The sequence below is a fragment of the Lepisosteus platostomus genome, chromosome 1 (assembly GCF_059453375.1).
Source record: "Lepisosteus platostomus isolate fLepPlt1 chromosome 1, fLepPlt1.hap1, whole genome shotgun sequence".
NCBI classification, from domain to species: Eukaryota; Metazoa; Chordata; class Actinopteri; order Semionotiformes; family Lepisosteidae; genus Lepisosteus; species Lepisosteus platostomus.
In genome coordinates this window covers 14,626,015-14,869,807 of record NC_142611.1, presented here as the reverse complement: position 1 = coordinate 14,869,807, position 243,793 = coordinate 14,626,015, and the positions used below count along the sequence as shown (strand labels likewise).

At 34.6% G+C, this 243,793-nt stretch overlaps 2 protein-coding genes across 3 annotated transcripts; both read left to right on the top strand.

Annotated features, from left to right (window-relative positions):
- The first annotated feature begins 1,542 nt into the window (after positions 1–1,542).
- LOC148677757 (doublesex- and mab-3-related transcription factor A1-like) lies at positions 1,543–5,450 on the top strand. The gene is made up of 3 exons (XM_088625458.1): positions 1,543–1,717; positions 2,591–3,362; positions 4,193–5,450. The coding sequence occupies exons 2-3, from the start codon at positions 2,852–2,854 to the stop codon at positions 5,035–5,037; spliced, it is 1,356 nt and encodes a 451-aa protein (XP_088481584.1). The 5' UTR covers positions 1,543–1,717; positions 2,591–2,851; the 3' UTR covers positions 5,038–5,450.
- Positions 5,451–13,588: 8,138 nt separating this feature from the next.
- On the top strand, positions 13,589–232,954 carry LOC148677756 (glucosidase 2 subunit beta-like). 2 transcript variants are annotated; one of them, XM_088625431.1, is made up of 15 exons: positions 13,589–13,766; positions 15,045–15,161; positions 17,508–17,603; positions 20,919–20,976; positions 24,251–24,368; positions 28,686–28,815; positions 40,469–40,544; positions 52,811–52,889; positions 77,163–77,249; positions 96,437–96,494; positions 152,358–152,427; positions 158,937–159,026; positions 184,178–184,252; positions 222,084–222,183; positions 231,933–232,954. In XM_088625431.1, exons 1-15 carry the CDS (start codon positions 13,682–13,684, stop codon positions 232,068–232,070), a joined length of 1,377 nt encoding a protein of 458 aa, XP_088481557.1. In that variant the 5' UTR covers positions 13,589–13,681; the 3' UTR covers positions 232,071–232,954. The 2 variants fall into 2 exon arrangements, with proteins under 2 accessions (XP_088481557.1, XP_088481568.1); XM_088625442.1 differs by lacking the exon at positions 77,163–77,249.
- The last annotated feature ends 10,839 nt before the right edge of the window (positions 232,955–243,793 follow it).

Below are 243,793 nucleotides of genomic sequence, written 5' to 3'. Positions count from 1 at the left end.
TTTTCTGCTGCAAAAATCTGAGAAACAACTGACATCATCATTTTGATTGATTTAAAAGCAAGTTCGAGTTTCTGGTAGTGCTGCATGAAGATATTTTTCAATGTGTCATTTGAATTTGGAGGAAAGATGGGTATAGAAATGAAAAAAATAATAAGTTTTTACAGCATCATTATCTTTAATTACGCTATGTCTCATTTGTAGAAAGTGCACAAAGGTTAACAAGGAAATTAAGGTTAGTTTATTGTAGTTTGTACAGTCAATTAAAAGTCATTTTTTTAGGGGAAAAAAGTGTGTTTTATACATTTATAACTTGTGAGTTCGGCTTGATTCTTGTTTATTTTTGTTTTAATGTTTGCAAGCAGTAACAAAGAAGAAATCTGTTGTGTGTAATCCAATCTCCTTTGAATAAATAAAATATGGGATTGAAGCTGCCATTTTGTATAAAGTGATATAATTATGCTTGTTTGTTGACAGATGGACCATAAATAGTTATTGTACTGATAATTGGAACTCAGTACAACAAAGCCAGGTTATCATCATTCCCAGAGGTTTACTGATTCTGGCAAGAACTCATTATAAAAAGTAATGAAGAGATTTCTGTATGACATAATTCAGAGCAAACCTAGCATCCTTGTATAATTTGCAAACACTACTATTTACAATGAAAATGTTTTGCAATATTACTATTCAGATTTTAAAATATATATAATGTTTATATAACTAAAGAATAAAATAAGTCTTGTTAAACAAGATTAAAATTCCTGTTTGAATTTCCCTTCGATCACTCCAGAGAAATCTAACCTTTCTACTTATTATGACAGTGGCCAGTCAGGACATGCTACAGCTAATTATCATGGCTTTGACTATACTGTATTTTAACACTGAAAATGATCCTACTAACACAACATAATTTAGTTTTTTTTCCCTTTTCTTTAGTAGCTATATATATAATCTGATTATATTTATATATTAATTTATTAATTAATATTATTCTAATTCTAAATAATATTAGTAAGCTAATGGGTTAAATTGTATTGTCAGAAGAATTATTGCAGTTTTTGGTTTTGTGTTCATTTTTATTTTACTTGGAGAGATAATCAAAACGGAAATCCTTCATCTATTGTTACAACTGGTTTGACAGTAAATAGTAAACTGATTTACAAACTGATTTACAACTGGTGACATCCCCGGATTTCAGTGTCAGAGAGTCAACAGATCAAATTATTGTAGATTTGATGCATATAATTCACTGTAAATTCTTTCCAAATTCTTAAATGGATGGGCTTCTCAGAAATAGATGGGATGGAATGGAGAAGTATTGCGTATGTGAACATGTTAAAAAAGAAGGTCTGTGGAATGCAGGTTTGGTTTTTGTATTGCAAATGTTTAAGATTGTGAATATATTGATGATGCACGTCTGATAAAGTACAGTACGATCATGCAGCTCGACGGGCCCCCTGCTGGTGACAATGCAGATAATTACCTGAGTGCTAGAAAAACGACTCAACTCAAATTCAGCGTAAATTCCCTAGATCACACCTTACAGTTAATCAAAACTCTAAGGCATTATGTGTGGGCTTCAAAATGTTTGACATTAATATTTGGCTGCGGGCCGCCTGCTTCGTCATGTGAGATTTTGCCCTTGTTACAGATGTTACTTCAGAGAAAATTAAACAATTGAATCGCAGACAAGAACTTTGTAAAGAATACAAGTAACGTGAGTATTTATTTTAAATATAGCAAAGGGGGTTGCGAACATTTACGATTCATTAATCATTCTTATAATTTTCAAATACCTTTTAACAACTTTACTGTATTTTCCACACACAAAAAAAAAAAATACGGAGAGAATCATTATGCTTTCCAGAGTTAAAACACCTGTTTGTTAAATTTGCACGCATACGTTTGGCACCCATGTGTTCATAAATCAGTGCTCGTCTTCGTTATACAGCAGATCTGTTTCTGATTTAACTTGATTTTTCACAGCAACACTGTAGTAGTCTACTCAGTAGTAGATTTTAAGTTGGAGGTTTAAAGAAAGCACGTTATTTTAGGCGAAACGTTTTAGGAATAAAGATAAAGTGTGATAACACACATTTCCACAGTTGGTGTCATTAGAATGATTTTGTACTAGATACTAGTTGTGGTTCCCATCTAGTCCTCCTTTAAAGGACAGCAGACAAAATAAGAATGCAAAACACGATCTTTTTTTTTTTTGCTTTTTTTGCTTTTGCTTAAAATGCTACAAAATATTGTTGTCACCATAGTCTGCTTGTGACGTATTCTGCTATAACAAATACAGGTATTATGAAATGTATTATCTTGATTTTTTCTGTAATCATATCGAATGTTTGCGAAATAAAAAAAATAATTAAAACAGTGGATTATTTTACCATTTGGGTGACTCGAAACTGTAAATCAATACCTGCCAATAGACGGGATTTTGCGATTCACGTAGGCAATGGAAGAGTGTTGTATCAAATAAAAACACCTTTACTACCTTGTAGTGTGTGATTAGTAATATAAAGCCATTTGGATGTTAACTAGAAGTTAAAGACCGGGTAAAATATATATATTTTTTTATTTGCAGAGAGGACCTGAAGGGGAGTGTCCTAAAGTTTTTCAGTTAATCCCAACTCAATTGGGATCTTTAGAAATTCATTTAGGATACCGCCTTTAGGAGAAGGAACATTAAGACAGAAGGGCGAGGACGGAAAGGTGATTCTATTTCTCAGTGGGAACAGCAGATGTGCACACCCTTCTCAACGTCAGTCTTTCCTCCTGCATTTGGTGGACTGGTAGGCTACCACTTTGGACTTTAAGACAAGTAGTCCCCAGGCACCACACCGCGATGGAAGGAAGTAGCAGACCATTACCTCAGTCTGGTTTGCCAGGGCATCCCCCGTCCTCGCTTTCGGTCGGTGGACTGCAGGTGTCCGCTTCTCTTCTGCGACCCCCACCTCTGTTTATCCGTGCTGCTGCCGCGGCAGCCTGCAACCCCTCTCTGGACAGGGGCTATCCCCGGACCCCAAAGTGTGCCCGATGCAGAAACCACGGAGTCGTATCTGCCTTGAAGGGACACAAGCGCTTTTGTCGCTGGAGGGATTGCGTGTGTGCCAAGTGCACCCTCATTGCTGAAAGGCAGAGGGTCATGGCTGCACAGGTAGCTCTGCGGAGGCAGCAGGCACAAGAGGAGAGCGAGGCCCGAGAGCTGCAGTTTATGTACACTGGGGCTGGAACAAGCGAGCCGGGTCTCGGCGTGATAGCACCCGTGGGGGCCCCGGGTGGGACAGGACAACTAAGCACCCCATCTGCAAGAACTCCCGGTTATGAGGCGTTTGGTATTGAGGATCGTAAAGACGGTAATTTTATTATATGCGTACTACTTTATATTTATTTGTTTTGCAGATGTGATGTTACGCTGTTGCCTTTCTACGTACATTGTACGAAAGTGCTCATTTTAAGTGTAAATATGTCAAAGTGGTTTCTCATTTTATTTATAGATTTTACAAGTCAATGTATAAGGTTAATATGCATTTAAGGACACTGACCGTTTGTAAACTTTATTCAAATTAAAAATAACCTTAAATTCTGTATATAGGATTGATGTCAAACGTGAATTTCAAACTTTGGTAACGGAATATTCACCGTGCAGACAAACATTATTGACATAATTACATGTTAAAAGTCAATATTTATAAAACTATAAATACGTTCAAATAAAACCTAAACATTTTTATCAGTTTCTACTGGTTTCGAAAGTTAATTTACTTTCAGATGTTGTATTGCAATACTAATGTAAAGTGAATGACATGGTGGGTGAATCAGTAGATTGCAAAGTGTAGAATTAAACACGGTAACGGAATGAATGTCAGTGACATCAATTCCAGCCTAAATTGTAGGAAAGGGAAAATGTTTCTGTTTAGGCCTCTGCACTTTAACGTTTACCTAACCAGAAGGGGGACAGAAATGGCTAAATCAAGAGACTCCGTGAGACTGCAAGCCCCTTTTACATTTCACATTTTACTGGTTAATACTGTCCATCAGGACATGAAAATTGTACGAAACAAAACGCAACAGAGTAGTTTCTTGGAAACAAATTAATTTGAGTAAATTGATAGTACCCTGAAATGTAATTTATTTTGTCACATTGCTTTAATCAGCACTTTCTTCTTGTTTCTCGTTATTTCAGAAGACAAGATATCCGCATATAATGTATACAACGGATTTCTGGCACGTCCTTTGTTTGCACCCCATTCTGCGCAGTTGGTTTCCTCTACTTTGAGAAAGAACTCTGCTAGCCCAAACCTTCGAGAAAACACTCATTCCTCTTTGGAAAAATCAGAAAAAGACAAGGGCGTTCAATCACCTGGCTCCGATCAACTTTCTGAACACGCGGAAAGCCCAAGATCGCTGTCCTCGTCAGACCTGGAATCGGGCAGCGAGTCCGAGAGACATAAGGACTTCTCTTCGCCCGAGCCGAGTGCTCCCGCATCCTCATCTAGACACAGGGACCCCACCGATATCATGATGAAAATCTTCCCTCACCACAAGCGGGACACCCTGGAAGCTGTGGTGAAGACCTGCAAAGGCGACATAGTTAAGGCAATCGAGCTAGTTTTAAATTCAAAAGAGGATAAACCCCTCTCAGGGGATAGCGATATCCCAACTCCCGAGTCTTCAACTTTCCATAGACCCTCCGGTTTTGGAATTCCTGGAGGGGGATTCGGACAACTGAGCTCCAAGTCCGCGTTCTCTCCTTTGCAAACAACTCCATCCAGCGCAGGTGACAGTATATATGGTTTGAACCCCCGACTCGGAATCAGTCCGTTGAGGCTAGCATATTCTTCTTCTGGGGGAGCAATAACTAGTTTTATGTCTCCTTATGTGACACCCGGATTGATGCCTGCATTTCCACTTCGGCCACCTATGGACTATTCGTTTCCAGGAATGATAAGAGATTTTTCCTACCTCCAGAACAAGGAGCCTTTGTGTAATACTGGACTGTATTCTAGGCTAAGTCATGAAAAGCCATAAAGTGCCAACATTAAAACTGTCTCCTCAGAACGTAGCAGACCTAACCCTTTGATTCATGTTATTCTTTTTATTTAGCGTTTTGCATTGTCCATTTTAAATGGTTCACAACCTTGAAGTTTTACGACACCTAAAAACTCCTTTAAGAATACACTTTTCCGTAACAACGTCCTACGTTAAAGATATACTCTATAAGCAAAGCATTTCAGTTAAACCGTAATCTATTTCGCACGAATATAAGCATAGTAATTTTACTGAACAGTAACTTTGTTGAAGTCAGCGCAAACCATCGGAAAAAACATGGAGTCTCTGTTATTTAAATCTGCACTGGTTCAGGGTGTATTTTAAAATTATGTGTTTTCCTACGTTATATTGTTAAATCTATAATACCTTAATAAAGTTACATTTCAAAATCATTTCTTGTTAGTCTATTTCATACTGTTTCTGTTTGAAAACGTTTTTTTTTATTTGGAAGTTTTTATTAAAAATAAAGCAAATATGGTGAAAATAAATTGTAATTTATTTTTTTAAATAACTGTTCTAAGATCCTCAATAAGTGTGTTGGTTGCCTTATGTGTACGTACTACAAATTAAACAAATATTAGTAGTCTTTTTAAAAAAGTAATTCTGTAGATTTGAATTGGTGTGTACCTCGACTAAAGGGAAAGTATACTTGTTTTTCCACGACATTGAACAGGTGTTTAAACAGTTTTTATAAGTCTAAAAGGAAGGATGTACTGTACCACATGAAAGGAGGAACAAAAATTAAACAAACTTGAAATTTTTTTCAGTGTTTATATGAAATGTAACTACTACTTTTTCTAAGCATATGTAATTTAAATAAAGGTATTCAGTTATTTTAAAATAAGTTTGAAAAGCATCTTGTTTTCCGTTTGAAAAAACTGATAATTCACTGTATCTCTTACATCACTACTATATTTACCAGAATACAGTATATGTATCATTGAATATACTATAGGGAGATTAATGTATTATTGCTGTTTCACAATATACTGTATATTTCACAACAGAACAATATATATCCTAGTATTATTATATATTACAGCAAGATTGGGTGAAATTTGCATAAACATATTGTCGTGTTGAAAAGTATTATGTATGAATATATAACAAGTTAATATTTGTAATGTAAATACAGGCCTACTGAAGCTTAAAGGAATGTATATACTGTAATAAGGTTTCTGTTTCTTTGTACTGTCCCTTATGAATTCCAAGGTCTTAATCTTTTGCCTACATTTTTAATGAAACGATATCATTAAGAAAAATGAAAATATATACAGTACAGTAATCATTTTAATTAAATCAGTAAAGTAGGTATAGAACTACTGTTTATAGGTCTAACAGGCTTAAACCTGCTTCAATATCTGTGAATGAGGTACACGTACAGTACATATAACCCATTGAACGTTAGAAGAATGATTTCATAAGACTGATTACAACAAATGTAAATGTATTTTTTCGTACAGGTTATGTTTCAGTTTGATTTCTGTATTATCAGTTTAGTTTTTTTACTCTGTTCTATTATTGCCATCTTGTATCAGATTGTCCTACTGTATAAATTGTGTTCTTAAGAACACTGGGCGCAAAATAACTTTGTTTATAGTCAATGTTTAGGTCCTCAGTAACGGCGTACTGTATGTTGGGACGCGAATGGTGGAATGGCTTGAATTTAACATTCTCGTTCCAACATCCCCACCTCTTCAAACAGCTGAATGCTTAGTAAACGTGGGTCCTGTTGACCCAGGTGCTTCATAGCTGTCATCGCGCCCTCGAGCAAGTTTTGTTTGCACCTGTGCTGCATTTTAGACGAGCAGTCAGTGCGCTCACCTGTCTGAAGGAGGGCTGTGGACATCAAGAGATGGAACAAAAAAGGTCTTCCCACTCACAATGAAAACTAGTAGCTTAAAATAATTGATTTTATATAAAAAAGATCAGAAAGAAATAATAAATGCTAATATTTTGGTCTGCTCTGGTTCGTCTGATTTATACTCGTGTATAATAATCATAACCCGTAGGCTAGTAGTGTTATTGTCTTGCGCAATTATTATTATTGCATGTAATTATTTGACAATCACATAAGCATGTAATTCTTTCAAAGAACGTAAACAAATACAATTAAACCAACATCACCACTACTATAAACAACAGTATGTCAGGAATTTCTTAAAACAATTTAAGTTCTTCTTTCGAATTCTTGTGCTCTGTGCCAATATTTCCTTGAGGTGAATATTGTGGCAAACTTGCATACACTTGCCAATAAGGTGCCAATGGTTCACGGATTTTAAAATGTGTCCAATGTTTTCTAATTCGTTTTTCTTTCCAGTCAAAAGTTTAATGTTTGGTTTTAAAAGTGTTGAAACAGGTAAGCATCCGCGATGTTGCAACATGCTTGTTTTAAAGATCAAATGAACACAGACGCAAATGTTTTTAACTGTTTCTTTAAAAAATAAGGCTTCTGCCTTGAATAAAGTTTAATTATGAAATTGAGATATTAGGTATATAAACAAGTGCGAATACAGAAAACTAACAAGGACAATAAATATTCAATAAGCGTAATTTCGTGATACTGTATATTACCACGAAGAAAAGCCTACATATGACAACCTAAAACGTGGAACGAAAACGTTTTATTTTTAAAATATTACAGACATCTAATATAATTATAATATGCAAGGTGCTGGAACTATTCAAAGACAAAATTATTCCATATAATTTCAAGATCTTTTTATAAGTACTGTATAACACGCTAAATATTTAAACTACTTTTATTTTTTCTTTCTTTTTATTTCATTGTTTAGGTGTTTTTTAACAATAAGATAATGTGTACAATTCAAAAATCACTCAACAGAAAGTGCAAAAAATAAATATCGGTATAGTCGGGTGTACACAGTTGTTTTGCTGTAGTCAATCACATTACATGGGTTTTCAACAATGGACGACATACAGTTTATTTACAGTAAATTTGACGTACAGGTAAAGGTTAACTGAAGTACCGGCGGTGACTGAGTAAAGGGTTAAAAATATCCTTTCCATCTGGTTTTCCTTATAAAAGAACCCCTGATGACGGTATTGTCATCAGTTGACAATACAATTTTAATACATTACACTTTCAATATCCCTACATCCAAAACCCACAGGAGGGAAATTTGGTGTCTGGATAAAAAACCTTCCTTGAGAGGAGTAGATATTTCAAAAGTATAATGAAATGAAGATTTCCCAAACTTACAGATCCTTTTAGGAGTTTTCATTGTCTTATACAAATGCTGTGTGCCCTAAATTGACAGCTTGACAAAATAAAGGAATCAAATCAGTTTCTAATCTGATCTGTAACAAGACTGGTATTTTGATGAATGTTAACAGTATCATGGGTTAAAAATGCATTCGAAATCCAAATTACATTTCAGCAAGGAAAAAAAAATGGATCCATATGAGGTTGCACCTTGCATAAGATGCACCAAAACAGCTTCAAAAACAGAATTAACCTGGCAATTATAAAAAGATAAGTTTACTGGAATCATTACACAACATGAAAAAATGCAGGACTCATACTGTAAATGACCTAATTAGTGTCATTATGATTGATCTAACAATCACCACAAAATATTCAAGGAACTATTCAGAAAAACACAAAAAAGTAATCCTGGATAGATATTTGTTTTATTGTCCCCAAAAATCGTCTTTGACCTTACACACCAGAAAAGAATAATTACAGACACATTACAAGACAGTACTACAATAGATGCTGATGTATTAGGCTATATGTTTTTGCAAATCTTTTATTTGCTTTTTTAGATTAAAAAAATATAACCTGTACTTATGAAGCTATAAAATTAATTAAACTTGCAAGAACATGTATGTTTATATTTCACTTTTAAAATCTGTAATTCCTTTAATTATGAAGTCAAATAATTTTACTCAGGCCAATCTTACTATTAACAGTTTTTCTTTACTTTTTTCATGACTGTAACACATCTCCAACTTTTATAATACACTGAATGTAAACAATGTAGAAAAACAAATACTGTTGTTTAATGGAACATGACTATTTAATAAGTCGTCTGAGGCCTTTTCCAGTATGGCACAAGATAGTGATTGATGGTAGAGTAAACAGTTTCCTAAAAATTGATTTCTTTGTTACATTTTACTGTGGATTTCCTTTTCTTCTTCTGTCACTGAACACTCACATTTCAGCAAGATGGAAACTTGGCTGTTTTTCATGTTTACCATAGACTCTCGTGAATTTATATGAACACATCATCATATGCTAAAATAACAAAACCGCTGAAAAATAGAACGATTTTAACTGCTATCAACATGGCATTTTACAATGAGTATATTTCAAATAACAGTGATCTCTACAAAATGAAAAGCAAAACAAAAGTACATATGATGCCATTATGAGTAATATTAACAATTTCTAGCTACGGGACATTTTGTTACATATTGTACAGTATGTTTTACTGGATTGTTAGTATTAACAAAAAACCTATCACTAAACAATAACATAAACAAATCATTTGTATATTTAATCCACCCAACAGTACACCCATACTTAAATAATATTTGATCAGGAGAAAAGTATCCTCTGGTAAAAACAATATGCTCTACAGCTGTGGGCAAAAAACTCTACTAGAAGATGTGTACTGTACATCTACACAGTAGAGTAAATATGAAATTCTTTAAAACACACTAAATCACACACATTTTAATGCTTTACTGTATGTATTAGAAAACTGAATATAGATAATTATCAAGTTTAGAAAACTTTGGGTTTATATTGGCACATTCATATGCTACTTAACAAATTCCACAATTGATACGTCCACATCATGAGCTCTATTACTCTTTACACCTTAAATAATAGGGATTATTCCAAAGAAGTGTATGCTCACTGCAAGTTTATATATTCAAAACAAACAAATATTGTTACATATTAACAACAATATACCTGTACCTAATATCATTACTATATAAAAATTATTTTATCTAACAACAATCATTCCTGTGGCAGTATACACTGTACAGTTTCTTCAGCAAAGTGTGAAAGTAAGTTTGTAATTGTAAAAGTAAATTAAATTGCTACAATACCTAGGTAAAATAAGAGAAATATACTACTCATAGGTATACAATAATACCAAATATTAATAGTTTTGTTAGAATAACAGAATTTCATTTTACAATTTTGTAAAAGATTAGAATTGAATAGGAATCACCAGCTGTTTATAACTAAGTAGGTTAATACAGTAGCTAAAAGCTCTGCACTAAATGGAAAAATGAGGACCTGTGGACACATTCCACTGAGACACCCAACTGGCAGAACCACTCTGCTTCTGACCTGCTGCAGACTTGGCAGTGTTAGGTACAAAAGAATTAGTTCTGACTGTGGGAGCAACCTCATTTGACATCACTCTGTGCCTACAGGGCTTGATAGATTCCAGGAGCTGCTGTTTGCCAGGAAGCTGAGAGAGTCCCTGGCTGACTAACACCAACCCAACTGTGCCTTGGGGAACCCTGGTCACAGTGGAATAATGAAAAGCCCTAGGCTACAGCTGGTACAGTGTTTTTTTAGCCTAACGTTTAATATGTTTCTTCCAGTAAATAAAACATTGTATCTTATCTTTTTCTCGATTCGTAGTTCACGTTACGGTGCTATTTAATAATAATAAACTTTATTTTATATAGTACCTTTAATGGTGGCTTCTCAAAGTGCTTCACAGATTGACAACAACAATTAAAAATACACAAGATATGCACAATGAGAATACACAATGAGAGGAAACAGTAGATGGGGTACTGAATACAGGAGGAGCAAAGGGGTAAATAACAGAATCAGTTAAGTAAAAGCTGTTCTGAAGAAGGTTTTGAGAGCAATATTTACCGCATGTTTATTTGTACGACAATGTCTGAGGTAGTGAGACAAAAACTGTGGACTTTTATCCCTGGGGAAACAATATCTAGAGAACATGTTTGGCATGAAAATGTAACCAGCAATACTGTATATACAGTATATATAACAATTCACAAAAGATGTGTGCTTGAGGGTAAGATTGAAAGCTGCTATTTGAAAAACCTACAATAATCTGAAATTGCAATAATGTACTAGCCTGTACAATTTACTGTATAAGATCAGAAACACCTATTTAAATTTACTATACAAAAATCAGTATAAACTACAGCACATTAGACTGACAACTTAAAAAGTTTTGAATGTATTCATACAATCACATAAATGAAAGTAATCGTTTGTTTTTATTTTTGAGCTTGCCTATTTAAAATAAGTCATTAAACATTCTAATGAAAAAGCTGATAGAATCTAAGGGAAAAATAAATCATGCTTTTATTCCATTTATGAGATGTTATGAAGTTGCATTTACACCTAATAAATCATTTTCATAGAGCTTTCTGCTTTTTCCTGAATAACAAATACCTAGTAAAAGTGGTCTATACTTACTAATCATAGTCTTAAGAGTCATGGAGTAGAAAGACTGAGTGAACAACTGGCTAGAGATGTAATGATTTTAAACATTGATTAATTGCTTTGTGTGTATAAGTGTGTTTGACAAAGCTAATCTAATCTGGTGCATTAAATTATAGAAATGATCATATTTAAAGGTTCCCAGTTTTGGATTGCTTAGCCTTTATAGCTCAATTTACAATGTACTGAACTGGATCTCAAGCCAATCAAGCACCTGTAGGATGAGTTGTGTAGATGTATTGTATTTGTTGGTGTAAACAGTCACATAACGTTATTTTTAAGTTTCACAGTTGTTTTACATATTTAATGAAGGGAAATCCATGTGGCTCATGAGAAACACCTTTAGCCATCTGTGGCAAATAGTTAGCACAAGCTGTTGGACTCAACAGGTATCAATCAGTAATGTATGAGAGGAAATGTTGTGAACTTGCTGAATTACATCAAGAGGCAAATCTTTATTCAAAGGGTTTGAAAAGCCTGAAACACTTTTATTTTGCTACTGTACCGGACAAAACACTTTTCGTGTTCCATCCATTTTCCAATTGCTTCATCCCATTCATGGTCATGGGGGAGCTGGAGCCCATCCTGACAAGCAACCAGAGCTCCCAGTGAAAACCCATGCAAAAAAGGGGAAAACATACCAACTACATGCAGACAGCACCACCTGTTCAGACTTGAACACAGGACCCCAGTGCTGTAAGGCAGAAATGCTGACTACTGTGACACTGTTCAGCCCTTTTTACTCTCTGATGAGTCTATATTGTACAGTAACAGTTCCATGCAAGCAGAGTCTTTAGGTGCTGACAACTCTGCTCACAGCAAACTGGAATCTTTAAAATAACCACTTCTCTGCTTCAGGGTTTGCCTGTCAAATTCCTTACTCCCGGGCAGAAGGGTTTATAATAAACTGACAACTTCTTTATAAAGTCCAGCACAGGACGATTGCTCACAATTTAACTAATATTTAACTTTCACGTTTATTATTCATATTGACACCCAACATTCATTTCCTTAATACATTTAGCACTTGGTCCACAATGCATGAATGTTAGTGCATAATTAGAAGTTGTGCCAAACTATAGAGACTCCTGACTAAAAAAATTACAAGAAGGTTTGATTAAAATTATCTTATTCATCTTGTTAAATAGTGAAAAACAGTGTATGTAACAGCAACAACAACAACAACAACAACAACAACAACAACAACAACAACAACAACAACAACAACAACAACAACAACAACAACACTTATTATTATTGAAAACATAATTTTGTTTTCCATTTTAAAAGTAAGATGGCATGGTGGTACAGTGGTCAGCATTGTTACCATGCAGAACTGGGTGTGGAGTTTATATGTTCTTCCCAAATTTGCATGGGTGTCCCTTGGGTGCTTTCCTTTCCTTTTTGTGAGTTACCCTGCTAAAGCCTACTTTTGCGAATATAAGTGGTCATTGTTTAAACACCAAATATACAATTTTCCAATAATGACCCACTTTGTTGGGTGATTGAACAGTGGAAATACAAGATAACAATAAAACAGTACGAGTGAGTAAATGTGAATAAAAGAAAACTTAATCACCCTAATCACCGAATCAAGACTAGTTTTTACTTGCTGTTACAAGGATCCTAACATTTATTTCACTGTACTCGTACACCAAAAGCGTTTGGGGGCACTTTACAGGGTAAAAACAAAAACGCATAAAAGAGAAAATCATTAGAGTAATAAATACAGAAATAAACGTGAAAAAAGGAGAAGGGGAGGGTGTTCACTTCATTACATTGAACTCAACTGAACTGTCAGCAAGATCTTACCCGGATCTGTTCATAATGAATCAGAAGAAAGAAAATTATTCATGATTTTAAACTTGAACATTTTTTTGTAGTTGGAATTGCATGTGAAAAATAAAAACAGAAGTAAAATTGAAATACACACTCAAAACATTTTCAAGAGTATTTTGTAGAGAAACATATTAGCACAGTTGCGATATACCTTTAAAAATGGCGCAAGGGCCGGTACGTCAACCAATCACATGTTCCGGACCTTGTGGGATAGTTCCAGGAAGTGCAGCAACGTCGATTTGTCTAGGGTTCAGAATAGCTTTGACTATGTTCTGTGTGCAGCTGTAGTTTGTGAAAGCATACCTTAAAGAAATGCAATATCACATTATTATTGCAATGACAATTTGGTTCACAGCATATGTGGACTCAAGGAAAATAAGAGGGATTTCCCTGGCATGTAAGTGATTTCAGCAAAGGATCCCTTTTAATGCGCTGTTTTCCCCGAAAAAAAAAACACCAACACAGAATATTACTCCTAAATAAACAGTTACAGTTTAATTTGTTCTCAGTATTGCAATGCGGATGCAGTAATGCTAATACAGTAATGTGACCGCTTGCTCTGAAAAGCACTGTGCATATTTGAACACAGGCGTCAGAGTAGCAGGAATTCATGGATTTGGTTTATTTTGTTACGTTTATGATAATAAACGTTGTTCGCGAGTGTGCCAGGTATTAACAAAATCAAAATGTAGTAGTGTAGAGTGGATTTGAAATAAAAAAATACCAATAAAAAAACTTTAAAAACATTTTAGAATTTATTAAATAAATATTATTAGCAACTTCACGTTATGCCGTTCTCAATGTAGATGTTTTCTAACATATTTAAGCTGCCTTTGATAACACAATCCTAAGGTGGTGGTGCTCAAGCATCTACACATTTATAAGTATGACTGTAGACTAGCTGTAATGCTAAGTGGTTGTGTGTAACGATATTTGTTGTGCCATTCATTTCTAGAATTGAATTCAATAAAGTATAATCGTTCCTCAACACATTAGGACTGCTAAAACACCATATGAAACTCACAGCAGATTTGACACTGACTGTACAAGCCTTTTTTAGTTCTGTGGAAATGAAGTAATAGCTACTGTCTGTAATGCAAACCTTTCATACAGTATAGTACTTTAATTATCCAATATATACAGTATATGTTTGAAAAAAGTTCTCGGATTTATGTTTGTACCTTATTTAAATGGGATGTAGGTCAAAATCATGTAACTCAAGCATACTGTACAGCAATCATCTCCAATTTATTCAGCCAACTCTAAAATGAGTGCATTTCCTCATCTGCACAATAAGCAGTTTCATTGTTAGCTTTAGTCATTTGCAACAGTAGCCTCTGTGCTTTTTTAGTTTTGCATGCCTTTTTGAAGAGTTTAAATCTTATCTGTTGTAATCTAAACAATTCTGAATGTTAAGTAATTTGCATTTGTCCATATTTCAAAATATAATGTTTGCTTGAGCATCATTTTTACATGATAGACTGTGCAAGCATGAACATTTTCAAGTTGATAGAAATAAAAATATCCGGAGGAATCTGATAACTGATTTTTTAAAATATACATTATATTATCATTAGCATGAGAACATCCATACAACCTTTAAAAAAAATTCCATATTTTCTCAAAATTGGACTTTTCAACATCGACCAATACTCTCTTTATTATTCCTTTGTAGATCGGAGGTTTTACAAAGAGAAAACATCTTTTCTCTGCATTGATGGTTCAAAGCTCATTCCCTTTGACCAAGTGAATGATGACTATTGTGACTGCTCTGATGGCTCAGATGAACCAGGTGACTATCTGTGATTATGCTAAATCTCTAGATGTGTTATGATTTTATTCATGTTTAGATATGTTAAATCTGAAGATGCAACAACAGTTGTTGATTCATAAGCTATTTCAAGCTAGGGATGTTAAGCTATTTTAGTTAAACCAAAGTGAGAAAGTGTTTGCTTTCAAATAGAGTTCTGTCATAAACTAATCTTACAGTATGTTTATATGTAAACTAAGGCAGACAAGTCTGACTTTAGATAATAACTCAAATGACAGAAACACTGCATGTCTGGGAATGCAACACTCATATCATGTGAAGACCAAGTGTTTAAACCTAAAATAACTCTTAACAGTTAATTTCTTAATGCAGTATTGAACTTTAAATCCTAAAGTGCTTTCCATGGAGGAGGAAACCCATATAATTAATCCCTGACAACTCCCACGTGGGTGACATGCAGTAGCCATCATGTGACATCATTCCCTCTATCTATATGGTTAGGTGGATAAGTTCCAACCATAGAAATTGCTTCACTGGTTGAAACAGTGGGAAAATTTAGGTACAGTAGGCCAGATTGTGCCAGTCAAGGTGGAATTTAGCCAGTGTAACAAGGATAACACCCCTATTCTTTTTAACAGTGCCTTGGGATCGTTAATAACCAGGTAGTCAGGACATCAGTTTGTCTTATTCAAAGGACAACACTTGCAGCTTCACGGTGTCCCCATTAAGATTGTTTTTGATGAATGTGAGATTCATCACATACACAGAAACCTCAGTTAAACACTCAATATGTTTTCAATATTGTTTCCAAAAACATTGTCAGAGGTATAGAATGTGGAATACTGTCCGTGTGACTTTGCTTCCATGTATGGGATGTGCAAGCATGCAAAATTGGTTTAGCATTCTTGATTGGCACTACTGGTATTTTAATTTTATTTATTAATTTTAAGATACTTTATATAAATCCATAAGCTTAAGAAGCATGAAATGCATTTATTTTGCATTCTTGAACTTAAATTGATATTCCATCTGTTTTAAAATTTGGTCATTTCATTTTCAGAAGCATTATCATGGCTTAAATCTTAAATGTCTTAATATTGCAGCCATTTAATTAATGTAGAAACCTTTTGTTTTCTTTTAATGCACAGAGTCATGCAACACTGCACCCCTACCAATGATATTCCATGTTGTTGAGTTACAAATCATTTATACTTATTTTTTACAGTGAATATTTTTTATCTAAACTTGAAAACTCAGACAGAACACTTCACAAAGATGAAAAGAAATCAGAACAACTACAGATTTTCACTGCAGAGATACTAATCTTTTTATACAAATGTCCTCTATGTTTCATTTTCTTGTAAAAATAATGTCCTTTATTATTTTATTGCATTTACTTCAGATATCTTTGTGTAACTTTAAATATCAGGAACAGTTTAAACAGTAGCCTGTTTGTTGCTCTTCCCATGTGCCTCAAAGTCCTGTTTTAGAATAATACTGCCATCTTCAGTTGTATTACAGTATTGGAAATGTATTTTTAAGGATGTTTTATTCTAGTTACATCGCCAATATTGGGAGTCACTCTTTCTCTTTCTTCTTAGGAAGATTACATAATGTCTGAGCACCTACTGTATATTAATAAAATTTAGATACTGCTGCAAGTTTAATGTGGACACAAAGGTCAAAGACATTTGCTTGGCTTGCAGTCAGTTATGTTAAAGCTTGCCTCACTGAATCATAAGAATGAACAGGAGAAGATCCAGGAATTGGTTTAGAAACATTCATTGTCACTTGTTATTTACAAGACCAGAACTGAGAGGCAGGTTTTGTTAATAACGAATAATGTCAGGCATGTTCAAATGAATCATGCAGATAACATAGAGTCCAGCACAGCATCCTTAAATTAATTAATGTCTTTGCATGTAAAGGACATAGACCTTAAACTCTTACCTCTATCAGAATTACAGTTAAATGTTACGACATCCTTACACTCAACGCCTCCTAGTGCCATTTGGCGTAGCTAGAAAACAGTAATGTAACAAAAATAATGCAGAGTGTTTTAGATGTATACCTTATTTTTCAGTGCTTTTTGGAATGAAATTCTATCAGGATAGAGTCTAACTAATCTTCACATTGCATTGAATGATAAACATTTGTATCTTGTTGTCCACCCACATCTGTAAATGTTGAGGCTGTGCTTTGTTATTACTGTGTTTCCAACATGAATTTACCTATTCTCAACCCCTCATTGTCATCGATGATTCCTAGTTCCTGACCAGGCTCAGATTAGCACAGTGAGCTACAGGCAGATGATTTAAAGCACAACATTTAAAATTTTTCTGTTTAAAATGCTTTACTCTTTCACAGGTACTGCGGCATGTTCCAATGGGCGGTTTTATTGCACTAATCTTGGTTTCCGTCCCCATTACATCCCTTCATCAAGAGTTAATGATGGAATCTGTGGTAAGGAACTCCCTTTCCTTCTCGATATGTTAGTGGTCATGATTTTGTTTTATAAAACTCTGTTTAAATTTTTGCTCTTATTTGTTTTTGTCTTACAGTATGTTAATGTAGTTCTTTAACATACTGTATGCGTAGGCTGCAAAGGAACAAGTGCTGAAAAGAGAAGAAAAGAAACACAACGTTTCGACTGTGGAGCCTTCTTCGGGTGTGTGCCTTCTTTGTGTTGAGCCTTCTTCCCATACCCGAAGAAGGCTCCACAGCCGAAAAGTTGTTTCTTTTCTTCTCAGCATGGAATAAGCCTTTACTTGTTCCCCTATAGTATGTTATTCGAGCTTTCATATCACTCAAGAAGTTGCACCCGAAAATGTACTTTGCATTGACCTATAAACATAGTCATAATTCTGTTGGAGAAGACATATTGTGGTGCGGCACTGTGGCACAGCAGTTAGCATTGCCTTGCAGAACTGGGGCTACTGGTTCAATTCCAGACCTGGGGTGCTTCTGCTTGAAGTTTACGTGATCTCCCTTTGTTTGCACTGGTTTCCCCTGGGTGCTCTGGTTTCCTCCCACAGTTCCCAAAGTAAAAAAAACATACGGGTAGATTAATTGGCACCTGGGGCTACTGGCCTTAGGTGTGAGTGTCTTTGTGTCTGTGTGTCTTGCCCTGTGATAAACTGGCATCCCATCCAGTTGGTACCCTGCCTTGTGACCATTGTTTTCCGGGACAGGATTCAGCTCCCACACGACCCTGCATTAGAAGAAGTGGTTAAAAAAATGCATATTACTATATTAGTAATACATATTTTTGTTCTTAAAGCTTTATTGGAACAATATAATTCATTGACATAATTAATCACACAGTTATGTGAATAATTGTTCTCTAATTGTCTGTGTGTAATTGTTGCAGACAAACATTGACATTTTATTTAATTTTTAATGTAATGGAAAAGACAAAATAAGTTTGATTATAAATTGAAAACAAGCCAAGATCTAATGTTATAAAAATAAAAGAAAATCTACACAAAGGTCAAAGAATGTTTCTTATACCTTAAAGTGCATTTGTACATTTTCAGTGCTTCTAGTTTCCAGGATGAATGGGCTCTATGAAAAAATTAAAAATGCTTCCAAGGCCTTTATAAGATCATAATGAGTATTTTAGAAGTGCAGGCAAAAAACTTTACACTAATCCACACTCCGATTCAACATGGCGCTGGAGAGTGGAGTTGTGTTGCAAGTTGGCATAAGCATTTAATTACACTTGTGAATATGACAAATAAACTGAACTGAATCTGGGAGATTAGGTGAAACACTGGACCTGTAAAAGCAGCAAAATGAATTGTTACTGTAGGTCAGAAAAAATTATAGACAAAATTCAAAATACTTTCTGAATTGTTTGGCAACTGGGAAGTCAATGAATAAGGCCAATATGCAGTAATTCACTATAGTTTCTGTTTTGTTGTTTAATTTTCTATTTGAGTTTCCCTAGTGATGCAATTTTTCTACTTTATTACATTGCATCTTTATCCTTAAAATGAAAAATTGTTATGCTTGAATGTTTTTTTTCCAAATAAGGAGTCCAGGTTTGATTTACATCATATTCTAAGGATTAAGAAATCATCAAAGTCAAAAAGATTATCTGTCAAATTGTTATTGTCCGAATGAGATTAGACAGAGCTGCTAAATAAAATGTATGTATTATAACTTTTAAGTCTTCTTAAGTGTTTTACTAGAACCACAATCTACCCTAGTATTAAACACAGTATAAAACAAGTCTTTCCCAGATACATTCTTTACTTTTTCAGCATTTACAGGGGTATTAATCAATTTTTATTTAGCTGTACAATACAAAGTATTGGGAAAACTAATCAGCCAAGTTGTTGATGAAGTACTGTTGCAGGGGTAGTTATACTGCAGTTTGTAGGTTTAAATTTTGGTCAGGATATGGCCTTGGTACCCTTGTTCCAGGTACAGTACTTCACTCAGATTGCTGCAGTAAACATGCAGTTAATGTTAGCAAAAACAAAATAAAATAAAAAAAACTGAAATATGTTGTTTACTTAGGAATTCAGACCTGTGAACTTGGAGGAAGCATCAGCAGCAGAAATTACAGCTGAAAGCCTGTATGCAATTGATAAAATGAATTCGTTTTACAAATGAATTAGAATTTACAATAATTCTCTTTGCGAAACAATTTCTTCCCAGATGAATTCGGTACATTAGCTAGAGTGGCAAAAAAAAAAAGATTGTCTTGAGATAATTTATTTTAAATTGAAAAAATTGCTTTACTAAAACGCAAAAATGATATAATGGATGCCCCAAACACTTATTTATTCATATGTTCTTAAACATTAAAGATGTCATTGTTGTATGTTTTAACAAACTCAACAATTGGGTTTATAGTTTTTTTTAAAGAAACATCCTGAAATGGCTAGTAAACCTTAATTTCTAACAGAACCTGTTCTCTTTATTTCAGGATATTAATATGAAACTATCTCAAAACACATTTTTCTTTAAAGCCACATCTCATACCAAATCTTTTTTCTTAGGTTGGCATCCTTTCAGATCAGCATGCAATAATGATTGCAATCAGACTGACAGCTTTCATAACACTCTGTCACAGATTCATATAGACCTATCTAGTAGTCAGTAGGAATTGCTTTTGACAGCTCTTTGCAGGTTTGCATTCTTTTCTGGCTGCTGTCTTCGAAACAGAACCCCTTAGAGCTACTGCAGTTTGTCTCAATGTATCCATCATTCCCGATAACTTTCATGGATTTCAGCAAAGCTAACAATGAAGATTTTTTTCTATAACTAAAATCATTTTTTAAATTAATAACTTGAGAATTAAATTTTTCCTGTCTATAATTTTTCAGGAACATGAATCAGGTTTTACCTTTTCACCAGAATTTCGAAATGGCACCTTTTTATGAATTTAATTCTGCCTTTCATGTTAAAGTTGAAGTCAGCTTCCAGTGACAGTTGTTTTGCCCTTATTATAGCACATAAGTGTGACATAAATAACTTTGTCCTATATGTATTACTTTCAAGATTCAGTTCTAAGGATTGTGGTGGCTTTTTAAGAGCATGCATTTGGTCAGAATGTTGTTATATCCAGAGTCATAATTCATGCAAACTGCATGGGCTTTAGACATAACTATAACACTTAAAGGTGTAAATTTGAATATTTATGTTTTTTGTAGTAATATCCATTTGTTCTGTTTTTTGCCCTTGTTCTTTTTGCCTCTGTGTGATTTAATCATTGATAGAGGCTGTTAATACACTAGATTTTTGTTTTCTTGCTTTTCTTAATGACAGATTGCTGTGATGCCTCTGATGAATATAACAGCCAAACACATTGCCCCAGTACATGCAGGTCAGTGATAATAAGTGGCTGTGAACATACTTATCTTGGCACTATGTAACTACAGTATCAACAAAACAGCTTCCAGAGGAAAAGCAAATTATAGTCATGCATTCTGCTCTTTGAAGATTTGATTATTAGCTGGATGCATTTTCTAAAGATTTTTCTGTTTACAAATTGCTAACAAATAGTTTAAATAACTTGATATACGTTATCTAGGAGAGAAACTAAACAAAGGCTATTAATGAGCTCAAATTGGAGGTAATGTAAGACTTTTGACAGTTGTCTAGTTATTTTTTAGAGTGCAGAGTACTTGTATACTGTATATCAAGTAACGTGGTTACTTCTTCTCTTGGAGAACCATAGTCTAATCAGTTTTATTGATCACTCTCGAATCATCATTTTGTAACCACTTGGAGCAATTTGGTTTTTAGCACTTATATATTAGTTTTATTAATTTAAGTACTTAAGACCTTTCAGACAGGTGTTGGTTATCTTTTAGACCACAGCGGCCATTCCTAATGTTCAGTAGATGAACCAGTGAACTTACTAAATTGGTCCACTTATGGTATATATGAATATATTTTATCACATATATCTAAAAGTGCCTGTTATAGGGGGAAAAGTTTTGTCCTTTACTTTTATGACCCATGCAGTGTGCAATGATCAATGTTTTTAGAGATACAGTATGCATGTGAGGTCAAATTCATTAGGATTCCAGAACTGCAGAGTAAATGTTTTCTATTACTGTATATATTGTGTTACAGAATTATATCAGATTTGAAAACCATTCTGGCTTTAAGTCTGTTTTGGGATTTTCAGAACTTTGCTTGCTCACCAGTTGTAACTACACATTCTACCACAAGAGGGCACTTTTTCACTGTACATGAGAAATACTGTCCATGGCTGTTGTTTATCTCACACAGCCCCCATTTGTAAACACTGCTTCATAAAGATACACATCACCCAAAACCCCATTACTCACTTCATATGCAAGATATTTTTACATTAAAAATGCAATTATATGAAATTGCTCATAAATTGACCATTAATCCTTTACTGGAAAAAATAAGGGAATGGAGATACAATATAAGAAATAGTGAAATTTCTGGCACATATTTATCAAATTTATATCCTATTTATATCCACATTTATATCCTACAAATCTAAATTAATTTCACATTACTCATGGGACTGAGTTATCTGACAGCTAATATATATTCTTCACTTTAGAATCTCTTAAATACTTTAACTCACTAAAATATTTAACCAATTGATATATATATATATATACACCTTAACTTTTTATTGGTTTACTAGCTCAACTGTAATTGACTTTAACCTTTCTTAAATGTTTGGTGCAATTAGTATTTGTCAGTCAGAGAATATGTATTAATTTTAACTTAAAACAATACATAAAATACTAATTAAATTAATTTAAACACCAGCACTGCTTTTGAGTGCAGTGATTAGATTAAAGAAAATGGGATTGCCTGCAAATCTGAAACATTTTGGATTAGACATGTATAATGGTGAAAAATACAACAGTGTCAGTTCAGGAGAGATATTCCTGCTCCAAAGGCAGTACAAATGAAAACAAACATATTACTTCCTGGTATAAGAAGAATGTCATACTTTAAAAATAATCTTATAGTTTGAAGCAGAGAAGATTACATACTGTAGGCCTCATTGGGGGCATTTACAATCCTAAAATAAAACCGGCAAAATTGTTTTTGTCAAAGCCACTCAGTAGGATGTTCTCATCAGCTCAATACAAGGAGCAAGGAATACAAGTGTAATACTCAGAATATTTAAGGGGTCTGGAACAAACACCTTAGTCATGTTCGGATCTTTTAAGACATGATAGTGTGATATTCTTTAATCTTTAAAATACTGAGAAACAAGATTGAATAGTTGGCTTTCTCTTACAGTTCTGAGATAAAGTTTGTGAACCCTTTGGAATTATCTTGATTTCTGCATTAATGGCTCCTAAAATGTGATCTGATCTTCATCTAAGTCATAATAACAAATAAAGACAGTCTTATTTAACAGCAACAACACACACAGCATTTAACATTGTCATATATTTTTTGAACAAATGGTTTAAACAATCAAGGTTTTAACACAAAACAGCATATCCACTAATAACACAGGAATTTAGCTTAATTTCTTAATGCCAGTTGTAGTCCCAAATATTATATAAGGAACGTAGTATACAGTACCTTTGGCATTCAGTTGCATAATATGGGAGTAACTGGTAGTAGTGGAAATTGGTTATAGAAGTGTGATAAATAATATTAAAAAGGAGAAAATATCCTCTATGGAATGTAATTCTGATGTTAAGTATATCTAACTTTTTATAGTACAGTTTTCTTGAAAGGAAGATTCATCTGAAGATTCTAGCACTTAAATCTATATTCAGAGCTCAGTCGAACTTACAGTCGAATCACAACTCTGACTGATGATGCATGTAGAGCATTTCTCACTTTTGCAAGATATAGAGTAGGTTGAGACTGTGCTAAACTAAATTAAAAATAATTCCAGGAGTTTGAGAACAACCAAACCTTGAAATAATGACATACTATAAAAATGAAAAAAAAAATGCTTTTGAAACTGTGATGAATAGTTATCAGGTTAATGTTTTAATGTATAGATGTAAGAATAATAAAAAAAAATCCACATTTCCGATATCCTGCTCTTACAACAGTTAAAAATCAGAATAGTGTAGTCAGCCTTTTGTTTTAACACTTGTACAATGGAGAAATACATCTTGAAAAGGTGTGGAGACATTGTTGGTGTATTGCAAGGCTTAATTAAAAATCACTGATATCTAGACATTGAAGTACTAAAACTCAAATGACGTAAATATAGGCAATACTAATCATTTCTTATTCAGAGTTTGTTTTTCTATTCTATCAGCTACAAAATATGATTATTTGAAGGTAACAAAAGAGTCCATTATGTCAGAAAGTTACTTTATCTCCTGCTTGAATTAAAGTCAGCTTAATCTTTTATATGGCCCCGTTCTCTAATTTAATACTTTTCAGATGTTTTCCTGTACCTTTTACTTCAGAAACAATGTACCTGATTGCTGTCATATGCGTTGACAAGAACTGTTTTCTCCGATAGCTATAAAAATTGCTTACGTTCAGAATCCTCTTCCTTTTCTTAATTTATTTTTTCGATGGCTCGGAGCTGGCTCCTAAATGAAATGCAACCTCCTGTGAGGAGAAAGATTGCCTGCAATTTCATGTACAGAACAGTAATGACAGATTGTATCTTTTAGAAAACTGGGTCAGAGGCAAAGAGCTGAAGTAGAAAATCAGATAAGAAGTGTGAATGAAGGACTACACTTGAAGCAACAGCTAATCAAGGACGGAATTAACATGTGGCACGAGAAACAGGTAGATGATGGCAATCTTTTTTTCCTACTTTTCAACCCTTCTTTTCTATTCTTATTATAGGATGAGCAAGTCATCTTTCTGAATCTGTTTTAATTAAAACAGACTCTTCAAAGAGTAGCTCAAATCAGTTGGACTTTTCCTGCTGTTTTCCTGACTTGTTTCTCTTAAATGTGTTCTGTGTGTGATTGTTCATTGGTATTTCAGATATGGTTTTTGTTTGGCATGGTAGGTAACTCCTAGACATAAGACACATAGTCACTTTTTTTCAAAGTGCTAGGGAGTTTCTGGAAATCACATTAAGTTGGTATCATAATGAAAAAAAGTAAGGATCTCGTAAGGATACTAATTCTTAATAGTGATAGGCTACTTTATCGTATTCCCTCTTATACTGGTTAAATCTGTTTTCAGAGCATTTTATATGGGAATACTTATAAACCATGTAGAAAATGGCAAACAAATACAGCAATTTAGTTAACCCTTCTCTGAAAATCTGTCTCGAGGGAAGGTAATCCATATAAACACACAAAACATCTTTACCAATAATGTCATATTCACTCCTTTTTTTCTATTGTTTGTGTGAGGATTGAAATAGCAGATTTTTCTGTGCTGGAGATCTGTTATTTTCTATTCCAAGGTCTCGTGTTTGGTATAGTTTTTAGGGATGTTAAAATTTTCTAGAGTTGCTAAAGCAGCATCTGCTAGTGTTATTTTATCTGAGGACACAGTTTAGAGTACATGACTGTAGTAATTTACAGGGCAAGTTTTTATCCACTGTGTTACTGAAACAAAAAAATGGAGTTCTGATGACTTCCTGTAACATTGTTTTCTGGGAAATCCATCCATTCAGGGTCATGGAGGAGCTGGAGCCCATCTCAACAAGCAAGGGTGTAAAACAGGGTACACCCTTGATGGGATGCCACTGGGAGACACACAGACTCACACCTACCAGTTTTCCCAGAATTTTCCCAGAAAAAGAGAATGGGACTAAATCAGTCATTTCCTCAGGAATCCTACCAACACAGGGCAGACGTGAACAGTTACAAATCTTAATTTGTCTACACAACACATGGATAACGACATGGTGTCTAGAAGAAGGCTTCTGCTTTCTGGGCCACAGGAAGTATCCTATGAATAAAGGCCATCAATGAAAACATGATGAGTTACACAATGGGCACCAGCTTTCTTGGGCAAGAATCCATAAATAAATACAGAAAATTAAACTAGAATGAAAGGAGAGAGAAACCAAAGAAAATAAAAAACGTTACATGGAGAGCAAACACCATGGAAGAACCAAAGGGGAAAAAAAATAATGATCAGATAATTAAGTTTTTATACCTACAGTAAATGCTTGGCGAATCAGAAACAGATTAGATGAGATAGAAGCTACCGCATTAGCAGGTAATTATGACGTTACTGGAATCACAGAAATAATGATGGAGAAGAATGTAATATAAGTGGAAGCGGTCTGTTCTGGAAAGAAAGAAAAGAGTGAAGTGGGGGAAGTGTAGAATTATACAAAGGCTATCATAAGTATACTTTTTCATATTTACTGTTACGATGTAGACTCAAAATGTGTTTATTTGGGTAAAAAACTCTTTAACGTCAAATTGAAAACTAAATTCTACAGAACCTCCTAAATTAATTCTAAATATAAAACACAAATTAATTGATTGCTTAAGTTTTCACCCCCATTTCTAAGATACCTATATAGGCCCTGGTACAATGAATTGTCCTTAGAAGGCATATATTTTGTTGAATGGAGTCCACTTGTGTGAAATTAGAATGTTTCACACAAGTTCAGGATAAATACACCTACTGTACAGTATCTCTGTGGGGTCCCACAGAGCTGATTAGTACAGCTGCCAACACAAATTACATCATGAAGACAAAGGAACCTCAGTATAGTATGGTAAGACATATGACATTACATGTATTATTATACACAATACACAACAAGGTATGCATCCAAATGCTTCCTATATAGTATTTGTATGCTTTCATATGAAATGGAGGCACTGTCTGTCTTATTGAAATATATCTTAAAAAAAGAAAAATACAGAGAAACTGTTACCTCTCATAAAAACTAAAATTGATCAAAGTGTGAAAAAGGACATATTTTGCTAGACTTTCTCTGGGTAGTCCTCAGTGCACATTTAGGAATTCATAATTATTTTATGCCATCAGTCTGTTTCTTGAATTCTGCTTCTGCTTCAATATTTTCTATATTTTGTTTCTATATTTTATTTTATATTTTTATATTCAGTATTCTGATTATGTTTTATTCTGTGAAAAGCTATACATAATGGTATGTTGATCATACCATGACAGCTGTCAATCAATTCGTTAGTCCTGGTTTCAGTTTGACACTGGACTCTTTCTGTGTGAAGGTTATTCATCCATGTTGTCTTCATTTGGTTTGTCTGGGTACTCTGGTTACCTCCCACCTCCCCAAACCATGATAACTGGATCAACAGCTGCCTCTAAATTCCCCTCTGCATGTATGTATGAGTGTTCCTTGTACTTTACAGATAGAATAAAGAAAATACACAGATGTTAGAAGTTAAAGAAATTATTTGATATCATGCCTCTATATCTTTTCTCATCTCTCAATAAGAAAAGTTGAAGCTGTCAATATGCTGATTTAGGTATACATTTAATATTTAAAAATTTTAATTGTATAATAAAATATACATACAGTATGTAGTACTTCTCCTAATGACACAGAGGTTATGGATTTCTAATCACAGTTTGATTCTCTCTTGCAAAGTGTCAAGCTTTAGAGCAAAACACTTTTAGGAGGTTAGAGTTGAAATGAAGAAGAGAAATTACAAAATGAGACTAATCTGCAGTTAAAATGTTTCTATAGAAACTGTTTTTATGCCACTATGTGGCACTGTGTAAATGACAAAATCCTTTTTTCCTCACACATTAAAGTAAGCATGACTATCATATAATAGGTACAATTAATCATTTTTACCACTGAATACATAAACATAGAATATATCAGATAGTGTGTCCCAGAAAGGTAGTCATCCTTTGCAAAACTACATTTTTACAGATTCTCTCATTACATTATCAAAATGGGTTTCTGAGAGGTGAATTTATATATGCTGTTTTGTTGAGGTGTATGGCAGTAACACGGCTTGACACCATGTGTTTCAATTGGCTGTCATTACAGTATCCTATGTTTATTTGCCTCTTAGACCATAACTGCTATTCCCCCTGCCTGTTCTAAGAATGAGCTAAAAAGTGGTTTCCACTACTGAAAGCCAGCAATCTAAAGTATGTTTTCATCAAAGCATGGCAATTGTATTGTTACCTACAGTAGACTTTTATTGAAGAAACACAACTAAAGTACCATTTACTTTCAGAATGCTACTGCAGATTCTGCTGTTGGGTCACATAGCATATTATCTTTTAAAAAAAGGTTAACTTTTTCGTGAATGTTGACTTGATATGGCTGTGGAATTGTCAAAAATACTAATGCTAGGAATCAGCACTGCATTTCTCTTTGAATAAATTATCAGTTCTTAATGGTCTGGAGGAAATAGTAAATGCTACATGTAACTCTGTTATAAAGAAAATATGTGTTTAATGTGAGATGTATTATGGAACACTAAATCACGATACCTTACAACCATTTATAGACAGATGTGTATTTGGAATAACCTTTATAAATACAAAATATTCAAAAAATCAATTTTGACAGTCCATTGCAGTATCAGAGCTTTATCGTTTTCCTGTCAGTGAATTTCAGACGCCTATTGTGTGAGAGTTTACCTGGAAGGAGTATAAAACGAGCTAATCTATTATCTCTTATAAACGTCTTATAGAAAGCCTGGAGTTTTACAGGGAAGATGCTGTATATCTTTGTGTCTCCCATCATTCCTCGTCAGCCTCAGGATAGCTATGATTGGCTAAATAAAAAATGTTGTTGTTGCAGCTTTTTTTTGTGAACTTGAAACAGAAATCGTGTACATTAAGGCTTTTGAATTAAAAATCTGTACTAAAAGCTCTGTATTTAGCATACTTATTTACATGTAGAGATTGTGAGGTTACATTGATGAGAAAAAGCAGTTGGCACGTGTGTTCATTCTATAGATAATTGCAGTGCAGTTGTTCTTGTTGATTCTCAATAAACATATTGAACACAATTTTTATGTCATGTGTTTTATAATTTACTTAACGTTTTACATGTTACAGACAGGAGCCAATGTTTACACAGACAACAATAACAGCAGATAACCTCACCAACACTGGGCTAATTTGAATCCTCTTATAGGCAATTTACGGAATTGAATGCATGTCATTTCACAGAACCAACTCAACGATTTAAGAAGGGTGTCTGAGAACCTTCACAGAAAGCTTGAGGAAGAAAAGAAGGCCAAACTGGAAGCAGAGGCACATAAAGATGATGTGATGGGATACCAAAAACTAGATGGCTATGGTGAGTGATCTTTTAAATTCAGTGTTAAGGACTGATAGGAACTGTTGAGAAACCCTACTGTATTTCCCCCCAATATTACAGAGAGGGCAAAGAGATAACTATGTAAAGAAGCCAATAGCATTGTTTACTTTTTTCTTTTGTCTCACCAAATTTTTCGTAGGCAGTACTGTTGCTAAATATTTATCCTACAGAATCACAGCTATTTTCAGTGTTTATTATTTATTCATTATTACTTTATATTAAATTATAATTACCAATTATTAGCAGTGAATATGTCATAATTATTAGAGTACTATGAATTGGCACCTGCATTTTGTATACTATACTTTATTTTAAATTAGAAAAACTGTCACTAGTTTTAATTGTAAATCATTGCTTTTATTATTAACAACATTCGTTTTAATATTACTACTGCTACTGATAGATTGGGTGGTTGAATACATACATAATATAATGAAGAATACACAGACCCAAACACACCATTCAGATGCAGAATTGTTTTCCGTTAATAATCTTTCTAATAAATAGTTTTGGATTTCTCTGAGGGAATTCACTATGAATAATCATTTTATGCAATTTGTTGTAGATAGTGGCATACAGATTGTCACACTTTCTTGTACGCAGGAAGGAAAGGAAAAGGTCGATAATATATAATATTGATAAAGAAATCTGTAAGCCTGGAAATTGTGCAGCACAACGTACAGTATCTGTCAGAATTTGCTTTAAAAAATGTATAATCCTACAGTATGCTGTACCATTCATACCTTTGCCATAAGGGGAATGACAGAGTGTGTTCTTCAATGGTATTATTCATCCTAAAACCTGTAACACACTCATTTTCCAAGTCTCTCACAGAAAGAAATTTAAAAATCCTTTTGGAGATGTACTGCATCTCTAGAATTTCTCAAGACTTAATTTTCTGTAAAATAGATTTAAATGCTTCCATAGTTTCATTAATTACTGTAAATGGCATAGATACTTGATGCTATATTTTTCATGCTGAGTAACTTTTGCAGTGCTTTCTCTTGACAATTGGAGTGATAACTGTCTTTGAAAGATCTCTAATAAAAAAAAAAACTATAATGTTTATTCAAAGATACTGAGTAACATCTGGTTGATTGTGCCTTGCGCTTTGGGAATATAAGGCAAGCTTCCACATTTTTCCAGTCATAAACTGATAAAGAAAGCAATAACAATTAATGGCCTAAATTACCATACCACATGTATTGCACTAACTGATTTATTCTGCTCCTTAGCTATATAATCTTCTATATCATTCAATAGGAACAGTCAGTGGCATTCTGTGTCGATTTGTTCTCTTAAAGTGGAAGAATTGCTGTCTTACATTTTAAACCTTATTTAGTCATACCAGCCACTGCTTTAAACAAATTTAAATATTAGAAAGAAACCACTTTAAACAGATGAGAACTAAAGTTCATGAATGTTTTTTTGGTGACTTTCATTAACCTACTAGCTTACACGAATAAAGTGCTTTTAGATTTTATTAGCCTTTGCTAATAAAATACAAGCTTGCGTCTTCAGAAAAACCTTTTCACTGTACTATCGATATAATTCCTGGATAGGGGCCTAAATCCTTACCGGACAAAGTATTCAGAACCTGTGCTGAATAATATGTTTGGAAATTACAAAAGCTTTAGCAAAATGTAAAATTTATACCACAAGATTGTGAAATTTTTGGAACCGAATCCTATGACATTCTGCAGCAAGACTGTCTTCAGAGGAAATGAGGGTAATGGTGTGTGGAATTGGACTTGCATGGTCTATTGGTAGAACTAGTTTTTAATAGGACTGAAATCCAGAGATTGTTCTAGCCAGGGAAGGTGATGCAAGCCTTTCTGTTATTTCTCAAGCAATTTTACTCGTCGCTAATTGTTTCTAGGCCAGTGAATGTGTACGAATGAATGTGAAGAAAAGACCCCTTACTGTCCCAGGTTAGGAACAGTTTTGGCTTCAGTGTAGCGCTTTACATACTGCATTAATATACTGTAGGATAAGTGTTAATACCTCTTTTGGACCAATTATTTTTACATTCAAATCAATATTTTACATCCCCTAAAACTATTATGTATTGGTGATTCTTACAGTAAATACACTGAGCCTAATATTGTGACCCTTAACCCAGAAAGGGGAATAAAGATAAATACAGTAGGTCTTCCACCAAAAAATGCTAAGCCATTGGTGAGCTAAATAGTGCCTACAACAGAGTTTGGAATAATGCAATGTCAGTTGATATCCTTGCAAGTCAGCCACACAGATTACACCTCTGCAACAATCTTTCATGAGTGGCTCAAGCCCTCCCAAACTAGGTTATAACTAATTGGCGATTCAGGTAATTGCAGGGTCACAACATAGTCCAGATTCAAATTTAAGAGTATAAGAAATGTAAACCTGCATATCAACTTCAACAATATAGCTGGGTAGTTTGTTTTCTACCTCCACAAGCCTTTGTGTGAAGAAAAGACCCCTGTTCTCAGTTTTAAATGCACTTCCGTGAAGTTTTCACTGTCGCCCGCTGGTTTGTGTTTCACTGTTCATTTTGAAGAAATAGGTTGACTTTGTCATTGCCCTTGAGGATTTTCAATACATGTATCAAGTCTCCTTGCAATCTTCTCTGTTCCAGATTAAAAATGTTTAGTTCCATTAGCCTGCCAGTGTAGCAAATTCCCTTAAGTCCTAGAATGTTTTTTTTCTGACTGCAGAGTAGAGATATAGTGTCTATTACATGAAGACTACAATTGTACACAATATACTAAGTGAGGGCTTTCTAGCACATTATACTATTTCAGCATACAGTAGCATTCCTTGATGTAAAATCTAGACTTTTAACTATATTTGGTTAAATTTGGTGTTGGTAGTGAACTCTAAGTCTATATGTAATTATTGTTTTCGATACTTGCATGCAAAACCCTGCACTTGTCTACATGAAACAACATCTGCCAGGTGTCTACCCAGTCTTGAATTTTATCCAAATCTTTTTGTTGCTGTTGATTCACTTGCTGCTTGTACAACATTTGCTAATTTTCCTACTTGCTTTTATCTACAAATTTTACTATCAAAAGCATTTTGAAAATCGAAATCAATGTAATTTTATCCTCCATTTGTATCCTTTAGTCTTATTGTTTGTTCAAAGAATGCTAACAAGTTGGTTAGGCAAAATCTATCTTTTCAAAATCCCTATTGACTATTCTCTCTAGTATTTGATTTACATATACTGTACAGGTTGGCATTCCTCTAATTTAGTATTAATAACTGTTTTCATAACCTTACATTTTATAGAACTCAGCATTATTGATCTACGATGACTATTTTTTTCATCCTTCTTATGGATCGGCACTACATTAGCAATTTTGCAGTCAAAAGGTATGACCCCTGTTTTGAGTGATTGTAGGAAAGGGTATGCCAATAGCTTCTGGATAACATTTCTTGTTTCACAAAGTAAAAATGGTGTGTTACTGTTGGGCTTTAAGGATTTGTTAATCTTGAGTCCTTCTTGTAACTGAAACACTTACTGTATGCCTGATGCTATTTAATACAGAACTTTTTCCTTCTGATGCCTGATGTATGTTATTGACTTCTTCCTTAGTGAACCCCTGAGGGAAATACTCATATAGTACTGTACATCAGCCTTTTCTATTTGACTTTACAGATCTTTCCTGTTATTGTACCGGATACTGTATATTTTGATTAATCTTTTACAGTTCATTTGTTGTTATAGCGCTGAAAGTACTTTAATTATTTATTTTAGCCTCCACTGCAATATTACTTTCAATTTCTCTCTTGGCCTTTCTAATATCCTTTTACCTGTGCGTTCAATTCGTTATACTTCTTCTTTTCTTTAACTGGATCCTATTCCAGCAAGCAATGGGTGCAAAGCAGAATATACCTTGGACTGGACACCAGTCCATCACAGGGTACACACAGACACTTACACTTACACCATCATTTACTTGTCCTTTAGTTCTATGTTACAACAAAACATCTTTTGGTTCAGCAATATGACATTTTAAATATGAGAGTAAAGATGGGATTACCTCTCCATTTTGGCAAATATTGGACATAATCTTGTAGCCTATGAGCATTTCTGTGTGGGTGTTTTAAGACATGAGCCAGGAAATGAAGGAAAAACTTTTAGTAACTTAGTAATTTGGTAAAAGAATAAACAAAACAAATGGTTTAGCAGATCAAATCAATGAATAACATACTTTTCCAATAGACTCATCAAGAAATAATATCTAGCCATGAGCAGGTCTTCTCCATTTTTAAGCATCAGTGAGCTCCCAGAAGAGCCTGAGACTAAACCTGGTCCCACCCACATGGCTTCTGGGTTTTTCCCATGTTGAAGTCTGTGGGAGTTATATTGCATGTAAAATAATGTATATAAAGTCTTGCATTTGATAATACATTACATAATAAATATCTTCTTAAAAGCTCTGTAGTTGAAAATGAAAAGACATTAACTTAACTCCTTACATGTTGCAAAATTACAGTAGCTATAGTCTTTTAATGCAGAAAAAGGATAATGTTGAAACAAACAAAAAAAACCGAAACTATGTCCAAATTCTAAAGCTCCACGATAAGAAGTAAGGTGTTAGGCTGCCAGAACTCCATTAGCAACTGTAGCAGAACTTCATTGCAGAGTAAGTCTCTCTCCCTGCTGTGCAGGAACAAGTTTTATAGTTCAACACTGTAAAGCAGAACTATTTTCACTGATCAACCTATAGCTATGGCACACTGATAAGGGCCCTACTAAGGGTGAAACAGTTGTCCAAGGTTGGTTTATCCTACTTTACATACAGAGAGGAGAATTAGCAACATCTTTAGATGCCTCCTGAGTGGCTCAACTGTAAAAGGTGTCTAAGTACAGGTTGACCTCTATGATCAAAATGTCATGGATTCAAGCTTGGGATTCTCCCAACAGCGGCTCACAAACTGGCTGAGTACAGCTGAGGGAAGGGTAGCCTTAGTCATTTTCTAAATGTTAAAGCAGTGCACTGTAGCTGCCCTGACACTTGCATGCCTATGTTGATGTTGGTGTGAGACGAGGCTCTGCTTCAATCTGCTCTTTAGATTACAGGTCTGGGTATAGTCTGTTTATGCTTCCTCATTCATCCAAGTGTGAAACTGCATAATGCATAATAATGCATAATACTTTATAATACACAACACACAAGATTCAACACCCAACACACAGTTGGCCCCACTAAAGCATGTTAATTACAGCAAAAATAACTGGCGATTCTAAATTACAAAAAAGTTTGATAGCTATTATTCACATTCACACCAAGACTGGGTTTCCCAGAAATGAATTAGCTTACCAGTATGCCTTTTAACTGTGCATTGAAACTGGAACACCCTCTTAAAACCCAGTAGACTCCCGAAAACTCAGGGAGAACATACAGTACAAACCCCATGTTCAGTATATAGTATCGCTGGTCCAGAATTGAACCCAGTGCACTAATGCTGCAAGGGCCACTTATGCCCCTGTTTCCTCTTCATATTTTGCCTAATTTATTTGTTGATACATTTGATATACACTTGGGATACTGCTTTTTAGCTTTGGGTTTAATCAAACTTGGTTTAGTCAAACACCAAATCTGTTAGAATTGTTTTGATCCATTCTCTACTGATTTTTATATGTCTTATCCATTTTAATTTTAAGCTTTGTGTCATTGCTTCAGTCACGTGGGTGCTGTATGCAAGAAGTGTACTTCAACAAAATAAAAGATCATTGGAAGTGGATGAATATTTTTGCAAAGTACTGTACAGTATGTAGCTGAATAATGATACCATACCTGGCCAGCATAGAGCTGAAATAAAGGGGGCAGTGAAAACTAAGTTTTTTACACATAAAAGCATGTCCTTGTAGTGACTACCATTACATTAAACTGAAGCATATCAGAGTTACGAAAGTAATCAGAGTTTGTGGCTTTTATTAAATCTAGAGATGCAGTATTTTTTTAAAATCTACAGGTATTCTGCGATGTGAAGGGATAAAATATTTCATTATTTCAATTTAATCTTACATTAATAATTGCTGTAATCCCAAAGCATGTAAACTAAAATATGTACAACTACAGCAACCCAAGACAAAATGCATAAAGCAAGCTATATTTTTTAATTGTATTATTACGGTTAACTGTACAAAGCCTTGAGTGTTGCACAGTATTAGGATCTCCAATATTATGCATCAGTGAGGTAGAATACAGATTGCAAAGGGCCAGGATATAGAAAATGTTCATTAAAACAGAATATTTAATTATGTTCTAAGCACTCACAGCTCATGCAAGCATGTAAATATATTTACCTCTCTGAAGATAAAAGGAAGAAAAATATGCATCTGGAAGTAACAGGCTGAGTGCGCTCATGTTTACAATGTGGTTTTATACAAGACGATTTTTAGTTAAATGTTGTGTGAAGAGTTGGCAGATAGGACTGAATGTACAACGTTATACAGGGATGCAGTGCTACAATCGTGTGATAAAATGCCCATAGGGGAAAAGTACAAAAAGGAGAAGAAGAAGACAAAGATGATGGATAAAAACACTTTTCTTTCACTCCACTTTAGCGCTTTACAGGTAATGGGGACTATACACCACTCCCAATAACATGTAGCACCCGCCTGGATGATGCACCAGTACTATTTCAGGTCCCTGTGCTTATTGTCTTCACATAAACTAAAGTGAAAATTTAAATAAAGCTGTCCTTCAGGGGACAACTTTGTTGTAAAAGTTGTCCTTTATTTTATTTGGCTAAATAAAGCTGAAATAAAGTAGTCCTTGAGGGGAACATAATCATTTAAAACATAAACTTGTTATTTCTTGGCTTGCCTAGAAGAGTCATCTGAGATTGAAAAAGAAGTTAGTAGTTTAACTGAAGAGTGGAGTATAGTATAGAAAGTTTCAGAATTTCAAAAAACTCATTCATGAATTTAAAATAAATGTTTAAAGCAATAGTTATGGCATATACGGTACATTGAGATATATAGCTTTGCCTGCACAAAGATTAAAACTGAAATGAAATGTGCTTTTGAATTGTCTCTGAGAAAGCGAATAGGTTATTATTCAAATGGTAGCCATTTTTTCTCTCCATTTTTTATTAAGGTGTCCTCTAATGACTAAGATTAATTCTGAGAGTGAGCCTTCTGGGTGATATATCTTTATTTAATTGACACCATTTTATTTAGTGTTCCATTCTCCCCTCATCTAATTGTTCCCTCAATGTGAAGATTAACCTTTCAGTGCTGTTGCTTCATGTTTGCATTATGGGCATTTAAATTGAGTTAACCTTTAAGAGACAGAGAACTTAATTTGTCCAGCAAAATGAAATTCCTTGCTAGTGCATTACAATTAAATGTTTAGATTCAGACTGAAGAGTGTTCTTCACAATTGGGAATTAAGAACATAAAAATATAAGAAATATAAAAAATGATGAGATGCTATCAAGATCATTTAGTTTGTTTGTTAGATAGTAGCTCTTTGATCCAAGGAACTCATCCACAAGCCAGGGTGCACGGAATTGATCTTCAAAAACAAAGCTGGGTAGCTTGTTCCAGACTCCTAGAACCATTTGCATTATAAATGACTCCTGTTATTAGATTTAAATGTGGCTTTCCCATGGTTCCTCTTGTGTCGTTTGCTTAATGTTTTACTGTTTTTTGAAACACTTGGAAGACTTTCATCAGGTTAAAGTGTTCAGTCCATTTGTAGGACATTCCTTTAAGCTCTGCACTGTGGCAGGTCCCTTTTGTCTGTACTGATTCCAGGACAGCAGTGTCATTTTGCAGTTATATTATCACATAGCCTAACTCAGACCTTACTGGTACAATTTTAACATGGCATTTGTAATTTAAATTCTCAACTTTTAACTGTATACCCTAAACTGTTGTTTTCCTTTTTATCGCTTTTACCCGTGATAGAGGAGCTAAGAGGGCAACAATAATGCAATATAATTTTTGTCTTTTTACTTTTTCTTCAGGCTTGCTGTTTCCATTTTTATATAGTGCCTTGTAAAAGTATTCAGACCCTGCATAGTTTTCACTTTTTTTTGCTTTAAATATTGCAGTCCTGATACTTTGAAGTAGCAATTAATATTTGTTATATATGTAACCTACTCCACACATTCGAAGGTGATAGAGATGTACCCAAAATGATAAATACCACCCAAGGTGTTTTCACCCTTTACAGCTTACAGTTCTGAATGCTTGTGCAATTAGCACATTTCATCTGTTATTTCTCGTTAGCCTTTTCTGCCATTTACTGTACTTATCCCTAGATGTCTTCAGTTTGAGTCTTCAGGTTTTTAATTCCTTTTCATGTGTGCTTTTAAAATGTTGCTGCTTTTATTGAATTTGAAGGTTGAATAAATTTGAACTGAAAATGCAGATGATCACAGAGGGTGCGTACCATATACTGTATGTATGAATCTGTAATTATGGTTGTAATTATCTGTAAAAATGTGATTGGAAATGGCAGCAATGTGATTAGCATTACAGCCTCGCAGCACTGGGGCCCTGGGTTCAATTGCAGACTTGGGGTGCTATCTCTGTGCTTATTGGCTTTGAACACCAGCAGTGCAACATTTCATCAGTGTTATTGATGGTGCTAAAATTAAACAACTGACTGAAGATAGAAAACCTTGGTTCTATTTTGCACCCGAGTTGTCATGGAGTTGTTGGAAAGATTGCAATATATATTACTTTATAACATTGATATGTTAAGGTCCTACTGTAGATCTGGTGCTGAGAATGCAATGCCTTATTTATTGCATACTAGAACTCAGGAACTAAATATCCTTCAGTGTGTCCAGTATTCTGAGGCTTATGTTCTAGTTAAAATAACTGTGCATGAAAACATTACTCCTGTCCATTGTACATTGTACAACAAGGAGATACAGTACTAGGATGGGTTTGGAGTTGACTGATTGCAGAAAGCTTCCCAGATTGAAAGGAGGGAAAATATATCCAGAAGGATGAAAAATATATTAGATATTGATTTTTGTTATTGGCAGATGACTGCATGGAAAGGCAGCAGCTCGCTCTTACATGCACCCGCAGACGCATTATAAGTGATGTTGTTATAGACATCATTGCTTTAATATAATTATTTTATACAGTATGTATTATAATGTGTAAATTATAACAGCAATACAGTACCATAAAGATGTTTTACAAAGATGCACAAAGGATAGCTTATTTAGCGTTATTCCTGTGATAGAGGATTATCATAGTCAAGAAAGAAACACAAAAATATTGAAAACATGAACAAGGAAGATAAATATAATTTCAGAGTGATAATCCTCATTGTCGGTTTATGTGTACAGGCAGTTTGTCAAGATAAAGGGTTAATTTTAAAATCAACATTACCAGAATATTATCATAATTAACTCATGTACAGAAAAGTAATTAGTGCAGATGTCTAATTAGCATTATGTAAAATGTTCATTTTTCTTCAGGGCAATAATTTTGTCCTTTAGATTTCTAATTTGCATAGATAATAAAGGGTGTGTTAAATAATATGCTTATTATGTAGATACATTTAGAGTTCTTGAGCTGTTTACAAAAAATAAATGGTAATAACTACAATTTACAATTGATAGGTTGCATTTGTTAAAGGAAAATACATTTGTAGATGTTATATGCAGTTTTGTAGTTCATATTCGGTAACTTTTAATTCAGTAGAAAGGAAAGATGTTCGGGTCTATGCCAGAATTGTAGGTCACGCCTACACTTGCCATTAATTTAAGTATTTCCCTACCCTAACCTTAGCCTCTTTTATGAAATGATGAATGGATCCTCACTTAATTTTTTTTTAAATTGAAGATCTTTCTTAAATTACTCACTAGCAAATTAGCTATATGTCCTCCTCTCCTTTGTAATCTTTCTTGTGTTCTTACTCTCCAATGAGGGCTTTTACCAGCTGTTAATGTCTTTCTGGATGCAGAGAAGACTTTTGAGTGGCTTGGCTGGCTACTCATATTTATTTGGATTACAGTTTGGTTCTAGTTTTATCCATTATATCTTATAACTGGATCCATCTACCTGAATCAGAGTATGTACAGTATATATCTGTTCCCTTCTTGCTCCAGCAGGGGGTGCAATAGAGATGTTACCTTTTGTTTATCCTCATTTTTAGTGTCCCTGGAACCTCATTTTATTAAGATGGTGGCTTAAAAAGACACCATCCTAACAGTAAAAGAATAGCAGCCCCTAAGACGTAGAGTATTTGCAGGTGGTATATTGCTTTCTGTATTGGAACCAAATTTCCCTTAAAATGCCCCAGATACTGTGAAAGTTCATGACAACCTACATATTAGATCGCAGTTATTTATTTTTTAAGACAGAATTAAAAGTTCTAAAAAGAAACTTTAAAAAAATTAAATTAGAACATGGCTTGATAAAAAAGTAAAACAGCTATTCCTTAATTGTTACTGTGAATATCAAGTCATTTACAAATTTGTGTAAGTAGGATGTTCACCAACAACTTAAACGAATGAAAAAGTAATGTACAAATCTACATAAAATCTGTACTGCATATGAGCTAACAATTCATTATGTGTAAGTACACTTAAAACCAAGAACAAGAGGCATGTTTTTTGTCAAAGTACTGTGGGAATATGGAACAAGCTAAACAGCCACATTGAAGAAGCTGATACTCTGGTTTCATTCAGGAAATGGCTTGATGACATCCTTAGATCAATTAACTAATTCTGCCTTCTCTCATTTATAACTACTCTTATATTCTTTATAATTAAATAATTATAATGGGATCTGTCTTCACAGTTTCAGACATGTGCTGACACTATAACCAACAAGTGATTTTCCGATTCCTTTCCAATGAGCGGTTAATTTACTTAATTATGCAGCTCCAGAGTTTTGTATAACAAACATTGCAATAGGGTTTATGGTAGCTGAATATTTAATGTATGACTGTTTACCTGAATGTTTAGCATCTGGATGGAAAAATTATGAATATTGTTAGTAGTGATCCATGACTTTGTGCTTATCTGGAAATATAGTGACAGTGAAAACAGCAATTCGTTAAGTTGCACAACTAGGAATGTGACATCTGGAAAATGTGACATCTATTTGTTTTTGACAAATATAAAGAATACCAGTGTTTCCTAAATTCAACCTTGTCCAACATGTTGTGCTCAACACCTCCTTTCCCCAGCCTTTCTTTCTTTTATTTTCCTATTGTTACACAGTTACAGTATATCCAGTTCTTTATATCTGCCACCAAAACAATATGTAAATGTATTATACCTTGTGTGTCTAAGTTTGTGAGTAAAAGAACAAAAAGCTATTTATATTGTTGAGGATAAAGTATATAACACATACAAAAGTAATACTTGGTTTTACATTTCCATTTTGACTTGGCAGAAATGTTTTAAAGTACCTACAGTACATATCTGGCAATGTAAAAATAAAATAAAAAGAAATTTTGATTTTTCTTTTAGTAAAATTACAGGATTTTGTTTTGTAATTCTGCGTGTTTTGAGTTTTAGGACAGCTTGGTGTGGAATGAGCCATTTTTCTGTAGAGTGGAAAAGATTTGCCATGAATCTGTATATGAATTTTATGTTGCATCTATGTTTTAAACCGTTTTATTTATTTATTTATTTATTTATTTGAAAGGTTCTAAGAGACAGAAATCTGAAGATGATGCCCCACAGAACATTTTTCAACAATTAGACAGCAACAAGGATGGATGGTAAATATATTTGTTTGTTACTTAAAAATCATTCATTTTTGGAGGTATTACAGTAAATATCTACTTTCAAAGGAAACTCTATGCAGAGTCTTGAAGTTGAGTTCCACCCTTTATTTAAATGAAAACACTCTATTGTAAAACTTGTTTTTTAAAAGCTATGTTTAAGTAAAAAGTATATTAAGGCTCAGTATGAACCTTATTACATTACCAATTAATTACAAAAAGCAGGCAGCAAACATTGCAGTGGAATGAAATGCCTTGATGTTTTGACAATATCCCACAACAAGTAGCCTATCCCTTATTGCATTATCACATTAATGGCATGCCTGCTGCCCTTTGTGATGTTCAAGTGTGCAGTTGTGGTTTTACTGTGTGGGACACAGTGTATGGCAGTCACAACAGATGGTGTCTGGTATTGGTCAGTATCAGGCATGGATTGTTTTCATGCTTCTTTCTTCTTTTGTCATGGTTGTACTTAGTGGATTCCTGTTCTTTGCCCTTCCATCATGGTGCTCTTAGTTTGTTGTGTTTTCTAGTTCTATAGAAGAAAGATTTTCTAGACCTGAAACTTAAACATTTGAGTTCTAGGAGCTCCAACTTGACCATACTTTGTTTTTTCATGAGAGTATCATCTACATACGGTACCTTTTGCTTCTACAATGTTTTTTTGCTTTCACAACATGAATGGTTCCCAAAGTGCTGGATTAGAAACCTTTGTTCTTATGGGTTTTTGGAAATGTAGTCTTATCCATTACCTACTGTATATTCTTACTGTTGGGTTCCTTTGGAGGACTTCTATAGACAGAGTCTCTGAGCTCTGTCATTATGACTCTTCATCTGTGTTAAACTATTGCCTTTCTGAAGCTTACTGCCAGCACTGTGTTATGTGGTCATGCAGTGTCTGCTGAGCTGTTAATGTACTGTACCAATGAAAGTGTAGAACATCTCTTTCTTGTTCTGATTTTTTGCACTATTAATTAACTTGGCTCATATGAGGTTATTCATTCATTTTCGAACTGCTCCTTCCAGTTCATGGTCGCAGGGGAGCTTGAATCACAGCAAGTAACAGGTAGGCAAGGCAGGGTAAATACAGTGCATCCTGAACAGGACGCCAGCCCATCTTAGGGCAAACACACAGATGCACAGACATACACACACTTATACATAGGTCCAATTTTTTCAAAAGCCAATTAACCTACCAGTATGTTTTTGGACTGTAGGAGTGAACCAGAGTACTTGGTGAAAACCCAGGTAAACATGGGGGAGAACATACAAATTCTACACAGATAGAACCTAAGGTCTGGAATTGATCTTAAGGCCATGGTGTTGCAAGGCAAAAATGCAAACTACTGCACCGCTGTGCGACCCCATATGAGATAAAAACTCCTTATATTGTTGATTTGTAAAGAGCTGGTGTCTGACAGATCTGCCTAACCTGGTAACGAGGCATCTATGAACAAAAACATTCTAATATGAGATATTACCATACTTATCCTATCTTGGTTAAAAACCTTCTGGCTTTCCATTTCCTCTTTTGACTAAACCTAATCTAACTGACTGATCCTGTTTGGCCAGGTATGTATCACATACAAGTAATATAAATGCTACTAACACAGCAGCAGTCAATTTGTAACCTCATTCAGTCTTTTTACCTTAAGAGTACTGTTTCACTATGAGACAGTCTCATCTGTTACTGGCCTAGACAGCCTTTTTCAAGTGTTAAACCCTTTTGAGTGTTATTTATATGCTTGCATACAGCAGGACTAGATTCCTTTCATAACATTGTGCAAATGTAGAAGCTTATTTCGCCTTCTGTCTCTGCCTCTGGAGTGTCTCTATGCTGTCCTCTAGTAACCTAAACCCCTTTCATCACTACAGATGCAGCTGCTCCTGCTCCTTTACATTGTAATTAATAGGTTAATGAAGTTGAGTGTAATAACACTAATACTATTATAAAGAAGAGTAATCATGGCAATGACATTGAGAATTTTCTATATATTTGAGCATTGTCTTGTAAAACTAACAAACTTAAAAAAATGGTTTCACTGAGGGTCAGTGTAGTGCAGTGGAAATGATAACTTTTTAATATTCAGCTGACTTGAAAATCACCCTTTTGGTGTATGAGTGTGCAGGAATGTGAATGCATACTCTGCTTCTGCGTATATGAGAAGCTAAGAAGTGCCTGGCATACATAATGAATCAAATATTTAGTGTATGTATTTTTTGCATATAAGATTTTTTTCATGTAGAACCTACCAATTAAAGAAAATGTTATTGGAAATTATCCTCAAAATGATCACTTTGTTCCTCTTTTTTTGGTGGCTGTGCTTTATAGGAAATGCACATCTAATGGATTACAAGCTGTCTCATTATAACATATAAAGTATTAAATGAATAAAACAAAAATAAGAATTTAACATTCATGACAGCACTTGAGGGGGTTCCTTGCTTTGTAAGGAGGAATGACTTTTACTCTTTTCATGGTATTGATTTTGCCCCAGGCAAGAGATTAAACTCATGTGAGGCAACCTTTATTCTGAAATTGTTTTTGAGATTGCATTGTGTAACAGGTGGATAGATAAATGATTATATTCATTTACCTCAGTGGGTGCTTTTTATTCAAAGCTACTTACAGCAGGAGAAAAATACAAATCTTTAAGATGTATTATTATTAGTGGTTGTTTAAATTTGAAACAACCAAAACGGCTTCTTTGTTCTTTTTAAAGTTCTGCTTTTAAAGGACATAATGAAATTAAATTAATTAATTCAGTTAACATAAAGAGTAGGAGATTAATCATATCCATGTTTTGCTGTTTTACATTTCACCTTGTGTAGCTGGTCTTAGAAAGCCTGGAAATGAATTACTACAGTACATTTGCAATGGGTGGGGTTTACTTGTTTGAGCTAATCTAAGGTTTTGAACACAGTTAAATTCACTTTAGGAAACCACATACATCAGCTGTAGTTACTAAGTTGCTAATGTACTTTCAGCTCAGCTTCAAAACGTATTTCTTTAAATAGTACAACATGACGATTCAGAATCAGAGATTCAGAAATTTGCTGGGAATAGGCAAATTTTCACCAGGCTGGTACTGTATGCAAATTTGGTAGAGTCTTTATTCATATTGCTGCTGTAATTGTTCACAAAGGTGCTTCCACCAAAAAAGTAGTGCATGAGTCTGAATACAAATCCAGTCACCTTATTTCAGCTTTTTGACACCTGAAGAAGGCTTCACAGCCGAAACGTTGTTTCTTTTCTTCTCTTTTCAGAATGGAATAAACCTTTACTTGTTCAGCTTTTTCCTCTTTAAGTTTTGCTGATTTTTACTTTAATACTGTATATTTTACTTTTAAAAGTCCAATTTTAGCATTTACTGTAGGTTTTGAATTAAATCTTAAATTAAAAAAACTGTGTATACAGGGGGCCCTAGAGTACTTAATGTTTCTCCACTTTATGTCTCTCCCCTATTACAGTATGTCTTTGACATTTTGTGATGGTGGAGGTAAAAATATCCAGACTTTACATCCAAAAGACATAAACTCCACCACAAAAATGTAGCCTAGAGCGTAAAAAATGGCAAATTTCTATTTGAAACAATCAAAAATTGTTTGTATTATATTCATATAATTAAAGATATATATATAGTTTCTGTATTATTTGATAACTGTATGCTTGAGATGTTTGTGTATTTTTTATGGATTTTTTATTCCATGACTTTACATCCTTTGAACACACAAAAAGTTCAGAGAAACGTGGACAGTGCAGTCAACATTGCTCTATAAGTTAAATTATAAGTAATATGTACAGTATGAGATGTCCTTATTTATCATACGTACAGTATTTAATGTATCTTTATGTGTACAGTAGTAGTAGTATACTGTACATACGAGTTTAAATCAAAAGTATTTTTTTTGTGTTGCTTTCATTTTCGTGTGTACGGTATATCTTGTATATGCTTCTAAATCAGTTCAAAGAAGGTTTAATTATATTTAACTTCTCAGCTTAATGGGTCCTTGTGGTAATCATTCTGTGTACACATGGAACAGTGAATGTGCACGACATTAACAGTAAGGTGGACTTATATTGTCATCTTCTGGTCCCTTATTGTTGATAAACATTCATTCTTATGGAGAAATATGTCGCATTTAATGTCCTCTGCGGAATATTTACTGTACTTCCACCTGGTACCCATCAACAGCTATTTCAATTATTTCTTTTGGGAAATAATTGCCTGATTAATGTAAATTAGCTTAAATCCCCCCCCCCCCCCCGCCCTTAACAGTCCCTAACGAGGATGCTAAATAGGGACTCCTAGTACATCATTTTGTAATTTCATAAAACAGGGCACCAAAGGAAGAGCCTGTATATTTTTGCAAGGTAGGGTGTACAGTATGTGTTCACCTGCCACAATTCACAGTTTTTTTGAGGGTGCAATAAAATAATAAAATTCAATTGCACTTTGTGTAATTGTGAAATCTTTTTCTTCATTGTGAACCATTTCATTGGTTTGGACACTTCTGATTAGGGATTTATGACAATTTATCCGTGTAGCTTCTCTTTAAATCTTTCACATTCGGCAACCTGTGCTTTGGAAAAGCTTTTTTCAGCTCATACAAGAGATATTCTTTTGGATTGAAACCTTGAGATTATGATAATCAGTTAAAGACTTTCATTTTATATGAGGGTTATGGTGAGTGTATTGTTGTATGTTAGTGTTAATTGGCCTTTTATTCATAATTCATAACTATTCATATTAACACATTATTATTAACAATTATATACTGTATTCTCAGTATTATAGATAATTTATACTACAATGTCATTTGGGAAGAAGAACACTCATATATGCATCTAAAATCCAGAGAATCATCAGAAATGTTCTTAATTAAAAACAAAATAAGCAAAAAAGAGGCAACATTGCACTTAGTTAAACTTTTGTAAGGTACTGTATTTGTTCAAGTTTAGTAGAGAGAAACATAAAGACTACCTTGGTACGTTCCTTTTGAATAATAGTGTGCATTTGGGTTTTAAAATGCATTAATGATGCACTACTATAAATGCTGTACCAGCAGTTTGCCTCAATATGTCCATATGTTTTATAGCACATTAAGTTTGCAATTGTTCTCCTGGAATTTGTCAAGTTAGCCTGAAAACTATTGATTCATTTTAGGAGGTAAAGGCTCACTGGAGTTCCAATGGTGGATTTTTTGCAAGCTTTGGAGAAATTTAAATAACCGTTTAAAGCTGCATTGTGAAATTTAAAATGAGATTTTCAAAGATTAAACTGTCATAAAATGAATAGATTTAATAATGCTTAGGGAACAACATACTATATATATAGTTTGCGAGAAAACCTCAAAAGGGCATTTTACCATAAAAGTCAAAAGTGTATGTGAAATTGCATAAATACATTTAAACCAAAGGTTTTTGGCTTGGTCCTTCTGACCCAAGAGTCTGGTGTTTTGTTCCTTATTGTCTCAATTACTTAGTTGAATCCTTAATCAATCTAATCTTTTGCTGAATTAGTTTTTAGTTCAAAATGTTAGATTTTTTTCTTTCTTTTAGGTTTTTACATTTTAAACTATCATTCTTTTTCCTTTTTACACTTGGCCTCCTTAAAACTCCTTAAAGTTATTCAGTAATTTCATTAGCTCAGCTTGACTGCTTTAACCTACACATCAACAGAGACGAACAGAGCAATGCAAACGTACTGTACAGTACTGTACTTATCTGAGTTGAGAGTCAGAAATACAGATTATATTATGCAATATGTATATTTACCTTTTGTTAAATTTTTCTTCTGAAAGCAGCAAAACCATGTTTCACAGCTTGTCTCTTGATACACACCACTTCTCCAGCTCAGCAATAATGTGCCCACAGTGAAAATGCACAATGTAAAATATTGTTTTCTGCACTGCATAATATTGTCAATACTTTGATTGCTCCTTATTATTAGAATTCTGGAAAGGATTAATAAACCATCAATCCAGTTTTAAAGAACTCTTTGCCATTTTACTCTACTGTATGATAGAGCTAGAATGTATGCACTTAAATAAATTAATGCTTAAAATAACATCAAAGATGACTTTTAACCCTCTGTGACATTACACCTGAAGCATATAGTATATACAGAGCAAGATCCCAAATAAGATTTTAAATTTCTATAGATCTGAAATTTATAGAACTGTGTAAAATCACTAGGTCATATTCTGTAGCTGTTCAGGTATCTAAAAGAATTGATCTGGCATTGACTCTTAGATACTTTCTTTGAGCTTTTAATATTTATTTCAATCATATCCTTGCACTGAACCATACATAAATGATTATACTACAGTCAGAATGTTTTTAGAAACAATGTTTGACTACACAAATTTATATCATTGATGTGTAAGACTGGCAAACCTACTCATCATTAAATGCCTTTGATACTGACAAAACAAAATAATGAACAGTAAGGTGGATGATAGGGTATATCAATTGCCTTTGGATAGAAAAAAATGTACTGAATGACATGTTACTGTAATTGCTCTGAACGTTTCTGTTTTACAAGTTGCTTGTATAAGTTTATCTTATTTATTAAGGAGCATGAAAATATGGCCACCTTTTTGCGACAGTCATTAGAAGTGAATACCAGTAATGCTATGTTACAAAAAATAGCATTAAAATACAGACTACATTACAAAAAGATTTTATAGTCCACTTGGAGTCATAATGCAACTAAGAGATCAGACAAATAAAGTAGCATTACCTTTATACATACATATAAATGTGACTTTGACAGCTTTTAAAACATGCTCTTTAAACTATTTGTTTTAATTGCACACACCATTAGATTTCTAAATAATAAGTGCAGCATCTTATATCAAAACATTACTTGTTCTGAAGAAGGCAAGGAAGTCCTTACCTCAACTATATTCCCCAGGTCATGGGGAATGACAAGTCACCAGTCAAAAATGGTTGTGGATTCTAGAGGCAAATAAGGATTTCCATAAGATATTCAGAAAAATTGCCTATCTCAAGAGTGTTGTGTTGTACAGTTACTAACTGTGAATACGTACAGTATATGCATTTTGCCTAATTCATTAATATGTTTATGAGACAATGCAGCAGCAGCTGGTTTCCAATCATATTGCTGAGCATTTATCTTTATTTCAGAGTTTTTATTATTAGACAGGTCTCATTCATCTTAGATAGTCATTGATAAACCCAATGATAGTGGAAAATGTGAATAGCATTAAATATTAAAACTAGCCTTGGTGATAGTGACCTGAGCATGTCATTTGGCAGTACTCGCCTTGTACATAGATTTAAATTAGTGATAGGCAAAAGTGAAGGTCAGCTTTAGATTTCTTACTTTTTCCAAGGTTTGTTAAGGTTTGGGAATCCTATCCAAGGAAAACTGATATACTAAGTTAATCTCCAACATGATTGATTTGAATTATTATGCGGTATTTCATACTGGTCTTTTGTAATATGTAACTCACAATCAAAGATCATACACTTAATAAGTATTTAGTGTATGTAACCAACTGTGCTATTCCTTCCTTTTCATGTGTATAAGCTTGTCTAAAAACTGACCTGTAATTGAAATTAATTGTGAGCAGACTGTTTGGCAACTGTACACTAAGCAATATACCCTTGATAACTTTACTCTTTTATAATCATTATATCTTTAATACCCCTATGGAATGTAACAACATACATCTCTTAAGAGTGATAGATGGAATAGTTTGCTGTTAGTTGCCTGGTCACTGTGGATACAGTGAATATCAGCTGACATGTTTCTGATTCAGTTTATATATTTTTGATTGCTCCAGCCATTACTGAACCCTGGCACAAGACTTTAATATACTTTTCTTCAGGTCATCATATCACTGACAGGTAAAGAAATAAAAAATAAATAGTTGTGTGGAAAGCTTTCATTTCCGAAGGCACAACACTCACTTTCCTGGAAGTAAACTCATGCAATGTCTTGATTGGATGTCTGGTATCAGGAGCATTGTAATTTTAGTTTACTTTCATTTTGTCTGTCTCTTAGACTCTCACAAATCAAGCACATGTACAGCTGGTGCATTTCAAGCGCAGCTGGTGCATTTTAATAATTCATTCAGGGTTTCAAAAGAAATGCAGATCCAAATTTTGGCTTTTGTTTAAGTTGAGGATTGAGAATTATACTGTATACAGTATATTATACTGTATATATTTTTCATTGGTGTAATTCTTTCATCCACATATCAAGTCAATCAATTTTGTTTTATGTGGAGAAATGTGAAGATTGTCTGACTTTTTTATTTTATTTTTACTTCAAAACACAATTCTGAACACTAAATTTTATAAGGAGGTAATGGTGGAGAAATATTTTCATTGCAATGCATATGTCTGATACATTCTATTTCTCTTAGTACTGTATCTTGGTAATATAGAGATTAATTGAAATAAAGTAAAATATGTTTATAAATATAAGGAAATATGTAAGTGCTTTGAAATCTAAAAACACTGTTCCACATTCAAAAGCCCATTGAATACTGCTATTTCTAGCTGGAAAGGTCATTAACACTTCCTTTGGCATTTCAAACCATTTTATTGCTTCTGCTGACTTCTGGCAAGCCAATAGTCTATTTTGCTAAGACTGTAATCTTCACAAAAAAACATGCTTGCACTCAATTTAAATATTTATTACCTTTTGATACTGTTCAGAACAGATAAAGCTGAATAAAAACAGCCAGATTTTCTGGAAGCTTGCTTAGGTTGGATAGGATAACAGGATAAAAAACACAAGTGCATGCTCACAAAAGTATTCAAATATTCATCAAAGTCAAAGAAAAAGTGGTCTTAACAATGATGTTTGTAGTTATTCTGTTTGTTGAGAAGCAGAAGATACTGTAGGTTATCAGGTGTTTTTTAATGCATTTACAACTAGGATATTCCCTTGTCTAATGTCACCTTATTTTTGTATTTGAATCATTGTGTTATGCACTGTTTGTCTTCCATGAATCCTTTTGTGCTTTCTGAAGATAAAACATGGAGAGGTGAAGTTTTGCATCTTTTGAGGGTTCAACACTCCTTTTGTGTTTTTGTGCTTTTTCAACTGATCAACTATCACTATTGTCTTCTTCATAATCACAACTAGCTAAGTCAATTGCGAGCAAAATCACATTTACAGTGATGACCGGGAGATCTAGTTATACAGTAGAACATTCATTAGCAGCCAGAATAAAGTACCTTGAGCACGGATACAATTGCACATTTGGGGAAACCCAAATGCAAAAACCTCTCGTCTGGAGTCCACAACCCTCAACACCATTCCGCACTGCAGTTTGTATATTAGTATTGGTGTTATTTTCTGCATCAAAGCAATTGCACCAAAGATCAAAGTAGGACACTCAATGTATTTAATACCAAATTCCACTATTAACATTATGGAGCCTACTTGGAGTAAACCCTGAAGATAATTTCTTGATTACATCTGTAAACAAAGTACAACATTCTGTAGTTTTTTAATGAAATGAATAGCTAGTGAAATAAAAGAATCACATTTAATTCTTGTGTGAGTTGGTGACAGCAGACATGATGGGAACCCTAGTGGTTCATTTCCTGTTTTTACACAGATCCTTGGTTGATAATAGGAGTGATATAGTTTTGCTTTATAGAGCTGGGGTTTTCTATAATATATAATAAAATAAAATCTATAGTTCTGATTTTTATCACTTTTATGCAAAGTTTTTTTCATGCTTAGATATTATGATCAGGCAACGATACTACCACACAATAATAACACAACTATTACATTCAGAGACCTTGCATCACATTAGATACAGTATACAAACCTAATAAGTCTGTCAAAGTTAAAACCATTTGTTATGAGGTTGCTGGCTCATATGCGGGCTATATTGTAAGTCGACCACATTGTAGTTTCTAAAGAATGGTGCTAAACATGAAAAAGTCAACCAGAATTTTCTCAGTGTGATGTACAACAGAACTGCTGTTGCTTCCCGGGCACCTGAAAGCCTCTTACAATCCACCGTCCAATGCCTCAACTCTGTTGTTTGTGGTGTGGTAGTATGGCATGAAAATAAACATATACAGTAGGGGTTTCTAGTGGCTCAGTCAATAATGACACTCATTCTGTAGTGTAGTTAGAGCTATGATTCTGATATCAGTTTGTGTCTATTTGATTGTAAGATTCCTCAGGTTTCAGTCCACAACTGGACTAGACCGGACCATCAAAGAAGAATTGGGATTATATGAATGGGGATCTGATGGGTTTTGATACAAATTGCAATTTTGTTTTAAGGAAACACTATTGCAAACTATTAACACTGAGGGTGCTTGCAAGATTCAAATCCAAGTTCTTCTTTTGTTCTAGAGTTAAAAAAAAATAGGACAAGATACAGATATGTCCCGATATAAAAAAGAGGTAGAAGTCTTGATTGCAGATGGTAGGATGAATGCCTGTTGTCTTCATCACTCTATGCTACTTGGGTATGCTAGGCTGATTAACAGTTATTGGAGTATAATGAGGAATGTTATTCAAAGAATTTCAAAGAGAATGTTGGAAAAGAAAAGTACCACACCATTAGTCTTTTCCACTCATATTTAGTATTAGTATTTTTAATGGTCTTTTGATTTTGGTTAATGTTATCACAAGCCTTTTACCTGCAATGAATTGATACAATACAGATGTATTCATGCCTTGAATGTAATAAGAACAGAACATGCATAACATTTAATAAAATAAAAGAAAAGAGGATAGATTGGTTATTGTGCCCTACTGAAAGGAAAATAAGAAATCATCCACTTATCTTAATAAATTTGAACAGAATACAAATTCAACTATATATTGCCATAAATAAAGTCCAGAAGATACAAGGGTTACATTTATTTGGACCCCTATAGTTTGTTATAGTGTTTTGCAAAAACTTCCTATGGCATGGATTACTTGTACATGACACCTCCTGTGTTGTGCTTTGAGGTTCTGGCACTTCTGAGGGGGAATGTTTGATCATTCATTCAGGCAGAATTGCTCTAGGTCAATTGTACTCTTTGGTTCTGTTTATGAACTGCCTTCCACAAAATTTAATTAGATTGAGGGCGGAAGATTGAGATGGCCAGTTGAGAGCATTTATTAAGTTTGGAGTTAACCATTTCTGTGTCAGTTGAAATTTTATCTTTGAATTATGATGATGAATATGTATGAGGAATTCTAGATGGCACTGTAGATACACCTGTAAAAGCGTTCAGTTTGGGGAATAAAACTTTGATTCACTTTAAATAAATGTGTATGCATCATTTGTAATTTACCAAATGGCTAATGATTGAAAGGGGGTGAATCATTTCCTAAGACACCAAGGATTCACTTGGTGGTGTTTTATCTGGTTATCTTTGAGAAAGTTTAAATTAAACAATGCAGTGAGACACAATGGAAGTACCATGGAATGTATCTTTGCCGCCTTCCCGATTTTGAGACCATTTCCCGTTATTGCAACTGACCATATGCTTTGATTTTTAAGATGATTTTATATTGATTTATATCAAAAATGGTTTTTTTCCCCAAGTATCTCGTCCATGAATATGAATATGAATTTGTTTTCTTTGGCTCCCTATCTTTCATATAATTAAAAAGTACTCCATCTAATGCACACAGTATTGCATGTCATCTGTCCCAGCCATCTCTCTGATCTGTGGTCCTCTTGTGTTCCTACACAACAGCTGTCCTCCAGTCGAGATCTACTTGTAACTCCTCTAGATAAGAGAACTTGCCTGAGGGATGCCCCTTCAACTGTATCTTATTCAGACCTCTCTCTGGATCTCCTGCCTGTTACTCTTAGAGAGGCCCCTATCCTCTCCTTGTACAGGTTGAAAGTGAAAACACATCTGCAGCCTCTAGACTTCCTTGATCTGGTCGTGGTTTAATATTTGTGACATTTTCCATCAAACTGTGTCTTTTCTAATTGTAATTACAGCTCTACTTGTTATTATTTTGATATTCTAAGCCTGCATGAGAGTTGTTACCTTCTAGTAAATCTTATACATTTATTTCTGTAAAAAGGGGAATTTTGCCATTTCAGTATTTGAATTGCCTTGTATGTGTTTTTATGCAAAATAATATTAATTTGTTTTTGAGTCCCCAATGTTCTGTTTTTCATTTATTGCAAGCAGCTTTGTTCTGTTTTAACTTTGCAATGGTGTTCACTGTGATTGAACGGTTGCAAGAAAATAATAAAATGTTTGTTAAATTATTTTTGTTTGCTCTTTACTTTTGCAGGGTAGCAGCTGTAGAAGTCCAGGCCCAAGTTGAAGTGTTTCAAGACGACAGACACCAGCTGACTGAAACTGAAGCAGTAGTAAGTACATGAACATTTCAAAGCTTTCTTTTCCGAAAAGTGAATTGACATTGTAATAAATTAAGTGACCATTTGATGTGTGTTGTTGACAATGGAGCTCATAACAATAAAGGCAAAAACAATGAAAAGGCATTTGAAAATCCTTGCGCTAATGCCTATTTATTTTATAGTGGTGTTAGACCCAGGAGGGAGGACACAACCTGAACTCTGACTGCTTTCATGGGTCAGGGGTCACATTATCCCCATGTGAAATTGTTTGACTTATGTTGTTTTTTTGCTCAGGAAAGTCCATTTATCATGGCTTGTGGGCTATGAAAATCTTTTTAAAGACACTTCCCTAAAATCAATACATATCTCCTGCAGACATTCACCAAAGAAAACTCAAACTAATATTCAGTCCCCTCCATTACTCCATTCATAGTTAGAGCTAAAGAGACAAATAGCTTGTAAGTGAATACATAAGAAAGTATTGTCTGTTTACTTGCTGTCGACAATTGTAATGAGAATATTTTGATATTTTCAAACACATTCATTTAAAATGACTAGAGCAGCATAAAATTTTAAATTACCTCACCTAATAGTTACTGAGGTAACCTTTTGTAAAAATATAATAGCACTGCATGGGAACTGTAATTTGTTTTGTATTCACTTGTCTTGGATCACCAGATTGGTAAAGCTTTTCTGTCATTGCTTTTGTTACAGTGCATAGCATCTATCAATACTTTACATGTACATGTCAAGAATATTACATATTAATTTTGCTTTTGCCTTTATAATACTGCATGCATGTGCATTAAATTGTAAAAATATAAGTGGAGAAGCAATATAGTGGTTTAATAAATAAGATGATCTACAGCAGTCATTGAAGATGAGGGACTAGAAAGTGGAGACTGTGCATCACAGATGTTGTTTAGAACTGGTACACTATTGCATTAAGGGAGGAAAGCAAGTGAATTTCTAGCTGGGTGGATGATAGAAAGGAGGACATTTGACCCATCCAGCTTGTTTACTTGCTAGTTGTTAGTTGGTCCAAAGATCTCACCTATGCATAACTGGAAAGAAGCAGGATTGTCAGCTTCAATAACATGTCTGGATAGCTTGTTCTAGACACCCACAACCAATTGTGAAAAAGCCTCTCCTGTATCAGTTGCAAATGCACTTCCCAGTAGATCCTACTTGTGTCCTCTGGTTTGTGTTTCTCTGTTGGTTCTGAAGGAGTCTGTTGGTTTGACTTTGTCGGTGCCATCGAACATATGAATCAACATTCTGTTTGCCTTTGTTGTTGTTTTCCCATATTGTATAGAACTTCTATTACTTCAATACTTTATATATAATAATATTCTATTAGAAGATAACAACAATGTACCAGCACGGACATTTAGGTTTTTGTCATAGTTTCTTCAAATGCAGTGTTTCCCACGGTTACTATACCTGCATTTAACACTTTGCACTTGTCTTAAATACCACCTGCCACCTGTTTCGTGACTTACATCTTTTACATCTTTGTTTGCTAGTCCTCTTATTTTGATATTGTCTAGTTACCTAAAGGAATTGAGAGGAGCAGTTAGATTCCTGTTGTATACCAATAATTATACCACCATTCTTGTTTTAAGTCCTTATCTGTATTTTCTGTTTTCTATTAATAATTCACATTTCAATCACATAAGCATTTCCTTGAATGTTTACTGCTTGCAAATTAAGAGTTAATATATAATTTTATGTACAGTTTCTGACAATCTACATATAACATATCAAATTTGCTATTGCTGCTGTTACGTGTTCAAAAACGTCTAACATTTGAAACAATCTAAGTATCGAAATCTATGTTGACAGTGTCCTAGAATCCAAATGTCAGAAGTACCACTATTCTAATTCTAATAACTAACTGACAAACAACAAATGAAAAGGGCTTATGAGAGGTGATACATGAAAAGACTAAATATTGGAGGTAGGAAGGGTTGGAGTGATGAAGAGAGTGGTGTGAGTGGTAAATCTCTATATGAGCAGCTTTAGGAAGCCTGTGAAGAGTGTGAAGTAGAGGTTTAGCCTGAGAGAGGTAAGGTAGAGAGAACTCCTTAAGCAATATGTTATTCAATAAGCTGAGCTGAAGAGAGGTTGACAAAATCACAAAGGCCTGTCAGAATGAGGGGCTTTACTGAAACATGAGCAGAACAGGTAGAGAGAAAAGAACAGATTATTTTAAAGTTGCTTAGAAGCATACTGAGCCAGGGAATGTCAGGCAAAAACACAATATTAAGATGAATGCCAGGATTCCTACTGGAATATTCCTACTTGGGCGGAGCGGTGGTACTGTGGCTAAGGATTTGCGCCCGTGGCTGAAAGGTTGCCGGTTCAAATCCTGCGGCCAGCAGAGGAATCCTACTCCGTTGGGCCCCTGAGCTAGGCCCTTAACCCCAACTGCTCCAGGGGCGCTGTACAATGGCTGACCCTGCGCTCTGACCCCAAGCTTCTCTCCCTGTCTGTGTGTCACATGGAGAGCAAGCTGGGGTATGCTAAAAGACTAATTCCTAAAGCAAGAAATTGTATATGGCTAATGAAGTTATTTTATTATATACCGTATAAGGGCTGAGGTAGCATCAAAAGCGATTAGTGATATAAAGGGTGCTGTGGAAAAAGGAGGGAAGAGGAAATTAGATTCTGAAAGGTAGAATTTGGGAAAGAACAGTCAGGAAAAAAAGTGAAAATTTTGCAAACATTAAAAAGTTGCATGGCAACTTTACTTTTAGTACTTATGTTCATAGACCTTTATCTCCCCTTTGTCTGAAAGTTTTTTTGCTTTTTTTCTTTACTGTCATTTCTACACCTTTTTATTAGTTTTCCTCTCAAAGACGATTCACTCCCTACAGAGTTTTGTTTCCACTTCAGTGGTCTAGATAATACAAGAACAGAAATTACCTCAATAAAACCATTTTATGGTTAAAAAAAGAATTTCTTTCTGACAATAGATCCAAATGTTCTTCCACAGCTATTTGATATGAATCTGTACAGTACTTGTGCTTCCCTAAAAATCTTCCCAGTCTGCTTAAAATGACCAAAAATATCATGCATTTCTTCAGTAAAGGGCCTTTATAACTGCCTGTTTCTTATTTATTTTAATTTCTCACAAGATTTGATTAGAAATTAGTAAATTTTATATTATTGGAACTTTCTATTTTTATCAACAATAATGTACCTGATCTCTAATTTGAGTGTAAGATATACTGAGCGTAAATCATACATTTATGCATATACAGGTATGTTGAGTATAAATCACTATATCATCACTACAGACAAGGCATATGAATGCAAGAAAAAAGACAAAATTAGCAGCAAACACACAAAATATGATATACATTTTACATAAACACTAACCGCTGCATAAACAAATTATAAATACATAACCATGTCTTTTTTAAATGTATTTAGATTTATTGGTTCTCTATTTACAGTATGTAGTGTTCTAATCACTAGTGTTTGTGAAATATGTTTGTTTTTTTGTTGTCTCGTTTTGTTTCAGACATAAGTAGTGACACCTGATTGTGTAATTGATTAGACGTGGACATGTGAGAGGAACATTGTGTTTGTGAGCCTGCATCCTGCGTCCTACTCCAATAAGACATTACATATTTACTTTCATGTGTTTTTTTTTTAATGGAAAAAAAATGGAATCTATTATATGTCATCTCAATATATATCTTTCATTGTATATTTGTGAAAAAAGCATTAACAAGTCAGATTTTCAGTCAATTGAGGGTTGTTGGGTGCAATGGGCAAATAATTAGTTTGAAGAAGCCTATGTATTTTTTACCCTTGTGTTGATTTTTTTTATGTGATAGGTTGTGTGAATATAAAGTTGTTCTGATGTCCCCAATGTGCCTTCAATCAGTTGGCTCCAGTTGGCTCTTCAGTCAGGGTGGTCTCAAGTCCTTTCTCTTCACCTAGGCAGTTTTAAATGAAGTTATTGCCCCTGGTACTCTGTTGGGAGATCATTTTGGGTTTGTTGTGTAGAAATAAAAGGTGTGCTCTACATTAAGTCAGAGTGGTTATTGAGCACCATTTAGCTCTAACACTTAATTGTTTTTATAACTATCAATCATTCATGAATGTAAATATACTGTACCTAGAGTTATTGCAGCACATGAGTATTGGAACCAATAGCATTTGTTTTGTTTTTAATGTTTTTAATATTTATGCAAACCCATAATTTTCTGGTTATTAGATAATTGGTCATTTTAATCAATAGCAAGCTTAAATAGATTTCCTATTAATTCCCAATAGTTAACTAAAATCCTTCCCTCCTTAATCATTAAAAGAACTGCAATGTTATTTTTATATTTTGGAGTTAGAAAGAATCGGCATTGATGAGTGCATTTCAAACTACAATATAAGTAAAATGTACACAGTAACTTGTAAAACCTCCAATTAACATTACAAAATACACAAGATTTCCAGAAATGCGCAGTGCCTTGTTCTGCGATTCAGAACGAGGCAATAAACCTCCTGGTGACATGTTGCGGCCTTTTTACATTGTAAACAAGCAGGCTTGTGAATACATTTCTTTTAATCCAATAGAAATTTTGCTTTTGATTTCGAGATGGCTTTTCCGACAAATACAACTTAATTGTAAACTCTGCAAGCAGATCACATTGGAATGTTTCTGCAGTGAAATGTCCGCTGCAAAACCTTTACTTATTCGCTCGGATACCACATTACATTAGTCTTTACGGGGACTAGTGAGTGGGAAGGGCGGCATCACATTAGAGTTAATGGTAACTCGAATGTGAGTTTGTGACAACATGGCGACTTACAGTACTTTCGCAAAATTCATAATTTTGTGCTTAGTTAAAAATTGTAATTTTTTCTATAACATTAATGAATTTATTTTGTTACCGAGATTTAATGACCGGTCTGAGAAAATGGGACTGCAGTTCTTCTTTAAAAGCTATTTATAAATGAAAATGCCTTACAACTATAGAGATCAACATTATAAACAAGTAAGGGTATTATTTTAAATGTATTTGACAAATGCTTTCAGTCAAAGCACATTACATTTAAACCCAACAGCTGGAGCAGTACAGTATGTCTGAAGTACCTTGGTTAAGGCAGTAACTCGGACTTAGTTTCCAACTAAGGATTTAAGTTGATAACCTTAAAGGTTCCAGAACCTTAATCACATGTTTTAGTAGGTATCCACATGGCTATGCAAAAAGCTAAGTCATGTTGTTAAAATTCAATGGCATTTATTTAGATAAATGCTTTCTTCTATTGTCATACATTATTATGGGACAAACTAAAAAAATATCCCTTGTAACAAAGTGAACTGTGGAAATCAGCAGGAGAGAAAATAATTCCATTATCTTTTTATAAAAGAGAACGTGTATGATTGATGTCTGAAAATTTGAATTGTTTAAAATGAATACTGCATTATAATACCTGAAAGAATTAAATGTCACTGAATGGTAATGTATTTATTAAACTCTTTCTGTAAGAAATCAAATTGTTTTAGTAATAGTCAGAATTATGGAATCTGTGATAAGATCAGGTTTAAAATAAAGAAAATAGATCAAAGTCTCTTTTCAGCAATAAAAGACACTAAATTATATTAATGTACTGTATTTATATAGACAATATATCATCTACATAGAGTAGTGGATGCTAAAGACTAAAGGAAAATGGCATGACAACTGTATAGAAATAAAAGTCATAGTATGTGAAGCTTATTCTGTGATGTCTTGCAGCCTGACTCCATATTCCAATAGGTTCTGTTTTCAGGATTCTGAGGTGGGAGACATGATTTAAATTATTACAGGTTATTGGCTTAATTTGTGTGGCTGAGGAAAGCAACAACCTGTCTGTGAGGGCAAGGCTGAATTCCCCCAAAAGAGAGCTCCCTTAATTCTGATGAAAATTTATTTTTATTCAGAATAAAAATAGAATATTAAGGAACATGTGGTTAACATTTCAAATGAATAAAGGGGGTATGAAAAGTGCAGTGGAAGCCTTAATACATTTCCAAGCTAACCTGTGAGAGTGCTGAATTCTGAGCATGCTACTCTAAAGAGTACTGTTTTGAGTGAAGGTGAACTAGGAGTTACTGAAATAACTCCAGAAGGAGCTCAGGATCAGCACTGCATTCCTTCTGGATGCTCCATGTAGAGCGTCCTCAGAAAGCAGCGAAACGGTTTGTAAAATGTAGATGAGAAATTCGGAGGGGGAATTTGAAACTTTTTACAAAGCCAAGGGGCTCTCAGCCATTTCTTTTGTAGGCAGATATCGGGGACAAAAGTAAATTAGACATTGGCCTTTTGTTAATAAGTGCATCAGGTTATTGACGTGTATCAGCAGTTAGTTTAAAAAAAGAAAGGGCCTACTCCAGATTTTATTGACTCATTAAAGATAATAATGATAAAGTCCAAATTTTTGGACAATAAGCATCCATTTCATAAAAAAGGGAAGAAACAAAATGTATTCTTTCATGATTGAGCACATGTCAGTTCAGTCCCAATAACTCACATGTAGTACAGGACAGGGTGATTAGTAACTGCCAACCTTGAAAATGAAACGTTGCTTATTTCTGCTAAAGACATTATTCCCTAGGGAATGTTCTGTATTTCGTGGACTTATGAGTTACTGCAGACTTTGTCTTCCGTGTTGGCTGTCTGAGGAATTGTGTGTGAAGGAAACTAAAATGTCAGAGTTTACACTTGTTAAGTAAAGTAAAGAAGCTGGGGAAGCTGACAGTGTAATTTGAACAGACAATAATAGTATGGTCTGTTTCTCACCCCAGCATGAGACTTGACTTGAACTAATATAAAACAAGGTGCCTGCAGTCTCATCACCTATCAAAGGCAGACCTCAAATCACAACTTTCAATATAAGACCTGCCACAACATTGATGTTTATATGGAGACAAAGTTCACAAGGCTGAAACTATGCTGCTCAAACTACAAATGAAGAGGGTGATCTTTTACTGAAATCTCTGTATACAGTAAGCCATTCTTGTTTTATGGTAATTTGCCTGACAAGTAACCAAACTCTCTGTTGAATATCTCAACACCATCTGTTTAATTTTAGTGACATTTAGCTTAATCATAGGAGGCTTCTCAGAGGAGAGGTTTCAAGTCCCTTATTAAAAGAGGTTTATTATTATTTTTACTTTTTCAATCCCTAAACATTGTGTTATAAAACAGCTTAAAACTTTAGCATATTCCTTTGCTAATATGAACACTAAATGTGTTTGTTATTTTGGCCTCATGTTTATTAAGCAGGTGTTCAAGCTGTTTTTGTCAAGCATATCTAATTAAGATTGGGGTATCCTGATAACAAAGAGAAATGACAGAGCAAGCTGTTATTTTTGAAGATTTGTAAATAAAACTAGAAGGGAAAAAAATGACGAGGCAGAAGTATGAAGCAGAGGAAACACATTTAGTTAAATGATTTGTCTTTTCCATGAAGAGCTAAATATTCCCTATTCACCTCTAACTATTGCTCAGTGGCTTGGGGATCATTCATGAAAGAATGACACCTTCAAAGTAATGCCTGGCTTTTAGACCATCACAAATTCACAATATAGACCTATTGAGGCATTGCTTATTCATCTCGCCCCATGGAAAGCTTTTAGATATTCTCAAAGTTAAAGCATGTTCCAGAAAAGGACAAATTGACCATCAATCATTACATAAATTGAGCATAATTCATCTTTGATGTGTTTTCATGTTTGACTAGCCAGCCTCTAATTTGCACTCTGCCATAGGGTCCTATATCATTCTTCTTTCTTAAGACAGAAAGGACAGTGCTGTCTCAGACTGTCTTTAAGAGGTGATACAATTTTATAGTGGTTCTTCCTTCCGGAGGACAAAAAGTTGTGTTTATACTAAGTTTTTTTTACTGTGTCTGTTGTCTTTGGAAATCGTTTTCAATCATAATGAACATTTCCACCACGTCAGAATTTTTTAGAACTTGTTTAAAAGTGTAAATTTAATTTAGATGTATGTAATGTATTTCATGACTCTTCCTGGTAGTCCTTTGAATGGTAACAGGAAAACTGCAAAGTTAGGAAATCAGAGTCTGTGTTTATCACTTGTATGCCATCATTCCATACAATTTTAATTAACCTATATTATACAGTACATACATGCATTTAATTGCATTAATGACTTTCTTAAGAGGCATGACCTCCTGGTTATACAAGTATTTAATAAAACAATTACATGTGAAAAGCCTCCCCTTGACAGCATTGTTTTTTTTTCCTCATAGTATATAGCTGGCTTGTCTTCTGGTGACCTCAACACTAAGGAATATGTTTATAAAGTTGGTGGATATATCCAAATAAATGCTTTTTATTGATCCCATTTTATTTCACCATTAGATTTAAGTCTTTTTGCTCCATTAGTACATCATTCTTGCTGGCAAAATTACGCATAGTATGCTGTATGAGTCTCTTATAATGTTTTGCATATTGTATAAAATAGATCATTTTTAGAAATGAAGCTAATTTGCAATCTGAAAATCTGGAAATGCTTTGTCACCATGTTCACCAAATTCAGCCACGACTATTTTTAATTAATGAAATGTAATCCATGTATTTTAAATGACAGAGAAAGAAACAGCACAGATGTTTTGAAACAAAACTATTAATTTAATGAAGACAAGTTTGTGCTTTCTGTGACTATCAAAACTAAATATTAATTGAAGAAATTGTAAAATGTGAAATTAATTTGGACCTTTTTTATTAGTGTATAGTGGCTGAGGTGTTTTGCTGTTTTGAGATGAAGGACACTTTCACTATTGAACAGAAGGTGGCGCCAGTTACTAAGCACAGCTGCATTAAGGACAAGTCACATTCACAGATCATGTCCTCTCCATCTTGTCATAAAGATTAGTGTACCTTGGGATGGCACCTTGTAGTAACTTTCCCTTTAGTCACTGTGTTTTTATCCTGCAAAAGGTTCTGTTAAAGACAGGAGAAAAAAACTGTTTTTTTCCTTCTGTGGCTGACTTTAGGTTTTAAAGAGAGAGACATTAGAATTAAGTCAAGAAAGGTTCACAGTGTGTATTTGGCAGTGACTCCTTTGGTACCATACTCCCTGTTGATACAGTATGCTTATACCAATACTGTATAAGCAATATACCAATTGTCATTTACTGGCCTACCTTTACAGCAGTAAACTCTTATGGGCCGCTTGGTGCTAATGGGCTAAGAGAAGGCAGTGAGATGTAATGTAGTTCAAGTTACATACTCACATTTTTAAATCTCAATGCCTGTACAGCTGTGGTTTACCATTTGTATATCTTTCAAAGCTTTTCTATAACTTTAAAACATCTTAGTTATTGGTGTATACAAGCTAATTCTTTCTTCATAGTTCTCCCACAAATGTTTAGAAACATCTAAGATGACTAGGAAGTGAAATAAACCTAATGGAACCGATTCAACGAGACAATTCAACAGCAGTAGCTTAGCTACACGATGCTTGTACTTCCTTGGCTATGTACATTTTATGACCAGGAACCTCACCCTATACTGTACACAGTAACCATGTATATGTTTTGCATGTGATAGTATGCAAAATGAATGCTGTTTTTTTTTCTTTTTGCAATAGATAGTGTGGATTAATATTTCTTGTAAAGGAGTGGTTTGCCTGTGCAATGTCAAGTATGCATCATCAGTGCTTAAAAGCAAAATAGAAATTGTAAAGGGTAAAACAAAGGTGATATTCTGAGATCACTTAGGAAGACTCAATAAGGTTGTTTTCCTGGATCGGATCTGTTCTCATCACTGAACTCAAGTCAAGTGAACTCATCACTTTTTTGTTGTCAAGTTACGTTGTCTCCTGATACTTGCTTTGTCAAGTCTGTTTGAGTTGTATATGAAGGCTATTGATCCCTGTGGGAGCACTGTTAACTATTGGAAATGTGTAACATTGGAGAAGACTAGAGTGACATGGCTCCCCCTTCTGTCCAGATTCAGTTGTCCTAGAGAGAGGCTTGGCCTTAGAATTTTTTTTTGTCTTTTTGTCCTGAACATATCCTTTAAATTGGGTACAAATGTAGCATTTCAGAAAATAAAACAGAGCACAGGGAATCTCAAAACACCACTTTTATTCCAAATAACAGTCTTGTGGTTATTTGTAGTCTTCATCTTTCTTAGAACAACAAAACTGCAAACAAACCAAAACTGCAAGTTTTAATAACAGTAATAACTTGAAATACATACATAAAGCATATATAAAGCCTTGTGTTTCTTACTAGTGCCATTTATCAGATTTCCGTTAAAGAAACAGGGCTATAGATCACACTACTTTCATGGCCTCTAATTAAAATAAATGTCAAAATCAAGGAACACACAAACATTCAGACGATAATGTAGGAAGTAAATATTATGGAAGGAGAGTGAACAAAATGAAACCAATGCATCAATACAGCCAGTATCAATAAGATAAAGCAGTGAGAGAGTTGGCATATCATTTGTCCCTTGAGTTGGAATAAACTTTGGCATGGTCTTCAAAATCTCTATGAAGTAAAAATAGCAACAACTCCCCTCTAACTAAAACACATTAATTTGAATGGATGGCCATGCCCTTGAGATCTATGAAACCCCATTTTATTCTGGCTCCTACTAATTATTCTTGTTCAGAATGTTAGAATACCCATGTTGAAAGAATGACAAACTGAATTAAAGAAAATAGTGATAAAAACATCAATTTAAAATATACAAAATAAAAACAAAATAATTAGATCCCATTGCACATGTCACACAATAATGGGATAATACAATATTTTTTTACAGATTTGTGATTGTAATTGACTTTCAGTTAGGCAATCAAAGCTTACAATTAGATCAGAAAAGTACATACAGTAAGCTGTTGCAAAATCTGTTGTTCTTATCTATCATATTTTGCAGACAGATTTCCCATAGCAGTTAGTTGATTTATAGATCAAGAAAAATAAGACCAATAAGGTCTGAATTTCCTCTGAATAAAAATAATGAACTGAAAAAAAGAATGTACTGAACTGCATGTCAAGAAGGGGAAAAGAAGGTGAATGAGCTGCCTTTTTCACCTTAACCACAGTATGCTCCCTTTCAGGTTAGCAATGATAGACAATTGAAAGAGATCTGATTGCTGTGGTTTCCAGAGTCATATCTCCTCTGAATAAAAAAATAAATGTAAGTGTTACAATATATGTCTTATCAATAAGGCCACGTTCATATATATTTTTAACTGCTTTCCAAAACAACATTGAAGTAAAAAGTCCTAATCCTATCAATTGCTATTCAACTTTCCATTTGAGTTATTTTAAGACATATTTAAATGGAAGCCCTTCAAATTTGAATGCCATTTTTACCGCAGCGCCAGTCAATGGTTATTTGTAAACAACTGAAGCGTAATGTCTGCACTTTATAATGTAAAGATATAATCACTGTCAAAATGCCACAGCAACATCATGCAGAGCAACTGCAGGAATTGACAGAGACACTAATCAGAATTTAGAGTAGGTTCTGATTGCATATGCATGATGGATGTTTTTTTTCCCCCTAACATTTCCAAATATTTTTTTTTGTTTTTCTTTCTGTACTCCATTCAGTATTTAACTGGTAGTTTTGTCCAGCACAATATTTCTTTGTGCCTCCAAAAACTGTAGAAAGTAGGACATAAACAGAAAAGGTTCAGGTCACGTTTGAGTGAAATGAAAGGATATTTTATTCTTGGAGGTTGGGAGTTCAGGATTTGAAATGCTGTGTTGCTCTATGGGGTTCAATGTATGAGGAGAAGTCATTTCATATTTTTGTGTATGTGATCGGACCACGGATGGTTTGTGGGGCCTTAGGAAAGCTAATTCTAAAACATTGTCGCTTCTTCTTCTGTAACACAGGAACCAATTGAGCTTTTCAATATAAATCTGAGATATGCTTCTTTATATAAGCTTAAAAACAAATAACATGAATATAGAATTATTATAGAATTGACTATGCTCTTCCAGGACATGTTTTTACAAAGGAGTGCTCCTTAGTCATTGGTGAATCCTTCACCAAAGTTTGCAAACCTTTGTCCCTGCAGTGTGGCATTTCATTATAAACTATACCCACCAGTGATGAAAATGGTCTGCTGGTCGTCCCAGTCTATTAACTGTTGTGAGTGTAAGGCTGACAGATGCTGGCAGTCAATAAAATGTTCTTAAAGATTCTCATTGATTTTCCAAGTGCAATCAGGTTGCCTTACAATGTTCTAAGTCAGATGCAGAAGCACGAATATCTTGAGCTACTTTGTAATACGGGGGGAACAAGGCCCTTACATCTTACCTTGCTGAACTTACTGCTTTTTAAATTGATGCCACTCTCAGAGGTACATAATACCCCCCCCCCCACCAAATATGAAATAAAAAATAACTCAGTGTTGAGTAGAGATCTATAGTAGTGTATAGTTCTTGGCAAAAAATGTAAATCCATACATTTTAACTGTGTTCTACATTGGAATGCTAAATAATAATTATTCAACCCTTTCTACTCATAAATATTCTTATATTTAGGTGAGATTAACAGAATAGAATTAAGGACTAAATCCTCTTATCCATCTATTAAAAGAGAATATCAATCCACTGCAGTCAATATACAGTAGTGTTGAAAATTACATTAACATGTATTATTAATATTAGAATCAAATGGTCCTGTTTTGTTCTTTTTGAAAAAATGCAAAAACATACAAGCAATTAGTCATACAAATAAACTAATTACACATTTTTATCATCATTTTTAACCATTTAATTTTGAACATCCTTGATGTGTTGCTCTTTACAAATGCACCACATAATTAGATTACTACGTAATTACCAAATAATAAGGTTGATACTTAAGGTCCATACTTATTGAAAAGCAAAACCAATTAAAATATTTGCATAAATTATTGCAAGACATAAATTATTATTAATAAACGATTGCCTTTTAGTTAGTCTTATCATACTATTGTTCTGTTCTAGTTCACTGTAACTGACAAAACCTTCTTCTTCTTTTTCAATTGAAATACTTTTAGAAACAGTGCCTTTGGGACTGCACCTGTAAACAGTTCTGCAAGCTTAATTGGTGTTCCTCAAAGCTATTTGACAATATATCAAGCTTTTTTGTCATTGAGTGTTTTTGTTTTGGTGTATGTTTTCTTTTTTAGCATGCTGCAGTGTAGTCCTCAACCACCTGGGGAAAATATCCATTCATTTACAGCTCCTTGGATGGTAAATCTGTCTCATTTAATTAGCACAAGACATTTGAGAACACCCTCTTCTCCTTCCCTCCTGACACAGACAAGCACAAATCTTTTTTAGCTTTCAATAAGAATTGTGTTGTTTCAGTGTAATTATAAATACAAAAGTCTGTTAACTCTTACTTAGTTTGAGTCTGTGAAATGATGTGGGTCCTTCCCTTGTGTTTCAGTTGTACTGCTTCTGCTTACCTGGTACTTTCATGCTTATCTGACTTTCTTATGCTGAATCATGAGCTGTGGATTAGATGTGGCTTGTTTTGGAGATATGTAAAAAGATACAGGTACAGTAAGAAAGAGAAGAGAGCCTAGCTAACACTGAAAGAAAAGCCACCTTGTCATTCACTTACCTGTCTCTGATGCAAGGCAGAGAATGTGTGACTCCTCATTATGCAAAGGAATATACATACGGTATTTGAAGCATATCGTGATCACAGTGCTTTTCATATTTGTCAACAAAAGTGGTATAAATGAGACAAAAGTGAAGCTGAAAAGCACTTACTGTACCTCTGAAAACATTCTTTATCACTGTAAAGAATTTTCTCTCACTATCTTGACTACCCTCAGCCCTTGGAACGGTTTGCGTCTGAAGTACGACACAAAGAAGCCTTGCAGTTTTTCTTCTCATCTCTTGTCTGTTGTGCCTTCTTGGGCTAACTACGTTTTTTCTTGTTTTGCTGTTTTCTGTTTAGTTTTTTTTATTTTCTATACAAATGCTCACACCTTTCACCAGCTGGATGGAATAGAAGCAGACAAATGAAATGTCAGTGCTAGAACTGAACTGATACCATATGTAATGTTAAAGACCATGCGTATTCTTTACTGATTTCAAGAACAGGATCTGTTTAGAATTCGAAAAAAATAGAGGGAGTCAATATTGATTTTCAGGACATTGCTTTTTTTTACATTGGTATTTTTAACCATGTACAGTACATTAAAAAAACAGCAGTTTATTAATCGTTCTGTGAATAGTGCTTTTGGGATATTGCACAGGCAGGCAGGCATTATAATTTAGGAAGAATAACTTTATCAGGCTTTGATATGCATTGTGGTCTGTAAATGAATTGTAAAACAAAATTTGGTTTTCAGTTATTCTGCTTGTTTTTTTTAAACTTAAATTAATTTACTCCAACTGGCTGGAGAGACAGCCAATTGGCCCATGGCTCTCTGATGGAATGATCACAGATCAAATATGTTTCAATTATATTTATTTCTTTTTACACTTACAGTATATATTTACTCTTCCCTGTGTCCCCTTTTTCTTATTCTCAGAATTGTGTGGTGACTCTAATGGGATTATATTTGTTTGCTGTATACAAGCCATGCTCACATATGCACGAGTGGGGTACTAATATTGATCTATCTCTGTAAATACCTCTCAGCATTACAGTATATTTTTGTGTGCTGTTCTCCTGCAGTGATGCCTGTACAGAATGACTGCATATCACATTGGGAAAATTGGCTTGTGACGGTTTGCACAACAGGCATGCTAATGGGCCCATACCTTTATTTCACCAGGCCCAAAGATAGACTCTTCTATCTAAGTGGAGTAAGATCCATTTAAGCTCATAGAGACCATTTCATGAGGGACTTGTTTGCTTGTCTAAGCTACAGCAGAAAACAGCTGTACTCAGGTTTGTTTTTCCAAATGAATGCATTTGTGAATGTAGATATTATAGTTCATAATATATAAAGTATTAATGTACTTGTTGTGGTTAATCCCTGGGTCTGTCAAGAGCTTTCAAATCTCTTTTGCCAAGCCCCTATGCTTTCTGTGTAATGAGCTTCTTTCACTTTATTGGCTATCAATCGATGAAGTTGCTGCAAGTTTACAGGAGAAGAACAGGAGAAGAATGTATCAGGGTTAATTTATTCTAAGATTTGAATATAGCTAAAAAGTATCACAGTGTAGTTACAGCATCAGCGTAACCCGGTACACTCTGTACTACTTTGACCTAAATTTTTCCACATTACTATATGTTTGAAATATGTCCCGTGACCTCAGTATTTATGTACAATTTGTTTTTTTTATGAAGGCAATATAGGCTTCCAAAATTGTATACTTGTTAAGTATACAAAGTAGCTCTTTGTTTTTTGATAAGTAATAAGATTATGTGTTATTCATCCTGTGGGCAAGTATTCATTGTATGACTGTCCTATTTGATGTCTGAAATTAAACAAATATGTTTTGCAGTTGTTTATATCGAATACAATATATGTCTAATACAATGTAGGCTTTCCCTTTGGAAATCTTTGCACTTTGCACTGACTTAAATAATTCTTGGTTATTTCCTGCCATTGGAGGCCTTTTTTCTAACATTTTTTAAACAAGAAGGTCAGAACAAACCTTGTTTATTTTGTGCACCCAGGGCTAAAATAAGTGACCTTTAGCTTTGTGAAACTGAAAAATATTGATAATATATTTCTTTTTAGCTAAAATAACTTTCCCATGGCACTTATATAGATAAAACAGTTTGTTTCAACAAATTCCTGTATCATTTTGGATCTTTCTAAATATGTTTTGTGCTGCAGGTGCAGAGAGACTTTGATGTGATTTTGTGACTCACATGTCAGTCTAATATAAGTACCATGGTGTACAGTGGCTTAGTATCCTATGTGAAGGGGAAGTAAATCACATGTTTGGGATAAAGATCACCATGGAGACCAGATAGAATCATTCTGTCATGTTCTACGACTGTGCAGGCCCAATAAAAAATGGCACTGAACAGGTAGTGATGTGTACTGCAATTGAACTATATTCATTCAGTTTCTTGTCTTTTTATAAGATGAACTTCTTAAGATGAACCATACAATAAAAAGAGATTGCTATTATCATTGCATTGACATGCTGCAGATTGATTTATCATTTCCCTATTTAGAGAAGTGAGTAGATCTCAGTACACACAGGTCAATTATCAGACATTACACACTTGCTCCATAGCATTTCTTCTTTCAAGGGAAAGTGGGATATAAAATATTCTCCCCCACCCCTACAGTCAAGGTGTGCATCCAGTCCTTTGAACTCTTTTGTGTATACACTGTATATGTACAGTATTTTTTGTATTTAATTGCTTGAGCATAATGAGAGCTACAATAAATATCTGGACACCTGAAAAAGGCTCCACAGTCGAAACATTGTGTTTCTTTTCTTCTGTTTTCAGCATGGAATACTTGTTCCTTTGCATCTTTACGCATGCAGACCCAACTACCTACTTGAACTGATACAAAAAATATGTACAACCCAACTATTATGTGCTAGTTTTCATGGTTATAGTGGCGATCTTTATTATCAGAGTAGTGCAGCATTTCATAATGTTTCTGTTTTTCTGTTAAGGAAGATAGGAATGACATACAGTATTTCAGTCATGACCATTTGTTTTCTTGTTGCTAGGTTATTGCAAATTAGTTCCTAGGTACTGTTTATGTATTGTTTTTTTTCTTTTTTTGCTAATTGGATCAGAGTGTGTTGTTTCTCTACAGTCATTTGACTGAAACTAGTGCTCAAAGGAAAGTATCCCCATTGTATGCATACATAAAAAGGCATTCTCTTGATCCTGCAAAAAAAGTGCCCTCTGAGCCTTGAAACAAAATCTTTAAAAAAACATTGATATGAAGTGGAATACTAACTAGTGATTTCAGGCATATTCCTCTAATTCAGGCTATTTAATGAAAAAGCCTTGGGGATTTAAGAGGCAGTGGAAGTAAAATAAATATAAAATACACCATAGAAGGCCTTAAAACTCAGACATCTTTAAATTTCTCAAATGAATTCTTCACAGACTGTGTGACACTTTGAGATCTGTATTACAGTGGTATTTAATTTGCAACACAATCTAATGTACTAAGGCTAATTTTATTAAGATAACCATGATTAGATGCATACTGTGGAATTATTCCCTTCCTAGATAACCTGACTAGAGTAATGGTTTATGAAGTTTACACTGACTTCCCTGTATGATTTTGTGTTTTTTTTTCTTGTACATTGTATTTAGGGGAAGGAGCTTATAATTCTGTAGAAGAATTATGTAGAACCTAAGATTTATGTTAATTTTATTTTTTGTTTGAAACCTTAGTAAAAAGTACATTGCATACATGTATATTGGAATAAAAAGCAATAATACGGATACAAATATTTACAGAATTTTGTACTGTAAATGGCTTTGAATGACTGCCTCCTGTTATTTTATATTTGCTCCCATTTAGCATCCTGTTCTCTATTTGATACTTTCTTGTTTAAGAAAGGCATTACAAAGCTATTTTCATTAGCTATTTACACTTCAAACTCCAATTGGCGTGTTTTTAAGGCTTATTCAGTGTTATTGTTGTTGGCTTTATTAGAAGCACAATTTCTTCCATAAAATGAAGCAAGTGATATATTAACACAAATTCTACCTCAGAACTGGATGACATTTATTAATTGAATAAGTTATACCGCCTCAGGATGCTATTTCCCTCCTACTGTCTCTGGACACTAGTAATTACATTGGCATTTAGCTTCATGATAGAGGATTTCAATGGTCTTAACTAAATTACTTCTAAGTATAGGCAGCAAACCAGGAAAACAATGAATTTATACCTATGTACACTGTGTTTATTTCTTTTTTCTTTTTTGCCTTCATTACTTTGAGACATACATGTACTGTATGTACAAATGTATGGGTTATTTTAATCTAATACTTCTATACCATCCAAAGTAAAAGAATAGGAATCCATACCACACTTCACCCTCAAGTGCAGTATGGGAAAAATGTGTATATTTCTTGATTTTTATTCTTTTGTCCCTTTTTCCATTTCTAACATTTTCAAAAATATTAATTTTATATACTTTTTTTTTCTTCTTTTCAGGCACTGCATTTGAAAAGGCAGGTTGAGAATTTAAGGTTTCGGTGATCTGGCCGTCCACTAAGCAGCTGAGGAAAAATTATATTTAAAAAACAAGAAAAACATGTTTATTAGTTCATCTTGTTATGTACACAGATTGGTACTCTTTTATAGTCACTTGTTTATTATTATGTTTTTTTTCTTTCTAAATAGTTGTGTAATCAGATTAATTGCATCTACAGTAGAGGTTATAAGGCCATTTTCTATTATATGCTTAATCCATTCAGTAAGAGCAGGTACCTGTAGCTCACAAAGTGACAGGCACATGTTTTGATAATTATAAATCATTTAATATAGCCCATAATGCAGTTTTAGTAAATTGACCAAATAATCGAACAATCCAAAGATCCTGACAAGGAAATATTATACTTATGGGTTTACATAAGTCTTATTAATCTCTGTTAATAATAACAACACTTCTGTTGCCACTACTACTATTACTACTGACAGCTCAGTGTTTTATTCTGAGCTCAAAGCAAACTCTAAAAAAAAATTCAATGTCTAAATGCCAACTAAATTTCAGTTCCAGAATCACATAAGATGCCTTCTTCTCTAACAGAACCATTGCTGCAGGGTCATCCAGCTGTGCTGGGACACTCATGTCTTGCTTTCTTTATATTGTTGTGGTGTAAAGTGAATTTATGTTCTTTGTTCCTCAATCCCAGTGGAGTTCTCCTTTCCTCGTGATGACAGCCCGCAATCATTTAACCAGAAGTAATTACACTTCTTGCTGTTTTAATGACAGCAATTCAATCTTTCACAGTAATTTCAGGTGTGAAATTCATCATCCTTCCCTGGGCCTGAGATACTTATTAACAATACAATGAAGTCGAACAAACAGCCATTTAAAGACTTCTGCATCACCCTGCTATACATATTTGCACAGCTGCTAAGAAACAAACAAACATGGCTGCTACTAGACCTTCTCTGGCTGAACCTTATCTCCTTCTTATTAAACAGGAGTTTAATAATAAGAGCGAAACCTCACTGTATTTGAGATAACTAAATGCATAATGGGGTGAATATAATACCATCACAATGTTGCCACTCTCCTAGTCGAACAGTCAGGTAGTTGCAAATGTTGCCAATTGTTATTACTTTTGTCAATATCATTCATTTGTACATGATTTGGAACTATTTGTTATTCAGATGTGTACGGTACAATGATGTTTTGCAAATGCCAAAATTGATGCTAAATCAGGAGTTAATGACACCGGCATTATCATTTAAAAATACCCCTTGTGTGTCTTTAGATCAAGAAAGATGTCCCTTCTGTTCTTAGTCCTCTAAGATAGGATCTAGGATCCTCTGGTTTTCAGCAATCTGTTGTACAGTATATTGTTGGAAAGGATTAATGTCCTGTTCTGAAATGTATGCTCTTTTCTTGAGGTGATAATAGGTAATACAACCAGCGCCGCCCCCTAGGGCATGAAGGTGGATGCTGTAGGTGTTACAGACCCAAGAGCTAGGGTGTCACAGTTCAGGGGGAGTGGCTTAGAGGAACAGGCAGAACACAGGCTGACACATAGCCAGCCTGAGGTGATACCGTGGCCAGGGTGTGGAAGCAAAGAGCCATATGTGGTGTGAGACCCATCAGATTCGGTCTGGATTCCTGTGGCTGGGCACCAGTGGTTAACAGTGGTTAAATGCTGGCCTGCTACTCACAAGGTCCAAGGTTTGATTCCTGGAGAAAGTGTTTCATCAGGTAGTGGACACTTGAGTCTCATGGGATGCAGGCAGGTAGGCTGAGGGACTGTAACTTTGCAGTTATTGATGGTTTAGTTAGCACAGATAGAGAAATCAAAAGAACACTACTCCAGCGACTTTGTTGAATTATGTTTTCACATCAAAGGAGTGTGTAGTTTGCAAGGGACAGGCTGAGCTTTATTTGCTTACTTATTCAAACCCTCAAGCATTAAAATAGTGTATGTGTTGACTACTTCAAGCAGCAAACACACCAAAAGTTAAAAGTCATTTTTATTTCAAATGAAATAATTAAGGTTCTGCAACCATCTAATGAGAAGTTTAACAAATATAAATATCAAATAATACTGCTGGAAAAAAAATGAACAAGCACTGCATGTTTTGGAATGATTTATATATGTTTGCTTTTTTTGTGAAAGTGTATTCAATATTTAAGAGAATAAGTTGGCAACAAGAAAACATACTAATAACGTTTTTTGATTACAGTGTCATTAAATCCCCTAATCAATGGGGCTAGGTGAGAACAACACATTATTTCAGACAGAGATGTGCACATCTTATCCTCAAGGACCACAACCTTGAAAATTTCACAATGAATTGTCTGTTATCAACTAATTAAGACCTAAAGAACAAAAAGTAATTTTGACTTCATTTCCAAATAATTAGTTCTTAAGTAAATAGTATGGAAATAAAGCTTAGGGACCCTGCGCTTGTCAAAGATTGGAGTTTCCCACCCATAATTTAAAATTTCTAAGATGAATCACTCCTGTCAGCATCTTTAATAACTTTGGCAGCTTCTTTCTAGATTCATATGGCATTTAATTTTTCTTCTTCTTTGGAAAAAAAAAATATAAAACAATTGCAATTCTTTACATATTTATGCAGTTACGTAAATGAATATCCACACCCTACATCTTAAGTAGATATGTACTTATATACTGAGAGGCATTAAAATGCAACAAATGATATTGCTTCCAGTCCTCATTTGGTGCATTTTTAATGTCTTTGTACATAATTTTTATTTAGTAGAACAGAGTTGTCGTTAATTTTCATCCGTGGGCAGCCCTAGGCAGGCCGTCTTAGCATTTTTGGCAAATTACAGAGAGGTCAGTGTCCTTTGTCATCAGTAAGATGTTCTTCATGAGCAAGAAAAAGGCAAGCTTAATCAAATACAGGACACTTTTGTCTATTGCAAGTTTATCAAATAGCTGAGTTTTTTAAAAAATCATTACATTAAAGAACTCATCTTAATTAAAAGAGGTGCACAGAGCAGATTAAGGATACTTTGTTTACCCTGTCAATCACATTTAAAATAAATGCACCATTCCTCATTTTTGTACCTTGCTTAATGATCACAAAGAATTATGCAAAACCATACTTTAACTGGTGTTGTAATTTTCTCTTTTCTAACATATCCAGTGAAGCATCAGGAAACACATACAGAAAACTGTAAAAGGTTTGTTAAGCATCAGAGAGAAAGAAGTAAACCCCAGATCTTAGTGCACATAAAATGAGATTTCAGATGTAAAAAAATGTACAAGTTCATGTAGAATATGTTAAATAAACAATGAGGCTAAGACTTTTATTTTAGAACTGGGAATAAACGTATTTACATCTGTCCCAGAACCCTGTCTTTGGTACTTCAATCAAGTTCACACATGAATTATTCCAGGTAGACCTTCAGGATCCAAGTCCTCCTTCTGGCTTTGCTGTATATGCAGATGGCACATAGACAAAGGACTTTTGAATCTTAAAACTTGTTTAAAGATGCTGACTATACTGTACCTACCCTCTTACTGTTACTGCAAGGGCCTCCAGAAAATTTGGTACAGTACAGGCAGGTAACGACTAAAACATCAGTCTCTTAATATGTTGAATTTTTTTACTGTGATCGGTTAAACAGGTGATTGGCTAAACAAAGTAATTGAGAGAGAATTTGTAAAAAACTTTGAAATATCCTTCAGTCCTCAAGGACCATATTTCCCTTAAAGGAACAAATTACTTTCTTGATTGATCAATAACTTCCAAGTAATCCTAATCTTTAAAAGACAGGTGATTTAGGGTGACCTTTAAGACTAACTCGATTAAGACTTTCCTGGAGCAGGGTTGGAGACAATTCATGAGTTTTACATTAAAGATCTATAAACAGGGACAGGGATTCGTTTTAGAAAGAAAAATGGCATTTCAGATAAGAATTAATTTTGTGTGCTCTAAAACTGAATTTTGCTGGAGAACTCGATGGTGTTTCTAAAATTAATATGATTTGCTGCAATTTTATTAATGGTCCTGTCATGCATGCTACTTCCAAAGTTGTGTTCCTTAAAAAATAGTACTGTCCTGAATTCTGTAAATCCTAATGATTATACAGTAATATGCATATTTTATGCAAAGTAATTTAAGTTTGCTTTCGGTAATCCAGCATGCATGAAACCACACATGGTGATAACTGCAGATTTGTTGCTAGTTCCCCCTTTAGTGAAATCTCCATTGGGATCTCATATCTGTAATTCTGACCTGATGGAGATAAGAAACTTGAATTTGTAATAGCTTATCACACTTAGAGCCTAGGGTTTTGAGACTTAATTAACTGTTACAAATACAGGCACCACCTCTCAAGCAGTTAATTATAACCTGATTAACAATACAGGTCCTCCATTTTTGGCAGCCTGATAAATATTTTGCTTCAACAGTATTTATTGCATTTTATGTCTCTACCATCAACAAAAATATCTTATTATTTTAGTATACCTCTGTAATTAAAAAATAATGTGCAGTATCTGGTTTGTGTCTTTTTTCTTTGCGTTTAATTAGTGATACTTGGATCATACACTAATTTTCCACATTTTTTGTCTTTCAGCATTCTTATATGCAGCTACCACCACATTTATACTGTTGATAAAATGTAATTCACATTTCTCCAGCAAAATAAAATGCAGGTTACCAACTGAATGTGATATACAGTAAATGGATAATAAATCAATGATTATATCAGCTGTACAATTGTAAAACAATGACACATTTCTGAATATATAATGTTTTAGCTTGAATTAAAACTGTTAAACATTACAACTGTAAATAAATGCTGTAAATTTAATCCTCTATTTCTTTATAGAAAAAGTCTAAGAAGTATACAAGACGTACAAGAATGAATTAATAATTTCAGGAAGCACATCCTCAAGGTTCCCAAAGCCAAAAGAGAGTTAAAAAAATGAGCTGGAGTATGAGTAAATATGAAAGTCATGTATTTAGAAATCATTTTTTATCAGATGCCCTGTTCACAATTCCTGTATTGGAAGTTAATAAGCCTTTGATTTTTGATTAGTTTGCATAGTAAAGGACTAGAAACTGAACGCACACTTGGATTTTAATGCTAAATCTATTTTTAGTTACAGTTCATCAAAGGTATGAATACATTTGGAGACTACTCTACTTTTGTTTTCTGCTGATGTTATTACTTACCTCTTCTTTAAAAAAACCCACAAATACACATGTTTTATACCTTCCTGGTTTGCACTGTGGACAAATTATGGGCAAATTGCTGAATCATTTACTTTGGCGTGGGCAGTTTGCCCGCAGGGAAAATAATGTGAGGTGGAGAGTATATCACTGCTTGTTTGCCTCAGCAATTGGCTTTGAACCACTTTAAAATGCTAATTGGTTTCCCCAGTATATGTCTTCTCAATAAACTCTTCTCAGAAGCATTTTTTGCAAAACAATTAATTACCCAGAATAATACGAATCTAAACAAAATAAACTACAGAGAAACAAACACAAATAAGACTGGCACCAACTAAAAAATTAAAATGAAAAAGTAGGTAATATGAATAAAACTTTGGGTTTTTTTTCTATTTTCCAGGTCACAAAATCCCATTTCTTGTAAATTCTGTCCGTGTTTATTGCAGTGCAGCTTCTCTTTTCTAATTGGCTCTTCTTTCTTGACTATATATCCTGCAATTGAATGCAGTACAATTGCTTTAATACTGTATATTTATAAGTAGTATTTGACATGTTTTAACAACAGCCATTATTTCTCTTTTCTACCATTTTTGGTATGTGGTGTAGTACAGTAGTTAGGGCTGCAGGCTCCGGACTGGAGATTTTTAATTTTTTACCCTAGATGGGATCTTGCTGTTGCTGTAAAGTACATTTGATCTAATTTGCTCAGATCACTCAAGCAAATGTCTTGCTGTATAAATGGGTCTTGTCCATATTATCATTGTAAATGAGAGAATTTTTAAAATTGACATCTGCTTAAGCAAAGGATTACATTTACTATATATGTTTTGTATAGGCTTATTCAAAATAATGAAATAATTACAAATTTAATTTTATAAAATGCTATAAATTCTGTTTTCATCTTCCCAAAGTTTGGTGTTGTGCTGTACATTAAGCAATAGCATTCCAAATAATTTTCCTTTTTAATGAGGTTTCTCCTGTGCAGGATCTGCTGGGAGGCTCCGACCAGGTAGACTTTGCTAGCTTCCAGGAGACACTGTTCAGTAGAATGAAGAGTAATGATAAAATAAAGGTAAGGTCACTGTTTTCATCCTGTTCTGTTAGCGCATCATTCAGATTTGGCCATCTTACAATAAGCTAATTAATTATCTCAAGTTCTTTATTTCCCTTGCTGTGTTAAATATTGCACTGGCTTATTGGAAAGGTGTTACATTTCTTTTATATTTTATGTTTACCAGTTATCTGGTGTAAATTATGTAAAAAATCAAATAAAACAGCTGTTAAAATCTTCAGTTTCTATCAGAGAAAATATTGGTGCTCACTAAAATTATCAGTTTATTTACCTATTAAATACCACCATATCTACTTACCTTACCTACAATGTTTTTTTTTTAATCACTTCAACACATCTAGAAGATGTGAATCATTTTGGAACTTTACAAATATTTTGAAGATTTTTTCATAAGTAATTTCTTAAAATTTGGTATTTCCCACATCTTGCATTTTTGCTACATGCTACACTCTGCACTTACACATTAAATGTCATTCACAAGATGTTTGCCCAGTCTTGAATTTTTGTGTTACAGTCTATTCCTTTTTATCTTCTATACAATTATGCTACATCTCTGTCATTCAGAAAACTAAAACACACTGTAAAAAGGATGGTCATCTTTCATTTTTCACCAAGTCCATTCTACATGTGAATCATACTACTGTATATAATGCTGTTACATGTATTTGTCAAGCACTTAGAATTTGACCTGCAAATGGTTTCTCCTAGTGTTCTCCTAAAAAAGTGTTCTCCTAAGAAATGCAAAAAATGTTGCAGAGGAATGCAATACATACTAGAGAAGCAATGTTAATTTTACAACATGTCCAGCACTTTATAACATGATTTTCTTTAATAGTTAATCTTTTACGGGAATCCTAAACTAAATTTAACATGAAAAAAATGTGTGCTGTCTAGACATCCCTATCTACAATATAGGGATCCACAATGTACAGTATCTACAATAAATGTTGACATAAGTAATTGAACACGGTCTTTAATCGGTTAATTCACTCAGGCATGAAAGCTATGGCACAGTTCATTGTTCTACTGTATAAACTTAGAATTATTTGCTAAATTACTATTTACCACAATAATGTAGTTTAGCAAACAATAATTATTGAATAAAGACATTTTGGATACAGGGCATCAATACTTATGCAAATCACTATATTTCACAAGCCCTTAAATTAAAGCTAATGTTTTTCAGCTCCTTGGTGTGAAGTGCATGAGATGTTAAAACTCCAAGTGTGCTTCCAAGACAATAGATGTTGATTTATTTTGTGTTAAAATATATTTAGAATATAATAAAAAACTCTGCAGCCTTTATAACTAGGTTCACAGTTAAGGAGTTTAGAGTCATGAATCAAAACTTGCTGAAAATAATGGCAGGAGTGACCTTTTTACTGAGACTCTAAACAACTGTGTGGGCCTGCAATTAATTGTGTTTCTAGCAACTGTGACTGCAGCTTATAACAGTTCCCTCCCTGTGCTTTTTTTGTACAATGTACAGTATTCCTTAGTCCTCTTGGTTCTAAAAGTAAACATTAGTGATGACTCATGGGGCCCATATGACCCTAATAAAACCCAATTATTACCTGGTTTTCCTCTTATGGCATAGTTACAGTAATCAGAATATTTAACTACAGTGCCAGATACAGCTTAGTGAATATTTGGAACCTTTTGTATGGAACACTTTATAACAAATTCTTCTCATTATTATTAATAATATATTTGCATACTGGTAATAATAGTACACATACATGCCCTTTACCATGTAGAATTCATGTGAATTTCCCCCCTTCGTACTGAAGGGTAATAAGGAGAAAAATACTCATGTAAGGTGGTTTCATTAATAATGAGCTACTTTCTTTTCTTCGAATAAAAGTCAAGCATTTATAAGAAACACTGTTACCTCGCCCGTCTAATTAAGGGTGACTCTTACTTATTAGGCTTTTCTGTAATGAATTTGGTTCATGTGATCAGTTAACTCATACCAGGATTCCCCATTCAGTGTGCAGTTAGTGAAGTTGAGTTGTGTGCAGTGTTCGTGGCTTGTGGTGCAGTAGAGATCTCTTGGATCTACTGAGTGTTTAAGTGTTGTCACACAGTGTTGTGACTACAGCATCATTACTTTGCTTAATGTTAACAAAGTTGTGAACACTGTTCATGATAAATGCCTAATGGCTCAGAGAACACAAATTTTGTATACGATCCATATCCGTCCCAAGTATAAATGTCATAGCAGTAAGGCAGGAACAATTAACTGCATATAAAGCAATAAAGTTGTTAAGGCTTTATATAAGTAAGAAAAAATAAAAATGTATATATAAATCTTAATACAGTATGAATAAGAAAAATACATCTCAATACACATCCTGTTTCATATTGCAATAAAACATTTACACACTAATAGCAAAGTTTGCTTAAGCCATGCTGCAGTTACAGAATATTTGCAGTTACTGTTTATTCTTTTACACCTTTAAACAAGAATAACATGGTAAAATATTGACTAATTTATGTATTTTGTATGTGACTCTAAACTATGTGTTTTTGTAGATTTGCTTTATTGGTGAGGATTTCTGTATGTAATTTCAGATATCCTGACTGAAACACGGCAAAATTAAATGCATTCTCCATTACTACAGCTACATGAGAAAGAACCAGATTTATTCTAGTCTAGTTTATAATTTAGGGAAGCAAGGGAGCTGCAGGAAATATTACACAAGCAAATTGTTAATAGCCTGAAATGTGTGTGGTGCATTCTTATAATTAAGAGAAAGCTGTATACAGTACATTAGGATTCAGATAAATGGTTTGCCATCTACTAAATCTGTTGAATGTGAGAGAAATAGTGTCAGAAGTAAAAAAAAAAATCTAATCTTATTAGATATCCTTTTATTTTGTGTATAATATCCATTAGCAAAAATATATTTTTCTTTAACCTTTATAATGTACTATTTCTTGTAAGAATATTCTCCACATATCCACCATCCATTGTGATATTGTTTTGAAATTTTAAACATTCTTGCCTACTTCATCTTTAAATCCAATATGAAGAACAGGGAATAGAGACTTTAGAAGGTCTCAATTGAGGACTATGGTGGTACCAACCACATGTTTGTCAGAGTAGAAAACATTAATTTTAGGAAATAAAAATGTCATACCTTTCTTGAAGGCTTCATAGATTAAGAGAAATATGAAAAAATGCTTTTAAATCAACCATCTGCACATATTTCATGTCACCTACCACAAGATACCGGGGTTGGGGCGTGGGCAGTGAAAACATTACTGTATGTTAGCCCAATTTAAAGAGTTTTAAACATGACTTATGAAATGTGTCAGTCAGGTGCTTCCCTTAGATAGTGTTTTGTTGGATGTTTGAATCTAAGATTGCAAAACAGTGGAAATGGTTCCATTTGTTCTTAGAGCTTTCAATCAAATACATGCTGTACAAGGAATGCTTTGGAACAGTGATATTTAAATTAATGTAATACTCCTGCAAGAACCATTAACAGTACACTAAAAATACACGAGTTGAAATAATAATAACCCAAAGCTTTTTAATTTTTTAGAGAAAAATATGTCTCAGAGAAGTTTGATAAATATTGCATTGTGTACATTAACTTGGTTTCAGTCTTCCAGCTCTGATAAAAGCACGTAATGGGTTATGACAGATGGAAGCTGACACTGTACCACCATCCACCCACATGTATTGCACTGCCAGCGTAAAGGCTTTGGGATTACATATTAACCATTTGCCCCTTTGAAACCAATGCAGTAATAAGAGGCATCCTCTTAGAAATCCATGTGGGTTTCAGTGAAGTGTAGGAAGATATCTTACAGCAATGAGATTCAAAGCCTGTAACGTCTGTGAAAATAAACTGATGTTTAGTCAACAAAGATTAATATAGTATTCTGTATATAAGCATAAATGCACAATGGATATTCTATATTAATAGCAAAAAGATAACAGTGTTGGTTGAATCTGGCATGAATTTAAGGATCTATTTGTGACACTTTTCTCAAAAAAAGAGCCTTTAGGGAAGAAACATTTGTTCTTTTCTTTATGATTTGAAGAATTGTGAGTTTTATACATAAATTAGAGTGGCTGACAAAGATTTTAAGGGGAAAAATCACTGATTGCATTGGCTTGATGGTGGTGGGGAGTCAAACGACTATTTACAGTAGACAAAAAGCAAGCAAATAAAGTTTAAATAAAGGAAGAAAATTCCAGAGCTGTCTGTGACCTGTTACTGTAATTGAGCCAGCCACAGTCTAGTTTAATATCCTGGATGTCACACTGTACAGGAGTCTATCCAGGATATAAGATTGTATATATGCTATGCTATTACAGGAGTGTGCTGTAGGCTCACCATGATATCATGCAGATCGCTGGGACAGTTTACAGAAAATGTGGCTTTGTATTATTTTTTTGTCTTCATTTTTTCATTTGTGTAATGCTGTGAAGCATACCCACACTATCATAAAAATGTTCTCAACCTTTCCTCTGGAGACCATTTTGACAATTTATTATTCATTTATTATCTTTGAACAGCCAGCAGAGCAGACACACAATTGGATCAATTCAACTGTGTCTTGAAGAGGTACTTCTTTAGATTGCTAAATGCAAGATCATCCTGAGAATCTTATGGACACTGAAAGTAACTATGAATTTTTAAAAGCATGTAACTGAATAAGGGGTGCTCCATTTGTATTTGAAGAGTTAATGCTATTATACTTAGTTTCATTAATTCCAAAATAAAAAAGAATATGTGGATACCTTTTAGTTTTTTTTACAGTAAATACTTTATTCACTGAAACCACATTTCTTTCAAAACATACACATGCATTAAAGATCTGTGCATCTACAACATACTGTATGATAAAGAATATCTGCATGTTATAGACACAGTACACAATTTTTAAGTAAATAAATGCCTGTATTTTTATTACATATAGATGGACAGCATGGTGGCACAGTGGGTAGCATTCCTGCCTTGCAGCACTGAGTTCAGTTCCTGGGGTGCTATCTGCATGAAGTTTGTATGTTCTCCACGTGTTTGCGTGTCCTCGTGTTTGCGTGTCCTGCGAGCTCTCCAGTTTCCTCCCACATTCCAAAGATATACTGGTAGTTGGCTTATGGTAAGTTTGGCCCGGTGTGATTGTGTGTGTGTATCTATGTCAGTGTTCGCCCAGTGATGGACAGGCATCCCATCCAGGGTGTACCCTGCCTTGTACACATTGCTTGGTGGGATAGGCTCTAGCTCTCCAGCGACCATGTACTGGCAAAAGTAGTATGAAAATTGATGGATATAAATATATCTGAGCAATAGTGATAAAACTGAATGAGCATAGTAAGGTAATGAAATATAGTATAGATTGATATAAGAAGCCAAATATACACAGAAACAGTGGTCATTTTACTGTCATTTTTTTTAAATCTGGATGTGTATTTTCATTAATGTATTCATGTGGTACAGTATGCATGTGTGTTCCAGGGTTCTCTTTGTTGTTTTACAAAGATTGCTTGGCATAAGTGATGTGATTTCAAAGAGCATCTAAGGCACATTTTGAGATATGTAATACATAATGTAATTCATTATGTTTCTCCTTACTTTTAGTCTGTATGTATTTGCCCGGTAGTACTGTCTTTTTCTAAGCTTATCTCTATTACAAAGACATGCATTATACATAATTCTGTTGTGACAGATCAGTTGAAGACCAAATAGAAGAGTCCCTTTTTGCGTGCATATGTTGCATTTAAAGCAACAGTTCTACAGTATATACTGTATGCAGGTACATACTGTATGTGGAGCATGAAACTCTGTTTATATTAGTTCATTTATAATAGATGTATTATTTCTTCCTTTGGTCCTTAAATATTACAGAATGCATTACATTTGTGCTATAAATAACACAAGGAAATGTAAAGTAAGTCCTAGCATATGTGCACCTATTTCTGAAGAGGTCTTATCCAAGAAAAAATGCCGTAGCTGAAAGAATTTTAGATACTGTACACAGAACATTGCATGTCTCTGTCATCATTGTGCAGGCTTGGTAATGTACTGTATAGTTAACAAGGTAAATGCCTTGAGGCATTTCATCCACAAATAATCCTTATGTAAAAGGCACACCTCATTTAATGATAAGCCTATGAATACAGTGTACCTTATCATATATGGCCCAATATTTGTGTCTCAACATTTCAGCTGTGTTTAGGTATTTTATGTATACAATGTTGTGAATTGTACAGTACAGAGAAACCCTTATGATACTACTGTAGTATGTTATACAGTATGTGCCATGTTGTATGATTATTCTTAAGTTTAGAAAGTGCTGTCCAGAAGTAAACTCTGTAATATAAGACTTTTGGATTCATATTGTAAGCCCTTAACTCTTAAGCAAGTTTCTTATTTGTTCAGTGCATTTCTGCCTGAATTTTGAAAAAGATGCGCTTTACAATTTTCCCAGTGAATAATATCCTGCTTATTACCAGCATGCATACTGTACTTTTTTGTTTTACCTTATGTGTATTCAATATAATTTGCTATGTCTCCGTCCATGACTTTAGCCAGTGTGGCTCTTTTTTAAATTTTGAGTCAGTATATTCAAACAAAGGGATATGCCTAACAAAAATGCAAAGTACTCTGTGTAACAGTGAGCACAACCGTGTAACTTGACGGCAAAAATATTATTAACATCTGTTTGAGTATTCTTTTGTTAGTCCAGTGTGTTATTTTGCTAAATTTATTTTTTACTTTTTTGAAAATGTTTTAAAATTGTGTTATCCCAAAGGATGAAACATTTCTAGGAGACTTCCTTGGAAAAGAAGGCAGCTCTCAGGCTGTAACATACTGTACCATGGCACTGTCTGTATGATTATGATGTAACATCCATAATGGGTTATTCATTCAGGACAGTAATAACTGTTTTCAGCTCAATAGAGAGCTAATGTTTCATTGTCTTACCACCTCCTTTTACTCTTTTTAAGTCTTCTGAGAGCAAATTCTTGTTTATAGTGATGACATGGTCAAGAGACGTACTGTACTATACACCTTTGCTGACTAGAAAAAACAAAGCAGGGAAAGAAAAAAATCGTCAATGCAATGTAAATAATATAACTTAACAAAACCGCAAAAGATTGAAACACAACTGAAAATGCCTTAAAAATACAGAGGTGTATGGATTTGTCTTATTGAAACTTACTGTGAGTAGTTGCACTTTTGAGGTTCAATTTGGTAAAAGTGATACATATTACTATAAATTGTATAAGGTATAAAGACATACAATAAATAATGAAGACAGGAAGTTTTCTTAGTTAAATATATGACAATTAACCTAAACCACTGAAGCATTTATCTAATATGCAGATAGGGCCAGTCAATCAGGTAACAGACCACAATGATGAGTGTGATAGGGAGAGCCAGTTAAATTTCAATTTTCCAATTTCTCAAAGCTTGTTTACCTCCTTCATCAATAATAATTATTTTAAATGTTGAAGTTGTAATTATTATACACCACATCACAGATATTTTGAAAATAATATTGTTGGAATGTCTTGTTAAACAACCATATACACATTCCTGTTGACTAAATGTGAGCTAAAAATTAAATAAGTGATCTGCAACACCTCTTAATTCTGCTTGAGTGACTGATGAGGCAAAGCTCTAAGTGGCAGAAATGTTGAGGAAGATTGGGTAATACACAGCACACCTTGTTTTGTAATTTACAGATTTTAAGTGTATTTAACTGAGAAATTGAATCTGTCAAAGTGAGTTTAGTAAAAGACAGTCAGTAGCTTGCTACATTGGTAAAAAATTATGGCTGTTATTCAAGCAAACGGTGCTTCCACAAAGTAGTAACTCAGAAGGGTGTACATGTATCTTACCCATTTTTCTAGGTTTTAATTTATAACATTTTTTACTTTCCAAAATGTTGGAGCATTTGTTTTTCACTCGGGCATTACAAAGCGTAAATAAACATAAAATAAATTCTGATTTAATGTGTTTTAATGTACCGTATATACCGATATTATATATAATGGATTAGGAAAACGTTTCATATGATGGCATCAATGATGTGTTGAGGATGCTCTATGAAGAAAAATGAAGTGAATCATTTGATGAATAGGATAGTATAAACAGAGGAAGAAATCCAACAGGTTATGCACAGGTTGTGTAAAAACCTAAGTCCCAATGGTATGACATAGGCATGCACTGCAGATCGAGATGTAAGTTAAAAGAAAGAGGAGCCAGGCAGTTTCTATTAAACTGACAGATCCGGGAACAAATGGAGACCATTGTCATTTAAATATCTGCTAGAATATAAAGCCTGTTTTTTCTAAGTAGAGAGGAAAAGGGAATTGCCTGTAAGCAGTTCATAATTATAGAAAACAGAAATGCCACATTATCTGACATTCTGTGAACCTATCTAATAAATGCCACATTGTAATTAAGTACATAATTATAGGATTAAAATGCAATATACAGTATAGTATCTAAGGGGGGTGCTAGTAGAAATCAAGTCTTAAAGTTTACATGGAGAGACCAGACTTTCTGCAAGCGGACTTCAAAGTTTGGCAGAGCTGAAAATCTTTCATCCTGTTGCTTTCATCCTGGAGAGTCTAAAATGCAGTTATTTCTCTTCCCTTATCAATGTCAAATATTATACAATCTATTTGAATACCCTAAAGGAGGAAGAAAGAGGAATCAAAGAATTAAAAACAACCTACGCAAGGAAATACTGTATGTTCATTTTTTATTGTGGAGAGCATTTTTTTATATGCGGAATTGCCAGTTATTTTTGTTTTACCCACTCATGCCTGTGACCATGACTGCGCGAAGGAGAATGAAGAGGTGTAGTCACTCACCAGTTAACACATCACAGGTAACACAGGTAATACCTGAGGTTTGAGCTCCAATTGGAGGACAGCTGTCCCTCACTGAGACCACAAGAGGTCACTGCATCAGTGAAACCCTAGAAAGCCCTGGCTGACTAAACCCATCCCATGCTTGGCGACACTCACTCAGTTGTGCACTAAGTTTGGTTTGGTGAGGTAGTTTTAGACTACTATCTTGATTCAGTGCAGTATACTTTCCACTCAGATCAGTGGAAGATTATGGACACTCTTTGAAGAAAGTCTTAACCATAACCCTAACCTATGCAATATCCATAGCTAGGGTTAGGGCTAGGATTTCCACAAAACGTAGGCACTTTTTGATGTCATGGTATTTTCAGGCAGGAATTACATTTAGGAAAAGTGATATTTCATTGTAATCTTCACATTTTTTTCTTCCATGTATGGCCATGTACAGTAGAGTTAATTGTCCTATAATGGACTATTCTCCAACTTGCCCTAAAAGTAAAAGCTTCAAAAACAGTGATTATAGGTTTCAGACTCTTGGATTTGCATTGAATGCACAGTTATATTAACAAATGAAGTCAAAGCTGTTTGAGTATCCCAGACTTTTAGCCTAGTTAAGCCTGAAACCATGCTCAATGAGAACACCATTCAACATGAAATTTCCCATAACAGAGTTCTTCTTAAAAAGAGACTTTTACCATTAGTGATTCATTCTGTTTGGTTTGGTGAGGTGGTTTCAGACTAATATCACAATTCAGTGCAGCATATTTTGCTCTCAGATCAGTGGAAGATTATGGACACTCTTTAAAGAAAGTCTTACCCTAACCCTAACCTATGCAATATCCATAGCTAGGGTTAGGTCTAGGATTCCCACAAAACGTAGGCACTTTTTGATGTCATGGCTGTATTTTCGGGCAGGAATTACACTTAGGAAAAGTAATATTTCAGTGTTATCTTCACATTTTTTTCTTCCATGTATGGCCATATACAGTAGAGCTCATTGTCCTATAATGAACTATTCTCCAACTTGCCCTAAAAGCAAAAGCTTCAAAAAGAGTGATTGTTTTCAGACTCATATATTTGCATTGAATGCACAGGTACATTATTAAATGAAGCCAAAGCTGTTAGAGTATCCCAGACTCTAACCCTAGTTAAGACTGAAGCCATGCTCATTGAAAAGACCATTCAACATGAAATTATTGCCATATACAGTAGAGCTCATTGTCCTGTTAGGGACTTTTATTCAGTTTACCCTAATAGCAGTAAAAAAAAAGAGTGATTACAGTACTGCATTGCCCCAAGTGGGGATGTTGTCTAAATCCCTGTAAAGCAAAAGTTTGAAAGAAAGTGATTAAACGGTTTAACCTCTTGCATTTGGCATTGAATGCACTGGCATTTTAACAGTTGTAGCTACAATGTATTGGGTTTACCAGACTCTTAACCTATTTAACGCTGATTCCATGCTCATGGAGAGTACCATTCCACACAAAATTTCTCTGCACTTTTTTTTGCAGATATGTCTCTATGTACTGCATTGCTTAGCTAGGGTTAGGGTTAGTATTATTAGAAAACATAGAGAATGTTTGATGGCATGGCTGTGTTTTAGGACAGAAGTGAAATTTAGGAAAAGTGGTATTTTAATGTTCTCTGCACTTTTTTTTTGCATATATGTCTCTATGAACTGCATTGCTCTATATGGCAATGTTGTCTAAATCCCCAAAATGCAAGAGTTTGAAAGAAAGTGGTTAAAAGTCTCAATCTGTTGCATTTCTCATTAAATGCACTTGCATTTTAACAGTTGTAGCTACAATTTATTGGATTTTCCGGACTATTAACCTATTGAACGCTGGTTCCATGCTCATGGAGAATACCATTCCACACAAAATTTCCAATAACAGAATACTTGTCAAAAAATGAAATTGTACCACAGTTGAAACATTTTTTTTGGTGTGGGAAGGCTGCTAAGTCTTTTCAGACTAATATTTTGATGCCCTGAGTTCTATTTTCTGCTTAAATGAGTGTTAGGTTGCATTGAAGAAAATCTGAACCCTAACCCTAACTGCCCAAACCCTTAGCTAGAGTTAGGGTTAGTATAATTAGAAAACATAGAGAATGTTTGATGGCATGGCTATGTTTTAGGACAGAAGTGAAATTTAGGAAAAGTGATATTTTAATGGTCTCTGCACTTTTTTTTCTGCTTATATGTCTCTATGTACTGCATTGCTCTATATGAGAATGTTGTCTAAATCCCCAAAACACAAAAGTTTGAAAGAAAGTGGTTAAATGTCTCAGTCTGTTGCATTTGGCATTGAATGCACTGGCATTTTAACAGTTGTAGCTAAAATGTATTGGGTTTTCCAGGTTCTTAACCTATTGAACGCTGTTACCATGCTCATGTAGAATACTATTCCACTCAAAATTTCCAATAACAGAATACTTGTCAAAAAATGAAATTGTACTACAGTTTATACATTTAGTTTGGTGTGGCAAGGCTGCTAAGTCTTTTCAGACTAATATTTTGATGCCCTGAGTTTTATTTTCTGCTTAAATGAGTGTTAGGTTGCATTGAAGAAAATCTGATCCCTAACCCTAACTACCCAAACCCTTAGCTAGGGTTAGGGTTAGTATTATTAGAAAACATAGAGGACGTTTGATGGCATGGCTGTGTTTTAGGACAGAAGTGAAATTTATGAAAAGTGATATTTTAATGTTCTCTGCACTTTTTTTTCTGCATATATGTCTCTATGTACTGCATTGCTCTATATGAGAATGTTGTCTAAATCCCCAAAACACAAAAGTTTGAAAGAAAGTGGTTAAATGTCTCAGTCTGTTGCATTTGGCATTGAATGCACTGGCATTTTAACAGTTGTAGCTAAAATGTATTGGGTTTTCCAGGTTCTTAACTTATTGAACGCTGTTACCATGCTCATGTAGAATACTATTCCACTCAAAATTTCCAATAACAGAATACTTGTCAAAAAATGAAATTGTACTACAGTTTATACATTTAGTTTGGTGTGGCAAGGCTGCTAAGTCTTTTCAGACTAATATTTTGATGCCCTGAGTTTTATTTTCTGCTTAAATGAGTGTTAGGTTGCATTGAAGAAAATCTGATCCCTAACCCTAACTACCCAAACCCTTAGCTAGGGTTAGGGTTAGTATTATTAGAAAACATAGAGGACGTTTGATGGCATGGCTGTGTTTTAGGACAGAAGTGAAATTTATGAAAAGTGATATTTTAATGTTCTCTGCACTTTTTTTTCTGCATATATGTCTCTATGAACTGCATTGCTCTATATGAGAATGTTGTCTAAATCCCCAAAACACAAAAGTTTGAAAGAAAGTGGTTAAATTTCTCAGTCTGTTGCATTTGGCATTGAATGCACTGGCATTTTAACAGTTGTAGCTAAAATGTATTGGGTTTTCCAGGTTCTTAACTTATTGAACGCTGTTACCATGCTCATGTAGAATACTATTCCACTCAAAATTTCCAATAACAGAATACTTGTCAAAAAATGAAATTGTACTACAGTTTATACATTTAGTTTGGTGTGGCAAGGCTGCTAAGTCTTTTCAGACTAATATTTTGATGCCCTGAGTTTTATTTTCTGCTTAAATGATTGTTATATTGCATTGAAGAAAATCTGAACCCTAATCCTAACTGCCCAAACCCTTAGCTAGAATTAGGGTTAGTATAATTAGAAAACATAGAGAATGTTTGATGGCATGGCTGTGTTTTAGGACAGAAGTGGAATTTAGGTAAAGTGATATTTTAAAGTTCTCTTCACATTTTTTTTCTTGGATATACTGTATGTTTTCAAACTCATGCATTTGCACTGAATGCACAGACACATTAACAAATGAAGCCAAAGCTGTTTGAGTATTCTAGACTCTTAGCCTAGTTCAGCCTGAAATTATGCTCTTTGAGAACATCATTCAACATGAAATTTCCCATAACAGAGTTCTTCTTTTAATTAGACTTACCATTAGTGATATATTCTGTTTGGTTTGGTGAGGTGGTTTCATATAAATATCATGATTTAATGCAGCATATTTTGCTGTCAGATCAGTGGAAGATTATGGACACTCTTTGAAAAAAGACTTAACCCTAACCATGACCTATGCAATATCCATAGCTAGGGTTAGGCCTAGGATTCCCACACAATGTAGGCGCTTTTTGATGTCATGGCTGTACTTTTGGGCTGTAATTACATTTAGGAAAAATATTTCAATGTAATCTTCACATTTTTTTTTCTTCCATATATGGCCATATACAGTAGAACTTATTGCCCTATAAGGGACATTTCTCCAACTTACCCTAAAATCAAGAGCTTGTAAGATAGTGATTATTGTTTTCAAACTCATCAGGCACTAGACCTGTTGGTGTAAGACATTCGGTCAGGTGAGAGTTAAAAAAAACAGGAATTTGAGGTTTTCTTTGTCCCGATTATGAGTTGTCTCTTCTCTTCGCAAACCCCACCTGTGGAAGGGAGGGAAGGGAGAGTATCGGACCGACCGAGCAACAGGTCAGACTGAAACTTGTGCATTTTGGACAAGTGAGTTGTTGGAGGAGTCTAAGAGAAGGACTTGAGGCAGTTTATCACAGAGAAGCATATGTTGTTTTTTTCACTCCAGGGTGTGTCAAAGCCCTGTTGATTTTGGAGCAGGACAATGAACAGATAATTAAAAAACAACTTCTCTTTAGCTATAAACAGAATATGCTGAACCTGATGCATTCTCAGACATATACTTTTCATGGAGCTTCTTGGGACTGCTTTCTAAATGTGATCCTAGATATTGTTTTGCTTCTTCTAGAAAATCATCAAATAGTTTTTTCAATATTTAAACATTACATCCACTTACATTCACAGAGATTAAATAAGAGTAAATTATACATAGAGCAGTTATTATTTATACGATTGAAAATATTAAAATGCTTTCTAATTCCTCCTGCTTACGACCGAGAGACAAGATTAGAAGAGCATGTCTTTCAATTTTTGCAGCACACTGAAGGAAAAATATTTGTGTAAAAGTCAGAAATTATGTTCATTAGAGTTATGGTATACACTCATGGATTATGTACTGTTTATTTTCTCTCTCTGCAACAAAATGTTTGTGGTCACAATTCTTTAATGACTAAGGTAGGAGTGTACAGATATACTGTACTGTAACTTGCTGTTGATGTTGCCTGAAATACTCCTGCTGTCATGGCACTTTTAAGGCAGTTGGTTTTCTCCAATTCTGCTATTTTTTTTTAAATTTATCCTTCTCTATCCTAAATTGCAGTTGCATTAAATGTGATCTTAAATTTCCTAAATGTCTGTTGATATTGCATTGCCTTATACATCAGTAGCACAAGTACTGTATATTTTAGAGTAAAGATACCCAGTGTAAGAAAAATATAAGCAGATTGCAGTCTATTCACATGCATAGAATTTTAATTGTTTCAAATTAATCAGTCAAAATGTGAAATTCTTTACTTTGTTTTAATTAACTTTTAATTAACAGTTTGATTTTTTCTTCTTTTTAAAGTTTTGTTCTTGTACAATCTCTTTTTCCCAGAATTCATTTTGTCTTTCTCAGCTCAGGGGAAAGAGGGAGCAATTTAGCCAAATGTGACTGAATTACACACAACATTCAGCACCAGCTTAGAAACTGAAGCAGAACTAAATAATTATTCATTAAAGATTCTGAGATAAAGATCAGTGAAACATAATCTTTTGGGTAGAATATTGAGAAGCAAAATAATCATAGAAAATGGCAAAATAATTAGTTTAAACAACTGGCTCAAAGAATGAAACAGAGTATGAAAATATATTGCTGGTAAAATGAAATGCAGCACAGAGAAAGTTTTGCTGAATGTATTCATGTCAAAATACCCCGATTTCATTCCACCCAATTAAATGCTTCCGTGTTAAGTAATATCCTCAGCAAAATAGCTTGTGGATGAAGGATTTTTTAAAGCATTGTAGTGGGGCTGAATACAAGCTAAGCTGGAATTATTTTCCAAATCAAAAGCTACAGTCTTTGGAACTGATGTTCTCATCTTGTCATTGAAGTGTCAAGTGAGCAAAAAAGAAAAAGAAAACCAACAAAGCACATTGGAAATACACCCCAGGGGGATTATTAAGACTGATTGGGCACAATTAGAAATAATGCATGGCAAGAGCTGAATGACAAATTGCCAAGTACAGTACTGTATGTACTGTACAAGAAGAAGAGAGTATAATTTCATGAATGTAAATACAGTACATGTAAAGTTTGCAAACCTCTGCCAGCAAACCATCCTCTATGTTATATTTGTCTGAGGTAATCAATATTTATTTTATAGAAATTGATGCTTTGTGCTGAATTAATCAATTTTATGTAACTCTAATTTGTCCAACTAATTTTAACTGTCGTGTGCTTATCTATTGTAAATATGATATACAGTATACTAGTCAGCTGAAAATTCAAGATTTTTTACAAGGTACTGTTTAAATATTTTTGAGGAAAAATAAATCATTCCCCGGTCACCCTCCCTTTTAAATCATTACTTAAAAATGGATGAACTGTCTTTCATCATTACATTATTTGTGGGTTAACATGATCTATGATTTTTTTAAATCCATCAAATTTCAGACTTTTTCATATTCATGATGAATTCTTAAGCAGCTATAAACTATAAAATGTTCTCAGTTTCTCAGTAATTCATATATGTGGGTAAGTGCTTCTGTATTTGGCAGCGACATCACTACTTCATAGATTAATACCGTCAGATTTCTGAAGCTAAGCAAAGCCTAATCAGTCCTGTCAGCCTTCCTTCAAGAAAAGGAAAAACAGTTTGATGGTGTAAGTGGTTGTTGGTGTTGTTGACCAGTAGTTGGCACTCTTCCACCCGGATTAGAATTTCCAAACCAATGCCCCTGTGTGGGACATTCATTCTGTAGGAAGTTTTGTTCTCGGGATAAACTGCCAAACCAAATCTGGAATACTTCATCATTAATGATCTCAGAAATTTCTCTCTTCGTCTAAATAATATGGGTCACCTAAAATTACCCTACAACTCATATGATAATATATATTAAAAATTTGCTAACACTTATATAGCGCTTTTCTGGACACTCCACTCAAAGCACTTTACAAGTAATGAGGACTCCTCTCCAACACCACCAATGTGTAGCATGCACCTGGATGATGTGACAGCAGCCATAGTACACCAGTACGGTCACCACACACCAGCTATCAATGGGGAGGAGAACAGAGTGATGAAGCCAATTCATAGTGAGCGCCCAATGCTGACCCCTGTAATATCTCTTCCAGCAACAACCTTAGTTTTTCCCCAGAGGTCTCCCATCCAGGTACTGACCAGGCTCATACCTGCTTAGCTTTAGAGGGTTGCCAGTTATGAGTTGCACAGTGATATGGCTGCTGGCAATAAATAATAATATAGCATTTAAATTCTTACCTTTCGGTCTGATCTGCTGTATAGAGAGGCTATTATGGAGTTACATAATAGCTGCCACACAGCACAGCCCAGGTGGGTGATGCAATTTAGTGGTGGATGAAGTGGGTCCTCCTATATGTAAAGTGCTCTGTGATGAAAAGGGCTATATAAATGCAATTAATTATTATTTTGGCAAAGCTTTCCATTGCTGATGAACTCCACACCCCTGCAAGTCAGCCTAATGAAAATAATCATTGCTTATTGCTGTGCAACTGTTTCAGTTTGCATTAACTGTCAATTTGCAGAATTTTGTTTTCTTTCCAGCAATACAATGAAAAGAGGCTGAAAAAGTTTCTGTTCCAAACAGAATACACAGTACATTAGAGGCGACCTCGTTTTGCATTGTCCTTATGTGATGACCACAGCTCACTGGAGATGTTTAAATTGAATCTGCTTCTCAAATTTAAGTGCAGCCTTTAAATCCCAAAGACATTTTCCATTTATTTTGATTAGGCCTGTATTTAAAAGATAAGCCCCTCTTGTAATGGCATTGGATAGAAACAGAATGAAGTCTGTTTGATGATAATTATAAACTAGAAAAATATCTGCTTGTCAATTAATTAATGCTTCTGAGTTTATGTTCACTTTTCATTTAATGTTCTTGGCTCTCAGTGGGCGAATACCCTGGTGCGCTATTGTAATATCTAAGCAGCAGAACCTGCTGGCAGGGTAGAAGAGTTTCAAATGAATGGCTTTCTATTTTCATCTCCCACCTTAATTTAAAGCATGATCTGTGCAGAGCTACTGGATAAATACCTAAAAAGATTAAATGTTTCTTTTTTATATGCGTTAGTGCGTTGCTCAACTTTCTTATCATTAACTGCTTTAAAAAGTGTTTGGGAATAGATGGTAGTTGAAAAGATGCTTCTTCTGCATTAAAATAGTGCTAAACAGCTGCACCTGTAATCTTTTGCCTGCCTTACTTAACTTAAACTAATTAGACTGAGTTGCAGAATAAAACAAAAAAAAACTATTTTAAGAAAACTGAGAAAAAAATAGTTATACATGTAGGATATGTGGACGTCAGTATGGAAGTATTAATTCACACCAAACTCACAATCAAACTGTCAGCACCAATTAAAGAAAGAAATCTCAGCAACAAATCCACTTATGTTAATAATTCAGTACAAGGTAAACTATTCATAGTTACTATTTCTTGTAATTTGGGTAATTTACATGTTATAAGCCTATACTATTATATACTGTTAGTGTATAAGCCTACAGTATTAATGTTTTCTCTTACTTTCTATCCTGCAAATAATGAAAAATCATTGTGTGTCTCCCTTTTATTCGACATGTGATATAGATTGGGATTTTCAGACTATTCAAAAAATGCATTTTAATCAAGCTCCCACCACAAACCAATTTACTTTTAAATTAGTTTTACTAATGTCTTTTGATTAATTTAGAAAATTATTTACCACAGTTGGCTATCCCATCTTCTCCTCTCCAGGTATACATTTTGTGGAGAATGACAGTTTTGTGTTTATGGGTCTGTTTCATTATAAATGGTTATTTGCATCTGTTTTCTTAATGAACAGGCTGGACTGTACTCAGAACTGGTAAACATTACAGGATGTTTCTTATGCCTTTTTTACATGGTAGTTTGCATCAAGAATAGGTGGTAATTTTAAACGAAATGAAAACGCCCTAAAGCTGTAATAGGTGAGGGTATTTTTCATTTGTAAACAATAAAACAAATGTGAATAACTTAAGTAAATGGGTTGAATAAGGAAGTTTGGACCAATTACAAACCCCACCAAATGTTTTTAGAGCTTTAAGAAAAAAATAAAAACACCTAAAATAAAAAATTGAAGTCATTTTTTCTATGACTATAAAGTTATTGTAGATTTGTTTGTTTTTTATTTTTTAAAGGATTACATGGAGGCATGAATAAATGTGACCCTTGTGTTTTATGGATGTAAATTATAAAGATTTGTGTGCAAAGCACTGCTCTGTGCACTGCTATAAAGATTACAGGATTTTTTTTTCAGAAGGATGCATTATCCAACCTGTAAATCTTTCTGTTTTATTTTTTGTTCCAATTTCTTTTGGAGTATGAACTTTGGATTGCACTCTATTTCCATACATATTATTAGGGACGTTTTTCAAAATGTGTTTTTAGAGATGCCAGATTCCCTTTAGATATACAGCATTTATGTACCTTTTCCCAAATCTTGACTTTATTGCAACCAAGCCTTTAATAATAATAATAATAATAATAATAATAATAATAATAATAATAATAATAATAATGTATGCATTATGTAATAATCACACATCATACTGTATTTACATAGTGTATGACTAAAAAGGGTGCAACTGATATTTTTTAGGATAACTTGTTGCCAAGTGCAAAATACTAAGAGGCAACTTTATCTGTTGGAAAATAAAATATTGTAAAGTGAAGTTCAGCCCATTAAACCTGACAATTATAGGGTTATTTGCTGTGTTTTGAACAGTCCTTCTGGGAACAATCTACATTCTTAATAGTTGTGAACGCACTGTGTTCAGGATTGTATGTTCAGTATGATATAAATTTGATTGTTATTAAAGGAAACAGAAATATGTAAATTTTCCATGAATGATTTACCTTTTTTTTACCATGAATTTTTTACCTTCGGTGAGATTTTTGTTTATAAAGAACAAATCTAAATTTGATGTCGCACTGTTGTTTTACATCCTAAGCAACTACTATAATGTGTTTTTGATAAGGTAGTATAAAAATATTATGAGTGTTCTGGGTCTTAATCTATACATTTAGTATATATGATATATGGAAACTATAACTATATTATATTAAAATTTCTCATAACATACATAATCTTGACCTTGTTGTATTTTATTTTGTGGTTTTAGATCAAAGACAGGCCTTCCAAACTGGATAATGACCCACTTGTCCAAGCTGCAATATATGGTAAGTCAAGATGAAAAGCAGTCTTTACCAGATGATCCTCTGCGGTTTATCTGGGGTTTATGTTCAGATAAACTAGTTCCTTCTTTACATTCAATGTTTTTTATTTTCTAAAGTTATCAGCTTGAAAAATATATATCATATGATATTAAAATATGCAACATCCTACAGTACCTTGCTATTTTGACTTTTTGTTGTTTATTGTATGAAAATTGTCATCTAAAATACCTCTATAAAGGCACGCTTCCAATATGCCGAATAAACATCTTTAGTGCAGCCTTTTAGTCTTTTAGTGTACTTCAGAATGCACACCGACAGTCTGTCTGGTTCTTTCCCAATCTGTTGTCAGAATTCACTGAAAAAACACAAAGTGACAAAAATGTGGTCTACCAATACCATTTTAGTAGTTGAGGGGAAAGAAGAAAAGACCAATTAAAAAATAATTTCCAAAACTGCATTGAAAGCTGGAAAGGTAAAAAATGTACAAGTTCAAACTTCAGCTTTTTTTAAAATAAAGACAACTTCAGTGATATACTGTATACTGATCCCTTTGAAAGAAACAACCACTTTGGAAGATCTGTTTTTATGTTTAGAGGTTCAAGTGTCTGGCGTAGAAAATTCTTCAGAGTGGAATTAACCTCCACCCTCCACTTGTGCCCTTGTAGATTTCACACTGACAGCTCCACACTGTAACTTGTACTATACATGTAGACTTGCTTCTTGTAGCAGCAAGAATGTGAAGACAGGAATTTCACAAAATCCCTTAATATTTTAACTAGTGATTTCCTGTGCTTATTTAATATATCAGGACTTTAAAAAAATAAATCCCTGGTTTCACACTGATGCAGTAAAAAAAGTAAAAATCTAATGGTGATACAATGACTCATTAAGTTGATGTTGTTTTCCGATATATTTTGACTCCACAACTTAGCTGCAGGTGTCCGCTTCCTTCAATTAAAAAGAAAATACACAGTTAGTTGCCTTTAGTATTTCAGCAGCAAATTGGAATACATATTTGAGGCAGTATTTTGTGCTATATTTGAGGCAGTGTTTAATGTTTCTTTCTTTGTCTTAATCTTACTGTACAGGCAAGTTCTCATAAAAAATAAAAAGTTTCTTTGATCAGCTGGTTTAGGATCCTAAATTCAGTATTAATGCATGATTCTGATGCACTTTATTTTGAACTAAGTGCTTGGTTATAAGTAGCAAGTTATATAATTTAGCAGTTTTCTGTGCTTTTGACTACATAGTAGTACTGCCCTCTAGTGACCCACAGGAGCCCTTTCCCCCCTGGTCTTTTTCTGCTTTTAAAAAAGATAATTAAGCTAAGACAAATACACATTAATACTATACATAAACATAATGTTTCCAGATAATAGCAGGAAAATAACAACATTGTAACCACGTAATAGCAATTACAGATTGACGCATGGCATTGACAATTATTTCTAAATCATAAATTGGCCATGCAAATTATATGAACCAAAGAGGAATAATTAGTGTTTTGCAAACATACAGACCCTTGCACAGTTTTCACATTTTGTTATTTTAAATCTTACAGTCATGACACTTTGAAGTAGGACTATATACTGTAAATATAAATATTAAATTTGCTCATACACAACCTACTCTACACACTCAAAACAAAAAAGCATAAAGAAGTAGATCAGATTAAACTAGACAAATTGTGATTGCATAAGTATTCAAATCCTTTAAAATTTATGTGCACAAAATTACCTTAATGAGCCACACAGTGATAGAGTGACCTCTGTGTGCATTAATTGTGATTCACATGATTTCAGAATAAATATACACAGTACTTGTACTGTATACTGTATGTAACTTTCTTTTGTCAGGTAGTGAATTTCAAGCAAATATGTAAACATAAAGACCAATGAACTTTCAAAACAACTTGGGTATAAAGGTGTTTAAAGGAACAGATCAGGGGATCAGTAATAAAACATTTCAAAGCCCTTTAATATCTCTTTGAACATGGTGATGTCAATCTTTAAGAAGTGGAAGGCACCAGACATTATATCATATCTAGATCACTACACTGTTCTTGCAGACTGAGCAGTCAGGCAAGGGTGGAATTAGTTAGAGAACCCACTTTGAGGTCTATCACAACTCTTTAAAATGTTAGAGTGTTTAGTAACAGGAACTGAATTAAAACATCTTGAATTCTGTGTGGGGTTTGCAATAAAGCACTTAACCGATACTGCAAGCATCTGTCAAAAGTTTTTGTGGTCAGGCAAGACAAAATTGAAACTTATTTTTTGGTCTAAATGGTAAGAATCACATCTGATGCAAACCTAACATAGTGTATCTCTCACTTAACATCATCTGTTCTGTCTAGCATGGTGAAAGGCATTATAGAATTTTACTTCTCATCAGTATGGACTGGGAAGCTTGTGAAGACTGTTGGGAATATAGATGAAGCAAGATACTGGTAAATCTTAAAGAAAGGCCTGCTTCAGATCTAAAACTGGTTCACTTTAAGGATAGGACAGTGATCCAAAGTTTCACTCAAGTAGGTTAAAAATAAGAAATTGGTTGTCCTTGGGTAGACAGTCAAATTCTGACTTGATTCTTATAACATACAGTATACCATATGTATCTTTTCACTGAAGCTTTTCATGTGTAATTGACCTATTCTCCATTTTTCTCAGTCAATTTCTTATGCTTACTGTATATTCCAATGTTGCAATGTTGTTTTTTGCTTCTGTTGTGTATTATATGTGTGCTGTTACTATGATTTGTATGTGTTGAAAAAGACTCATACAGTAAATGCAATTTAGTTATATGAATGATGACCGGACTAACAAAACATCTGTTGTTAATTGATTGCTTCTCAGAAATTGAGGAACAGTTTTAAAGCAGGTTACACAACATGAAGGAAACAATTAGGATCTTTGCTTTTCCAATGTCTTATATTCCAGACTCATGCCAGCTCTAGAGGAGAGTTCTAGAAAGCAACACGTCACCACTGTTAAATATACTCAAATAAACTCTTTATGGGGTTTGAACAGACGAGGAATTTAGATTTAAAGAGACTTGGTCTCATAAAGTGAATCCCAGTCTTTACTTGAGAGTATTTTAAAAATGTATGAAAACCATTCCATGAAGACTAAAGATAACCTAAAGAATTTGTTAAGAATTAATAATTGGTATTCTTCAGACTGTGAGAGGTAACGTAAGCTACAATATTTTTTTTGCTAGCAATTTCAAAAACACTTCTAGCAGCTCACATTCAAAGAAGAAATTTGTCATTTTTATGGGCTATACCAACACAGGCATGTCTTTTTTCAGTATTTCTAGCTTGACAAGTCCTGCAATGCTGTCTGTTTCTAACAAGGTCTCTTTCCTCCTTCCCTGCTATAGCCTAGATACAGTCTGAAACCTTTTTCCTCCCAACTGGTATTATAAGCCTCTCAATTAGCATGGAGGAGTGGCTAATTCCACACAGATCCTATCCTTACAACTCATTTCCCTCAGATGGAATTCCACTCCCTCAGAGTGAGGCTGTTCCTTCAAACCAGCTGTGCCTCATTCTACAGGTTTTCCCAATTCACAAGCAGCCATCTTGTCTCGAGGCCATATCATTGGGACTGAATATTAAGACAAGATGGTGGCATTCTCACAAAAATGACTTCTTTCTTCCTCTCAAAAAATAAGGCTGCTTCCATCTGCATGAAAGAACAGCCCTACCTTAAAAAAACAGGCCCCTTTGGCATTAAACCTAGGTAGCTGCATTACATTGTAGTAGAAGTATTAGAGCTTGGAAACTAAGAAAGGCTGAGCTTGGTCAGTATTCTGCCTTCAATTTATAGTTTAAGCAATTTTGCACTGCCTGCTGGTCATTTGTACTTAATGTTAGACTGACATGCTTACTGTATGTTCAATAAAACATTGAAGCTTGGATTCCTGACTCAGATGTAATTTTTGAAGGGAGTTTGGCTGGATGTCAAATTGTGACACACTAAGAGGACAGTACAGTCAGTACTCCGAAGAAATCCAGGTCGTAGCTGCTTGTAGTACTCTTCCATCTGGACCAGACATTCCAGTCAGGGATTCTTTGAACAACTGTATATAATGGCGAATTACTTTTTATTGTTAAACAAAATGAGCTGTGAAAAGATAAACAACACAAAACACGCCTGTTTAATAAATATTTCAAGTGCAATTTCCAAGTTCTGTCACCTCATAATTTGTGCAATAGTTCTTTCACTTATATTACTGATATCCTAACCATTAATTTACTTCCCCTTGTCTGTCAGCTGCAGTTTGTACAGTACATCTACCTAACAGTTACAATAGTCGATACCTGCTAAAAGTATAAAAAGTATAATTCTACCATACTTAATCATACATGTGAAGAAAAAAATCAATGGTAATTTATTTTGATACTTTTTTTTGTTTTACTTTTTAACATTGCATTATTTAAATTTAAATACAGTTTTTAACTGTATATTTCTGTACATTTTAATCTCATAAAAGAAAATCCTCTTTATTAATATATATAGTATATTACAACAGTGCAGTTTCCATGTGTAAAAGGACAGTTTAAATTTATTATGTAAATGTTATACAGTAGCTGTGTGATGTTAGAAAATTTAATGTATGAAAGGTTTTAATCAGAAATAGGCACTGTAGTGGCTACTACAGCTGTCACTATGGGGAATTAAGAAAGACACCTACAGATGCACTAACTGCATGCTTTAATTAAGAGAAAAAAACAGAAGCTGTAATCTGAACACAGACAATTCTTGAGCAAACTCAAATATGCAAATATGATATATGGTTTATATGTAATTATATGTTCCATCATTATATCTGTGTAATGTTTACAGCATTCTGGCTTATAATCAGTAAATCAGTAATCAGTGTTAAATTATATTAAGACAATGTCTGCTTTTCTGTCTTAATGTTAACCTGTTTTACTGATTGTCATAGTGCTCTTTTATTGTCTACTCTGCTGAAGATACAGTATGTTTAAGTGGGGAAGCATTGATGTGTTTAACAGTGATTTAGAGGCTTTCACAGTTAAAAAATATCAATGGAATCAATACTTAGAACCAATTAATGGAGGTAACCAGTTAGAGACAGTCTGAATGCATTTAATGGTTTCAGAAAATTGTTGTATTTATTTTTTTCTGGGTTTTTTTGTACAAGTTCAAAGATTTTACTCAAATTTGTGTAATTTAAGGCAGCAATGAATGGTCATTTAATGGTGTTTTTCTTTTTTTTCCAAATCACCTGCTTTCCATTGAAATTTTGGACTGAAGTACTGTACATGATAGGCTTTATTTTTAAACCTACAGTATAAGTGCACAGTAAATTGTCCTAAAAATAAAAAGTTTATTTTAAATGATAAGTTTGACATTATATTTTCTTAATACAGTAATTCAGTGAAGTAATTGTTTTACAAGATACAAGTATTAGGGAAGGAATAACTGGAAACAAGGATTAGGGAATATACAGTATACAGTATACTGTATGAGACATTGTTCAGCTTAAAGGATTGCAAAACCATTCAGCAAAGATAAGGAAAACACAGAAAAGAATGTCTGGAGAAGACATAGAAACACTTTTAAGAAAAAAGCACAAATGAAGAGCTGTAAGAAACTACAGAATCAATTAGCTATGTTTTTATGATGAATAGGAAATTAACATCTATATTGATGAAAAGACAAATTTCCCTTTGTAAAAGGATCGTTGTAAAATAAACAGGTGACAGAAGAAAAAACAATAGCAGGTAGAAAACATCATCATCATGGTCATAATCACCATTCACATCATTCCAGTGCCAGTGGTACTATTATTCATCTTTTGTTTATTTTAAGGTTTTGGACATTTACAGTCTGTGGTTTTTCTTAATGCAGATTATTTGTAAACACACACTTCCCAACAAGAGGCTGTGTAAAATGTCTTTTCATCTTCAATGTATTTTTAAAGAAAATTCAAAAACATGATCAAGTGTCAAAATACATTGATAGAAATGTGGAAAAAGGCTGAATTTTAAAGAGTTGTATATGTATAACGGTTAAGTGTCAGTCTTTTCTTCAAAGGGAAATGGAATGTATCATTTCAGTAACACCGGCAACAGATAACAGATGGTTCTCTTGCATTATAGGGGTGATATTTCCCTGTGGAAAGTGGATATGTCAGAAATAAGCATGTGCAACATTACTCATGCGGAATATTCATGTGCTGCAATCCACCCTTTTTCCTTTGCACAGACAAATATTACTAAAAGAATCCTCCAAAGGAAGACAATGTGGATCTCTCTAGCTTAATTGGGAGGAAAAGGGCTGTGCACAATCATAATAGGTTTCGCCTATTTTACTTTAGCATGCATACTAAGTATTTAAAAGACTGGTCTGCGGTGGATTGTCACCTTTCACCTATGAATTCTGATTTTGCTTTTAATAGACTGAGGTTGTGTCTGCCTGTCTCACACAGCACAGATCTGCTCTTATCCTTGTCCTTGGCAGGCATGAGCATGCATCATTATCAGACCTAAATTAACCATCCTCACAGTTCATAGTCAGTGCCCCAGAGGGCCTCGGGTTTTTATAAAACATGAATTCTGAATACCATCTCTCACTTCAGTAGTCCCTTATGATTAGGGTTAATGCATGGTAGAGCAGATGAATGATAGAAATTGAGCATCACTGCTGCTTATCTTGGGACCACAATATAATTTATTCACAAAAATGCAAATCCAGATGCATGGTCATGTTTACTGAGGTATCTGATGGCTCTGTAAAAGAAAGAAAAGATAAACTAAAAACAAAATAGACATACAAGAGGATCTAAATTGCTGTACCTAGTTATTTACTGACTGGATGACAGCACAAGCTATTATAATTCTTCATAGAAATAAAGCTATTGCAATGTATTCCCTTGGAGAAAATCCTGCTATAGAAAAGACTTGCTCCCCATGTTAGCCTTTTTAGTTGCAGGATGTCATATTAAGTGCCGACCCAGGTAAGGGAGTTGTAAAACTCATTGTTGTGTAAAGCCCTGTTTCTTGTCATTGAGTCTACAGAACAGTCCAAAAAAGAGGTCTGCCATGATATTGTACATCTGCTTGGAAAACATTAACCCAGTGGTACTCACCTTGTAAATAAATCCTTTACATCTGTTTCTCTTTGTGAAATCCTTATTATTATTTTTTAGTTTTAGTGTGTATACTAAATAGAGCAGGCTATAATAATAGTAATGACCAAATATTCTGAAAACAAATTAGTATGATATTTATTATGTACATATACTCATATTTATTCAGATATACGTCATATATTGTATATAGCATCCTCAGTAAGTTTCACAGGACAAATAAAGGTCCTATGCCTCGCCGGTGAAAAATAATAAAATACTTGCAATATCTGACAATACTGTAGGTGATATGACAGCACAGCTACTTTTGGGGGACTGTAAATTTTTAGTTACAGTTTTTTAGCCTTATGATAAAACCTTCTGAGGAACAGAAACCACTGTGACTGAAGCAACATCCATCAAAAGCAGCAGGCAAGAGAACAGGAACATGAAGAAGGTCAGTATCAGCAGAGCACAGGGCACCGCCTGGAGTGTAGCAGCTGATTGACTCAGACAGGTAACTAGGCATCAGGCCACACGCAGCTTAGAGTAGAAGGGGCTTACAGTATAGTTGATCATCTAGGCTGTAGGCAGTCAATGGAGGCCAGAAAGGACATTAGTAATATAGTACCATGTCAAGAGATGAGTCAAGGCATAGCCTGGTCATTTTTGAATTAACAAGGGCATTTTTATCTTTGAAGGTCTGCTGATACAGAAATGTAAAAGTCTAATTTTAGTGTGATGTGTTCATGTACAGGAGGGCCTGTGCATCTGTAAGTTTTTTTTTTCCATCTCAGCTCTTAATCAGCTAAACCAGATGATTACTGGTTTTACTTGACTAATTTAACCGCTTCTCCCAAGTCTTCAGGTGCTGTTGCCTTAAAGAGACATTGGAGACCTGCAAACCAGCAGGACTGACACACCAAAGGCCAAGGACCAGAACTGCACACCAATGCTGTGTTAAACCAATCTCAGGAATTACTGTCTGAGGACCAGTTGTGTCATAGCATGGTGGCTGTAGTGCAAGCTACATTTTTTATTTGTACTGCTTTGCAAGTGTAGCTTGCACTCTAGCCACAATGCTAAGAAAGAAACATGTTTTCAGTTAGACGTAAGATTAAAAAAAATCACAACAGCAGTATTTAACAAAGGTTTCACAAACCTGTTACTTTGTTACACAGGCAAGGGTACTGTATGTGGATTCAAATGTTCTTGCAAGGGAACAATTCTGCTCAGTAACCACATTTAATGTTAATATGGGCATGAATCAAGCATATGAAATGTGAGAATCCTTATATCGTAATGAACTGAAGTGTATGTATAATGGATATTTGTTACTGTACTCAGATGCAGTCCTTTGCAAACCTTTATTTTATGCTGACTGATTAGACTGCTTTTCCTGTAGGGAGACATAATCCATAGCAGGTGAGTAAATAGGGTAAATTACCTTCCTCAAGTATATCACATTGTCCAATGCTGTGGACTGGAATAAGTAAACCACTGCACCTTAGTGCAGAGTCCTAGCTGATACACTACACCTGTGCTTTTCACCAAACAGGCTGAAGACCACAGTAACTGATAATTACATTCATAGAAGGCTGAGAGTAACAGGAAATATACATACAGTACCAATTATATCAGGTGGGTAGCTGCGTCAGCATGCATAGGCAGGAAAGGAACAAGTAATGGGTTTATTCCATACCGAAAAGAGAAGAAAGAAAGCACAACGTTTCAGCCATGGAGTCTCAACGACAGACTACTTTTCTTCTAAATTCTCTCTATTCATTGTAGGTTTCATTTCACACCTCTCTTCACCTATCCTAACTTCACACCACCAACTCTGTCTAATTTGCAACTCTGTCTATCCCCTGCTCCCACCTCTTGCTCCTCCTTTCTCCCAACTTTTGTTCTCCTGCTACATTTCCTTTGCTTAGTGACCTGTCTTTCTCACACCTAAAGAAGGCTCCACGGCCGAAACGTTGTGTATTCTTTCTTCACTTTTCAGCATGGAATAAACCCAATACGTGTTCCTTTGCATACCAATTATTGTTTATATTGTAGCTGATTTACCATTGCTTCAGTTCTCTAACCTGAACAGTTTCATTTGCAATAACCAATTTTATTTAAATACATGTGGACAGTGTGCCTTCAGAACAGCATAAAAAAATGTGACTGTGGTTTAATGAAAATATTATCTGTAATTTATGTAATTTATTCTACCAGATTCAAGTCAAAACTTTGACTGACCCTGGGCTTTTTACTAAGCCATTTCAGTATAGCTTCTGACTTGTCTTGAGTCCTTGTCTGCTAGGTTTTTAGCAAACTATCACAGGTGTACTCTAGCATTTGCTTATATTTTGAGCCACACGTTTTCCTGTCAGTTTTGATAAGCTTCCCAGTCCCTAATGATGAGAAGCTAAAGCTATGAGAACTAAAACATTATGTTGTCAATATAATACTTGACAAAAGGAATGATACTGACTTGGTGTTGGCTATGTACCAGATGCCAGATGCTTTGCATTTAGAACAAAAGGCTCTGATTTTGTCTTGTCTGACCTTAAATCCTTTTTGCAATATGTTTGCAGTATCTTTTGATGTAAGCTCTATGCTGGATACAAGATGTGTTTTTCACTTTGTCAGATGGGCCAGCATTGTGAGGTAACTGGGATTTTTGTTAAATCATGGACATTTTCTTTCATCTCAACTATTGAAATGTGTAACTCTTTCAAAGTCACTGTTGGCTTGATGGCGGTATTCCTAACTAGTTTCTTCTTTGCCTGGCAGCTCAGTTTTGTAGGGACTGTGATCCAGGCATTGTCTGGGTACTATGATACTGTACACCTTCCACTTCTTAATGAAAGGCTTTACTGTACTACAATGAATAGTCAGCTTCTAAAATGTATTAACTTTTACTACAGTAAATTATGCCTTGCTACAGTTTTTTCCCTGAATTATTATGAAAACTCTTTGGTCTTCATGGTAAAATCTGCTTGAAATTCATTACCTCACTGACCATACAGATATACTGTATATATATTTTTTCTAAAATCACAAAAACCTCAATTACTGATTGAAATACACAAATACAAATTGCAGTCTGAGGCTATTCAACTGTGTGATTTGTCAAAGTAATAATAATAATCGCTTATATAATAAGCACTTACAGTGCCTTGCGAAAGTATTCGGCCCCCTTGAACTTTTCAACCTTTTGCCACATTTCAGGCTTCAAACATAAAGATATAAATTTTTTATTTTATGTGAAGAATCACCAACAAGTGGGACACAATTGTGAAGTGGAACGAAATCTATTGGATTTTTGAAACTTTTTTAACTAATAAAAAAATGAAAAGTGGGGCGTGCAAAATTATTCGGCCCCTTTACTTTCAGTGCAGCAAACTCACTCCAGAAGTTCAGCGAGGATCTCTGAATGATCCAATGTTGTCCTAAATGACTGATGGTGATAAATAGAATCCACCTGTGTGTAATCAAGTCTCTGTATAAATGCACCTGCTCTGTGATAGTCTCAAGGTTCTGTTGAAAGCGCAGAGAGCATCACGAAGACCAAGGAACACACCAGGCAGGTCCGTAATACTGTTGTGGAGAAGTTTAAAGCCGGATTTGGATACAAAAAGATTTCCCAAGCTTCAAACATCCCAAGGAGCACTGTGCAAGCGATCATCTTGAAATGGAAGGAGTATCAGACCACTGCAAATCTACCAAGACCTGGCCGTCCCTCTAAACTTTCAGCTCAGACAAGGAGAAGACTGATCAGAGATGCAGCCAAGAGGCCCATGATCACTCTGGATGAACTGCAGAGAACTACAGCTGAGGTGGGAGAGTCTGTCCATAGGACAACAATCAGTCTTACACTGCACAAATCTGGCCTTTATGGAAGAGTGGCAAGAAGAAAGCCATTTCTCAAAGATATCCTTAAAAAGTCTCGTCTAAAGTTTGCCACAAGCCACCTGGGAGACACCCCAAACATGTGGAAGAAGGTGCTCTGGTCAGATGAAACCAAAATCGAACTTTTTGGCCACAATGCAAAACGATATGTTTGGCGTAAAAGCAACACAGCTCATCACCCTCAACACACCATCCCCACTGTCAAACATGGTGGTGGCAGCATCATGGTTTGGGCCTGCTTTTCTTCAGCAGGGACAGGGAAGATGGTTAAAATTGAGGGGAAGATGGATGCAGCCAAATACAGGACCATTCTGGATGAAAACCTGTTGGAGTCTGCAAAAGACCTGAAACTGGGACGGAGATTTATCTTCCAACAAGACAATGATCCCAAACATACAGCAAAATCTACAAAGGAATGGTTCACAAATAAACGTATCCAGATGTTTGAATGGCCAAGTCAAAGTCCAGACCTGAATCCAATCGAGAATCTGTGGAAAGAGCTGAAAACTGCTGTTCACAAACGCTGTCCATTCAACCTCACTGAGCTCGAGCTGTTTTGCAAGGAAGAATGGGCAAGAATTTCAGTCTCTCGATGTGCAAAACTGATAGAGACATACCCCAAGCGACTTGCAGCTGTAATCGCAGCAAAAGGTGGCTCTACAAAGTATTAACGCAAGGGGGGTGAATAATTTTGCACGCCCCACTTTTCATTTTTTTATTAGTTAAAAAAGTTTCAAAAATCCAATAGATTTCGTTCCACTTCACAATTGTGTCCCACTTGTTGGTGATTCTTCACATAAAATAAAAAATTTATATCTTTATGTTTGAAGCCTGAAATGTGGCAAAAGGTTGAAAAGTTCAAGGGGGCCGAATACTTTCGCAAGGCATTTATATAGTGCTTTTCTGGACACTCCACTCAAAGCACTTTACAGGTAATGGGGACTCCCCTCCACCACCACCAATGTGCAGCATCCACCTGGATGATGCGACGGCAGCCATAGTGCGCCAGAACGCTCACCACACATCAGCTATCAGTGTGGAGGAGAGCAGAGTGATGTAGCCAATTCATAGAGGGGGATTATTAGGAGGCCATGATTGGTAAGGGCCGATGGGAAATTTGGCCAGGACGCCGGGGTTACACCCCTACTCTTTTCGAGAAACGAATTACTTCGAGAAAGTAATTTCATGCCCCTTAATTAATTTAGGTTTGCTATAGCGACCTACATTTCAATGCTCATAGTGTCAATATACAGTACAGTAATTTAGTTTTTGAATTTGTTTTTGCCAGTATTGTTGTTTTTTTATTTTCTTTCACCCATACTATATAAGGGTGTAGTTTGAGCATTTAAATTCAGATGGGAAATATTCACTTTAAAAAGTGTATATATTATGTGTAACATTTAAAAAAAAGTGTTAATTGGAATGGGGAGAATAATTTTGCAAGACACTCCATGTGAATGCTAATATTTAAATCATTATTATATTGTATTTCATTCTAGTATGTAAGTGATTTTACTGATTCTTTCCTATGAGGTGTGATTTGTGCCTGATATTATGAGGGGTTATCATGGCATGTACTGTAGCTTTGTTCATAATACATGAAAGGGGTGGTACAGTATCCTCCTCTCCAGACAGAAGGGGTTATTGTTGATTTAGCCATTGGAATACAAATAACTTGTGAGTGTCTAAAGATCCAGAAGCCATGCTCTTAAATGCGCCTCATTAAGTATTTTATATTTATCATCACACATTTGTTTTTTAGCTTCCTCTAATTTTATATTTTTATCTGATTTTAAAACACACACTTTGCACTAAAACAAATTTATACTACAACAATCCTCCTGTAGCATGTATTCCACTTACAAAATGCTTCATGTAGTGCTCTAAGAGGTTCTGGCACTTTTAATAGGGGATTTTCGACAGTTCCTCTAGGCACAACTGCTGTTGGTCCATCAGATCCTTTGCGTTCAAAAGGTCTGTATTGTCATAGATGAATAAACCCAACACCATCGGTATATATTTCGGAATGTGTTATTTATCACTGTTTTGACTTAAAGAGCGAATAATGAGAAAGAATTAACAGCGCAACAATAAAAAGACACCTTCAGTTGCACAGAATTGTTACTATTAAAATTATTGATACATTTGTGTGTAGATTAACAAAACATTAAATCTACCTTGTGTGCTAAAATAACAGGGTGGCATTCCCTTTGTGAATTAACCTTTCAGATATTTACTTGAGGAGAAAAAACAATGCATTTTAAAAATCTCTGTTTGACCTTTGCTTTTCTGAAGATCCTGTTTTAGAAGACAAGCTGTGAATAAAGATCAAGAGAATGCAGCAGGTTTTTTGTCAGTAAAGCAGCAGGACAGTATACAGCATATAAAAATATATTGGGCTAGTAACTCCGGTACTAGGTTTTATCATTGTACTCATAATGTGGAATAAAAAGTCAATAAGAGCAGGTTATTGTAGGACTAAGTATAATTTCAATAATCATTCTTAAAGTTGAAAGGGCAGATTATTACATTTCTTTCTTACTGAGACTCATAATATTACAAACATAAACACAATTCCATTTTTCTGTTCCAGAAACGTTAAAAAAATGTGTTAATCACAAATCAACATACTAATTTGGCCTAGATATTGTAGTACACACTGTATATTGTTTTCTCAAAGCATTCAGATACAGTATAACCCAGTATATGTTCTCCTGTGATACCTGTACCTTTAGGTTCCACATAACATAGAAGAAGGTTTTGTGTGTTTAAATAGATTCCATATGGATTTCCAAGTTCTTTTTGAATCAAAACATTAGAATCTTGACTTGTAATTTCACTTGTAACTTAATTTCTGTATTACTACCGTATGTGTATACTGTGTATAGTATGTGTTCATTTGTTGTTTAAAAGTAAAAGACATTTCCTTTGTTTTGTTTTTTTGTCTGTGAGCCATGGAGCTAAAAAGATGTTCCTGAACCTCCAAATTATTAAACTAGTCATCATACTCACAGAGAAACAGTAATTTGCCAGACAGAACTTCATTGAGCTCTCAGAAACGTTTACCTTTCTGAAAGAATTGATTCAGCAAAACACATTGTATGCTTCTAGAAGTTTTAAAATGTTTCATTTACATTCAACAAAACTATTATGAAGAGACCATTATGAATACTGGTATAATCTTTGTATACTATACAGAATGATTTTGCACTGTAATACTCCAGAACAAGGGCTGTGCTTCAAATGGAACATTGTTTAAAATAAATTTAACAGTTATTCAAAACTTATTTCTTAGTAACACATACTGTAAGCAGCTTTTGCTTAGCAGTTCTATCAGTGTTGTTTGTGCATTGTGCTACAGTACATTATACTGTAGATAAGATTTGTCATTCCTTTTTAAAGTACAGTTGATGAAGCTGTGTCACATACAGTTAATGTAAGTTTTGTAAAGCAGTAAGACCTGTTTATCTCCATAGACCTATTGATTGACAGAGCATCTTGTGAAATGCAGAAATATTGGAACTGTAATTCTTTTATTTTCTGAAAAACATTATGGAAAACAACATGAGGATGTACAACATGACAAATATACAAAGTTCCGATTGTTTGAATTATACAGTTTGTATAATTATTTAACTAATTTAAATTTGTGCCCCATGCTGTTTTTTAATTGTTTTACATTCAGCTGCAAGTAAGAGAGACTGTTCATCAAGAAAATGACATCCAGTCAAATTGATTTACCTATTAAAATGAAAACACTGACAATCATTGTCTGAAAGCAGGGGATATATTGTGTAGTATTTAAGAAATGGGAAAAGAGAAATAAGGAAATGAAGAAAATAATTCTACACGGCAAATAGTAATTGCCTTTCTTGTGAATGAGTTTAATTGGTTTTAGTGTCCCCGACATAAACATTTAAAATGAATTCCAATAAAAATTCAACATTTTTTAAATGAGCAATGCATTGGACACATACATAATTCTGTTTACTTAGCGCATGTGGTCTAGAGGACTCTAGAGTGCAGTCTCTGGTGAATGGTGTTTTATATGTGAATATGTTGTGATGAGGGCTATACCAACTTACATTGTTCAAGCCAACTGATGGAACAGATGGATAGTGGAAGTGTGATAACATGGGGGGAATGCGCTTTAACAAAAGAATGTCTTGGGTGCAGATTGATGGCAATATTACTGCTCAGTGTTACATTTAGTCCTCGAAGCCAAGTTCTTGAGCCAAGAGTATTTTCCATTCCCGCAAGCCAATGCAGGACCACACAGCTCCAAGACTACAATGATACGCTTTCAAGAAATCAATTTTCACATCTTACTGTTGCCAGATTCTTCTTCTGACCTGAGTCAAGCAAGACTTGGTATCAAGTGACAAAGCCATCAATACCAAACAACTGTGATCCGTTGCTAGCTGGCAGCCGGGAAACTGTGGAAAATGTGGCAGAATGTCACACAACAGTCTTATTAGAGACTGAACAAGTACTATTATATACATCAATCAAACTATTAAGTACTATCAATCTCAGGTTTATCAGGATTGTTAATACTCGGGAGGTATTACAAAATACTAACTTTATAGTGCATCACAATTCAAACTAAAAACTTTTCATGATACACTGATCTGTATTTTGGTCACATTTCTGGGATCTTTATTTTATTAAATATGTCAGACTTGAGAGTTGAGTTTCTTTGATGAACTGTATATACGGTATATGTAAAGACTGATCTGGAAGTGCCAGTTGCTAAGCCGATTGATTTTACGGCTCTGATATGTGACTCTTAGTGTTTTGCTCCCATGTTGAACCAGGCATAAATCAGATGTGCTGCAGTATATAGGTAAATGTCATTTAGTGTGAATAACATATGGTATATACACCAGATGGGACATTGAGGATTGCAATGTACAACAGTCCAACCCTGTTGCTTACCTGTCACAGCTCTTGGGATCTTTACAGTTTTTTACTTGTAAAAACGGTAGACATTCTTCTCACACTATGATGGCTTTTAGTAGTTCATAATTTTTGTGCATTATGTTTTTTTAAGAAATTGGCTATTAGATATTTTCCCAAGTTAATTCATCCTTTTCTAATTCCCCACTGTCCTTGTCCCACTGAAACATTGTCAAATACAGTAAGTCTCCTTAGACCTTATTTCTGGTATTTGAACCTGAGAACCTACAGGTATCCGCAGGGAATTATCTTTGTGGTACAGTTTACAAACTAAAAGATTGCCATCAGATAGAAAAAATACTGGACATCTGAATACTCAGTCTGATAAAAACTTAATTTCTTTGTATTCTTTGTTTTTGTAGCTATAGAGAAATTAGATGTTATTTCTGAATGTAGCATGTAAAATCCCAATGAAAATGAAAACTTTCTTAAGACCCAGATGTCCAGCATTTGTGAGGTTGCAAATTCAATCCTTCTGGTTGAGATAGGGCTCACCTGGTATATGTTCAAATTATTTTGCTTCGCTTGTGCTGTTAATTAGTGACACTAGTTGAGTCCATTACACTATGACCAGAAATGATTATATTATTTCATGTAATCTAGCTTTACCGTAGTGAACATATTAACTCATCCTAAAGGCCAGTTCAGTTTGTTGTTTTTGATTTTCAAAATTTAAAGAGTAAAATTCAGATCATTTTATTTATGTGGTCAAATTATTTTACTAACAGATGTGTGAGAGGATACATTTATTTTAAGTATGACTTTTAGCATATGAGCAGATGTGGATGTCTCTGATTTTTGTAAGTCCCTTAATATTGGTACAATAGGTGTTTAGAATATTGATCAGATGTTCAATGATCTCTAGGATTATCCAAGTTTTTTTAGTGTGAATACTTTGGTAAAAACCATAGTCAACTATTCTGAATTATGCCTCTCCATGATTTTGATGTGTTAATCCTGGGTTTTAGCTGCTTGATTAAGGATCTTCATCTTATTCTGCCTCTCTTAACACCTCTTTACAGTGGAAAGAAATAAAAAGCCATGTTTAACCTTCTTCACTTTCCATCGTTTTCCCAGATTTTGTTGGGTTTATACTGCTGACCAATAGACCTTTATCCTTTAAGTGTAATGAACCTGCATCAGCTTTCACCATTTTTTAAATCAAAAAGAGACTAAAGTTGTGCATACTGTGGTTCATAGAAATGCATGCCCTGTAAAATATTCAAACTTGTTTTTGCTTTGTTTTTGTAATAAACTTGTAATAACCATATTCAGTAATACTTATTTCCAGGTTATTACACTGGACATAACGGCTTATAATTGCTTATGTAATTTCCCAACATTGTGTATATTTCAGATGAGTTTAATCTACAGTATGAAGGAAACAATTATACCATCCACAAAAACTTCCTGTGCCATTGCATACCAGGAGATCTGTAAATGATCCATGTATGAAAAATACATGACCTGCTGAGAATCAAAAAGAGAAAGGTGAAGAGCACATAGCATTTATAGCTGAAGTTAACTGAAGAAAAAGAAAGGTAATAAGTCTGCCATTGTCTTCTGGCACATTCACGGCTGCTATAAAGATGCTTTACCTTCAAAAGTGATAGAGCAAAATTGTACAGTATAGGTCAGGAAAACCTCATAACTAGTGATGACACCACAAAGTATATTAATCTGTCTAAGTTTAAGGGTTATATATGACTCAATGCTATCATACACTTTATCATTTGTTTAGATGTTTTCAAGCTTTACTGAAACTTTTGTTTCCCCTTTTTCTTGCCTATAATGAATAAATTATTAAACATTATTGAACTGTAACTTTAAGGACTAGAAACTATATAACAGCAAATGTTACCTGGTAATTTATTCATGATGTTACAAATTATAGTGTAATTGTGTAATAGTGTATGGTGTAACCTCAGGAGATATTCTGATTGTGTACAGGTAGGTACATACGTTCAGACACTCTCATGTGTACTGTCCTTCTGAGACACAGAAAAAACAATGCCTAAAAGATAATGGGGTGTGCAGAAACCTGAATTTGAAATAAAAAAATAAAATTATTCACTACACCTTGCATTTTATGTTGAGGGTTGCAAGCACCATAAAAAAACAGGGATTTTAATGCTCAGGAAAGGATTGACACATCATCCTAATTGAATACAAGGTATTTTATGCAGGCATCAGGAATACTCGTTATAAATGTAATATGGGTACCCTTGTGTAAAAGTTATTCAATGATGAGACCACATTTTAAGCATTGTGTGTAGTTCTGATGTATGTGTTACTTCAAGGATTTTGTTACCTCTCTAGTCATGAACAATATTTCAAAACAGAAAAAGGTTTTGACAAATTTGTCCTGATGGATTATAACAGGATAAAAAAATGAAATAATTGCATAAATTGTTGAAAATGATCAAATTGTTCAGGCACATCATTAAACATAGATTCTTAGTATCTGCGACTAAACAGACTTTGAGAGCAAAAACCTGTTAATGACTGTGTCTCTCATAAGCTTGCTTACAGTATGTCATTATACAGGGCAAACTTTGTGTATCCAACATGATGATACTGGGTAAATATACCAGGCATTACCACTTTTTTTCTAGAAATGTTTTAGTTCATTTGTATGTACATTTGTCTTTGTAATTATTTTGTAATTTTCTAAATTCACAGAACAGTACATTCCTTAACAAGAACAGTTAACAATATGTATAGCTTTAGTGCTACAGTGGCTGGTGGTGTGTGTGATTACAACTTGAAAATGCTAAAACTCGCTTTATTAAAACAGGGTGCTTTTGATTACTGTCGTTCGCATTGAATTACAATGGCAGCTGGTGAAACGAAGTGTTAAACAAAAGAAATGAATCTCTAATTTAAACTCATGTTCGGGAAAACAATGAGTAAACCCATAACAAAACCTACAGAGAAAACTAAAAGAGAAAACACTTCATCTTTTAAGTTATTTGTTTTAAGAACTGCTCTTCTTGTTACATTTTTACAAATCAGAGTGTTAGAATTCTTTAATGGGAGGAGAAGAAGTGTTGAAACCAATATGTATATTGCATGGGTAGAGGCCTAAGATGTACTATATTAACAAGCCCAGATGTGAAAAATTAGCACTGAGGCTGAGCACAGTACTATCAAATGTATAAAGAGCCTTTGGTTCAGTAAACGTCTGTTTACATGTTGTTTATTATCTATCCATCCATTATATAAAAAAAACTCTTATTCCTGGTAAGGGGCTCAAAAACCCAAAGCCTATCATAAAAAGATAAAAATACTTTAAAAAGGAGAGGGTTTTTAAGTGGCTGATTGATCCAAACAGCTCATCCAGCTGTTTCTTAAAAGACGCCAGAGTATTAACTTCAAGAGCATGCTGGGTAGCTTGTTGCTCCCATAGGGCTTCTCAAAAGCATAGAACAGAAGAGTGAACTAGAGCCTAGATGGGTCACTAGTCTATCGTAGGGTGTGCACATACACACACACAAACATGCAGTGACAATTTAGCGATATGAAGCTAAGACATCTTAACCTACTGTAGCCAATGTCTTTGGGAGGTGAGAAGAAACTGAAGCACCTACAGAAAACCCACAGGGCTGAGTATGTACTGTAAATTCCATTCAAGAGACACCTTAGGCTGGTGGAGAATTCAAGAACTGATTTACAGTATATTTTACATTTTGTATTTTAGAAAATAACTGCAGCATTAAAAATTGGATTCTGAAATCCTAGACTAGATTTACCTAACCTACCTGTTGGTGTAGCAAAAAGGAGAGAGGGCGATAAAGAAAGCAATAATAGAAGATTTTAGGTAACTTTTTTAGATAATATATTTTCCCACTGGGCACTTTGTTCAGTGGTTTCTATCAATATGCAGGACAATGATGCCTTGTAACCTTTTCCTCTGAGTCCAGACACTTCATGAGAGCTCTGTTGTGCTTGTTGTGACAAAGAGTTAATTGGCCGTAAAACCCGTGGCATCCTGTGGTTTATAGATAGTTTAGAGGGCTGAAATTCACTTCAGTACCTTTCACTGCATGTGTGCAATATAAATAAATTGATTTAAAGGTGACAGTGCTTCAGGGAAATTCACACTGAATATAGATGTAGTAAAAACAGTCTCCATAAACGGCTGTCAGCCATCTTTGTTAGTCTGACTGCACAGTTCATTAGTGCATACTTGGACTAGAAAAGATGGCTCCTATCAAGGGGAAAAGAGCTCTACAAAAATAAAAATAAAGAAGCTTTGTTGTGTTGAAACAAGCCAAAACCAGTAATCATAATTTCAGAAATTCCTACAGTGAAAAAATGAAAAAGTCAAACACTAGTGAATAGGATATTGTAGATGTGGATTTAAAAGAGAAGAGATTTTATCATATTTATATAACATATTTCACTCAATACACAAACCAAATAAATGACATCAAGAAATCAGTGGCTGAAGTGGTTCAATAAAGTAATAGAAGTGGGTCACATATATTATGTAATTATTATGCATAATATATATAAATGTGTATATATCAGATTTTCCTGTACTACAACAAAAGAATAATAAAGTGCAGTACATGAATGATCAGTAAAGTGTCTTAAGAATGACATTTTTTTAAGATGAAAGAGAAATATCAAATGTACTAATAATATTTTTTACTAATTTAATCATATTTTACTAGACTATCTATCAAGAAATATATCAACGGTGTTCCCCAGCATGAGGAAAGACACTGTTCTTTATTACATGGTAGTTACATAGAAAATAAAAACATATTATAAACACTTAAGTTATTTATACTAGAAACACTTAAGTTATGTATCTATGGCCTGGTGAAATTGTACATTTAGTAATAAAGGAAATGAGGGATATTATTAAAATGATCATAAAAACTCTAAAAAAGGTAGGTCATAGTTACAGTTCTTTGAACAAGCTACAGACGTAATTGAGAAAACAGAGCACGTTATATGGTATATTTACATTTTCATAAATGAATTTTAGAAAGCAGTCAGCAGGTAGATTCCATTTAATATAGAGAACTGCAGTGTGTTACATGCAGATAACAAAATAGATTAATATATTCAACACAGATCTTGAGTAAGGTTTGAAGCATATTTAGATATTTTTGTTAACACATCATTTTCATCTTCTAGGCAAAGCAATAAAAAAGGCAAATTACATTAGCATATACATTTTCTAAAGCGTTGATGAAGAAAACCCAGTGGACTTCTTTACAAATCAGGGGAGAAACTATGGAGAAGTCATTTTCAACTGAAAAAAGGGAGTCATTTTTACACAAAAGTACCTACGGGTACCTACAGTAGATCAGCCATCCCAGACTTGTTGTCAAAGCTGATTCCCTGGTTTCTTTCAAGAGACAGCTGGACTCCAGAAAGGAGGGAGTTAACCCTAGATCCGACCTGCCATTCTGTGTTCATAGACTTATTGATGATGAGGCTTTAGAATACTCTTGCCTCAGCATCAATATCAAATTTTGGAGGCCCAAGCATTGAGTTAATAGAACAGTTCAACTCTGGTACAATTCCTGTATGGGCTTTTGAGAAAGAATAGTTACTGTAAGCGAGTACTGTAAATGTACATTATTGGGCAAATTCTCCTTTGGCTCTGTAAAGCTGATAGTTAGCAAAGGGATATATTTTTGTTTTCATCCAGTTTAGGAAAGCCCACTATTATTGATGCATATTGTCCCCATAGATTGAATACTAGGTTCATTAAACAGTTTCATTCTTTTAAAGACAATTACTCACACATTGTTGATAATAATCAGTGCAACTCTCCTATTATTTGCACAAACCTATCCAATTTTCTTGAATAATTTACAACACACTTGTTTAAATTAGTGTAATGTGGACAATATCTTATTATCAACTAAAATATTGCATGAGAGCATATATGTCAATTGATAGTACTGCATTGTGTAGAATGCTGTATTATTTACTGTTGCAGTTTTCATCATTACAGTGTGCTTTATGGAATGCAGTTTAGTGTGGTTATTTTATTGTTTTTTTGGTTTGTCTCTCCTGTAATGCAGTGCAGTTACTGCTATACTAACTTTGTGCAAGCAGAGATGCCTTTGGTTTTTCGTTCTGAATCTGTTCAGTGCTTTTGACATATATCCATACTGTAGTTACAAATCCCCAAGTATGTATTTTTTACAGAATATCCTGCCAGATGGCAGCAAAGAGCTTGTCGTGTTTCCCCTCAACCTCTTCTGCCAGTATGTTCAGCTCCTGATCTATGACCTTTATCTTCCTCTGTCTTTTCTGTTGGGCAGGTGTTACAGAGAGAGAGTCTGAAGTACAGTAAATACCTGTTATAGTCACGTTAATTAAACGTTATTTGCTTTCAGGATTATTTTCTCTTGACCACGGAAATTTCATCATTCTTAGTACGTTGCTCATTATACCGTAGTAATTTATCAATGGTGCCCTTTTGAGAGTTAAAAATGCCAATTTATCTTAGTGAGTATATAGCAATGACAATTCAAGCTAAATTATTTAAATATAGATGACGGGGGGAGGGGTAGGAGAGAAGCAAGTTTGCAAATCTGTGTTTGAAACCACTCAAGTCACTTCACTTGGAAATCTTTGCTTCTGCTTGGTAGGATGAACCCGTTAAGCTTTGAACATATGCCGCTGACCAATAAGTGTAGTTTAATAAACAATGCATTTTAGTTCATTATTAATAAAGCATTTATAAACTCTTAATATTGGAGCCTTATTCTAAAGTGCTACCAAATTCATAATACGTATGAATGAAGACTGCCAATACCTACAGTATGTGCACAATTCACCACACTGTGCTGTCTGTGAATTAGATATTTGGCATGTTGATTATGCATATCGTAATATGATTGTGTAGGATGGAAAATAATTACTTTGCAGTAATTCTAGTCTTTTACCAGTTATGTCTTATTTTACCGTATTGCTGCTGATCCTTTTAATTGAATGAAATTTCACCATTACTCTTCCTTAATACAACTAATTCATAATGCACAAAATCACACCAAACTTCCTGAATTAATATGCTCTTCTTCACCTCAAGGCATGCATCTGTCTGATGCATCAATATATCTTCAATTCAGATGTATCCCATTTACAGTACTCTAGCAAACAGGAACCTGTGATAATAGTCAGCCTGGAGCCCCACAGAACTAAATTTAGAATCACAGGTTTTTGGAAATACTTGCATATGGTAACAGACATGCCTCAGAGAAGTCTACTGCAGATGTGCTACAGTAGCTTACAAACTTATACCAGTGAGAGTTTGTAGCAGCTTTTACTTTTGCTCGGGGGCTGCTTGTGACTGATTAAAAGTTACTTTTTAGCTGCTATCAACTTTAACCTCTAAATACCTAAATAAATAACCTGTTTTGACTAGAAAATAAATGGCACTTTTCTCATTACCCTCATATCATTCAAAGTCTAGGTACATATATATACTGTATATATTTTCCATTTTAAGTGGCAGTGCTTTTTCTTAAGAATGAGAAACTATAGTGGAAATGTTTGAAATGTTAAGAATCCCAGTAGAGAATCCTTAATTGATATCTGGAAATAGTTATATAACAACTTTTTTGTATTAAGAAAAAAAGGAACAAAACAAGTAGGTTTAAACTGCCTATTTGTAAACTGTCTACAGTGTCCTACAAAATTATTCACCCCATTCAAATGATGCCCCATTTTATTCCAAGTAAAGAAAATATATTTCTGTCATTGATTTTTCATTTAAAGTTGAATTCAGATGTGAATGTCAATTGCATAAGTACAATAACTCAAAACATAAATTAGTTCATGTGCACAGAATTACTTTGACAAGTAATATGACACATTATATAACATTAATTAACATTAAATTAAAGTTTGGATGCAGATTAACAAAATAATTGCTTGAAAAGTATTGATCATTTTACAATTGTTCTTTCACTGGAAGATTAATGTGATTTCATAATGCCGCTGAGCATATATTTTCTGATTTTTCTGCTGACATCTACAGTCTGGAATAAAATAACTTTTTAAAAACATACTTTATACAGAGTGTTTTTATGAGGGTAGATAAGTGGTGTGGTACTAGAGCAGTAGATCAGATGAAAGATTAAAGCATTTTATTTCTTTGTTTCTCCCCTTTTTGCTTTTTGTTGATGTTCAGATGTGTTATCCTCCTTGATGGGTATGGTATTTTTAAATTGTTTTCCTTGAATTTTTACATTTTACTACAGGTTTATTATCAGTGCAGTGTGTTTAAGATTGCATCTCACTTTGAACTTTGTAAAAAAATAGTAGTTACATTGTTCATATTTTCTACAAAGCATCAAGATGGTTTTCATTTTAATAATACCTTTGCCTGTTTTGAAATGATTTTCTACTACATATTGTTTTTCTTTATGATAACATTCGTAATTCTGGTTTATATTATTGCTCAGGAAGAAAAACACCATATACAATGCTAAAATGATTTCCACAAATAAGGTTAGAGTGGCCTCTGAAGAGAGACTTTTAAACATACCTGGAATTCAGGTACATTTATTGACATGCATAGCAATATTTGTTAAGCTATTACAGTGATCACATACATACCTGTATAATGTGTTCAACAAAATTAACTAAATCACTTGTGGAGCCAAAATAACTGATCACATTCATCTTTGTTGCAAGTTAAGGAGATATAATTCCACATTGTTACTTGGTTCATAATTTAACATGGTGGATGTTACTTCAAGTAATATGGCTTTAGAGAAGATGTTGCTTTCTTTTACCTGTTTATTGTTTAGTTATAACAACATCAAGAACAATTAATTTTTATTTCATACAAAATAAAAGTCTGTTATATAAAGAATAAAGGGAATGTTTTATAAACTGTAAATGTACAGCATACAGCAAAATCATAAAAAATGAAAACGTTAAAAATATATTTCTGGATCAGTTCGCCTTGATCAAGATCAAGGGTTATACAGTATATACCGTACAGTCCCTTCATGATTTGTGGCAAGGTTGGTATTCCTCTTGTTCTATCAAATATCTTGTGACAGAATACACTATGTATTATGTTGATATTAGTTGGTATCAAATACCCTTTAATATATGGTTCAAGGCTTTGCATACAATAAAGCTTGGCTTGACGAACGGACACTTCAGGCTCGAATCTCTTGGTTTCCACATAGTGAAACCTGCATACGGTATGCATGTCATACAGTATGACTTTGTCATGTTACATGCTTTTGGTTCTGGTATAAAAAATGATGTATTTTCTAACCATCCATCTGTTATAAGAACATCCTTTCTGGAAAGGCCTCAGTAATCCAGAGCTTATCGCAGAAACCTAGGGCACAAGGTGTATTATAACAAAAAATATAGTGGGATGCCAGTCAAAAATTGCAAACTAACACATATACAGTAATTTAATTTTGTGGTGCTTACAAACTTTTGACCTACTGTATATAGTGTGTGCAGGTAGGCACAATAAGCAATAGAGGTTAGCAAAATTTTGACATGTTGATCTTCAGTAGCAGCAAGCCCGAAAGTATAGATTTGTTTGCAAAACAAAACTTAATTGAATGAGAGCTGAGGCACCAAGAGCCCTGTTTGAATTGTAAAACATCTGGCAGCCATTACACCATTAACCTGTACATTACTATCAGAATGACTTAATTCTTTATAGAATGGTTTATTGAGACATTTCTGTGCAAGCCTATAGGTCATCTGTGGGTTATTTACACACAGGAAAGTCAGACAACATGTTTATTCCTGTGTGAAATGGGAAAATATGTTCCTTGTTATGAACACATTGCATATTCACATTATACATTTTATTAAATGCATCTTATGAGACCTCATTAGGAACATTAGGGAAACCAAAGAGTTTATTCAGCATCTGAAAAGTACAGTATAAATACAAAGTCAAATTTTAATTGGAATTACTATTGTATCTAGTTAATAAATGTTATGTAAAAATTGTTAGGCTAATCCTTACTGTTGGTTGGAGATTTTCAAGACTGATTTTTTTTTTCTGTAGAAGATTGAATCAGTTCAGGATAAATTAAAGTGAGAGACAGCTTTCTGTTTGCAACCTTATGAACCTTCTTTCATTAAATACCAAATCAATTGGTACAACTAGCAGTGAGGAAAGATGTTGCAGCGTCCAGACAAAAATGCAAACTCTGCAGCTCTGTACTGTTTATCCTTCTGATAAAAGGGAATATTGGACCTTTAAGGATAAAGGTGTTTCAATAATGAACACTTTTGTTTTCTGTAAAGGCTTTGGACATGTAGAGTAGCTCTACATTCACTTACTGTAGATACACATTTGGAAAACATGGTACCTCTATGCATAATGTCCACTGTCGGGCATCGTCTGCTATCATTTTCTCATCTGTTCCCCCTCAAGCCTTTGTTTACCTCTTTTAATCTTTTGTCAGGTATTTTGAATTGAAGAGAGCAAAGCTTTGAATTGGCAGATTGCAGTTTGCAAAGATTTAAGAGACCAAGTGTGTCATTCAGTCATTCTATCACGATGGACTATAAGATGCCTGCAGTCAATTGTGATTTACATTATAATAGATCTGAAATATTGTGTGAGAAAGAAAAGTAAAATGTTAAGTGATTTAGACTGTATATTTTCAAACTGTTGAGGACTTCACGGGGTGTCATGATAACATTATTTAATGCTGCTATCTCACATACTGGGTTTGATTCTAGCCTTGGGAAACTATGTGGAGTTTGCAGGTTCTTCTTCATTTCACATTAGTTTTTTCTTGGTGTTTTGGCATTTTTTCACCTCTCAAAGGCATATTGGTTAGGTTTAATGGATTCTTCTGAATTTTCTAGATGTGGAACTGAGACAGACAAACATCCCATTCAGGGAGAGAAATGTCACATGCTCTTAATCCAACCCTGTATCCTGTGTTGTCAAAATTGGCTCTTGTCTTGCTGTCCCATTAGTTTGCTGAATTCTCATTGTTATTGCTATTTTTTTTCCTCAAACTTAGAACCAACTTTTTAAGTATATTTTACAGTGTTGCTGTCACATTCTGTCAAATCTAGAATTACGCATGTAAGTGGGAAAAGAACGGACTTACAAAATCATGCTGACAGACCAAACAGATTGCTTAGATCATATTTTACAGGGGAAAAAAAAAACATGACATCTGCAAATACACAGACCACAAATGAAAATTTTAAATATTTAGATTACCAGGCATGGCACACCTTTTCTAGTTTGTACTTTGCGTTGTATTTTTTATTTTCATTTGAATCTCTCGGTCCGTTAATTTAAATTGAGTGACACCGGATTTTGTGGGTTAAACATATTATTTTTTAAACAAAAGTCCACTGTCAATGGATGGCTATCCATTTAAAAAATCAGTTTCTGGCCACATTAAGACAGAATCACCAGTTGTGAAGGTGCTGATTACCATCACTTATACAGAGCACTACTTACAGTAGTGAAACACCAGAGATAGTTCTTCACCCTACTGACATATCAGCCTCCAAATATAGAAATCCATATTATAAAGCTGTAAAACCCAATTTTATCAATAGGGATTTCTGCTGTACCAGCCCTGTTTCATACAAAACAGCAGGATCTGCAGAACAGAGACTTCCTTTACTCTGTGGTTCAATTGCATAATAAAAGATAATGCAAACACACAGCATACATTTAATTTGGTTCCTGCGGATGCTTGCAATAATGTTGAAAAGGTTTGTTACATAAATGGATGTGATTTGATTACTCCAGGCATGTGGTTTTCTTCAGTACAAATGTTTGAAGTGGAAAACTTCACTCTCCTTTACTGTCACTGCTGATGTTGTTTAAATAATTCCTTCTTTGAACTGGAAACCCTTCATCAGTGACCAAATAAAAAAAAACTGTAACACTTTTTTGCTTTTGTTGTATTTAAACTAAACACCACATCACTAATATTCTGTCATTGAAACCTTACAGTACTTACAGTATACTGTATATACAGTACTTAGTATATACTGTGCATATACTAGAAAGGAACAAGTAATAGGTTTATTCCATGCTAAAAAGAGAGAAAATACAACATTTTGGGTGTGAAGACTTCTTCAGGTGTTATGTTTATGTGATGAAGTTTGTTTTGAATTGCCCAAGCAAATTTCCAATTCTAATAAGTATTTGTTTCCCCTGCTAGGCAAATTTAGATTTTAATTAATTATATACTGTATATAAAAAACTAGGACCTAGCACTGACTGTTCTTTCAAAGTGTGAGCAGGTTTTAATTTTAACTTACATTTCAATGTATTAATGTATTGCTTATTTTAATGTCTGGAGTCAGGGAGAAAAAGAAAATGGTTGGGATATAGGAATAGTTAATCAAAGATGCATATTGATGGGGTAATTGACAGATGTCAAGGTTACATGGATGTTGTGGTAATGTTCCACTTTCCTCTGTCATGTCATGTGGTCATGGTTTTGTAGTACTGCCACCACAGGAGTCAGATAAATATTGCTCTTAATTTATTTTTATGTGTTATGACCAGCAGACTCAGTGGAGCATCACACCTGCTATAGAAACTAGGCCTTTTAATGAAATTGCAGAACCAATCTGTAGTGAACATTTGTGTGGTTGTATTTAATTGGAAAAGTTTTTTTTTTCTTTTTACTCTCTACTCCAGGCTCACTGAGGACATGCCTCTAGCAGTTGGATATTTTCCCTCTGAAACAGCAATGCAAATCCCTAATTAAATTAAAAGTCCGTTATTGGCAATGCTGGTACTCATTAGATGTGTTTATGTGAGCTTACCGTTTTAACTTGGAATGAATTGCTTTGCTTATCTAAAATTAAGCTGACATACAACAGTGCCACTGTTCTGGGAAATTGTCTGCTTCCAGGAGCCAAGTTGTGTTGTTTTGTAACAGAGTTGACGGGTATGTCTTGACAAAATAGGTACACTGTAGCTCTGTTTAGGTGCTTTCTCATTTGGGAGAAAATGCTTTGTGCATCTCTGATTTTATTGCACCTTTCTTTGCAAAAGATACAGTACCATGTCTTTTTTTTTACACCAATGCAAGCCTCTATGTCTTTGAAACGAGTGTGGCATACTCTTACTCCGCTGTCACACGGTGAGTTTTAATGTTTGCCAAAAAGACAGCCCTTCATTTTTGAACAGATGGACATTGCTTCATCTGGAAAACAACGTTAGGAGCCAGAGATCAGTCTTAAGGTCAATGCAAGCTGAATCCACTCTATATTTATCTCCATGTGCTTTATTACCACATGTCAGTGTTCATTACAGCTAACTGTCATATTCAGCTAAAAGCCTGTAAAAATTGTGTTCCTTTGTGCTGATTTGAGACTTCAGATTTGAAATAATGCTTCGGAGTTTCAAAATAATCGCATCTTAACAAACACACATCAGACATTCACTGCACAGAAATATTATTAATGTTATTATATGTTGTTTCTAAGTGCTGTCAGTTTAGGAATAAAGCACATTTTTTAATTTCATTTTTAAGTTTTAAGAATTATTTATATTATTATTAACTTGCCATCAATAAAATATTAAAGGACAGTGGTGTTGCTGCCTCACATCTCTTCCCTCCTAAGTTCGCAAGTTTGCAAGTTATCCCTACCGTATGTCTGCTTGAGTTTTCTCTAGGCTCCTTCCACATGCTTCCACATGCTGTCTAGGTTAGCTAGCATCGCTAAATAGTCCCCTTCATGCATGTCTGTGGTGTCATCCCACTTGTTCTCTGTGCCATTAGTTACATTTATGGCTCTAACTGTAAATCTCTAAGGTTAAAACGGTTACTAAAAATGAATGTTTGCTTGGAATAAATATTACATTATGGTGCACAATTTCGGTTTTATTACTCAGTCCACCCATCCATTTTCTAACCACATTATCCAATACAAGGTCACAGGAGTGGATGAGCCTATCCCAGCAAGCAATGGGCACAAGGTGAGATAGACCTTGACAGAACGTGTTTCCATCAGAGTGTACATACAGACACAAACACACACTCAGACCAGGACCAGTTTTCCCAGATGCCAGTTAACCTATCAGATTGTCTTTGGACTATGAGAGGAAACCAGAGCAATCCAAGGAAATGCATGCAAATACAGGAAGGACATACTGTACAAATTCCAAACAGCTAGCACCCCAAGAATTGAACCCAGGGCCCCACAACTGCAAGGCAGCAATGCTAACCACTGCTACACCATGCCACCCTTCATGAAACATGTTTCATTTTTGTGATGTAAGAGGCTTATATAACAATATAGAATTTATGAGGACTGTACAAGAAATTTCAATAAACTTCCTTACCTGTTAAGGGGGTTGTGTAGACTTTTGCAACCAGTCAGATAATGTAAAATATTCTGAGTGTTCAATTACTCAGTTATTAACACTGCTAAATATAGTGGGATACTTTGTTTTTTACATCTACTTTGAATAATAAAATATATTATAACCCTGTATGCACCTATTTTATAGTATTTGTGAAGTGATCCACTTTTGATGTATCATGTACGACTTTAATGCTTTTTAGCAGCAATAATGTAATTTAAAAAGTAGTCCTGTAGCATAAGTCACTTTTCTTCTAAAACTAATCTGTTTTATAATCTCCATATTTTAACTTTTTTGACAGTTTTCCAGAATATGTTTCTGTGTTCTGGGATTCATGTTCATTCATGTTCTCATTTGCTCAGCTTCATAAAAGATTCTTTTATGTTTGCAAAGCACAATATCTACCCTCAAGGAAACCTAAATTTATACTTGAAAACTTTCTTAATATTTAAAGAAGTTCTGTACAGTACTTGTAGAATGGAATATCCTCTAAACATCTCTATCCAACCACTTTTGAGTGGCACTCATGCCAATAAAAGGCGTTGCTATGGAGACTCTCACCTACAATTGGCAAGTGACACAGACTTATCTCAGACCACTCACTTTGAGGTTGTAGGGCTCATCCTGCAATCTGGGCACAGGCTTTTACTTCATAAACCACTCAAAAATATCAATTTTCAAGCTTTTGTCTTTCCCTTAAGCTAACATAAGGTAGATTGAGATGGTATTTTTTGCACTCAGCTATTGAATTTGTACTGCTATTGAGAGTTGCTGCGCAATATATAGAGATAAAACACGAGAGAACATGTTTAACATTTTGATTCCTTATTCTAGGATACCTGTAAATCTTTTCACATAACTTTGAAATTTAAGTTTCACAGTCCTCTCTCCTGAATTTAAAAACATACTGTACATCCAAAAATAGCAGAATATCAAATGTTGTTACTATTGTTAATGTCTAAACTCTTGTAAGAGGGTACTGAGAGGGGGAAAGGCAGAGAACAAGAAGACTGACATATACAGTATCAAATGTTCAAATGTTATATGGTTTTCTGAGGGTAGTTGCTTGATACACAGGGAATTCCATCCATCAATTTTCTCAACGCAATTCAGGGTTGCAGGGGAGCTTTAGCCTGTCCTGGCATGCAAAGGGTAACCAAATAGACGTGTGTGCATGTACACCTAGGGCCATTTTTCTCAGACACAAATTAACCTAGCATTATGTTTCTGGACCTTGGGAGATAGCTGGAGCATCCAGAAGAAACCTACACGAACATGGGGAGAACATATAAACTCCATGCCAACACAGTAGAAAATGAGGTCTGGAAGTGAACCCAGGGCCCCAGCTCTGCGAAGCAGCGATGTTAACGACTGTGTGTACTGTGTATTGTCACAGTGCTCCTATGGCTTTTCACAGGATGCTCTGGTTTCCTCCCATCTTCCAAAGACACGTGGTTTATGGTTCAATGGCTAATCTAAATTGTCATGCTTCTTTCCTTCAATTATGTTTGTACTCTGGTTGGTCTGTTCTTTTTTGTCCTTTGGAAAAAATCCCTTTTTATAACTCATCTCTTATATTTCATATATATGCAGTAAATTCTACAGAACAACACCATAAGGACCAAATCTGAGTCAATTGATGGTACTGACATTACAAAAAATGGAAGACAACAGATGCTGCTGTTGTTGGACATACCGTAACTGTGTTAGCTCATAATTCTTGGCAGTTTAATCTAGAAGAGCTGGAAAACGTCTTACTAAAGGAAAACTCATAGCCAATTGAAATGACTTTGCCCCAAGAAGCCAATGAATTTGCCGGAACTGGGGTCAGCACCGAAATGATCTTAAGGGGAATATCAATTAAGAGTGACTTGGAAGCTTATGTTAAAATATCCCTAGAAAATTTTGATATTAGCCAATACTTCATTGAAATATTCACAATGACCTATGAACTCAATAGAATTAAGTGATTGAAAAATAAGGTTAAATAAAGTCATAATGGGCCTCCTGAGAAGCTCAACCAGGATCGTTCTTCACACAAAGCACAAGTTCAGCTCTGTGACCCACACATCACAAGATCTTGTCTGGAATATGTTACTAGACTGCCCAAGGCTCCCAAAGTCGTGCACAAGTAGTTGTTTAGAAGTAGTTTTAATTGGTCAATCACTGAGGAAAGGACATTCAGAACTCTTTTGGCTCTCAGTAAAACAGTGACTCCTTTGAGTTCCCAGGCTGCTGCAGGCAGGCAGTGATGTCAGTGAGGTAATCTGGTCTAATTGGGACTAACTCTTGTAAAGTACAGTGCAGCTTGCAGTGCACCAGAATATGAATGACTCTGATGAGTGGGAGGGTTGGACATTGTCTATCGATCCATATTACTCTCTTATTGGTGCTGAAGTTGTTGCAATGTGCCTAGACATAAAGCAACAATCGTCAAACTTAGTTGAGAGAGTATTATGGAAGAATGCATTAAATATTGTTTAAAATCAAATTGGAGGTGGCATTGGTACATTTGTGCTTCCAAAGCTCATAAGCACCATCAGTAGCTTTACAATTCTTGTCAAACGTCAATATACAGTACACTCAATATTTGACTCCGAGACACAGCTGTAATATTTCTACTTCATTGATTGTCTCTAATACAGTATCATGATGCAGTATCATTAATGCATGAAGAAAAATAATTATGAAGCTGTGTAACAGTCAAGTCAGTTGGGTGAGTTATTTTATCACTCTTCATATTTTCATTAACCTTTTTTTTTGTAAGCTGACCATGAAAATATCCTCAAGTTTTTTCCCCTAGTAAGTTTTAAAAAAAAGTTTAAAAGCTAATATAATCATTATTATACTTCAGTATAAAATGGAGATATTTTAATTTCAGTTACACATTTCTTAAATTCAGTTTTTCACAGGCTTTAACCTATAAACAAATGGTAGTATCATAACATTAAATACAGTAAGTTATACAAGCATTGTATGAGGTGCCTTTAAGATACTAACTGAGAGTAGTATCAGAGACTTCTGTTTGCTCTAAATTCCATTCACAAGTGATACTGTTATCTCTAGATTGGCTCTTTAGTTTCTTTGATAACATAGTATAGCATGCATCAAGTTTAATGTATACCTTTTTATTTCCTTTATAGCTAGATTTCTTGTTTTCACATGCCATGATTCCAGAGATCACTTTGTTTGCCAGCATCTTCCTTGATAATGAAGACAGTAATTTCCTGCTTTTTATTTTTAGAATATTCTACAATGTAGACATGTTGTTTAAATATGTGTCAAAAAGTAGTGTGCATTCTTGATCTGGATCTACAAAATATATCACAGTTGATAAAGATGAAAGAATATCTTTAAAGGAATTAAACAAATTCCAGGGCTCAGCCTGCAGAATCTTCTTGATAAGAAAAGGACAATTCCAATGTCTTTTTTATTTTCCTTTTATAAAGGAACACAACCCTTTGAGTTTAGCACAGAAAGCAATGCCCACAGCAGCAGGCAATGAAGGAAATTAAAGGAAAACTTCAGAATTTGGTTTACATGGTCATAGTCCATAGTGTATGTAGCTATTGCTGTGGTGTGCCAAGTACTTAGAGGAGTATTTATATTTTAACAAGAGACCTTGTGGATATGCTGTACACAGGGCTCCAGCATTCATGGTTAAACATGTACACAAAACTGGGAATTGCAGAAGATAAAACTCATGTTGTGGTCTGAAATATGCCAAATGTAACATCTCCCAGGTTCCTTTGCCTCCATTTGCTCAGGCTGCCCCGCGGTTTGCACTGCATATTAATTTTTGCTCAACATGGGAATTCAATTTGTACTGTACGTTTCATTTCTTTGCAGATTTAGATTTATTTCATGTTCGCTGCTTTTAATTAACTCCCTGGCATAGCTACTGGAAAGGAGATAAAACTCGCCGTGCTCATTGTGCAGTGACTTACACCAGCAATCATTTACCACTTAGATGGTGGTGCAGGAGCTATCAGTTTCCATGGCAACCAGAGCCTTGGTGATTGATTCCTTGCCAGTGTGGCATCACCACAGGGAATAAAGCTTGTGATTTTTGTATGCTTGCTACATCTATCTAATTAAAATGGGATTACAGAGTCATTGCAGTATATGTTCAAACAAATGCACTCCTAAAAATCCATTTCTGTAAATGTCAACACTATTAAATACATCACTGATAGTTTTTTTTTTAGTTTTCATTGCCATTCAGGTGTGCAAAGCAGTAAACATACCCATTTGGTTTAAAAGAAACTTGGACAACAAAAATACAAACATGAACTTTCTGTTCTTTATTGGTATATACAGTACTGCTTATTTAGATTTATCTATGACTAGACCAAAAGTAGGATGTTTGCATTGTTGTTGTTATATTTTAATGTCATGTTTTAATTTTTATCACAGTTTTAATTTAGTTTAAGCTGGATGGCAATTCTCTCACAATATACCAAATAGCAAAATGTATTTAATCTTGAGTAATTAAGCTTCTCTGTTCTGTTGCTCATGCAGTCATGTAGTTTATCTAATATTTAGGTTAGTTTGGTTTTTTTTGTTGTTTTAATTTTTTTCTGTTTTAATCTGAAATAATAAAGTTTGTCATTCAGGATTGAAGATATTCATAGGAAATACCATTTCATATACAGTATAGTTCCTGCTGCCCCTACTATCAAATCATATACTAAGTGGTTATTAAAAAGGATGTATAAAATAGTGCAATTTATTGTTATTATTACAAAATTATTTTATGTGTACTGTATATTTGTTTTCTGCAATTATGCAGTATATTTTAGGCTTATACCTGCACAAACAATACTTTAAACTACAGTTATTTCCATGGCTGATTGATTTCACACTGTATGTTATATTAAAATATTATTGATCATTTTTTTTAAGCTTGGGAGAATTGAGCTTTACGTTTTCTTATCCTTCACAGCCCTTTGCTCATTCTAATTCTGTTCACAGTCGTTGTATGAAATGGCTTTGATCTTGAAGAGTGACACTATTGAACACCATCTTCTAATTTGATCTAGATGTCAGATTTGTTACTAAATAGGTGTCCATGCTAGAGTTTTGTTGTTATAGGTTAAAAATGAATGTTTTATCTTTAGCTCCAGAGAAGCCTGTGTCATGCTTTTTTCTCCTTTTAAAGCTGTTTGTGCTGTTTTATGAGCATCTTTACATGATAATTACATTATAATTAAGTATTTGTACATCACATCGTCAAATGGTCAGAGATCTTTTCATTATTTCATTTCATCATCACCTTCATTTAATTGATTCCTAATTCTGACTTGGCAGTTTTTGTACATCATATATATTTTGGCTTGTTACTGTACAGTATATTCTGTTTGTTGTTCTCCTCCCATTATAGAGTATGTGAGCAGCAATGAACTAATACAGATAAGGTACTGGAGAGAAAGAAATGCAATTCTACAGTAATATTTCTTTCCTCTAAATTTCTATTATTAATGTCCGTTGGGGCTTTTTTGATTAACTGCCATAATTAATCAGCTATTAAAATAATCAGATATAGTGTAATGTGCGTAAACACATGAGATTGGTCAATGTTCATTGGTCATTACAGGCTATTTCAATATTACATGCTGACATAAAAGAGGATGAGTTGGTGTTGAAAACAAATGCAATTTAGCTTTGGGCAAAAACCAAATCAGACTCAGAAAAACATTTTGTTGCTGAAGCAAAAGGCTTTCTGTTAAAGTACAATTGGTATTTTCCCCAAGCATGGAAAAAGAGCTGTGTTTCAGAGGTACTGTATATCATCTGAGGAAGTAAAAAAAATCATTTCATTGGCATATTGATATGAGAACAGAAGAAAGGTTTATCTAGCCATATTTTGAAAGAAGCCAGGATATCTTGTTTCAAATTCCTATAGTCTTCTTTGTAGAAAAGTAACAAGTAATAGGTTTATTCCATGCTGAAAAAAAGAAGAAAGAAAACACAACATTTTGGCAATGGAGCCTTCTTCAGGTGTGAGGGTGTTTGTAGAAAAGTGCCTTCTGGACTCAGTATTAAATCTAATTTCCCATTGTTTCCAATTGTGTCCTGTTGTTTGTGTTTCGCTGCTAAGCCCATTTAGTTAAGGACAGAAAGTCCTTTAGTACTCCTTTGAGGATATGTATCTTGATATTCTGTTTACCTCTTGAGTTACATACTGTATTTCCCTATTATACTTACTGTATTGTTTATGTTTTTCTCAGCTGCTTACTAGGTGCTCCAGTTTAGCTATTTTAGTTTCACATATGATACTTGACTAGTTTGCTGACTGTATAAGAATCTGGAACATTGCTATAAATTTGAAAGAGCAATGCTCTCAGTCCAAAAAGCATACTGCTACTGTAGGTTAATTGGGTTTTGTGGAAACCTGCTCTGGTATCAGTACTGTATGTGAATGTTTGTGTCTGTGTGTGTACCCTCTGATGGACTGGTATCTTGTCCTGCCTTGCGCCTATAGCTTGGTGGGATAAGCTCTGGCTCCCCTGTGACACTGTATTGGATTCAATGGTTAGAAAATGTAGGGATGGATATAGAATGAAAGTGGAACTTTTTCAAAATCCTTCTGAAAATCTAAATATGCAATGTTGTGATCTGTTGGTATCCATTTGATATTTAACGTGTATTTAAGCAAGACAAATCTATTTAATTACGTTTACTATGCTGTAAAAACCTATTGGCATGCAAGTGATCTTCCAGTTTAATTCTGATTGTCACCTCCACAGATTTACATTTGCAGAATTATTGGTCTGTAATTACTTGCTTTGGCTTTGTCACTCTTGTGTGGTTGAGATCTGTTTTAGAATTGTTAGAATAGCTTTAGGTCCAGCATATTTGTTTATCTGTTTTCTAGTATTTGTAACACATCTGCCTCTTTTGTGCTAGTACTCCTTAATACAGAACTTTGTCATGTTGTCAGTTTCTTCCTTAGTTAATGCCTACTAAGATACACGTGAAAGGATATGCTTTAAATCAAGTGTGCAGTGATACAAAAATAACTATGGATGTTACACATAATCAAGCCTTAAAGACACCTCAGAAATGTGTATGTGAAGACATAGACATACTGTATGCTTATTATGAAGAGGTGTTAGTGGGGCCAGCAGGGGGCGCTCACCCTGCGGTCCATGTGGGTCCTAATGCCCCAGTATAGTGACGGGGACACTGTACTGTAAACAGGCGCCGTCCTTCGGATGAGACGTAAAACCGAGGTCCTGACTCTCTGTGGTCATTAAAAATCCCAGGGCGTTTCTCGAAAAGAGTAGGGGTGTGTAGTGTGCTCTCTGAAGGCACCAGTTCTGTAGGGTTTGGGCATTTACTGAGACAATTATTAATTGTAGCAGTAAATCACGAATTTGATTCTTTTGATGGCTTTAGAATCCAACCATGCGATATAACTCAAACAACGCACACACACAGGTACTAATAAACGAGGATACATTTATTAATACATAAAATATGCATGTAAACCTAACAGATCTTATCGAGAGGGTTATCAGAATACAAAAGGTATATATTCAGTCAGTTACAAAGAGTTACATATATCAAGAGGACATACGTTCAGTATATCATTCATTTAGACCGTTTCGTAAATTAACTTGGTTATAATTTCTACATTAGATACTCAAAACAAGTACATAACTCTTAGGAATTAAATTGATATCAACTGGTTGGGATAACAATTGATTTCTCGAGCAGTAATGCATTGAAGTTGAATACTCATCCAATCTCTGGGGATTCAGATCTCCTGCGGGCTCTCTGGCTCCGTGCCAGGCTGTGCTTGCGACACTGCGCTGCTGATGCTCACTGACCGGCTAGTTAGTGTTGGCTTTAACTAGCACAGTTTGTGCACAGGAGAAAAGATGACTGTGGGTCCCAGCAGGTCAGGAAGAAGACCGGTTCGTTCCTGATGAAGCGCTAGTTCTGAATAGTGATGCAGCTGTCCACAGTTCCGACCTGTTCATGAGGCTTGCTAACCTCGGGTGAATCCTCTGGTTACTCTCTGGCAACCTCCAGACTCTTAGAACAAAGGAAAGTTCTGGCACTCGGACACACTGGCCGTTCCGTGGTTGTCCGGGCTGAGTCTCAGGATGGTCAGGAGGCGCGCTGCGAGAATGTCCTGCCCTTGGGAGCCTTCTGCTCCTGGGCCATCCTGCCCTGGAATTCTCCTTTGAATTCCCTTTAGAAAAGTCCACAGAATCCACAGAATTCTCTCAGGCCCTCTGTGTTGCCTGTTTTTACCTGAAGGAACTTCAGCTCGTTCATTGGCTGAAAGTTCCATGGGCATCAGAGTCCCACGTGGGTTACTCGGCCCTACCAGTCCCTGATTGGTTGATCAAGGTGAGATATGAGTCACTTACTCCTGACACTTAGGAATGCAGTCCAGATGTCCATCTGGCACTCCCTAGACAGATAGGCGCCAATGGATGACCATTGATCATGATAGCCAGGCTTAGCTAAGTGCATCCCCCTTTGGGAGCTGTCCCTTATCAAAAGAAAACATCTTTAAATCAGCCTGCATGAATAGCTTCTCTGTGGCTGCACCACAGAGATGAAGGGAGAGATGAGGCCTCATTTGGGAAAGCACCGCAACACTTAATTCTGTCTTATTAACAAGCATTGCCGCTACAGGTGTAACCCCGGCGTCCTGGCCAAATTTCCCCATTGGCCTTTACCAATCATGGCCTCCTAATAATCCCCATCTATGAATTGGCTACATTACTCTGCTCTCCTCCCCACCGATAGCTGATGTGTGGTGAGCGTTCTGGCGCACTATGGCTGCCGTCGCATCATCCAGGTGGATGCTGCACATTGGTGGTGGTGGAGTGGAGTCCCCATTACCTGTAAAGCACTTTGAGTGAAATGTCCAGAAAAGTGCTATATAAGTGTAAGTAATTATTAATTATTATTATTATTATGATGTAGACATATTCTTAATCTATTAAATTTATATTTGGCTACAGCATTGGCATGGTGATTCCTTTACTTTTCCTTGAGCTCCCGATAATCATGCATTCTAGAATGCTAAAATTAATGACATTATAAATGATCTGATATCATGTCCACATAAGTCAAGTCCTCTGTTTACTGTGTGTTTTTGTTTGCACAAGAATGATAAAAAGCTTTACTTTTCAGCATCTCTTTTCTGTTAACCTACATTAGTCTTTGAATGATTCCTTTATGTGATGTTATAGAGTGTTTCACATCAGAGAGATTTGTTCCTCTTCAGAAACATTACTATTCAGTGTACCTCAAATTTGTGATTGTCTACTGAGGCAGGCAGGTCCCCCACACCTGGTAGTGTGATGTTGGAGGATCTACTGTATGCATGTGCACCACCTGTTATAAAGGACAGTACATAAACCTTATTTGGTGTGTCCTTAAATAATAAATCTGGGGAATTGTGAAAAATGGAGCTGAGGCAGGACCATCGCCGGTGTAATTAACTTTACACTCTGACTTTGTCCATAACTTTCTTTTGCCTCACCGATTCCCCTTATTCCCTTGAACACCTAACTTCAAATGGTGGGAGAGCTGCTCTGCACTACCCTCTTTTTAACCTAACCCATATGGTAAAGCAGACCCTAACCCACTTTCCCCTTCATTCTACGCGAGAGCGCACCTGCTTCTCTCTGCAAGTGTCTAAGAAATTATTTTTCCCGGTCTAACTGAATACCAGATACTAGCCTATGTCGTGACTAGTCAGAGTCTTAGACCTGTGTTTTAAACATTTTATTGATTCCCTATAGTACATAAGGAATAGAGTAAACATGAGAACTGATCTGGCTCTGTCTGTATCGTGTCAATGCCTACACTTATATTCAATCTGACTGGTCCCTGAGATTCAATAGTAAAGTATATATTTTTTATTTAATTCAGGTAAGAGTAAGAGTATTGCACTTAACAGTTTCCCTAGAGGAATCATTGGTTTCATATACAGTATATCTAAACATATGCGTTATTATTTAATAATTATGTATCCAACCATTTTATAATTGAAAATTGTTTAAAGCATGTCTTTCCAGAAGATGACCGCATACACCTGTAGAGCTTTGTGTAATTTTCTACACTGCAAGCACCATAAAGTACACAGGAGAGTGATTACCGAGCAAAAGCATATCTCTTGCTGATGTCACTGCACGTCCGCAGCCAACAGCAAGTTGCTGTTTGTTTGAAATCTAAGACTATTCCTTTGCCTGTGATGCTATACCAGCTCCACACTACCTCTGGAGCATCTTGATGATAGTGGGCTAGTGACATGACCAACGGTCACACTTGAAACATCTAAACCATAAAGCTCAGCGTGCACTTTTGAGAAATTTCCTTTACTGCTTAACCACTGAAGAACCCCGTTAAATACCTCATATTTGATCAGGTACTTGGTCCAGGATACGGCTTGATTGAATGCATGGAATATAATCTATTATATATAATATATAATCTTTCATATATCTTTAAATATATATTTAAGGCATTGAATGAGAACCCTCTTTTCTACATAAATATTTATTTTTAAGAAGTATTTCTTTGCCCTAGTTTTTTCAGGAATTCTTCCTGCTGCGTTTTGCTGTATGTGCTATACTTGAACAGAAGGTTTGTTTTGGGATGGTATCATGAGTATTATGGAGTGCAAGTCTTAATTTCCACTCTTTAGATTCACTCATATGAGTCACATAAATACATTCTCATATTATTTTTACACTGTCTTCACTGCTTTTACAGGGCTCCTCCATTTTTCCCTTAGGCTCTTCTTTTAAGAAAAACATATCTTGTACTATTTGCCATTCTCATCACTACTAGCACTGAGTGCAGGTGCTTTTCTCTCACAAGCACAGACATACAGTACATGACTTCCAGATTTGTCTGATTGGAAATGTGCCTTTCAAAAGTTAGGCTTACATCTCTTTTTCAAACAAACTTTCAAGCACTTTCTAGTACCTCATACTCATACTTTACAAAGTGGTTTATACAGATCTCACAGAATACTGGTGTTTGATTCTCAGGATACTCCAAATTAGCAGAATCTCTTTAAGATAATCTTCCTATTTCTTATTGGTTATTACTAATTTGTGATTCAGCACTATGCAATGTCAAATAGCTTTTCACTTTTACTACATCTCATAACCTTAGTACATCAGGTCCCAAGAGATTACTGTATGTATCTTTTTCCACTGGTGACATTCTCCCACTGTGCTGTATGCAGAATTTTTTATACAAATCCTATAACTATAACCTGCTGTTCTTTATTGTAAGATCAGAGGTTTCTTTAAAGATGGAAAACAGGCTAATTACATTGAATGTTCGACATTCAGATGATTTAAATTCCTGTGTTATAAGTACTTGATAGTTTACCAAAGGAAAATTCATATTGAAACCTGACAGTTTCAAAAATATAAGCAAACAGAAAAACATTCAGTTTTAATATATCTGAGACCACTCCTAGTTAATTCTTTATCTAATATCATTTGAGAACTTTGAATTATTATTGGAATAAAAGTTGAGGCACAGAGTTAAACAAAGGTAAAGCTATTATGACTAGGACTATGTAAAATGTTATTCTACTGATTAGGTAAAGAAAATCTTCAACAGTCTTACTTAATGCCCAAATACAATCTTTTGGGTTCCATATCCTTTCCAATGACTGTATCAGCCTGTTGAATTGAATTGAAAAAGAAACAGTCAAGACTTCACTGCTCTATGTGATTGAGCCACCATAAACCCAATCTGTAATTGTTTTTTGTTACGTCTTTTCATTTTTTATCTACTAGGCTATGGAGAAAGCTCATTACAGTGATTGCATATATTGTGGAAGATCCTGCCTCTGGGTAGCTTGACTATGAAACATCCAATCATCCATTTAGTTTTTGCTACTTTTCAGCATCGCAGGTGGTTAATATAACTGTTTCACCTCCTAATAATTAAAGAAACCCCTGATTGCTCTATCCTTGTTGATATAAGTTAGCTTTCAACCCTTATAACGAACATGAACATGCCTGACAGCTTTTTCAAATGTAGGGTCCTTTGGGATTTCTTAGCTACCAGCTGAAATCACTCCATACACCAGGGAACTCTCACCTGCTTCCCAAAGGGCCAAACTGAATCCCCAGAGAGAGAGATTGCTGATGGTAGCTTTCACTTTTCTTTATTGAAACCAGAAAGAAACTAATCACATTTTCCGGCATGGAAGTCCATGTGTCTATAACCTGTACTTTGTAGCAGAGCTCTGGTCCCTCTCCACTTGAGACTGTCTGTGCTCCAGAATCTGTCAACAAACCTCCTTGTGACATGAAAAATTTAACATTTAATCTTAACACATTAGAGTTCAAAACTAATTTTAAAGACGCTATTTTATATTCTCGACTCCATACATTTCTGCAAGAAAAATCCTTATTTGTTTCACTGTGCATGGATACCTTGAAAACAGACTTCTGGTATAATGAAAAAAAGGAACAGAACACGAAGCCTTTTAGTTTGCAGCACTGCTGATGCACTAAGAATGCTTCCAGTGTAGATAGGACAGGTGTTGCACTATCACAGCCACAGTTTTCCACACAGCTTAAAAGAGGCTGTCATAAATGCACTAATGGTTTGGAACATGAAATGTAGACTACACTTACCCATCTAAACTTACACATTGACCTCTTTTAATCATAACTTTTAATCATAACTAAATCTTCATTGCATTTAGGTCACTACAGTACCTTAACTGGTATCTTCCAAGTTTATCCTCAGAGGTGTTAAATATTGTATTTTGACTGATTTTGGTACTGCATTTTTTTGTTTTTTGTATCAGTGGCGTCCTGACATCCATAGTGATGTGGCAGTGAAAGTTGTCAGGGTGACGTTTTAAACATTTTTTTTTTTTATCAGTCCAGTTCTGACATCCATGGTGATGTGGCATGCCAAGATATTAGGGTGAAGTTTTAAACAGCCACAAGCCCCTCTCCCTGTACCTTTTGTTATCCTACCATAATGGGTCTATTTTTTCTCTTGCCTTCATTCTCAGATTGTTAATTAATAAAGAATGTGAGGAATCACATTCAATTTTCCGAGATTCTAAAGAAGAAGTGCTTATTAATGTCTAAATAAACAATCTAAGCCCTCCATGATCAGCATTCATTTCGTACTACTATGACTAACAACTTGATACATAATTTGTGTTTTCAGAGGGGCTGTACTTAGTTGGGCTAGGGAATAGGTTAATTAAATTTCTATGAATAATTTATTTGTCAAATGCCTTGATTCGTTTGATTGATTTTTGCATCGCTCTTTTCCCCCAGAGGAAGTCAAAATTTTCCCCTGGACTTCTGTATTTTCCTTCTGTATTTTTTTAACCCTCTTTCTTATTTGATTTAGTTTAATGGAGCCTGTGAGCTGCAATCAGAGAGTCAGAAGATGAAAAGAGCATGCGCAGACTGGTAAAGAATTTAATCTGAAAAGTAGCTCTTTGGAGGATTCAAAGGTGCGAATCCTGAAGAGGGAGCGGGTGGGTGGAAAGTACAAAGCTTTAGGTCCATTAGAAATCTTTTTTTTTTCCATCTTACCTCTGGAAATGCAATGTGATATAAAAGAAACCTGGCTCACAACAGTGCATTAAAGATGATTGCTTCTGTATAGGACAGAAGATAAAAGGCTTTCCTGTATGGAAGACATTTTATTCGAATTTGTCTAGGCATATACTATTTTACCTTCTTTTGTCTTGAATTTACATCTGTTTTGCTTGGAAGTAATATACAGTATGCAGATACAGTTCTGTATATATATATTTTCTGTTAGAATTCGACACCTCTTTTGTTTAAAAGGGTTAATTATTAAGAAAACAGTAAGAGCTACATTGAGTAGGTCACATTGCGATTTTTACCAAATGAATGAAACAGTACACTGACTAGTCAAATAGTACACATGATTAAAATAGTGTAATGTTTCTGTCAACAAAACATGAATTGTACTTTGAAGAGCTGTTTTAGTATGAAAGATCAAGTTTCTGTTTGTAGAAAGAATAATACCTTTGCACTTCAATCTAAAAAAATAATGTAATTTGTTGAACCAAACCTTTGTAGGGATCAGGGTACTAATTGTATTAACTTCTGAAATACAGTTCTCTTTTGGGTGGCTTCTTTTTAAAAAAGGACACACATACAGTATGAGAAGTCCTCAAAAAGGGCCACTGACTTACTACTTGAAAATTAATCCCACTGTGATACACTTTTCTGTTGATGTTCGTTATTTATGTTTAATTACCCTTTTTTCTCCTTTTCGTCAAGAGCTCAATAATTCAAATCTGTGGGCCAGAGCAACAACAAAAAATGTTTCAGCACCTGTCAACTTCTCTGGTAATTAGGAGACAGATGTCTAAATAATTACCATCAGCATACGTTTCACATATCAATGGATTTTTTTTTCAGATGTATTTGTTTCCTTGCATATTGAGACGTATTATTGAGTTGTATTATTTAGCTAGCATGCATCCTATAGTAGACACCTGCTGCCCTGATTCCTCTTTAGTACACATTGCAAGCATCTGCTTTCTTTCCTTTCTTTAGAATAATTAGCTAACATACTGTACAAGATGCTTTTAGTTGCAATCATTCTGGCGGTTCATTTTTTTAAAAGATTTGTATATTTCATTTAATTTATATGTATATGGGATAAAAAAAATAGCCATCATAATTTTAACTTGAAAACAGTAGTTCACTAGACTTAACCTTCTTCCTTGGCATTTAAGACTTTAATACGGTATACATTTCTCATACTGCTGCTTCTAAAATAAAGAAGAGTGTAATAATTTATTCTTTACTCATTAAATATAAATCTGCTCACAGTACTTTTTATATCTACTGGTATTCCAATTCATGTTCTTTTCTGTTAATTATGTACATTATTATACTGAAAGTTTACAAACAGATTGAATGAGTAATATTAAGATCTGAAATTTTAATATCACTTATTTTATTTTGAATTTTGAAAACAGCTTTTATTGTCTAAAAACTGTTTTTATGTCTAACAAAATTAGCAGAACTGTTGTCTTTTTCTCTGATCTGAAGCAAATTCTATCCTGAATGCTTCTCATTTTTGGTTGTATGTCAATAATACATGCTTAGCAGTTCTGCACATTATTATTAATTTTCCTGAGAACTATGATAACATGTAAACAACCACAATTAAAAAGATGTGTGGAAATCGGATTTGGCTTAACATTTCCCTTTGTGAAACATGTTAGCCTAAAGGGAATGAGGAACTAGGAAAAATGACCTGAATAATGCAGACTTGAGATTTGCCCAGGAATTTCTGGCAGCCTTAAGTGCAGAATGCAACTCAAATGGTCAGTCAGAGGTGCCCAATATACTGTATGTATCTGTGCTTATCGGAAAAAAGTGTAGTGACCACAGGGCTTTCTGTGACATCTTTAGAGTGCACACACTCCAATTCTCTTTCTCCTAGGGGCATGGTATTTTTAAGATTAGCCTGGTCTTTTGGAATTTTTTACAGATGTTTTGATTTCACTGTCCCCTGTGGTCCTCTTTCTAACCACTAACCTGTAAGGTTCTTTCCACTTGGTGAGTGGAAATGCTACTAGCTGCAAATTGTAGTATACGGGTAATGTTCCCCTCATCTACTGCAATGACAGTAATTAAACAATCACTGACATGCTAGGAAAGAAACATACCCTTTAGGTATACTGTCAAGCAAAATGTTTATGATTTACATTTGGCTTGTGTTAAGTTATTTAGAACTCAATTTCTGTGAACCTCATAAATGACTAAAATAACATTGTCACATAGCAGTCTTTATCCTGTACATCCCCGCACTGACAGCGCATAATGTGTGTTACTCTGGCACAGATTGGTTTAAGGAAAGCAAAAAAAATTAAACTCTTTTTCAATGTCATGAATATATTCTAGAGGTTGCCCTAGCCATTTATCCACACTTCCACAAACCTGAAATTTTCAAATTTCCAGCTGATTTTCATTGTCATTTTGGTTTGATCTCCCCCTTTACCAGCAAGTCTTTGGTTTAGGGAGGAAACCGGAGCACCTGGAAACCTATGCAAACACAGGGAGGACATACAAACTCCACACACATAGCATCTCAAGAATTGAACCCAGGGCTGCAGTCCTGCATGGCGCAATGCTAACTACGGTGCCAGCTACTGTATAGTAATTAGCAATCTTAATACAATACATTTAGAAAAGAGATTAACAGAATTATTTCTTTAAGCCATGCAAAATAATAAAAAGTAATATCAGTATAAAGCAATTAATTTCTCTTTCACTTTGAAGAGTGGCCACCAACCAATGTATCAGTATCACTGGGAAGCTCTCCAGTGGTAAAGGGATCCGACTAATCTCTTCCTCAGTATTCCCTCGGTTGTGTATTTCACATGAAAATGATCACTCCTGACACTGAAAGTGTCAAATCAAAGAAGCAAGCATTTTTGCTGAGGGCATTGGCAGTATCTGCACATCAGAATGTTCCTTCTAACATTGCACTGGTATCAATGTGTTTGGTCAGGAGGTGGTCTGCTCATTTTAGAATGGCATATTCAAGTGGTGGGCTGGATTTGGGTTGGTAGATTTAGATCTGTTTGCATCACAAGAATCCAATCATTGCCCATTGATGCACGGGGCTTTTTTGCTCTTTATTGGGAGTTAGTTTTCTGACTCCCAATCAGACATGCGTTTGCATATATACCTTATCTTCTCACTTCCTCGTTTTGGGCTTCCGGAAAAATATCACAGGAGATTAGGTAATATCCTACCTCTTGCCCCACTTTAATCCCATGGGTGTTGGTTTGCAGATCTACAGCATCTACTGGATGGCCTTCCTAGGCAGTTTTTGATTCCAGTGGATTTACTGTCACAGGCTCAGCATACAATTTGAAACCGATCATCCAGTGTGGCAGCCAGGAATTGGGCCACTGAATAAGAAGAATGGTTGGCTCATGTCACCTTCTAATATTCTGTCTTTTCTGGCAGTGGTGTTTGAACCATTGTCTGCATTGGTTCTTTTTGTATTGAAGTGATTATAACAATCTACAGTAAAATATGGGATTGCGCTAAGAAACAATAAAAAAAATACTGAGCACTCATAAATCCAATTTAACTTTAATTATCTATTATACATTTAAAAGTAAGGAAATTCAGTATAAACATAGTTTCTTTACTTTATATCATTAATTAAAATAGTTTAATTTACAAAGTGACAGTTATGTTTTTCATTTAAGATTCTGGTAATGTAAGATAAATTTCTGGAGTAAAATTAACTTTGAACTCTTTAATAAACTTTATCCTTTAAGATACACAACCTTTTTAAGTTCAATTTCTCTGCTTTATATTTGAATAAGAGGGCAAACTTTTAATGTTATCTTTTAATTCCATTTAAATAAAAGTAATGTTTTTGTTCCTACAGACTATAAGAATAAAATCATAGGGAAACAGGGAACAATATACAGTAACATCCCAGCTAAAAGCATAACTACCAATAGCTTAAAAGAAACAAGATATGGGGTACATATACAGTACAAGGAATCTTAGAGAAGAGGATTATAATTACTAGTCATTACTGTACTTAAACATATTTGTTGTTGTATCAATCATATTATTAATTTTAAACAAAAGGTTAGTCAATAAAAATATTTGACTTTTCTATTTACATTAATTATATTTTAATTAAGTATTTGTTAGGAATATTATTACATTATGTAATCGTACATAAAAGCAGCCAGATTGAGTGTGTTGTTAAATAAAAGAAATAAAAATGCTGTTTTCTTCAAGAGCTGTCTATTGATGACACCTGCAGATTTACTCATCCCCTGGTGTGTTACAATACATATTAATGCATATATACATGGATATATACAGTACAGTGCTAGCAAAATTCATTTTTAATTTCTGTTATCACATTATTCAGCAGAGAAGAGTTTTTTCTTCACTTGTAAATTAAACCTTCCTTAACTCACTGAGCATGAGTGCTGAAATGTGTGGAAAGGAAATTAATTAAACTATATATAAATGCAATGGAAACAGAAATGCTTGATTGTTTTGTTATGTTCTGAGCTCTAGTATTTCATTTTTTTTTCCAGTTTTCAGTTTTGCAGCACACCTGTATGAATAAATGCCTGTTATACTAAGTAGGAGTGTTGTCTTTGTGCAGGTCAGGGTAATGGATAAAAAAGCATACTCAAAGTATTGAATGTGATAGGTCAAGACTAATTACTTATGAAATATCTGCCTGTGACCTACAGTAGCTCTATAACCTGTTGACAGAATGCAATTAAGAAGACCAGATTTACAGAAAAGCTGATGACATTACTTGTATTGGCACATTATGGTGTGTGAAAGGATGGACGAACTACAGTACAGTACACTGTATGAGCCTGATATTACTACATACATGTATTAATGATTACTGACCGCAAATATTTCTCATATCAGACCTTTTTAATGCCAATAATAAGGTTCATATGTGGAGCACATGCTGTCTAATTAATGTTTTGTCTTTGGTTCTCAGAAGAGAAAGTTAAATCTAAGTTAAACAAACTGTGGAGGAGTGAAATCTCAGAACTGCAGTACAGCACGGGTTAGATGGAAAAATAAAGATTTAGATGAATTACACAATGGGAGCTGCTATTGTATAAACCGATGGTGTGAAATATTGGAAGGAAATGCACTGTTAGACTGTTAGATAGACTCCATATTTTGAGTCTAAATATGCCAATGAAAGATGTCTGAACTGTATGCAGTGCTGGCAATCTGATAGATAAACAGCAAATAATGAATTGGGGATGAAACCTGTAGTCTTTTAACAGTATACAGTAGGTGCAAAAATCTCCCAATGAACTGTCGGGTACTCTTTAGCTCCAAAGAGAGTAGCTTTGGCAGAAATTCTTTCCAAAAATTCAAGGCAAACGTTTCAGTAGCAAAACTATTTCTCAATGCATAATGCAAATAAAGATCTTCTCGATCTATGGACCAGTTAATATGAACAGCATTTTCACCTGTCAGTTTTGCCTTGATTGTTGCTATATACAATTTCAATACAATTGAATGCTAGAATACACATTCTATTAGTGAAGTAAAAGGGCAGAAACGGTCTTTGAACAATCTGGAAATTGTTTGCTGATATCTGTCCACTTATATGTTTATTTACTGTATGTACATTTGAATAATTATGCAAAATATATACTGTAATGTGTTTATTAGGTATTCATTGACAAGAGTGTAGCCATGATCCACGGATCTCTTTTGCAAAAAAAAAAATCACCTGGTAGTTTCACATCAGAATCTTATATTAGTAGAATTTAATTAAGGTTATGTTTTGTGCTTTCCAAAATTCATTTTAAAATGTTAAGCACAAAAGACTTTACTAGCAAAATCATTTTTGTAGTTGTTTTACATGTCAATGGACTGTTCCATTTTTCATTGACCTCACTGAAATGCAAATGTCCTTGGAACATAATTAAGCATTCTATGAAGGGGAACCCATAAAGGATGATTTAGTCAGTGAATCAGTGAGGCACAGTCAGCACTTTTTCAAAGGTTTATGACTCTCAAACCATGTGAGACAGATGCTTCATAGAGTACTTCCAGGTTTAAATGGCAGTTGTGAGCTCAATTTATTTGATACAGTATATTTCTTGATTTGATAAATATCATGCTTGCTATAATAAGGCCTTGTTGTTTTATTTTTCTGAATTTTACACCCTGGATACTTTCAGAAAAGACTTTTTTTGTTTTATTTTATGTGACCACTGTAATTGATTTGGTGGTTTAAATTCAAGCAATTAGAAATTGCTGCAGTAAATTCAGAAAGTGTCTTTGACTACTAGGAATTGTTCAGAACAAACTGTTGGGCACTCACAGATTCAAACATACAGTATATAATTTCATGAAGTAGTTCAGGTGGGTAGCTGCATCAGCATGCGTAGTCTGCAAAGGAAGAAGTACAAGGTTTATTCCATGCTGAAAAGAGAAGAGAGAAAACACAATGTTTCGGCTGTGAAGCTGAGAGAAGGCTTTCCAAATACTCAATTCGATGCATAATCCCAGCTTTGCTGCTACACCTTTTATCCTTTCTCGAGTATGATTTAAGTATTGTTTATGAGAATAACTTTACTTTTGATTTTTAGAGCCTGGATAACTCTATCAATAGAGCCTGACACTCTTAATGTCACAACTGTGAATGTGAACTACTGTACTGTACACATAATTTGGGTGGGGGGGGTATCAGATGTTTTATATACTGTATGTGGTTGTGACTGAGTGGATGAAGCGATGAACTAAAAATCCATCAGGGTTTCCCCATGTAAATTTAAGTTCTGCCAACTATGAGGGTACTTTACCAATACTATAAGTATTTTAGTAGACAACACTATGGGGGCATCTGATTTAAGTATTCAGAATCTCAAGGAGTGAAAATATTGGCTCTGAAGAAATTCAGTGATTTGAAAAGGCATACTCTTTGACTTCTTTAAAGCCAGCAGTGAAACATGAAAAAGACGATACATGCAGTAAATACAGTGAAGTGTGTTTAGGTCAGGAGGCATTATTTACAGTGTTATGGAAGTCTGGAACAAACCATGTACCTGACACTCTGGCTTCTTTAGAGAAACGTCTGGATGAAACCCTCAAGAATGTAGCTAACAGGAACCAAATGAACTGTTGGAATTAAAGACCTTCACATTGTTGTCACCTTTCTTATATTCAGAGACCAGTGTCTTATTTCAAAGACCTTGTGTAGCTGTAATTTCCCAGCCAAAAACAAATGAATTTCACACATTCTGTGACTGTTGTAAACCTTCTTAACCTTTTATTTGTTTCCCTTTTGGTTCTCCAATTGTTTTTTTTCTGAAAACTCTTGAGTGCATTTGAAAAGATACAACTGATGTTTTCTCCATTTTGACATTGCATTTAATTTAATTCCTTGTTTATTTTTTATTCATCTGCCTTTGTTGAACCTGTGTGGTTTTCTAATAACATTTTCAGACAGGAGCCCTGGTATGCTTTATTCAATACAGAGAAATTCACAAATTAATTAAAAATAACACTATTTGTTAGAATATAACTTTACCCTTAGTGTGCATACTGTATGTGTATACCCTGCAATAAACTGAAATCCTTTCAAGGGTGAAGTCCAGAATTGTGCTTTGTCCCTACTAGACTGGACTTCAGTTCCCCTGTATAAAGCAGGTACTGAAAATGGACTGAGGGATCTTTTCAAACTTTACTGAAACCTTTTTCATCTTTGCGAGATCAAGTAAAGATTATGAAGTTTATCTTGTGTATTATTTTAAATGGCAACAGTTGAAAAAATGTATAATTTCCTAGAATAAGAAGATTATTAAACAGGTAAAACATACTGTAATATTGTCACAAAGAATAAAATTAGCCTCACTTTGAACAGCAGAAGATCAAACTCCTTAACAGATCTTAAATCAGTCAAAATGTTTATACAGATGTTGGTCTATCAGACCAGATGCTGGTTTCATTGGAGTGGCAGGAGTTAGAAACAACAAAATGGTGTTCTCTGAACACAGCAGATTTTTTACTTAAAGAAACAAAATTGTGATGCATATGCTCAGTAGTTATACAATTCTTTATTTTTATCATGCACTATTCTTGTTTGAAATGTTCATACTGTAATTAGCAGCAGTTTAAGTCCTTACAAAAGCAGAAGTTGGTAATATGTTAGTAATGTGTGTCTGTTCCCTTTACGTACTGTAGCAGGGAAAAGGGAAAGAATGTATATGAATTGATCACTTAGAGATACTTGTAATACAGAAAGGCTGCAGGCCTCAAGGACTGCCTCAGAACCCACAAAAATTAAATTAAGCTTATTATGTCCAGGTAGGAAAATAATTAGTCCGGATGAATGACTTAAAACTGAACTGGAGTGGCATGGTGAAGATCCCAAGACTGTTTAGTATCTCCTCATCCTTGACTTTCTAAGCTTACCTTATGCTTAAGTTACATTTTGTAAAACCTTTTTTACAGAAGACAAGAGAATTGCCTCTTGCAATTAAGGATATCTTGCACTCCTTTTCTTTGATTAAACCTTTTCTATCCTAATTATTTGTATTGACCTACATTTCACTTTAAGACAACTTTTTAGAAATACACCTTTAATTGCAGTCTGATTATGTGAAATAATCCTGAAATATCTATCAACACTACTTCTGAAACATTATATCTTTTGAGGGCATATCTTATTTTCTACTGACGCTGAGGTAATTCTAGCACACTACAAACAGTATAGTGTTCTATCTTTATTATTAGAGACTTTATTATTGTTCACAAAAAATAATAACTTCTTGTTTTTAAATGAAGAGAAGCAATAAGTTGACAGAACTGCAGCGTTTTTAATAATTCATTTAACATTTTACCTTAACCATCTCATTATCACATCTCTCACCCTATATTTTGTTTCATTATGCTCTGAAAAATACTGAGCTATAAAGCAATGTTCGCAGTGTTATAACACATTAAATTGGGCATGTTACACAGTTTGTGACGTGTTAAAGACACTTTGGTGAAATTTTGTTTTACACAAATAACTCCAAACAGAAAGTAAATAGAAAAGGTTTAGCTATAAGTTGTTGAATTGTAATCTGCATTCTTCTGAAGATGACTTCAGTAATGCAGATTACTATTCCACAGCTAACAGCTAGACCTACAGTGGGTCGTTAAAGGCGATATATTTTAAAATGGTAAAATATTCGTATGCAATATATTGTATGGTATAAGCATCATTTTATACTGTACATTGTGTTTTTAATTAGTACTCTACAGAAGATTACTTATTCTACAAATTATTTAGGTATCTAATGCGTTGAAAAATAATGATGTAATGAGGGTCTTGATTTTCTAAATACAATGATGGTAAGCTTATACTGTAATAGGAGGTCTTCTGATCTTGAGATGAGTTCTTTTTTCCATCTAACACTTTGTGGATTCCTTTATATATTAGGAAACCAAATAGCTTCACCTTGTAATTTATATTAGCTATGTGTACTGTGTAAAAAATAATATTGACTTGCTGGCCTGTCATATTGCAGGCTGTCACAGTTCCCTTTCTCTTCTCAAGGGAATGCCGGCTGAATTTCAGCTGATGTCACAGGTCAGACGAATGTGAAGCACTCTCCTTATATTGGTGGCATTCTGGCAAGGGTGGGGGTAGAAACTAGACCATTAGAAATAACTATTACTGTGAAAAATTGCAGCCATGGGTACAGCTCTGCTCAGAATGCATCTGTAAGGGATGTCTCTTTATGGCAGGCTGGGAACCAGCTGAGACCACATGCAATGAACATGCTAATTGGTATGCAGCTGAGCCTGTGTGGCTGTAGACTCCCACACAGTCGTGCTGATATTTCAGCTCTGGTAAATGTTTTGCAACAGAACCTGCCATCAGCAACATCTGAAGAAACACTATAATCCTATAGACTTACGGGAGCACACACAATTGAATTTCAGATACTGTGATTCATGTTTAATCCCCATAATAGACACAAGTAACATTAACCCTTCATTGTACAGGTAGCACGAGGCACAGTCCATTGTTTAATTTTTTTGTACAACCATTTTCTGACATTTTCATTGTTTCTTTTTTATTGTGCAATCCTATATGAATGTGACATAGAGGTTCACTGAACTCTCCATTGATGAGTTATCATAGTAAGTTTATTATAATAAGTTTCCTTGACTTGTAAATACAATAAGTGCAAATATAAACCAACAACAGTTCTCATTAAAATAAGCCTAAACTCATATCATTTTAACATAAATAATAGGATCAAAACAGGAATGTATTGATTTACTATTGAATATTAGATTAATTTTTCCATACATATGAACTGTATCTTATAGCCATCAAAACAAACTGAATCTGAATATGGTATCTCAATATCCCATTTTAAAAAGAACATGATTTCATGGTTGGGAGCAATTAAATTAATCTTGACAGTTCTTCCTTTAAGAAATGGCTGGATGAGGTCCTTGGATCAATTAGCTACTAGCTACATGGGCCAAATGCCCCCCTTGTTTCTAATCATTCTTATATTCTTAATTACAGTTTACAACATGTTCATTTAATTGATTTCAAACTAGCATGCAATTTGTTAAGCATTAGATGGAGCATTGCACTAATTGTAGTAAAAAAACAAAATCTTTGGAACTGAAATTTTGAAACTATGAGTGCTCTGGACGCAATTCAGCATTACTAGTTCCAATGGATTCCCTTTTCTAAGAGAGTTAACTGTGAAAGGTGATACAAAAACATGCATTTTCTTTCTGCTTTGTTGGATAACATCTTTATTTTTTTCACTCCCTTCTCAGTAGCCAAAAACTACAGTCTTCTCTTTTAGCATCCCATTACAGATAACTAATTAAGCCTTGAGGGGTCCATGTTGTTGCCACGGTCACTGGAAATATAGACAGCTGATCTTTTTTTAAACAGTTTTCACAGCCAAAGGACATTAATTGCTTTTGCAAATGTGGGTGTGTGTTTATGCTTATATACTGTATAAAAAAAAACTTTAATCACTTCAAAATAAACAAAAAAGTATCTTTATTTACTGAACATAAAAATATCATGGATTGCACGTTTACAGTACACTCAGATGACCTATCTACTGGATTCTTGTGCTGTCTTTAACACATTTCGTTGAATCGGAATATTGATACTGTATATGTATAATATTACTGTACATGTACATTATCTGTATACAGTATACACTTATGTAAGATGTATTTTTATTAATACAGTATATGTGCAGAGGTTAATGTTTTAGAAAACATGCAGTGACAGCTACACCCATCTTTTTCATTCTTTTTTAATTATTGTAAATGTATGACATTTTCATTTTTCGAATTTCTTTGAGCCTGATATAATTGGAGTATTTTTAGTGTAATGCCTGAAATCTCTGACTACTGTATGTTGCTGTCAGAATCTCCACTCTTTAGAATTTTAAAAGCAAAAGGCCAAATACGATTGTGCATGCAGACAGTTTCTTTTCCTCACATTTGTCAATGATATAGACACATGATGTAATTCTTAATTGGCACAGTGGTATAGTGGTTAGCATTGCTGCCCTGGGTTCAATTCTGGACCAGAATTGTCTATGTTGTCTGTGTGAAGTTTGTATGTACAGTACTCCTCTTGTTCATAAGGGATTCATCTGGACACTATGGTTTACTCCCATAGTCCAGGGACCTCCAAAGGTCCCTTCCTGATGTGTGCACCTTGGTGTACTCTGCCTTGTGCCCATTACTTATTTGGATAGCCTCCAGTTCCCCTGCAAACCTGAATACGTACTATATACTCTCAGAGAATGTAATGAAAAATCATGACTTGAAAGTCATGACTAATGTCTGTGTCTCAAACATCCCAAACATCCACCATTCCTACATTGATAGGTTTTGGCTTTTCTGGATCAACTTCTGCTGTTCTGATAACTTTAATATAAATGCAAAAAATGTACTAAGTCCTGTACACCAACCATGTCTCCTTCTCTGAAATTCTTGCCTAATTACATTTTTATTTTATTTTTATAGCTGCAGAAAAGGCCAATGCAGATTTGAAGAAAGTGGAGGATGCTTATGAAACTGTGAAAATGGAAATTAGGTGAGAGTCTAATATTATCTAATATAACCCCTTCACCTGATGAAAATTTTATATTTTACAGGATTTTGAATAAGAAAACTGAGAAATGATTAAATTACAAACAAACATTTGAAATAAAACCTGATAAAATAGATGAGAAAATGAGTAATTATTGAATAGAATGAACAAGTGTGAAGTGCATGTCCTTCAAAAAAATTTTTTTCTGAATTTGAAAAATTGAACAGATTAATTCAGAATTAAACTTACTGGTCAGTAAAACCTTTAGTAACATTGGATTACTTAGTGGGTATGTTTCTTAGCAATGATATGAGTTTTCCACACTAACATCCACTGTCAAGCGAACTGGGGTATTGTTGTTGATAGTTACTGTATGTTTGAAGAGTCGCAGATTAATTTTGTTTCTCAGTGATTTCCAATAGGACATTTTATTAAATGATAATACAGCAGGAAGGTCCTATTCTGTAGAATTGCAGTGAGTTTAAGGAAAACCCTGAAGGTGTCTGTGACTTCTGTCACCCTAACACTTTCACATACAGTATGTGTTGATGAGCTTCACCTGATTCAGAACCATACAATATAGCAGAGAGATGATCACTCTAGCCAATTTGATGGTGGCTGAAAAATAGTTTTATGTTTGTTATTTTGTTTTTGTTTTCAAGTGAAAAAAGGCACTTTTGTGTTGTGTCTAATGGTTTGGTTGCATTTTAATTATTTGACACCATGCTCTCTAAGTCAGAAATCCAACTTTATTGGGACTTGATGCTACATCCCTCTGTTGTAGGTGCTGAATTTTATATACTTTGTTCATTATTACTATGATAAAGTAGTTTATAATGTATATATCTCAAAATCCCTCTTATAAACTTGGGCTAAAGTTTGCAATACTTTAACAAGGTTGTTTCTTTTGTTCCATTAAGCCTTTGTTTCCAGAGGCAAATTAAGGTTTGTTAGGACACTGGGCTCAAACACAAATACATCCTAGTGCATTAAAATATGAACTCCACTCAAATTTTACATACAAGATCAGTGCTAAAGCATACATTCCAATTTACTATGTCTGATACTTACATTTTAATAGTACTTAAACATTACCTAACCAAAAATATGAATAATCAAATGCCATGAGAATGTACAGTTATGTCTTACTTGAAATTTTAGATGAACGATTCCCTTAGGTTTGGACATTGGAAAGATCTTGTACTGTGTAAGGTCATCAAAATCAATTTGTTGCCCCAATTATGACTCAACTGCTGTCATTCTCAAGACTTTCACATTTCATGTTGTATTATTGACTGCATTTCATTTTTTAAATTACTTATTATTATTATTTTATGGTTATTTTTACTACAACTTGAAGAAGTTTGTAATGACCTCTACTGAAGGTTGAACTGCAAGAGAGGAACCCTAGAGTAGGTATAGGTAGATGGTGAGCAGCAGGTAGGCAGAGCAAACAGACAAAGCAAAATCAGAAATCATAGTCAGGAAACAAGCACAGTTCAAAGTCAGAGAGATACAGTGGAGACACAAATAAAGACCTGGAAGCCGTTATCAGGAGACAGGGAAGGGTGACAACTTACAGGTGAAGCAAGCTTCCTGTCTGATTGTGTTTCCGTGGCAACTGGCCTGACAGTCAGGTGGAAGAGGCCTGGTTGGCTGCTACAGTAGAACCAGTCTACTTCACTACATACTGTAGCAACTCACTAATACAATACAGTACGTGTTCGATTACATGTTAATTTTTGTACTTTCTTCAAGTAAGGCCTTGGGTTGTCCTAATACTGTACATCTGCTGTTTATTTTGTCTGATATGAGTGAAATCATTATTATATTTTTGTGAGATTATATTGTTCGCATTTTTAGTAGCAGCTTCAAATTGTGATGTATGAAATGGGCTAGATGGGCTGAATGGCCCTCTCACATTCCTAACTATTCTTATGAAAATGTGCTCGTGGCCACAAATGCGTCAAATGATTTCTGTAACTGAACTGCTGTATTCATAATGGTTGCTTTCCAGTATCTGTAAGCTCTACATTAAACTACTGAGTCCAAATAACATGACCTGTTTTTACTGTAAATGTTCCTTTTTACTCTGAAGAGAGGCCACTTCCAGTCAGGTGCAGTGTGACTGGTTTGGAAGTTTTTAACATGTTTTCTAGGGCCTGTACAGTATGTTGTAACAAGAGACTCCTAGTTTGAAATCTATTTCAGACATTACCTTAACTAGTATGGAAACTAGTATGAGACTTAGATTAGACTGTAAGTACAGTGGAAATGGGTTTCTGTGTATCTTGTTTTACTCAGATTGCTGAGCAGTTAGCACATGTGGACAGGTGGAAAATACAGCTTTTACAGCAATCTGCACTATAGTTAAAACTTGAAAAGAAAAAAAGTGGTCTGGAAAAGATAATGCATAATAAAACATAACACAGATTCATTTATTTTAAGTATGCAAGATAAAAACAAAAAACACTTACTGTGTTAAATCAGTACTTGTGTGTCCTTCAATACTTCAAAGAAGTCAATGGTCCTCACACTGAACTCAGAAATTTGAAGGTCATTGGTGTCAAACCATTTTTTACTTTACATTTAAAATACAAAACTGTATTTTTTTTATAACTTATTCTGCTTTCCTTTCAGTTTTGGATGTTGTAATTTACATTATGTACTTCACCCAGATACAAACCCAGACATTTGCTCAGTACTAGCAGTAATTGGTTAGTGAAATTACTTCAGAAAAATGCCTCAGGTGATTAATGACCCGCAACATACGAATAACAATTTTGAACAAAAAAGTAAAATCACCATTTTGTGCTAAAGAAAAGAGATTTACAGTGAAGCTTTAAGAGCCTGTCATTATAAATCAGTGCCTTTATGTTACATTGATATGGGGAGTTGTAACTGAGGATTGGATTGTGGCATTCTAGCCTGGAGGCTAACAAACTGTTCATTACAGTAGGTAATAAGGAGGTTGCAGACTGAGTAAGGAGGAAAGGTCGCATGATTTCTTAAATTAATCATATAGGGGAAAGGGTGACACTGCAAGTGAATTCAGTCTCTTTTCCACCTTTGTGGAAAAGCTATGGTGAAAATATTGATGCATTATCAAAAGTGCACAGTAGGCATTAATTCACCTGCCAAAGCAACAGTCTTTTGAAGGTGGGATTTCTTATTAGCAGCCTGAAGGGGAGGCTAGGGTGAAGACCAATTTGCAGAGCAGAGTACGTGGAGAAGATAACTTTGCATTTCTTGAACTGTGTCTATTAAAATGTTAACAAATCTACAGTTGTAAATTTCATTTTAGTGGTAACAATATTTGTCACATCGTTATAAGAATGTAGAGTTTTGTTATATATAATATATTTTCAAGAGCATAAAAAGAATTAAAAATAGTATTTTGATATGTTGGTATCCACCAACCTAAAGGAACAGCTGTCATTCAGTAATAGTGATTGTTGTTAAAACTGATTATACCAGTGAGAAGTATGTTTTGGCACTGCAAAAAAAAAAAGAGTTGTTGCAGACTTTGGATGGACTTTATGATCCATCAACACCTTTCTACATGAAACATTTGGTACTACAGTTCTTGAAAACATTCCCTAATATCAATGACAGGGCTAGCAAGGCCACATCATATTTTTTGAATCTGTGTCATTCTTACCTGCAAGCATAAATTGGAGTGTTTGTGGCACATTACGGGCATGTTATCACATAAAGCAAGAGGAATTGCACCACACATATCTCTCACCATTTATTTGCATTGCAGTTAACACATGGTCAGAAATATCACAAAGGGAACGCAAATAGAAGTATTATAATAGAATTGTTGAGTCAGATGTGAAGTTTAGGATCATACAATATCATGCATCACACCAATTTAGCTCTATTGATAAGGCAAAGATGATTTGCTTTGGCAAACAATAGTTATATATTTATAATGAATTCAGAAACAAACCTAATACTATCTTCTTTGGTTGTCTATATTGTACTCAGTAAAGACTGATACTGCAAGGTTTAGTCTTTTTTTCAAAGCTGTAAAAACTACACTATACAGGCAGCCTGCTGTAAATGCGGACATCTGGCAGTTTGCTATGCTTTTCATTTAAATGCAGCTGTCTTCTTCAAGCTGAAATTCCTGGAAAAGAGCAAATATTCTGAGCTTTTTCTTTCAAAATTATAGATCCAGGTTTGTGATTTGCAATTGCTTTCATATGAAGGGTTGGATTGAAGTACAGATTGCTGCAGTTTGGCACATCACAAATCACACATTTCATGCAATTTAATGAAGATTTATAATATTGTGTATATATTTTTGGGGGCGTGATAGTGGGGAAAAAATACAAAGTGGTACATTTAATGTAAAGGTAATAGTATTTCAAAAAAGCAATTTAAGAGCATTCTTTTTCAAACATTCCTGACTTGCAAGGCTTGTTTTGGGGTTTATTCTGTTAAATGAAACAATATTTTTTTTAGTGACTGAGTCATTACTTGAAAAGTTACATATATTCTTTGGTGGATATCTACCTATGTACTGTATGTGAAACTCAAATGGAAGGTACTGACATTGAATTCTTATCGAAGGTGGATTAGCTCATCTCTATCACAAGACGCATCTGAACATACTTTTTCAGAGGGAATTATGCCAAGCTTGTCATTTCTGTGGAGGACATCTGCCATGATTATCGTTCCATGTTCTTTTTGTCACAGGAATCCTCTTTATTTTCAACACTGACTTTATTTTCAACACAGTGTATTTTCAACACTGACCACTACCACAACACAGACGATGTTTCTTTAGGATGTTCATATATGAACTTAAAATTAAAGCCTTTGATTACAGTATATTGACTGTGACCATGGAGTTGCTCAAAAGCAGGACTGATACATGTGCTTGACAAACTACAAGGCTCTTTCATTGACTGGAAATGCTGTATGACCATTCCTATGATTTGTGTTCCACCTTTCTAACTTAAAGGACTGACTAAACTTTGTTGTCAGGATATTGTTATACGGTCAGTAGTAAATCTTCGTGCATTTACGTACAAGCAGAAAAAAGGAAATAAGAACCATCTCAAAAATGTGTATTGTGGTTTTTCTTAATAAACTGCAATATGTAAAATTAATACAATTGTGAAAACTGTGAAGGAATAGAGCATGTACAGTATATATAATCAAAACTCATACTGCATTCATTACCACGATGAAGCTGCTTGGATAGTGTCTTGCCTCAGAGGCCTCTTTTTATGCATGAGGAACCGATTAAAGCGTTTTATATTTCAAACAAAAACGAAGGCCTTTTAATAACTTATCAGCTCCATTATGGGGTCAGTTAAAATTTTAACTAGTTTTTGTTCAAAACCATCAAAACTTTAACAGCCCTGCCTACTTTAATTTCACTTCAGTCTGATGAAGCGCTGGGAAATGCCTTATTGGTATGCAGTGTCACCAATTATCTGACAGAGCCAGAGCGCATTTCGAACTAATCAGAAATAAGAGAACAGAAATAAGTCTCCTGTGTGAAACTTTCCATTTACATATTTATGATGCAGAAATGCTAATGAAGCTAATGAGAAACTCACATAGCAATTTAAAAGTCAGGCAGATCTTCTCGGTTAACTCTGAACTGGCACGGGCTGATGCTTGGGCATGGTGCAGTGGGGATGAAGCCTGCCATCTCGGGCTGAGTTAAATGAAACATAACGAGTGATTTGTATGAATCCCTGCCTTAAGCTGTCACAAATTAACCCCACAAATACCTCACTCCGGGGATGCTCAGAAGAAGTTACTCCAAAGATAAATCAATATAACCTCTTGGAGGAAGAGTGGCAATAGAAGAGTTTTCAGAATTTATTTGTAACATTATTACTCAAGCTAAGATAAAAAAAAAAAAACATTTGGTACACCTTCCAGTTTAACATACAGGATAGTTGTTTTAATTCATCTGACTATTACATTGGTTAAGCTATTTTGATGTTATCCCAAAACAACATGAAACTTTTTGCAGTAATATGTGTTTAAAACTGTTCACATTCCACAAGCAAAAATAGGTTAGCATATTTTTTAAAAAGCCAATAAATCAGTTTTTCCTCTAGCTAGAGTGCTAGCTATTCAGTTAAACTAAACTTCAGACTATCCCTACTATCACGTTTTTTTTGGAAAATATGTGCTTTTAAAAGTGCTACACTGCATTTTAGTTTTTGTGAATAGATCAATTGCAACACTCACACAAACAATAGTTCATAATTGTGTCTATGAATGCTTCTCTTCCCGTCGAACATTTGATCTTCAATGTTTAGTGAGTCATGCTTCTCCTTTTCCATTTTGTTTTGATGTTCAATGTGAAAAAGGAAAGATTTTTTTTTCAGATAAAATTTCAACTTCATCATACAGTCCTTTTCTGTCAAGCAAAGCACTACTAAAAATACTGAAAATAAGAAAGGAGAAAAAGACAAACACATTCAATTAAATCCTTCTCTGTTATCACCTATGTGATGCATTATTTTATTTTTCAGGGACCTTGAAGAGATGCTATCTACAGACTATGGTTCCAATAAAGAATTTATCTACTTGCAGAACCAGTGTTTCGAAATGACAGTTTATGAGTAAGTAAGCCAATTTTTCTATTTCTGTTCATGCTCATCTTTCAATTGAATGTGGTGATGTAAGCAGAACACTGGTTTGTTTGGTAAAGAAATGATATTTCTGTTTTTCTGTAATTTCCAGCATGGAACATACTTAGCAGATTTGCATGATGCCTACTGTAGGTAGAAGAGCTTTCAAGTTTCTCTCAGGTGTGAATTTAGATTAAATCTAAAATAGAAAACCTGTCTTTTTTACTTTAATGTTTCTATGTCATGTGCAATTTTTAACCCTTTGAAATTTATAAAATAACAGAATATATTAGAACTTTATAAACTCGCTGAATGTAATAGTATTAATTGCATAAATAATATACCTTGTCTAAAAACAGTATTGTCTTACAAAAGATTTTTATGAGATATGACATTTATATCCATAGCAGAGACAATATATTTCAAGCTAGTGTCTGTTTAGGTAAAGTTTCCAGAGCCATGTCTGTGTTTTCATTACAATTCTGAAGGGTGGTACCGAGGGTGGTACCGCATTTTTTCATTTCTTTCTTTATTTTGTCCTCTCATTCTTGTTTAGAAATTGCTACCTGTGCATTATTATTCATTATATTCATTTAAGCTGTTATTTATTCCTCTTTGACATTGGGTTTGGTCTCTGTAGACTGCATCTGTAGACTAATGGCTCTGTTTTATCCTGGAATGTATGCTGTACAGTATGTTCTCCTGCCAAGCATGCTAGCTATTTAAATTTGGTACAAAGGAAAAACAAGATGTTGCCACAAAACAGAAGTCTCATTTGAAACAAAAAGATGCCTGTAGACTTGCTAATACATATTTCTGTGTGGCTGCCCCCTTGTCCTTTTTTGGCTCTGATTATAATGCAAAAGACCTCTTCACTACATAAACCCTATGATATCAGAATCAGGTTTTTTTAAAAAATTAGTTTTATTTATTAATAAGGTTAAAATGTTATGTGCCAACACTTGAGCAATCGTTTGTACAAGGCAATGAAAGATCTTCCCAATTTGCTATTTTAGGTGCACTCATGAGTGTCAACATAGGGATGTCTGTTTTTAATCTCTGCTGTTTGATTTGTCTTGGTAACCACTAGCTCAAGCTGTCCTTCAATCTGCTGTTTCTACAGAATGTTTCCATTATTTATATTCGGCAAAATATCCCTCTTTACTGATGATATACTATAGTATAATGTTACATATAGATAATGTTTCCCAAACCTTCTCTCATCTGCTGATTATTTTTGATGATATTGTCACATCCTGCTCGATAGACAGTAGGTAATAGTAGCATTATTAGTTTGAAATTCTGCTGTAAACTCTGAATTGGTAAAGAAAAAGCACATAAGATGGAACAAGGCTGACCACAGTGGATACCTTGTAAGGAAGCCATGTTATTGTATGAGAGAATGTGGCTTTCAATGACTTTTCGGTTGAACCCTCTATCACACATCACAGCCTATTTCCTTGGGCTATATGGGCTATATTATTAGCAATGGAGGTGGAATAGCTTCCTTGTACAATTGTGGGGATCACAGCAATTCTGCAAGTTCATGAACAAATAGTTAATTAAAAATAGTAGAAAAGCAGAATATAAAAATAAAAATAATTGGTGATTTATAACAAAAAAATAAGAGAAAAGTGGAACCCAAGAGACAAGAGATCTAAAAAATGATATAAACATATCTGCTCTATTTCACAGGTGGAGATGTGCAAGTGCAAGAAAACAATGGGTTTTTCAAAATCAGCTATAAGATAATACACCATTTCCATTAGCTGGGTTTATTTTCTATTCTAAAATGGAAAAGGAAGCTGATTACTCTATTGATTTCTCTTTTCATCTTCAAGTCATCATGTTTGGTTTCATTCAATTTTTCTTACATAGGCAATTGTTCTTGTGGTTGTGTTACTGGATGATTTTTACTGGCAACACTTGGGCAACTTATTTAGATCTTTTGATTTGATTCTGTTTTTGTTTCAAACAAATGCCATTCTCCCTTTTATTCTGGAGCTAGTTAAGTACTGTACTGAGCAGTCCTGTTTCTGTTTGTAACATGGTGTCAGTGCTTTACTTTTTGCCTGCCTATCATTTCTGCTGCTTTATAGTACATCTTTTCCCATCTCACTTTCTGTTTGAGTGGGCTGGCAGATTTCAGGCCATTATGTCTGAGAAGAGTGAAGTGTGATGCAGGCCTTTCTTCACATTCAGCTGCTCCCTGCAGTTAGTCAATCATCCTCCCCATGTTTTGAATCACAGGAGCAGCAGACAGAACTCCAAACAGCTCTAAGAGTACTGCAAGCATTTTAGCTGCTACACATGGTGTACCCACTGAGGTGCACATTAAAACATTGATAGAAGGCTTTGAGAAATACTAAACTTGTACACATCCTAGCTCCTGAGCATTATGCCTTTCAAAAGGATTTGCAGAATCCTTTAAATGTGTAGAATGTGAAGCCTCTGCTATTGCAGAACACTGGGATTTAAAAGCATTAAATTCATCCCCAAGCATTATAATGAATACAACAATAAGAGTGGATCTGATATTGACAGAGAATGTGCAGCAATCTTAGAAGCTGCTATCTTGGAACGTACTGTATATCAGGAGAATTGTGAAAAGCTACAGTATACAGTATGGTACAATTTGTTAAAATAAATGTTTACGCTCATACCAGGAGGTTGTCAGAAATGAATTTCTTCTATATGAATTATTTTCTGTAATCTTCTAACTTAATTTTCCCCTGTGCGTATATTCTTTATCAAATTGCTCTTTACTGTAAGACAAGCCAGTGCAATCGATTTGTGCCAGTACGACAGCCTAAAGCAGTGAAGTGTTGCATTAGGGAAGCTACAGGCATCTTAAATGCTACTATCACTCCTGATAACAACAAGAACAATAAATACAGAGGGCTTATAATGCTAATTGACCTATTCAAACAACTACTGTACATTGTGAAAACTAAACAATAAAAAGCGCTACAATTTGATACACATACAGATGCAGCCATTCAAAGTGCGCGGTACAGACACGTACCGGAGGTAATTGGCTACGGCGTCGCGCATTGTGACGCACGATGACGCGCGGTACCGCGGTACATGATTGGTTGACCGACAGGGGCACTCGTGGTCCATTTGTCTGTCGTAGAAAGATTTACAGTAAACGTCTTTACTGTGCCCTTTGTAGTATTGAATATTCATATGCAATTTTACCACCGAAGGTAAATCTTAGTAGCTGAGCATAAAAAGAATAGGAGCATACTGTAACGCGTGTGAAGGCCATAAACGATATTAATTTTGGAACATAAACATACAGTATATGGCTGGTCTTGGTACTTTAAAGAAAAAATACACACCAGTATTCCATTTCTCCCTAAACATTTTAAGCTTCGAAGTCTTTAAAGAGATACCGGAGTCAACAAGCATACTTTTAGAATTTGATTAAAAGGAAATATAATATGGAATCGCGTATCTAAAGAAATTAATAACGATATAATTATATTCATGTACCGCAACACAAGAATAGTACACTCTGTACATTGTCTGTTGATAATGTTTCTGTAGTGCTTTTTCAGCATTCTGCATGTGCCGTTGCCGGTGGCGCTGTGGGTTAGGTTCCTGACTCCCATGTCACATGGTCTGTGATCAAATCCCACTGGAACCATGACTTTTTTTTTAACAAACATTTCTTTGAAAAAATGAAATGATTCCCTTGGTCAGAGATTAAATAAAACCTCACTCGCACCAAACAAATGTATATTTCTAAATATCACAACATGATCGAATTTAAGTCATTTTAATAACAATGAATAGTCACCTATGCGTTACAAAATAAACATTTATATTGATTTGAATTGCATTTTGATTTAAATCGTAAACGCGTGTTTAAATATATGTGTTTAAAGGCGATATATAAAAGCGCTGATTCTTATGGAATGTGTTCCGCCTGGGATTCAAAAACTTTTTTTTTTTAATCGCGTATCTAAGGAAAATAGCAGTATAACTTTGTTCATGCACAAACAGTGGCATGTTACATGATTAATTTGGGTGTCTCCTCTTGCCAGAAAGCTCTAAATTGCATTTGGAGTGCGGTTTTTGACTTTTTCTAAAGTGCAACCCATAAATAAAGCTGATACAGTTTAGACTTATTTTAAACTGTATTACAGCAGCACAATGGACAATGCAACGTAAATTGCAAAAATGCACTTGGAATCTGTCCAAGCCGTACTTTGTCAGGCATTTTCTTTTACTGCAATGGACATAAAAACTCCCTTGCTTTTAACAGAACGTTTCATAATTTCTAACTACGAAAATTATTTAAACTGCGACACTTATCATTCATTCCATTCCATGTAATTTAAAGGTGGCTTCTCAAAACGCTTTACAGGATAAAAACAACAATAACAGCAACAACAACAATATTGTATTTCATTGCACTTTGAAAACTAAGTAATAACTTAACTATATGTGCAAATGTTTTATGATATGTCGCTGTTGTGAATGTCTGTGGAATGTATCTTATTTGCATGTCTGTCCTGGCTCTCTCGCTCGCCCTCCACCCTCTCTCCCTCAATTCAATTAAATTCAAGGTGCTTTATTAGCATGACAATCAGTGTGGGGTATTTACTTTGCTTTGAGATTCCACTTTTAAAGGTGATATATAAAATCAAGGCTTTAACTTGCTTTAACTCCGCAAGTCTGAGTTCTCGTGTCTGTCCTATCCGAACCGGAAGTATTACAATATGTATCTTTATAGCAGGTGGTGTACAACTTTTTAGCATAGATTACACTTTTATAAAATGTATTTAAAAAATAAAAACGATTACAATCTAATCTTTCCACGTTTGATCCCAAGATCCCAAGAAAAATAAATCTAAACGGGGAGAAAGCTATGCTGAAAGTTTATTAAGATACTTAGAAGACAAAGATATCAATTCATGTTGCATTTGTCTGATTGTGAATCAAAAAACACATATATTTAAACACGCGTTTACGATTTATAAATTAAATCAATATAAATGTTTATTTTGTAACGCATAGGTGACTATTCATTGTTATTAAAATGACTTAAATTCGATCATGTTGTGATATTTAGAAATATAAATTTGTTTGGTGCGAGTGAGGTTTTATTTAATCTCTGACCAAGGGAAATGTTTCATTTTTTCAAAGAAATGTTTGTTTAAAAAAAAGTAATGGTTCCACAGTGGGATTCGATCACAGACCGTGTGACATGGGAGTCAGGAACCTAACCCACAGCGCCACCAGCAAGGTCACATGCAGAGTGCTGAAAAAGCACTACAGAAACATTATCAATGTACAGCGTGTACTATTCTTGTGTTGCGGTACATGAATATAATTATATCGTTATTAATTTCTTTAGATACGTGATTCCATATTAGTGGGATCTCCTATTCTTTTTATGCTCAGGCACTAAGATTTCCCTTCAGTGGTAAAATTCCATATAAATATTCAATACTTAAACGGGCACAGTTAAGACATTAAATATACATATACATACTGTATACAGTACAGTTTGCATACGGTAATATGTTTATGTTCCTAAATCAATCTCTTTTATGAGCATGTGAAAGACATGGTGAATCGATTCTCAAAAATGACTGTACTTTGCATGATTGGAAACAAATGCGTGATTGTGAAATGCTGTGGTGTTACTTTTACAAAGACGGTCAATGAAAAAAAGAATGTGGACCAGGGCAATACTTTGAGTTTACACTTACAGCTTGTCCAAGGTCATTCATTATTAATACTATTAGTAATATCTTCGTTAAAGACTTTGATGGCGACAGCTCAAACATGAGAGGTTGAGCTTTATTAGCTCCACCTTGCGGAAATTCCGGATACTATTATTTTGCTTGCGGTATTATAGGAGAATTTACGGTAACTAGCGGTATTTACCAGAAATTCGCGGTGGACTACATACAGCGCACCAAAAAATAATGCGGTATTGCCCGCACATTTTGAATGGCTGCATCTGTATACGGTAAATGGAACTACAGTGGGTTTGATGCCATAGACATGGCCATCTCACACAGGATAGAACTAGTGCCACCTTTACACTTTAGAGGATAAACTGAAGACTGTGCATCATGTATAAAACATATTCAAACAACTTTCCAAAACTCTTTGATTGAATATACAAGTATCTGAATTAAATATTACATTACCATTACCTTAATACTTTTTGCCACTGATATCAGAAGACCTTTTTTTCTGAAATGCTATTGCATACATTAAACATATATTTGTGCATATGGCTCAGGCACTTTTATAGGCTTATTAGTTTCTGTTTTGTGTGCCCCTAATGAATTCATCTGTTTGATCTTTCACTTGCTGACTTCAAGTCTGGAAAATTGTATTGTCATCATAATGGTGCTCTTGCACATTGTTTGCATTCAAAGTGCAATGTAAGATATTTAAAACTGCCTGTAATCCTAACTGTTAAGTAGACAATATGGTTTACCAAAAAATGTTGAATATTCAAGGATGAATGATTATAAATTAATATTTAGATAAATGTCCTGTGAAATATCCTTACTAGGGGTCTGGAATGTTCACATGCTATCTTCCCTCAAGGACCTTGCTATCTTCAGGGTTAGATCCGTTACTGAAACTATTATCGACTGCCAAGACTAAAACCCTTCTGAATTTAGCTGAGGCTGAGATAACACTTTTGTTGCAGAAGAATGTGCTCTCATCTTATTTGCTAAAGACAGTATTTTTTCCAAAAAGTCCTTTACCAAGAATCTATCAGTTTCTGAAGCTTTAGGCTACCACATTAATCGTGTGTCTTGTACTGTTTTCTTGTTAGTGTGAAGTCTAGATTTCTGTATATACAATGTCTAAGGTCTTGTGTCAAGACTGGATACAGTAAGTCTGCTTCAGTTCAGTTCCAGTTCTGTTCTCACAGCCTCCATTGCTGCAGAATTTGAGTATTTGACCACTCTTTCAACCATTCAGGCTGCTCATTTATTTCTTGTGTGCACTCATTTAACAATAACAATTTGCTTCATTCATTGCCTGTTGATTTTTTATGAATTTTGAAGACACACTCTTTAAAAGCCCCTAATTCAATCAATGAGATATATTAGGATTAAAGCATGTAGAATTCTTGCTACTCTATGAATGACAATGCTAAAGAAATGCTTGTTCTGCAGAATGTTCTACAGTCTTCCAATGAGTATGATGATTCTGAACCAATGGCACTTGAGCATTTACATTTGGAGACTACTAATTGAGAATTAAGGTGATGCACCTCAGTAAATATGTTTAAAACTCTCAGGGTCCATTTCTATCATGGAATATACTGGGCCAACATAATTGTACCAGATTATGATGACAGAAGTGATGGTTTTGTTTTTGGACCATAGTCATTAGAGATTAATTTTAACCGATCACGATCTCATACTGTATAATTATTTAGCATACATTTAGTAAATTAACTGCAATCCTGAAAGGCTTCTGTCAGTATTCAAAATTAGAATAGCATTAATAAATATTGAAGAATGCCATTGGAGTTTACATTTACAAGTCCTACCTTGCCATTGATTCCATTCTATTTTTAGCCAGCAGCCATATCACTCTGCAACTCACAACCGGCAACCCACTGAAGCTATGCAGGTGTGAGCCTGGTCAGTACCTGGATGGGAGACCTCCTGGGAAGAACTAAGGTTGCTGCTGGAAGAGGTGTTAATAGGGCCAGTGTGGGTCATAATGCCCCAGTATAGTGATGGGGACACTATACTGTAAACAGGTGCCGTCCTTCGGATGAGACGTAAAAAAGAGGTCCTGACTCTCTGTGGTCATTAAAAATCCCAGGGCGCTTCTTGAGAAGAGTAGGGGTGTTACCCCATCGTCCTGGCCAAATTACCCATTGGCCCTTACAAATCATGACCTCCTAATAATCCCCATCTATGAATTGGCTTCATTACTCTGCTCTCCTCCCCACTGATAGCTAGTGTGTGGTGAGCGTTCTGGCGCACTATGGCTGCCGTCACATCATCCAGGTGGTGGTGGAGGGGATCCCCATTACCTGTAAAGTGCTTTGAGTGGAGTGTCCAGAAAAACGCTATATAAGTATAAGCAATTATTATTATTATTAATGTTATTATTATTATTATTATTATTATTATTATTATTATTATTATTATTATTATTATTATTGTTATTATTATCATTCTAGAGGTGAACACCTCCTCCAACTGTGGTGTTAAAAGTCTCCAAGTCTTCTTTCCTTTTGAACTCAAGTTTGCCACAGAAAGTTTTTCCTTGTTTTTATCATCTGAAATTATAGTTATCGTCTTAGTCTTGCCCACAATGCGCAATTAGAGCACTTTGATTAAATGGGAGAAGAAATGACATTGGTTCTCTACTAATTTGAGCAAGGAACTGACAAAAGTGATTGCTGATTTTGGTCTTAATAGCAAATCCAACTCCATGAATATGAATCTGATATTCTTCTGAGTTTCCCTTCCAGAAGAAAATGTAGTCAGCTCCACATTCCTTTAGTTGGTCTTCTCTAGCCCAAAACGTTGCATTTAGGGCAGGAACTGAGAAATGACATTAATAGAGTTCTCAAGCCACAAATGTAGTACAGCAGTCTACATTTAGACAATCCTTTCTAGAGTCCCCCAAATGTTAATATTTTTGTTTTATTATTGTTTTTTTTTAACCACAGATACATTTCCTGCCTCCACCCTATTTTAACAGATACCTCTGTGCCAGATCATGATTAAAAGTTTCAAGACATCACATTTGTGCTCCATTAATGGGTTGGCAAAGTACATTGATATTGTGCATCATCTTTTATTTGGGAAAATTCATGGCATACTGGCAGCTATAAGTCATACCAGAATGCAATCAATCTTGATCTCATGACAAGTAGGCCTTTATCTGCCAGAACAAGCATTAAAATATTCCAGATGGGGCATCTTCTGCCATTTTTTTGGTTGTCAGAGCCATACTGTTCACACAATATGAAAGATGCAGGAATCTTAATAAGCCTTGATGGTAACTAAACCATAGTTGCCTGGACTTTGTGAGATCAATGCTGAACCTAAATTATTCATTGGTGCAGTGAAGACAAGGAGGTGGAACTCATCACAGTTAATACTAGGAAGAAAAGTTGCCCATCTGTCCATACTATACAGAATGAATTACATGGGACGTTTTCTAACATTTCCCATACTTTGTATCACTGCTTGTATTCCATAATTTATGTTCATATTCGATCTAGATTTTATAGGACATTTCTTTTGGTTTGATGCATTATATTTATTAACCATATTTCCAAACATAATTCTTCAACTTTATGTACAGCCATCACTTTTGATGGATTGCACCAACTATAAGTCACATACACAAGTCATTTTTAAGGAGAAAATGTAATGAAATTTTCTTAACCTAAAACACATTCTGAGTAGAATGAATCATATGTTATTAATGACATGTTTTTTAAATACAGTGCTGTGTATTTCAACCCCTTCCAGTAAAGTCCAATAATGTTGTTACAAATACTTCATGCGCATTTTTAAAAGTGAATATTTTTAAACAAAATGTGCATGTTCTAACTGAATGCTCTTATGGGTGAAAGAAGATAATGACAATTAAAAGTGTAATGAAAAATTCAAAACTAAAATATGTTGACTGTATGAGTGTTCATTATTTTCTGTGGCAAACATGAAATAGTTCATGTGCAAAAATTTAATCAATTAGTTGAAAAGTATCTGTGTTCAATAATAATGGTTCACATGATTTCAGAATAAATACACAGGTGTAAAATTGTAGAAAGGCAGAGAGCAGGGGAAGGGTGTAGAAATTCAGACACACTGAATATGCTGTATCTTTGACCACATTAACGCATTCTGAGTCAATAATATTACGGTCGTTCCACAAAGATGGCCTCTATGGCACAGTGGAAAAACATCTGAAATCCCACATGTAGTGTGCAAAAAAAGCAATTAACTGGTGCTCCAAGAATGTGGTGGAAAGATTTGTGGTCAGACTTGGCATAATTGGAAGTTTTTGGTGTAACTGTTACAGGGATGTGTTGTTTTGAATTTACTATAAAAAGAAGAAGTTGTAAACCAGTAACTTGTGAGTGAGTTTTATATCTACTAGGCATCAATCATACAAAATAAAAAGCAATATTGTCTCACAGGTTAAAAGTATACAATATATAATTTATAAATACAACAATTGGACATTGCAAACATAGCAAAACAAACCAGCTAGAATAATAGTGTGTATTTTAAACAGATTACTTTGCTAGAAATGACTAATCATTCTCTCAGGGATTATAAAGCTATTAATAACATCGGGATATAACACTCATTATTGTCAACCTCATAAGTTAAATGAGTCTCACAATTAGTCACAATTAAATACTATTCATATCCTTTAAGACGTGTAAATATTTGCTGTCTTGAACTGAACTTTATCAAATTTGTTCAGAAAGATAATTTAAATCTTGAGATTTCTAATGTGAACATTGAATTTATACTCATCCAACAAAATGGTAGCCGGGTTGTCCTTTGAAGAGTTAAATAAGTCTCGCATGAAGACAGAGCTGAGCTGGGTAAAGAAAATCATGGAAAGGAATCTGCTGAGATTTGATCTTGAGTGGCTTTCCAACAGTTTGTGATAAAAGTCTGACTCAGATCTGTGTATGAGTGAGAAAAGGATGGGGAAACTTAAGGTTGCTCTACAAGGTGTGGCTGCTAGTTCTGAATACAGTATTTATTAATATGCTGGCTTGTTGACAACTGTGGTGATTTAATTCTTTAGGTGAAATTTGAATTGACTCATGAGTCACAAGATTTATTGCAGAGACAGCCTTAAGCATACTGTAATTCTGTTTACATAGAGACTCATTCTTTCTCAGCCTGGTATTTCTTGAAGCTCAGACAAAGGTGGCCACTATCACATGATTGATTAGCTTGTCATGTTGCCAGGACCCAGGTGAGGATGAAAGAGAAATATCGTAAAATACCTTATAAGTCCAGTAATCAGGTTTAGTGATTGGCTGTGACATCATCAGGTGTAGTATCCTTCCTTACCCCCTATGTTTGTCTTTTGCCATCATTGAATGATTGATTGGTGTCCTCCAGAAACAGTCTGAATTCAGATGGGTCAATTCTGGTGTAGTACACTACAGATATTGGACATTCATCACTTTCATCACTGGAGGGGTAAAAGAAAAACCCAATTTATGAATCCAAGTTTGTTTTAGAGTCATGACTAGCTTCTTATCAGGGAGGTTAATCTCCGGTGCATTTCTAAAGGCTTGAATCAGCAAAGCTAAGCTCCAGGGTTATTGTCCATTTTAAGAACAAAGAAATTGATTTTAAAGATGTTTCACTTAGTTTAGTGTGATAATAACCATTGCTGCTATATTGTAAAGCATATCCTCTGTCACTAAATCAACACAGCACATCTCCCTATTTCCTACAGTCAAGCATTGTGGTGACAGCATAATGTTATGGGTGAGGAACTGGAATCCTATTGAGATGTGTGGAAAGTGTTGAAAACTGGCGTCCATAAGTGATCCACAGGCAGCCTTAGAGAGCTTGAGAACATCTACCATTAAGAAGGGGAAACTTTTCACCTAGCTGAAAAGTTCAGACTGACTCAAAAAGTCTTGTGGCTGTAATTGCTTCCAAAGGTACTTATTACAATACTTATATAATCAACATGGTTTTTTTTCTTTCATTTTGCTGACATTTACTGTAACTTATCTTACCCTTAGAAGTCTTCAGTTTGAGCTTTTGGGTTTTCAATAAAATATTTGGTTTGATAAAAAAAAAAACATTTCTGTAATTTCACAAAATTATCACATTCTGGATCACAGTCAAAGGATTTATTATAGTTAATTTTACTGCATTTTCCTCCTCATTGCTTAAATTTTGACTTACAGAAAATAAGTTTCAGAAGATAAGATTCATGCAATATTGAAACATCTCCAGGAACTTTTTCAGGAAACTTACTGAAATGGAAAACAAGCTGTCTTTTCTGGAGAATATGCAACAGCTCATCTTTTCCTAGGCCATAATTAAATTTACTGCTTATACATTGTATCAAATATCTTATACAGTACATAAAATGTTTATGCAGTCTATGCAGAATGAATGAAGTCTTCTGTAACTACCTATAAGGTAATATTATTTAATATGGAGATGCACATAAAGGTAAGATTTTTAAGAAACCGACATGGAAATATTTCAGATCCTTCTGATGAGTTGGCTATGATGAGTTAGTTATACAGTAGTCATGTGGTTTAGTTGAAGTTCTATACAAATGCAGGGCACCTCACCAACATTTTCTAAAAAATGTTTAATTATAATTGATTAATAATTGCTTACACTTATATAGCTTTTTTCTGGACACTCCACTCAAAGCTCAAAGCTCCACTCAAAGCGCTTTACAGGTAATGGGACTCCCCTCCATCACCACCAATATGCAGCATCCACCTGCACCAGGACACTCACCACACATCAGCTATTAGTGGGAAGTAGAGCAGAGTAATGAATCCAATTCATAAATGGGGATTATTAGCAAGCCATGATTGGTAAGGGCCATTGGGAAATTTGGCCAGGACTCTGGAGTTACACCGTTACTCTTTTCGAGAAACGCCCTGAGAGTTTTAATGACCACAGAGACTCAGGACCTCGATTTTGCATCTCATCCGAAGGATGGTGCCTTGTAACAGCATAGAATAACTGTCACTATACTGGGGCATTAGGACCCACACAGACCGCAGGGTGAGCGCCCCCTGCTGAACCCACTAACACTAAGAGCAGCTATTTACAAAAGGGAAAGCCCTCATATGGCTTATTTACATGACCTTTATAGCTCTTCATCGCCCACAGGTGACAGAATTGCTACCTATCTTTATGCAAGAAGGACTGCAATAGTCCCTTTTGATACACTGCAAAAGTACTTCTTGCAGATCAAGCAATTCCTCTAAATGACTGCAATAAAGAGTTTAGTTCATTGTCTCAGGCTTGACAATATTTCAGTTGCTGCTTGCTAGATATGTTAAGTATTCATTCGCTGAAGAAGGAAAAAGTGACTAAACACAAATCATCGTAGTTAAGTGCTTACTGAAAAGAAAGCATTTATACCTGATTACAGTGTCATTTGAAGCAATTAAAGAAATTGCCTTTTTTTTAAATGATTGCAAACCTTAGTACAAAAAGTTACAAACATAGCAAGTGGATTAAAAACATTTTGTAGCCTAGTGTTGTGTGCTCAGTGCAATATTTATTCTCTTTAGAGTGTGGAAACATCCCTTTTACTTGCCCTCCTTCTACAGTTATTCTATACATTTTTATTTTTCTATCCATAATGCAAAAGTTCTGCAGAGTTGTTGGTGTGGGTTATTTTCAGTCAGACTTCATCTCATTTTAATTTAAAATGTGTCCGACACACTTGGGTAATGTGGGAAGACTAATTATCACCTCCGTTTTTAAAATAAGCAACTGCTGAAGCCAATCAAACGGTGTGGAAATGTCAGTGTTAAGAGGCCTTTTTAATTTTTGAAAAGCAAAACAGTGTAAAACGTGCTCATTAACTTCTTTTTCATTCCTAAATTAACATTGCTTGATTTGGCATGCTACACATATGTTTCTTGCAATACATTTATCTTTAACAGGATAACAACTGGAAGCAAGTAGTGTATACAGCAGATTAATTTATGTTAAGGTCCTTATTTTCATTTGGACATATTCAACACAATTTGATCAGATTAACGAAAATAAGGTACTGTTTTTTTTAAATTGGGATTAAAAACATTTGTACTAGGGCACTGTGCAAAAATCTTAGACATTTTGTATTGTTTTATATGTGTATTTGTATGTGCTACAATTCAATTGTTTTTCTTCTTAATACAAAAATACAGTTCTATTGCAGTTGTTAACTGTAATTTAGGTGTTTTAATGTTTAATGTGTTTTAATGTTTTAATGTGTTTTAAATTTTAATGTTATTTCTTACAGACCTGTGTTTTTAGTGTAACGTTTTGTGGATGTATGAAGAGGAATAAATTATGGAATCACCTACCACACATTTGTCAGATAGATTTGATAAGAACAGGTGGTGGATTATTTTCTCCAAAACTTCATATTGGCTTTTCATTTGTAAGTTTTCTGTTACTCTTTTAGGGTCACTCTTACTTTGATTAGGATTTTGAAGACTGTGATCAGTGCTTTGTGACAAAGTTCCTTCCCAGATGTTTGATGCTAATGACATACAGAAGGATTCACCCCCTTCAATGATGTCCCATTTTTCTGAATTACAAGTAATCAAAACTTTCGTGATTTAACATATCAGACTAACCTGTTACATAAATCAAAATCTAAAATATTGTAACTCATACTGTACTGCCGACATTACAAGTTGTGCTTGCCAGTGCGGTGACGTCATCTGGGGGGAGATCTCCCTTTAGCTTAGCTTGCTGCTTCCCTGTTGAGTGACTCTGGAGGCCTGGGTTCAAGTCCCCAGAGGTGGGGAGCCTACCTGAGGCGGCAGCAGTGAGGGTGCATACCCACGTGAACCCAAAAGGGCTACATTGGTATTAGGAGTGGGATGGGATAGCCCTTTGCCGAGGACGGCAAATTAAGCGGGGGAGAGTGTAACGCATACGGCCAACATTACAGGTTGTGCTTGCCGACTTGCCATAGCGCAGTGACGTCACTGCCCTTCCCTGTGAAAAGCAGGGACATCAGCTGCCGGGCACGGGGGAGATCTCCCTTTAGCTCAGCTGGCTGGTTCCATGTTGAGTGACGCTGGAGGCCTACGTTCGAGTCCCCAGTGGTGGGGGGCCGATCTGAGGCGGCAGCAGCGAGGGCGCATACCTACGTGAACCCGAAAGTGCTACAATATGTTGCTTGCATAAATATTCACCAATTTTTCTTACAGCAAACCTAAATTATTTCAGGTACTCACATGCTTTGACCAGTCAGTACATGCATAAGAGGGGACAAAATCTCCATGGGTCTTTGGCCATAAAATGTATATCAAACTCTGATGGAGTTTATAACAAAACATTTGACTGAAATGTGTCAAAATATTCTGTGGTCAGACAAGGCATAATTGAAGCTCTAAAATGTCCCAAAAAATCTAAAAGTGTTGCTTCATAAAACCAAAATAGCACTTCAAAAGTCCACACAATCCCTACTATCAAGCATGGTTGTTGCACCATTATGTTCAAACTCCTGATTGGGTTTAAGATCTCTAAGACTTTTATATGACTTTTATATGGCAATGTAGAGTATGTATTCATTATTTTATAGTATAGTTTTTTTTCAGAAACTCATTGAAATAAGATTCCTCTTATCAAAGTTTATTTTTCTCAGTTTAGGAAAACATAGTTATGTCCTATCTTAAATTACATTTTGTAGTACACATTTTGTTTGAATTAAATTACCTTGAAATCTAGGATAAAAAAAATAATAATAGTAATTATTTATATTCTTACAATATACAGTATTAAACACTATTTACAATGAGATATTGTTAGTAAGAATTTCTTAGTTAAATCATCAAGGTTGTCAAGGTTGTACTCTAAGGAGTTAAATGAACGCTTTTTTGCATTTTAGATATCATAGTTAAATTTTTATTGCTGCTGTTGAAGTTCTGTTGAATGTTGAATTTGCTGCTTATACAAAACTGCTAGTACTATAGATGATGAAATACTGCAGCTTATCTTATAGGCGGTGGTGGGTCTCTTGAAACAGTGGACATGGAGCTGTCCAAGACAAGAGGAACAACAACACAGCAGTTTATGACAACATTTTACCCATGTTTGTGGAAAGCAAAAATAAAAAAACAAAAAAATAAAAGAATCTCATTGTAGTTTTCCAAACTGAAGATGTAAAATTCATTTGAAGATGTATAAGATTTTATGGAGTCTTAATGATTAGTGGAATTTCTAGTGTAGATCAAATTTGGGTTGTAAGAAAAAAAATAATTGGCTAGATGACTCATCTAAATTTAAGTCAAACATTCGGTTACAATGAATAGCACTGTCACTCTGAATGGAGCACACTCCGGCAAATTAATATTGTCTTGTTTTCATTATTTTTATTAGTTTTATTCCAAAGCCATTACATGCCCAAGTAATACTAATAAATTATATTATATAGTAATAAGTTATATTAGGCTTCTGCATAGCATCTTTGTTAGGTGTTGCGTCATGCTCCTCATAATGTACAAGGCCATTCTGCCTAAAAGATACTGATGTCTTTTTGTCTATTCAATTTGGTGCTTCGTATTTTGACACGCACTTATTATCTTGATGGAAAACCAGCACATTCTGATATTATATAATTATGGACTTGTGCTTTGTTTTCTACAAAGCAGTGATTCATATTCCAAAATGTTGTCTAGTTCAATGTAGTGAGATTAACAGTTGTGTTCATCCTGTGTATAATGGTACCCACTGTCATGCCGCTGTCTTTATTCAGTCCTCCAAAACAGTAGTATAAAAGGTGGATTTCTAGAAGAAGTTTGAATATGTAAAGATCATTTGAAGTGTAGGTGTGTGAAATGATTGTCTGGTTATTGAGACTCTTTACTAGAAAGAGATAAAGATGATTGACTGTGGTAAAGTCTTTCCATTAATTTCCCCATGCATAATTTGTCAGGTTACTCCAATTATGCAATCAGGAGAGGTTTACTAGGCTAATTAAAAACAGCTTTGCATATCTTTAGTGTTCCCTTTTCTTCTTTCAGTGATTGTGTACAGCTAAAACGACATTAACAAGGAGTATTTTCTAATATTGGGTAAAATTATGTTATATTATTACAGTACATACAATTTTTATTATTTTACAGGGCTCGTGCTGATCTGTTTGATAATTATATGCTTTTAAGTTATAAACTCATTGTACTATAAGTCTGTGTTTTAGCCACTGGGAATGGTCGAGGAGGGGATGTACTGTAAACATATTTACAGATTGGAAATTGAGGCTTTAAACACCTATTATAGACGATGGGTGTTTTCCTCGCTTTCTCAGTTAAATTGTACTGTAAATATCCTAAGTTGTTTAGTTTTAGGTGGTCCAGGATAAATAAGAGGAAAGCAGGGCTGAGCAGAGGGGAGGATAAGTTAAGACACAGGGTGGGAGAGAAGTGGAACTTTCTGTATATTGGCAAACAATAGACATAAGATAGGATATACCCTGGACAGAATACCAGTAAATCTCAGGATAACCGTGCAGGCATGCACACAATCAAAAAATGGCCAGTTTTTCCCAGAAGTCAATTAGCCTGCCAGTACAGTATGTCTTTGGACTGTAGGAAGAAACCGGAGCACCCTGGGAAATCTACATGAACACAGGGAGAGCATACAAACTCTATGCAAATAGCACCCCAGATACAGAATTAAACCCAGGGCCCCAGTGCTGTGAGGCAGCAATGCTAAACCCTATGCTAATGTGTGCCAGTGGACAATGACCACAATGATGTAAATATGAGGAATGTTTGCTTCTTTAACATATAATAAACAAACAGTATACCTTACAAGATTCCCTTCCCAATCTTATCCTTAATAAGTTATATATTGTCCGTAAATGGACATCAAGTGGGAGAATATTTTTACATCATTTAAAAAGTTGGCACCTTGCTTTATCCATTTTAAACCACTGCATGGATTTTATGCTACATCAATAAGGTGGGTACAGCTGAAAATGATAGAAGATCATATTAGTCAGGTTTTTGCTTTTTGAGTCCTGGCAGTGTCCAATAGTCAGTGGATTTTAGTGATATGTGGAGTCATGCAATGAGCTCTCTAATGGGGTCGTGGCGCCTCTCTCCCTTGAGGTACTTGTGTTAGTTGATGTCTCTCAGCTAACATAATCAATACAATATAAATGTTTTTAATTCTGGCATGTAATAAAATAATTTAAAAGAACTGGGTGGAGCCTGCTATTTGTTTTACATCTCATAAGCTAGGCTATTTTTATTTTTCTTATTTTGCAGGGTAATAAGAGGGTTTTTTTTCAATTTCTATTTACAATGGTGCTGATAGATTAGCACAGAATTCCACAAATGTTCTTAATTATTTATCAGCGGCATTCATGTTACTCCCAGCGTACACATATCTGAATAATCAGTTATACACTGCCCCAAACCTGAGATTGTATTGGTGTTTGTGAACCACTGGTTAGCACTCTTTCCTCTGGAACTGAGTTGCCAAGCAAATATCCTGTATAGTGACCAGGGACACCGTTCATTAAATACATTGTAACAAGTGTATACACTTCAATGTTTACCTCAGTAGGGGATGAAGTCAATCTCGTCCTATATGTAATGTTAGTTTAGGTTAACATTTAACTACGTAACTAAACATAACTTTAGGTTCAATGTCTTGGTCCTCAAAACATAAAATATGGATGTTGATGCAAGTAAGTGTCTAAATAATGCATGGGCACTATTTCCATCAATGATATCTGCACCTTATAGAACTTTCACATTGTTTTGAAGCGCTTCCGGAATTGAATTTCTTATGCAGGTCTGAAGGCATCTGTGTTGGGTACATGAGGTAACAAAAAGAAGGTAATCCACCTTATCTTTTCCTTGTCTTCTGTCACTGCTAGGAAGAAATCAGTGATCACTGGCTGTGGTATTTGAACAGATAACATATTTCCCCAGTCCAGTACACACCCATCCTGTTCAGACGTGTTCATGTGGATGACCTGAGCTTTGCCTGTAGTCACATTACGATTGGCAATGCAGTGTCTCTGAAGTGGATGGATGGTGTTTTTTTTACATCTGTACTGGTTTAACTACAGCCTATTGGCCACATCAGAGGGAAGCATACCCAATTCTTCAATTCTTTTACCATTGAATAACTTTGTATGGAACAGAGGTTTTTATTATTGATTTATGATAGCTTTTTAAATAATACACAGTTATCACACAAATTGAGTCTATACCACATGTGCAATGCAAGGAATATCTGACTTTCCTTTTTGAACACTTCCTTTTGTCACTGGTTTTCATGTGAAAAATGTTTTAAGTAACATTATACTATATACAGTTCATAAAACATTAACAGGATATTTCTGTACAATTACGATATTTTGGGTCAGTATATGAGCCTTTAATGCTATTCTACATTCAAATGGAGTTACTGTAATAGAAGCAAATAAACAAATGACAAGAAGTTACGTGCAATTACATTTCAAGAGAAAAAGGCTATTGAGCATTTCTTTAAATGACCTGTCAAAAAGGATTTGCTTCACTGCATTTTTGGATAGCTCTCAATGTAAATAGGGAAAAGTTATCTTTTTGTAATATGAATTGTTACTTCTACATAAAAAAGACATTTTTTTCCTGTTTAACTTGATATATTGTGCTTTTCTGTTTATAACAGGCTATTCAAGTTAATTTGTATGAGAAAATAATGCAGGCATGTCCTTCCTGTCAGCCTTCATCTTGTTTGGTATGACTGCACTGTAGGAATCAATGTTCCTTTTTCCTGGTTTTCCCAAATTAAACCAAAGTTTGAAAGGCAGGCGTATAGGATGTTATCAGAGAAAAATTATGCTTCCAAATGCAAGGAAGAATGTCTCTTGAACCATTAGGGTGAAAATTTAATTCAATTTTTATCAAGAATTCTATTCATTTTCCCTCATGTGGAAATAAAACATTTAGCCCTAAACATAAAGCACCCTATTTTGGAGTATGCATAAATGCAAGGCTTTGGTTACATGGACTGTTTGAGCATACACAGTTTGTGCTGCACATTTGTACTTAAAAAACAGTTATCTTGCATCTTGACTGCTTTAGAAATCACATTTATAAATGGTAAGCCTTTAAGATATTTTAACCTGCCAAAAAAGTAAAACTTAACAACAAAAATTAACAACTTAGTTATGCTTGTATATACATGTTAAAATGTAATACCAATAATAAGGTATTATTTATCTATGATTGCTCTTCTTAACATTTACTCATCTAAAGTTAAGACACCATATACTTTTTTATCAATGGAATCACAATCATATAAAATGATTTGTATTTTCCTTTTTTGCAGCATAAAAAACAGCAACTATTCTAATGAAAATATTAATTAGTCAATATGCACAGTAATTTCTGTCTAGCATTCATAGGCCATTTTCACAGTGAAAAAAGAACAAGCATTTAACATTTCTATGAAAACATGCACTTGAAACATGAGTGATGCTGCACTAATCAAGGTAATGTAATTGAGATAAAGGTTGCATTTTAAATTACAGTAAATAAAATACAAATCTCATTTAAATATTTTAAAACATGTATTTCTACAAAACATCAGTCACAGTGGGTTTTTTTGTGTAGCATTATCTTAAATTCTTAAATGCTTAAATACTTGTGCCACCTGATTAAAAATGTTGCAGATGGTTCTGATTGGTCTATAAAGCAGAAAACTCTTTACAATGATTATTATGTACAGTAGGTCATTTAATAATGACTGACTCATGCATAAGTGCTTTCTATTTCACACCTAAATAAAATGATTTGTTGTCAATATTTTTAGTAAATAATGATATGGCTATAGAGAATATTTAATAAGAAAGCATTTCACACACATTGCCAACATTTACAAGTCTGTTTAGATATTTTTTAAAGATAACATGTTACTGGATAACTGTTCATCAGTCAACAAATTCCATAACTGAAAACCAATTAATACTGTAATAAGTATTAGGTGTTGCTTAGAATTGATACAAATTGTGTTACCTTATACAATATGCTGTTTTTTTTTTATTTTGCTTTCTTCTTCTATTACAGTACATCTTTAGGTAATTAGAATACCATGCATTATTTTGTCTTTAAGATGACTTATAACAACAAATAAAATTAAATGAAAAAACCTACAATGCTATTCACATCGGATATGGAGATCTTAATAAAGGAGTTTGGTTTGTAAAAGCTTTTTTTTTCTCAGACAGCACAGGATCATTTATTTGTTGCTTTAATGTGTAAAATGGTTTTTGACATACTGTATGTATTAACTGAATGTATATCCTCAGTCTTCAATGCACTTACAGTAATTTGCACAATACGTACTGTATGGCAAAAAATATGTATTGTATATAATGTGAACAGTCACACAGTTTGACAAAAAAGATCTGTTTCTTCAGTTACCATCAGGTGCAAAGTTAACCAACTAATAGAAAAGACAATATTGCATTTTACACCTTGTTTGACAATCCAGTCACCTTAGGGGTTGTTAGAGAAATACTATACGGTATACTACCTGTAAGCCAATTAAAGAAAAGGCCTGCAGACTTTTCAATACAATCTTCCTAAACTCATGTAATAGCAATATTAATTGGCATTCTTATCATAAACTTTGTAGATTGGATATTTTCTTTATAATATTTATATTATGTATAGCTTTTAGGATTCTCTCTGTGGGAAACTATGATAAACTGGTGCATGTACCATTAAGCTTACTAATTAGTTACTCATACTATTTAACTTCATATTAAAAAAACCTGTGAAGGGAAGCAAGCCCATAAAAACTACTTCAAAACTTTTGAAAACTAAATGCTGTGACTGTTTTGTGGGAAAAAATTGTAAAAATCTGTTTGTGGTTAATGTTTGTGAACACAAAATTCAGTACCACAAACTTGAACATCTCTGATTTAAATAATACCTAAGCAACCTTCCTTTACAACTTAGAAGTTCTTATTCCTCCAAGATTCTGAATTATTCAGAAATTGTTTTTATGTTGTAAAGTTGCTAACTTCCTCGTGCTTTTCCACTTCAGGTGTTTCACAAGATTACAGTAAAGGAATCACACCAAATAAATGAACAAATTGACGTCAGCACCCACTTAAGAGAGGGAACTCTGTATTTAAAACTCAAGTGTTTAATATTTAAGGCCCTACCACGACTACATAAACTTAATCCCATTTTCAGTCTCTTCTTCTTTCCTTTGTCTGAGCCATAGCAAGAGACAAGAAAAGGTTATCTGATCTTTTCTAGTAGTATAGATGTGGAAAATTAATTGATTCTACAGTACAGTACATACAAGTTAACATAAATAATTATATTATTTATTACATTACATTTCAATGCATATAGTATAAGAAGAATGACAGGTATATGTCATTAAAATATCTGGTGATTATATACTTAAAATATATATAAGTACAAAACCCATGTGATTAAATCTGTTGTGAACACTTTCCCCCAGTTGGCAATTCTTGTGAATAATACGTTTCTGATAACTGGTGTCCTGCCCAGGGTGTATCCTTCCTCATGGCTGTTGTTTACCGGGATATACTCTGACTCCCCTATATATTGGACACAGTGGTTAAAAAACGTATGTATGGAAGATGATAGTTTACTGTTTTGTGCAACAGCATTATGGTGCTAAGAATTTGATACTGGTACTGTAGTTCAAAATAAGGTGACTTCACCACCTCATTAGGGCCAGTCATTGATTGAGGGTGTCATAATGTTGATTTTTCACCAGTTTGAGCCTACTACAGTACATACATTCAACTGTCTGAAGTCTGTGTGGTTGGTGTAGAAAGTCCCAAGTACTGTAGATACTGTAGCTGAAGAAGAAAAAAAAAGCTATTTCTCCTTTACTGTCTCGTCCACATATGTTTGTTGTGTGTTCTTCTCCCTGCCTCGATCATAAATACAGCAACAGTAGTTACAATAATTAAGTGTGGACAGGACTTTCAGCCTTGTTCATCTTTCTCTTTTATAAAATGTTGTATTTTATATTGTCTAAAGTTTTGCATGTTTCAATTAAAACTCTTAACAAATATGCTGGGCAGCTTTGCTGCTTTGCAGTGCTGGGGCCTTGGATTCAGTTCCAGACCTGGGATGCTCTTGGCATGGAGTTTGTACTGTACTGTATGTTCTTCCTGTAGTATGTACACGTGGGTTTCCTCTAGGTGCACCTCTTTGTTCTTGTAGTCCTAAGACATAATTAATTGGCTTCTGTAAAAATTGGTTCTGGTGTGAGTGTGTGCATGTTTGTGGCTGCGTTTATGAGCCTGCCATGTGAGGGACTGGCATCCCATCCGGGGTGTATCCTGCCTTGCCCCTGTTGTTTGTGGGTGTAGGCTTTGACTCCTCTACTACCCTGTATTTGATATAACAGTTAAAAGGACAGATGAAATAATGTATTCCATGAAAAGCTGTGACATTTATTAAACAAATTGTAATACAAGACCAGTGGTTGTCCTCTGTCAAAAGAATAGATGATTTGTTGTCATGTTCAATTCAAAGTGCTCCATCAGACTCATCTAATGCTTCTCAGAGTGTCTGAACTGCTTTATTTTTTTTTATTATTTTTTTTTTCTTGTTTCTCCTCACCTTATTGCTAGATCCTTCCTTTTACAGTATGTCATTGTCAGCTGAGCTGAAATAAGCCTTTGCCAAAATGTGACCTGCAGCATGACTTGTTCATACAAATTAATGAATTAGTGGAAAAATTAGTGAGGTGCTTGATTTAACTTCTCACTGTCACTAGCACTAGGAAATAAAACCCAGTTTATGGACCCATAAAAGTCCAAATAGCTAAGCTGCTGGTTACGTATAGAAAAAGAAGAGGTATAATAATAATAATATTTTTATAAATCATTTAAAATGTTATGAGCAGTGTTAAAAATGTTTAAACACTTATTTGTATAAACAAACAGACCTTTTAAAATATAATGCAATATTTTTTAGTTACACTTTCACAAACTTAGCAGCAAAAACTGCAGCAAATCTTCTAAAACATGTAAAAATCTGACATATTTGGAATGGGCAATATCTGCAATTTGCAATGCATTTCCCAGTTGTTCAAGCTAAGGATGTAGAAAAAAAAACCTTTTCAGTGATGCATGTTTTTATAGTATGTATGGGTCTCATTTCAGCTTTTCCAATGATTAAATGAGAAATTCATCTCTGTGCTAAATCAAATGGGAGATTCATGCTGATGTTTCTATACTGCCAAGACACATATGCAGGCATTATAGCGAAACCAGAGGAAAATAGAAAAGTACCAGAAATTGAGCAAGTACTCATACAAGAGTAAATAGCCTAAACACCATAAAAGTATACTAAAACAATTAATTTATCTCACAAACAATTCCTAATGAAATGTCAAGACCATCTTGACTTACTTTGTCTCTGATGTTCATCCGTTTCTAACTTGCATTTTATGTCACTACCTTTGATGGGGTTTTTTTTTAACTTGACTACTTCTTTGTATTTTAATCATTTTTTCTTCAGTTGTCAAAAATATGACAGGATTTTCTTATCCATTTCAGTAATGTCTTCTATATACCTAAATTTCCCTTTTGCTCTTAATGTTCAATGACTTGTCTTGCATATTTGATCAGCTCCACTCTGTGCTGTCTGTATGATTTCCTGGACTACTGTAATTATCTTCGTACAGTACCTGTCGCCTTACATTCATACTGTATGTAAAGGTCCAAGATCGGTAAAGATGCTCTAAATAGTTAATTAACAATTATTTTTATAGTATATAACTACAATATGATAGCATATAAAATGTTCAGTAATCTAGTGCCTACTTATTTTTAATGCATATACAGTAATCTATTGAGTTGTGTGGAACTTAATGTTATTGTTTATTGTGCCAGATTACATCTACTGCATACTGTAAGTACAGTATGTTTATGTGTAAGTACAGTTTTTAGTTTGTTACATGTTACTGTTTATAGGGTAGATGTATTCAGTACTTTAATAAATTTAACTGAGAATATGATTTTAATCTGTAAAATTCAGGAATTACAAGATATTTGGGAATCACCGATTTAAAGCTAAACCATCAGTTTCAGGCATACAAGACTATGTAAGTGCATGGTACTGGTAAGCAAAAGAGTTTTTGCTAATTTCCTTTCTTTTTTAACTATGCTTTACAATGTTTTATTTTTTAAAATTGCAGGAGACAATGTCAGTAGAATTATTGTGGGTAAATAATCCATTTCTACACATGTAGTTAATGAAGCACTACTTTGCGGGGGTTGTAATAGGATTGCACATTCATTTACAGAAATGGCATTGGAATTAAATGTGAGCATTCAGTATGTTCATTAAGTTGGCTGACGTTTATCACTCTAATACGGCTGTAATGACTGAAAACTAAGAATATTTTGCTTGCTTCATTTTACAGATACACTTATATGTTTTGTCCCTTCAATCAAGTAACACAGAAGGGTTCCACAGGAACTGAGACGATTGTTTTAGGGTAAGTAATTTGCTAGAGGCACTATTCTGGCATGTTTTATTTCTTAAAGCTCTTGCACACTCTCTCTATTTGTACGTCAGATAGGGAACCATGTGTAAGTTTGAGGGGTTCAATGATAAAGTATCATTAAATAATACTGACTGTACTTCAGTCACTGATAAAAGATACATCTTCAGTTTGACTTTAGGATAGAAATAATATGTTTATCACTGAAGGCAATCTGTACTGTTTTGGGAAGTCAAAGGAACTTGGTTTATTTATTGGCTAACTGCTAACTCCCATGAAGTAGATGGGAACTTTGTGACACATAGTCTACCCAAAGGGAAACCACACATGCACTCTTGAAAAGGGAGGTTGAATCTATCATCAATCATAAATTACAATCCCAGTATTTGATAAGTTTTCCTTGGGCTAAAGAAAGAACCAGCCAGTAATTTATAATTTACACTTGGCAGGTAAGTCAATGTTCAAATTTCATCTAGTCATTAGCTTTACTTTTATCAACAATGGTGGTAGTTACGTTTGGTGTAAAATGTTCCCTTTTAACCTCTCAGTTACCACTATATTGCAGAACGTAACGAGTCCTAAGTAAGTGCAAACAACAATTGCACAATTCAGGTTTCATTCCAATAAAAAAATAAATGCAGTACAGTATAAGTCAAATGCCGTATGTTGCCTTATTTTTTGTAATGTGTACGTGTTGAGACAGTAATAATGTAAAAAATGTACATCTCAGTTATAGGTCATTCTGATTCTAGGTATAGAAATGATTTAAATGTTGGATTTTTAAAAGTGCCTACAGCATATGTGTTGTCCTTTTTGAGGCCAGCAGTGTTATGTGATTCTGAAGTAATTGAGTTACTGTATTATACATATTATACACTTAAATATATTCTTTCTTTAAATTGCAGTTTTGTGTACATACTGTAATTCTGAGTCCAAAGGGTTCTTCTTGTAATTTACATGTTGAGTGCTATGTTGGTACTAAATTATTTCTTTGGACTTATACTGTGGTTTGCACTAACGCACCACAGGATTATTAAAATGTATTTCTTTGCACCACAAAACCTGAGTTTGGAAAAAGCAAATTTCAACTCCATAAGTCAAAGAAGCAGCGTTATAATGTTACACATACAAAACTGTAGAAATCTTATCTGCAGGGTGTTTAATTGAAAACCAAACAAAAGGATCGTTTTAAAATTAAATAGTATTCATTACATTAGTGACATTTTAGATTCTATGGGAATGAGGCAGAACTCAGTCCAGAGCGACAGTTGACAAACGAACATCATAAAAAACTCTGATATGAATATTCCAAAATGCAAACCATTATCATGGTTTGTGGAAATGTTTTGTCAAAAAAGATGACACTTTTCCATCAGAAACATTTGGCCAACTTATACAATATCCTATCGTAGCCTCCCACTTTAAAGAACACAGATCTTGAAATCAAGGAATTTTTCTTTTTCTAACTCAAAGTCTTTCCCAGTTCTGGTTGACTTGAATACCTCAGGATGGTGTATTTGCATGGTACAGCATTCCATCTGACATGCTGATGTGTCAAAAAAACACTTTGTTGGTTTAATGTTCGTGACTACACAATATTTTTTTAATCTTCACTGCATTTCATATCAGCTGTGTTCCTGTAGATAAATGAGTGCATTATGAAACAGTTTTTCATTTATGGATTTACAATCTATCAAGGTTTCATTTCTTTATTAAAGGTTGCCAATCCGTTGTCACTTTTTACTATCAAAGTTCCCTTTGCCATCAGTCAAAAGACAGCTTATAATGTGTAGGTATGTAAACAGTATTTCACTGGCATTCTACCTTTAATAAACTTTTAATATTCTTTATCATGAGCGGTACTGCCATTTTCCTAGACGTCATCGATCATTTTGCTCCTGACAGCTAAATGTTCAGTTGTATTACAGATAGAGGATTTTATTAGACTGCCCTGAGAAAAGGCCAAATGAGCTAGAGTTGTTCATATCATTATTCTGCTTTATAATAGAGCACCAATAACAATATTTCTAGAAATACTGAAGAATTTGTAATAAAAATGTATTTTAAAATATCTACACTAATAATGGAACAGCATTTTCCCCACTGAATCAAAATACATTGGCATACTTATAGCTCTTTTTCCTTCCAACATAATTGAAGTAATGTTTTTTTTATACATATCAGGAACTCAAAAAGAAATAAAAGATTCTACAGTGACTTCATAGAAGTATACATGAATATAGCTCTCAGTTCTGTAAGGATAAGCTTGCCTATAAGTTGCATTTGTTATTGAATTAGGAATGTACAGTATAAGTAGGACGAGAAATACAGGAGAATGCATTTTATGTCCTTCCATATCACCACCTTTGCTGCACACAAACACAGACCAGTAGAAACTTTTGGCTTTTTTTTATGTTTCGTTTTGTTCTAGAAGTCATTACAGCACAGTGGCCTGGAGCTTGTCAGAAGTGTTTGCTATCAGTAGCTACCTAGAGGATTGAAAAATAACTGGTGGAGAAAGTGGGGATATCTGTCTGCTTTGTGCTGGACCACCAATAGTGGAGTACTTTACAGAGATATTTTACATGTTTATGTAGACTTTCAACAGTAAGACAGAGGTTGGGACAACTTTAAATGAAGACAAATCCACAGGGTGTTTCATATACGTGTTGTCTGCTCTATTACTGTATGTAACAGTTACGTTAAAGGATCAGGATTCCATCTATGTATTTCACACAGCCAGCACTGTTAAGAGGTTGTTTAATATTTCATTTTCTGCAGGCTGGTTAATGGAGACTAAATGGTCACTTTGGCTGCTATGGAACTCATACTAGTAATATAATTTGTGAGTATACAAGCAGTGCAGCATTTATGGCATAGCCCACACATTTAACAAGTGCACAGGAAAAGGATGAATCACTGCACAGCAGTGGGAATAAGTTCATTTTTTTATCCAGACAGACCATCACTCATTTAGCTCTGGAGCTCCTCACAGAGTAGCGGTGGGCACCAATATTAATCTGTGTGTAAGATAAGTTCTTTTTTCCCCTGTGTAGGTGGCTTGGTGGCAAAAGCTAAGAATAGAAAACTTTGAAATAAATTGTAACATTTATCACAAATATGCAGCAGAAATACACAGGCAGAAAAATCCAAGAATGTGTGTATTAAAACTGAAAAGGTGATATGTCTGTCAGCATGCCCTTTGTTATATTGACCATTGCTTCACTTAAATAAGATAAGAGCTATTAAATATAATGGCATTGTGGGCGTGAATGTAATTATTTAGACTGGCACAATTCTAATTTCAGAAAACACATTTGTTTCAGTCTGTTGCAGGAAAGCACATCCCTTTTAATACTGGCATGCCTTTATTTGCCAGGGTAACTGTACAGTACATGAGCTAATGTAATATACATTCAAGATGTATTAGACTATTTTGTATTTTCTGTGACCATTGTGTAACATTCACATTAGTGATGAGTCAGGATTTGAAAGTCCCAATTGCTTCTTTCTCTTTCTTGCAATTCCTTTTTTTTCCAGGTTTAACTTGATCTGATCAAATATGTACTGTATATAGTACACATTGTATTAAAATAATAATAAAAAGGCCACGGGTTTATTGGGGAATGGTGGTGCCTACACAAGACAGAATATTCTGTCTTAATAAAAGGTACAATGATGGCGTTATGCATAAGACTGCCACAAGGTAAATGTGCTTCCTTTGAAATAAAATAAAAAATCCAAAGAGCAGACATGTTCCTGCAGCTGCAGCCACCTCTAGAGAATATAGCAAACCGGGCAGTCAAGTAAACGATCTGTCTTCTTGATAAAGTGTGGTTCACAAAAGCCCGAGCTAAGCAGTCACCAAGGAACCAAGCTGCAGTATAAAAAAGTGAATATGATTGGATGAGCAAGCACCTTTAATAACTTGGTTATTTTTATTGTTGTACATTAAATTCCTACCAGCACAAAAATGCAGCGCCAACTATTCTTTTGTTCTTAGCTTCACCATTATATAATTGTTTCAGCTGCTAGTACCCAATACAGTTTCTCTTTGGATTTGGGTCATGAAGTAGCAGAATGGTTTCTTTGTATTTTTCTTTTTCTACCAAACATCATTCACCTCCATTAGCAGTATACTCCTCCTTTTAAGGATCTAGTCTTCCATTGTGCTCCCAGTGTCACCATGACAAATTTAAGACTTTTTTTGTCTTTTTAAAATGTGTACCTAGAAAAGAAAGATGTTTATAGATAGTATGAGGTTTGCTTTTGTCAGAAAAGCATATCAATTATCTTTATTAACATATTCTTTGTTTATATTGCTTACCACATCAATGATTTATGCAGCTCCAGCTGCCACATGGATGATACTCCAGAAATGGAGAGTTAAAACTGTTTTAAAACTGAATTTTCTGTTAAAGGAACTCTTCATTACTATTGTGGCCATTGAGGGATCATTTGAATGTCAAATCCTGACCATTTTCCCATACTCATCTAAACCAGATGTTACTGTATTTGTTGGCATGTGATTTACTTAATTTCCTTTTCAATCAAGATTGTAAAGATTCTTATCCCTATTTACTTAAAATTATAATTGATTTTTTTTTAATGTTTAAAAAAGTGCATTGTACTTTATACAGTATATAAAGTGCATTTGGTTTTCCAAGATCTACAGCAGTTGACAAGAAACAGTCTATTCTTAGAAAACTGCTTTCATTAAAAATTTAAAACAATGCTAAACTGCTTTTCAAAGAATCAATGCGCAGAAATAGATGCAGTGATATTCCAGTCTGCCTGTGATAAAAACCTCTTAGGTTTCTAGTGTCCTGGGAAAACCAGAGAAGGCAGCTGACTAAAAGAGTTCTCTACAGGCTGGTGAGAATTAGTCCTGTATTGTCCCTGCCTGTCCATCATCTGACCTTGAAAACCCTCCAGCTGCAATCTCTTAAGGTCTACATCTTTCCTCGGGAGCCCAGAAAGGCAGCATCAGATTTAAAAATAAAAAAGCATGGAAAATTGAACAGGGTTTATGACAGAAATTCCCACTGCATTTTAATAACCTTTAATGTAACCCAGTGTTTTTCTGTAGAACATTTGCTGAGGTATTTTTTCATGTATTTATTGGAACTGGTCAGCTTTGAATTATGATTCCACAAAACATTTGGTATGCTACAGTACTATATGTGTTTGGGGGAAAAAAGTACGAATAGTGATTAATATGTTGCTAGCCCACAGTTACTTTGCATTCACATTTTCATGGATGCGTGCCTCAGCAATATAGCGTGAGAATTTTCCATCAGCACAGAGAGACTTTGTACTTTCAGGTTTGCTCTTAAGGCTGTGACAGCAGAAAAAGATAGAAAGAGTCATCTTCTTTTAGTAGCAGAATCCTGGCATCTCAAAGGACTAAACCCAACGTTATCGTATTGATTATACAGTAAAATTAACACTGTGCTTTGTATTTCCCTGGGAGAGATGGAATTAAATGAGTAATTAAAAGCTTTCTGCACAAATGACAAAAGTCATGCACAAACAAGGGAGTGGGCTAAATATAGTGTTCTTTTACTTCAAAGCAAAGCTATGTACATGCTTTTATCCCATTTGTAGATGTGTAATTTGTAAAAATTGTCATTCACAACGGCCTTCTCCTGTTTATTCAATCAAAGCAACAGGAAACAGAGTAATAGACGATTCCAGGCATTGCCAAGCAAATTGCATTATGTGCTAACCAGATGATTTCTAAATGTTTATGTAAATGAACAACACACAACACAAATCCAGGTTTATGTTGGCTTAAGTGAAATTTCAAGTAAAAATAATCAAATATGAAGATCTTGTCTCATTCATTGACTATTAATTTATTGTAAGTTTAACTCATGTAGTATTCAAAACTATAGGTGTGCCTTGAACTGTTTAATTAAATAATATATTTGGAAAATGGAAGACTAAAATAATGTAGCCTAGCAACCTGTCAGATCTGGAATGGGGACTGCAATATACAGTATTCTGTACTCAGTCTCAAAGACTGAAGCAGTCATCCAGATAGCTAAGAATGTCAGTTTGTAAATTTTTACCATAATGAATTTGCAGACTTACTCCCGCAGTTTTTTGGTTAAGTTTTTTGTCACACTCTTTTCTCATTTAGTAAACCTTTCATTGCTACTCTTCATTTCCTTAGATAATTACCTCCTGATAAAGGATTACCATAAAACGCAGTGCAACAGGAGATATGAAATATTAATTGCCAAAGTCTATTATAGCCCTGTGAATCTTTGAACTTTGTTGATCCCATGTTGAAAATTCATGAATACAGGGTTAATGCTCATGGTAGTTTGGAAATATGCTTGTTTGGTCAGTAGTGGTTTATTTCATGCACAAGAGATTTGAAACCCCCCACCGATTTTTTAAAAATTAATAATAGAAAAGTCTGATGATAATGCTCTTCTCTTCCTTTTTAAGCATACCTTAATTACTGTTCATTTGCATGTATTTGAGATGTAATGTAAGTGCCATATGAAATGTAAGAACAGTGCTAAACAGACACAAAGTAAGCCCGTATTAAATTATGGGTTTCTACAGTCTATCAAGTGGCTTGGTCACAGTGGACAATGCCTAAGCTTTCTCTTCATCCCTAGGTTACTTAGCATTCAATTTAATTAGCATGACCATTTACAATTTTGATTTTATCTTTATTCTTTAGTTGGCTTCAGTGTGTTACCTCAGAGAAAACAAGAAACACACACATTTGAACACCCGTTTGAAAACATCAATGCTACATTCTTTTATAGGAGAACTTAGTCTTTCCTGAATCCTGAGATGGGTCTGTTTTAATATGTGGATTTGTTGGGGGCATTTTGAGGGCTTACAGTATATATGATTAACAATACTATACTATCATTCAGATACAAGGTATACAGTATTTGCTTCTTGTCTTTGCCTTTTCTGTGTTCTATGGACAAATACAAAACATCTGCAAGTAATGCATCTACTTTTCAGTATGCCAGATATTGCATGCTACAGTATGCAAAGCAGAATCACATGAATGACTTTGCCATAATAAAAATGACCGATGTACCCAAGCATAAGTTGTGTTACCGTCTTAAAATACAAAGCAAAGCAAACATCTAAACTGATATTTTGTGTTTTGTATGAAGACTTGTAAATGGATTATTGTAGAGAACAAAAGGATTGTGTTCAGCATGCTTCTGGTTTGTCAAAGCCTAAAACATGAACATTATTTTGCAGATCCAACACTAGCAGCTGTGAGCAATACCACTGGCATTATTCTGTCAGTATTCAGCAAGCTGTGTCTGACATTTACAAACCAGAGATTACTTTTTTCATCACGTGAAGGGGATCTGATTAGATAGTAAGGCCAATATGAAATGTTTCTGGTCATTTCATGTAGATTGGGTTGCTACACTTTGAAAGTTTTTGATTTTGGCTTTTTAATTCCAAATAGACTGAAAGACTGACAGTAAAAATCACAAAATGCTAAACATCAAGATAGGAGTGGCCGACCTTATGTAATCACATCTTTTTAATAATAGCTACAATTTGGAAAATGTCTTTTGACATTTATTCACCATGTGTCTTATGTTATTGATTCAGTTCTCAAGTCTGTATTAACTCAGTCTAAAAAATCAAATTAAAGATTAGAAGGTAAGAACAGCTAAAAGCATGGCCATTTGGCTCATCTAGGTCATTTGGTGTTTTACAGGTGATCTATCCAAGAACATCATCCACCTATTTTTGAAAGAAACCGGGGTATTGATTTCAACACAAGGCTGCATAGTTTATACAGTGTTCCCAAATTGTTTTGTTTAAAGTTGTGCTTTATCAGTTTTAAAGGCACTTCCATATAGTTTCCTTTTGTGTCCTATTAATCGGGGAAAATAAGCAGGAGACACTGTTTAATCCATCCATTCGTCCATCCATTTTCTAACTGCTTTATCGAAGTTTATCCAATACTGGGTTGCAGTGGACACAAGTCAGGGTACATCCTGGACGGGACAACAGTCCATCGCAGGGCACATGCAGACAAAAATACGCACACATTAACACCAAGGCCCAATTTTCCGAGAAGCCAGTTAACCTACCAGTACTGTACTGTATGTCTTTGGACAGTGGGAGTAAACTGGAGCACCCAGAGGAAACCCACACAAACATGAGGTGAACATGCAAACTCCACTTAGCTAGCACTGCAGGCCTGGAACTAGAACCCAGGGCAATACATAATACTGATAGCATTAAATAAAAATCAGGTTCCCTCAAAAAATGCTTACTCTACTTCCCTCTTCCCTGTTAAACTGCTGTGTTGTAACATGATTTGCTGTCTCTTAAAGATGGTGCTTACATTGGAATGTCCTTCCGTAAAAGAAAAAAAATATTGCAAATGGACCAGGAGACCTGTGGAAATTCTAATAAGTAGGAAATGAAGGCGGCACTTGTGTAACCCTTTGTGTAACAGGTTTGACATTTTAGACTTTTTCCTCTTATAATTTAACACTATAATGATAATGCAGAATTGTTATGAAACCATTTCAACTGATGTGTGGTGTGTGACATACAATAAATAATTGCATAATACTGTCCTCATAATACTCAAAATTCTCAGTTGTAATATCATGGAAAAAAGACCAATATGATTACATAATGATCTTCAAGTCTACCCTCAAAGTCTGTGTCTGCATGTCTGAATAATTGTACCTATAGCAGCCATTATCCCACGAAAAGGTCTGTCTCTTTGTTGGATAAATGAAGTAGGACCTAAACTGTTCTACAAAAATATCATTTTAACATTACTGGATTGATTGTCTTGACTTTGAGCATTTACAGTATTTATGAGCATTGTATTCCCATAGCCAACTGTTCTATAAATCACAAAACTCCTGTTCTGGTAGAATGGAGCGTGATGTGATGTATCTTGCAAAGTATCTAAGTCTACCCTCATAAAAATAGGAGAAGAACCATTTCTTTTCTGTCTACAGATAGCTATATTTCTTGTTCATTTTTCCTGAGGTGTATTTCAACATTGCAGTAGACTGCCAACTTGAGCAGACCTTGAATATGAAAGCAGCAGGCACTTCAGAACTGGTGTTGAGAACTGCTGTTAAAACCCAACAAGACAATTATTGCTGAGTGGATAGTATCTGTTTTATTATTTCTCCACATTTGGTTACAGGAGAGGGTAGATGTGCTTTTCGACTCATTTCAGCTGTTTATAGCACAGGTGATCGTATTCATAATTGGTTTGATATGGTTTTGAATACATTTTATTTTCAGTGAGAAGTGATCATTTAACCCTGCAAAGTAGTAACACTGCACTGAAACAAGTATGTAATTATATAATAAAGTGTTTTACTTAATGGGCTCATTTTCAACCAGCTAAGGGCAGCTCCTAAAGTACCATTAGTGAGGACCTCTTAGATGAAATTACTACATGCAGTTAATATGGGACAGTGAAAGCTACAGTACCTAGTGATGCAGCAGGTATTTTAAATATTGCCATTCTAAGATTTTCCATTTTCCATTTATCTTCTATGTTAGAAGCATCCTTTATCTTGACACGTTAATTTGCTTTCAAAGTAGCTAGAGACGTGAAAGTAGACTAGTGCAGCGGCAGTGCAAAATTGTCACAGATAATTTTAGATTTAAATTTATCATAAAAATGTATCATGGTGTACAACTATTTCTGTGTGTTTTGTATTTTTTTTATATCTACCCGAATTCTCCCTAGCTTTCTGTTTACTGGTAGTGTATTTCTTTACTTTAACAAGTGAATGATAACCACTGCCAGTGTCCAACAAAACAATTGTTAGCTTCATATACAGTAGTCATAGTGTTTAATATTTAATCTAAAGCTCAAGTCTGAGCTTTAATCAGGCAGCTGTAAAATATCAAAGTTCCCTTAAAGTTTAATGAATAAATTTCTTGCCTTTGTATAGCACTTCACACATTGGAGGGGACCTCTTCCTCTAGAGCGGAGAACCTAACCCTCTTAGGTGTGATGCATAGGAGCCTGTGCTAGAAGCCCCACTACACAAAAGATCAGGTATTTGTTTTGCTGATAGATTTAATCATAATAATTAATAATTGCTTACACTTATATAGCACTTTTCTGGACACTCCACTCGCAGCGCTTTACAGGTAATGGAGACCCCCCTCCACTACTAATGTGTAGCATCCACCTGGATGATGCGACGACAGCCATAGTGCACCAGAACGCTCACCACACATCAGCTATCAGTGGGGAGGAGAGCAGAGTAAAGATGCCAATTCATAGATGGGGATTATTAGGAGGCCAGATTTCATAGAGAAAGTTAGGTACAGTAGGTTAGATTGAGGTAGGCTGAAGCAGAGTATAGTAAATCTGAGTTAGCATTCCTACTCTTACATTTAGTACCATGGGATCCTTAATAGCAGGACCACAGTTGAAAATATCATCTGAAAGATGACACTTCCAATAGCACAATGCCCCCTATCACCATATGTGGAGCTTTGAGTTTCAAATTCTAGACTAGTGGTAAAAGCTCTTCAAACACTACTTACTAAAGCAACAACATTTATTATCAGAGGTCTCCAAAACCAGCACTGACCAGGTCCAGCCTTGCATAGCTTCTGAGGTCTGACAAGATCAGGTGGCAGTGTATTTAATCTACAGTAGTTTGTTTAATTAGAAGTAGCTAATTGATAAGAATATGAGAAAGGTTACAAACCTTTCTGGAAATGAAAGGAGGCCATTTGGTCCATCTAATGTATTTAATAGTAAGTGGCTAAATAATTCAAGAATCACACCAGCCATTTTTTAAAAGGCCTGGTTATTGACTTCAACTCCATAGTCACAGAACCATCTGTAAAAAAAGTGCCTCCTTTTCTCAGTTTTAAACGCACTTGCCCATTGTTCCCATTCGTGTCCTCTGGTTTGTGTTTTACTGTTGATGTTGACCTTTCTCAATGCCTTTGGGGATCAATTTCCCTCATAATCATCTCTGTTCTCAACAAAAAAAGTTTAGTTATTTTAGAAATATCTTTTCTTAAATTCAGTGTGTCCGCCAGCATTGTGCACAATGTTCTAAATGAGGCCTTTGTAGTGTATTTTACAATATTAACTTAACATCCCTTGACGTAAGTTATCTGCTTTTATCTTTATATCCCAGCATTAGTTTGCTTTTTGAATTGCTTGCCCACATTATCAAGAAAATCTAAATGGTGTGTCGACAGAAACTCCTAAGTATTTTTCATAAGCAGCCTTTGTTATCTCAGTTTCGCATTTCATATTTATACTTTGTTTTTGCTAACTGCAGGCAAAGGCCTTCACTGCCTAGTCTTGAGTTTTATCTAAATCTTTTGGAATTTCATCTTCTGCTTCTGCAGTGTTTGCTCCTAATTTTGGTATCACCTGTAAACCTGACTAATTGAATAACTATTTTAGAATCAGGATTTTTCATATGAAGAAGAGCAGTGGTCCTTTTACAGATATCTTTTTTGTTCCACTAATTATATCACCCCATTTTGAGTATTCATCCCTAATTTGTATTCGCCATTTATAACCATTGATTTGTATTTTTTTTTATTTTATTAACCAATTTGCAATCCAAATACTTTGTTTTATTTCAGTCTGCATTTATAGTACTTATCTTTGAATTGTAAAATATCTCTTGAATTGAATTTGAATTACTGAACATTGTTTGTTCAAGAACACTAACACATTGGCTAGGTAAGATGTTGACTTTTCCTTAGGATATTATTTCCATACAGGTTTTACTCAAGCTCTAATAAGTTTCCATAACTTCAGAAGCAATAGAAGTCAAACATATCGGTCTATAATCACTTTTTTGTCACTCTTCTTATGGATGGGCACTACATTAGACATTCTATAGTACATGGGTCCATTACCCAAGTGTTTGAAGAGTTGCATCAAGGTTTCTGAATAATACAGTATCTCTTGTTTCCTTTAGTACAATTGACATGATACTATCAGTTATTCATCTTGAGTGCTTTCAGTACATTAAATACTTTTGCCAATTCTGTACTCATACTATTTAATTAAGAACTTTGTTCTTAAACTTCCTGAAGCATATTGTTTATTTCTTCTTTAGCGAACTCCTGAATAAAATGTGCAGGTAAGAAGTGAACAAGGAAAGCAAGTGATGAGGCCATGGACACTTGCATTTGTGTTTATAGAACAGGTTTTTTGGATTTTAAGAAGGTTTTTGTTTTCTTTTTTGATTGAGATCTATTAAAGACATTTAGTGTTGAAGAGGAATTTGTGTTTTGTTTGTTTGTTTGTTTGTTTTTTGTTAGAAGCTTACAGTTAAAAATATAGAGCACTGATTTTTTTTTCTGTACAAGTGTATTTGTGTCTGTTGCCTGAGACCCATATATTTAAAAAATACCTGCTATCACACTGTGCCTTCGGCTGTGTCATACAGTGCAAGGTCAATCTGATGGGAGTTTATAAAACAGACCTTTGAATTATGGTTAAAGGGACTCCTGAGACACTGTCAGATGCTTATTGTGCAGAATATTGCACATATTATGGGTTTCAACCATCAGGATTTGTATATTTGTCTAGAAGTCTGGAAAAACAAATTTTCCAGTCTTGAAAATGCTCATCTAATAATTAAAAGTCTTTGGAAAATTAAAGTTTTCACAAGTCAAAGGAAACTAAATAAGTTTTTATTTTAGTAATAAAACTAATTAGCTAATAGAAACCGATTTGTTCTTTCACCTCCTGAAAAATTCCCTGCTCTAGGATGAACAGTATCCCACTAGAGGTTGAAAGATAAGTTTCCAGTGTATATTTTTTCAATTTACATTTCTCCTTATAAGGTTATCAGAAAAAAAGTTTCAACACAGTGCATTTCTGGTAACTGCGAATGTCTAAATATCTTGCCTTTGATGAACGTTTGGCAAAAAAAAAAGCTTAGCTTGAGCTACACTATTTAATATTTTTAGCCTGCAGTATTCCTCTCCAACTGTAACCTAATTTCTATGTAAGAAAACCCATCATGCATCTGTTGTTATGAATTAACAGCATACTGTACATCAGACAGCAATGTCCCTCAACAAAATTGTAAGTCCATACCTTTTCATTTTAAAAATTATAAAATCAGAAACAGTAATACTACATACACAACTTCTCAAAACGAAACATCTAAAATGTTGCATATTTCTTCTCTTATTCCTTGTTTGTTCTTTTCTCTTTTTGATTTCTTTAAACTATAGTACATCACTGGGCATGAGAACTAAAATGCTGTAGTAGATTTACAGTAAAGCCTCGGTTTAGTGGACTTTGCTTTAATGGACTTTGGATTTTAAAGATAAAATCTGCTAAAGAGGAATTTAGTCTTTAAAATCAGAAATAGAAGACTTTCCCCACAATAATATGGAAATGTGTAAATAATAAAACAAGGTAAAATAGATACTACATACGTTTATACTGTACAGTAATTCAGGAATATCAATGGTGCTTTATAGAGTTACTGTAGGTCAGTTACTTACTGTACCATGGGTGTTATTTGTGTTTCGTATGCTTTAGTGAGTTTTAAACAGTATTTTTACAACATCTGAAATATAGAGCTTGTACTGTACATTTACAGTACTACAACAGTTTTCATGGACTGTGTTAATTGCAATTGTTAAAAATATAGTGTATATTTTATATCCTGTAATAGTGTGTTTTGGTGTTGAAAATTGTGATTTAATCAACATTTAGCAATAAAAGACACCTCTTCCACCCTATTATTCCATTAAACCAAGAGCTGTATTCTGAGACACAATGTCCTTTCAGCATATTTGCTGTATTCTGAAGTAAAGACAGGGATGACCACATTGTCTGAGACCATGATCTGTTATCACAATATAAATCATGGTCTAACTATGTCTGCACAAAGGTGGTGAAGTAATTTGGTGAGCTACTCCATCTTTTCCTGGCTAATAAGAGATTTAAGTTCCTTTAGATGACTGCTGTGCACTCAGTTCTTTTAACAAAGAAAAACCAGGTGGGATCATTCATGATAACAGCAGGGAGATATTGCTCAAGTTCATCAATAAAGAAACCCACTTCAGTTCTTTGCACTATCAAAAGCTGGCTTCCATATGTGTCAATCAAAAAGCTTGTCTCCTATAAACTTCTTAACAATTCCTGTTTCTGGCGTCAGGATTACCCAACAGAGTTCTCAGCTATTCTTTGTACTGTGTATCATTAAATTGGTTGAGGAAATATCTGTGGTTTACTATTAAAAACATTTGGAGAGTAGAACAGTGTGTCAACACATCTGTCACTAAATAACAACAGTGTCGCAAAATCAGACTGTCACCAACACAGAGATTCAGGCAAAATCATTGCTCTGTATCAGGAACAGGGGAGGCATCGGGGTTTTTTAGCTGTCTCCCAGGGATTTCTCTTTTCAGCAAACTGCTGAAATAGCACTGATAAATTGGCAGGTACGCACATGGCTGGGTGAAGTTCAGTGTCTGTTCCTCCATTTGTTTTTCCCACTTGTGGAGGTTTTTTCTGTATTAAAAAAATGAAAATAAAGATGAAAGTATTGTTGGAAACTCCGTATGTGTTCTGTTTTACAAACAGCACCACACTAATGACAAAAAGGTGAAAGCTTATGTGCTATGCAGTGTGCTGCTTGTGCATTGTTTCGGGTTTTACACTGTTTCCCTGATGATGTCTGGTCACGCATGAGAATCCACTGTGGCTGCAATCTTTCACCTTTCCAGACTTTCTTCACTGAGCAACATCTTAATTCCCTAGTTGCTGCATCCTTTCATTTACAAAAGTAGAATTTTGTTTATAGTGTATTTTTCTCAATGTTCTGAGCTTTTGTGATAAGCCTCTTGTTATACTTCTGGTATTAAACCAACCACAGGGCATTTCTTTATTGTATCAAGGTGCTTTTCTAAAGTGTTGACATTATTTTGCATGAATTTCTACCACAGTGGTGTCATTTATACTTGTGTGATCTTACTAACTTGAAACATTAGATTTGCAGATATTCTGTACTTCCTAAAAACATTAAGACTTGCTGTTGATACTTTGTGTCCTGAAAGTTTTCTCCATCATTACCTGACATGAAGCTTCTGCTTTGTTTTTTGTTTCCAAAACCATGTCGTATTCAATGTTGTTACTGTTTCATTAATGTGAAGGTTCTGTAACAGAAAACTATAGTTGTACAGGCACTGCGGACCATACAACTTATTAGATTGCTGTCACTATTAATTTAATGCAATGATAACCCTTTTTCACTTCATTTGATCTTTTCTTGCCTCTTCCTGCTCCTGTACCTTGTATAAGCATATCCTGCATTATAATTTTAATTTTCCTCTTCAGCATAATGCTGAGTTACTTTTTTGTGGCAAAGTACCTTGCTTCCTTATAAGCAGTACATTTACCTCATGTGCTGAAATAGCTGTTCCACATACTGTACAGTAATCCTTGCCACTTAATTCCTATTTTTTTTGTTAGTCTTTAAAATAATACTATGTTAACCTTCAAGGACAATACAAAACTGGACAATACAGGTGGAAGCATAAGAATTAGAATTAGTTTTATCTTTATATATAATCAAATATATCACTAACTAGGGATGTTTTGTAAATGTATTATTTTAACCTAAAAAGGTATTGTATTCTTAATAAATTACTGAAAACTTTGTTTTGCTTTATAATAGTGTTCATTTGTTTGACATACTGTATTAACATGAAATATTGGTTTTCATATTTATCACATTAGTTGGACATTGTACAATGTACAAAACCATTTTTAAATGTGGTTGACATTTTTATAACGCTGCTGCACAGTGTTGTTACATAACGAGTATTTGAAAAAGATTTTTCCAGGCATTAGTGATAAATTTAGTGCATCTGACCTTTAAAACATATATTAGTTTTTTCTGTTTGATAATGGGATATGCATTTTAAGTTGAGCTGCTTGCAGTACAATTTAAGTAAGTTGTTTTAGTGCACTTTTTTAGCATCTCTGATATGTTTTGCAGTCTTGCCACTGTGTTGAGTGTATATTAATTTAGCAGTTATAAATGTATATTAACTTTTAACATGAAAGCTATTTTTCTTTGATTTTTGAAAGATGTACAGTACTATATTGTCTTATCACTGTACTAAAGGTAAGCTTTGACTTTCAGAATATCAGAATTGAATTTCATTATTAGTTTAATTATTCAGCCCTTAGCTAAAATGTTAATTCTTTAGTTCATTTTTATTAGTATAGAGTTATTATTTTTTTGCACCTCAGAGTAAAAGACTGAAATGCTTGATGATCATCAGGTCACTCTATTACAGTAGTGCGCAACTTCAATCCACAGTGTCATTTTCATTACACCTCTGCTCGTAATGACCTAATTGAGCTGAACATTTACTCAACTGGACCAATTTAACACTTTTCAAAGGTCTTCTGCAGTTAATGCTTTAAAGAGTCTTAGAAAACCTGTTGGATTCTAGATCTTGTGGGCCAGGGCAGGAGAGCTGTGACCTTTTAAAACCATGTATTTTGCATAACTTGGACATACTATCGTATCCCATGTATCAGTGTCACTCTTGCCACTGTTTTTTCACCATACATTGAATAGTTATCACTGATAATTAAAAAAGGCTTAATTACTTTTATAATCCAATTGTACATTAGCCAAGAGGCAAAAGTCTGTGTTGTTTGTATACTCTTGGTTTGAAGATTTGTTTACCATTATGATCATTTTGTTTGTCTCATTTATGGTAATAGGCTGCATGTCTTCAAGAGTTAATTGCAGTAAATAGCAAAAGTGTTTCCTAATAAGGAACCAACTGCAATGCTGATTGCCACACACAGGAATACAATTTTGGTTCTTTAATGCTCAATTGGTCTCCTCTCTGTTTAAGTCTAATTTAGGAAATTACAGGATACCTAAAATTTGTTAAAACGCACTCTCTCCATATTAACTGAATTGACAGAACATTATTTGGTTCTGTTTCACTCACTTTGATTATATACAATATAAATTACTGATTTACTAAAACCTAAATGTACTGTATTTATTTCACATGCCAGGTAAATGATGACCTTGTTAATGCTATATTTTGTTTTGTAGTACTCACAGTGCTTGTTTTTAATTGTAAACACCCCACCCTCATATGGACCATGTTTGTGATGGAGTGGGCTCTGGGGTGTGCTGTTCAACATAGGATTCCAGGAACTGCAAGTTTGCAATGGTCACGCAGCACCCATGGCAAAGAAATAATATATGATGGATGGACCCCATCACCCAGCAGGCTGATGTATAGTTACTGAATGCCCCCAGGAGTCATGCCCCACAAATAGTTTGAGTGTGAATAGGGGTGAGTACCCCTAGGGGATAAATTCAGGTCGGTTGCGATGTACAGGTATTTAACAATTAACAATTGTTATAAAACTTTATTTGGATTTTGAAAAACAATAATACATAAAATACTCATGTAATCAACAAAGCAAAAAATGTGTTTTTTGGTGGTGAATTGCAGAAGTTACATCTAACATCAGCACTTGTAACTTATATTTAAATGCATATCACTCCAAGTATGACTTACTGATTTTGTATTTTTTTAACATATTCCAATTTTAAAACCTGAAATATTTTCCTTGCAATAGCCTCCACCTCGCTCGTCCATTTGAAATGTAATTGTTTTCACCACCATAATAACGTTTCCAAACTGATTGAATTAGAAATTAGCCGTGACCAACTCTCAGTGTAAGGTTTCATATCTGTTCTTGCTAAGAGCCTATATAAAATATTAATTACATGGCTACGCAACGGGGATCTTGTAACAAGACTATTAAAGAAGTTATTTGTCTCACCTGAATCTCTAGGTCTTTAATTGGTAACCTAATGGGAGTTGTCAAGGCAGTTAGAGCATGAACTAATTACAGTATTAAACCAGTTCAGAGTACATTTAATACACATTTTAAATATCTAAAAATATTTTAACTGCATTTTTGATTTTTTTATTATCATTTTGTGATGCTTTAGATGGCCACCAAAAAAGCTGTGACAAAATATTTTTGATTCCCGCAAAATGACTTCTTAATCAGTAGAAGAAGTACAGTAGATGAAATCAGAAAGAAAAAAGCAGTGCAGTGAAGAAAGAGGCTGTACTGCCAAAACTTTGATTTTATTTCTTTCTTTATAGTTTTCAGCATAGGATTAACCTCTACATTTTTCTTTGCAACGTGCAAACCGCTCCTCAGAGGTTCCCACTTTATCATTTTGAAAGCTGGAGAAAATATAAGGTATCTACTGTTCCTCCTTTGCATCACCTTTTAGTATCTTTTGGGCATAATTCACACCAACTTCTGCACCATTTGCCATCAAAAACTTAATTCATTCTTCCTGCATAGCCACCATTGCCATCTTCCTCTTGACATGATGTGACATCTGACTGTATTTGAAATAAAATTTATCAAACAGTTGACTTCGGATCATTCATTAGATTAGCTTTATTGTCCACTACGACTAGAACTTTGTCTTGGGTTTTCCCCATTACAAATAACACAATGACATTTTAAAAAATACATAAACGTAAGTAATACATGATAATACATGTATTATGTATGTGTTTTCTAAAATGTAATTGTAAGTACAGTGAGTTAAATCTGATCAGTTGAAATTCTGAAATGTCATAAATTTATTAAATGACATTTATTAAATTATTAAATGTCATAAATGGGGGTGGTGCGGTGGCTCTGTGGCTGGGAGGCCAGGCCAAAGATTTTTTGTCAAGTGTTACAAAATAATTCTGGAAGCCAACAAGTTCTTTTGGTAATTTTAGAGGTACCCTAGAGTACTGTATATACACTAATGCCAGGAGCCATATCACTCTGCAACTCACAACGGGTTCTAATGCTCACAACGGGCAACCAACTGAAGCTAAGCAGGTGAGCCTGGTCAGTACCTAGATGGGAGACCTGGGAAAAGCTAAGGTTGCTGCTGGAAGAGGTGTTAGTTGGGCCAGCAGGGGGCGCTCACCCTGCAGTCTTTGTGGGTTCTAATGCCCCGGAATAGTGACGGGGACACTACTGTAGAAAAATGGTGCCGTCCTTCGAATGAGATGTAAAACCAAGGTCCTGACTTTCTGTGGTCATTAAAAAACCCAGGGCATTTCTGGAAAATAGTAGCGGTGTAACCCCAAATTTCTCATTGGCCCTTACCAATCATGGCCTCCTAATAATCCCCATCTATGAATTGAATAGCTGATGTGTGGTGAGCATTCTGGCACATAATGCCGTCGCATCATCCAGGTAGGACTGCACATTGGTGGTGGTGGAGGGGAGTTCCCATTACCTGTAAAGCACTTTGAGTGGAGTGTCCAGGAAAGCACTATATAACTGTAAGCAATTATTTTTAATTATTATATTTATTATTATCAATCAACATAAACAATGAGCAAAATTTCAGATTGGAAAATCAAACATTCACGGGTAAAATCAAGCTGTTCATAATGCAAATACTTGTTACAAACAGATAACATGCAGTACCATTATCTACTGTAGCATTCTGTACTTGTATGGAATATAGGATAAAGGACTTTTTATACATATTTCTGACAGCCAGATGGAAGCGTCACAAAATGAGAATTAAGGGGAGGCAACATTAATTATACTTTTGCCTACCCATGCACCGCATTATCAAAAACTGTTTTTGTTTCACTTGCAGGTCACCTTCCCTGCAATAGAACAGTAACTCTTATAAAACGGTTCTTTCTACACTTCATACTCAAGTTCCAGTACCATACTGTTATATTAAAAGTTAAAACACCTTCTACCAGTCTGTTTAATGCCACCTCATGGGTGTGCTGGCCAACTCCAAACAATCTAATTGCCCTCCTACAGTAATTAAAAACAACCTAATCACATTACATATATCTGGTCCGCAACAAACTCTTTATGGAGAAGGAGTACAAGTCTGATATAGATTTTTGGGATCATGTCTCATCTCTTATTTCAGCTCCCCACTCTTAGTATTCTTCCTCCAGCACATTCCCATAAAGGAATTAAAGATATTCAATTTAAAGCTGCTCAGTCAGTATCTTGTACAGTAGGTAGAGAACAGCATGGCATTCTATTATCTTATTATTATAAATCCAATTTAGATAAATATATACAGCATGTGTTTGTGTGACAAGAATAATCTTACCTCTTTTCCCGTCATGATTTTGTAATAAATTAAAATGGCAAAACTGTACTCTCTTTTGAATCCATATTTTGTGTAATCTTTAAAAAGCATATTGTTTTTGTATCACATTTTTTATGGAAAGTCGATGAGCCTGGCTTATGGATAGAAATATTAATATATTCAATTATTTTTTTGTGTAATGATATTTATTACATTGCTGGATTCATTAGTCAAATAAAAGTACACTGACATTTGACATCCATTAAATAAATATTTGTGCTACATAAAGTTTAAATGCAGTCATTAAGCTTTCTAATATACCGTATTCTGCTTATTTGCAGAGGCTTTGAGTATCAGAAACAGTCTATCAGTAATGAAGGCCCATTTTAGAATCATTATAAATTGTTACTTTTGGAATCCACACATTTATCTTTGTTGATTACACTGTACAATATCTGGGCTTTTGCAAAAGAAAATGATCATTTCCATTTTGGAAAATGAAGTTTGGCAATAACACTTCAATTATGTCTTATCTTTGTGTTCTTGTGTTCAAACTCATTCAGGTCTGTACATGCAATGGCTCTCAAAAGTCTTCCAATTTGTAGCCTAAAAAGATTTTTACCACAACTATAGTACATTCATATTCCAAGTAGAGTTGTATAAATGATAATTGCTTTTGACAGCTTGATATGTGGCTATATCTGGGGCTAACTCATTTTGAATGCTATATGGGATTAGCTTGGATTTCCTAGGTTTATCGCCAGAAGCATGCAGGATTAACAGAGTGATGAAGTTAAACTGAATTACTGGGTACTACATATTTTTAAAAATAGCAAGTGCTTATATCAGCTCAAGTCATTATCATAATAACATTAATGCTAATCAGCTTTTTAAAAAGCTAATTATTCTTAATAAGGATTAGATCCAAACATTAATTAAACAATGTGGGCATTCCAGAACCAGATTTTGGCTATATTAATACAATAAATGCCAGAAATTGTCTAACATAATGTGTCATTGACTTGTACAATCGAGACGTTTATTAACCCAATCCAGGTGAGGAACTTCTGTAAAGTGCTGGGGTCTTTTTAGTTTCCTTTTTTATGTCAAATTGCTTTAAAATGTTATTACTTAATTCTTCAAACATGAACATTAAAATTCCATATAGTGTTTTTCTTAAATTGTTTGATGAATTATGTCAGTTTTGTTACATGCTTCTTTTTAAAACTGTTACTATTTCTAGAATTAAATGGAATTTACAGTATGTACTGTAAAGTTATTGAATATTGGATTATTGAATATCTTCTTGAATTATTATATCTTTGTCTATGGTTGGCACAGTGGTGCACAGTCGTTTCCCCCTGTGTTTATGTAGTATCTCCAGGTGCTACTGTTTCCTCCCACAGTCCAAAGACAATATTGGATGAATTAGGTTCTGGGAAAATTCTCCCTGGTGTGAGTATGTGAATGTTTGTGTCTGTGTTTTCTGTGTCATGGACTGGTATCCCATCCAAGGGGTATCCTGCCTTGTACCTGTGTGCCGGGATAAGCTCCAGTTCCTCTGCTACCATGTATTGGATAAAGTAGTTATAAAATGATATAGGATGTATGGATGGATCACTGTCTTTCAAATAAAATTGAAAATGCTCACTTCATTAGCTAAAGATACTTAATCATTGAATAGGGCTTGAAGTAAAAAAAATCACAATAATTCTCTTGAATTGAACCTTTTTATCATTGCATTTAATTTAGTACAAAGTAAAGCATCTGTTGCACACTGCTTGTGATTAAATTAAATATACAGTATAAAAATGAACATAAGTACAATACTTTGAAGACTTGAAGATTTGAAAAAGAAAGTGAATTCGTTCTTATTCATGGTGACTGGCTACTTAGTGAAGGAGGCTTTGGTGTGATTTGAAGCCTTTTGTTATAGCAGTTCCTATGTCTATCATAGTTTCAATTTTCAGAACAAAATGGTGGACAGGCAGTTTGCCATGGTTTATGTAGAAATCCTCTTTTAACTTGTGTTAATTGCATTGTCCTTAAAATGATCTCATTTAGAGTCAATTTAGTCTCATTTAGGTCAAACAGCTGTTGATCCGGAGTAGTTTCTGCTACAAGAAAAACAAGAAGAGAAAATGTTTTCCAAAAATATAAAGTTATATACAAAATTTAAAGTTATGGCTAATTTGCAATAACTGCATTTATTGCCACCCATTCTTCTCCCCTTTTATGTATCCATTGTAGTTGGTATTTGTGCTACAGTATGTTGCTGACTGCAAAGAAATTAAAAAGTTGAGGAGCTAGTTTTATTTGCCATTAAGGCAGCAGAACAGAATATATTTTGGATATACAACTAGTGTAGACTACATGGTTCACAAAAATGGTACACTTACAGAACATACTGTATATGTTAGAAGTCACACAGATCTGACTTTAGTTGCCAAAACAAATTTTAAACAAGACAAGCTAGTGTTATGCAGTGCCAATACTTGATGATCTGGTGTGGGTATCACTGCTATCTGTGAGGTGTAATTGTGGAACAGGTCTGAATGTGATGTAAACTACAGTACCAAACCTCAAGTCAAAACATGCAGCAGTTCCCAGGACAATGAGAACAAAATGGCAGTCAATTTGGCATTGTGGCTCATTCAGAAATTACATTATGCCATGCATAACTGTATTGCTGAATAGCCATTTTAATTATACTGTACCTACCAAGTTTGGAATTAAGTGGCAAAACAGTCCTTGAACAGGAGCAGTTTGGAAAAGGGGCCACATGCTGTCAAGTAGTTGATGACCCTCTGCAGGAACAAAAATTATAACAGCAACCTTCAGACATACTGTACAGTAAATCAGAAATAGCTCTGTTTGTTCATGTTGTCTTCAAGGATTCAATTAAATCATTGCAATAGTTCCGATGACAGAGGCATTTTCAGATGTGAAAACAAAATTGTAGTCATTGTGCAATACTGTATATGGAAAAAAATGACAAAGCACTGGGTTAATGATACTGTATGTTCACTGGAGTGATACTTTCCCGTCTTGAAGTGACTGTTTGTTAAAAAGTTAGTGCCAAGCCCTGGCGTTAGTTTACAGAGGTGTAGTTTGCATCTTATATGTGCTTATTCTCTTTGTACTTAAATTATACCTATACAATTTGGAGATAACTGGCCAAACAGTAAATGAGCAGGAGCACTTCAAGTAATGGGCCATGTCTCATTATTTTCTGATCCATTGCAGGCATAAACACTACTGTAGTGACTTTTCAGGTTCGAAATTAAATGGTTTCATTAGAACAGGATTCCATGACAAAAATATTTTAAAATGTTTTTAAATATGCAGATCAGACAATCAACTTGGTTGGTTCAGGACCCTAATTTCTGTCCTAAATGAGATAGCTAATCTGTCCCATTTTACCTCTTTTGTGTGATGTTGCTTCACTACCTGGTCATGGTAGTGAACATGAGCAGTTTTAAAAGATGGAAGAAAATCCTTATAAACACTATCTCTGTCTGTGCTTAATTATTCTATACCATTATATCTTCATATATTTCTATTTCAAAGCCTACAATATACAGTAGTTTTACAACTTTATAATTATATATTATATTTTATGCAGTAACACATTACCCAAAACTGTAAGCAAATATTGAGAAAGCAAAAAAATATATATTGTAAAGTTACGTCAGTGGTGCAGGGCCCAAAACAGGGAATTAAGAGTGAGGTCCACTATGCACTAAACACTTAGAAATGTGTTACCTTGTCCATGTCTGCATGTTACAGTATGAGCAACAGATCCACTAATTGTGTTAAAAATTTTATTTTATGTCATATGCCATGATAAAAATCAAAGCACGCAAATGTTCACAGTTTACCCCCTGTGCCCCCATTGAGAGAGAAAATATTAGATCTTTCAAATTCCACACTGTTGGCAATGTTTTATTTTTCATTTCCTTCTCATCCTTTGAAATGCTTTGACATTATTGTATTTGAGTAATGGCTCAGCTGGTGACTACACTTTGGTATCTGAGGACTAGTGAAATTCTCACCACTGACTGAATTCTTGTCCCTTTTATTTTTGGTTTTTATATGTGAAAATTGTTTGATGTCAAATATGACAAAAAGCATCATGATTGTAGAAATCAGAAATCAGACACTTATCTTCACCGCTTAAGAATCACTGGCAGAAGAAAGTTTTAGGATGTATCCTTCTAAAGTAGTTTCAGTTGTAGCATGAGAATGAAGAGAAAATCCTATTTATAATTTTGGTCTGTCTTTATTATGTCTGTGCTTTTAAATAATTGTTTTATGTTGTGGGATTTTTTAACTTTCCTGATTTAATACTAGTAGATGTAGTGAAAGAAAAATTCATCTAATATTCATCACACTGTCTTTAAGACACTGATGCTAAAATCAGTATGTCCATAATTACCAAGAAGATGACAGCTACAGTATTCAGATGTAAAAGGGGGCAAAGTAGGTTATTATAAATAATGTAAGCTTTCACCATTAGCAGAAAAACAGGCATTGTAGAAACCATCTAAGATTTGTAAATAGCCCTGTAATGAATAAGAAAGTCTCCCTATCTGACTTTTTTCTATTTGAAAATACATTAAAATATTATTACTCAGGATACATACAGATAATACAAATTATATTACCACTACCTTATTTAAGAATTCTAAAATACACTCTTAAATCATTCAATCTCTTACAATTGTAATTGTATTTATTTAACTGAGTTGACATAAGCTGGTCCAAAACTAGAAACGTTGGCAAAATACTGTATATGCATTTAATTCTAGGTGTAAAATATAAATCCAGCTCAGAGACTTCTAAAACAAAATGGTTTCTGCTGTAAGTAGCTGTGGTACAGTATCAGTCTGTACTTTGGACAAGAAAACTAATGTCCTAGTATGGTGATCAGAGACATTGTATTGTAGGAGGTGTTGTCTTTTGGATGTCAACCCCAGTTTCCTGGATTTGGTTTGTATAATCTTAAATTCAGCCTTAAAGTTTACCTTAATTGAATTACTTTTCACTATTCACTTCTCCACCTGATCCGCTGCGTACAAGGGCTACAGATGAATAATGAGTGATGCTCTTCACTCCCTGAAGTGGGGCTTCATTCAGAAGGGATAAAGTTGGTCCCTTCTGATATGTGAAGCCATATTGGAACCTTTAGTTTGCAAGGTTGTATACAAATATTGATTTGTTTTTGTTAGAAATGTTTGTCGAGTAATTCCATAATTTGATTTTTACATAAGGTACAACTTTGTTACCTTAATTATTTGGGAATAAACATTATTGAACTATTGGGGAAACTATTCCAATATGTGGTTCTACATGCATGTACCTGTACGACAGAAATCATAATGCAAGTTACAAGCCTGAAGAGAGAATTTAGCACATCTAGCACATTTAGGTGCTTGTATTAGTAGATCTATGGAACTCTTCCAATCAGCTTCAGCAGCATGTCTGGATAGTTCGTGTTAAACTCTCACAGCCCTTTCTATACAAAGTGCCTCATGTTTTAACTGCACTGCCCTGTAGTTTCCATTGCATTATCTTGTTTGTGTCTCACTGCTGATTAAGAAGGAGTTCATTAGGTAATGGCTTTTTGGCTTTTCCGTGCTCAAATCCTCTTCTTCTATTCTCTGTTCAAGACTGAAAAGCTTCAGTTCTCTTACCTTGTCAGTGCCGAATCATCCTCCGAGGAGGGTATCTGGTCAGTCTTCTCTAGACTGTTTATAGAGCAGCAGTGTCATTTGTGCAATGTGATGACCAAAATTGTACACGGGTTTTTACATGAGGTCTTACTAGCACAATGATCGAGATTTAAATTCTCTATGTTTAATGATACATTGTATATTAGTTCTTTTTGTTTTTTATTGCTTCTCCACAATGCCATGAAGATATACAAATAATGTGTCATCACAAAAGTTCATGTTCAGAAATAGGATATTAATGCTTGTTTTCCATCTTATATTTGAAATTGATTGTTTTCTATATTACTATATCACTCTTTACTAAGCTTAATTTGGCATCATCGATGAACTTGACTAGTTTCCTTTATCACATATTAGATTAGTAATATACAATAGGAAGAGCACATAGGAATGTGTTCACCCCATTGTGAGAATTCACCTTTATATGTATGCATTGTTGTCTATCCATTAACCACTTTTTAATTTTAATGTATGCATTGCCATCTTAAACCTATTGCTTGCAATTTGAGAATTAAACTTTTTTGAGGAACTTCAACAAAAGCCTTTTGAAAATCTAGGTATACCATATCATAAGCTTTGCTTTATCCATTCCAGATTTTGCAACTCTAAGAAATTAGTTAAGCAAGAGCTACAGTACCTTTCCTAAATCTATAACAATTAGAATTAGAATTTTGTCCTTGTCTTTAATTGCATTAAATAGTGCTTAAATAAATTAAAATCTGAACCAAGTTATTTATGTCTCACGGTAATGTGTATATTCAATTCAGAGAGCTAGCAGGGCAGCCAATGTAATATACTGTAAAAAAAAAGACTTCTCACAAGAGTAAAATAAGATTAAATTAATTTGTGACTGTATTTTGATTTGAATTCCTAGGAAATAATTTGTGTGAGTAGGTCAGTTGACGAGGTATCTTACATGTATTTAATTAGCAATGTCAAATTAGGTGGTGGAGAAATCTGTTGATTTGCCATTTACAGCACAGTAATTGTATAGAACATTTGGATAAATCTTGATTTTCCATCCATCACCAGAAAGCTTATTCAATGTAAGATTTAGGGCAGCATAGAGCCTATTATTCTCAAAGAATAAGCAAAAGGTTGGACTGCACTCTAGATGGTGTCTGCTCATTGCAGCAAGAACCTGATTATATACAAGGTTATTCAATATGGAGGTTATCCAATCATTAACAAAACCAGGTGCCTATACCAGTTTGCAATGCAAACAAATAATAAAGATTTATAATGCCCAGACAAGTTAGGGATTTCCAAATATTATGTGGCATATGTGTTCTTTCATTATCTGGCACAAGTTGACAATACAGTAATAATCAGGACCAAACTTGGATAAGATCAGTATTTATTAACCAAAAATAACACAACTACAGTATATAGCACACAATGGTTACACAATAGATCAAAATGTATAATCAGTGGGTCCTGCCTTATGAATACATATAAAAATGCAGAATTCTATTGCTACAAATTGAATGCCACAAACATATTAATAAATCAACCAGAGGGAATCTGAACACTAATAAAATTAATAATATCGCTCACTAAAAAACTAAAAGGCCTAACCTTAATGGGAACCACTTTCCTTATTCTGTCAATGCATCACTAAAAGAGGAGAGATGATTTTAACCTGGAAATCCCACAATACACAATCAGAATTTCCAAATAAATTAGAATTCTCTCATCTATAATAAAGTTCAGAGTCTTGAACACTTTTCATATTCTAATTATCCAAATAGGATTTGGTTCCAAGTCTGATTAGATAGAGGAGCTCTCCCAGGGCATAGCTTTAGATGATGTTCCTTCTATCTTCTTTTCTTCTAGCTTAACCTCCATCTTATTTAAGTTCCCTGTATCTTTGAGAATCTTTGCACACCTGTCCTTTATTTTATCATATCCTTGAAGCAGCAAATATTGCTGGATAATTGCACTATTTTTTAGCTGAGACTAAACCAATCGCATATACGTCGTTAAAAAGGAAACTGCAACACTATTTTTACATTTTGGCATCAAGGCATTGTTTAAAAATATACTGTATAAATTAGTTCAAAAAGACAAAATAAAAGGTTTGATGTTGTTAAGAGACCATGTTTTTAATTTGCTTACATGACTAGTGGGCAGGAAGGGCCGCTTTCATGTCACAATTTGTGCAAATGCACACTTTGGCAAGACCAGCGGTTTCTCATCTGCTTGCGACATCATGGGATACCCATACAGTACTTTCACAAAGTTCACAATTTTACACTTAATTCAAAATGTATAAAATTTGGAGATACGGTCATTTCATTTATTTTGTTACCTAGATTTCATAACAGGTCTGAGAAATTGCGACTGAAGTTCCCCTTTAATTTAGCCTTCATAGAAGAAGACATTGGATCTGACAGCAGGCGGAGCGACGCGCCGGTTGGAGTATTCTCAGTCGCATTTAATGGCAACGTCAGCTCAAAGATTCAAACCACCAAGTGGAGACGGGCGTGCCGACAAGCGGACTCTGCTGAAGCGGGATTAACGCTAGGATGAGAGAGAGAGGAGAAGACACATTGGAAATGTACTGTACAGTATGCCCTAAGACGGCATAAAAAGACCCTGTGAAACCAGAGAATCTAGGACCTGAAGCGAGAGGAAGGCATATTGTAAGAAGCATTAACACCATGAGAAAACTCATAGACTACACTCAGGAAAACTTCAAGGCCTTATGAAATGGACTGTTGTGTTTCTTTTTGTAGAAAAATCATTATCATAAGAATTATCATAAAATATTCTTACAGATTAGTACAAATCTGCATAGTTATAGAATGTTATATTTTTGTAATTTTTGTAACTATTTTTCCTTTTTGTCTACCTGGGTATTGCATTGTTACCAAACTGTGCTGTAGAGCAAAGAAAATGTGCCATATTAATACAAGGTATAAAATTATTAACTTAAATAATTTGCTTGCAGAGCAAGATTGCTTCAGGTCCTGACCTGATTGATTTTCTTATTTAGCATTTTCACCACCATTTATTCTAGTATTTATGCTGCATACCAGCCAATATGTAATAATTTTATCTTTATAGTGCACTCTTTTTATTTTGTCTCTGAAGCATTTTTTTTTTCGTTTTTGAATTGAATTAAATTTTCCAGTAAAGAAGGTCAGGCGTCACTCTATTATTACTTTACTAATATATAGGATTCATAAAACATTAATGAAAGGTATTAGCAACTTCTAATCTAGTGTTATAAGAATATATTCCTTCACCTATAATACATTTGTATTATGACTTTTTCCTTGGGGTGAATGAAGTCGGTTATTATTCAGTGCAAAAACAGCTTTAACCTTTCCTTATCAAAGAATATTAAACCATAGCATTTTATTTGCTGATAAATATATACAGTATCTTCACAATAATGCAAAATGTTAACTTTAAATGAGAAAAATATAGATAATACAATATGTCATTTAATATGTTCTGTTTTGCTTTGAAATATATAATCACCCAGGGGCGGAAAGGCATGAGAATGGTCTTTTTACAGGTGGGTCTCAGGAATTAGACACATGTAAAGTACACACACTGTAAGGTAAAAAAAACTCTCTTATACAGTGCTCCAAATACAAAGAAAATCAGAAACCTAACAGTCTCTGATCACCAGATACAGTACATTTATTCAATGTCCAGTCTATAACGTGGGTGGGCATGCTAATGCTTCCTGGTTTTAAAATATTATTTGACCAATTATCTTCCATCAGTTGGTCAGGTGATTTAAGAGAGAATGTAATTCCCCATTGCTCCCTGGGAAATGTGGTTCATACAAGGATGTACTGTATAGATGCTGAACATTTACAGTAGTGATAAGATATTAATTATATAGTAATATATTATTATTATTATTATTGAGCCCAGAGACTATCCTCCATTTTCAGGCCGCATTATATACAGGTACCAATGCACTGCTATAGAATATCAGGTGTTCTGGAAATGTAGATACAGTACCAGTAATATATAGTAATGTCTGAAATTAGAATCTGTTGTTTTTCCCTTTAAATCTGCTGAAAAAAACCTGCACTACCAAATATAATGCATCTACTGTATGAGCTATGTCGGCATTAATAGATATTTTTAAAATTTACACAAAAATTATAAATTGTTTTTCTTTATAATCATTATTAATTTACTTTTTAAGTAATCATAAGGACATATTTATGCTAAAGAAACCTTTTTTTAGAAAAAGAAATGTTAGGATGTGATAACTAGTTTTTTAGCTTCACCCAAGAAACAAAGAACATAACAGACATTATATATTGTGTTTTGTAAATGAAATTCTTGACTTTCATGTTTTGAGCTATGGAATTTTAGTTAAATCTCTGATTGTATAATATCTATAGTTGTTATGACTTCCTTTACTAATTTATTTATTAATGACTTAATTTAACTTTCATTTATTGTTCGTTTATTAATTTATCACAGATTGTTGGGAGTATTGTAAAATACAAAAGAGCAAATATTTTTTTTAAGATCAGATTGCTCGACAATCCCAAATTGCCTGTTTTCTCCCCAAATAACAATGCTGATACCAGTGTAATGAATGGCAATATAATATGTGCAAGCACCCTGAATATAATAACTGAATTAGTTAGGTATTCATGAAAGAATTTGATTAGGTAATTTTTGCAGCACTAGGCAGCCAATGAAGTTTATTACCCACATTTTTTAGTAGCAATTACAGACTTTCCAAACGGCTTCCTCAGTGCCATAAAACAATGTAATAAAATTGTGAAATATCTTATTCCGTCAAGGAATTGGTTGGTGACATTAACTCCAGACTTACGTTCAGTTTTCTGCTCTATTAAGTGTAATTAATTATGAATAGTCTATTGTGCTTCTGTTCTTACTAGTCTGAGAAAATAAGATTTAAAATTTGGATTGTCATTTGCTAAAAATATTTTTAATAGTAAAACTCCATGTTGGGCAAACCACAATGATATTTTTTAACATTATTATGAAGTTCTAATTTATTAACCTTTTTAAAAATGATATAGTGGAAGATTGTGATGCCATATGCCTGGAAAGAGGACAGAACTCAGATGGCCTCTTCACCTTCTGAGTATATTGATGCAGACTAGAGCAGCCTAGGTCAGGGCTCTGAATTCATAACTAGAACATTGTGGGTTCAATTCCCTGCTGTTAACCCTGTTGTACCCCTGAGAAAAGTAATGATGTCAAGTAACAGCTCAAGGCCACCCAACTGTATAAACGCACTGGCCTCCCATCCAGAGGGAATCACATAATCTAAATCTTCTTAACACAATAGATTCCAGGATAAGTTCCAGCCTAATGAACTTCTAGTTCGAGTATGGACATTGCGTGCTACTTATTGAATAAAAAAAAAAACAATATAAAATGTGACTATACATGTAGGGTGTGAATTGTTTGTTTGCTTACGTGTACAGGTATAAGAATGTTTGTGAATTTGCCAGTTTTAACACAGCACAAGAAATCCACAACTCAGTTAAGAGAGAACAGGCAAATCTGGAAGAAATGCTATTGACAGGAATACCTCCATCACTCAGGATTCAGGTATCCCTCATGAATATACGGTATTCCTGTAGCACTCCAACTGAGAGGAAGCACCTGTGACTTATCCAGGACGTGTCAAATATCCATGGCAAAGGTTCACAACATGTGTAGAGACTCAGCAACATGATTATCAGATGTGACAGGACTCCTAGGTGATTGCTTTTACAAAGAAAAAAAATATTACTGTCAAAAGTACTGTAGATCAATAGAAGGACTTATTTATCTACAATAGTAATATTGTAACTCAGCACTGCTTGGCTGTAAAATTGCAGTTTAGACGTACACACGACTGGATATTATCTAATGGTGAGTTTTATATTTTATTTTGCAATCCTAGTTATGAGCAAAAAATTCATAGGTCTGTTATAGATTTGGACATACTATTGAAGAAATGTACTGAATATCCAGTAAGTTGAGGATATCTGGTTGAAGACATTTATACTACTAATAATAATTTCTTACACTTATATAGTATAGTGTTTTTCTGGACAATCCACTCAAAGTGCTTTACAGGTAATGGGGACTCCCCACCACCATGTAGCACCACCTGGGTGATACAACAGAAGCCATAGTGCACCAGTACGCTCACCACACATCAGCTATCAGTCTGGATGAGAACAGTGTGATGAAGCCAATTCATAGATGGGTGTTATTAGGAGGCCATTACTAATAAAGGCCAGGGGGAAATTTTGCCAGGATGCTGGGGTAACACCCCTACTGTTTTCGAGAAATGCCCTGGGATTTTTAATGACCACAGAGAGTCAGGACCTAGGTTTTACATGTCATCTGAAGGACGGTGCCTATTTTACAGTATAGTGGCAGCATTACTATACCTGAGCATTAGGACCCACTCAGACTGCAGGGTGAGCGCCCCCTACTGGCCCCTCTAATTCCTCTTCCAGCAGCAACCTTAGTTTTTCCCAGGAGGTCTCCCATCCAGGTACTGGCCAGGTTCAGAACTGCTTAACTTACTATACTATACTACTATACAGTACCTTGAAAGTTTAGCAAAGCCTTGTGTCTGGAATGGGAGTCACTGTTCATACATTGGCAATACCCCACACAAAACTGACCAGTACTGTGGCAAGAAAGTGGCAAGTAAGTGGCAAGAAAGAAGCCTGTACTGAAAAAAAACATTTTAAGATTGCATGAAGCAAAATTTATTTGAACTTTTTTTTTGTTATAAATACTCAGCTTTATGTACTGTATGGTGTGACCTAAACACAGCACATCACCCAGTCAGTACAATCCCAAGTTTATGTTTACTGGTGCCAGCACTATGAGGATGCTTCCATGAGAAACATGGAAAATAATAGAAAAAATAGTAGAGGTGAATCCTGTACAGTAATCTAAAGCACAAGCCCAAAGCCATACAGAAATGGTTTGACAAGAAAACAGTTGCCTACTCAAAGTCTTGAGTTGAATCCAATCGAAAAGTAATGGCATGGCTTGATAATTGCAGTTCAGTACCAATAGCAAACTTGTCAACATTAATGCAATAGAGAATATTTTGCCAGGAAGTAAGGACAAAATTACATCACCCCACAATGCAAAGCAAAGGTAGAGAAATATCCAAAAATGCTGTGAGTAGAAAGTGCTGCCAAAGGAGTCTTCAACAAGTAGGTTTTGCTGATATGTAACCTCACCTTCAACATGTACTGTATGTGCAACTGTAGAGCTGGTATTTTTATTTAGTATCTTGATAATGCAGTTTACTCTCTAAGAAATAGCACTGCAACCCTCTTCAGTTTTTTCCGGAAGAAAACTGTTATGGGATAGGCTGTTAGTGTTCTAAAAAACACAAAAAGGAAAAAACAACATGTAAATATAAATAAAATGAGTGAATGAAATGGGTATGTAAAGTTAGACTTATTTTTGATTTATGATTACAGTGCTATGACTGCAAAATCATTTGTACTACCACAGCTATACTAGGTTTGTTAAGGTGTTTTCTGAAGTATTCAGATCTTGGTTTTAGGATAGGCAGAAGGATCAGCAGAAGTTTCAGTCCCTATACCAGTCATCTATAAAAAGTAAAATAAAAATGATTTACTTATTCAGATGCTGTTAAATGTTGCTGTTGTATTGTTGACATCTATGTGAAGTGAAGTGTTTTGAAAAATGGGAATGCATGTTTACCTTTTAAAATATCAAGCTTTGCAATAGATGCTCTAGGGGAATCGGTTTTCCACAAGCGACAGAAAGTTCATTGAGGATGGCAGACTGTGTCAAGTTTGCTTTTTCACTAATAAAATATCATCAATCACCATCACCCAGACCCGGGTGCATTCTCGTTCTCTCATTCTAGCGTTGTTTGATTTTCAAAGTGTTCAGCATGCTAATTCTTCTTCACCTCCATACTCATTAAACATGCATTAAAAATGTGACACCATGCTGTGCATTAGAAAATTTAAAGGAGACCAATGAAGCATGAATACTGTGGTAGATGCACAGTGTCAAAAGTGACTTTTTTGTTTTTTGTAGAAAAATTTGCATATACTGTTGGTGTTTATAGAAATGATAGATTTTGTGTGGGTGTATATTGTACATGTTGAGTATATGAGTGGCATTTGGTTATGTACAGCTATTACCAGGCACCATTTACTGGTTTATCCAGAGCAAAATTCAATAAACTGTACTATTAGATTTATATTCTTTTTACTCTTTTTAATTACCCTACAGTATCTTTAGTTTTTTTTTTCTCTTACTATCAATAATCCAATGATAATAACAATTTACAGAAGTCAGGGGGAAACAAATGCAGTAGCTTAATCCATCAGATAAAATTTGAACCAAATGCTAGTTTGTGGATTTTAACACATATTTAACAACACTCATCCTGTTGAAAGGTCTTTTCTGTGTTCAGACAAAGTAGAAATTCTACAACAATAGAAGAGTAATAGGTATAAATTATGTTGAAGCCCATGCATGCTTTCCTTTCATAAATTAAATCTTATCAGTTGAAATTATTAAATGTCATACATTTATTAAATGACATTTATTAAATTATTAAATGTCATAAATGGGGGTGGTGTGGTGGCTCTGTGGCTAAGGATCTGTGGCTGGAAGGCCAGGCCAAAGATTTTTTAAGTGTTACAAAATAATTATGGGAGCCAACAAGTTCTTTAGGTATTTTTAGGTACCCTAGAGTAATGTATATACACTAATGCCAGCAGCCATCTCTCTCTCTTTCCTAAAGTTAATCCTGCATCAGCAGGGTCCGCTTGTCGGCACACCAGTTTCCATTTGGTGGTTTGAACCAAATCTTTGAGCTGACGTTGCCATTAACTGCGACCGAGAAATACGTCGCTCCGCCTGCTGTCAGAGTGGGGGGAGAACAAAGTAATGTAGCCAATTCATAGATGGGGATTATTAGGAGGCCATGATTGGTAAAGGCCATTGGGAAATTTGGCTAGGACGCCGGGGTTACACCCCTACTCTTTTCGACACTTTCAGATGCAGTTTGCAGGGCTACATACATCGTGTACATACTGCAAGAACATTACAATTTCAGTTTTAAAAACTAAAAAAACACATTTGTCCAGTTTTTTATAGTTTGTATTTCTCTAAGGGTGTTCCCTGGGATTTTTAATGACCACAGAGAGTCAGGACCTCGGTTTTGCGTCTTATCCGAAGGACGGCGCCTGTTTACAGTATAGTGTCCCCGTTAGTGGGGCCAGCAGGGGGCTCTCACCCTGTGGTCCAGGTGGGTCCTAATGCCCCAGTATAGAGACGGGGACATTTCCTATTGGCCCTTACCAATCATGGCCTCCTAATAATCCCCATCTAAGAATTGGCTTCTTTACTCTGCTCTCCTCCCCACTGATAGCTGATGTGTGGTGAGCTTTCTGGCGCACTATGGCTGCCGTTGCATCATCCAGGTGGATGGTGCATATTGTTGGTGGTGGAGGGGAGTCCCCATTACCTGTAAAGCACTTTGAGTGGAGTATCCAGAAAAGCGCTATATACAGTACTGTAAGTGTAAACAATCATTATTATTATAATGCCTTGCAGGCTTTTTTTCCAAACAGCTATTAAAGTGCAACTCATTAACAAAACACTGAGATGGAATAAACAAAAAACAATTAGGCTTATGTCTCTGTTGGAAAAAAAAAAAATTCACCAAACACAACTTTATCTCAGTGTAATTGTCACCTACTGTAAGTGAAGATGGTTCTCCCTGATCATCCAGTGGGTGCAGGGCTTAAGAGGAGTGAGGATTCAAATACTGTATGACTGGATAGACCTGACTTGAGGTCTGCTGTTGGTTTTCCAACCCAAGAGACTGCTGTCAGTTTCTCCACTGTGGAAACTCTCTACAGCAGTCTGTTTGGAGGCTCCCAGGATGAAAAAGTGCTAAAAGGTAATCAAACACTGAAAAAAGACATGAAGCACTTTTATCCTGTTGTAAAAATACTTCACCTCTGAGTGACCTTCTGAGACATTATGAGCCATGAACAATGGTGTTTCCTTCAACTGACTCTTATTCCAGGAATAAATGACAGGTCCTGTCAGTGTCTATTGCAGGTCCTGTCAGTGTCTATTGCTTTTATTCTGCTCTGTTGGTAATATCAAAATCTTTAATATTGAAATACAGTAAGTCGACATTCGTTAAATTAAAGATAGAGTTGTAATTGTAATTAAGTATTACGTGAATTACCATAACAGAAGAATGGATTGATTACAGTATCATTGAGGAGTCTTATTTTTTGTGATACATTTTATGATATTTTCAAGTTAGATCAGACAAAACTACGCAAAGGCTGTTCTTAACAACTAAACAGACATGCAAATTAATGAAGCTGTATAAGACAGATATTTAATTACTTAATGCTTTTTAGAATCATTGGTTGCTGTTAAATTGGGCTTCTCATTTCTTAAAAATTCAATGGATGCTTAAAATATGTGAAAACTGTGAATCCAGTGTAAGTTAAAGGTGCCTGCTATTTAACAGCTTAATATGTTTATTTTTAATTGGAGATATCTTACAGTTTGGGTTTTTTTAGGGACCAGCAAGCAAACAACAAAGATGAAAATAGGAACTACAGGTCAGAATTTTTTTAAGCACAGCAGTGGCATTTTAAAAGAGCCCCAAAACATTTTTTGTGTGTTGTGAGATACTTCAGGATTACGTTAAGTCCATGTGATTTTTCATGGAATAAATAAGGCTTGATGATCTTTGTATCAAGTCTTACATTGCATATCCTATTGATGTGCCCCATGGTACTGTATATACAATAACACACTAGGGGAAATGTTTAAGGCTTAACTGAAAGTGCTTTGAAATGTGTGAAATGTTGCAAAAACAGATAAAAATGCCCTTTTACTTTTTAAGTTTATGGTTTTGTGTTCTATGCTTTGTGCAATTCTTTCATTTTTCACCTTTTTGTAAAAAAGACATTTCTTTAGGGTGAATGAGATTATTCCAGTTATCTCTGGGGTAAGGCCTACTGTTCAACTACCTCTTTATAATCCTTTCACATATCTGACAACATATAACAGATCTAGACTGTCTCTCTTTAAAGTTCACTGTACTGCACATTTACTCACTGCTGTCCCTGTGTTCTTCTGCTTATGATAAGTTGTTATTATTATGATGTTTCCTTTGAAATCTCCAAAGGGGCTAGTTAAGTTCCCTCACTTTAGTGCACACATGAAATTAATAAAATAAGCCCCTTTTAACTTCTATAAACCATGCTGGCATACAGTATATTGATTATTATCCTTAATTTAGTATTTAAAAAAAGCTTTTATTCAGGGCTCATCTCCATAGGGCTTTTAAAATTAATTATTTGCGTCAGCATCGTCAGTGCTTCTTGTAGGTTTATGATCACTAATAAAGTGCTAGTTAGGTTTGCAGCTTTTGTTAGTGTTAATCCTCTAAATTCCTGTGTGAATCATAATTAAAATACAAGCTATGGATTAGGAAATATGCAAAGTATTTACTTCGTATTTACAACAGAGACATTGCAAAAGACAGAAAACAGTTAATGCAACAAAATGGATCAAAAATGGATTTTTGTTTATTTCATTTGCTAAACATCAAAATAGTTTAATATATTAGAATTGGTAAGATTCAAGAATGTTATCATTCTGATGCAGGAAAAATCTAAATGGACTTTAATACACATAGGGGTTCAACAAGGTAAGACAGAGGAGCATTGTCTTAAATGATGATGGATAGTGAGTTTCTTCTTCCAGATTGTCATTATTAAAAAGAAAACTATAGTATTTTTCAATGGTTTAGCGCCGCTGTTCAAATTTCAAGTAAACATTGCCATGAAGCAACATTTATAGCACCTTTCAGATATAAACATATACTTTATGGTTGAGTAGCCTCATGTCAATTTCCTTGTCTGTGCTTTCCAGCAAGTGGCATTCTTGGGCTGGCCCCATAGGGAACAAGTATAGCAAAATGAAGTTTGACAAAGGCCAGCCTTGTTGGCAAGGACCAGCCAGGTCAGCAACGGTAAGTAAAATGTTTTTTTCCATTTTTGCTTTTTATTACCAGTAGCCTACATACAGGTCTTGCATTTTAGGGATTTCCAGCCATGCTTCATTTAAAGATCTTTTAAGCCTCCGAATATTATTTAACAAAGTAACAATAACATGCTAATTGCAACATGTGATTAACTTTTTTTTCTTTCATTATCAATCTCTGTGGTGTTTTCTGTATAGCTCCTACAGTATATTTGAAATTTTGAATTTCATTACAAGACAACCAGATGACTTGGTTTAGATGCTCACCCAAGTGCAAGGTGAGCAATGTACGGATGTCTAAGGTTCAAACCAAGGTCATGTCACATCTGACTATGTCTGGAATTCCCCAAGTTGACCCCCGTTGGCTAACAGCCATCAAGGATAGATGGCAAAGTGCCTCTCATTTTTCAGGTACCTGGGTGCCTGCTTGCAAGCAGTGACGTTGGTGAACAGTGCACCTCTTTTCCAGTCAGCCCTGAGGCTCTGGTACAAGGCTGTGGTGTGTTACAAGGCTGTCATGTGTTAAAAGACAAGCATTTGGAAGGTAGGGAGGTCAGAGGAATGTGTCTACACTTTAATATTCTTCCCTAAGTGTAGTTGCCTGGGTTTGCATCTATGAGCTGAGATGTGAAAAACGTATTTTTCTTAACTTTATTGACAACCATTTTAATAAGTTTGTTGATTATTTGTATGTTTATCTAACAGTATATGTTAGCAATACAGCATGTACTGTATTTCAAAAGGTTCATTTCACATAGCAGAACTGTGAAGTCTATGGATACCCACAGTTGTTTATCAAGCGTTAAGAAACCAGTGACAGAAATTAATGTATTTTGAACATGAATAGAATTTATCCATTACTACAGCCTAATATTTAGATCTACTGTATATATCATGTCACTGTGTAAAAAAATGAAGGCTTGAATTCTCTATTAAGTTTTTGTTATGCCTCAACGATCTCCAGCACCGCTGCATTAGCTCCACCAATTACCAATGCGCATTCCACACATGCTGGAGACTCATTGGGGCCATCCTCTACGAGATCAGGCCGGGCCTATCAGGCCAATTAGGGAACCTTGCACAATATTTAAGCCCTGAGGAACCATTCCTCACTGCTCAGACATTGAGTCACTAACCCTGCTTTGAGTTTGTCTCAGTTTCAGGTTCTCAGAAGTATTTCTCAGTGTTTCTTAATCCTCAGTTTCTAGTTCCTAAGTCATCATTGCCACTAATCATCTCTTCATCACCTCAGACCTCAGCCTCTGCTCTGCCTGCTTCAGCTGCGCAGCTACTGCCTCAGCTGTTTCCTCAGTCTCAGCTCTGTTAGTCCTCTTCAGTGCTGTCATCGAAAAATTATCTCAATTGCCGCATATCTTGGCTCATTGACTCTAATTTTCGCCGAGCCCGTTTCAACACCTTGTCGGGCCCGGTGTAACAGTTTTGAAGAAGATGGTTTGCCTGTTTTAATTTTTGTTAAACTATTTCCTAAATGGAGAGGAAGGGAAAGGCTGTGACTTATGTTTTGTCTTGTTTTAGCTCAAATCTTGGAACTCCCTGGAATGCACATCCTGTCATTGGTCACACTATGCTGTTGCTTAGTATAATCAAAGTTGTTTGCGGGCATGAAGTTATTATGTAACGTTCATGACTGTGTTTTGGGCTTGGGAAAATACGTTATTCTATAAGCAAAAAATAGGACATTTGGTCTGTTAACCCCCATATAATAATAATAATAATAATAATAATAATAATAATAATAATAATAATAATAATAATTGCTTACACTTATATAGCGCTTTTCTGGAGACTCCACTCAAAGCGCTTTACAGGTAATGGGAACTCACCTCCACCACCACCAATGTGCAGCATCCACTAGGCAGAGCATAGTCAAATCCCATTTTGCTGCTTCTGTTTGAATATGTTTGGAATGACTGTTACTGTTTTTTTTAATATAAAGGATGAAACAAAGCACAACCATAGAATATTACAAAAATGGAAGATGTGTTTGATGTTGATGTGTTTGATCTTGAATCCAGAGAAATCTCCCTCAATGTCTTTGTTCATGCAAAAAACTACAGTTCCATTTAAAATCCTTTCACACTTGGAATGTATTATTTAGGATTGACTCTTGAAGAGAACTCCACACTTTCAGATGCAGTTTGCAGGACTTTCATCGTGTACATACTGCAAGAACATTACAATTTCAGTTTTAAAAACTAAAAAAACACATTTGTCCAGTTTTTTATAGTTTGTATTTTTCTAATGTCCAGTGTTACTTATAGCTCTGCCCTAATAAAACAAGCAAACCTTGTTTATAAAACAAAAATTGTTTTATATACTGTACACAAGAAACATGTTGGCACATTGTGTTGGATGTACAGTACGTTTCTACAACTTCTTCTTCATCAAATTTGGAGGCAACACATTAATACTCTCTAAACAGCACAGCCTGCAATCTTTATTGTCTTCACAACCCTGGACCCCTGAAATGGAATGAAGTCATTATGCTTTTCATTTGTTTTACAGTTGACCTTCCTGTTGTCATCTAAATGACATAGAGCAAATTTGGTTATTACGAAAGGGATCCCAAAATGAAGTGACTTTTTTTATATGTGTTGTAGTGTTGTGTGAGTGACAAAATCCAAAGCACAAACACTTTATTCATGGACGACACTATTGATACTATTCCTTTATAGAGAATGAGTATTGTGAAGGCAACTAAATACATTTTTGGTGCTATAGTTATACCTAGTTTTTGTAGCAGAGCTCGTGGAATTATGTTCGGATACATTTTTATGTACCAAATACATTTTTAAATGTACTAAATACATTTTTGGTGCTATAGTTGTACCTATCTCTTGTAGTGGAATTATGTTGTGACATAATTCTGACAGATAGACTCACAGGTCATACAGTATACACTAATATTACATAGCTCTTCTTTGGTTTTCTCATTAAAATCATTTACTTTAAGTGTCGAATCTTGACATTTACAAACTGTAAAGTATGTGAAAATAAATATGGTCAATATAATTTGCAAATATTATCCTCAAATATATAAACTATGGTAATACATCCAAGAAAATCATTAACCTGTCTTTGGGATCCAACCTTTAATAGTTTGAAAACCACTGCCTTAGTTAACTGCAGGAATTTATCTATTAGTTTTAACTTTGAATATTACTCTTTAGAATCTGCCATTACAAGTAATTCTCAGTGAATAAAATAAGTATAATGCTTTTCCTCAATTACATTTATGACAAGTTCCTGGAATTCCTAGAATAATTCTCAGAATACAGCAGTGCATTCACTTGCAAAAAATACTCAGCTCTTAAAAATGGTAATGCACTTAAAAATAGAACAATGCAGTAAATGAAATAATATGTAGCAGCTAAAATAGCGAATGCAATTTACATTGGATCCCTATTCAGATTTGTAACATGCTCTGTAGGAACAGAATGACCTGAAGTGGACAGTTAAAGATCATTAAAAGTCAAAACTATTGCAGAAGAATGAAACAAAAACCTAGCCAATTTGTGCACAATTTCCTAGAATTCCTAGAAAGATGTAACTGACCATTATATGCTACAGTATGTATCAAATACAGTAAAATACTGTATATTCAATAGAGAATGTAAGTATTTTAATTGCTATAAAACATAATGTGATGCAAAATACATTTATTAAAATGTGTAGAAATAGCTCCCCACCACATCGCCTCATACATGTACAGTAGATACATTTTCTCATACAAAGGTAAATTTCTAAATATATTTTGATCTGCTTGTGCATGGTGATCACCTTAGAAAAGATGGCCCACACTATTTCATTGGGATGCATTTTTGCATGTTAGTTCACTACAGTTACTGAATTTCCTGATTATCAGGTATAGTGATTAATTCAGATTCCATATTTGGATCTTGTGAATAAAAATATATATAATTATGCAACAAATATCAAACTTGTTGTGTACAGTATGTATACAGTATTTACATTACATTTATTCAAATCTTCAGATTTTAACTTTTGAGATAGGCAACTTTACAACAGTTGTTTAAAATAAAAGTAAAACCAAAACTTTAATTACAATTTTGCTTCTAATGAACAGTACTGTACAAACTACTAGAAATACAAAAGAACTAAAAAATACATTTTTCTATAGAATGGAATTTCAGCCAGCATATTATCTGTGCCCATAGATATTATTAGGTAAACAATCATTTTTTTTAACTAAGTAATATTTTAATACTGTGTTCAGATGGATTAAACTAAGTGTTATCCAAAACTCTAAAAGCTTCATAGGATAACATCTTCAGGCATCTGAAAGCTTAAAGTGAATTTAGTTGATAGTTTTTTTGTGTGTGTTTGAGCATATCCATCAGAAGAATTCAGCTCAGATGTTCAGATAACTACAGTATCTGTGTATACTGCGTTTAAATGAATGGGGAAAAAAAGATTGGCCCAAAATCTAACATTTTCACACAGCAAATTGATAGAAAAGGACTCAGGTTCCTCTTATGCTTATTCTAAATGTAATTGTGTATTTAGTACAGCTTTTCATTCTTAAGCTCAACAAAGTATATTCACCATAACATACAGTACAGTACTCTACATCTACTATCTTATTTAAATATCACATGAACAGTTTTAAAACACATTTAAATAATAGCTGTTTCTTTGTTTTCAAAATTACATGGATGACTTTTGTATCTATAGTACACATGTATGAGTGCCCTTTACCACAAAAGTCTGAAGAGAACCTGAGTCTCTTAATTCAGCTGCTATCACTCAGTCAAAATTTAAACATCTACAGAAAGCGTAACTTGCAGTGTCTTGGTCAACTGTGAATGACTGTCTCGTGAAGTCTGTAGAAACTGATCATGTGAGTCAGAATGAAAATCTTCTGTAGCCTGCTTCTACATGATATGTTGTGGGCAAAGTCTCTACTATAAACCCTCATCCACTAAATTTGAATTACATTGTGGAGTAGAAAAGTCCTAAAGCTATACTTAATTTAAGAAAATATAGCTTCAGATAAAATTTGTCAAAAGCAACAATTTTGTTTACTGGTACATCCCGTACATTTATTAATCAAGGTGAAGCTCAATCTCCTGATGGTGGAAGGTTCTGCTGCTGCTCTAGCAACTTTGATTCTGGAGTGTTGCCAATAAGAAACATATCTGTGTTGTTATTTGGTATAGTACATCAGCATTATATGATTTGCACAATATTAAGTTCTGTTTTATTTTTCTTCTTTTCAGGCTTGGCAGTACTGGACTGTATAATTCACACTGCCTTTTAAGTTATCAGAATGATACCGTACTAAATCTCTCAGACTTTTATGTTCTTGCTGGGTCTGTTTGTACCTCTGATGAATTGCAAGCAAGAGGAAAATCTGACATGAGTGGGTTACCATGGAAACTGCTGAAGAAGTAATCATGGACCAAGTTAAATGTTTTGAGGAGTTTTAAAAAGTACAATCAGGCCACAGAAAAATCACGTAGTAAAAGTGTCTTAAAGGTTCCTATGGTTCTTATCAGTATTAATAAAAATATGGAGATGAAGAATAATCGCCCCCAAGTGTTAATGTTCACCATTAACAATTATTACATTTATTGTCCATAATTTACAATAGAATCTATAGAAAGTTTTATAACTAATAACATTCAGACCATTAAAGTTTAGAAAACAGGGAATGATGTGCATGTACTGTATAAAGTGTACGAGCTTTACACTATATTCAATAATTAAGTAAAGTGATGCACCAGAATACTATATTTAAGTAATATAAATCTAGAAAGAAAGTTATTATAGAAATATTTATTTATTATATAATGATAAAGGAATCTGAAAGTTTTCTGGACTGTAATGTGCTGTCCGCTGGAATTTAATTTAAATAATGGGGTCCCACTAATTTCATTCAGAAACAGGTTTAAAAATATGCAGCCTATTGAAAATTAAACACAAAAAAACAGTCCAAACTTAGAAACATCAAGTCCATGTTTGCCAAAGATTTAAACAAACAATTAAGACCATAAAGAGTGGTTAATCTGATCTCTTTTTTCAAGGTTTCAAGGAAGAGATTATATTCATGTCCCTGTTGTTGTTCACTGTTGTGTTTTTTTCAAGAGGCTCAAATAGTGTTGAACACATTTTAGTCGTGTATTGTATTGGAAATGCTGAAGAATTTTAAGCAAAGCATCTCTGTTCGATGGCAATCAAAACATTGATTCTATCCTTATATATTTTTTAACTAAAGAGAATAAATTTCTGTCTCAAGGCAGGGTGAAAGTTCTTTTTGTATGAGGTGGTTCACACCACTCCCACCTCCTAGAAGGCAAAAGTACAGATCCAACCATCTTGAATACATGTCAAAATTAATGCCAGCAGAAAGCACACTGTGGTATCCAGTACTACATTCCTGTCTACCACACCGCTTTCAGCCCGTCACTACTCAAAACAGATTAATAGGTGGCACTTGTATTGCGTTAGATGTTACTGAAACTGTAGCTTCATTTACTGTTTTTTCTTAGTCTAATAATAATGGTTATTGAAAATATATACAGTATTATATAAACATATAAAATACGTAGCCTAGCTAACATTTTAAAATGTAACCTGGCTCTAAACACTTTTTTTAAAGGGGGATTACATTCCATGAATGAAGCTTGGATCAATTAGATTGAATACTCTTGCATTACACCACTTTGTACTTTGGTTCTTTGAATTCCAGTACTGTAATATTATTGTGCTGTAAGCCTATGACATTAAAGCCTATGACATTAAATATTATTACCATAATAGGTAATCGTGTAACTAAAGGGAAATGGAAGCTGTGAATAAAATTACCCCTGAAATATAACATTTCAGAGCATTATTAACAATATTAATTTATTAATATAACTATAGTTGTGTTATATATGCACTGTATATAACTGGTAATGGTAGCTGAAAATTAAAAAAACAAGGTACAAAACAGTATTCCACCTTCTTCGTAAACATTTTCAGCATCAAATTCTTTAACTTGGTCACTTGCTGTCATTATTTCTTGGAAAGTTTTGACGTGTTAATTTGAACAAAGTACATTTTCCATGGATACTTGCAGAAAAAGCTGTAGAAGAAATGTTTTCAAGCAATGTTCCCTCTAATTATTAATGGCCTGTGTGTGCAAAAAATTCAAGTTGTGCAAATTTTTTCCTGGTGACAAAAACTTGTGTGCGCTAAATTGATTACACAGTGTGTAAAATTGTAAACCTAAAATTATTTTTTGTTAATGTAGTCATTTTCATAGAAGCACAGAGATCCAAAAGACAGCGATTCAACAAGCCCAGTCATAAAGACTGAGTGTCGAGTGAGCATGAGCAGTGAGGTACGAGACTACGAGAGCATAGATATCGATTATCGAGTAGCAATAATAATGCACACAGCCAAGTTGGGCCTCTCACAGCCAGTCTCATGTGGTCAATTTAGCATCTTTCAATTGATGACCGTGTTTGTTTTATTATTATATTTTTTTTATTAATTTTTTTTGTGTGCAATTTAACTTCCTATGTGTGGTGATTTTATAACCTGTGTTTAGAGGGAACATTGTTTTCAAGTCTGCCTGTTGTACTCTCAACAATACAGATTCATCAACACTTATCTCAGGGAAGATTATATACAGTATGGAGTTGTGAGCTACAGTATCTGTGCTCAACGCAACATGTGGTAGAAAGCGATTGCTTCAGCTTTCCCAATCACCTTCTTCTGCTTTCTCCAGAATCACATGTTATTATGGAATTACTGTATCTCTTCCTCCTCCCAGTTCTTAGTTACATATCCCCTCAAATACAAAATTGTTTTTCTTTTGCATATTTTTAGAATTAAATTAGATTAATTCATTTGAATAATGTATTAAAAATATATTTTTTAAATATTAAAAATATTGTATTGACAATATTTAAAAAACTCATTTCAGCTGTTATCCTCATGTCAGATACAGTATGTTATTTATAAATGTATTTGTCTAAAATAGTATTTTAATTAAATGTATTTTGTTTGGTTTTTATTGCACAAGAAGAAAAAGTATCTAATTTGCTCAAATTAATAAACTTTTCATTTTAAATATGATAGGTAGTACAAAGACGTTTTCAACCTACTACCTCAACATACAAATGGGTCAAGCAAAAACGCTGTGCTGTATATCCATGCAAATGACCCAAACATCTTTCAAAATTATGTGTTGTACAGTAAGTATGTAACAGAGTTGACAATAAATATCACTCATGATAGCAGCAAATAACACAACTTGCTTTTCCCATTAAGCTGTACCAAGTGCCTTTTCTGTATACAGTATTTCAAACCAAGTTACCATAAAACAAAAGCTTTTCTTTTTGAAAAAAATACTGTACAATTATCTGCCAGTTCAATGAGAGAACATTTGCATTCTTTACTGATCCCTTCCCCTGCTCCTGCTCAAAATGTTGCCAGCAGTTGGCAAAAAGCTACCATATTTGGCATTACATTGCATGAGAGGTATCTTTATCATATATATATAAAATTACGTGGGAACTATAACATCAGCAAACTGATTAATTTGTTGTTTATAGTATATTGTTTATTGTTTATTGTTTATTGTATGTCTATAGTATATACTGTATATCATGTTTCTTACAGTGTAATGGAAATGAAACAATGTTTAAATATGTTTTTTTTATTTTTGAGTGGTACTTACTAGTTTTACGTGTTTAAAATAATTCATTTTTTATTTTCAAAGTTTTTTTTTTAACATGCACACTGGAGCTCGACCAACAGCACACCAGTGTGTAGTGGCTCAGTGGTTGGAAAATTTAAGTGTTCACTGCACTGGCAGTGTTACAAAGTCATGCAGTCCCCATTTGACAATGGGGATAAGTGCTGTCACCTGCTGTTACTCCTGTACACCAAAAAGTCTACTGCAGCATGCCTGTGGACACATTGCTCATTCAAGATTGTTGCAACTCTATGCAAGTTTAATCTGCTTATCTAAGCCCTAGGTCCTCAAATACATATTGCCACAGAGAGTAATGTTTTGCCAGCATTGCTAGAAGAGCACTGAGAAATTATCACCTATGTTTTCCTAAAGTGTTGGCGGTAAATAATGAACACTTTTATTTGGATTACGCGCAATTTGAGGAGACCCACCCAAGTTCATCAGGTTTTATAGGAGTCTTCAGTCAGTGGCTAAAAATGTTAGATAAAACAATACAATTTCCCAGATAACTAAGGAAATAGTTTGCGTGCAAAACAAGTCCCTTTAACTCTCCAGGTTCGGTTTTGGTGACCTCTGATCATAGTAGCAAAAGATAACAGTAGACTTGGTTAAATCTATACAATTGAAGTCATTTAATTTCCCTATCGTATCATCATGTAAACAACAGAAGAATCATTTTTAAGAGTAATGACCAGAATTTAAGACATACAGATGAGTTACCAACTAGCAGGAACTTTAAGGAAGACTCACAGTAAAAAAGAAGATACTGAGTTGTCACCATATTTGTTCCCTCACATGTGTATGTTACTGTAAATGAGTGTAAATGAAAATGCCTGTGAAGTAGCTATTTAAAGTAACACAAATGTGTAGTATACTGCTCTTGCACAGAAAATAATAATTATTTTTAGAATAGTTCCCTAAAGCCTTCAGAAAGGTTTTAGGAGTAGCGTGGCGTCATTGCTGACCTAAGCTGACCAAGCTATTTTTTTCTCCTTCCTTTTTTCTAGGTCACGCTGATGTGCGGCACAGAGACAGTTCTGAAATCAGTTAAAGAACCCAGTAAATGCCAGTATTTTATGGAATTTCAAACTCCTGCAGCTTGCCAGCCACTGCAGCCTAAAAGAAATGTGCACAATGAACTGTGACAAGAGGGGAGTTTCATCCAGAGCAGTGGGTGACAGTTTTGACTTGGGCTACTTCAGTGATATTCGGCCAAGTCTTTCTGACGATTTGAGCAATAGTGTGTACGTTTTCTCACCCACATTGGATAGGTAATTTAATTAAATTAGAATGATTTCTACAAGCACAGCGTTTACTTTTTGGATCCAGCATCCTGTGTATTTTTCTTCTTGTTTGAAAGGAGGGGGAAATGCATTTGAGTGTGTTTTTCTTTTTTTCAGAAAAAAATAAACTCAAGTGCCTTACTTACCTGACAATAAGAATTAAAGAATCCTTTTTCCATAATGTTCATGTTGTATCATTGTAGAGTTATTCTTCTGCGGTAATAGTATTACATCTGAATAAAATACAATTTCTGACAAAGAGTTTACTAGAAAACACTCAGGCGGTATTATTATTATTATTATTATTATTATTATTATTATTACGACTATTATTATTATTATTATTATTATTATTATTATTATTATTATTATTGATGCCGTTGTTTTTGTTGGCATTCAAGTTGCTTTACAATCATCCTCAATAATGGTATAGAACTCAAAATGTCACTTGTTTTAAATGTCACAAAGTTCTATGGGTTGGCTTTACCCCTAATAATAGTATTTTACTGCTGCATGGTGACTAGGGAATTCAGCCCTCAGGCCCAAAGCATTTCATGGCAATGTTATATCTTTTAGCACCATACTTGATTTTATTTTCTGAGATGATAAGCACTGATGGTGGTTTACTGTTAGACACCAAAGCGTTGATTCTTTTGATTCTTCTAATGTGAACTGCTAACAGTATTTTTCAGTGTTTATTGTGAACATGAACTGAATTTAAAATAAAATAGAAGGAGAATTTTCAATATCTTCATTTTCATTTGACATTGCAAAATCCGCTCTAAAGGTCCCAGTTTTACATTTAGAAGAAGTGCATTTTTTTATTACTTGTTTTGGATACTTTCTTTGGTAATGACTGTTTTGAAGGGTAGCAAATTCACCTGAACACAAGCAGAAGAGTGTAAATGCAACCCAAGGTCTTTCATTGTCACCACATGCTACCTGGTACGTGCATTTATGGGACTGCAGAGTGTTTCAATGAAATATGGAGGTCAAGATCTTTCCAGAAATTTGTTCAGATGAGACTTTCCCTGTGGGCATGCATACGGCACAAAATATACATGTTACAGCTCACTACATAACAAAATCAGTGCCTCAAGGTTTTGCTTTGCAATTATATTACCAAAGTATAATTTTAATTAACTCTCTTTTTTATTTTAAAAATGTATTTGTGACCAGCAACCTTCCTTCCTGAGGCTATTTATTCCAAAAATTTTTCTTTATATTTGGAGACACCCATAAAATTTATTGGTATTTTTTGCTGATGGAAATGATCCGTTTTTCTTCTAACACCTTGTTCTTACTTCCCTGGGTTTTGCAGCACCACTGAATGAAATGGCCGTTGAAGAAAAGCAATGCATAGAACGTGTGTTAATTAAGTTGCACTGAAGGTCACTTAGTTGCCCCAACTGTAACATTCCACAGGTTCTGATCTAGTGTTTCTTATCTGTGCACAAACCCTGCTTTGCCACAGCCTTAAGAAGATGTTCTCAATGTGGACCAAGTTGCATTACTAACAGTGATCAGCAGAAAGCTTTACATTATTATTCTTCAGTGCCAGTTATTCTATTAATTTTCTTTTTTTTTATAGGCACACAACAAAATATAGTATACTGTATGTGTTGTATTTGTTTCAATGAGAGAATAACATGGTTTGGAATGGACTTTTTAGCATGCAGAGTAGAAAACCAACCAGCAAAGACTTGAATAATGCAAACTTCTTTAAAAATGCAAGATAGTTATAATACAAAGGGTATTTTCAAGGGTTTTGTGAAATAACATTTTTTTAAAGACATGTTTGATTACTGGTTTATGGTGGGATGAAAGAGTTAAAAGGAAAAAACAATAATAAATGAAGATTCATTTTCAGCTATTCACTGTAGCTTCCACCTTCAGATCAGACCCTTGAGATTTAGAATGGTCCAAAGTCACTCTTAATAAATGTTATCTCTGTGAAAAGCATCCAGAAAGCACTCCTGAAATATTAGCATCTTAGGCTCCGCACTGCTGTACAGTAATAACATACAGCAGGTTTGGCTGTTTCTTATTCAGTACATGGCTGCAGGGATACATTTTGTGAAAGGCTTGTCATTTCACAAAAGATGAACAAACGAAAAGCTATCTGAAAAATGAGCTCACCAGATTTCAGAAGTAACTTGTACAGGATTGATCGGAATTGTGCAACACGTCTAATTTTATGGATCGCATTTTCACGCAGTTGCTTGCAGTTGTGGATATGGATACTTCTTACAAGACACACCTACAAAAAATATATTTCATTCCTTCTCCACAAAACATTAACCATGTTAAATTCCTTTAAAAATATTGCAGATGGTACATTTTATGCTGTGAGGAATAAACTACTCTGGACAAAAAACATTTTTTATAACCTTTGTAATCTATCATAGATTACAAAGGAATTCAACCTACTCTGTAAATCAGTGTGACTAGAATACATAGTCATTTTCCACATGCATTGAGGCAGTAATTTAGTAGAACTCCTGAATTAAGTGTACATATGCAGAATGTGATATGTACTGTATACTACAGATATGTACTGTACATTTAGAGTTTGAAGGACACAAATACAAAGATCTTAAAACATTATGTCAATAGATACTTCTCACTTTTTTTTTACTTTTCTTTTATCTAAGATCTACACTAGAATCCTAATCAGCAGTTAACCAGAAAGCTGTCCAGTAATGGACAGAAAAGGATAGGAGCCATGATTCTTTGCTGATCCTTTAGGCTCATTTCTTGGTAAAAACCACCATATCCCACTTTGATGTTTGCTTCACAGCTGGAAACAGAATTGAATCCTTTGAATAGAAGACACCGAAGCCAGGATGCATCTGGAGTCGAAGCATACAAATCAATTTAACCACTACAGGTTTGTCTACTTGAATTTGAACTGCGTTTGGCAAACCTAAGAGTTTATATTTAATACAACAAACTTTGATTGACATGTTGCTTCTTTTGGGTTTTCAGCTCATTAATTATTGTATAGCACTGCTCAGTGGCTTCTAGTGAAACCAGTAAGTTGTAAAGCATCATATAACTAAACTCTGTGGAGTCCTGGATATTATATGAGTGAGAATATCTTTACTCTTTTTTAAAACATGCAGACATATTCCAGAATTCTGTAAAGTTGGAATTTGTTTTCCAAGTTTGACTACAATGAAGTCCACAGATTTTTTGTTTCACAATGGTAATGTTAAGATAGTAAGCTTTTGTAAGTGAATGCTTTCAATTTTTATTCTGAAAAAAACTCACATTTTGAGTGACTCTGGATGTTATAGTCAAACTACAGCTAGCAGTGCTCCAAGCTCTAGACAGTTTGTGAATTAAAGAACAAGATAAAGAATCTGTAGTGCAACAGAATTCTGGATAAAGATGAACAGTGACAAAGGTCACCCTGACAATATTTCTATATCAACAATGTGCCCACGCAGGACAGCACCCTTATAAAGATGGAGAAGGGAAGTGAATGATGATGGAAGATGTGCTTCTGCCTAAACTCCCATTATCTAAGAGAGAGGCTTTATTTAAACAAAGTACCCCTCAAGTTACATTGTACACATTAACACTGATACAAACTGCCCAGCTCCAGTGTCTGTGACCTGTCATGAGCTTTTATACTGTAAAAACCTGTAGAAATATAGTTATATTTCACATTTGGAAGAGTTTTTGTGAATTATACAAGAATTGGGATTACTGGTGAGCATCACCTGTAAGATCTGCTTAAGGGATGTACAGTATTAGACTAACAGCTCTTGTGATGATAAGTGAGAGATGGCTCTCCCTTTGTTTTATATTAAGTAGAAGTTTTAACTGTGAAAAAAATGGCAAAAGGCAAATTTAAAGGCACATCACATGAGAAGAAATATGCACCAAAAATGAGGAACATTATTTGTTAGATATCAGCGATTTAAAAACGGCAAAAAAAAATGTTTACAGCTGTTGTTCTTTGGCAACAGCTACTAGTTAAGTTAAGTGTTTTGGCTTTCCATTCACATCTACAAAGAACACATTTCTCCACTTCATTTGAACTACCCACAATTGTTTATTTTTCTTTGATAAATATTACAAGACCCTTAATGTTGTTTTCAATAGCCTACTTTTGAATCTAGGTACAGTTTTGGTGAGGCCAGATGTGGTTCAGTCAGAGAAGTTGCTCCAAAGGTTAGAGAAGGAATTGGAGGAAGTTTACTTATTGTAGGTCTTGTAATGTTGATTTTTATTTTTTTGCAAAGACACACACCTCTCACTAGATCTGTGACATCCTCTGTATCCTGTATTTATCTGTACATCATAGCCATGCATTTTTGCAATACAGTTGCCTTCTTTTCTCTTTTGACATTTTGAGAAACATAAGGCACATTTGTGAGATTCCCCATGTCTACAATATCATGCAGCATCTGAAAACATATCAGGAGCTTTCAAAGACATCCGTTCCGTTTCATAGTATTTATGATAGTGTGACTGGAAAGTAATGAACCATTTCAAAGCATCTGAATATTAATTAGTATAGTATTATTGCAATTTGCTATGCCCTTATATTGGTGAAATTACTGATCTTGTTTGTGCGTACTTTCAGTTTTCAGCACAAAAGGAAGTATTTATCATTATTATCAGATACAAAATCCAAGTATTTATCCCATATAAAGAACTATTGTATTCTTGTCCTGAATAAGATGTAAAATTCCTCTAAAATACATCACACCTCAAGGTGCAATGAAACAACAGGGTAGCTGAATACATTTCAATCACTGCCAAATATCAAGGGGAATGCTGCCCGGGTATGACAACTGATAATCTTTCATTGGGAGTGTCTTCCTTAATGTAATTATTGGTCTGAGGGCAGTGAAGTAATCAATCCTAAGTCAGAGGAGGAAGCTTTGTTTAGGTAATTCCTCTAGAAAGGTGACAGCTTCTTGCAACAAAGGGAACTTTGTAAACCTCTTTAAACAAGGGATATGGAGTTCCCCTGTTTCACCTCAATTTAAGTACTGGGTATGTATCACTAAAATAACAGGACTCAGAGAGGGCTATACTACATAATAATGAATTATACAATTCACAAATTATATTATTTAAGAACAGTTTCAATTAAAGCAGTATTTTTCTGCAATGTGTTAAGCTACAGTAGTCACATGCAGTTTCAAATACCCTTAGGTCAAACTTATATGAATCAGTTTTGTGCAAAAGAAAACTATCACTTAGATTTTACTTACAGTACTGTATGTTAAATAAGATTTAAGGCCAACACAGCTACTGTGTTACAGCATATTACCATAATTAAACAATCTCTATTTTGTTTGTGTTAGAAAATAGCAAATTCTATTGATGATAAAATGATGATTCACGCCGCCTTGATTCTTTTTGAAAGCCAAGCTGAAAATGCATATACAGTAGGTGTGTTTGTACTAAATGTTATTGAATATAACCTCCACACTCCATCTTGCATGTTCAAGACTCATAATTTCAAATAGTTATACGCTAAACTACACATTAAACATTCAGCAATTAAGCCCTTTTTGTTACTTACAGTATATGCAGCTTTAGGGCCCACCTGGTATTTATAGAGGGACAATGAAACATTTATATTTTGATAACAACAAATGACTAATAGTACTTTATTTGGCCTCTTTAATATTTTCATTTTTTCATCTGTTACAATTTCCCACATTTTTTAAGTCAGAACAAAAAGGTCTTGATTGCATGCTTGATGGACTATTAACAGGACACTTTTTGCTGTGACACTGTCAGTACTGCCTGTCTCACCTCATTGCAGACAGGAATGAGGTGAGACCGTACTGTACTGGGAATTTAATGTACACCTACACTATTTATTCTGCCACAATTACACTGAAGACACACAATTATTGTATTTCATTTTTTTAGAATTTCCTAATAATTCCATACTGTAGCTACGTTTAAAAATAAAAAGTAAACATACAGCAATGTTTCAGCTTAATATTGTTTGAAGCTGAAAACATTAGACTCCCAAGATCTACCTACTTTTAACATAGGGTAACATAGGGCACAGTGGTATGGTGGATAACACTTTTGCCTCACCGCTCCATGGCTTAAGGTTTGATTCCAGTCTCAGGTGGGTGCCTATGAATTTGCTCATTCTCCCTGCATTTACATGGGTTTTCTGGTATCCTCCTAACTCCCAAAGAGATGCTGGCTATGTTTAATAAAGTATTTCTTTCCTTTGTCCATGGCCTGTTTATCTGGCATCTGCTCGTGACTGCTTGTATGTTCTCAGTACTAACCTCTGCCCTATGCATTCTGTAAAGACTGTGTTATATACAGTAACCTTTATCAGGTTAAGATGCTAAAATATTCTAGATTATTTACAGATTACTCAAATTGAGGTGATGTACTGTAACTAGTGGAATACCATACGGTATACCCTCAGCAATTTACAGTCTGTCATATTTAACTACTAAAGTTTACAAATTGTACCAAAATAAGAGGAGTCATAAACATTACAAAAGATTTATATAGCATGTAAGACTGTGGAAACACATGGCTGATGACATTTAATGTATGCAAGTGCTGCATGATTGCAGGTAGACAAAGCATAAACTTGAAATATATGACTGAAAGCAGCATGCTTCAAGAAAGTGCTTCAGACAGCTATTTTTGATGACACTTTATTAACATCTTCTAAGCAATAAAAAGGACAAACAGAAGTTAAATTTTTATATATAAAAAAGAGTAGAATCAGGTATCCATCCACCCATTTTCTAACCGCTTCTTCCAATTCACGATTGCTGGGGAGCCAGAGCTTGTCCTAGGAAGCAACAGGGGCAAGACTGTACCCTAGGCAGGACACCAGGCATCACAGGGCAGACACACACACACATACACCTACAGCAGGTCACATTTTACCAAATGCCAATTATGTTACCAGTATGTTTTTGGACTGTGGGAGGAAACCTGGTGCACCTAGAAGACACCCACACAAACATGGGGAGAACATATAAATTCCGTGCAGATTGTATTCCAGGTCTGGAATTGAACCCAATTGGGGGTGAGCAATGCCAACCACTGTGCCTACATGCTCCCCCTAAATCAAGAGATTTATTTAAGAATTATGCAAGGCACTGTTAGAACCCCACTTAGAATTTTGATCACCACATAAGAAAAAAAAAACTGGCATCAGCCTCAAGAAAAGTGACTAGATAAATTATTGGGCTTAAGGGAATGTTTACCAGAGTATATACTGTACACATATACTCTGCTATACACATTGGGGTGGAGTGGTGGCTCTGTGGTTAAGAATCTGTGCCTGTGACTGGAAGGTTGCTAGTTCAAATCCTGCAGCTGGTAGAGGAATCCTACTCTGTTGGTCCCCTGAGCAAGGCCCTTAACCCCAACTGCTCCATAACTTGTTCCTTTGCAGCCTACGCATGCTGACACAGCTACCCACCTGAACTATTATCATTATTATACATTTATGTTCAAAGAATTTGGCAATGTCAACTACTTTTTCAGAATCAGAACAACACAAATAAAATGACATTTGTGAAAACTCTGGGTAAATGCATTTAAAACTGTGTGCATGGGACATTTTATTACATAAAGTGTCATGAGAAAAAGCTACCCAAGCATGTAGTCAAAGCTGATACAGTACCATGACCGATAAATAGGGTAAGCCCAGCCTGGAGGTCACGAGGCACAGCGATACACTTTCTTTTTGCCTTTTTGTTTATTTTTCCCACTCTTTTTGCATTATTTCTGGTCCCTACTAACCTCACACCAGTGCTTCCATCCCCTCACCCGAGGTGTTTACTTTTTACCGGTGCTCACTGTGGTGCCTCCCACTACACACTGTCACAGACTATTGAAGTTGTGGCTTTTACCCATCAAAACAGCATTGTGTAACCAGAAACATTCTGTAATGCCACCACTACATTCTAATCAATCAAGCAAACCTAATTTGTCAACTCTATCTGGCGGTGAAGGTAAGGATATAGTCAATTTTCCTGATACTGTATATATAAAAGAAGAGGTTTGCCCCCAAGCTACTGCAGGATGTATAATCTGTGAAGTGAAAATATGTTGAATATAACATTTGATTGTACCTAATAGGCATACATAATCTTGACCTAGGGGTAATCAGATAATAGAGTCTAGTTAAATATTTGTATAGCATGCTTAAATCACCAGTGTAGGCTGTCATTGTGAACTATGAATTCATATGAAAGAAAATGGAGAAAATGCTGTGCCTTAAATGGTTTTGGAGGGTTACCTGAACCTCCAGTCAATCATGTACACATTCTGGTAGAATAACACATGTGACTAAACCTTAGACCCTGTTGTAAGCACTTTCAACCCCAAGACCATAACCACATGTCCCAGGATTCCAAAACACCAAGAGCAAGTATAAAACAGGTCTTGTGATCGTGTGATAATCACCACACCAACCCTTATACGACCATGTCCCCTGAAAACCTGGCCAGATTAATGTGATAATCAACACAATGCTTAACAACCCGAATTCAAGATAGCGCTGAGGTTGATCTGTACGAATTCAAATCAGGACTGCTTTGGTTTATAAAGGGTGAGTTTATTAAAAATAACATGAATACAACCAAAGGCTTATGGAAAGAGATGAGGAGATGGCTGAAAATAAAGAATCAGAAAAGTGCAAGTTGCTAAAATATAGAACAGTGTTAATAAACTTGAATCCTAATTCGAGGCAAAAAGCATAAAGTTATATTAGACTCTCTTGATAACTATTTTATACTATCAAGCATTGAACCCAAGCACAAGGTGAATGCAACCTATTCCTTTTAGAAGTGTGCAAATGAGAGAGCTTGGTATGTTCCTATTGCTTATATTCTGAATAGCGGGGAAGTAGGCATCACCTGATCCGTAATTACCAAAATTAATGTATCTGTATAAACAAGCTTTCAAACCGTCTTTCATTGCTATTTGGATGTTTAAAGGGGACCTGTTTGTAAGCGGGGTTGTCTATTTGTGTTAAAATTATCTGCATTCGTGGAATCTGTTCTCAAGTAATATGTTGATGATGGAGACCAGAGCATATCTGAGGTGCTGGCAGAAAGAGTGATGGAGGGTATTATTTACCACTAAATATTATTTTGCTTGATAGGCTTAATGGAAGACTAACACCGTGAAGACAAATTTATTTTAACAAAAGCTTGCACATTGAGGGCAACTTTGCTGCTGACTGATATGTTAACAAAATTCCTTGAGCCAACACTTTTTCCAACCCCTTTTTTCAAAATTGTCAGTTTTCAATCAGGATAATGCAAGACCATACATGTTCTTACAGAAAGCAGTAATGTGCCTCGCATATTAATTATACTAAATACCTCTTCACCATTTGCAGTGTATATTTGCTTTATAATGCAGATACTCTGATCTGATAACACCAATATGCTACTGTATATTACATTTTTTTCCAATGCTCAGGACTTTCCCAGAGAAAAATACTGTAATTGTACTGTATGTACTGATGCTGAAGTCTACTATTTCAAAAATAATCTATGAACATCCAGTGCCAGTCCATCTGTTTGGATCTTTCTATTCATTATTATTATTTGTTCATATAGAAATGTATCTACTTACAGTTCTTTCAATTGTATTTTGGATGAATTTTAGACAGTATTTTTTTCATTATTTGTTAAGCTACAAAGCATCTGGATATTCACAAAAGTTACAAGCTGAATAGATTAAAACAGAACACGTGTGCTAGGTGTGATTTAAGGTTCAAATATTAAAATGCTGTCAATGGCAAGTAACATTAATTCAGGACACCCATCAGAAGACAAGAAGGTGGCCTTGGGGATAACAATTTCAACACTTCAGTCTGTGCTGTGTTACCTCAATATAAATAATTCTACTGGTGCAAGATGACCCTTCAGTTCAAACGTTTCTCTTGCCTTGCTAGAACAGTTTCTCAGCTATAAATTGTTGAGCTTTTTCCAGTGCTCATTAAAATGATTTAAAGCAGTGCAGAGAGGATACTCTTTTAATTGAGAGAGAGAAGATGTGTGACAAACTCAGTTCCTGCAGGAATATTTTGTGTTTTTCCAGAGTTTCAAAGTGTCCCATTTAAATGATTATGTTTTTTCTTTTTTGTTTTCAGGTACATAGTATACAATATTATTGCTTAATGGGCGACATGATTTAAAACGCTGACAGTGAGAAAAGAAAATTAGCCACATACAGTATACAGTTATATCATGACTATCATCAGCCAATAGTTGAGTAAGTCTTAAAACAAAATATATCTTCTTCAACACACAGGACATGAATGCTATATTTGGCTTACGAAAATTATGAAAACTCCCAAATATACAGTAGCATTTACTGATGGTTAGCTTTGCACAATTACAGCAAACACTGTTCTTAAGTTATTCTTAATTGCATGATTCTCATATGCTCTCCTCTCAGATCAATGAACAGCTGCAGGAGGTTGAATTGAGGATGTCATATATCTTCCAGGAGACATGCTCTGTAATGATCAGATCAAGAAACCACACAGATGACTGATAAATTCAGAGGTTGCTAACCAGCCTATATCAGGTGACTGTAAGCATTATCATACACTGAAACAACATCTATTACAGAATGTAAAATGATAGGAATAAAAAATCTCATCATGTGTGTAGCCATTTGACTCTGTCCAAGATCTGGACATCACTGCATTTGATTATTTCTAGAAGCTCTTAGCCATGTCTTAGTCTTATTCTACAGATACAGTACTATAGAATGAGTAGATCTTATTTTACAGTCCCTACTGATATTTGTTACAAAGTTCCTCACATTTCAAACTGCACATAATTCTCAATGTTGTCCTGACAGTAAAAGAGCACTGTTGTCTAATGCAGCTGGTTCCTGATTGTTTGCACTGAAACATGACTTCCAGTGGTTGTATAGAAGCTCTCTCCACAGCTCTGAAGCAGCCTCACAATGGTATCCCACAGCTTTTAACATCATACACTAGTCACTTGTTGATGGGGTTAACTGTACATAATCTTATGAACAAACCTGCAAGGCCCTCTAGTCTCTATGAAATGCTGTATCCTAGAGACCCTTCAAATTTGTTTATGAATGTATAACAGCAATCTGGGCTTTACTGGGAAATGCAGAAACCATTGTATTCATTGCTACATTCAGTCTTATGTTTCTATAGAGGCAGCACTAAATGGTCTTGCTTAAGAAAATAGGAGAGTAGGATTCAGAGACCTGAGATGCGAGAGAGTATTTGTCACATGTACAGTATTTCTGTGAAGGTTAGGGACAGCTTTAGTTGGCTGAAATAAGGGAAGCATTGCTTTACTGTTTCTGAGGGGTTTAGTTAGGTTTCTGCTAATGAACTTTATATATAACTTTGGATTTTTCCATCCAAAGGGTGGAATTTCTTTCTTTGGCATCACCTTAGAAAAAAACAAATAATACTGAACATAAAATGAATACATGTTAAAAAAAAACAACAGTCCTAGTCATGCAACAATATACTGTATATACACACACACACATTTGCATCTTGCTTTGCTCATATTATACTATCATTGTATTAATCTAATATTTTATAC

Excerpts from the sequence above, each read along its gene's own strand:
- LOC148677756 (XM_088625431.1), top strand. The coding sequence starts at position 13,682 with ATGCAATATCACATTATTATTGCAATGACAATTTGGTTCACAGCATAT. Across the intron at positions 96,495-152,357 it reads TGTCCAAGCTGCAATATATG|CTGCAGAAAAGGCCAATGCA; the intron begins GTAAGTCAAGAT and ends TTATTTTTATAG. Across the intron at positions 222,184-231,932 it reads GACCAGCCAGGTCAGCAACG|GTCACGCTGATGTGCGGCAC; the intron begins GTAAGTAAAATG and ends CCTTTTTTCTAG.
- LOC148677757 (XM_088625458.1), top strand. The coding sequence starts at position 2,852 with ATGGAAGGAAGTAGCAGACCATTACCTCAGTCTGGTTTGCCAGGGCAT. Across the intron at positions 3,363-4,192 it reads TATTGAGGATCGTAAAGACG|AAGACAAGATATCCGCATAT; the intron begins GTAATTTTATTA and ends TCGTTATTTCAG.